Raw genomic sequence first — 260646 nt, 5'->3', positions numbered from 1 at the left:
GGAAAAATAAAATAAACACAGAACACCTCCATGGAAAAACAACATGGCCATTTTTTATGTTGAATGTATTTTTAGTGTTAACTAACCTGATCCTACTTTGTGTATTTGTCCCTGCAGACCGTTGTGGTGGTTTGTTGTCGTTACTGAACGGTCTCACAGAGAGGCTTTTGTCATATTATAGGACTTGTCCAACTTCTTGGACCGCTGCCGGCTGTCTTTCCAGAGCTTTTCAGAGCTTTGCAGGCTTTGTGAAGCTTGAAGACTGATATAATTCATTTCTTTTATTTGCTGCTGTAAAAATACCACAGCATTGAGAACCATACCGGTTAGGCAGCCGAGTGTTTTCGCTTCTGCCGTACAGGTATAACCTTCCCTCTGAGTAGATAAAGACAGAGACAGAGAGAGCAATGTTGGGTGGTGATCTAACAACAGATGGTTGTCCTCGGATACGTTATTAAAACTTCTAGTTTAATCACGAATCTCTAAGTCGCATCTCCCACGGCTTTCCAGATAAAGCTGTCTGTTTTTCATGAGTGCAGACATAATAGATCTCGGTCAGAGTTTTTCAGGGGTTTTTATTTCCACAATTTAAAGATTCAAAAGAGCTATTTAAATCATTTTCTAATCAGGAATTCAAAATAGCACTGCTTTAAATTAATTGGATTAAATTTACAGTAGTAAAATAAATAAATAAATAAATAAATAAATAAATAAATAAATAAAAACAGCAGATTTAATCTGCTCATTTAATTAACTATATTTTATTTACCAGGTTGGTTGCTGCGACTGGTTGACTCAATTGTGCAGATTTAATATTTATTTTGGAGACTTGTTACTTAGTCAAAGAGAAATCTTTTAAATAATGTTGAGGGTTTCCTTAGTTTACCTGCTATAAAACCTGAATAAAACCTGCAATAACACCTGCTTCTTTCTATAATTATGCATATGGGTAACTATGAGTAAAAAAAAGCTTATATAAAACTGGTTATCCATCAAAGCCTCTTTTGCAGAGGTGCTTAGTTATTATTATGACAATTAAGCAGAGGGTATTCTTTGAAAGTCATATTGAAAAACTATTTGAAGTAATTGGTCATTTTTGAAAATTATATTTCTTAGTATGACCAAATCTGTAATATTTATCCTTACAAGCAGTGTCTTTAGCTGTTTACATTGCAGAATCTAAGCCTTTCTGCAGAGACTTTTAGACAAGGGACAGAGTTCATCCTGGACAGTCCATCACAACACAGAGACACAGACAACCATACACACACACACACATGCAAACAAATAAGAGAAGTCCGTTTAATTGACAGACACGCTTCTGGACTGTGTGAGGAAGCCAGTAAGAATCCATGCATGCAAACGTCAGGCCTGCAAGAAACTATTTGTTTGACTTGTTAAATCAGGTTTATAACAACTGCAGTATAAAAAGTGACAGTGAAACAACAGGAATGATCCAATATGAGGGCTCTTTGTTACATTTTAAACACCCCGTCTCTGACAGTTATTGGAATAACGGTATTAATCACCAACATGTGGAGAACAGCAAGCAGTGTTGAGCAATTTGTTTCATATTAGCCAACCCTGATGAAAGGAGTTTTTGTGAGTGAAATAACTGGTGGGAAAAATGTCGATCAAACAGGCAAGCAGCTTGAAATAGGCCACATTCACAGGGTTTTTTTCAATGCAAGCATGGAAACGTTTCATATTGTAGGACTCACATAAAATCATAACAGCTCTGTTGGAAGCTTTTTCCACACATCCAGTTATCTGGACTATTGAGGAGAAAGTCCATGGCTCTTTTTTAACTTCCTTTCCACACTTGCATGATTTAAGGAGACTTCAGCAGAGAGACTGACATGTTCTGAGATAAGAGAAGCCTGTAATGACTCGTCAAGACAGCAGCTTTTCATTTCGCTGTGATCTTGTTCGTTTTATGTCTAATTCTGAATGCAGATACTTTTGTCTTTCACATGGGACTAATTAAAAGGAACAATGCAACCCCTTTATTCTACTTCATCTGACAAATGAAGTCAGATGAGCCGGCTAGATAAGAACAGGATCTTCCATTTGGCCGACAGGAGGGTGACAAGAGACCCTGTCGGAGTCTAATGTTTCCTAAACCTGACCGTCGTCTTGAGCGCTTACAGAGCTGCAGTGCCCTCATATGTTGTGTAGCAGAGGCAAGGTTCAGGAATGTGGTATGAGGGAGCAACCCAGTTCAAGCTTAAACTCACACATAAAAGCACACATTCAGATTCACACAGTGAAACAAACCAGCAAGCAGTGCTTGACCTTTGCACGAAAGAAATCTGATAAGTTCCCTTTGTATTCATGTTAGAAAAGAGAATAATGAATCATTTTAGTCTGATGAACATTTGTGATAAGGGTGCAGAGTATTTAAGCATCAAACACTTGTCATTTTAACCGAGAAGTTTTTCAGACAACCCGGGGTTTTAATGTCTCATTCAGACTCTCTGCACCCTCATATCACCCATGCTTTTTTGTGACACTCAGCTTTTTAAACTATACAAAATTAGACAGAAGGATGTGGATCTAAAATTAATTAAATTAATTAGAAAACATGGATAGAAGATTCAATGAGAGCCAGAATATTTTCCCTTCAAATCTTGTAAAACACATCCCCTCAACTCCAGGCTGATAAGATCTGAGATGGTGCTGAATTTCATAGCAAATGTAAAAAAAAAAAAAAAAAAGTATAATACATGAGAGCTGTTTAATGATATCCAAACTTTAGAGATAAATCTGCTTTTCATTTGGTTCTTTTTTTATTGTCATTTAAGCTCTAAAATAAATTTCACAAGGTTCTGGCTCTGGTGTAAAAAAGGTCCACACAGTCATAAGCTGTTCTTTAGAAATCAAGAAGCTTTCAAAGAAAAAAGAGTTGATAAAGAAAGCAATAATAAATTATGCTTTGGAGAGCAATACATTACAATAATACCACAGTTGATGTGATAGGTTCACTCTTGTGAGAAATCCCGATGTATTCATCAGGCGTCTCCACGAGGGCCACAGAGCAAACCTGAACATTTGTGCTCACATTGCATAAAACATGAAGGGTCTGTTTGGGGTTTCAGTGGAAAAACACGCCCACTTCATCGTGCATGTGGGAGTTGTAAATGGTTCTCATGCAAAACACGACTGCCAAATAGGATAAATTTAGTAAAATATTTCAGAAAGTGGTGACACACAGACTCTTAAGACTATCTTCAGAGTCCCAATGCACTGAGAGTGGCTTTATGTGCATGGAGGGCTCTGGCTTTTGTAGTGAAACAAGTTTGGAGATACTGAAACTTGAATATTAATAGTTTAACACCTTGGGGATAGTTTGGGAAATCCTGTCAAGGTAAAAGACTAAATTGTGCTAAATGGTGGAAGAAAATATTTCTGTGTGTTATGATCCAAAATTGTTTGTTTTTTGGCTCTCACTTGTGTTTGTATTTTGTAGCTGTTATCATCAGGGTCTCTTTTGTATTTCTGTAAATTACTTAGATTTTGGTCTATAAATATTCCACTGTCCAACATGAGCCTGTCTTCGTCCTCTGTCCTCCCAACATGACACCCCGCTGCAACACACCTGGAATAAATGAAGTGGTGATGCAATCATTTGGATTTGGCATTCTGGAGGACATATATATTTTAAACATGAAGGATAGTAAACCTTGAGAACCGTGGCTGAGAGGCACTGGTTTAGATCAAAATATAGAATAGCGCAATAAAAGTCCAGAGCTAAATGTAATATATGGCAAGACTAGAAAGCATTTGCTCAATGAAGCTACATCACAAAGAACAATGGCCAAAAATATCTTCACATGTATAAAACTGGAATGGAAATACAAATGGGTTTTTAGTCAAAAAAAAAAAAAAAAAAAAAAAGAAATCAACATTGTAATCATGTAAAATCCTAACATAATGTGTTACAACTTGTGGTTAGAAGATTTTTTAATGCTAGTTTTCAAGGCACTTATTACACAATATATCTGTAAACGCCTCAAGGTCTGCGGTGTTCTGCCAATTTTAGCTCCAGCCCAACTGATTCAAATGGTCCAACAAGCTCGTCAGAATGTAAAAGTTCTACAGAGGATCTGCTAATGAGCTACCATTTGATTTAGTAAGTCAAACAAGGGGAACAACGAAAACATCCACAATACAAGCCCTTAATAACTTAGTATCTTTGGACACCCCTGGTCTACAGGTTTGAACCAAGAGGTTATTGTGAAACAGCAGTGCTCGTGCATTTATGGGAAGACTCAGGAGAAAAAAATAAATAAAGGGGAAAAGTGAAATTTTAACTTGTTGTAATTTGTACTGTGATAATCTAGCCAACCTGGCATCCCACCCATTCTGTGCTACAATGGAGCACAGTATTCATGCAAGTTTATGTTTTCTCTAAATCAGCGATGTCAAAAGTGAGTGCTCAAGGGCCGGTATCCTGCATGTTTTAGTTCCCTCCTTGGTGGTAGCTACCACTACCTCAGCATGTCAGTGTTTTGCTAGCGAGTCGTCACTTGATTCAAGTGTGAATCGGGGACTTCAGTTCTTGAGGACCGACTTTGGACAGCCCTGCTATAAATGTTGACAATGGCCACAAACCAGACCAAAATTTATTTAAACTTTCACATAGTCCTGAACAAATAATACCGTGTCCAGCATTGCTTCTGTTTGACGTTATACTGTAATTTCAATGTTTGAAAAGCTCTGAGATTTAATAAAATAAAATTAGCGTTGCTGGGAAAAAACACAGACCAGGGATTTATTCCAGTAAAAATAAGAGCTGAACTCTCCAAAAGCACCATTTCTCATCTGGTGGTTGACATTTAGTCATTAAATCTGCTATTAAGATGGCTAATAAACTGGATGGATGAATTCAAGATCCACATAAGAAAGGGAGTCATGTCATATAATATCCCATAAATACCAAGTTATTTGACATGCCTGCTGTCTTCATTGTCACTACCCAAAGGGAAGTCATCATCCTCACAAATCCTCTACATGTGGCTGGATTTTATAGATTTGTGTGGCGTTCAGGGTGAGGGCCATCCTTCAGCCTGCTTAAACGTTTCCAGGCCGACTGATTTTGCTAACTTTAGCAGCTTATGTAATTGTACCAATGCGGTGAGGCCTGAACAAGGAAAATTTGTAAAAAAAAAACAAACAAAAAAAAAACTGTTTTGGCTGCAACAAAAGGATTGTGAAAATGGAAAAAATGGCAAAGATTCACACGCATGCACATGATAATGATTGAGATTTGAGGACACAATGAGCATTCATGGAGGCGGTTAAAAACAATTTGATCACATTGATGGCGTGACTAAGGTTGTGTCAAACATCGTAAAAAGGTTGTTTTTTTTAATCTGTTAGATTAGTTTAAAATAAAGAGAAAGTACAGGGCGGCCACTTGGATACATTTCTTGTATCCAAGCATGGATTTTAAGTTCTTTAAAACATAACTCTGTAATGTTAAGAGAAATTTAAAAACAAATATATTCTGGTACAAACAAACTCAGAGGGAATCAAAAGTTTTAACATCACAGTGGTGGGAATGTGCTTTAGTGCAGAGAGGCTGTATATTTGCTGAACACCTGTCACCTCTATAAATCTCGTCAGAAATAAGAGGACACTCAGGAAGAATGTTCTATTATTACTCACTTCAATAGCTGGATTTGCTAACAAGGTTTGAGTGACGACATACTCTATAAATCAAATACCAGAAGCACAGGAACTGCTTTCATATAAACTGCTCCAGAAGACCAGAAACGCCTAACTTTTACGATGTTTGCTATGTGCTGTTTTTGCAAAATGAACATTGCATAAAAAACAAAACCCAAACATGTTTTCTCCATGCATCTGATAGATTTGTTGGTGTCCTGTAACCCCCGCCTCACCTTTCACTGATCCTCGCTGAACCCCTGACCCTCTGTGACCACACGCAAGCTCTGCGCTGGCAGGGTCATGACCGAGTTTTAGCCCTCTCTGTTGGTCCACTTCTGAGGTGTTAAAGGGCATATATAATCAAATCATTTTTTACAACTTTTTCTCTTCAGATGTCCTCAGACTTGGAGTTCAAAATGCTCATTATAATTCCAATGTCCTAAGTCAAGAAATATGTAGAAAACTGTAACAAATTGGCAAGCAAGCACAAGGCAGCTGAGATCACAGACCAAGGTTGCTGAAAAGTGAAAATGTTACAATTAAAACACCAATTTGGCCATTGATGCATAAAACAATGGTAACCCAAAACAGGAAGCAAAACAAAGTTTCCATAAAGTAAAGATTTACATTGTGATTTAGGCAGTGTAAAGAAGGGAGTTGTCTGATTTTAGTGTTTGTAAACCAAGCAACCCAGAAACCTGTGGATGGATTTAAAAGTGCTCTGATGCATAAACCACCACAGCAAATAGTGACCACTTGTGATAAAAACTGCAGTTTGAAACACTTCATTATTGACAGTCTTCATTCATTATTCAGTCAAACAGCGTGCCAGGATGACTACCCTTTCTTCACCAGAACTTTTCACCCAACAGTTATGTCACCAGAATATCTTATTTCATTTTTGTGAAGCATGCACCGATTGTGCAGGTCTCACCTTTTTACACATAATCAGTCTGTGTTTACTCATGAAGACTGAGTAATGTTGTTTAAATGTTGACAAACTTATAGCCAAATTCTATAAGTTTGTTTCTTTCTTCAGGCTAACTTGACATTCACTTCAAGCTAATGCTACATATGTGCGGGTGGACAAGAAACTATAATGCCAACCCATAATCAAGGTACTGCTGCAATTAAGTGCTCCCTCAATTGTTTGGGTGAGACAGAAAGAAAAATTAGGTGCAATTGTTTAATACAGAGTGAAGTTTTTGATGTATTTAGCAGCACAATCTGGGGATATCAGCATGTGTGTTGGGCAGAAAACACTCAAAATTCAATTGTTAAAAAAAGAGCATGTTCTTATGTGCAGAACTCATCCACTTTTCCTTCACATATAATCTATCTCGCAAAAGTGCTGACTACATCCTTTAACATATGATCGTTAAAAAGGTATTTTTATGAGGAAAACAATCAGTTTTGTCATTACAAAACTTGCTTCTTGATTTGCAGGGTGTGAGTAAAAAGGTTCTAAGTGAAATAGAAAATTTGTCTTAATTGACTTGTCCACTGAGGGGAATACTGAAATGGCTGATTGTAATTTATCTGTTTTATAATTTGAATTTATTTTTGTTTTCTATCTCCAAGTATGAGAGTTGGCCTTTAGTCTTTGGTTCAGCAGCAAGTCCTGTTGGAATGGAGCGACAGATTACAAACAGACAATATTGTTAACATAAAAGCACAGCGATTTATGGTATAATGTGAGTAAAATACATAGAGGAAAAGGTGTAAAAGAATCATGCAAGGTCTGTAAAGTTTGTCTAAATGTCTTGGGTTCATTGGATCTGGTGAATGTGAGATGCAAAATTCCTCAGGCTTTTCTTAGCCTGTATTATTTGTCAGAATGAAGAAACTCAGCACGTTAAGTCGTGTATGAAATTTGTACCCATGCCTAACAATATGAAGCAACAAAGCATGTCCTGAGTTAAACAGGCGCCAAGGTTGTAAATGGTTAGATAAATAAGAGAGAACACGATTTGGTTACACTTCAAACATCGCTAGTAACGACTTTAATTGTTTCCCCGTTGTGCCTGGTGTTGATTTCTGACAAAACCTGCAAGAAAGGGTGGTTTCCACTGAAAAGAAAACTTAAATCCTGATTATTTGCTTTACTATAACATGAACCTGTAGCATAACTCAAACTCCAAATATCGTCAGCACATAAACATCAGCGCCTGATTAGAGCATGTCTGGTTTTCATCTGAGCAAAGCTGAGTTTCCTGTGAGACACTGCAAAAACTGTGACTTTCATCACCTCTGAAATCCACCTGTAGAGAGAAAACATCCTAAAACTAAAAATAACGTTTTTAAACTGGTGTCGATATCTTCTACCTTGCTCTGCTCTTTATCATGAGAGGGGACAGAAACACAGCTGAATAAGTCCTTCTGCAGTCCATATTAGTCTAACTACCTGAAATATCCTAAGGTTTATAAATGTTCATGGCCCGTTGATATTAACATTCTCTAACTGCAAAAAAGTGATACAAAGATTGATCGTAATATTCATTAAATTTGTAGAACAAAGTTATTCAGACAAGCACAACAGTTAGCAATGACTGATAAATTCTCACACTCCAGAAAAATGGGACTTGGTTTGGTATTGTTGTTTTTTTTAAAAAAGGCTAATTCTTCTACGATCTTGAAGATGAGGTAGAACTGTTTGTTAAAATGTAAGTTTTAAAGTTTAAATTTTAAATGAGTGGTAAATCTAAACTGTGATACTGAACAATAAGGTTTCTCTCTCCAAGTTGAGAGAAACAAGGAGGATTGGTGTAAAAGCAATGGCTCCACTCATATCTGCTACATAGATAACATTTAATCATCTGAATTTGCATGTGTAGTTCTATGAATCAAACTGTATGTACTTAAATCTGAACACGTCAAGATTTTAGGTTTTGTGAAAGAATATTGTGCAGTCCGAGATTACTTAATCAGCAAAAGAAAATTGAACTTTTATTTATATATATATATATATATATATATATATATATATATATATATATATATATATATATAAACACCAACACAGACAAAGTAAAATCAAAATGATAGATATACAACAATATACAACATGGGATGGGAGGAAATGAGGAGATTGATTAGTGGAGAGCTTGATTACTGACAAGATGCAGGTGTTCGATCACAAACAGGGTGCAGCTGGGAAAGAAGGCAAACAGGCAGAATGAGGAAACGTAAATCTACACTAAAACAGAACTGACTGAACAGGGACTCAAAGGATCTAAGACCAAAACAGGAAAAAATCTGACAAATTATCTAAGAGAGACGAATACAAGAGAACACAAGAATAAACAATGAAGCTAAATAAACAGTGATGAACATATACTGCAATATATTTAAAGCAATACCAATAAAATATGAATTATGATAAGATCTGCTGAGTCACACCCAGTGCGTGACTATATGACTGGATGAATTAGATTGAGATAAATCCAAATTATCTCAAAAAACTTCCTGTAGAATGGTGATGACATTTTTTGCAAATTGTTGCTGTGCAAACACATTTAATTCATGTAAACATATAATCAGTATGTTTTTTAAGCTCAAAGAAACATGCTGCTTTAACACTCAGAGGAACGCTTCCCGTGACCTCGGGAGAATCCAGCAAGCTTTCTTCAATCTTGGCATTCCAAGTGTTGAGAGGAATTTGTCGATTAGACCGTGTGTGATGCCCGGTACCACACCTTGTCTAGATTTCATGGCTACTTTGTTTTATGGGGGTCGCGCTGTGATATAGCCTTACACTTGTGACCTTTGACACTCCGGCCTCTGGTGAGTGCGTAGAAATGGCGAATGAGTGATCCAAACATGATGTGGGATCACAGCGAGAGAATTGCTGTTGACAGTCGCAGAACACGTTGGCTTAGCTCTGTCACACAAGAGGCTTTGTCTTTATTTATAATATGCTGTAAAAACAATAGCATCTGAAAGAATCAAACTGATTTAAAAATGGCAAGTCTTCTTTATTTTATCGCACTAATCTAAATTATTTTTCGAGATGCAGACAGCAGACTGTGATAACTGATGAAGGGGGTCACTGTTTTTCTTATAATAAATTAAATCATTTGTCATAAAAGATGAAACACAGAAAAAAAACATTAATCAGAATGAACTAATGTTTTGACAGAAATTTTATCCAATGAATTTTCTCTCCAAAAAATTGATAAAAAGTTGCTAAGCACATTTTTATGCCTCCATGTCAAAGTTGATAGATATTTTAATAGGACTGTTTAAAGGCTCATTAAATTGAGCAAATAAAAAAACATACTACGTAGTGCTAATAGGCTTTTAGCAAAATGTTTCTCTTGTCGATTGCATAAAGCAACATGCTTCATGACATTGTCATGCACAATGAAAGTTGCTTTATACGCATGACGATTTCATGACTGTGAAGTAAAATCAAAGCAATAAAATGTAAGATGGATTTCTACTAACGCCCTTCTACAAAAACCCGTCCCTGTGGCCTACCTCTCCGTCTCCCTGCTTGATGTAGAATCTCGCCCACACTGGACAAGGACCAAAACCAAAAGGAGGAAAACAATTCTATTTTAGTTGAAGAGAGTAGATTTGTTTCATAAAACGAGCCTGTGTTTGTGAAGTCTCTCTCTGTGTGGATTCCATAAGAAACGGCTGATCACAGTCTAAACAAATTCCAGACAGATAAGCCTCCAGCAAACACACTCAGATACACTGTGCACATCCAGATATTTATAGATAAATATCTCAAAAGTACTCAGTAAAAAACTATAGAAGTTAGGAAGAAGATGGTTTAACAAATATTTACTACTATATTTAATCAAATAAAACTTAAAGCACAAGTTTTGTATTTACTAGGTAAATCATAAAGCCAACAAAGGATTAAATTGTGCTCAATAATGACAATTCTTTAGTTGACTAAAGCAATATGTTTCTTTCTTAAAACATGGTGGAGAGGCAAAGCCAAAGGATCATTTTTACATTTTCTTTTTAAACATTTGAGCATTAAAATAATCTGTTTAGTGAATGCTGCAACTGAGCTACTGTTTACTTTCTCGAATGCATTTCCTGTGGATCCAGCATTCAGTTTCTATGCACTGCAAATCTGGAACAAACTTCCAGAAAACTGTGAAACAGCTGAAACACTGAGCTCCCACGTTTGGAAATGCTTTTGAACCAAAATAAATGAAACACTGACCAACATATTTGATGTGCATGATTTTGGTGACGGGACTCATTGAAATGTAATTATTTTTTCCCCCCTTCCTTTAGGCCTCTAAACGTCAAACTTGGGTCTTTGTCACAATTAAAGCTGTTTTAAACTTTTGGAGTATTGCTCTGTCCTTCTCTGAGCTCAGATCTTGAATCTGGAATTTGTGTTGGTGATCCAAACTACAGGAAGTGAATTTAAACTCGTTTTCTACACTCTTTGACCTTTTGAACACTTCACCCTGGGATGTTTTCACAGTTTAGGTCATAGTTACTTAGTCCATACCACTTTATGTGTTTTGGGGGGCCAGCATGACAGGAAACCAACTTAATCCATCAGGATCATGCTATTAAGCTCCAGACAGATTTGATTAAAAAAAAATTAATTACCTTACCAACGATAACACAACACAGAAATAAAAATACTGCTTCAGACACTTACCCTCTCTGGACATGTGGGCATATATTAAACATAAGAGAATTTCACAGATAAAAATATAAGAGAAGCCACCTCAACAGGAAACAAATGTTGCTCTCAGTGCTCACTGGAAATATCTCTGTCAACTCAAACTAATGCAGAAAGTTAATAGGTTTCAAATTAACATTGCCTAGTTGTCCAAATACCCAAGTTTGTTCCTGAAGCACGGACCAGCTGTGCAAATACGAGCAATTTACCCACAGGGAGTATAGATTTCATTTCATACTGCAGCCTTTTGGCATGGAGTGAAAGACAAGGTAATGCAGTTGGAGTTCAAATGCAATCCGTAGAGGAGAAACTTTATGATTTCAAGACGACGGTTACTGCCAAGAGGAGCCTAACTCACAGATATGGAGCCAGTGACAGGCAGGGTCACTAATCTCTTCCAGAAGCAGCTGTAAAAAAAAAATAAAAACATCTTTTGAGTAATAAAGACATATGGTAATGAAGCGTTTATTCCTCAAGATATTGAACTGAACCATGTCTGCAATTGTTACCCCTATGACTCTAGGACTCCATGACAATAAGTTGGTAATGCTACTTTAAAGTCATAAGAAATAATATGCTACAAAAAAACTTGATACCACATAGATTAATAGTACCATAAGTTCTATTTTGCCTTTTGCTCTCTGACTTTTATTTCGTCATAGATATTAAGGTTAATATAACATAACAGAGACTAAGTGAGGGAGATCAGCAATGCACTTCGTTTGCCTTTTGCCCCCAAAGCTCCGTGATATGAGGCTGTCTAGAAATCCCCAAAGCTACATGAAATATTTATTCATAAACATAAAAACCTGTTTTAGCAGTCTCCTTTTAACGTTCTGTACATTTTCTGGATAAATCCTTCTGAATTAAAGCTACTTTAGTGCATTTTCTTACCGTCTTGATTTTGGGAAGCTATTTATCTACTACATTTGAATGTTTTTAATCCAAAATGAGCCTGTGTCTGCTCTATCAAATACCACAGATAAAAACCTGCTGTGTAATTGTGCTTGAAAGGTATGGAGACAAAGAGGGGATCAAAGTTGATCTGCTTTGAACCAGAAGTCAAACACAAACCTCAACAACCGACCAATGCTTTTTCAGCTTTGCTCATTATGTGATGTTTGAAAGCACACTCATCTGCATGGTGATGACACCTCTTTCTGGTTCGCAGATTCCTGGGTAAGTAGGCAAAGGCTCTGTTTCCACAGGGTAATCATTGTAGTTGAACCTGAATTAGAGCTTTTTTTTTGTTTTTCCACAACATATACTCCTCTTTTAGTCACTTGCACATTGACCAATAAAGTCGTCCAGTGAAGTTTGTGTGGCTCTGGTTTTCATAATGAATCCCAGCATAGAGGAAGAAAAGAAGTTGTGGCATCCAAGTCTCTGAAGCTTAACAAGTGTCACACGAATGAGCACACAAAGTACAAACATGCTTCTCTTCAATGCAATGGCATATTACATTGTTATGTAATTTCCTCTGAGCTCTTGGGCAACAGGAAGATAATACAGGCTCATTCAGTGCCTATTTATGCAGGTCTGGGAGTCAAATGTCTCTTATCAAAGTCCCAGTGTGACACAGACCTGCTAACCAATCTCACCTGATAGCAGTAATATAGATAAAGCAGATGAGACAGCAGAGATTGAAGGGACCAGTCAATCATGAAAAGGAAGAGATGCATCAAAGAGTAAATTAGCATAAGGAGTTTGATCTGGGGAATAAAACAATCTCTAAATATGTTAATGATGTGATAGAGGCCAACAATTGAATTACGTCATCAAAGCTCGTCAGTGTGAAAAACCAAATGCTGCTCTTATTCCTCAACACTCACAGGTTTGTAGCATTTGTTGAAAAAGGCGTCAAACACAGAGAATTTGATGTGATTATGTTCTCCACATGGGGCCCCGAAGCTCAACCTTGACTTCTTCATTAGCCAATAAACTGTAGCTAAGATTGGAGAGAATAAAATGTTCCAGGTACATACGTGTATGTATGTGAGTCATACAAATAATATGTGCATGCTACAAAATAGAGCCTATTTTTCCCTGATTTACTATTATCAGATGTTACGGACATATTAAGACAGAAAGAACAAGCTCTCTAAAAGAGATTTAGGTGATGGGAGGGAATACAGAAACTCTGTACTTTTTTTTGTGTCCTCCTTAATAGGATTCAAGTTAAAGCCGCTGTTACTGAATGTGTGCCACAGAGTCCACAGAAAGACACACAGTTCTAGCCAGCTCAAATTTCAACAGCCAGCCAACATCTGAACTGTGGATTATCGCAGCTTCTTGGCTATTGTACACCTTTTGAATGGTCTTGATTCCCTGTAACTGGCAGCTACACATTTGTAAAGCAGGGAAGTGAAAGACATAGTAGAATTAGAAGAAAAGAGAGAACTTATTTCAAATTCACCTCCCCAGAAAAAAAAAAAAAAAAAAAAAAAAAAAACCCTTTTCACTGCACTTGCAGACTGCAGACACAAAGCTGCTTTTGTGTGAAGACTTTGGGGTTAACAAAGTCCTGTTAGGCTGGGAAGACAAGGCTGCTGGGAACCTTTAGGGTCTTTGTGCATCAACACAATTCACTTTGCAACAAACATATAAACAATTGCAATCACAAAATTAGGACTAAGGTGTAAAACGCAACTAGTGTCCAAAGCAGCATGCTTCTATTTACACACAGGATCTCAAAATTATTTTTCTAATTGTGTGGTAGAAATAAATTCTCTCATAATATAAAAAAATAACAACTTATGTTCCACTTCATCTCAGTGTTTAGCAACACCTGCTTATATGAGCAGAACATTGACTTCTTGATGCAGGTGTGTGTCACATTCTTGCCGATTACGAGCTATAAAGCATAAACGTTCAGGTTTTCTCAAGTGTTCATGCCACATGTGGAGACAGTTGAAAAGGAGTACTTTCAGTGGTCAATCTGGCTACTTCAAAGACCACCCATAATTAGACTGCATGCTCCACTTCGGAAACTGACTTTTTTCTTCAGTGCCTTTTAGGAAGAGACTACAAGCAGGGAAAACTTGAGCAGAAAGAGAATCTTGCCACAATTTATGTATTTAAAATATATAAAAATCAAAATTAAGAATATTATGTGCACTAAAGGCAAGATTATGACATACAATAGTGTGAGGTTGCAAAAATAGCATACTTCAAACCTAAGGAATGTGGAACTGAGTAAGAAAATTACTCAAGAAAGAGAGAAAAATTTAAAATGTGCATGTGTATTTGTTAATTAAAAACACCAGACTATTTACAATATATGAAAATGAAAAAACTGCAGACAGAGATGTGCAGAGAGATAATCTAAAATTAGTAAAACTTTCCACATAACAGCGGGCACATAAACACTTATTGAGTTTGTTTGATGGAAGTAAGGATCTCCTGTAACACGACTTTGTGCACTTAGGATGTAGTGGTCTGTCTCTGAAGGAGATCTGCAGATCAGTAACAGCTTCAAGAAACAATACAACAGTAATAATATCAATCAAAACAGATTTACTAAGACAAGAGACAAATGACTCATTTATGATTTTTTAGATTATCTGCTGTCTGATAATCAATTTATAGAAAATTCTATTCAAGTAGTTAACTTGAAACTATTTTAATTTGTTGATTTACTCTAAAAACTACTGGTTTCTAACCCAGGCATGGATTTAACATAAACCAATCTAGGACTAAGTTGGACAAAAAATGTTTTCAACTCAAAAATGCTTAAAAGTGTTTGAACTTTGAGTGGACTGAAAGGAAACCGTGGTGCCTGTCTTTAGCAGGCAATGAGTGAGAGGCAGGATATCTGCCTTGTGATTGACTGATTTTACTTCTTGTTTAACAAGCAATTTTAACAGGTGTATTTAATAATGTGGTCAGCGAGACAATAAGAAATAGTGTTTGTTGACTTTCTGACTAATTCTTTGGACAAACTGTGAGTCTAGCAAGCACTAGAGTCCATATGCTACTGGTAGGCAAAAATACTAACATTAATATCATTACACATCAATTGGATTTAAGAAATAATCCTGCATTTTTGCTCACTGCTACACACACACACACGCACACGCACACACACACACAGGTTGATGTCTACTTTTCTCTCCTCACTTCAGGAGCCAGCTGTGATAAAGATTTCTAAATCTGCCGTTCCTTAAATCTTCTTCTCTCCGATAGAGATGCCAGTGTGCTTCTTCGCAGATGTGATCACAGGCCGCTCAGTGATGATCGCTTTATTCCAACAGGTACATTTTAGATCAGCAGAGGGCATGAATCCCAGAGAGGAAACTACAATAAGATCAGAAGCTGTCTTTGAATTATGGCAACCTTTGTTGTAAAGGTTGGAAAGATGCGGCGGATGAATTTAGGCCCACTGTCTAACCTCCCAGAAAGAGCCTGCTCACTCTCACCGTGGCGAGGTAATGAGGAACAGAACACGGTTACAGTCGCTAATCAAAGCCAGCTCTGGAAACAGACCTGCTCATTTTTCTCTCTCACTTCAGGTCACTTTGTCTTTCTTGTAAATCACACAAAGCTCTCCCTCTCCTTTCTTTTCACCCATCATTGACTCAGCTTCCTGGTTTCATCCTTTTCTATCTTTTCTCTCCTATCACATGTTCATTTGTCACTTTTCTTGCTCGCTGTGCTGGTGACACACACACACATACTTTTCTGCTTAAGTCAAATGGAGTTCTCTGTGATCATACGGGTATCTAGGAACAGCAGACGAGCAGAGGCAAATGCCTTCAAGCCACCCAACCGGCATGTCAACACTTGTGGCTCAGGCAATCAAAATTATTATGTCAGATTTGTTCTTCCACAGCGCTACGTCCTATAAAAACACCGAACCTCGTCTAAAAAAGCTTGCGCACCATTACTTTCAGGTGTTTTCCGTGTTCTGGCACATGCAAGCCAACTTGTCCACATGATCCCGTTCATGTTCACTTATGCGCTCGTGACAAATAGCCCTCCATTTTCCAGCTTGGGAATTACATCAAAAGCACCGCGCAGGATGGATTACATGTAACAATATCTCATATTTGTCAAAGTAAAAGACGACAAGACAGTATGTCTTTGCTTTCCTGACGTTGCCTTTACCTCTGTCTGATTAATGGGTATTTGATTGCAGCCGCAGCCTCATGCCCGGGAAACACTGGGCCGCCTACTATTATAGCCAGCTAAGTTACAAAGGAAGCACATAAAAGTGACAGTCATGTTTAGACACTCAATCATTCTGACTGACAGCTGTAGCCTCTTCCCTTTTAAATGCCCTTTGAGTGTTTAATGTTGGGACATGGGCATAAAGAAGCACTAAAAGGACAGCAGCTGTGACGTTACGGCTCAACGGACGGCCGAGAATAGAAGGACCTCGGGCGGGGAGGGGGAGCTGTTCCCTAAAACAGAGCAAGTGAGCAGAAAGGGGTGAAGATGTGGCTAAATTGGGTAAGAAAATATGCACTGATGTAACTATAACTGATAGGTCTTGGAAACCAGATATGTCCAGCACTCTTGGAAAAAAAAAAAAAAAAAAAAAACTTAAGCACTCGAGTCCAGTGGCTATTTTGATTGCACCACGTGCAATTATTTTTAATCTGGAAAATCTGCAAGCTGTGCTGAAGCTGAGACAGAAATTTGTTTTCCTTTGTTAGCAAACACAATTTTTCTCAATCTGCTCATTAGCCTTTGATGAGTTTCTGAGGCGATTTCCAAATTGCGGACACGTCTCTCTGGGAGTCTGTTGGCAGATGAGAGATTTCTGCACTTCATATATTACTGTTTAACTGAATATTTAGTAATGCTTTAATTTACCAAAAGTAAGTCTTTGCTAGGGACCATTTCTTATTAGTAAGACAATCTTTGGGGGAGCTGACACTTCTCAGCAGAACTGTGGAAATAAAATATTGTGACACAGATTAGACTAAACTGGAAACTGTGATTTTCTGCTGTTAGAGTTAAACTCTAAGTTGCTTCACCACCTCTCAAATATACTAGCTTAATAACTATGTGAGTACATTTTGGGCAAAAACATTTAGTTCTAGTGCCAGAAAAAATTGAGTTTGTGTGACAGAAAATTATTTATCTAATGAAAGTGATTTGTTATCTCTAAGTCAGACTTCAACTTATCATCTAATTACAAAGAGGAAGTACAGACCTCAGCTGCTATTTTTTTAACCACTTTTCCCAACTCACCAAAGAAAGTGACTGCTGGTTTCCCTAAAAGCATATTGTTGCTAAATGATGCCATCTGCTTATTTGCATTATAAATCTGAGTAATCTTACTGATTTAAAACAGGAAAAGTTAATGACTAAATGTTGGACATGTGTAAATATCTATTTTCATTGTACATCAAACTGAAAGTCAGAAAACCAATTTCATTTTACAATTGAGGAGACTCTCAGTAACATTGTTCCACACAGCACACACAATTTATTTTACAACTCTGTTTGTCCCACATTTTTACACATCCCATAAATGCAGCAGATGAAAGCAGAAACTTTCCACAAATGAGGTCTGTACCATTTCTTTGACTATTTTCAGACTTTTTTTTTAAAAATCACATAAAAAAGATTTGGTACTGCATCTAAAATATAAACTGCCAGGTAAATTGTAACACAAGTGATGAAGAGACTTCAAGAGCAAGGAGTTAAAAGTCTAAGGGGGTTTTGTGTCATTCCTTTTTGTCAAGGTTTAAACATGTGGCCGGGGCCGAGGAGCGGTCCGTATTGTTTGTGTTGTGGTTTTCGGTTTCAGTGATAGAGTAAACTACAGGAGCCTTTGCTTGTGAGAAAAAGTGTGTTTGTGTTTGCATTTCTGTCCCTGTATTTAATGCGTGTTTATGTGTCGTTGCAACATGAGGAACAATCATGTGGACAAATGTTTCTATATATACAAGTTCGCGGTTCGCTGATTGCTACTTGCGCAGAATTGAGAAACCTCTACGAAGGAGCAAAGCTGAGCTGACGTGTTTAACAGATGAGATTAGACCGAGGACATTTTGTTCAAATCTGAAACTCCACTTTTACGATGTGTCTTTTATTTTTTCTGACAGCGAACCTCAAACATTTTTTAGACTAGGGAGAGAAAAATTCTGAAAAGACTCAAGATGTATTGCAGCTGGAGTTTTCAGGTGCAAAAAAAAAAATGCTGTACGACAACAATATATCATGATACTTGACTTCAAAAAGTTGATTCAGTAGTGTTACTTTGAAGGTTAATGTGCCTTTGAGCTTTTTCTCAGCTCCGGCTGGAGAACATCACCGAAGCAGCAGAGGGGCTCTTTTTCCCGTGGTCATTCAGCACCAGGTGTCAAACTCAATGGATTCACCATCAACCAGTGAACCCACCAGCTACACACCAGCTGTCTTTCATGTGGTTTTCACTGGCATAAACGCACAGCTGAAATCATAAAAACCATAACAACCGACATTTGCTTTAAATCTCACTTTATAGCGAGTTGTAAAGTGAGCTCTCTCTCACCGTATCTCAAGGATTTGGAGAATGCAAATGGTGTGTTTATGTCTGTTGCGTCTCCAGGCAATAGTTTTTGAGTCACGCTTACAAGCAGTTAGCAGTAAATACTTGAAGCAGAGCTACAGGCGACGACAATGCTGTAAAGGGAAAACATATTCTGGGTTCTGCCAGCAAATAAATATCAAAAAGACGGCACAGAGAGAAAGCAGCATTTTTTTTTCCCAATTTTTGTTGTATCTTAAAGATTTTCGATAGGAAGCAAACATTTTCCACAACATTTTTTCCATTGGTTTAACACCCTGGCTAAAGACTTTCCTGACAGCCTATTGAGATGGTCCATATGGTGGCATGGGGGAACAAGGTTCGTGACTCTCTTGAGGATGTAGGGGAAACCAGACAAAAGACGGAGCCAGCAGGGCCTTGGCCACTCAGAGCTTCAATGGAGCGGTGGGCGATCCCCTACTGGGTCCAGTTGTCTGTAAGTCCTCAAACTAAAGCCTGATCTATGGAAACTGGCAACTCCAACCTTAATACGTTCAGCCATCCATACTCAAGCATCCCCCTTTGGGCCGCACGGTCTCTTTTAAAAAGTAAATGGCACTTAAGGAAGGTTTAACAAGAACAAACTACTGGCATGTGAGACGTTTGTGTTTTTCTGTTTCATCATCAACACTATTCAAGATTTCTTTATTACCATAGTGATGGATCCCATGTTTTTTTTTCCAATAATTTGATCTAAAAAAGTTTAAAACTGATTTATAAAATGTAGTAATGATTGAATTGACGGGTTTGGAACTCAAATGTCTTGACAGAATCTGGGAAAGAGAAATGAGTTTAATCAGAGAATCGGACAGAAATAATCAAATATGTAGCAAAAATGTGTTGCTGATTTTTGTCTGGGCATACACTTGGCTTTGAGAACTAGTTAGGTTCACCATATGTACCCATGTCATGGCAAGACAAACTTACTGTCCTGACACAGTTGCACGTCGTACATTTTACACTCTATCTCATATGCAATAGGGTTACAAACACTTCATTTTTATACATCTACACATACAAAAAACAAAACATATTTAAACATATGCCAACAGACAAAATAGAGAAAAGTGCGAGCAGCTTTGGTGTCATTTTGAGTTGCTGTTTCTTTTATGAAGTCTGAGCTGAGTTTTACAATCGTGTTGAAAGGAAAGCGCATGGGGTTTGTATGTTTTAATTTTTCCATTCTGGCTTTGTCTTTTTTGAATGATTAATTACACTGCAGACTCTCTAGTGCAGAGGTCTCATTCTCGCAGCCCGCGGGCCAATGATGGCCCGCAGAACGATGTCTCGTGGCCCTCACCTTGATATGAATATTAGTGCGGCCCACAGGGTGAGCGGACCTCTGGAGGAACTCCCGCCCGCCGTTCCTCGTCATGGCTGACATTCGGTGCTAGGCTAAGCTACACTGACTTCATGCACACTGTGCTTCTAACAATAGTGTGGCGGATGATGGACCGGTACCAGTTTCCCTTCCCTGCAGTCTCCATTCCGGTACTTTCTCCCATTAACAAATGCCACGATCAAATGCAGAGAAAGGCGACTGCTACCGGGCTGCTCTCGTCCACCGCGCTGTTGTGACAAGTAGAAGCATAGACATTATATATATATATATATATATATATATATATATATATATATATATATATATATATATATATATATATATATATAATTTTGTGTGTGGCTCCAAATCCAGGCCTCCATTGGCTAATAAATTTGATTTCCATTGATGATTTTTGTGTGATTTTGTTGTCAGCACATTCAACTTTGTACAGAACAAAGTATTCAATGAGAATATTTCATTCATTCAGATCTAGGATGTGTTATTTGAGTGTCCCCTTTATTTTTTTGAGCAGTATATTATGTCTATGAGTAGAAGCAGTAATGACGTCACGCGTCGAGACGTTCTCCATACGTTGCTAGCTGGCTCAAGACTTCTATAAAGCGTAGAACAAGAGTGACGCCAAGCGGATGAAACTAGAGTGCCTTCACACTGCAGCCTAAAGTGACCTTTTTTTTTTTTTTTTTTTTACGTAATGCGACCTGTATCTGATTTTTCCATGACAGTCTTAACAGCACAGGTCGGATTCTTTTCGAATGCGACCCATATCCGATTTAAATGGGACCTAACGTCCAGGCCGCATTCATCCGAACTGAACGTCACTGATACTCAACAAATTCTGCTTCCCGATACTCGCAAGTGGGAAGAAAAACAACTATGACGGACTATAACGAGGATTAAGTTGTTAACATGCTGCTCCGGTTGGACAACAACTTCAAATATGTAAGCTAAGCTCCACCGTTAGCCTCCACGTTTACTTCCGCAAACACTGAGCACTTCTTCTTATGGTGGATGGCAGAACACTGAGAATGCTGAGAATTGCGCCCTCTACTGCGCATACGGGACACTTTCAGGTCGTTTGCCCGTTCAGACTGCAGAACACATACAGGTCGCATATGTGCGGCAGTGTGAAGGACCCAGTGAAAAAAAATCCGCTTTGACAAAAAATCGGGATTGGGTCACTTCAGACTGCAGTGTGAACGCACCCTAAATTTTGTCACACCCTCATCATGTCTTTGTCAAAGCCAAAGCCTGCAGTTCATAATTGGAGAAATAATTAAATGTTGATGACATTTGAGGATATTTTTAAAATGTTTTTTTGTGGAATCCTTTATGCGGCCCAGCCTCACCCAGACTCTGCGTCCAGTGGCCCCTGGGTAAATTGAGTTTGAGACCCCTGCATAGCTTTAAAACCGTGTCAGTTCCAGATGGTTTATGTGATAGAACTGAATCTAAAAGTGCACTTTGTGTTATCCAAAAGTAGAACCGTGTATTATGAGAGTGCCAAGTCCCACACCATGTAATGGGAATAAAGTTCACTAATGTCTCTGATAATTAACATTAACTAGGCCACTTCACCCTGGAGATAGTGAAGATACATGGAGTCCTTGACAAAAATGATTTTTATTATTCCTGCTTATTCCTGGTGAATTCCCTCTTTCACTTTCTGATTATCTTTCCTGTCTTTATCATGCTTTTTTTTATCATCCATTAATTACACAGCATCAGTTGTGCTATTCTTTACAAGTATTCTGTACTCTTTAATTATTGCTTAATCTGTGTTTATGGACAGCTATTAAAACTAGCTACAGCTTAGGAGCCACAGTTTATGTTTAGACTGCCAGTTAGTCTGTCAACAAATAATGAAACCACCCTCATCTATTAGATTTCCATCAGGTCCTCCAAGTGCCAGTGTTAGTGCAGTCCCTCTGGAGCCAAACTTGGTGTACTGATCCTTCTTCATGTTTGAACAAGATGCTTTCGTAGGCAGCACATTACTGTGCGCTAGCACAGTAATAAGTGTGCCAGCATCTCTGAGAACCTGTTTCCAGCTCATATTTTAAATGAAGTAGGATGTGGTCTACCATGCAAAACATGATATAACAGATCTGTAAATCCACCAAGACAGAAATCTAACACTGCACATCAAAATATGTTGATTTTTGTGGTCGAAATGGGGCAAAATATGACAGAGGTTTATAAATACATTTGAAAAGTTTTTAAATGTTCTTAATTTCTGATCAGTACTGCATAAGTTACCTGCCAAAATACCAGAACACAAAACCCAAATACTAACATAACTGTTTTTTTTTTTTTTTTTTTTTTCATTTTTTGCCTTTTTTGCCATTTTCCTCCATGGTAAGTTTTCACAAACTGCATCATGTGTCCTCAGTTGCCATATAATCACAATAAGACAAAACAAAAACATAATTTATTAACTAAATAAATCAGAGTATTTTAAAAAGTTGAACTACACCTGCTATTTTTCTTGAACTTCAGAGACAAAAAAAAAAACAAAAAAAAAAGTCCAAGTAAAGCAGCTTATGATTTGCATCTGCAGTCAAAGAGAGGCTCTTTGAGACTACAGTAGGAAGCGGCTCCTGCAGAGAGCAGGAGATGGACCCCTGCAGTGAGACCTTCCTAAGCAGGCCGTGAGACACATGGTGAACAGAGCACCACGCCACAATTCAAACAGAAAGTGGACAGTGGACAGGTGTGTGAAACACATAACAGGTAGTGTGCATTTTTTAAATTTGTGTCACAGGTAGTTTAATGACTTCCACACAACATTATCACAACTTTGGTCTTATGGACAAATATAATTTTCCGAAATTGCATTTCAGTTTCATTGTCAAATAAGTTTCGCTTTTACTGAAATAATCATCTTGTTCCGAGAAACCAGCTGTTTCATTTCCAAGCTTTTCTTTGAAACACTCGCAGTCGTTGCAAATTCAAAAGTGAAACAATTGGGCAAGAACATATGCAGCTAACTGTGCTTATGTAACCACTCGACAACAGTTCATTGGCCTCATTAGGAGAAAATAAATCTTTCACAGTGTGACAGTAATGTTGAAATACTTGGATGTGCTCTGATTTCTCTCCCATGACATGCTGCTGGTTTGTCATTTACAGCTTTCATATGGCTGTGCATGCGTGAACGAGGGAGCTTAAAAGAAATCACTTCCATTTGCACAAGTGCTTGCACAAAAGCTCGACATGGGCATTTGCTGTTTGCACAGGCTCACATATTTCTTTTTAGTGCAGAAAAAAAGAGAAGTAAAGCAGGTAAGGGTAGCGTCCTGAGCGAGGCAGCTGCACACGGATGGGATGGTGAGACGGCAACATTTTGATCTGAAAAATTCAGGTGCTAAACTTCAACCCAGGCTGAGAGAATCTAACTTAAACAACACTGACTTTCACTCACACACCCAAACACACGTGTAGACAGCTTTTGTTGCTTGTGAGAGAAGTCAATATGTCCTGTCAGCTGTCAGCTGGTTTTAACTTCTTCACATCTCTGTCTCTCTGTCTGGTCTCCATGGCTTCATTCACAAAACTGTTCAAGACACAAGACAGAGCAAACAATTTACAACACCGCATTTATTAAGTTGTTGAGCAAAGAGTGTTAGGTCAATATTTGAAAAGTTAATTTATTTTACTTACAATTGTAAAAACATAATTTATATATTACACATTTTTCACAGATTGAAGTGTTTTTTGTGCAAATGTTAATGATTATGGCTTAATAATATATGAATTTCAATTTCTAAGTCTACTTCTAGTAAAGCTAATAAAAGCAGGAGATCATGGTGAGGCTCTTATTTTATTAGGATATCAAAATGAAAATAAAAATCTATTTTAGACGTGGCAATGTCATGGAATAAACAAGACTGCTCACTTGACAGCTGTCCAGTTGACACAAATACAAGAAAGGTAAGCCACAAAAGGTCACTGGTAGATAAGGGGAATGTTAACAAAGTGCTGCATTCAAGCAAATTTATGGAAAGTTGAGTGGACTGAAAAAGGTCACCAGCAAGAAACAGAAATTGGAGATTTTTATGCAAAGCCCATTTCAAAGGATGCAGGACTCGGGACTGTGATTTGAGAGCTGCAACGAAGACACAAACAGGACAGGAGGCAACATCAGAAGAGTCCTGTCTGACCTACAGAAAAAAAGAACTGGATTGTTGCTTAGGGGTTCAAACTCCTCCTTCCAGATGAAAAAACAAAAGAAATCTTCCACTATATTTGGAAATTAAAGTCCAAGAATCTGGAGGAAGAGTGGACAAACGCGAAGTTGCTTGACGTCCAGAGTGAAGTTTTCACAGTTAGTGACATCTGCTGGTGGATCGCCATTGCATTTTATCGAGCGTTATTGTGGCCGTCTCGACACCTCCTCACTGCCAAAAGTACCGATGTCTGGGTTAAAATGACCATGGTGTCCGTGTGCTTAAGAGGCCACAGGGAGCGCATTATAAAGAGAAAGAAGATAAACATCAGAAATGCTGAGCAGTTGACTGTTTAAAGATAAGCTAATATTTTATCAACCAATTAGACAAATATCATATGTATGTGTATACATTACTTGGAAACACTGGTGTAAAACACAGTTATTCCTCTTGACTTATTCTTTTCTATTCTGTCTCACACATTTTTATGATAAATTGTGCTGTCATAGAGTGGTGTGCATTCTCACAGTTGATGGATGAGTAGGTATGTCCCCAGATTGGTGAAAAAAAAGGCAGAATAGAAAAATCCCAAACCAAAGATTTATTCATATTATTCATGTTGCTCTGAGATCCAGACAGAAATGTAGCACAAACACATCCTCAGTCTGTGTAAATAAAAGCTTTTGTGACCCTCCAAGTGAGAGGTTTCAGGTTATGTTTACCTTGTGGGATTCCACTTAGTCTGGTTGTGTGTGTTTCTCTACAAAAGTCTCTAAAAAGGCACGTCAGGCATTAATGCACGACTTGGCGTATAAGAAATATTTACCCTAAGCTCTAAGGTTCCGTTGTGTTGTGAACAATAAACAGCAAAAGTATTCATATCTCTTAAATCTTACCACAAGTTTGTTAGCGAACGTCTTCTAACAAACTTCTGAGGGTTTTGGATAACTCTTCTGTTTATATTGAGGTTAAATATGAGACAGGTGGACTTTATTTATAAGTTGACTTCTGAAAGCAGTTGGTTGTGTTTGGTTAGATTTAGGATTGTCAGAGTAAATGAGGCAAAGTATAAATGCTTGCTGCAAGTTTCGGATTTTATTTTAAAGTCTTTTTAGCTTCCACCTAGCAATTACGTGCTGCCACGTGTTGGTTTTGTCACATACGAAACCCTCAGCAGTGAGTGACTGTGATCTAAGTCTAGAGAAGTTTGAGGAGGTATTGATACTTTTGCAAGGCGGCGTATTATGCATGCTTAAGCATGCAGTGTGAAGCATTTGTAAAGAAAGATGAAAGACAAACATCTGAAGACTAACATCTGCATCCTGTTTAATGCTCCAATAACACCTTAAACACCGACATTCTGCAAGCACCCACTTCCATACAGGCACATGCACACATTGGAATATTTTAACACGGTTTTACTAAGCCAGTTCTTTAGGAATTCACTTAAACTGAGAGCAATTTAGTTATTTATTATCCTGAAGCTGATAGGCGCCAGTTTGTTGGTTCACCACATTTTATGTTTTAGAGTGATCAAAGTAAGATAGCGCCTATTCAGTAACACTTAAATATTTTAATTATTTTTTTCAATGTGTTTTATTTTTTATTCATTTAATTTACTTTTTTTTTTTTTTTTTTAGCAAATAACAACTGCACCTAAATACATATGAACTCTACTTTACATCCCCCCTGAAAAGAAAGTTGTCATCAAGATGTATTTTAAATCTGGTCACCTAATACACAAATAGCATGTAAATGACTCTAATTCTGCTGGTACTCCTCATTATGATATCTTGATGCAGTTCGTTTATTACTCCGCGTTTTCCGTTTGGTGACTTTTACTTTTATATCCACCGGAAGCCATCTTCTTTTGTCGGTGTGGCTTGACTACGGTGCGTAATTTAGCTCCCCGCCAGGGTCCCCACTGCCACAGTTCCTCTGGACTTTACCCTGAATAGGTTCGGGTCACGGAGATTTTAACGCAGAATCATGGATGTGAAGCTACTGGCCGTCGTGGCTGCACTGACAGTGGTGATATACTCGCCTCCATCTGAAGGTACAGCTTGCTTAATTGGGTTCCGTTTGATCTTTAATTTGCTAATTTTGTTTTAAGAATCTTCAAGTTATTTCGATTAATTTTAAATGTTCACAAAATAGTAGAAATTAAAATGTATGTAAATGCACCAAAAAGTGTAATTTCAGTTATTTTTATATAGGTTGTTTGTTGCTTTTGTAAAAGATAAACAGAAATTGTAATTGAATTCACGTTTCTGATAAGTGAACACGCTGCTTTTCCCACTTTTTAAGTGTAGGTTTAGTGCTGCTTTTATAATGCTGATGAACCATTAATTCCTATTTTAACTTTTAGTTATTTAATGAGCATGTGGGTTGCTCAAGCGTGCAGAGGTGAATTTTTATGCCGTGCGTAAAAGCGCCATCTCTCCACACATGTGGCTGTGGCAGCAGGAGAAAGCAAAATCCCCGTTTGATCGCTTGGTATCTTATCGTCGCATGTCCTCTTTGTTTTTCTTTAATTACGCACAAGTGAAGCGTTACGAGCGCTAGTCTGCGCGGCGTCACCGGTCACCCCGTATGTTGACTGATACCCTACTGGCAGCACCCCTTAGATCAGGTGTAAAAAATAATTTGCATCGGATTTAATCTGTTGCGACACATTCAGCCATCTGCTGCGTGAAATTTGGTTAGTTTTAACTAATCATTGGATACGGACAAAAGGTCATTAAAGCATTTCCTTTTTGATTCCATCAACCCCCTCTGCACGGAGTTTACATAAATTTATTAAGCACAATTTTCCTTTTAAATGAAGGAAATGTGAGAAAACGTGCTGCATTTATTTTCCCACGTAGATCAGCCATGAACGTTTACGCATAAACAGGAAACCTAAAGCTGTAACGGAATGCCCTTTTATCACATGAGACCACACAGTGCAAGACTACGCAAAGACCTCTGCATTTTTGCATCCTGATGCTTGCTCTGCGTGAAATCAAAGCACGAATCACTGATGGAGAGGACTGAATGTTTTTCAGAGGTGGTCATCACGCAGATTTCGTGACCCAGTAGGAGGAAAAGTAATGAGCTGTAAAAATGAAGTTCAAATCTAAACAGAACAATGCCTGACATGTTGGTTTTTCAGCTGATTGGAATCCGCTCTTGCTTCACCTTGTTAGTCCATCAAAGAGTGATTTTACTTTTTTTTTCCTTCCCTGAATAACTTTCAGGCTATCTATTGATCTAGTGTTTTTCTTCTTTCTTCTTTTCAACAGGACATTTATAATCTAAAGTTTCCTGATGCAATCATTAGTTTAATCTTTTATCACTTGCTGTAAAGACCCTTTCCTGTAAGTTCTGTCTCATCTGACTTATCTCCCCCATTGCTTTCACAGCAAAACCCATCAGCCTGGTGGAACGATGCTATTGCCGTGCAACAATTAACACCATCCCGAAAGGTTTGATCCGAGAGCTCAGATTCCTCCACACTCCTAACTGTCCCTTCCAAGTGATGTAAGTGGCGTTTTTTTTAATTATTATTATTATTTTTATTAATGATGAGTTCAAAGGGAAATAGTTTCCTTATTCTACTATGAAAACTCAGTCAGTTTTTCTTGTCTTCGGGTATTTCTCACCATCAATCTCGGAGAAGTGACAGGCCAGAGAAAGGAGTCGCGCATGCATATGTACACACACACACACCCCTCTGTCACTCGTTCACACATACACTCAGAAAAAGTGAAACGTTTGTACAACTGGCTCACTGAGGCATCCACAGGAAGCAATCCTTTAGAGAAGGGTTGGGGGTGACAATTTAGAGAGAAATATATGCAGTTTGGTTTTTAGCAGGAAAACATTAATAAGGGCGCTTGTTTATTCTTACAGTTTTGTAGGTGATTTATTAACGACTGCAAATTGCACTGAAAGCACATAATGATCTGTTCAGCAAGTAAATCCTTCATGGATCATTTTCTGATTGGAGAGGGAAATACTAGAGACACAGCAGTTTGTCTGCTAAACTCAAAAACTGTACAGCCGAAACTACCAATATGAATTTTAGATGATTCAATCTAAAATCATCCCAAAAAAATGTTCCAGCTTTCTTTTCTTCAGGCATCATTGGTTATTTATACTTGCAGGAGGGTTTGACCGTGTGTTCTCTGTGATTGATACCCAAAAGTGGTTTAACTATTTAAAAAAAAAAAACACATCATTTGATATTTTAAGCTGTTGCTTGCGTCTTAAATCAGCAATTAGCATGATTAGAATTATTGTGTGATGAAATGCACATCCTTACATTAAGGCTTCAGATTTCCAAAAAGCTACCAAATTGTCTTAATCCAGCGCACTCCACGAGAGAAAATACCTTTGATCTTCTCAATTCATCTTTACTGTTGTGAGGTTCTAACTAGTCAGGACGGGCCAAGCTGTGAGTTGACTCAAAGAGCAACAGAACCCATAAATATCACCCAGTTTGCTTAAAAAGAGATGTGTCCTTCATCTTGGTGATTTTGTTTACTTTGCATGAGACATTTCAATCAAATTTGTTTAATCTGCACCAACAAACCTAATTTATTAACACTATCTCAGGTCACAGGAATTTTGCCTGGGTCAAGCTAACAAGACCATCTTAATTTAGTCTGTTTGATAAGAGTGTTAAAATACCTGCTGATGATGCTGATTTGGTCTATATAACTCTTTTACTTTTTGCTTTTGCTAAAAATAGAAAAAAAATCTTTCTTTTTCCAATCAGTGCCAAGCTGAAGTCAAACAAGGAGGTGTGTTTGAACCCAGAGATGCGGTGGCTGAAGAATTATCTGAAGAACGCCATCCACAAGTGAGTACCAGCAACACAATACACATTTCCGTCTGCAGCTGTTGGGGTTTAACTTGTTGCTCATTTGATGTGCCGTCAACTCATTTGATGTGATTGGGAGACTTAAAGCAGAAAGCACACAAATGCGCATCTAGACGAGCCATTGACAGATTTTTGTTGGAAAGACAGGTTTCAATTGCTCAAACTCAAAACGTGCGGCTACATGACCGAGTAGGAGTATGAACTAATTCCACTTTAGCACAAAAGCTGTGGTTTGATGGTTCTAAATCTCATTCAGTTGAATCTGATTGGGGAAAAAATATGCTGTTCCTGGAGGAGAAGTCGGTTAAAATATTACACTTGACTCAGTTATTACAAAAATCAACACTTCTTTGAGTTAAAGACCTGTTAACTTGTAACAACAACATGACAAGAAAAGTCATCTAATTGAACATGTCATTTAATTAGTAGAACAATTCAGTTTTATACTTTTATTCTAGACGGTGAACTGAAATATGAACTTTTAAATCAATGGGTTCATGTTTCCATCTATTAGGAAAGAAACTGCGCAATATGGGCCTATGTAGGAGAAAATAAATTTATAAATAAGACGTGTTTAGAAACATAATTTGACCAATTGTATTACTTTGCTCTCATTAACCATACAAATCAACTGAACAACATAATGCAATCAATAAAATATAAAATGTATAACAGAAAAAACAATGCTAAACTCTAACACACTCTCGCATCTATTTAACTGCACCCATAACTTGATGGATGCACTCACAGTTCTGCAGTCAAGCTGGTTTCTGAGACCTTGATTTGCAACGTGTGAACTGCTCACTGCATAACAGAAAGCGGCTTGCATCAAGAACAGATCATACCCTGTTTACAACAGATCAGAACCTAATGTGTTTCCAATTACACATATGGCCAAAGGGGAGTAGAAAAGGATAAACTTTTTTACAATGTGAGAAATGATCAAACCCGAACCTCATTCATTGTGCTGCTCTACTAAAACAATAATTACTTGTTTTTTCATAAAATAAAAAGCTATCCCAAGTTGAAGATGTATGCTATTACATAGTTACTGAGCTGAATGAACATTTTTTAGAAATTTAATATTATGTAAAAGTGTAAGACCAAACATGCCGTTAATCAAATGTTAATGAAAAAATGTTTGAAATGCCAGATGTTTTGTTCTTAATTTAAAATGGTAAAAAAAAAAAAAAAAAAAAAGATTTACAGTGAGACAGCTTTTTGTTTTTGACAGTCTGGAACAAGATTTATTCAGCTTCTTGCACAAATAATCCTTCATTTTCAAGTTGGTGTTTATTACTTAGAAGCCCATTTTAAATTCTTTGAGAGGCACCTCAAAGCTTAATTCTTGACTCACTACTAATTAATATCTGCATACCACCCACTTCCTGCATGCCCTCCCCTTTGTCAGATTATGGAGTACAATAAAAGCTCTTCATTTGAAGACCATGTCAGTTTTTTATTATGTATAAGAAACGATGTGGCGCTGTAACCTATGTACAATTTAATTCTGGACTTTTCTAATTAATTTTTATCTGAAAGGAACTGATTGGGGTGAAACAGGTGACTGATTTTAAAGAGTGACTGCAAATGCTAAATGCATAGACCAAAATTATTATATTATATTTTAGCAGCAGCAGTGTAGCCAGTGTTACTTTCCATTTTCAAATACAGTCATTTACATCATTTTTGGTATAAATACCATGTGTGGTGTACCATGGTGCACATTCAAAAGATTTTTCTTTTGAATGTGTAGACAGCAGAAACAGACAGAGCGGTCTCAGTTATCATTCACAGCATAACTCCATTAAGTGTTTGTGTCAGTCTCCCCCGCCTCGAGACTGTAAAACCAGGAGAAACCCACCATGCGACCACAAGCCACTGAGTCAGTGTATCCATTATACCAACAATTAAATGGGTCACAGGAAGTCGTAATTTTTTTACTTGCACACACGCAAGGTTAGGAATGAGTACTTGACTAAACTCAGTGATGCTAAAAAACACCAAGGACGTGTTTAATCATACATTTATTTGCCGATGAAAGGATTTCCTGGCAAATCTTTTCTGAGGAGTTTAGAATTTTGCAGTGTTATGTATTTTCATGTCCATGTTGAATGATCAATTAGGCAATTCCAGCTCATCCAAAAATGCTGCTGCTGGAGTCCTGACCAACACTGAGATTTCACAGTCGCAAAGATCCCGTGGATCATCAGATACGGGTTTATTCTCTGTTTCCAGGAACTCAACAAAACACAAAGAGGCAGCATTTAGTTTCTACACTTCTCAGATCCAGAATTCCCTGGAAATTGTTTCAAGATGGCATTTGAACACTTTTTGTAATACAGTGTGTACATTTAATGTAATTTCCTTTATTTGTGTTTCTTTATTACCTTGTGAAAATGTTTAAATTACCTTGTGTATAAATAATTATATACAAACAAACTTGCCTTATAGTTTTAATCATTATCCTCATAGTATTTTTTTCTTTTCTATTCCAGGATGAAGAAATCCAAGGAGGCCAACTAACATCTCTGCAAGAGATCTTCCTGAGTCACTGCTGAGGATTTTGGCCTTCGTCACATATATAAACATAAATCGAAAGATCTTCTGGTATGTCATACAGCACTTATGTTAGCTGCTCTGCTGCAGCCTTTTTGCATGGATTGAATCTCCAACTCTTCATCATGAGCAGCAATTCCTGGAATTATCTTCTTCATCACCACTTTTAACAAATATATTTAGTGCAAAGTGCCAGTATATCTGAGTGTATGTTTTGCTAAATACATTGTATATATTTTTTGATTTTCCATTTAACAGTAAAGAGATATTTTTTAAGATTCAGTTGTCCCTCTGGCCGTGTCTGTCATTACAGGAAAAAAAAGGGCAACCAGGAAATACAGCCAATTGTAAACATGCTTATCCTGATGGTTTGTGACGAATGAGCGGTTCCTTATCCAAAAAAAAAAAAAAAAAAACAAGAACAAAAAAACCAAGCTAATTGGCACCAAGGAATTTCAGTGGGTGCCAGCTACTCCTTGACTGAACATAAGAAGTGTGTAAAATCCCAATAAAAAAATTTACATTCAGAATGTTTCCAATAAAAAATCCCAATAAAAAATTTAAATTCAGAATGTTTGTAATGGAACTGTGGAGACCTATAAAGACGAAGCATTTCCTGAACTCCGACTGCGATTATGTAATTTATCCACTTGTGCTTTTTTCTTAACTCGTGGCAAATAAAAAAGACAAAACAAAAGAAAAGAAAACAAAAAACATCTGGTTTCCAAAAAAGTTTTAACTAAGCAGCCTATAAATTAAAATGTACTGGAACCATAAAGTTGAATCAGTTAACAAGAAGCCAGGAGAACAAATCGTAATGATCCCTAGTCACATCTGGCAGCCTTTGTGTTTCCGTTTGGTTTGTGTTAAACAAGGATGCGTAACACTTTCTCCACTGGCGGTTAACACAAAGAGAAACACTGTAGGCTGGACGGAAAGCAGTACTAAAATGTACATGAATGTGACTACCTACAACCGCCACGCATGTAGCAATGCACTTTAAATGTGATGTATTCCTGTGTGGACAGAAAACTTTTCTAACCATGCCTATTTACTTCTGTCTTAGTTTTTTTTTTTTTTTTTGAGTTTATGTTCTTTCTACTTTGATCACTGAATGTTTAGCTGCAGCAAATGTTAAATTTGGGGAGATGCATCCATGTATTCATTTAACTCTCCTGCTCGTAATATTAATGATATACAAATGTTTTATTTTTGTACTCTTACACGTTTAAACATTTTAAAATGAAGGACTTGTACTCTCACAACTGAGCCATGCAGCTTTTTTTATATCATGAAACTTGTATACATCTGTTGAGTAAAAAAAAAAGAGAAAATCTTTGTAAAGTTTTAATGTGTGGTTTCTTGTACATGCTACATAATTACACTTGCACACAACAGCACATAAACTAAAACACTCCTTATCTAGGTCACTCTTTACATTCAGTGTCAACGTGCAGCTGCTGAATTTTTTTACCGTACGGAAAGGTCAGAGACTAAGTGTAAGCCTTTCATGTAAGCACATGTGTTTGGCTTTCCTCGCAAGGACAAATTAAAGGCAACGACTGGGATCCTGACTGTGATTTAACTATTAACTCAACAAGCAGCTATTAGGAAAACATTAGAGCTAAAAGAGATGAACTTTTAACTTCCCTCCAAGGGCATTTTGATGTGAGGGTTGTGTGCTGACTGAAGCATAAAGGATAGATAAAGGGATGCAAGGGGTGACCCATTTTGTAGCTGATTGGCATTGATGTCCACAGGTTGAGTCTTAGCGAGTGGAACAGTAGCACCATACCAACAGGCAAGACTGGAAAATAATTAGACATAATCACTGAACTGAAAAGTTGCTTTGAACTGAACTCACAGAAAGCTGCAGGTCGAAAGAGTCATGTTAAGATTCAGCGACTTGCGCACACAATGGGCTGTACAATTTGGATTTCCCCTGTCAACCTTTCTGAGGAGTATGTTATTTTCTGATCACGTCATGGATTACATTTTGAACCACAATGGGCTCCAGTGAAGAAAACCCAAGAGGGCTTCGCCATTGAGAGAAAAACAAAAAACCGTGGCAAGAAATAGATGTGGGGATGTCCCAAAAGTTCTAGGAGAAAAATCTTTGGATTCGTGAGACAAAATTGGTGCTTTTTTTGGTGAGAAATAGAAGATGAAAGCTAAAGAAAAAAAAAAAGAAATCAGCTTTCAAAGTAAGGAGCACCATGTAAACTAAACATGGGATGGACTTGGTTTTGTTTTGGTGTGGCCATGCTTTGTCTGGCATGAGGAATCTTGAATCTTTGCAGAGCACAGTGAAGTCTGGAGTTTTCCAAGGCCAGTATCAGAAAGCTATCTTATCTGCAGCTCATGGGTCCTCCAACAGGATAATGACCCAAAGCATACAGTTTGTCAGTTCAAGATTATTCAAAGATTTTAAGTTTCTGTTTATTGTGGAAGGTTAACAACACAGGTCTGTATTTGTTCTACTACTTCCAATTGTTTCACTTTAAGACTTACAAAGTTGAATGTTACTTTCCTTTCAACACCTACATCTTGACTTATCCTAAATGACTACAATGCTGACAAATGAGAGCAGAATGCACAGGAACATAAAAAAAAAAAAAAATCTAATACAAAGAAGTTGTGTTCATTGTGCTGGGAGGATCAGCGCATCCACCCACCAGTTAAACTGTGCAGGTGTTGAAACTGGTTTCTCAAAGCCTCAGGAAATGTAAAGTGTGGGTGTAAAAGATTAAACTTTCAATTTTATGAGCACATCAAATCTGAAAATACCAGGGTAAATACACCTGAGCATCTTTCAAAGTGTAAAGCTTTTATAACCATTTTATTCATAGACGTGCCATATTCTAATGTTTCTACAGGAGAGTCTTGAAAAAACAAAATGTTATGGAAAGTTAAGGAGAAGTGTTAAAAAAATACTAATCCATCTCTAAATCACGTTTGCTGAAGTGGAACAGAACATTGTGATTATACAAATGTTTGGCAGACATCATGACGGGGGCCTAGTTTGTAGTTGAAGCAAACTGGGCAGTGATCCTAAATAAACAGACTATAGATCTGGACACCCATGGTGTCTCTCATAGTCTCCACTAATAGAGAGAGTCAAGCTCTTATTAAAAATGTAATCCTTTGTGACTTGATTAATTGTTGTAGATGATAAATAGTCCCTTAAAGTGTTAAAATGTAAATAAAAATCCAGCCTGAGAGACCATAGTAAAGATACTATTATTAAATTTAAAAATTGTTTGTATTTAAGTCCACATTTGTTCCCACAAATATGGATTTATTTGTGTGAAAAAGAAATCCATATTTGATTATACAAACATGGATTTAAATATATACTTAGTGAATTTTTGCCGAAAGATGTTAACTAGTTAGCCTCCCCTTCACGCTGCACTAAGACCACATCACAGTGGTGGAAAGCAGTCAAGACATGGATGGTGTCTCCAGGATCTTTGAAAGATCCATAAGGGTTGTTTCAAGTACACTTCGCCTTTATGAATAATAAAAGTGTGAGTTTCTTGACTGTTTTAATCAAGTGCAAAACTTCTGAGGTGAAGAAGAAATGTCAGGTTATTTATCATTTTAAGCCATGCGGATCCACGTAATGAATTTGCATGAGGATTTGAAATTCTATCCACATTTTAAGAGTAGAATCTAATCACACAACACATAATTAACATCAAGTATTTATTGCTACGAGGACCTAACACTCTACAACAAGAAGGATCTCAAGTTGAGGAAGCATACTCTGCAAAAATAAAAAAGTTTAAAAAAAATCATGCATTCCTCCATGATACCTGTCTATACCTGCTTACTCTTGAATGGTCACACTGTGCACACTGTGGGAGGTGCTTATCTGGGTCAGTGGACAAGATCTGGGATGTACATTGAGCAATTCGCCGTTCCTTCAGAGGGAAACAGGACAAACAATAATGCATGCACACATACCTGGGGACCATTAGAAGATACCATTTAACTTAGCATGCATGCTATTGTATAGTAGGAGCAAGATAGACGGAGTCAACATGCAAGTTCCATGCAGAAAGACTTCAGGCTGGGATTTGAACTTTGGTCCTCCTTGCTGCATTGCAAAAACATTAGCCTGGCTGTTGCCTTCCTGTATAATTCCACTCAAAAATTTTTTTACCGCTTACAGCACTGTCCGGGCTTTCTCTCGTTGACTTGGATTGTCTCCAGTCAGTTTTTGACTGGGCCAATCAGCAAACAGAAGGAGAAGTTGTGAATTATGACGTTGATTTTCTGCGCTATTTGAGAATTGCAGTCTGCCTGTAGTTTTAGCAACGGAGGAAGTGAAGGAAATGGTCATTGTTGGCCACTCTTCCAAATATTGAATTAACATTAACAGCTGCCTCGTTTGGATCAGCTCTTCTGTCTGTGCAGTGGAGGACGAAGAGGCAATTTCTGATAAGTTTGTTAGCGTTGACCTGACGCATTACATACATTACAGGCAAACATTAGCGACTGAATAAAATTTATAACTTTAATATCGTTCATGCCAACAGGAAGCAATTGTTTCTCAAAAGCCAAGACCCCAGACCCTTTGTGCGAAGTAAAATGCAATACAAAGGGTTGGATTTTACCAGGCTACAACAACATGCAATCAGTGGAAAAACATAAACACCAAGAAAATAAAACCAGCACATATAAAGATCAGCATTAGCTGTAATTTCATTGAATTTGAGCTACAAGTTGGGTATTCGTGCTACATTTCCGAACTGTATACATCAATTAATAGACTGAATGTGAAAGTACTGAATCATGATTATTGTGTAAAATGCCATTCTCAGTGATGCTTACAAATCTATTCAAAATAATCCCCTCAACTGCATTCTTCCAGGCTGCTGATAAGCTGATGTGTTTCCTCCTCCACAGTAAGGCTCAAACATGTGGTTGAGGTGTCGAAATCCTGCAGATTGTGGGGAAACATCATCTTGTAGATGTATTAATCAAACCATTTTGACAGGATGGTAGTGTAAGCAGCAAGAATAAATATATGGGGACATGGCAACATGTTTTAAGAATAAAAAGGTGACACTGAAAGATTCTTTAAGTCATCAAAAATAATAATCTGTCTACATATGTTTGCCAGCTGAGCTAGTATATCTGATCCCAGACTAGTCTTTAAGATAAAAACTTTTGGCAGCAGTGTTTTCACCGGGGGCAATGTCATCAAGCAGTATGTAGATGGGTTCTCTGACTGACAGAACTGCAAAAAAGTTTTAGAAAATATTCAGAAAACCAAAGAACCAGACACAAACACATCATTTCTGGAAAAAGCTAAGGGCTCAGGAATGAGCGAGACGTAAGAAGACAGATGAAATCCATATCCCGTATATTCTTCAAAATTCTGCTGGGATTTAGAGTTTAACCACAATGTTGGGGGAAAATTTGACACCTTGAAAGATGAAGAAAGATCTGTTGCGTGATATGGAAAGAATGACAATATAATGAGGGACGTGGTGAGTATCTGTGATCGTCTAACTTATGGCACGTATTCCCACCGTTTTTAGCTGCAAGAGCTCCCAGATGTTCTGTCAGTGAAACTCCACTTATCAGTTATTCATCATGAATTTAAACCATGGAAATATAAAATATTAGTGTGTCTGAGTGTTCATGTGTGGAAGAGGGAAATGGGGGTCATAAAAAGCCACTTCAAGAAGGTCCCACAGAACATAGCTTTCAAATATGTATGTTTATATTAAAAACAGCAAAATGGTAATTTTGACCAAGGGTCAGATTTTAAGTATCTACATATGCTGTACATACAGTATTTCAGGCACACATGGTCATAAAAAAAACTATATCTGAATAAATTAAGTAGAATTTAGGTATGTCTTGTCAGACAAGAAATTGAGTACACTATTTAAGGACATTTTCACTTAAAGTATTCAATAAACACAGAAATAAAATCCCTGGGAGAACTTTGAAGCCTTGATCTCACACATTTGGAGATAATGAACTTGTTTAATAAAGCAGATCTTTTATAAAATGCAATTTGTGGAAGAAAATTCCTCTCTTTTCATATAACCTTTATTCAAGAAGCTAATGTGTGGTTGGATATGTTCACAGCACTTTGTGCTCCAGTAAACATTTTCATAAGGAAGGCGGAAATCATTTTCCTTTTGACTCTTGAGCTCCCTTCGGGAAACCTGACATTTTCTCTTTGACCCCAGTTTCCAATTAGCCCAGAGCACAAGGTCAGCTACTGCCGGGCAGACACTTGGATGTCATGTTGGATTGATCTTTGCTTTTTTCCGGTTGAATGTTTGTCTTTCCTTCCAAATCCCTTGGCACTCTGTTTTAAACTCCAACACAGAGCAATAGGGCAAAGACAGGGAAGAATTTCATGATAAATTAATCTGACTTGAAGGCCTAAAAAAAAAAGGAAAACTGACATTGCTTTAGCCCTTAGTCAGAGGTCTCTGTAAATCTTTTCCACATTGTGAAGTTCATTTAAATCAAATAAACATTTTAATTCACTTTTAATAAGTAAACAGTAATCTGTGATTTTGTATACGTAACATAATACATTTTTTAATTATTCAGATGTTCCTGTTTTTCTTTTGTCAGAGCGGCGCAACATTTATCACATCTTCTGAGAAATGTCACCTATAACGAGATGCTTTTGTTAGCAATGCCTGACCTCTTTTTGACCTCTGTTACTAATTACTGTACTGGATGGCGGGTAGCGGAAGACTCAACTTCTACTACAACTACCCCTATCACTGCTTCTTCTTTAAAACTCTGATTTGCACCATAGTTTAAGGATATATACAGTTTACAGAGACCCAGAGGTTTTGCTGTTTGGATAGAAGGATGTTGGCTGAAAGCAATGGTGTTTTGTAAAGGTGATATGAAGCAAAACACATGACTGTCTCACCTGTGAGTATTGCTTTTGTACTAGCAGTTTTAAATAATCTGCTATCTAAGAATGGCTAGTGGTAGGAAAATTATGGTACAAATATAAATTTATGAATCTTTGAACCAAAATCACACTAACTGGCTGGCTAAGTACAAAAACGCCAAGGATGTTTTATTTGGGAAATGGAGGAAGATTATGTGCCTCGGTGAAAGGTATACTGAGAATAGCATATTGTCACCTTCCTTTTTTTGCCAAAAATATATATATATAAAAAAAAAGAAAAAAAAAAGAAAAACCCTTTTTATGGCCAAAACATGATTTAGGCAATACAAGGCACTTTTGGAAAAAATGACTTAGGCCATTAGGAAGGTTAAAACATTTGCCATCAAATTAAGTGTTGCTTAATTACCCAAAATATTGGGTTTTTAATGTATTATTAAAAACCCAAGAATGTTGTAGCAGTTTACGCAGCAAACTGCTACAACATTTTTGAGATCAAACTTGTTTTAAGATAGTAGGAAGTCAGCTTTGGCCCAATCTAGTTGGATTAATATGTAAAAAATTCAGCAAGCGTTATCTGCTGCAGGAAAAATATTATAGCACTTTAAGAGAATCTCAAATATAAAAATCCTAAAATATCTCATTTATATTGTTATCTTTCCTTAAAGATTTATGTTCAGAAGCTTTTGATTATTTTTTATATTTATACAAAAACAGAGTTTGGTATAGGAAGTAAGTCAAACATAGAAAACTTTGCTGCCATCTGGTATGTAGGCGAGCTAGTTTGGGAGTCTGCTGACCAGAGCACTTTGCAGATTTTTTTTAAATGTGTACTCATTAGCACCGGATCCATCTTTTCATTACTGACTTTGATTTCTGCTTGTCGACAACCTTTTTAATTATTTAAAATCACCATTTTTCCTGCTCTTTTTTAACCTCCTTCTCTTTTCTTCTGTCATTAAACCCCCTCTGCCCCACACCAGGCCACTGTCCTGGGGCGCCATGTGCACTAAGTTCACGCTCCCAAAGGGAAACATTAGAAGACTTGTAGCTGTTCTAGTGTCAAATGACTTGTTGGCCATTACCGCAGCTCAAAGTAATGATTTGTAAATGACCTGCTGATTGTGTAAAGGAGGGGCAGTCAATGTTGTGAAGTGCGTTAACACTGCCGGTGACCCAGCAGTACATTAATCATAATTATGACAAAATTATTCAGCTTGAGCAGCGGATGTTGAAAGTCACCAACATGCAGCGTGTAACAGCAGCATCATGTGTGTGTCTGTTTGCGAAAAGTTGGGGGGCTAATGGAGGGGCCTCTATGAGAGGTAAGATTGGCCCTCCTGCAGTCTCTCTACCTTTCATGTGCTAATATTACCAAGGTTAGAAGCACCAACACCATCCATCTCCGCACAGATGTTTGCTCCAGAGGGCAGCCTTTCGTTCAAGTAAAAACATCAGCTATAGTTGAAAATCTTTGGATGTGTTTTCAGGCCCAAATGTGGAGTACTGGGTGGGGATGACACACAAAGGGGTCACACTCTCAAGGGGACAGTAGGAGGCCTCTTTCTGTGGGGCCCAGAGAAGCCGAAACATTATCGACTTTAAGCTTCACCCACATATCTCACACTGTGATCCCCCCTCATCTTCATTCCTCTTAGGATTATCACCCACATCATCATTGTCAGATCTGTCTGTGAATGATGTGCTGAATGTCACCAGTATGAGGCTCTACCCTCCATGTGACACTCAAAGAGAAGGAGAATTAAGACCGTAAAGGATGAGACCATCCATAAAGAAAAAAGGCACAATCATACCATTATCTAAAGATGAAGCCAGCAGACTGTACTGGACTCATCTCAGAGCTTTATCTTTTCAACCATGAGCGATTCTATAGAGAGCCTTCTGTTGGCCTAAAAACGTGAGTCAGCGCTTGAGCATGCTGCCCATATGTGCCGGTCAGGGAGGTCCGATGGCTAATAGCATCCACCAACATTGCTCTCCCCCTCAGACAATTTGATTTTGTAGAAACAAAGTGAAGAAACATCAGTTCCAGCCACAACACATCTGAATGGCATTTCGATGTAACTGACACCCCGCAAAATATTCGGGTTTGCCTTTATTCCATTAGGTAGTTAGTTTTGCTACTTTGAGCCGACTTTAAATTGGAAAGGGGTTATTTAAAGTAAGTTGGACATGAGCATGTTCCTATGACGATGTTTAAGGATTTTTCAAATAGGTTTTTGTGTCTATATGTACAGACTGAGATTGCCGTTCAAATCTGTCAGAGTTTTTGAATAATATAGGCCTGTTTACATGTTTTAAAGTCAGAAACCCCAAAAGTATAACTACACTCAGTCCTTCTACTGTTTTAGAAAACAAATAAATAATTTGAAAGCATTCTTTAGAGGCTTTGGAACCACTTCCTTCTAATAAACGGTTTATAGTACTTTAAGAGAATCTTACTTCAAGAATCCTAAAATATCTCATAGATATTATATTTCTTATAAGGACTTCTGTTCAAAACCACTTGGTTATTTTTCATATGTTTTCCAGAAGCCCACAAATAAAGTGGCGACTGTTTGGGACTGCAGCTACATCGGCATTTCAACTTGATGCCAAATCACCACATGTAGCGTTGACGTGAAGTGATTTTTATAGCCAAACATGTTGTAAGAAAACTGTCGACTAGATTTTGAGTTGTCTGGTGGATGATGCCCCCTTACTATAATACAATAAAAACCTAATGAGCAAAATACAGCCGTATAATGTGTAGAAAAGTGAGACTTGGACAACTACTGGATGATTTTGGTATCAGCTTATCGGAATGAGAGTAACATTACAATGAATAATGCCAAGATTTTGATGGTTTTTTTTGTTCCTAATTTTTGTACAAGTGGTCATGTAGCATTTTTAATTTCCTGTGTGGCATACTGGTTTGTCACTTTTCCACGCTATTACTCTCAGAGGAGACACAAGGGCCGATGGTGCAAAACTACAGCCTTGCTTCTGTCCGCCTGCCCCAGGGCAGCTTTAGCTACAATCCAGTAGCTTAACATCATCACTGTGTGAATGTGTCCTTTGAGATTTCAATTTGAGATATAAAGACCACTATTAATAAAATGTAACATCATCAATTTTATTTGATAATAATAATAATAATACATTTTATTTATCATTAAGATTTTTGATGATGTCATCCTCCTCATCGGATGAATTGGCATTTAGATATTTGAACAGAGAAAGGTTTAAATGTCTGTTCATTTAAATCTTTGTGGAAAGCCAAATGGGAAGCCTCCAGCTAGAGGCTTTCCATTAGGGGTCTCATTGTGTTGGCTCATTGATGCCCAAGGGTTTAAATCGTAATGACATCACAACTCTTTCATTCTTTCTTGCTTTCTCTCGGCATGGAAATAAATGTGTCTATTAAGCATTTCAAGATACACAACTGAATACAAAACATTGTAAATAAACTTATTATACCCGGTTAAGGTTAATAACCAAATTATTCTCAATTATATTGTGGTTCATCTTTAATCATTATTAGTGTCTAATAGCTGTGTGAATGACTGAATGTACTGCAAAGAACTTGGAGTCATTTGGACTAGAGAAAGAACTATTCAAGTACAGACCATTTACCATTTATAAAAGAAAGGCTGTGTTTTGTAACATTTTGCCATTCACTCACATCCTGTCTAATCAAAAGAGTGAATCATAAAACTCCTGTGAATCTTCACAGTTTGACCAAAGCAAAGACCATTTCCAAACATCTTATTTCATGATGTGAGAAATCTTGGCCAACAGTGACTTAAAAGCAACAACCAAATCCAGCAACACCTCACATCTCACACAAGGCAGTTCCAGCTTCACCTCTCTTCTTTCACAAGTTGCTCTCAATGCCATGAACTCAACGTGTAAACCGCAGGATGCACACAAAATAAGCAAAGCCGCAGGCTTAGGGGAAGCTTGTTCTAAGAATCGTCCAGCTCGAACTTTTTCTGCCAAATTTGTTTCCATCCATCTTGCAGATTTCACAAAATCTTGTTAGTGGCGAATCCAACCTCACAGACAGGCAAACCACTTTTCTACTGCAGTTGACCAAAAGCCACGTCAAAGAATCCAGAACAAAGGCTTTGTAGCATCCAGACTGAAACAAATTGTTGATCAGTCTGGTAGGAAAGATTTGATACATAAAAGGCTTTTTTTTAAAAGCATAAAATGATTAATCATATTCACTCCAGTCCAGTTACAAATCTATAGAAGTGCAGTCCATTTAGAAGGTTCAGAGATTAACTTTAATGTTACTGAACAAGCCGACTAAATACAATAAACGCAGGGAATTGCAAAGATAGATTTGGCACAAATTTATCTAAAACTTTGATTCATATGAATGTTTTCCAGAAATCAAATGATTTTACATATGGTACAGTTCTTCATCAGGCTTAACAGTTTCCATTCATATTGACATGTAGAATATATGAACTTTGGCAATGAGACAAAATCACTCATGTAAAGATAAAAAGACAACACAAAGAAAATGAGGAATGCTCTGCACTTTCTGACATCTAACACCTGCAAAAAAACCTCGCACAGATACTAAGAAACAAGAAGAAAGCTCCTCAGCACAACAAGTGTTTTCACAAATTATAATTACACATTCATATTCACAAAGATACAAATCATACATGGAAATCCACTTATTGTTACATTGTCTGAATAGCGTCACAATTGTGGGTAATAAATTCTCAATTAGGAGTTTCAATTTATGTCAAAATCTAAATTCAAAACCAAAAGCATTTGACTGATAAAGTACAAAAATGAAAACAAGAAAACAAAACTACCTTCCTAACACCGAAGAAAATTATAAATCACTTAACTCAAAACTGATACAGAACAAATTATTTTCTTGCTCATTCACCACCACATTTCAGAAAGAAATTTCAATACTCTTTTTTTTTTCATGCTAGTTTCAAAGAGGGATGCTTTGCTGTCCTAAAAAGGAAATGTGAAAGTAAAAGCTTGTATAGCTGCCAGGATGTGAATCTTCTACACTTTGAGTGGCAGGTGGGATGTTTCACCCGGCTGTACTGTGAGCTGTTTCCTCTCACACTGTCACAGGCATTTAAAAAAAAAAAAAATCACACTCTCTTTCTATCACTTATTTTGTCTTCACAAGCTAAAAAATGGTGACTGAAAAAAATCAGTTGCTAGATTTGGACTGTGCAGAAGGTCGTTTACAACCTTAACTTGTTTGTGAATTGTTATTGAAGGATGGACGGATGGATGTGTTTCTTCTGGGAAAGAAGAAACACATCTTTCAAGGCAAGAAGAGCATTATTCAGAGAAGCAGCCAACATTCCTGTAGTTGTTCTGGAGGAGCTGCACATATCCAGATCTCAGGTGGAAGAATGTATTGACTCATGAAGTATTATATCTGCAGTCAACGAACTAGTCCTTATTGAAGATAGGTCAGGAGGTAAAGCCAATACTAACAGAATTCCTTTGTCTTCAGCTAACAAGCTATTCAGAGTTGATAGTATGTACAAACTGCAGTAAATTTACTCAAAAACGTCCCTTATTCATATATCAACTCATGCTGGGTGTAAGTTTTTTTCCCTCCAAAATTCTCCCAAAGCAGAAGAGATTATTCTAGTTGCATTTAAATAAGTAGCTGAAAGCTAACATTCTAACTACGCTATTGGACTCCAGGTTATTGTAGGTTTCATCAGTCTGTTGGTGCAGTTTAAAAAAGGAGAAAGTTCAGCAGAGTGCACAAAAGGTTTCCATCTTCTTATCCAACCACATGAAGGTGTATGACCATGAGCTCTTTCTTTAATGTGAAAAAGTCATTTTTGTTTTGGAGCCGGACCTGCAGCTCTGCTGTCTTTTATCAAGCGGCGAAATTCTCACTAAACGGTTTGTTTCTCTGTCTAACACAAAGCAGCCAACAATATTATTCTTTCATAAACTTGCCAGCATTTCAGTACCGTACTAACAGAAACAACCCTTGCAGACATCACAGCCTCTTTTTCTGACATGACGCAAACCCCCACTGCTGAAAATGCCCCTCCCGCCATCAAAAGGGGCCTGTAATTTTCACAGTTGCGGACAAATCTCTCTGTTCTTCCTTAGCGGTAGGAGTCGAATTCAGTCTTGTGAAAAACGTTTGCTTTGACGTCTATTATTCGGTCTCTTTTGATGGTTGGCTCAACACAGAGCTCGTTTTGGCCGCCAATCCCCTGCTGAGTTTTTAAAACTTGCATCCAACCATCAAGACATATTAAAAGAAATAGATTATTGTCAACATGTCAAGAGTGAATTTCCATACAAAATACACTGACACAAAAGTAAAAAGCTGTGGTCAGTGTTTGTCAAAACAAAACTTATAACAATTGAATTGCAGCAGACAAAAATAAAGGGCCTTTTATGAGTTTCATCAGCGAAAGATCTTAGGGCAGAAGTTTGTCCTTCCCTTTGTTTTATGTCAACAACAGACAAGGCTGTTCATAGAGAAAGGGTGTGTGTGAGGTGTTGAACAGGCCGGATTTAAGAAAAATCACAAGCTTGTAAACATGTGAAGCCACCAGACTTAAAGTTGTTAAAAGAAAGCAACATCCTTCAATTTTTTGGTTTTTACATATGTCATGTATATATCATCTGCACATATGGATTTTGGGATGTTTTATATATATTTTTAATAAATACTAAAATGATTTAAACAATGTCGTGCATTAATGAAATAAAGTTTAAATAGGTTTAGAAACTAACAAGGACCAGGGCATTAATATGTTAACCTTAAAATTTGAAGATGCATTTTACTTTTTACCGTCAGGCACATGCAGAGGGGGCAGAAGGGGTTTTAGCACCTGCCCCTTTCATTGGTGCACCAAGTGCCCTTTTTTGATTTTCTCTTTTTGCATTATTATTTTACTTGACTATCTGGATGCTTGTCTGTGGCCCTCAACAATAACATAGACTTGTTTGTGAATAAAAAACATAGATTATGGTGTTGAAGTCACAAAAAAAACTATTTGTATTTACTTTCCTTGTTGTCCTCGCAGTAGAGGGAAAAGCCCCTCCCCGAACCCCCTAAAAGCCCTGTGCGCAGCCCCAGTCGGTTCCTCCGCTCGGTCAGACAGCCTGGTATAAAAACATCAGGGTGCTGTCTCTCCATAAACTTATAGAGAGTAGAGTTTATGTACGTTTAATCTTAGTTTGCAGAAAGTGCTGTCTCTCGATACAGCACTCTCTAAACTGTATCAAGAGACAGCATCCTGCTGTGTTTATATCAGGCTGTCGCCGTGACGCACCTCAAAGCCCCGGTACCTCCTGCTTTACTTTTCACTCTGCTTCACCTTCACTGACGTCACTACCGGGCATAAAATTTTAATAAAAGTTGACATTAAGTGAATGTGAATACTTTCTGGGTGCATTGTAACTAAGGTGAAACAACACACTCGAGAGGAAATTCCCGAGTCAGGGGAGAAGTTTCCAAAGAAACATGAATTTGTGACTGTAGGTGACTACCTCTTTGTCTCAGTGGGTAATATCATTATTTAGTGCTTTTTGGAAGTGCTGGAGCCGTGGTATATATTCTTTCTCTCAACACCAGTAGGCCAAAACAGTGCTTTGTGAGATAATGTCTTTGGGTTTGGCCAACGTCACTTCTTAGTCTCACAGCGCATTGGATAAATTTTTGTGCTGCATTTCCATCACTTTTACATATCTGATACAGTAGCACATAAAAACAAATACAATAAAAGTGCAGGGTGTTAGCGGTTCTAAGCAGGACAGCTAGCTGGGCACATAGAACTTTATTCACAGAAACAGTGGCTACCAAGAGGAAGACAGCTGGTCATTTGAAACACTTCAGATTACTGAGATGTTTATCAGAGACATGCCATGGAGCGCACACAGATCTGTGCTCACTTCATGCTGGATGATTGAACTCCATAATCACACATGACCTGGCAGATTTGGAACAAAGAAATCTTGAGTGGTGTATCTTCACATTCTCTTTCAAAGCGTTTTCCATTTGAGTTGATCTCTGTTTTGATATGGTGTGGTCTGTGGTTTCTCATTTTGCACAGCTGAGGATAGATCTGAATAATTTGAGATCCTGATACAGATCAGGGAGAAGTTTCAATGCACATGCCTTAGAGCTGGCAAAAAGTGCACTTTTTAGTTTTTACCACAAACACATGACTTTTATGGTTGACCCAATGTTAACCTGGATCCCCCACATTTCATCAGGGACAAAGACCATGTCTAATTCCTGCCTTAAAATACTCTCTTCCTGAATGTTTTTTTGCTCATAAATCTCAAAGTGTATATGTGAAAGCTAATACAATTCTCATACCAACATGGGATATTTTTCCCAGCACAGTTAACCTTGACATTTCCCACATAGCTTAATACTAGTAACTGAAATTCTCAGGGCTCAGATTAGAAGAGATCACTGTTGATCCACAGGATAAACAACTATAATTATGACCTGGACGTTTCATTTACATCGAACAGCTTCGGCAGGTTTAAAGACTCTGCGAGGCTGAATGTCAACAAACAAACAGTGCTAATGTATGTTAGCATTATCCTATTTATTTTCATTCCCACCTTGTTCTTTTAAGAGCATTGGAGGGTTGGGAGCCTCTGCCCAGCTGCCACTTGTTAAGAGTGTGTCTGACATTCATAGGTCAAACCAAAAACTAATGTTTTCTGGACTGTGGGAAGAAGTTGGAATACTCAGACAAAAGCCACTGGGAAAACAGAAAGTGAACACAAAATAAGTAAAACGAAAAGCCCAACAATGATAATGCTCTTGAAAATCTTACGCAGTTTCAAAGGTTTAACGTTTAAGGTAAAATAAAAGTTGAATTACAAGGTTCATGTATTGGGCATCATTTTACCTATTTTGTTTTGGATCAAAAAGCCTCTTGCTATGGTAGATTTATCTTACTTTTTGGCATTGTAGAAAATAAATAGTCACAGCAATGAATCATTTAAGTAGATTATCATGAGTAGGTCATAGAAATAAAAAAAAAAATTCAAAAAGAAAAACCCATATGTGATAGCTCTGTCACTGTTTTCTTTTTGTAATAACTGCATCATCGGAAGAGCAAACAAAGCTTTTTATATCAAACTGAAGATGGTTTTGAACTCAATTGTAAAAAGACAACAGACAAACATTCACGAGTAACGGCAAATCCTAAAATTAGAGCTTAAAAGCTATTTGAAAAAAACAGAACGTTTATGAAAAATGAGAGCCGTGTTTTGAGTAGACTCCTGGGTGGAATCGCTGTTCTCTTTACAGACAACCACAGACTCTGAGATCTAGAGCGTGGAACACAGTTTATTCTTGCAGTGAGACTCTACTGGTCTCAAGTCAACTCTGACACCAAAGGCGGAAGAAAGATAAAGCACCACTGAGGGAAGAGGAAAAAAACTTTTTATTTAGGAAGAAAAAGTAGACGAACTTGCACAAAAGCGCTGGTGAAGAAGAATTGCACTGCAGAGACTGAGCTCGGAGGAATTGAAACCCTTCTTTTAGTTTTTTCAGGTTCTGAGAAAATATTCTTACCTCCATTCAGGGGGTTTTGCTTTCTTTTCTTTGTCTGGAAGATTAATCTATCATAAGATTGATTTCTTGCTTTATCAAACAAATATGTTCACGTTCTCTTTATAAAAACTTGTGTTTTGTTAAACAAACTGATGAATGTTTTAAAGCTGGTTGCTCTGATTTTTTTTGCACTTATTTAGATATTTAGTCAGGTAAACTTATTATGGTCTGGAGACACTTTTTAGATTACTATGTTTCATTCTTGTTTACAAAAAACATAACGTTGACTTAATTTCCCCGACAAAACTACTTATTTTAGAGAGTGATGTTGATCCTCGTCTGCTTTTACAACAAACCAAGAAGTGTGTCCAAAATAGAAATCTGAGAATATCGTAGATGAATGTAAAAAATGGATGCATTGTACAGACTGATAAGTTGTTTTTTCAACCAAAACATTTTTCAGATTTTTTTTTTGCTGATATCCAATTTATAGAATTTAAAAATTACGAAATTTTTAAATTCTATAAACTGACTTTAGTAAAGTTCATATACCCTGCTGTTTTTATAAACACCAAAGTAACAAATTTAGGATTTAATTTTAGCGCAAGGTAGACTAGAAGCAGAGAAAGGGAACAGCAAATGTACAGAGTCTGAGATGTAAAAAAAAGCAAAAAGAAGAAACAGGAAAGAGGCAAGTAAAATTTCACAGCACTTTGTATTTGGCTTGTTTTCAATGAGTAAACAGAAGTGTTTTTTTTTTTTTTTATCAAAATTTTCACTATTACCCATGAGACTGAAAGGATTTTATTAATGTTTTACATTGATGTCCCTCCAACTTTTAGCGCAGGAAAAAATGACTTTGTCGTGTCTTCTGCATAAACTGTCCCATAGGGAACTATAAAATGTGGACTTTCTCCATAAGAACGGAAAATAACACAATACTTGGCAACTAAACACGTGCCGGCTGTAAAGAAACACTTTTCTTCTGTAAACAAAGGAGGTCACGGCACACGTTCAGATGCTTTAGGGATCTTTTCTCAAAGTCTGCACTCAGGTCAGTTTTCAAACATCTAAAACTGGAAAAAAACACTTTGAAGTTTTTTCCCAAAAAAAAAAAAAAAAAAAAAAGAATTACACAGAATTTGGACAGTTGACGATATAAAAATGGGAAGATTGTTGTGACTTACTGATCGGGTTATGACCTACTTAGCTTTAAAGTGAAGCATACGTCTTCCATTAGAGCACCTACGTAAGCCAAGCGGCCATATGTGTCATATTTTAGCAGCTCATCATGCAGTTTAGGGAGTTTGCAGGATCACCGTGGAGAAATACAGGAACAGGATTCACTGTTATTCCAGAATAGTCGGCTCTCTGGGGAAGCCTGGTATCTGTTAAAACAGATACCGAGTTTGTTGTTGTACCTGCGGGAGGGAGAGAGGATCTGTTTTCAGATGCAACTGTGGGGGAGCTGGAGTCGAGGTTTATTTGTCTTTCATCATAGTCTTAAGTCTGGAGGATTCACCCAAGGTCCTTTTGCTACTGATCATCATAATCCCGTAAAACACCTCTGTTACATACCTGGTTCTACCTCTAGCTTTTGCAGGTCCTAGCAAGAAAAACTGTGTTGAAGTAGGCTAAATCCATGTCAAGCGACATTGACCAGTGTTGGTCAGCTTGGTAAATTTGAGGATCAAGTTTTTGGATTGTATTTTAGACCAAACCTGCAAATTTGACTCAGTTGATGGGATCAAGAAATACAGAGACGAAACTAATTGCCATAAACTGGAGAAATTTCCCCAATTGAAAATATTTTCATTTTTCCCTGGAATTTATTTACAGACTTTCAGACAGTCTGGCTAAAGGCCAAGAGAGTTGTTGAGAGTTAGGAAACTTTGAGGATCAGGTAAATTTTCAAAATATCAGTTCTGCAGAACTGAATAATTTTGTAAACATTTCTATTCTTTATGTACAGAATTCTTCAGAAAGAAAATAAAAATAACTTAGATAGTGGATCTCAAAAAGACCAAATGTGATTTTTGCTTGATTTGAAAAAATCTCATTTCAGATACTTGAATATATTGCAGAATCAGTTCTTTATAAAAGCAAATCAGCTTACTGACTGAATTTTGCTCCTTATTGCCACCACTTACCTCTTGTCATAAGAGTTTTTAAGGACGAACACTAGATGATGACAATAGCAGAAAACAACAACCGAGTTTTAATGTGAACAACCAACTTTGGACAAAGTCTGACATGACTTTTGATGCACTTTCAAAGATGGCAAACTATGCATTTCATATCCTTAATGTTAAAGTAAACTGCACAGAGCAGAGATTTCTGAGCTTAATTGCCATAATATTTTGCTTCAGGATCCTGTTCATAAATATAAGCAAACTCTTGGAGATTGGGTCTGATGCAAACTGCCAGCATTAGAAAGGATGTTTAAATATTTTGTTAGAGGAACCCCGGCGGCTTAGAGGGAATTGGCATCGGGGGAACCACAAGGCACCCCTGACCTTCAACCTCTCGAGGGGGCTCTTAAAACACAGAGGGCACTCCTGTTTTTTAACACAAAGATACATGTAAATGTATAAAGAGGCCATGAGATGATGGGGGAGCTGAGAGAGAGGAGCACAGGAAGGCAGAGTGTGGCCTTCAATAAGTGTTAATGATAATAAAGACAGACTTAAGAGGCTTTAGGGTCTGTTGGTGGATACCAGCAGGACAAATGAGAGGTTCTGTCTGCCAGCAGCACTCGACTGACCCCAGCTGAGTAAACAACAAGTCACGAGAAAACAAAAACGTGTGAAAAATCCCTCTCATCACAGATAAGTGAGAATATTTGAGTGGTTTATGTCCTTTTAAAAACAATATGACCTGACCAGTAAAGTTTTTTATTTGTGTAACTTTACGTACTTCTCCATAATGAGTAGGCATGAAAATCAGAGTTGATAGTCATATATTGGGGGTATTGCTTTAAAGGTCGATTAACAGATTAGACGCATCGTTCATATGAAGTTACATTTTTAGGGGAAAATAAAGTAAATATAATAAATATCAGGCTAATTGCTGCCTCTGTCTTACAGAAACAAAAAACAGTGATTGTAAAGAACTATGGATTCCTGGTTTCTATAATTTAAATATGACAGATAAATGGAAAACAACATGAAACATGTGTCTTTGTCTGATTTTAACTAGATAAACTTTCATTTTTTTTCATGGGTCATGCGTTCAGACTGTTTCTTGATTTTGCGCAGTACCTCAGGAAGTTTTCTAAACTTTCATCTGGAATTACATCAAAAGTATCGAGAGCCAGAACAATTGTGCGGGAATGGAAAGTTTTCTAAAATAAAAAAAATAAAAAACCCTATTAGCAGGACAAACAGAGTTCTACATATCAAGTTTTATACTGAAACGAAAGTAATGAAAAAGTAAAACATAGAGTGCTTCAATTTGTAAAATGATCATTCAAGGCAAATATAATAAAAAGGAAAAAAAAAAACAATAAAAAAAGAGTACTTCCGAACCAATTAATGTTCATCACAGTTTGTCCTTGGCCAAATCTCAGCCCATCTCAGGGCAGATCTTACTTTTAGCTTGTTACTTGAATCGGTACTTTTCTCACATGAGCTCAGCTTGCAAGGGATTTCTCAATAGACATCAAGCTGTTGGAACAACATGTCTCTGTTGAGAAATAAATCGTCATGTTGGATGAAAGAACAAGCCTTTGTGCCAACTCTTTAAGGCACCGATAAAATAAAAGCAGTAAAATTCACCAGAGGACTTTAGTATCTTATTTATGAAGCATAATAGAACCAAGAGGATGTATTAGATTATAGTAGATAAGCAGTGATATTATAATATTTTTTCTTCGCTCAATTCTGTTCCCCTACTGTGACAGTCTTTCTAAAAGTCCCTATTTGCAAACAGCAGATGGCCATGGTGTTAAATCAGCTGCTGCCTTACAGGTACTTATCAGAATAAGTTTCTAGTCAATGTGGCCTGATGGGGCAGTTGATGGACAGGTGGGACCTCACACAGTTATGTTGATGCTGCAAGTAAAACAGATCAAGTAGATAAAATCAGTTTTATTTTCTCTGTAAGCACAGACTTTCTGGAATAGTCATCCCCTCCGGTTGCTCAAGACATGTTTGATCGGTGTCTCATTTCAAACAGCTTAAAAGTTGGGGCATAAACGGGTCTGTGTCCTCTACAAATGAAGACATGGGAAATGACACTATGTCATAAAGACCCCCCATGCGTGAAATGAAAGGTATAAATGTCATCAATTTTAGGCTCTCAAGACAAAGGAAAATAAACGATGTCTTAAGTCTTCCAAGGAAAACAAACCTTTTTGACACAACTTCTACACCGCAGGGGCTTTTTTCTGTCTGTAGCAACACATATTAAAAGAGAAGCACAAGCAAGCATAGATTTATTTTACCCCCAAAGTACTTTAGTCATCAGTGATTCGCTGTGACAAAGGATGTCTATCTTTTACCTTTCAGATAAAATAAGGACAGTACTTTACAACTAAAACAAATGATGTGATTTGTATTGCAAAGATACTTGTAGAAGATATTTCAGAGAGGACACAGCCTTCTTATGGCTTATTTTTCAAACAATGCTTTCTTCTTGGCACTCAATTGTACAGATCAGATTTTTGGAGTGCATAACCAAGAGCTGAGTTGCTATTAATATGACATATTTATCTGTCTATAATTAATCTTCCAAAATAATAAAAATAATAATTGTAATCAAAAAACTATCCATATATAAGAATCAGCGCATGTCTTTCTGTGATAAATACCAGCGAAGCGTGGACTTCAGGATGAGAACAGTATGTTGGGAAATGATTTGCTCTGAAACTATTTCAGTTCTCCATCTTCCTGTTCCTGTTTCCTTCTGTGCACTCTTGTCTTCAGCCATGTGATAATAAGAAAGAATTTAAATGGCATTGTGCCATTTAGCTGTAATGAAATATGCTGACCTTGCTAAATGCAAAGCACTGCAACATTTCCTCCTCTTGTTGCCTGCGAGGTTGCAGTTATTTAATCTTTATGTGCATAAACTTGACATTCATAGAGAATTGCATGAAGACCCACGGCACTGTCAGGTGGACCAATCTGAACCGAGAAAACTTTTTTAAATAAACAGAGGCTTCATTACCGTATGATAAAATCTTCATAGTTTTTATATCAGTGTTTTTTTTTTTTGTTTTTTTTTAAATGTGGTTAAAAACAATTGAAAATATGGTCAGCCAATAAATATAGGTTATTGTTGAAATACATGTGGACAGCTTGTTCCAAGAATGACTTTGTTTACACTGTGAAGATGTGAAGCATTCCTCTGATGCTCTCTACTCTCCCACTTTTGCCGTTCATCATGAATCACTGTTGTCAGCTCGGAGTTTCCCCGCACAGTCACTCCACATAGAGTCATGGCTATCACAAACATGTGGCAAGATAGCAAGACCCCCATTAACCAGAATCATGACTCCCCTCTGAGATATTACCGAGTGAGGGAAAACTTATTCTAAACAATACAGTAATGTCCTGACAGGAAAACACAGCGAGTTATGTGGAAAAGTCACAATGAAATGGCATGACCTTGAGGACATCTCTCTAAACTTAGTCTGAGAGCAAATGGTAAATGGGTACTGGAGTCATAAGGTCTAACATGAGAAAGTTGAATTCTTGCAACACTTTCATTAAAAATAATCAAAATGACAAAACATGACCAAAAATACAATCAATCTCAACTGAGGACAAACAATAATGATTTGTTATATAAAAGCTGGTCTGGGTCTCTTCTTGCAGTGAAACAGGAAACTGCTTCATCAGGCTTGTGTCAACAAACAGGATAATCAATTTAAAAGGCCAGTTTGGTATATTGGCGACTCTGTTCATTGTGTTCTGTTTACATTGTTTCAAAATACTACAAAAAAGAACGACACATCAAATGTGGTGTTGGCTTTTTAGACACTGGTAGTTTCATTGAGCTGTCAGCATTGTAAAAAAAATATATATATTTGTGGGTTGAAATGTGGGTTCAAATGAACATATTAAACATTAAAGATCAAATAAAACCCACCAAACTTGCCAAATTTAACAAGAAAGACAACAAAAAAGCAAATGAAATTTGAAATCTCAGTTGCAAAGGTTTTGTAAAAAGGACTCAAATGCATCAAACAAGTAGTTCTGCAACAGAAAACAGCAAAAAGAACAAAATTTAATCAGTTAGCTTCAATCAAGTCAGAAAAACCTTAGAATCTAAATTGCTCTGAATGAATTAACAGATTTTTTAAAAGCCAGCAAAAACTGAAAAAATTGATGTGCATTTGTAGCCATTGCAGTAAATTTTATTTACTCTGAAATAAAATTTAATTTAATGAAATTTAATGCTACACGGACTTCTGTAAAGCACTTTTGGTGAGTGTGGCTCTGTGGCCAACCTCATAAATTAACAGCCTTTGACAAAAGATGCCAGCAGTGCTGAGTGACAACAGTCAGGAAGGAAGGAAATGGACATGGCTGAGCAGAGCAAAGAACTGAATTTTCCATGGTTGTGTCTCTTGTTTGTATTAAAGTTCAAACTGGTGGCACAGAGGATGTGGTAGAGAACACACAATGCAAAAGTAAAAAAAAAAAAATGGAGAGGATAAGCCCTCAGTTTTTGTAAGTTTCCTACGCTTTTTCTTTTCTGCTGGCCTGAAAGTTGAGAGTTTCATTTTTACTCTCCTACACAATGCTTTTACCAGAACAGCAGTGATATTTGAGTGGGTCATATATGTATGCTAAGAGACTCTTGGCTCGCAGGTATGGCACTTTATCTATTCCAGAGTCTTACTTTTGCTTTCCCACCATTGCTCTCCATTTATCTGCACAAGTCTCTCGTGTATAGAGATAAATCCATTGTGCCTGAGTCCAGAAAGCTCCTGGCAAGGATTGTGCTGTTGCATCAAACCCCATAGTAAGGGGGGTCACTTCATGGCCACAACCTCAGATCCTCTGAGTGTTTGCACAGTAGATTTTGTGCTTGTCCAACTAATTCAATGTACTTTTTATACAACGATAGGACACACGATACAGCTTGTAATCAGGGCCTGATGTTCAGTAGATTTGCCAAGCTTCTAGTGAAAGTCTAGAAACCAGACTGTACTGGGAGAAAATCTACATTATAGGACAGCGACTGAGAAGACTTATTATCGCCCTGCATATGTTACCTATGACCTTGGATCTGACATTTTATTACAAGGATTTGGTGTAGCACTTCATATAGCTCTAATGCATGAGGTTGTTTTACAAGATTGGTCATGGTCTCCCACATATGATATCTTTATGCAGCTGGAAATACTTCTGAGTGAGCAAATGGAAAGGGGGTAGTCTCAGAAGACATTAGTGTGTTTGATTTGCTCAACTTCTGAGATTAGATAATCATGTGCAAGCATTTTCATAATTCAGTCAGTTTTCCAAAACTCTGCAAGTGTAAATAACAACTGCAGACAACTTGCTAGCAGGGAAACCGTGATCTGTCTTTGCTTTTCAGCCACTGGATAAAGCAAAAAAAAAAAAAAAAAACCAACAAAGCTTTCCAGCAATCTTCTGGATCTCAGCTGTGTACCCAGTGAGTCAGTGTGCTTCTGGCTCTCAGAGTGGGGTGTGTTTTCAATCATGCTGAGTGAGGACAGGGGCCAACTTATTGAGGATAAAGGGTACGTGTGGCAGAAGGGGAAAGGGGAAAGAAATGAGACTCACAAAGCTTTAGGCTAATTTATGACCCCCAGATGGGGGTTTAGTTCTAACACCTTGGCCTGAGGAACCTTTTTGCCCGATGATATTGGCCCTTCGTGGAGTAAATCAGCCAATCTAATCTTTGCTGCATTCAGTGGTGCCCCATGTAGAATGTTATCCTGACTACAATCCATGCACCTGCTGTAAATCAGCTGCACATCGGATAGAATGGACAGGCGGACAGAAAGAGTGGACAAAAAAAACCCACTGAGACAAAAACTCCCTCAGGGACTCAGACAGCTTCGTCTCACATAACTGCACTGTTTCTTTGGAGTATTTTTGGGCAGAGACAAAGATTTAGTGCGCGCCTGAAACCTATCTTACGAAGAAAATGCCAATGTCAGCTGAGAGTTGAGATTATTGCAGTAAGGTTGTAGGGCATATTGGTTAGCACTGCCTGCTTGGGGCAACAATGTGTCACCTCACACTTTCCTGTGTGAAGTTTTCATTTGTGTCACTTTATGTGCAAAATGGGGTGTAACCTCTCATTCCTAATGCTAAATATTCTAACCTACTGGTTTAAAAATATGTATAATAGAAAAAAAAAGCTAGGAAAAAATGGCTGTTTGTTATTTATTCTGTTTATAATCTACAGTGGTTGGGGATGACCCAACCCAGACAGGAGGCAACCAAAATCAAAACGAAGTGGTATAATCATTGAAAAAAGAGAATGGATTTAACAAAACGGCAAGTGAGACTGAGAGAAAAACAACAACAAGCAGACCATCAAGACTGCAACAATAGAGTCCAACAAGTACTGGGTGTAATGAAACAATAAATATATGTATTTAAATAAATCAATGTGCTGCAGATGGTGTAGGGTGAACATGAGGCATTGAGGAAGAATGGCCAGGAACTAAACTAAAACCTGTAAGCAATACAAAGAAACACAAGGGAAATCTCTGAACAAAGTGCATATGGGAATACAGAACCATGACTAAACCTTAAAGACAAGGGCCCAAAAAACACTCGACTACTGGTTGGGCTATGGGTGCTTAGATTATAGCTTCCCTCAACCATCAGCTTCAACACATTCTCTATTGTGGTATGACTCCTGAAAAAGCCAAATAAGCTGATATCATATCTCATTATATTGCAGTTCAAATGACCACACTAACATTTTTTTCTCTGTCCACTGCAGGTGTAAAACATCCCTAAGTAAAAAAAAAAAAAAATGTCTGTAGTCATTTCCCAGAGACTTCTTATCAGACAACCTAAAATGATTTATGCTTTTAACAAAGTTGTTTTTCAGAAATAAGTCTGCTTGACAAATCTTAAAGCTTCCTAAAAGTTCAGATTTATGGACTACTTGAAGTTGTAACATTGGCAAGAAGCATTGTGGTATTTCCTGTTCCCAGAACATCTACATTGTGTCTCACTGAAGTGACAGGAAAATTGTGTGAACTTGAAATTTGACCTGACTTTTGTCACTCCACTTTTTTTTTTTTTTATTATCTAAATTGAGTTTAGGCACATAGAACTTCAATAAAAAGTTCAGTCCCTTGCATTGTTTCTTATCCTCTATGAACTATAGTGTCATTAAATCACTGGGTAAGTTAAGTGTCAACACCACAGATTCCTGATTCTTTCTCAGGTTTACTGGGAGTCTATTATTGTGCCTATGTATCTTCCCACTGAATGATGCCTCTGGTGTGCAGAGGTTGCTCAGTCACAGTTCTGTGTGCTCGGCACATATTTACGCTGATGGTGCACATGGTTTTGATTGGAAAGAGACTCAAAACACAACAAACAATAGAGCTGTTCAAATAGATGTATTCCATCTGGGAACAGTTCCATAAAATCTGTCTGCAAATGATCTGATTCTAATATTTTGTGGGGCTTGGATTTTACAGACAAATTTATTTAAAAAAAATTTTCACACATTTATTTGTGTGAAAACACAACTATGAATTAAATTGTTTTTTTATTTGTAGTTCCACATTACCTTTCAAAAGCCTTCTTGCACATTAAACCTTTTCACATTTTTTCCATTCCAACCTCAAACTTTGGCCTGTGGTATTACAATTTCATTCAATAGACTTACAGAATGTAGTAAGTCTTTATTCAGCCCCCCTTACTCTGATAACCCTCAATAAAATCAAGTGCATTGAAATTGTAAGTGGGCTAATTAGTGAATGGAGTTCACCTGTGTGTAATTGAATTTGAGCATGACAGAAAGGTAAGGAAAAAAATTATGGTGATGTTTAAAGAAGGATTAGGTAAAAAAAAAAAATGATTCAGACAACAGAAGTGCAAAGCTAATAGAGACACACTCCTACACTGTAAGTGTAGGGTGGTTTAATGTCTGCATGCCACAAATTTCAGATTTTTATTTTTACATTTATTTTAAAAACTGGGAACAATTTTTCTTCTAGCAAATTTTGCACTTCTATTCAATCAATTAAAATCGCAATAAAATACATTTACATTTTTATTGTAAAACTGGCAAAAAAAATGAATAAAAGAATATGATTAATTTTCACAATATAAGTCTTGGTGTCATAACCTTTGGCACATTGACCCCTTGATATTTATACTTTGCTTCCTTGTTCACTGCTTATTCTATCAGCCATTCAGCTGCTTGCCTCCCCACATCTACACCCAGTTTCTCACCCAGTTACTGTTTTAGTAACATAAAGCTGCAGATTCTTTTGTGAACATTTTACAGTTTAATGACAGAAGCATGTTGCACACATAATTATGGATCCATTTGAGAACTCACTGAAATCGCTGACAAAGCCATACCCTTTATTCCTTCTCCCTGTGGGACTTTAACAAATTAGGTTGTCATAACCCAGTTTAATGCACTGGGAGATTTACCAAACCTTAATAAGCTGGATGTTTGCCTGTTGGAGGGAGTTCATATTGAACTCGGTCCATTTATCAACCTCCATAACGTCTCCGGGACTTGACAGTTAAGCTGTTTTTGTTTTAACTAGAGGAACCTGTCAGTGGATCCGTCACCAGCTTGACAATTGCGGAGCTCCATTTTAAAGTCTGCGAAATAAACAATTCAAAACAGGCAACCACGGAAAGCAACGTTGAATTGAACTCAGGAGTCGCCAGTCTAGCCGTTTCTGCTCTGTATTTCTTCAACTTGTATCAGCTCGTGTTTCAGGCCAGACTCTAGTAGGGGCACCGCTGCCACTGCACATCATCCAAACAGTTCGGACTGCATTCTTGTGGCCTGCAACTATTGCAAGTTCAATTCCTCCAACACACATCAAACGGGAGATGGTATCGCCTGAGAAAAGTGTATACAGAGAAGACGGAGGCCTAACTAGAGTACTTGTGGTTTTTTTGTGAGACATGTCAGATCACCGCACTGGCCTCATCCTGACTTCTCTTGGTGTGGTTTGTCTCTGCTGTGTTGGGGTCCGCTAAATACACAGTTTTGCGTGAACTCACAGTAATCCACCGACACAGGCTGACCTTGAGCAGATAGACAGAATGAATGCGGAATCCAGCTTGCAGGCAGCTGTGTGTGATTTGGTGATCACGTTAAACCTTTTTAGTCAGATGAAGATTGTCCTCTTTTGCCTCAGGCTCAGTCTTTTTAAAAAAACTGTTAATCTCCTAAACCAGTTTTGTGGTGTTTACAGGAGCACAGTAGTGTAAGGTTATAATGTGACAGTTTGGAAACATAAACACACACCTGTTGCTGAGTTAAATGGCAACCAGATGAACCCAAACCTTCTGCTTCAGCATGACTGAGGTCTGATGGACCCAGATGAGAACCCAGACGATGAGAACCCAGACCACCCCTGTAATTACTGTCAGACACAAAACGAGACACATATTAACAGAGACAGGAGAGCACATGGGAGGTATTAGCCCTGCATACTTGCCAGAGCATGTGCTGAGCAAAGTCTGACTAGAGCATACATTAACATAGACATGATAAGGTTTTACGATTGTTGATTTATTGACCATTCTGTGGCTTTGCAGGACATCATAGTCCTCGTGTCGACCCATTATGTCCTCAGACGTTCGCTTGTGGCAAAGTGATTGCCCCACTCAGCTGTTTGTAGTGATTCCTACCCACAACACACAGTTTTGACTGAATCAACTATATTGTATCATTGCTGAAGTGTACATTACTTGAGTATTTCTATGTGATTTGAATGAATTTTAATGATCTCCCCTACATATATTTGGATACAAACTGGATCCGTTTGCCCTTCAAAGTAGTTTGAGATGTGCTTCAGAATGAAAGTAGTAGTAAAATGTATAATGTTCTCCACTGACAAAAAGGGTTGTGCTAAATTTACCCATATATATTTTTAGTTTTAATACATTTAATCATAACCTGACCAAGTTAGGCACTTGTAGACCTCTGAGGTCTACAAGTGCCCCAAGTGATAATTATTAGCTAATTAGTTAGAAAGTAAGTGGCTGCACAGTGAGGCAGTTGGTAGCACTGTATGTCATTACTGCGTAATATTGGTTACAATTTTCTGCTCTTTCCTTCCTGTATGTGAAAACTATAGTCTTTGTATAATTCTATTACATTGTCCATCTTTAGACATATACAGGAATTTTGAATTGCAAAAAGGAAATGTACACAAACTGAGAAATAACAAAGCCTCCTAGTAAGACTTATAAAATTTCATTGGAATCTAAAAAGAGACAAAACAATTTGGACTTAATCATTAAATACATCATTTAGGAAAATATTTGGTTTTTGTAACACCAAGAAGAACCTGTGTCTTCCTTTGGAGACGCAAGCTCCAAAAGAAGAGCATTTCTGGAAAGAAAAAAATAACTTAAATAAAGAAGATTCAACATGAGTATAAAACCAGATTAAGCTCATCATTGGGGCTGTCAAGATAAACTCAGAATCTTCAAGTGGAAATTTTTGAAACTCTTCAAAGACTAAACAAAATTTACAAGCAAAGTAAAATACTGACGGTAGAGATAAACAATTTTATTACAGGCTTTTGACTTTTTCCCCATCTTAAGAATATTTTTGTAAACTCACAATCAGAATTGCAATGCCTTTATTGTTATTGTACAGAAGCACAACTAAATTTCATTTCAGGTTGTCTCTTACTTAAAAACATACAGGAGCAGAAGGCAGTACGATTTAAAACAATCTTATCTTACAATGTGTGCAGGAGATAAAGAAAGAAAGTGAAACAATTCTGTATTTTTGCCACTAAAGAAAACCAAAAGTCACACTTGCTCCAGTTCATTTACGGTGACTCACTGACTGCTCTGTGTACATAAACATCCAGCATGTTGGTGGAGCTATAAGCTGATGGAAAAGAGCTGAAATGCAAACCTGACAAACGTTCCTAAATGTAAACCTACAACAGTTTCTCTTTAAATCTTTCTGTGCTTGTTATTCTACTGTCACAATGTAAAGTGGCAGTGTTAACAGAACCCTCAATCCGTCCCCCCGGGATTTGCACCCTGCCCTTGTACACCTTATAAATCTGCAAACCCCCTGCACACAAACTGCTGGGAGTTGCAAACAAAAGAAAGCATAAAGTTCAGACTAACATCTTTGTTATGCAGTAAATCCTGTGAGCCTGGTGTGGTCTGTCACCTAAGCTTAACCTGAGGAAATCTGCCTAAATTACGATGTGATGAAAACACAACCAATTCGTAAATATTATCTCCTCCTCACAGGAGATAAAGGTTGTTGAGTACTGGCTGGCAATGTGAAAGATGGAGGTTTATATACACTGGTTTACATACATTCCGCCTTGCAACTCAACCAAACAGTAACAACATTGTGTGAAGGGATTCATTTGCTATTTCTGATCATAGGTGATTTATCTCAAGCTGGACAGTTTATTTAAGTTTATGTATCTCTAAGACATCTTTTGATAACCTGATCTCTTCAGCACTACAAGCTCCTCCACAAATTAAACTCCCACATCTTGCTATGACACACTTTTTTTTTTTTTTTATGTGGCTCAATACTTTTTAAATCTAAATCCCCTCCAGCTTCTCTGGAGAAATTCCACTGAAGGCGACCCACATCGAGCAGTACTTTCTAATCCAAGTGTGACAGCAACGTACCCCTATATAGCTCTGTTTGCTTACACAGAAAATGCAATTTGTAAAGATAACTTTACTCCACTTAAGCGCCCCACTGCAAGGCAGGGAAGATATTTTTAATTAAGTCTTTCATTTATTGTTGCAAGAAACTGGAAATAAACTTCCTCTCAGAATGCTAATACTTGGCAATATTTAAATTTGCAACATGCATGGTCTGCAAGAACTGAAACATTTTAACAAAGTGTTTTTGCAGAGAAACTTTTGTGTGTGTGTGTGTGTGTGTTTGCAGTGCATTTTTCAAGGTGTGGCCAGAACAATGTGGGTTGATCAATTAATCTTCTTCCAAAGCTGTTTATACACAACATGGATAAATGTACAACACGACAAAAAATTTCTCGCCCTACATTTTCAATAGTTTCACCAAAAAGTTTGCAACCAATTATATTTATAAGCCCTCTAAAGGTAAATCCACACAATATTCCATCATACTGTGAGTTGATAACCTTACTTTGCTTTATTTAACTCAACTGTGCTTTTCATTATACAGCATATTTAGCCACAGAGACCAATTTCCATTTGCAGTCCCTGGGAGGTCGGTGGTATGAAACAACATTGTAGCATTTAATCCCATGATTTGTCTAATTACAACATAATAGATCAAACAGTCACAGAAGAGAAAATTAGAAACACATGGTAAATTTATACTGATTTTATTTGTTACCACCAAGAAATTAACGACTTTATAAAACTGTAAAATAGTAAAACAAGTAACATACTTTTAAATAAATAAAGCATACACTTCCAGCTCAACTTCACTTCCACTAAGATTCGCGCAGAGCCACTTGTCTAAGTCTATGTTTTAAGGTCTAGCCGGGTCATCCATAACTACAATAAGCAGTTCTGTGGCGCCATCTAGAGGTCAAGTGACATAAAAGCTGTAAAAAACAGTTTTGAATGACTGTGTTTCGTCATATTGTGGGTGGCAAGTTCACCTTGCAAGCCAATGCAAATTAGGGTAGAAATGCTCATGAAAAAGTAGAAGATTAATGCCTTCCTTTTATTCGAAGAAATTGTCTTCAAATTAACAGTTTATGTTAATTGTTGCATACTTAAAATAAACAGCAAAACACTGGTCGAGCTATATTTTTATCCGGATCTGTACCGGTATTTGGCATGATCTATAACACATCAAGAATTAGATTTTTTTCTTTATTTATCACCCACCGTAAGCTTAATGGACTTATGCTCCTAAAGCCTTGCAGTTTCACAACAGATCACAAAAGTCAGAGTTTGAAACTTACTGTGACGTTTCAACCAAAAAAAAAAAAAATGCCAATCGCAATATGGCAGCCACGATGACGTACGAACGACGCTCATGGGACGTCTGTCTATGCCAGGAAGCTTTGAGAAAACCTAGCAAGCAACATGACATAATACGAACTGGTGATGTTGTGTAACTACATATCTTGTGAGTGACATTTTAAATCGTTGCTTGGTTACTGAATTTAATGTACCGACGTTATTACAGACAGTTCTGATGGTTTATTTATCATGTAATTTATGATTAGCTAACTGAGGCTGAAGAGCAGATTAGCGATCTTAGCCGAACAGCTGATGATGTGTTCCGCTCTCTGTTAGCTTAGCCAGCTAGCACATATGCACTGCCACATAAACAAAAGAAGACCGTGAAATGATCTGACGTTTATTTTTCTTTTATATCCACATTGTAACTTCATATGTTGTTCTGTTCTCTATTATACAAAGTGGTTAGTACCGGTGTTATAAAGTTAATCAGTCTTTATGTGTTAATGATCCCTTAATTGATATGCTTCAAAAGCAGTTCATGTATTGTATGGAAAGCTAACGTTTAGTGCTGCTGATTGTCAACTACTTGTAAATGTCTCTTCTGGACAATGTAATATATAATATAGACCAACACTGATTTTCTTCAGTTTTATTGTTCATAGATACTTGAAGGAACGTATTGTTTAAAATTTGGAACGTATTTTCACATCCTAATTGTTCTGTTTGCAGCTTCATCATTATGCCTGTAGAAGCTGCAGAGCCCCAGGCGTCCTCCTCCTTCTCCAGCCCGGTTAGTGCTGCTCTCACTCCAGGAGGCTTGGAGGAGGATGGATCTGCAAGAGGTTCTGCACTCTGTACTTTCCCTGAGAACGGTCATGGTTCTGAGGCAGCTGCAGCCTACCCTGCCAACACTGGACCCGGGGAAGGTAACAGTGGTAAGCTATTCTACGCGTTGTAAGAAAAAGAAAATCTCAAAAACGGATTCAAATAATCTACTGATATGATATGTGTGGCACGTCTAGCTGGCAAGCGGTCAGGGACCTTGCTGCAGATCGACCGTCAGCGCATCCAAGTGGCATCTGCCAGCTCCGGAGCAGATGAGCTGCAAGGCCTTGGTGTGTTTGTGTATGATCAGGATGTCCTCGAGCAAGGTGTTCTGCAGCAAGTGGATGAGGCGATCCATGAAGCGAGTCAGGCCGCGGCGAAAGCTGAGGCTGAGAAGGAGTACCAGTCTGTGCTAGATGACGTCCGGTGAGGAACACTGTTTGTAAATGGCTTGATTTGGTTCTTTACCATGCTTTTATGTTTTAATGAAGTGTTTTATTGAAATTTCCATGAGAAAACAACTGTTATATATGTGTTTAGTAACCAATATGTAAAAAAAAAATAAGGTCACAGGCAAAAAAAAACCTTGTTTGATGTGAAAGTATGAAGGCTTATTTAAAATTTTTTACAGGTCTGGGTATGTGTGGAAAAACAAATCTATGAAAAATTGTGTCTAGGCGTTAGGCCTAGTGTCTGAATTCTTCTATCCATCTACTTGTTTGCCCATCCATTTAGCTGTTGTTCTGTCCATCCATCCATTTAAATTTCAGACTGGAAAATTATGGAATTTTCACTTGGATAGGCAGCTTGGATTTCTGTCTGTCAGTGTTATTTTTATCTTTAAACAACAATAGAGTCAACAGTTTACCGGTAAAGCTTATTCTGCTTTGCTCGTGTGTCTTGCAGGTCTGTTACAGCATCTTTAAAACACATCAACAAGATTATTGAGCAGCTGTCTCCCTATGCAGCCTCCAGCAAGGATATCAGCAGGAAAATTGAGTCTGTGAAACGACAGAAAGAAAATAAGGTAAACCTGATGTGTATACACATTCCACACCAAATAACTGATCAATAAAAACAGTGACACTAATTGCGCAAAAAAAAAAAAAAAATGTGTTTCAGGAGAAACAGCTGAAAAAAGTAAGAGCGAAACAGAAGCGGCTTCAGGCCATACTGGGAGGAGAGGACATTCAGAGAGTGGAAGCTGAGCTGTTGGCAGAAGATGATGGAGAAGAAGGTGATGTGTTTTATGTTTTTATATTTCACTGCTTTCACATGTACTTTCTAAGCAATGTATACACTGCTGAGAGTTGTTTTATGTGATTATATATATATATATATATATATATATATATATATATATATATATATATATATATATATATATATATATATATATATATTGACACAAATATCTTGAATATTTCCAAGTAGGCAGAAATTCTTTTTATGTAATCCAGTTCAGATGGTTTTACATATAGAAAACAAAAACTATCTGAAAGGACTAACTGGCTTAAAAAATTATCCCTAGCTGAGAATTAGTGCACTTAGAGCACAAAAGAAGGCTGCCTAATCACAATATATGATTCACATTTCCCCCACATTTACTGTTTTTAATAGACGTTTGACTTTACTTGGGAGAGAGAAAATAACATAAACCTTGTTTGAAAAGAACAAAAAAAAAAAAAAAAGAAATCTAATATTAGACTTTTTCTTTTTATTGTCGCTATGATGTTGAATTTTCACCTGTGGTTTGTTCCCAGTCAGCTGTGTCATCACACATTTGCAAAGGACTTTGGATCCTGTTTGTTGCTGCCTATTAGGTGTGATGGACATAAAAGATTTTTATCTAACATGAAGATAGAGCAACAGTTATGCAACGCAATACAATTAATATATACTGTAGCTGGTGAGGCTCAATGACAAGCATTTAACACATTTAGTTAGTTAAAAAAATAACGCCCTGCTTCACTAAGGGCAGTTTCTAGGAAAAGTCATTTTTTATAATCTTTTCATTCAAATTACTGGTTGAAAACCGTCACCGAGCTTACTGTTTGTTTTCTTCATGTTAAAATTAGGATGATGCGTGCTCTTTGGCATCCAGAGACAATATGGGAAGAAGACGAACTTCTGTATCTAACTCTGCATTTTTGTGTGTTTTATCAGAATCTGGACCATCCACGCTGGGCAGCATGCTCATGCCGGCACAGGAGACCGAATGGGAGGAACTCATCCGGAAAGGTCACATGACTCCTTTCGGCACCAGAATCCCACAAAAGGAGGTAAAGAAGGAGCCTCGGAAACTGATGCTGGCTGAGAACTCAGCGTTTGACCAGTACCTGGCGGACCAGGCCAAGTTGGCCACAGAGCGGAAGAAGGTACCTCTTCTTAAGAAGAAGAAAAGTTCTGCACTCCACGTTTATGAGAGGACCAAAACAGGAAAAAATGTTTCCTCATCCAAGGACAACAAACTGAAGAAGCGCATGCGAAAGCTGCAGATAAATGCTTTGAAAACCCATCCAAAGGCTCGACCCAAGACTGAGCCAAAGCTTCCTAAGCCTCGGAGGAAACGGCACACAGAGGGAGAGCAGACAGACAGCGAGGGGTCAGAGTACCTGCCCAGTGATGAGGGACTGGACTTGGACCAGGAGGAGAGGGAAGCCATGGAGGAGGGCTTTTGGGATGGCAATGAGGATGATGAGTATGAACTAAAACTGTACAAGAAGAAAACTGTGGGGACAGGAAGGAAGAAAATGAAGAAAAACGACAGTGAGGACGAATACTCCCCTGAGAGTTCAGACGACGACGACGGCGACAATAACCGGGGTAGATCAAAAAAACATAAAGACGACGGGGATGTGGACTACTACAGGCAGCGAATAAGGTAAGATTAGTTCTCTCAAATTACGAGTGTATGCAGAGGTTAAAAAAAAAAATGTTTTTTTTTATCATCTGTATCAAGTCACATTTGTAAATTCTCAACCAGGAAAAGATTGACTTTTTTTTTTGCATCGAATTTGCAATGGCAATTGTGTAAATGGGCTATTGTTCTTGACTTTATTTAAGGTGAAAAGCAGTTGGTTTTGCTTCTCTGTAGTGCAGAGAAAGAGAGAGAGAGAGTTAATCCCAGATGAGATTGGCAGCTGTTTCTTGACTAAGCAAATTCACTCTCGGTTCCTCTCTTCACTCTCTGCTCTTGCACTGGCCTAATTATCCTTCTGCACATGGTTTTATGCTCTCATTCACCCCGATGCTCAAATAAATGGAAGAGCAGGCCTAATGAGATTTCATATTTATAGCTGCCAAATAAATTGTGTTGGCACACGTATTTTTCTCGACTCCCAGCAACTAAATGTCAATACAAATGGGCAGACATGTCACGGTGGTGAGGCTGGGCTCATGTGAAGAATGATATTATTAGAGTGGGCTGGATTTCTGGTTGGGTTGCAGGGGGCGAAGCGGGGCGGGGGCAGAAAAGTGTAATTAACTGAACCAATGCTTAGTCTTGACTTAATTAGAGAGTGCGGTCTCCCAGGCCCAGCTAAAGGACCGGTTTTGTAACAGGGTGACAGGACCGGGCCCAAATGAAGATGGATTCTTATCCTGCACACCTCACACCTTTCTGGGGAACTCACACTGCTAATTGTCTGTATCAATCTTCATTTGCTGCATGACGACTGTGCCTTTAACTGCCCTCTCCCCTGCACTGTTAAGACTCTCCTCTTTAAAATAACTTATTTTGTTGCAAAATCTCCCCTGTGCTCAGCGTAAGTGTTTACGGCCCGCCAACATGTGAAAACATCCACGTCTGTAATCGATCGATGCATTTTCTGGAACTAAAGTGCGTGGCAAATTCATAAATAAATACAATTGCTGTTCTATGTGAACTGATTCAGTGTGCAGACATGCTCATTATTGATTTCCTTGTTTCAGGAAATGGAAGCGACAGCGGATTCGAGAACGAGAGGAGAAGCGAGAAAGAGGGGAGGAGCTTACAGACGACAGTGACGCAGAGTTTGACGAAGGCTTCAAAGTTCCCGGTTTCCTCTGGAAAAAACTCTACAAGTAGGTTCAGTGTGAACATTTACAATTAGAAAGATCATAAGGTATCCACAAATGCTCACAAACTATATATCAACTATCAACTAATGTTATCACTGTACTTTCTCATAGAGTTCTCCCGCTGCTTTGGTTGTCCTTTATAAGATGATAATAACCAGAAATATTTTTGATAACTTGGAAAGAAACAAATGGGTTCATTGGTAATTTATTAGTGGTTACAAAAAAAAAACAACAAAAAATAAATCTGTCGGGGGAATGTGTGTGTTTTGTCAGCCGACTCCTTAACATCTGATAACTTGGATGTGTTTGGTCCCTGCAACATATTAATAACACCTCTAGGTACCAGCAGACCGGTGTGCGGTGGATGTGGGAACTCCACTGTCAGCAGGCAGGAGGCATCCTGGGAGACGAGATGGGATTGGGCAAAACCATCCAGGTCATCAGCTTTCTGGCAGGACTAAGCTACAGTAAACTGAGGACTAGAGGGTCCAACTACAGGTACACACACACATACACACACACACACACACACACTTGCACAAATAAACTGTGTCCAGAGACTGTGTGTCTGTATGGTATGAATATTTGATCAGGAGGATTTCTGCTTGAGAGTGTTCGTCTGAATTATTAAACGTGTTTCAATTATCAGACTCCTCACTTTCTTACTGCAGACATAAGAGAAAACACTTACGCTCTGCCTGCGTGTGTCTGAGGAAGACCGTTAGCGTCTTCACGGCTTCCTAAAACGAACCTTTTGACTCGTGAAATGTAGGCGGGCCAGGCGCGGGACGGCTAATCAGCCACAGAAATCGCGGTGCAGCGCTGGAGATAATCGTGTTTTGTTGCACAAATGACACTTTGTGCGTTCGATGGGTGGAGTCTCCCAGATGGTCAATACTGTGTCTACTACAGACGCCCACAAATTGATTGTTTGCAAACTCAATTATGGCCCAGTATCAATAGCTTCCACCAGTCAGAGGCTCATACCAGCCCATTAGTACACGTTGGTGTGTGTTTGACAATGGAATTGTAAATCTTTACAGAAGAGCTGAGGATATGTCCCATTAATTCCTTTGATTCTTAAGTTTAGAGACACAGTTGCAGGAAAACTTTGTGTTGTTTCTCTAAGAAGTATGAAGTTGCACGCAAACCGAGTTCATTTTCCCCGTTTCTCATTTGCCTCTCGATCACCACTCCGGGCTGAAACATTTATCTCTCGTGCTCGGTTCCAGATACGTCGGTTTAGGTCCAACGGTGATCGTGTGCCCGGCCACTGTGATGCACCAGTGGGTGAAGGAGTTCCACACCTGGTGGCCTCCTTTCAGAGTGGCGGTCCTGCACGAAACCGGCTCTTTCACCAGCAACAAGGTAATGTTTTTATTTGTGTGTGCTGGTGTCCATGTTTTAGCTTAAAATGTTTAATGTCCTCTGGGAGGCAATAGGTCTGGCTTTTCCCTTCCGGTGCTCATCACTTACAGCATAGAAAATAAAAAAAAATATATATTTTTTTTAATTTCTTTCTGCAGGAAAAGTTGATTCCAGAGATAGCAGCGTGTCATGGCATCCTGATCACATCGTATTCAGCTGTGAGAAATTTGCAAGACATTTTACAGCTCTACGACTGGCACTATGTTATACTGGATGAGGGCCACAAGATCAGGAACCCAAATGCTGGCGTCACCGTCGCCTGCAAACAGGTATCACTCACTCACACACACACACATATATATACACACTCATGAGGATGCAGAAAGTTCAGTAAGGTTCCATCTTTTATAGGTAGTAGGTAATGTTCTGAAGTTTCTTCCTTGCAGTATAGATAAGTTTTCAGTGTGAAAAGAGGAAGTCATCATGAGAATGTTCAAAGGCAACCCAGATTAGGTGAAAAATATTTCACATGCTTTCATTTTACAAAAATAATCAAAACATATCAAATTGTGTTTAAGCTTTGTCTACATCAAAGTCTCTGTCTGCCAAAAACAGATGACACTCAGCAAACTCACTAGTTCATCACAAAGAGAAGTACTTTTTTAAGAGTAAAATAGATTGTAATTTAATTTATCTTTATTTGTTTTAATTAAAGTGAAAGTAAGTCAAGTAAAAGAGGGAGAAAAAAGACAAAAACGGGACCACTGTGTTGTCGATGTCCCGCTGCTCTTTGTAAAGCATTAACAGATCAGCGGTCTGAGACAATAACAAGCCTTGAGGAGTTTTTCTGCCATTAATCGTGTCGTTAATATGCGGACTGGTATTCTCGCTTTCTTCCCTGTAGTTTCGCACTCCTCACAGATTCATCCTGTCCGGCTCGCCGATGCAGAACAACTTGAAGGAGCTGTGGTCTCTGTTTGACTTCGTCTTCCCTGGCAAACTAGGGACGCTTCCTGTCTTCATGGAGCAGTTTTCTGTGCCAATAACCATGGGAGGATACAGCAACGCGTCACCTGTCCAGGTACGTGACCCTGCTGTACGATGAAGGTCGGCCTGTCAGGCGTTCAATCCCTTTTAACTTGACGACAAGGAGAAGTGGCAAGCAAACTTGCATGAAGGCATTTTTGCGCACTTCTGCGTGGCTGGACAGAGGCCGCTCAGAAGGAAGGACAGTGGAGCAACAGAGCTATTAAGCCTGGATAATGTAGGTCTGTGCAAAGGAACTTTAGTTCTTCCCTAATGTGTGAGAGTGGAAGAGGATAAAGTAAAGAGCCAGCGAGCTAAATTGTAGCTCTTTGTCATTAGCGTCTAATCGTTAATAACCCACTGACTGTATAGATTTAATTATTTAAGATGGCTATTGATGCTTCTTCCGCTGTCGATAATAAAAACCTTTACTAATTATTAATGTTATTAAATGGTCAGAGAGGGCAAAGCTCTGCTGCTTTATCCTAGTCTTGAAAGTCGCAGAGCAGCTGCTCGATGCTACATGAAAAACACGTATATGTATGTCCAGATAGACGCGTGTGCAAACATATGTGTTTGGGGCTGGACTTAATGAGTGTGTGGAAATGGGATCCATTATCGGAGCGTGTTGCTTGCAGCCCCGTGTGGCTCCACTCAGCAGCTTGTGCTGAGATCGCTGGATCCTCTACTGCCCTCCTCTGATTCTTTCCCACTCTGACCTCCATTTAGCTCCGGATCCCTCCTTTTTATTTTCCCCTCCAGCATCGCCAGTGGTGTCTTTGATCCCCCTCCGGACCCCCCAGCGAGTTAATGTTTCAAAGGCTAACTGGCTTTTAGCGCTAGCTTTAGATAAAGTGTAGCAGAATGTTTACAGCGGGGGTTCCTGGGGATGGAACCAGGAGCTCCCCTCTCTGTTTCCAATAAAGCTGATCAGTCCCAGGGATGAAAGAGGAGGGCGGGCGCGAGTCCCCTGAGAGTGGAAGTGTTCTGGTCAGTGTTTACCGGCCGTCCTGAGAGGGACGGCAACGCGAGGGACAAAACGAGACAATCAAGCCACTCCAAACCGTGACGTCTGAAACGCTTTGAAGTGCGTGTTCATCTCTGAGATTTGCCGGCTGTGATTTTTTTTTTTTTTTTTTTTGTTTTGTAGGTCCAGACGGCGTTCAAGTGTGCATGTGTGTTGAGGGACACAATAAATCCTTACCTGCTCAGGAGAATGAAGGACGACGTCAAGGCCAACCTCTCCTTGCCTGACAAAAACGAACAGGTACTCCTCACACCTAAATCCTCTCCGCTGCGTCGCTGTTTTTCTGCTACGTTTCAGGTCTTTGAGCGCCTGATGACCTTGCATGGCTCCTGTCAGGTGAAGCCAGCTAATAAAGTCCCTGTAAAGTAAAAGGAGCTGGTATTCATTAAAATGGCTGGTCTCTGGTCTGTCCTCGTGGCTGATGCCGCTTGACTGCTCAGTCCACTTCAGCTCATTAAATCAGTCCCACAGGAAGGTGTTTTCTTCAACAACACCACCACCAAAAAAAAAACAAACAAAATCACATTGCTCCCACTAATTTCTCCTTTCACTCACTTCACTTCATCAGGGGCCTTTAAAGTGGACATTCACTGTCCGTTACTCTGTCCTGATGTGTTTGTGTGTGCAGGTGCTGTTCTGCAGATTAACAGAGGAGCAGCGGCAGGTTTATCAAAGCTTCTTAGATTCCAAAGAAGTCTACCAAATACTAAATGGTGACATGCAGGTAAGTCTCATTTAAAACTGATAAAATATCACATATCATAATTCTGGTTTTCGGAACTCCTTTTAATTCTCTTTTTCAGGATGTATGTTGCTTTCTCCTTAAATCTCTAATCTTGTATATTTAACTTTAAGACTTCTTCTTTGCTTTTTGCTGAAATTAATAATCAAATCTGAACATTTCATCATTTGACTGAATGCCAAACAATATAAACGAAGTGAGAAAGTAGAAAAAAATATGAAATAAATGCAACACAAATGGATTAAAACAAAATGGATAAAAAATATAAAATGAGTGGAGCTTTCTTAAATCACCTGATCTCACCAGCAGTTCAACGTTTTAAAGTTCCTGATATCGTCTGACTTTGAGATTTGAGTTTTTGAGGTTTGAGCCAGGACTACTACGCACAAAGGAGGAAAAAATTGTCGCAAGTTTGAATCCAGCTCAAAATTAAGGAATTACAAGACCATGTCTCTTATAGCCAAGATTGTGTCCCTTAAATTTGTCTGATCTTAATCAAAATTTCATGTGTTCTCAGACCAGAAATCCTGGATATTTTTGTCTTGTTCAGCTCTTCAAACTCTTGATCAGAGCCAAGAATGTTAGCCAAACAAATGGATCTTTTTTTTTTATTTCTTTCTGATGAACCTACATATCTTGGGTTCTGAGGCTTTTGGATTCATAATTAAACCGAAGCCCATGGAGATTAGTGGCACCGAGGAATGAAATGAAAAATCCACATGAATCTTACTTCTGAAATATCCTAACTTGTATATTTTAATAAATGAGATAGAAGCTCCCATTTATCAGAACTGACCAACTGGACGTGGTTGAAGAGCCATGGGTGACCATTGTTTGCACACACGCACACACACACACGCTCCCCCTGTAGATGTATTCAGTGGTCACTCTCAGTCCATTAACCACCATTACTAATGCAGTGACCACTGGGCCCTCATCATGAAACACAGCCTTTATTGTCTGTAAATAAATAATTTAATTCATTCCTGTTGACTAAAGTAAATGGGTTTATTTGTTTAAAAGCGCAGCACTGCACAGCCTTAAAACGAACAGTTTCTCTGCTCCGTAGGTTTTCTCGGGTTTGATTGCACTGCGTAAGATCTGCAACCACCCGGACCTTTTCTCCGGCGGGCCCCGAATCCTGAGGGGAATCCCAGAGGACCAGCTGACCGAGGAGGAACACTTTGGCTTCTGGAAGCGCTCGGGCAAGCTGATGGTGGTTGAGTCGCTGCTGCGCCTCTGGTTCAAGCAGGGCCAGCGGGTCCTGCTCTTCACTCAGTCCAGACAGGTCAGGAACTCAAACGCAGATATTTCTTTCTTTTTGTAAAGAATTTGATTTAGGTTTTTATCAGGAGGAAGAAAGAGGGTACTGAATAATATTTACATTTTCAGTCTGTTTCCTTTGAAAAAATAAAAAAAATCTGACAGTCGTTGCTTATTTTTGCCATTTCTCTCTTTTTAAATCCTGATCACAGTAAAACAGTCTCGTCAAGAAGTTTTGTATTTGTATCCAACATTCTCTCGTGTGGAAAAGTACGAAATTTAGAGATTAAAAATCTGTCGGAACCCTGCAGAATAAAGAGTTTACTTTTTGGTTCTTATTAGATCGTGACATCACATTTCCTGGCGTAAGTGTTTCGTAGACAGAGGAAGTGTGTGCATGTGACAGAGGCCCCAGCTGTTGCAGTCAATACCAATGAGATTAAACCTCAGAGGGAACCTGAGACCCTCCCTGTCGGCATCTCTGTCCATGTAATATTAATCTGCTCTAATCCTTTTAGAGCTAATCCAGACCTCAAACCCTGCTCTCTCCTTACCCCCCCCCTCACCCTCCCCGTCTTTCTTCACCTTCTCCCTCGTGTGCAGATGCTGGACATCTTGGAGGTGTTTGTGAGGGAGAAGGACTACTCGTACCTGAAAATGGACGGCACGACCGCGATTGCTTCCCGACAGCCGCTCATTGCTCGCTACAACGAGGTAAGGATTAACCTTCCCTAATGGCTCTGAGTGTTTCCCATGAAAATCCCGTCCTTAGGGACACAGTGCTGCAGTGGACCACTGCTCAGCCTGAGGTGGAGACACTAATTGATGTGCAATCTGTTGTTCAGAGTGGAATTTCTTCTTTAATCTGTATGTGATTAGTGGAAATATCGCTCGGCGCACGTTTGTCTTTAAAGGTACTTTAGAACTGTAATGCGTTTTAATTATTGCTTAGTGCTCTAAAAGGATGCACTACTTTATTAATGTCAGCAGTTTGAAATGTTGTGATGAAATGTGATTTTTGCCAATGATTATCAGAATAATGTGTGTAAAAGCCGTTGAAATGCTGCTTATTAACCACTGACATTTTTACCCCGGCCCCGCTTTGTTACAGGACAAATCCATTTTTATCTTCCTGCTGACCACTAAAGTTGGTGGTCTGGGAGTCAATCTGACTGGAGCCAACAGAGTTATCATTTATGACCCAGACTGGAACCCCAGCACCGACACACAGGTTGGACACTTGCATACTATAATTCAAATAAAACACTTAGCAGCTGCATTATTACTCTGGTGGTCCTATAGAGCCTCGCTAGAGTAGCCATGCCTCTTAAACTTTTTCACAACAAACTACAGTTTTATTTTCTTGGGAATGTATGTACATATTTTCAATTGGGAAATATATGCAACTTCTGGTTAATGCCTTCAGAAGTCACCTAATATATAGTCCTCCTGTGTGTAATTAGTATAAATCCAGGTCTGTGAAGGCCTCAGAGCTCATTAGTGAACAAACAACATCTTAAAGACCAAAGAACCCAGCAAGACAGGTCAGGGGTCAAGATTTGGAGAAGTTTAAAGCAGATTTAGGTTTTAAAACGACATACCGCTTTGTGAACATCTGACAAGGAGTTTGAAAGCAAACATGCCAAGATATGACTGTCCAGCAAACAAACAAAAAGCCCTAATCAGTTCCATACCTAATCAGCCAGGAGGCCTGTGGTGACACTGCAGGAGCTGCAGGTATCCATCGCTCAGGTGTGTCATCAGGAGAGCTAACCCAGCATGCCGTGTGGCAAACTGCCACGTGAAGAGGACACAGCAAACATGGAAGACAGTCCTCCAGTCAGAGGAGACCAAAGTGTAGCTGTTTAGGACTTCATGCAAAACGTGATTTGTGCTCATTCACCACGTCTTACGTCATACCTGCCGTAAGACGTGGTGGAGGCAGTATCATGCTGCGGAGACGCTTTCATTCACCGGGAACAGGAAATTTTGTCGGAATTTAATGGAAAATGAATGAAGCTAAATGAATGGCAATCAGGAATAAAACCATGACATGCTGCAGAAGACTTGAGACTTAAGGTTGACCTGTCAGTGGTGCAGCAACACTAAACAAACCCACAGAGCTACAACTGAATGGTTTAGATCACTGCTTATTCATGGCCCAGTTAAAGTCTGGACCTAAATCTGACTGAAAAAGTCATTGGTGCTGAATACAAATGAATGCAAACTTGTGTTTATGAAAGACAGATGGACACAGAAGGCGTTTCTACTAGCGCTACATGATGCTGAGACCAATCAAACGTTTGGCCCCTTGTTTCTATTTTACCCGTCTTTATTTTCTTCCAGATATTCATATTTACATGTTTGTCTCTCTTGCCGTAGCTGCTTCTCAATGCTGAGCGTTTCCGTCTTTCATGCTGACTGTCTGCTTGATTCGATGCGATGCGATCTGTCGTTCACAGGCTCGAGAGCGAGCGTGGAGGATAGGTCAAAAGCAGCAGGTAACAATCTACAGGCTGCTGACTGCAGGGACCATTGAAGAGAAAATCTACCACAGGTGATTTAATAGCCACTTTAAACATGCATGTAATCGCCCCTTATTACACACGCATAATAGATTCCAGAAAGCCTGAGATTTTAACACATTTTTGTGTTTGGTTTTGTTCCCTGTGACCTCACAGATCCCTGTTTCTTACTGCTCACCTCAGTTCGGTTTTACTATTTGCACTGTCCCACTTCTCAGTAATTGAAATGCTTTCCTGCAATATTAAATGGCCAATTGAGGAGTCTGAAACTGTTGCTGTGTTTGGCTTGTGTCGGTGCGGAGCTCTCGGAAAAAAAAAAAAAAAAAAGGCAGATTGAAGAGCTGCAGGGATTCTATTTTGATACCTGCAGCAGAGAACTTATTTAATTTTCTCATCCATCAGCCAAACTACTCTGCGGTGACATGATCAAAATTGCCTGCTGAGTTAAAAAGGAAAAACTAATTAGATACAAGTGTCTAATTCTGTATTATATCTGTTGCCATCCAGGCAAATCTTCAAGCAATTTCTCACCAATCGCGTTCTGAAGGATCCCAAACAAAGACGGTTCTTCAAGTCTAATGACATCTACGAGCTTTTTACTTTGGCTGATCCCGACGGAACGCAGGGAACAGAGACCAGTGCCATATTCGCAGGTCTGTCTGTCTGCTCTGTTACCAGAGAAAGGTTTTATGGTGCTTTTTATTGTAAAAACTGTATGCTGGCACATTTAAATTTGTTAGAAGATAATCAAAAGGGTAATTTGCTGTAGTTATTCAACTGAAAAAGTGCAAATTATGTGTACATTTAACGCAGTGTTTATTTGTCATGTGTTTATTACTGCTCATTTTTGATGATTGTGGCTTACAGATAATGAAAACCACAAAAATAGGTTTCTTAAAAACTTAGGCTATCGCATCAAACTATACAAAAGGAAGAAAAGAACATACTCCATAAGTATTATAGAGTATACTCTTTCATCTCTTTTCTTTTTGCATGAATTGCTGCATCAAAGCTGGTGATTAGCTTGATACTATGTGGAGATGTTAAGGCAGCCCAGGTTTTAGTAGCCGCCTTCATCTTCTCTGTATCGTTATGTTTGGTAATGCTCATCTTCCTCTTGAAAATACTTCATAGATTATTGGTGAGATTTAGGTCTCTGTCTGCTGGTCAGTGAATCACAGTGGCCATGGTCTTTATTGGTACTTTTGACTGTATAGGCTGGAGCCAAACCCTGTTGGACAACGAAATCAATGTCTGCATAAAACTTGTCGACTGAGGGAAGAATGAAGTTGTCCAAAATGTCCTAATAGGTGGTGGCTCAGACTTTTGGACTTGAAAATACACAGTGGGCCAAGTACAGCGGATGACATGACCCATGCAGCATCAACATTTAATATTTCTGTACTAAAATGTGAAAATTGTTCTAATTTAATAATAAGTGAAAGTACCTTTTGAAAGCCATATTCATCAAAAGTTACCAAAAAAACACTTCAGATACGTTACATTACAATGCATCGATTTCACTTTTTGAGTTGAATTAGTAAAATAAATGAAGTGTTTGTGGATATTCTGTTTAATGGAGATGCATCTATAACAACCTTCCAAACAAGATGAAAGAACAAACTTACAAGTTAAGTTTTTGACTTTAAACAGGCACTGGATCCGACGTCAAAGTACCCAAGAAACCTGACAGGTTAAAGTCCTCGCCCTCCATCAACGGCGTCAGCCATGATTATAGACGGTCTCCAGGAAAACAGAGAGAATCCGGTGCAGAGAACAGAAACTCGTTATCATTAGGACACTCCAGCATATCTCCATCCAGTGGAAACTCTCAGGGTAAATCAAACACGCCAACGGACAGTCGGAGCGCAAACCAGAATGCAAAAGATATAGAGATGAGCAATACTCCAAATATGCTTCTTATAAGAGATGGTAACGATTCGGGTTTAGTTGAGAGAGCAAACAGAAGCCCGACCTCGACCAGCTGCCACCAGCACAGAGACAAAGACAGAGGAAAGCACAGGGAGAAGAGAAAGCACTGCGACTCCACGGGTACGGACAAACGCAGGCATAAAAGACGGAAGCACTCCAGGGACGCTCGGTTCGAAGGTCACCGCATCTCTCATCTGGTGAAGAAACGCACTTTCAATAAACAAGAAAACGAAGAGACTTCGACAGAAGACCAGAAGAAATCCGACGATTACGTCTTGGCAAAGCTCTTCAGGAAATCCGGTAGGCTCAATGCGCTTCTGTAGTATTTGACGGGTGTCTCATGTTTGGTCGGGTTATTCATCCTACTTGGTCTTCCTCAGGTATCCACAGTGTGATGCAACATGACAGCATCATGGAGTCATCCAACCCTGACTATGTTCTTGTGGAAGCAGAAGCCAACAGGGTGGCTAAAGATGCACTCAAAGCCCTTAAGATTTCTCGGCAGCAGTGCAGACTGCCTTATAACAGACCTCCTCCCCCGCCTACTAAGTAAGTGTCCTCATTATTCCTGCTGAGTTTACCAGGAGCTTTGCTTGTTCCATTTCAAACATTATATTTTGCTTTTCTTTTTTTTTTTTTTTTTTTTTTCAGGAAACGTTTTGGACAAAAGAAGAATTCGCTCTTAGTCACGTCGTCTGCTCAGCCTGTCGCCACTTCTGTTAAATGCAAGGTAACAGCGTCACGCGTTTCTGTACTCTGTCGATTTCAAATTTGTAAGCTTGTGCGTTCACTTAAATATTTCCTGTTTTTAGGATGCTGCTGTTGTGAAGAAGTCTATCTCAAAGAAGCCAACTGCAGGAGCTCATTTTAGTGGGGAAGGAGGAGATGATGATTCAAACTCAGCCCTGCTGTCGTCCGCATCTCTGCTGGCCAAGATGAAAGCTCGAAACCATATCGCTATGCCTTCCTCCGAGGGAGCAGCAGCAGCAGAGGAAGAGGAGGAGAACGGCCCCGGAGCTCCAGCAACAAGCTCTCCTCCTGCTCCCCCCACTGAGCACGACGAGCTGCTGGTGGATCTGCGCAACTTTGTGGCCTTCCAGGCGAGTGTGGACGGCGAGGCCACCACGCAGGAGGTGCTGGAGTATTTCAAACCCAGACTGACCCAGAAACAGGCGCCCGTCTTCAGAGAGCTGCTCAGGAGCATCTGTGACTTTCACCGGACCTCCGGTCAGGAGGGCATCTGGAGGCTGAAGGAGAACTTCCGCTGAAGCACAGAGGAATGACTGTCAACTACAGGGGAAAAAAAAAAATACAAATCTTCCAGCTATTAGCCTCTTATGATGAAACTTCTGTCTTTTTGTAAATGTTCTTATTTGTGAAATACACACCAAACAGAGATGATAATATTTTGACATCAATCAGGAATTCAACATTTAAATGGTGCTTTAGGGACTCTTTCTAGGAAAGCCAGCTTACTGTCTGAAACTTAAGTTGCAGCGTTGTTGCACACGTCTCCATGATTTTTGTTCATTTTAATCTTGTCCTTGAATTCGTTTTTTGTGTCATACTGTCGAGCCATATTACCTCATATGCTGTCAGATGAATCGTTTCCACTTAAACCACCTCACTTTTGTTAGGTTTGTGATATTTTTCTATCTAGGGGAAAGTGTGAACTTTATAAATATCACTGTGCTGCGGATTTTGGTGAATTTTCTAATGACTGACTGATCCGTCTGTCTGAATAAAACGGACCTTAAGTTGCTTCATGTGGGGGGAAAAAAAAAATTCTGCCTGCCTTTTTGTAGGTAAAATGCAAAATACGGTAGTAAATTAATCACTGTATTTAACTTGAATTGAATCTCCTGTCTTTTCTTGCATATTTTTTGTGCAATAAACTTCTGCAAGAGGAATCAGATTTTACTTTAACATTTGTAGTTACATTGATTTAGGGTATATAACATTTTATGGTGACTATTTGGAAGAGGATGAAACTCACTTTAATCTCAGATTTTTGACATTTCTTCTCAAAACTCTTAGTAAAAATGTAAGGAATCAGGCTAGAGACTGAAATAAAAAATTCTATCAACATGAAACTCAAGGACAAAATGCTCATGCTTCAGGCCTCCACTTTTTTTTGCGCTGTAGCCCAAGCAGTAACAATCATAACTCATATCAATAGGTGGTTGTAGTCAGGTACTGAAATATGTGGTTTTCAAGTCAGACATTAATATACTCCACTGTGAGGTGACAACATGTTTTGATTTTATTTCTGTTAAACTGTGGAGCATGTGGAGCAGATTTTTGCTTGGGTTTGCAGTAAAATAGGCCGATACATTTCTTCTTTCAGAGTTATTTTCTCCTTAAATGATTTTTAAATCTCCTAGTTATAAAATGTTTGCACATTTAGCAAAAAAGAAAAGACTGTCAAGTAAGCAGATTTCATTATTGATGAAGGCAAAGCAATGCTTTTATGAACTGTGTAGGATTGTAGTTTGATTGTTTAGCTTGGTTTTAGTGTTGAAATTTGACTAATGAATGTAATTAATTATTTTACTGGCTTTCTTTTTTACCAATTCATAAACTGTTGAATCATATTTGATTATGATCAGATGTCTAGGATCTTCAGGGGGCAGTTAGTGATTTTTGCTACAACCTGACAGAAGGCATATCTCCTTTTAAAAAGTTAATAAAATGTTGCACATTGTAAAAATCAAATCAAATAGGGAAAAAAGCAAGTGGTGCATAAGTCCTAGCCATGACAAAAATGATTTTACAATAGATGATGAAAATCTCCACATATTCTTTGAGGCCTAAACCTGAGTTAATTACATTTTTATCTTAAGACCCTGTAGAAATCCTGTCATTTACCAGACATGCAAATTACAAAAAAAATAAAATAAAAATGAAAACTTTTTTTATGATTTGTTGAGGTGGTACCTAGCCTATAGCGCCCTGAGCAGTGAGCCATATTTTCCCTATGAAGACCAGCCTCTGGTTGTGCAACATCAGAAACCTCAGAAATTATATCTAAAGTTGTCTGGGAAATTTCAGGTGCAGGTCCTAATTCGGGTCAAGAAATCAGCAAAACTGGGTCTAATTGTAAAAAAGGAAAAAAAATAATAATAAAAAAATCCCTGCCCGCTGACACGGAGCTCTGTAATGTCGTTACAGGCGCTTGAGTAATCACCGGAGGATTCAGAGGAAAGACGCTGACAGAAAACAATCAGGCCTGCGCTTCTGTCAGAGTAGTCTAGACCAAATGTTGGGATAAAGTTATCAACTCTTATTTGATTTCAATTTTCTCCACGCACTTCACCGAGGTCATAATAACAACTTTATTTTCAGTGGTGCATAAATTAATTACGCGCATTTAATAACTAAAATATCATTATATTCCCCCTTTAATAACATAAACGCTGCACGCCAGGGAAACCCTTAATAGCGCGGGGCCCTGTAACTGGCCATTATCCGCCTGTAATGATATTACAGAACCAATTACGCGCCATTAGAAGGGATTTTCTGCACTTTATGTGGTTTAGTCCAATCCCGCACTCCTCTTCTAAATTTCAGCTGCTTCTCGAAGCCTCATTTTGTCTCCACCTCAGAGACGCATGGCGTCTGCGCTCTGCCGTCCCAGAAGCGCTTTAAAACTAATTGAAAGGGTCCCGCAGCAGATCATTTATCTGAGGAAGCGAAATAAATCGCGGGACCCCTTGCTGTGAACAAAATCAAAAATTTGGCCTTGCGAGTGCTCTACATGCGCAAGCCCTTGTAAAGTGGACCCCCTAACACACCCTGACGAGCAATTAACCCGCCCGACAGTCAATCTAAAACCCAAAAGCAGTCATCCTCCTTTTTTTAATATATGAAAGAACCAAATAAAAAGTGCAGCGGGTATGTGTGGATGTTTATGGTTAGGGAATATGCCTGACTCTGAAATAACAATCACTTGTGATGAATTTTTTTAGGCACCTTGGGCATGTCTCCCCGTTTCCTCTTCCTTTATTTCTGTCTTTCCACACACAACATAAACACACACACGCACACACACACACACGCGCACACACACACACACACACACAACAGGGGTTCAGGGTGAGAGAGACAAAGCCGTGATAATCCGATTAGGACCAATTAGGCGTGAGATTCTGCGACACTAGCTGAAAGCCTTAACACTCTGTAGACAGTTATACAGTTATAGAGACATCTGGACACTCCCAGAGAGAGAGAGAGATAGAGAGAGCGAGAGTTTGTGTGCGTGAGTGCGTGTGTGTGTTTGCGTGTGTGTGTGTGTGCGTGTGTGTGTGTGTGTGTGTGTGTGTGTAGGTGTGTGTGTGTGTGTGTGTGTGTGTGTGTGTGTGTGTGTGTGTGTGTTGGAGAAAGAGAGGAGAGAGCAGGAGGGATCTGGACACTCCCAAGCAGAGAGTCAGTGGGAGCGCAGCATCAGCCGCCTCTCTCTCCAGAGCGCAAACTCACTCTCATCAGCATCCCCACTTGCAGGTAGGATGCGTTCAGGTTTCAGCTCTGAATCCGTCTCCTCCGTTTTGTTTTAATCTGCCGCAAGATCAGAGTGGTAGCACTGAGGACGTCGGGGGTGGGAAGAGGCTGAAACTTTTTCTCTGTGTTCCAGGTTCCGAGGTTCGCCATCAAGGATGTTCTACTTTCACTGCCCGCCTCAACTTGACGGAGAGTGTTGTCGCTCCAACACGCGTGAGTGTTCCCCCCCGCCCCCCTCTTCCCTTGTCGTTTTCGTTCAAAGTGTGAGCTGCTCTAAAATATTTCCACTAATGAAGTTTTGTTTAGCGCCTGTGCGCCCAGTCTATAGCAGGCCGCCTTATTTTATTTATTTATTTATTTATTTATTATTCATTATCTTTCTATCATCTAAATAAATCTTGCAAAAGCGTTATTACTGTTGCTGCTGTTTCCAGTAGTACGATTTTCTTTCCCTTCATTAACTAATTCAAATCGTTTGCTTTATTTAAAAATAACAATAATATTTAAAATAAAAGAACAGGGTGCTTTGTGTTTGTCATAAATCCAAGGGTGGATATAAAGGGTTAAAGCGGGATTTTCCTTCTCTGCTTGTGGCAGTTTGTTGGCTGGGTTGGTGAGAAGCGCTGGTGGTTTGGCCCCGGGGCAGTGGGGCCCGCTTTGTCCCGGGCACAGATGTTGGGTGTCATGGCTCTTAGTCCGTCATGGTTCCCTTTAGACTCTCCGCATCAATGTTTCATGAAACAAATGGAAACAAAATATGATCGGTTGGCCAATTTTTTTTTTTTTTTTTTTTTTTTTTTTGGGGGGGGGCTTCTTTTTTTATTTAATTAAAAACAAATAGGCTAGTTCAAATTTCCCATATGCTTTAAAAAATTAAATAAGACATACACAAAGCTGAATTATAAAACGAGTTTCTAACATTTGATAAAATAAGATAAATGTCAATTACCTGTTTCTGTTATTATTTTTTTATTTGTATGATTTCAGTTAATTCCGGCGGTTTTGGAAACCACGCCCCGACTGATTTCGACGATGGATTTTTGCGGAGGAAGCAACGCAGAAACAGAACAACATTCACCTTACAACAGGTAATAACTGTGTTTCTTTTTTTTTCAGCAGCCAAATATGAGGACAAAACCACGATAGAGTGGACGGCTATTAGGCAAATACGAGCGGAGAAAAAATCACTGCGACGCAAAAATCGATGACAAGTTGGCAAAGTTTTAAAACTGGAGTTTTACCCTTGACATTAATAAAGTTGAGGGTCTTTCTCCGGTTCAAAGCCAATCAGATAAAAACAAACACGGTTTTTTGTCTCTTTGGTATTGTATATTTAGTTTTAGACTGATCGATAAAGTAGAAGGTTTAAAAGTTTGAGTTTTTCCTTCTCAAAGAAAGAAGGAAGGAAAGAAGGAAAGAAAGAGAGAGAGAAACATAATGGACATTCAATTAGTTGTACAAAATTGAACTGACAGTTGTGTGCAACCTCTTTTTGTGTCCCTGCAGTTGGAGGCTTTGGAGGCTGTCTTTGCACAGACTCACTACCCGGACGTGTTCACCCGGGAGGAGCTGGCGATGAAAATCAACCTGACCGAGGCCAGGGTGCAGGTGAGCCGCATGTAGGCTGCCGTGTCCTGTCACCGGGCACAGCTTGACCAGGCTAGTGAGGGGAGGATAAATGAAGCCACTCTGTCATCCCAACGATACACTTTAATAACATCAACGTAATGGTGAATATTAGATTAGCTTGATTAATCGGTCATTCATAATTAAGCAGCGATAATGTTCGGCACTAATTTGTCCGCGTCTGCTGAGGCAGGAATCGTCATCATCCGTGCAGATCCGGTGACGCACACACGGTGTGTTTGTTTCTTTTCTCTTTTCTTTCTTTCTTTTTTTTTTAAAGAGCGGACAAAAAGTCAGATTCCCCACAAACTCTCTCTCTCTGACTCTGTCCCACACTCACGACTTAAAATGTAACAATTGATATTCGGCTCCTGCCCTGCACATGTGCGCCGTTATAAACTTGGCCAGATGTAATTAAGTTAGGCGTCCTGTATGTAATTTCCCTGCATTCCAGATTTGCTTTTGGGTTTTGTTGTGCGCAGCAGATCTAATTGTAGGAAATATAATAGTTTGGCTTTTTGTTCCCCAGGGTCATCTTTACTATCGCTTAAACCCAATGGCGGGGCTTGATAATGGAATCCAGCGCTGTAAATTAGGGATTGTAAACAAATTATTCCCCCTCCTAATCCGATTACCGCATTCCTATTATTAAATCTGAACATGAATCCACCGCACTATGCAGGGGATATTAAACTTACATTATTATTAGAAAATAAATTTCCTTTCTCTTGTAGTGTTGTTGCCCCCCTCTCCTTTTTGTAAAGTGTCAATGGGCCCTCCCCCGCATTAAGAGCACGCAGCAAATTGAGATTAATGGAGCAATTATAGCCCATTCAGAGATGGGTGCGTGTGGGGGGGCGCGACTTCTAGCTGGAAGGTGCAGGGGTGAGATAAGTCCATTGGATGCATTGTTGTCCTGCCACGAAAATGTTGTCCCTTTCTCTACAGAATGAATGCATGCGTTTTGTTTGGCTGTTGACATCATTTATACCCTCCGCCACAATGGGGAGGATGCAGAGCGCATGCACGCAGACTCTAACCTCCATTCACACATCATGATTAATGCCTGCTAGAACCAAGTCCTAATCGAATCTGATGTTGTCAAACAATCACTAAATAGGGAAATAAACGACTTCATCATAGCTGCCTCTCTCTCGGGCAGCACAACTGTCAGTGGGAAGTCATTAAAATATGATAATGAAAAATTGCTCAATTAAATGTTGTTATAGGCACTGACCTTCAGTCGATTAAGATCCCAAGAACTTGGCTATATGTGTTCTTTGCTGTGTGGACCGTGAAGTTTTTGGGGATAAATTAGAGGGAGGTGGGGAATTAGAGCACTTTGTGGGTTCAAATACCTGCTTCATACCAACTGAGCTCATCTGATTCAGCTTTTCTGATTACAAAACCTAATATTATACTCGACAGGGACAGGGCCGTCCCTAGACATAACGCAGCATGAGGGCACACAGTCATAATCGCATGTACGTCCAACCCCGTTTACTGAGGCATATGCCTCGTGATCAAATTTCTTCTAAAACTGCCATTAATAAACACTTGATGAAGAATTTTAATTGTAAAGGTACTTGTATTTTAAAATTAACTAGAAAAGTTAGGAAAAGTAAGGATTTGTTGTATACACGTGTCCAAACCTGGTCATGTAGAAGGTTTCCAACTATATGTGTAGTAACTTTGGATGTGAAAATACTTTTACTAAAAGACCAACTAAAAGAAGACTAGAAAGTTGTGATCATATATTTGAAGAGACAGGCAGTCTAATGTTGTTCCCTTCACTAGTGTGTTGCCTAACAATGCTGTGCTATAAGCTTTTTTAAACTCTATGATGCCAGATGTATAATTTTTGATGCACACATTTATAAAACCTTCTATTTAACAAAACTGGTTCTTTAAAAAAAATGTAGTACTGACTCCAAAATGGCCACATAAACCCTCTAAGAAAGAGAGATTTTATAAATTACACAATCTTGCTTTTCTTATGGAGTAGATTAAACATATGTCAAAAATTGATTATTATTATTTAAATGACTCTTTAATACAGATATACATAACTTATTTTAACATCAAATATTTTCCTGAAAGCATCAACTGTTATTTTTTATGTATACAGGCATTTTTATTGGTCAAATATGTTTTTTTTTGTTTGTCTGTTTACTTATTTTCAATGGATTTCTGCCATGAGCTTTTTAGGACATGCAATTTTTTATTTTTTTGCCATCAGTTATGATGCAAAAAAGAGAATTTGGTGTGATATTTCAAATTCAAAATGCTTCTTTTTTTTTTAAATGATTCAGTCTTTATAATGTAAATTTCTCTTGTTTTTAATTTTTCAGGCTTCTTTCTTTACCTGCCAGTATTTGTCAGATAGATCTGGTTTTGTCCTTATTTGGTTAGATTTGGATCCAAATTATTTAGTTATTATTTTAAAATGAATATTAAGAATTTTCATCCAGAATCCAAAAAAAAAATCATTATTTTTTTTGTTCCTCACAGTCGACGTCACACCTGCTGAAGACAGCAATGTCTCTCAGTGTCTGAAAGACACATATAAAATTGGAAGTCCCTAATATCTCCATCCTTTTTGAACTGAATTTGACTTTAAATGAATCCAAATCGAGAAATTGATGATTTTACAAACTGAACTAAAGTGCATATTTTTAGAGTTTCCTTCTTGCTTATCTAGATAAAGTCAAGCAGCATTTCTTTTAGTGATTTTGATGGAGAATGAACAATATTTTATCATACATTACATTATTGCTAATCAAATTTAAAGTAATCTATATGTTATTTTTTTCATGTATGTCTTGGATAATGATCTATTGCACTACATTAAAAAATATATATATTTCACCTGTGACATGCTAAGATAGTTTGCAGCAGAAAATCTTTACAAGCTAGATATTTAAGCTCAGTCAATATGGATAGAAGCCTCAAAATGTCTCTAATGCATTAACATTTACTGGTTTGCAGGTTTGGTTTCAGAACCGCAGAGCAAAGTGGAGGAAAACAGAGCGAGGGGGCTCAGAACCTGAAGCTGGGAAGGAGCCGCTGAGCGATGGCACCCCTCCATCTCGCAGCATCAACTCTCAGTCTCCGGTGGACCACGGCAGGAAACAGAAAGAACCTCTGGAATTACAGCAGAGGTAAAGGAAGGCAGACACAGAAATGTCGTGAAAAACGGCTGGAGATTTGTACTGGAAATCCATCAGAATAGGTATCTCTGATGGACCCTCACTATATTCCTCTTCCCCCACTCTTTTTAAGTTTTACTTTGAATTTGTTTATGTGTATATGTGATAGAACTAGTTTTTGCGACTACATGAAGCACTGTTAATAACATTTTCCCTATTATGGACAATAAATTATACCTTGATGTTGATGTTGTTGTACATTATTATAATAAGCATGTAATCTTCAATGAATCGTTAAGGTGCAGTTTGTCTCTTGTCTCCAGCATCAACAGGACGGTGGGTCCAGGTGGTCCATTCTTCCCATCATGTATTCCAGGCACGCTCCTCAACTCTGCCACCTACGCCCAGGCCCTCTCGCATGTCGCTACGCTCAAAGGTGAACATGATTCTCATTACCCGTCTGATGATCCTGTTATTGCTTTTAGGGACTTGTTATGAATTTAACTTTATTCTTATTCTTATTATTTTCCAGGGAATGGTTTGTGCTCCTGCTGCGTCTCTGACCCCATGGGCTTGTCCTTCCTGCCTCCCTACGGCTGTCAGGGAAACCGCACAGCCAGCGTCGCCGCCCTGCGCATGAAGGCCCGCGAGCATTCAGAGGCCGTGCTGCAGTCCGCCAACCTGCTCGGAGCCGCAGCCACACCAGGAGCCAGCGTGGGGGTCCTCTCCAGTGTGGGCTCGGCCGGGGTGGTCCGGCCCTCTGCGGGACCCGCCATCGAGGTGCCCGGCGGCGGCCTGAGAGGGGGAGACAGCTCCAGCCCAGGCACGGCTACTAAAGTCCCGATTCTGGGAGGCAGTCCTGACAAACATCCTCACTGCTCCAAGGAACCTCTGGAGAAGAAGTGAGGAGCTGGACACAAACGTGGATGTTGCTGATAATCTGTGATTTTTTTTTTTTTTGTGCCTCCTTTCTTCTTTTTCTTTTCTGCTCCGAACTGAGCAACAAAGCACAACTACTGGCTGACTCCAGAAAAATCCTGGGACAGACGTTTTGTATGGATGCAAACAAATGTATTTATTTGATTGTAAAGTATCCTGCTGAGAAACGCTGAATAACTCAGTTGTTATTACGCTTGAAAAGACAAAACTTTGTTTTTTTTTTAACCTTTAGCCATCTACATGCACTCTTGGGCTATATTATCTATAACATAGATGCATTATGTGTGAAGCAGAGGCCTATCATGTGGGGACCGTTGCTAACATTTTGAATGTCAGTGCATGAAGAGTGTATCATTTTATAAAGATAAAATGATGGTAGGACTGAGGATTTTTTTTTAAGTCAGCAGTGACACAAAACAATGATTTCTATTGATTTTTTAATTAATTTAAAGTGAAAGTGCACTTTAGTAATAATCAGCTGTACTCCTTGTAAAAAAAAAAAAAGAAAAAGTAATTGACATTGTCAGTGTGTGTATTCAGTTATCCCTCGCTCTCTCTTATCACATCTGTAGTGGCAGCAGACAGGGAACACACCAGTCCTGTTGTGACATGTTCTTTAAAACAATTAAAGATGTAGTCACTCATGTTCCTCTCCTGTTGCCTCTCGCTCCAGCCATCTGTTCTGATACATTATTTATGAGCCACTCTTAAAGCCGGGAGAGGACGCCTATCATTTATTTACTTTTAGGAACGCTCTCTGTTCCTGCTACTAAACATTTTTTTAAAATAAATTGCATCCATTAAAAAAAAAAAAAAGTTTATTCTATTAATTATGTTTAATTTAAAATTTCTGTCCACACGTTTGTCACCTTCTCTTTTTCCCCGTCTCTTGAATAACCGGGTCAGGCTGATCGGACTGATTATACTTAACTGCAGAGCACAACGGCCAGTAGTTTGCCTGATTCAATTTGCGTCCTTGAGGATTTCCAGGAAATTACTTTTGATAGTCGATAACACAATTAAGTAAACTACACACACATTATCGTGAATAATTGATGGGAAATTATGTATTACCATGAAGTACCGGTTCAATAATTGATGAGGAGACACCCCCACCCGTGACATGGTAGAGGAAGATAATGTCAGAAGTTGTACCAGATTCTACACAGAGCACTCACAATTCTCAGTTCATTATTATTATTATTATTATTATTATTATTATTATTATTATTATTATTATAACTCCATTGTGTGTGCATGTTGTAAATATCTTACAGCTATAACAATAAAGTGATGCATTCATGTACCGGTCTTTACGATTCGATAAGATTTTCATTTTACCGAAGCATCAAATAACCCAGAAAAAAAAATGCTTGATTAGTTTGAAAACAAAACTAAAGTTTTAAACACGAGATGCCTATCAGTGCATGTTTGGTTTCTGTCGCAGGTACTTTACTGGATTCACTGAAAACATCTTGTTCTCACATAATGGTTTTGTTTTAAGTCAGTGGGAGAGCCACCGTGTTAAGCCGAGTGACATGGCAGCTAACGATAACACAATAAATCAGCTTCACTTCACAATGTGGCAGATTGGATAGCAGACCTCATACAAAAGGCACCAAAAAACGCATTCAATCTCCCCCAAAATTGACTACAGTAGCTGTGGAATTTAATCATTTGCCAAAACAAAGGAAGCTGGAGTCATAATGACTCCGATCATCATTAAGTTCTGCATGGTGCCCATAATTCACCGCTTTAATATTTCATAAACAAGTCAAGTTGGTTGTTGACATTCAGCTTGTGCATGTGGCATCATTGATAATTCTCCGTCACCTAAAAAAAAAAAAAAAAAGTCCTGGGGATGTTTTGTCGAGCATTGTTATATCAAATTAGCTGGAGAGCGTCCAGAAAAGCAGACAAACACTGTGAATGCTGGGGGACAGCAGCTGAACTCTGTTCTTACATTGCAGTTAATGGGCTTCTTTTGTTGCGGTAATGAAATATTTCTTTTTTTTTTGTCCTGCAAAGAAGCAGTAAAATGTGCTCACGCAACCATCTGCATCTACAAACAGACGCCACACACTCGAGGAGACCCAGCAAATCTTTGCACAGAATTTAAAGTTAGACATAACTCCGTACTCGCAGTCAGGCCTGTTCCTCTGAAGGCCTAAAAATGGCCCACTAACACATCATCTCTGCTTTTAATTCCTGCAACAGAGCTGATCAATAACACAATCAATTAGAATCAGTGGAGTTCATGTCTGAATGGAGATTATACAAACAAAGCACATCTTAATGCAGCGAGTAATGTGCCTGTCTACTGTCTGCCACATAACCACAGCTCTCCCTTTCTCCTGACTCAGCCCAGAGAGGAGCATCATCAGCGTTTGTGATCAATGCTCGCAGGGCTCAGTGGCTTCTCACTAAAACTATTTAGAAAGGAGGATGCAGAACTGCAAGGTGCAATAACCTGACATGATTTTTCAAAAAAGTATTTTCTGCAGTGTGAAATCTCTTTAGATGTGTGACTTATTTCATCCACTAGAGGGACTCAGTGAGCAGGAATCCTGTCCGTACTTCATAGCGAATCTCGGGCTTCTCCAGGAAACCTGAATATTTAAAAGGGAGACAGTTAGCAGGTTATTTCATAGATTTTTTTTATTTGCTTTTTAACATTTATAAAATTTGCATAGCATAATATTAAGTGCTTCATAGAAAAAAAATAAAAGGTAAAACAAATAATCATTAATTTTACGTAATTTCTTAATTAGTTAGAAATGGACGTATCTGAGGAGAAGAGAGATTATTCTACTGTCTCAGCCTTTCCTCTTGCACTCTGAGCTTGTGTGTGTGCTTGTGCATGCATACGTGAACAAGTGTGTCTCCATTAATGTCCATGTGTGTGTGTCCATCATCCCACTCGGGAAGCTCTGCAGCCGCCGCCAACAATCCCAGAGAGCAATCCGCTGCAGCGATGTCCTATTATAGCAGCAGGCGGTTGGAGAGGAGGAAGATGGGAGTGAAAGAGGGAGGTACAGTTCCTCCCCTTTCTGTGCCCTATGTTTTTTTGTTTTTTTTTTATTGGGGTGAGGAAGGTTGTAGTCAGGGAGATCAGACAATAAATCTTTAATTGCAGTTGGCGGGGAGTTCGTGTGAAAACTAAATTATTGGAAGTGTTTCTTTAAAGCACGAAAAGCCAACTGGTTAAAATATATCCACAAACTGCAAAGTTATTCAGAAACCTTCACATTTGGTCTGAGTGCAACCAAAAGCTTCAGTGCTGCTCAGTTATTGAGATTTTAGATGATACATAGACCAACTAAAGTGGATTGATTTTTTTTTTTTTTTTTACAAATAAAACCCAAAGACTGTGGTGTGTATTTCATTTATTCACATTTAGTTTGATTAACCCAAACAAAGTCCAATGCAACCAGATGTCTTAAGAACAGAGGAATGTTAGGGAACATTAGTGAACAAAAAGCAACATAAAGAGCAAGAAACACATTACAGAGCAATAACTAAAAGTTTATTATAGACAGCTAAATTATTTGCGCAATGTGCTTTATTAAGTGGCCAAAAGGAGGATGCAATTAATTCAATTCAGTTCAGTTCAGTTTATTTGTATAGGACCAATTTATAAAACTGAAAAGTGCTACACTTTTCAGTTTTACTTGCTTGTAAAAGAAATTTCTAGATCATCCAGGATTTTCCATCCATCTCACAATCATGCGCTACTTTGTGTTTATCTGCCAAATTCTGTGTTGAGATTTGTTGTTGGCAATGTGAAAAGTTGTGCGAGGTGTGAATAATTTTGTCAAACAAAATCTCACCTTTCCTGTGATGTTGTTGTGAGTGGTGACTAACGGCCAGATGTTTGTAACCCATCCACTTCCTGTCTGCTCTGTTCGGTGAAGAGGACCACACTGTGATTCTTTGAGCTATTTATGTCTCTGAATTACAACCCTCCTGGGGCAACCCTCACCTACCCTTCACCCATCAACACATCTTCAGAAAATGTAGTTTTTATCCCCTCGCCCTGTGTGTTCGCCTATTCAACCGTCTCACTGGCTTCCCCAGTTTACGCACAGTTAGCCGTCGCTGCTAATGGCCGACATAGCTGTCCAGATTTATAAATAGTTTAGAGGCTGTTTGTTTCATCCGTCTGAAACTCGACACCAAAGGATCTCACAGAGCCACATGCTAAGCTCAAGCTGTCATTCTATGGCCTCATGGTGGACACTCTCTCTGGGGCAGCTCCTCTATTTTTGTCTGGTCTCTTGTCCTGACTTCCACTGCCTGCTGCTGGTCAGATCCTCAGAGATCTCACAGTGGACCTCAAACTGGATTTGGATTATTCTCAATAGAAAGAGCCTGGATCTCCCAGAGAGTGGATGTGTGAGGTGACAGTTCAGGATTAGATCGACAGGGCCTCCTTTTGGGGAGAGGGACAAAACAAGCAGAAAGGGACATAATAAACAATTCCCAAATTATGGATTATAAACCCGGAAGGTAAGATTATGGGTTTGCTGTGTATTGTTTCATATAGAAAATCTAAAAAGCACATTAGAGAAATGTTGAATTGAGTAAAATCTGAGTTATAGAAATTTAAGTAAATGCAAATTAAAACAAACAAACAAAAAAACTATAAAATTATTTAATCCTGACCTCATCTGACTGATGTTTATTTTAACCTCCCTGCCTCTTAAAAGCATTTAGTCCATCCTGTTCTCAGAAGCTATGAAGCTGTTACAGTTCGCCATCGGACCAAAGCTGAAATTTACTCCTCTTTGGTGTCAGGTTTTAGAGCTGCAAGCTCGTCACTGGACAAAAATAAACCTGCCACATGCAAGAATGAAAAGAAATCATCTTGACAGCTAGAGGGGAGATTATTGCTGCATAAAAAACACGCAGTAAGGAAACTTGTCATAGCTCTGCATGATTTTATTTCATGTTTCATGAAGTGTGTGGATTTGGTTGCTAATATTGATGTGCTGCTGTTGGAAGGCAGTCTTATTTTTTTGGACTGTTTTCTTAATTTAAAGCTAGCAGTAAAAAAGTTCAAGTCAAAACAAAAGTATTAATTTAAATGGTCGAAGGTTTAGTGCTGACTGAGCATGTGCGAAGATGTGCATGAAATGAAAGGCCTCCAGATCAGAGAATATTAATGATTCACGCCGGATATTCTGGGCAAAGTGACGTCTGCTTGGCAGTCACTTATTTAGGCGCATGATTGCACATGATAATACTAAGTTACCTCAAAATATATTAACTTTTTGTATAAAATTCAAGCATGATGTCTTTAAAGTGAGATTTCAAGAGAGGCAAATATAATACCAGTGATATGTTACTGTTATTATTATATATAGCCATCGTAAATATAGATGAGTGGAAACTGCGGGTTCAGTGAAGTAATGTGGATATAACAGTCAGCTTCACAGCTATAAATCTAAACTCAATAATCTTTGGCCATGTAGTGTATAGTTAACATTTGTAAATCTAGATAATAATTTAATCATTAAAGAAATGACTTTATAGCACTCAATAACCTGATTCATTTTGTATTAAACATTTCTATGGCATCATTAAATGTCACATAAAACAATGTTAGTTTTGTACTAAATTTATCTGAAGTTGTTCTCTAATCTTTCCTCTAATGCCTATTCTTTAAAGTACTTCTGGTGCAGGAAAATTTACTTTCCATCTGCTCTCTCTGTAATAAACAGAATGACTTTTCCAAGATTAGGTTTAGGTAGGTCATACGTCACTGTTCCCAAACCATATATGTCTTTATAATTTCTTCCAAATTCTTGTTGTCAAAAGTAAATTAAACATTTGATTATATACAAGCTTCAAGTTATTGCCAAATCTGCATCCATATCCGTCTTTAGGTGTAATATCGACTTGTATGCGTGTGTTTGCGTGTGTAGGCGTGTGTGTGTGTGTGTGTGTGTGTGCCCTGTCAAACCTGCACTGATGCATCTTGATCACCCAAAATAACTCACGTGAGTCCATCTTGTCTGAGCCTAGCAACAGGCTGGTTTTCTTCACAACATGTCCGTGAAGGTCATAGTGACTGAGTGAAAGGATTTACAGAGCTGTTTTCAGAACCACATACAGTACATTGCTGCTTAGTTCAAACGGGAAAGAAAACCACTTATAAACAAAACGTTGCAATGACGGAGAATGAATTAATTGTGGCTCTGGCTGTCGGATAGGAAAACCTCTGCTTATTTTGAAGCCTCTGACTCGTGTTCTTCAGGATTTTCCTACATTTATCTCTACCCATCTTTTACCAGCTTCCACCTTCCTCCTGCATGATGCTGCCACCATTATGTTTAACATTAGGAGTAGCGTGTTCAGGGTGATGTGCAGGGTTAGCTTTGTGCCACACCAGCATTTTGATGTTTTATAGAATGTTTTACACAGATAGGTACTCCATTTTGATAATTAGGCGACTTTGGGAGGCAATGTAGTGATTTTGATGTAGATGCATAACAATTTATAGTAAACAAATACAAATGCACTTTAGATTTCCATTAGTAAAAAAAAGAGAGAAAACTGAATAATTTTCCTTGCAATTCACCATTATGTTCTTTATTTCTGTCAAATAAATTCTAAATAACCTAAATTGGTAACACTTTATTTGAAGGGGTGTGTATAAGACTGACATGACACTGTCATAAACATGACATAACACCTGTCATGAACATGAACAAGTCCTTATGAATGTCTATGACTGTTATCATGAAGTGTCATTCGGTAAATAATGACACTTCTAATGCTAAGTTGCTTCAAAAGTTGCATTAAAAGTCCATTAAAAGTGCCAACTTTGCATGATTTTGTAAATAATGACAATTTAATGCAACATTGACACTTTTAATGGACTTTCAATGCAACTTTTAGAGCAACTTTGCATTAAAAGTGTCATTATTTACCGAATGACACTTCATGATAACAGTCATAGACATTCATAAGGACTCGTTCATTTTTATGACAGTGTTATGTCAGTCTTATGCACACCCCTTCAAATAAAGTGTTACCCCTAAATTTTCATTATGTGACAAAATGTGCCAAATTTCAATAAGCCTGAATACATTTGAAAGGCACAAAAATTCAAGGTTTGCATCTCGTTTAAAACGCACCTTTCTTACGAATCAAAGCTCTGTTTTTTTGGAGTTAGTGGTTACATTATCGCGTCTGAGCTGATTCTCTTCTCTTTTGTTTCTTCCAGGAAAGCAGCAGATTGAAGCATCATTTGTGCAGAGCCAAACTGAACAAACAATGCCTCTGGAGAAAATCCTGAACAGAGGCCCCAAACTTCGGGTGCAGCAGCTATACCAGCAAAAACGGATTGAATCTTTAAGGTCCATATTTGCATGAATGACTGAACAACTAAAAAGCAATATTTTTTCTTGTAAGTCTGCGTCATGACCTCAGTTGAGAAGCGTCGCTCGAGCCGCAAGAGCAGTGGGCACAGGAAGCACAGTGATGGAGGCTTCAGCGACACGTCGAGTGGGGGCTCCTTCCTGGATGAGACTGATCGGGAGGTCAGCAATCTGACGGACAGAGCGTTCAGAAGCCTTTGTATTGGAGATGAGGCTGTTTATAATGACTCTGACCTCAGTTTATCTTCGCCTAGCACCTACTCAGACAGACAGCTGGGTTTCTGCAGATACAGAGAGGAGAGAGAAAGGGAGGACCGAAAGAGAGCTGCACAGGAGAATTTCAACTTTAGTGTGCAGCAATATGGACAGGACTGGATCACGGCAGGGATGTACGGAGCAGAGATCCAGAGAGAAGCTCAGTGGGAGGCTTATGGGGATAGGACACAGGGGATGGTTTCTGCCACATTCCAGCACTCCTTAGTGGAAACCTCACAGTTGGGCAAGTCTCTGAGGGAAGAGGAGCTGTCCTTCCACAGCAACGGAGCCACTGAGTTGAGTTCACAGCAACGCAGAAGCCACTCGAGAGTCTCGTCTCTCATCAGGGCGTTTAACTCTGACGGACACAGAGACGGAGCAGGAGCGGAAGATAACATCAGGGAGCGGGACGATGGGACGAGTTGGGACAAATCAGCTCTCATGAGTATTCAGAGAGAACTTTCTGAATTCTCATACCAGCAAAATTTCAACCATCACTTCCATCCTGCCGGGCCGTTTTCATGTCGAGACCCAAACTTCTATTCCTCTGAAGCAGAAGCAGTGGCCCAGATGTCTCACAGCTATATGAGGTCATCACAAACCAAACACATCATGTCTGCACAGGCCAACTGCAACTCAAACTTCTTCATCCACAGTGAGTTCAGTCCCTTCCAGTTATGGAGAGATTACAACAGGTTTCCGTTTCGGCAAGCGGAAGTCTCAGGCTTTATGCATTACTCGGAGTTTCCGAAATGGTATCAGACGCCAATGTACAATGAACTTTCTCTTGAAAATCAAGCACACGGCCGTCACAGAGACATCAGACAATCTAGGAATCACCTGGAATATCAGGTTCCTCTGACGGCTCCACGCTCCATCTCAACTTCCTCTCAGATCCAGAGAGCGTCAGCTGTGGAGAAACGCTGCGAGTCAGAGCTGGCGGTTCATCATCCTCACAGGAAGTGGACACAGAGCCTGGGGACTAACAAACTTCCGCCCCACCGCCCGTCTACTGCGTCACCCTCTACTGAGATGTCTCGACGTGTCAGAGACACCATCGGCTCTGTCAAAGCTCTGCAGCAAAAGGCTAAAATGATGTCAGAGTATGACACATCTAATCAACAAGAAACATTCAGTAGGAATGAAAGTTGGTTTAACTCAGGAAATAACACGTTGACAGCAGAGACGAACATTGTCGGCAGCAACAAAGCAAATTCCTTTAGAATTGGCAACCAGCTCACACCTTCTGTCCAACAACATCAGGATGTAGACACATCCCGCTTACACCAGCATGAAGTCTCCCCTCAACCAGTAGAGCATCCTCCAGTGAGAGCCGAAAGCCGAGGAGCAACTCCCGATGTCAGGATGTCCAGCTACAGATCTCGAGCCACAAGCCTGCTCTTCAACCTGAAAGACAACAGAAAAAGAGTAAAAAGCACCTACAGTCCAACCAAGTTCAAAGGCTTAGATACACCGGAGAGGAACCAACAGCCCCACGGCCAGGAGCCACACGAAACTGCATTTACTAGTTCAGATGTTCAGTGTCTCCAGCCAGAAGCACCGAGAAGCACAAACGCTGCTATAAACCAGTATCACACCCCCGGACTATCACTTACTGCCCAGACGTCTCATCCCACTAGAGTAAACACAGGTCACTATTCAGAAAACACTGCAAATGATTACCAGGTAGCTCAGATGCAAAGCCATGGCTCTGGATTCAGTGGCTTTGTAACTTCAAATTACTCCAACAATCATCTGCTCGGAAATGGGCAGAATCCTAATAAATATTTAGCGTCATTTACTCCCTACAGGCAAGATATTTATGGATCTGCAGAAGAAGTCAAGCAGTCTTACTCAGCTGAAGACACAACAAGACTGAGTGTTGACAACAATCAACACAGAGAACATCCAACAGGCAAAGCAAATGCAACGCAAAGGGGAGTGTTTGTAAAGGTGGACAGATATGAGCAGCTCGAAGAAAACAAACACAATTACAAAAATGTGTCCTCCTCCCAGGATGACTGGAGACAAGCAAACGTCCAAGATACAGAAAATATCCATCTCAGAACAAATGTTCCCCCAGTGAAACATGAGACAATGTCTTTGGTGGAACGATTAAAGCAAGAAAATTTGCATGGTGGAGAAAAAGAACAAGTAAAGGATGCTAATTTAAAACAGAATTATAACAGATTTACCGATCAGTATGGTAGAGGCCAACAAAATCTTACATCAGACAAAACAATGGACATGATAACAACAGGTCAGACTAAATTAAATATATCTGCTCCAAATGAAAACATACAAACCAACCCTCAGTTTGAAAAGAAAAATCAGCCAAATCCAACATTTATTGAAGAAAATGCATCAACCATCGCAATGACAAATCAGGTAAAGAACATGCAGACTGTAGACACCAAATGTGAACAGGTAATGGCAGCCCACGGGAAACCACAATATCCCCAAGCAGAAATGGCCAAAACCCAACAGAAAGCTCATGCTGAGCCACCAAAAACAGAAATAGCAAAGTTTATTTTGTCAAGGCAACCTGCATTCGAAACTGTCAAAATGCAAGAGCTGCACAATATAAGACAAGTCAAAGATGATCATATAATTAAAGTGGAAGGGAGGAAAAATGAGCAAAAAGAAAAGTCAAGAGACACATACTTTCAGCAGGAAGAAGAGAAACAGATGAAGGGTGAAAAAGAAAGGGTTTTGAAGCTAACAGACGAGCCAACAAATGTCACAGAAAAAGTCCCTAAGAAGCTCAAAACAGAACAAGCTGAGAAGGAGAAGCTAAAAGAGGAACACATAAAAACCGAACTGGCAAAGACCGAGGCGCCTGAGCAGGTCAGAATAGACCAAGTTAAACATGAACAGGCCAATGGCGTACAAGCTGGGGAAAAACAGCAGAGCACAGAAAAAGCAGAGGGAGAGCAGATGGATGCAGAGAAAATCAATATGGAAAAGGTTAAAGAAGAACAGATCAGAGGCGAACAAAGAGAGCAGATAAAAGAGCTGCAAACTAAAACAATAGATGCGAAGAGAATGGGAATGGAGGTGTTGGAGGTCAAAACAGACCACATGAAAGTGGAGGATGTCAGGGAAGGTAGGGATGAGAAAGATTCAAGTCATGCATGTCAAATTAATTTAGAGAAGGCCACATTAGGTACACGTAGCGCCGAAGACACGCGAGGAGAAAAGACAAAGCTGGAAGAAAACCTGGAGCAAAAGGAATCTGAGCAATCGAAAACAGAAAACCTGCTGGAGAGGTCAGCTAAACTCACAGCCAAGCTTGCAGCAACACAGCAGGCCAGACAGGAACCGGACAGAGTCAAACAAGTTAAGACAGAATTAGCGAAAGTGAAAGCAGAGTTAGCTAAAATAAAGGAGAAAATAAGAGGAGAGCAAACGGAAAAAGTGAGAAACATTCTTTTCACCAAAGAAGAAGGTCTTTTAAAGAATGACGATTCTAATACTGGCGAAAACGCCTGCAACAAAAACCAGAACCACCCACTGGAAACACAAACTCATGCAGTGACTGATGATTATGAAAGGCTTAGGGAAAAATATGGTTTTACACATCCAACATCTGCAAACAGCACCAAAGTGTCAGCTGCAGAACATAACGAACAAGCCAAAGAAAACCAAGTTGAAATAGGAAATAATGTGTTATCAATTGACAGACCTTGTGTTGGTGACTCATTTTTGACACCAGAGACAGAGAATAAGGAGAGAGGTAGGAACTTTAAACACAGTAATGAGAGAGTACAGGAGAGTGATTGCAATGAGCCATTAAATAAACCACAATTAGGTAGCTGTCATTCTCTTCTAACAAATTCATGCAACAAAGCAAACAGAGAAAATTTATCTGAGAAATTGAAGGACGACAGTGGTCAGAAATCAGAAAAAATTGATATTATTAAAGGCACAGTTTCCCTGCAGAAAGACTGTGTTTCAGCTAAACATGAAAGAAAGTCAACTGATCAGCGGATTAACGCAGGCAAAGACATGGCTGTTGCTCCACTTAGAGCTTTGTCTCAAAGGGAGAAAGCTCAAACTAAGCAGGAAATACTGACTTCCAAAATAAAAGCACATGCTGAAAAAGAGATTTCCGCAATAAAAGAAAAGGGATTTGCTTTACCAGAAGGCTTTATAGGCAAAAGCTCGGCCATGTTGTTAGCAAGTGGTCAGAGTGTTAATATTCGACAGACACCCTCATCACAGGAAGTGCCTAAGAAGCACGAAACCACAGTGTCCAATAAAATCACAGCAAAGCATCAGCTGGAGCCTTCAGGAGTGCAAAAAGAACCAGGCAAGTCTGCTTCATCTCTGAGTTCTGACACAGTGGGTGGTGAAGCAGCAGCCGATCATTCAGAAAAATCCACAAAAACAATCCTCCCCACAGGCACCTCTGTGAGCACAACTGACATCTGTGTGCAAAACGAACAAAAGGAAGCAAATCACACAGAAACATCTGGAAGACTGAGCGGGGAAACGCAACAAGTGGAAAATGATGAAACTCTTATCAAAATGAAAGACCTGGCACACGCCACGGGTATGTCCAAACCTGTGACAGCAGAGGCCGCTAAAGAAGAAGCTCATAAAGACTCAGAATCAGAAGACTGCGTGACTCAAAATGAAACCTCTGTAAGAGATGACAGTGTGCTGATTATGGGGATTATGGTAACTGTAGTAGAAAGAAATCCAGCAGTCAATAGTGGCCCGCAGAATAACAACAGTGAAAAACAGACCAATTCAGGAAAGTCATCAGATTCAGGTACAGAGAATTCCAGCCAAGAAGAAGCAGAAATATTAGTGAAGGCAAGGGACTCCAAAGAGAGTCCCTGTGTTATGAAAGAAAATGAAGATTCTCTTGGTAACTTTTCAGATAATGTGAAAGAAACTTTAAACTGGAAAGAAATTAAAAGAGAAATATCAGCTGAAAATGCAGATCTCCATCTCAACAATTGTGCCACTAATGCAGAACTACAGAAGAAGAGACAACCAGAAGCCGGGTCTGTGCCTTCTAAAGACTTGGCCAAAACTCAACCGGTTCTCCACCAAATGGACACAACTCTAGAAGACACAAATGATGTAAGTGTTAACATGCCAAAGGAAAATGTGTCAGAAACCTCTGGCCACCCAGAGGCAGGAGAAGACGGAAGTCAACATGAAAAGCCTCTCGTCAATGAAATATCTCATGATAAAGCCAATAAAGCCGAAAACGATCTGCCAATGAAAGATGACACGACAACAGTTAGAAATATTTCCGAAAGCAGTAGCAATGATGGGCAGCGCTCACCAGTACTAGAAGACAACACCTGCTCCTATACTCCACCAAGCCCCTTCAATGATTCATGCACGGATAACACTGGGATTGTGTCTCAAAACCAGCAATCCACTGAAACATTCAGTAATGAACACGACCAAGAAGATACTGGTGTGCATATTGAAAACATTGCCATCAGAGTTGTGCCAACTGAAAGTAAAACAGACAACGTGGACATGTTGGAAAAATGTGACATGAAAGCTGTTCCTCCGAATGCTGGGTCTGCCTCTGTGCAGAGTCAGGTTGTCCCATCCGGCAGTGAAGGAAAACCGCAGAATTCAAATCATGGACATCATTTTGAAAACTCGACTCAAGAAAACAGCGAGCAGAAGATGAAAGACAGTCTGGAAGAAAAATTAGCTGTACAGTATGTATTATCCAGTGTCAAGAAACTGTCTGACTCCTTGAAGGCAAGTGAGAAACAGAGCAATGCAAATACAACCAGGGAATCCATTACAGCTGGAGACAAAAAGTCAGAATCTAGTGTACAGCTGGTGGAAGCAGATTATTTTCAAGTGCAAGGACCAGCAGAGACAAGCAACACGTCTCCTAACGATATCACAGCTGGAGAAGATTCAAAGGGAAAGGACATCCTAAAGTTACTACCAAACGAGACATTTATTGGCACTGAACTACACAAGAAACAACAAAGTGATGTCTTTGTGTTCACTGTGGATCCAAGTGAACAAAAGACAGATCAGTCAAGTTCAAAAATTATCGATGGTGGGAACTTGACGGATAAAAATTTGGAAACTGGCGATAATACAGTTACTTCAAAAGAGCCTGGTGGTTCCATGGAGAGTTGGAATAAAATAAAAAATGCGGATGCAAGCCAATCTAATCCCACCAGAACATATAATGAGGTGAACCAGTTGGAGTCCTGTGCAGCGGAAAGACAGAATTCGGGTCATCAAAATTTAACAAGCGCACATTCTGAAGCTAAGCCAAATCCAAGAGAACGAGTGTCTGCAATACCGGAAATATCAGCTATTGCAGACTATGCCAGATTAAAGGTGATAGTTTCAGGGGATAAAGAAGAGCAGCCACTTCAGCAATTCCCTCCCAACAAAAAGGAAGGGTTCTTCCCGCTAATACAGACCCGTCATAGCAGACGCCCTGTGTTTACTGATGACCCACCAGACCGCTCTGTTAAAACCCAAAGCTTACCAAATAAGACAGAGATAACAGCCACAGTCAACAAAGAGTCCAAGTCGCTAGTATTTCCTATCATGGAGAGGGAACACCAAAGAACTGGGATGTTCAAACTTGGAGACAAAGAAAGACAAGAAAAAACACCTCTGAATGCTCAAATGACTCTCTATATAGACAAAAATCCAAATCAGATCGATACAAAGAAGTCCCCCACACATAAGGCAGAATTAGTGGCTCAAGCAGCAGAGGAGCATCAATGGAGGACAGCAGAAGAAGAGCAACAGATGAAAGTTCCTCATGAGATACAACGGAGAGGAGCAGTGGAGGAGCAGTACAGGAGGACTGCAAAACAAGCTCAACAAAGGATTGCAGAAAAAGAGCAACAGATGAAGGCTCTACATGAAAAACAACAGAGAAAAGTAGCAGAGGAGCAGCAGAGGAGGACTGAGGAAGCAGAGCAAAAAAGTAAAGCTGCATATGAAGAACAACAGAGAAAAGCAGCAGAGGAACAGCAAAGAAAGGCTGCACAACTGGAGCAGAAAATAAGGATTGAAGAAGAAGAGCACCAGAGGAAGGCTCTACATGAAGAACAACAAAGAAGAATAGCGGAAGAGCAGCAAAGGAGAATTGAGGAAGAGGAGCAAAGAAGGAAAGCTGCATATGAAGAACAACAGAGAAAAGCAGCAGAGGAACAGCAAAGAAAGGCTGCACAACTGGAGCAGAAAAGAAGGATTGCAGAAGAAGAGCAACAGAGGAAGGCTCTACATGAAGAACAACAAAGAAGAATAGCGGAAGAGCAGCAAAGGAGAATTGAGGAAGAGGAGCAAAGAAGGAAAGCTGCATATGAAGAACAACAGAGAAAAGCAGCAGAGGAACAGCAAAGAAAGGCTGCACAACTGGAGCAGAAAAGAAGGATTGAAGAAGAAGAGCACCAGAGGAAGGCTCTACATGAAGAACAACAAAGAAGAATAGCGGAAGAGCAGCAAAGGAGAATTGAGGAAGAGGAGCAAAGAAGGAAAGCTGCATATGAAGAACAACAGAGAAGAGAAGCAGAGGAGCAGCGAAAGAGGATTGAGGAAGAGGAGCAAAGAAGGAAAGCTGCATATGAAGAACAACAGAGAAAAGCAGCAGAGGAACAGCAAAGGAGGGCTGCACAACTTGAGCAACAAAGAAGGATTGCAGAAGAAGAACAACAGAGAAAAGCAGCAGAGGAACAGCAAAGGAGGATTGAGGAAGAGGAGCAAAGAAGGAAAGCTGCATATGAAGAACAACAGAGAAAAGCAGCAGAGCAGCAGCGAAGAAAGGCTGCACAACTGGAGCAGAAAAGAAGGATTGAAGAAGAAGAGCAACAGAGGAAGGCTCTACATGAAGAACTACAAAGAAGAATAGTGGAAGAGCAGCAAAGGAGAATTGAGGAAGAGGAGCAAAGACGGAAAGCTGCATATGAAGAACAACAGAGAAAAGCAGCAGAGGAACAGCAAAGGAGGGCTGCACAACTTGAGCAACAAAGAAGGATTGCAGAAGAAGAGCAACAGAGAAGATTAGCAGGGGAGCAGCAAATGAGGATTGCACAAGAAGAACAACAGAGGAGAGCAGCAGAGGAAGAGCAATGGAGGATTGAGGAAGAACAAAGAAAGAAAGCTGCCCATGAAGAACAACAGAGACGAAAAGTGGAGGAGCAGCAAAGAAGGGCTGCACTACTGGAGCACAAAAGAAGGATCGCAGAAGAAGAGGAACAGAGGAAAGTGGCAGAGCAGCAAAGGATTGCAGAAGAGGAGCAAAGAAGGAAATCTGCATATGATGAACAACAAAGGAAAGCAGCAGAGGAAAAGCAAAGGAGGATCACAGAGGAGGAACAAAGAAAGATGGCTCCTCATGAAGAACAACAGAGAAGAGAGGCAAAGGAGCAGCAAAGAATGGCTGCACAACTGGGGCAACAAAGAAGGACTGCAGAGGAGCAACAGAGGAAAGCTGTTCATGAAGAACAACAGAGAAGAGCAGCAGAGAGGCAACAATTGAGGGCTTCACAATTTGAGCAACAAATGAGGACTGCAGAAGAAGAGCAGCAGAGGATAGCTTCTCATGAAAAACAACACAAAAGGGCAGCAGAAGAGCACCAAAAGAGAGCTGCACAAATTGATCTTCATAGGAGGACTGCTGAAGAAGAGCCAAGAAGACAAGATGCACACAAAGAACAACAAAGAAGAGAAGCAGAAGCACAGCAAAGGAGGATTGCAAAAGAGGAGCAACAGACAAAAGTTTTACATGAACAACAGAGTTTAGCTGTTGAAGAGCAGCTGAGGAGAGCTGGACAATTGGAGCAAACAAGAAGGCTCAGAGAAGGCCCACAAATGAGAAACGTGGCACAAGAAGAGCAGGAGGGGAGAACCGTACAAGAACAAAAAAGAGAAACAGAACAGCAACAAAGGAGACCACTTCAAAGTCCAAATGACCAACAAAGGAAAGCAACAGAATTGAATCAAAGAAGAGATTCACAATTGGAACAGAGAGAAAAAGGACATGAACAACAAAGACAAACTGCCCAACAGGACAAACAAAGAAGAGAGGTAGAGGAGCAACAAAGGAGACTTTCTCAAGAGGACAAGCAAATGATCCTTTCAGCAGAAGAACAAAAGAGAGGAGAGTTAGATGAACAGGAAAGAAAAGCAAAACATGAGGAGCAACAGAGGAGAGTTGCACAGAAGGAGCAACAACAAAGTGACGTGGAAGAGCACCGGAAAAGGCTTGCACAAGAAAAGCAGCAAAGGATAGCGTCTCTGATTGAGGAGCAAAGGCAAGTTAAACAAGTAAAAGAGCAGATAGTTAGCAATACTGAAAAAGAAACAAAAGGAAAAGCAAGAGAAGGAATAAATGTTTTCATTTCAGAGAAGGAAAGTGTCAAACAGACACAAGAACTTAACAGAATCCAACAACGGAATGAAGTGCCAATGAATGAAAGTCTTGTGGAAGAGAAGAAAACTGCATCACGGAAAATGTTGAAAAACGAGAACATAGCTGCTGAGAAGGAAGAAATCATGGGAGAACAGAGAACAGAAAAACATTTCAAACAGGAGAAAGCTAAAGAATCGAAACCAACTAAAACAGATAACGATAGTCAAGCTAACAAGATGGAAGATGAAGAGCAGGTATCATCTCTCAAAGTAAAAGCAAGAGACCGTCAAGAGATGGACAAAGAAACAGCGCAGAAGACGGATGCTCTCCAGTATTTTGCAATCACCTCAACCAACAGAGAGACAAGATCCAGAGAAAAACAGTTGTCCTCCGCTTCACCTTTACAACAACAAAATAAGAAACAAGGGGAACTTGAATCACCCAATGACTTGTTGTACCAGAGACATTACAGACCTCATGCTGCTGCATCTCCAGCTCCAACTCTGCCCCGCTCCAACACCTCCTCTCCTGCGCCAGGAGCCAAGCCCTTGATGTTCAGAGTAAAGGACAACACCATCAGAGGTTCCTCTCTCACAAAGTCCGTCAAGCCACGCTTCCATAAGAACTTTGGAGAGGACTTCTTAATGGGTTCAACATTCGACGGGGCACCAGACAAAGCAGAGGATGACCAGGAGATAATCAGACGAAATGCAGGGACCCCATTAAGTCGTTTTGTTGCTTTCAGCGAGTCTGCAGCTCTCTTCTCGCCGTCTTCATTACAAGATTACTCAAGCACTACCCCTCAACTGAGACCCTATTCTAGGAGGAGCATGGCAACGGATGATGATGAATCTCGCTCTGTCATCAGCAGCATGTCAGAGGATGTGGAGAGCTTTGCGACGAGTGCCTCAGATCTGACCGAAATGCATGGCCCGTTTGATTTTGACAGACCTGAATCGGCATGCAGTTTCAGCAGTGATGTGTCGCGGTCTCTGGGCAAACCTCCAGCTGTTCCACCAAAAAGTGAGAAAGCCTTACGGAGAGCTCAAAGGTTAACCTCTCGAAGGATGAAGAAAGAACTTTCCAAGGCTGCAGAAGGAAACCCTGTGGGAGTTGGGAAAGAGGTCTCCAGTATTCCTTCTTCATCATCCTCCTCCAATGAGGTATGCTCCTCCAATCACCATGCTGTGGCTTCCCCCCATTTTTCTCCACCTGTTGCCTTTGCTCTTGCTCCAGCTACTGGATCCAGCTTGCCTTCCTTTCATAAAGATCGCAAATCCTCTCATCGCTCTTTTCATGCTTCTCCTCATGCCACCGGCCCCATTTCTATCCCCAGTCCTTCGCCTCATGCTGGTTCTGCTGTGCCTCTTCATGCTTCTAGCCCTGCTTCCAAAGCCGCAGCTCTTCAAACAGTTGCTCATGTATCCTCTTCTCCCACTCTCCATCATGTCAATCACCCAGCCACTCCTGTGACACAATACCATGTAGAGTCAACCAACTATCCATTGACTCAGCGGAAGGTTTTGCAGGATCTGGGATCTGGTCAGTTCTTTGTCGTAGACGTGCCTGTTCAAGTAAAAACGAAAACTTTCTTTGATCCTGAGACAGGAAAATATGTTCAGCTGAACGTGCGCCAGACTGGTCAGAATATTTCTCAACCTCAGCTTCAACAAAAATACCAACAGCCTCAAGTTCAACAACAACTGCAAGTCAAGCAGCAGCCACAGTCCCTCTCCTCTGTCACCACGGTTGCTAGTAAACCTCTTAGATTTTATCAAGGCTACCACAGTTCTCCCCAAAACTACCAGGCAGCTGTTGTCAACTCTATGCATGAAAGCAGCTCATCAGCCCCAGCAGCTCTACACCAAAGCCAGCAGGCCTCAAGAGAAAACCACAGCTGCAGAAGTCCCGTTCCTGAAATTGATCAGAACTCCGAGGGCCATCGCTACAGTCCAGAGAAAACACCATACATGGACACAGTCAATGACATCACCAAGACATACAATTTGGTGAACAGCACACGGGACTCATGCAACCCTTTTCCAGAGTGCGACCCAAACAGCCCGCTGGGCAGAAGTTCAGTTTGTGAAAACGAATACTCAGCTAACTTGGAGTATCAGCCTCGTGACATTATTGCCATAAGTGAATTAGAAGATTTCATGGAGGTGTCTGACTGGTGAGAAAATAGACTGACATAAAAGTAAAGAAGTTTTTCCTGAAATTATAACACCTGAAACATACAGTGTATAAATGATGCCATATAAAGTTTAAGTAACTTGTCATCTGAAATAAATTTTCTTTTTGATTGTATAGGTCACTGTGACATGTTCTTAAACTGCTGCTGATGTCTTTTTCACAGATTAACTGTTTTATTTTGTATTTGTATTCTATATTTATTGTTACCATTCCACTTGACTTTGAATGTCAGAAGCTAACATATCCCCCCGTGTTAACAGTGACATCTGTATCTCATTTCCTGGTATGGTGAACATACCTTACATAAACAAATTACAAACCGCCCCATCATAAAGTGCTTGGTCCTTTATGGAAGAATATGCATTTATTTTGCATTATAAACAATGGCTGGTCTGTTTTACCTTTCATGTTGTGAAAGCCTTGCAATGCATGAAATAACTCTTCAAAGTCAATGATCTTCAAATGGTATACAACATAGTTTGTCTATGCAGCAAGAGTGTCAAAACGAACATGGTCACATGGAAGTGATACGACTGTTGCTGTTTTAAAGTTATACGGTACTCTGTTTCATAAGACGGATGTTTCTAGGAGTGCTTTTGTGTTGCTGTGAATGTAGCATGACATGGACTTTTTCAGACAACAAAAACACATTTAACACAGATATTTCCAAACATGTGATTGTTGTTGTTTTTTTTTCTTTTGAGGATTACAAATAAAACAAGATTTCTGAAATATTTCACAACAGGTTCTTTTTATTTTAACAATTCTTTAAAATGGGGGAAGACTGCATTCTTAAAGCTTTTTTCTTTGGATGTTGAGAAGGTGAATTAAATGGGTGGGGATTTGGGTAGGGTTTAGGTGGAGCTGTGGACTGCCTTGAGTTGGGCAGCCAACTCAAGGCATGTTCAGATAGACACTGTTGAAAACAAGAATCTGGGTGCACCTGCTGGAGTCTGCTAGTCCAGGGGTTTCCTGGGTCATATAGGCTGTTGGTGGGAAGCTCTTTAGGCCCAGGTTCACTCCTTCCACCTCAAGGAAACCACTTTGTGGGAGTTCTTTTATGTGGGGTGCCTTACAATGGCCTCTACTTTGGTAATTTGAGCAAAGGTGAGATATGTCTAGTTGGTGTGATATAGTTTGTGTGGGGTATTTAGGCCTCATTACCAAGTGGTTGGCAGATGGCCTATGGCTCTACAGAGCCGGGCTCAGGTGGGAATCCATTCCTCTTGACCTTCGTGGGGTTACCTCACTGGGCCCAATGGCACTGTGTCCTCCCTCCACTGGTAAATCTGTTACCTGCTGATGCCAGCAGGTAACAGTTAAGCTGACCACAAAACTCTATGTAACACAAGCATAAAACGAATAATGGTGTAAGAATCCTCATAACCCTGTGTTAAACTGGCAACATGTCCAGAGTTTAATCAGGCTTTGGTCCATTACTGGGATGACAGATTAAAATGGTCCAGAACTAATGGTGAACAATAGTTTTGAAATATGTTCCTCAAGATTAAACATACATAATTTGTTAATTTTATAATTTATGGGGCATACCATAATACTATTAGATAGCTTACAAGAAACACATTACAGGCAGGAAATTCTGATAACCCACGTTGCAATGTTTCCCACCCCAGTTTTCCTCCTCCTCACACTTTGATTTGAATCCAGACTGTGGGAGTATAAAAATATCCAAACACTCATGGGAGGAGTAACCTCAGAACAGAACAATAAAGTACTTATTGTACTGAACAACCTTCAGATAGACACTGTTGAAAACAGATTTTTTTTTTCCATATTGAAAAATGTATTTCTTAAGATTTCCAACCAGTTCAAAATAAGGCAAACATGAGAACTAATTTTACAAGTAATTCTGGGTAAAAGCACAGATTTTTATAGTCTTTGATTGCACATTGCATAATGTTTAACAAATAGAAAGCCTGTAATCGTTTTGCACTTAATTGATGTGTTGACGATTCCCTAAGAAGCAGTAACCAATTTTGACCACTATGTGGCAGAGCAGAGCGAGCCCCTCACTTGAATTTGGGACACAGGAGAAGGAAAACATGAGGGAAATCCCAAATGAAGTATCATTTTAGCACATGTAAACACAACCTTTAATTCATAAAACCTGTGATAGACAGCCTAAGTTTAAACTGCAGAAACACTTCAGTTTGCATGTCCTGAGTTTTAAAAGAAGTTATCAAGGTGAGAGGGAATTAAATCGTTCTAGGAACACAGCCAGCACACTTTCCACTGATTCCATGGTTTTCATAGAAATCCTACACACTGGTTGAAGGGTTAAATGTGTTGTGTAATTTCATTTGGCTTTGGCAGAGCTGAAAGCAGCCAGTAGAAGCCCTGCCTCAGCAGTTTAGCCTGCCCAATAAAGCAGCAGGCTTCATACCACTGGGACAGTCTGACAACCGCAGCCAGAGACAAGCCCATGCCACTCCGTCCAGCAGCCGGAGACACAGAGACGTCCCGCATCTTGTGTGTGTGCACGAACAGAAAACAACGGAAAGAAAACATATCATGTTCTGATGATGATAAACATGAATATGCATCTTGAGGGCAAACCCTCAAGATGAGATACGGCCGTCATCTCTAGGTTCAGGGGTGTTGGGCCCTGATCCAACACCCACTCTTAGGAACACAGGAAATGACATTTCCTACGTTTAGCAGGACACAGAGGGAAAAGACAGAGAGAGGTTGACGGAGACAGCTTAGAGGGGAGAGCGAGGGAGAGAGTGGGAGTTTCTAAGTGGGAACAGAGCTTTTTCTGTTTCATATTACAGAGAAAAGAGGAGAAAGAGGAGAGGAGTTAATGGTGGGTAAGGGCTCTGGTGGTTTGTGCAGCCAGCCTCCGTTTTGAATGTAGCTGCTTTTGAAAGTGCTGTGCAGTTATCTAGGTTTATGGATTCGCTGACTGTGGAAAATGTATTTCTCTATAGTGGTCCTTGTCCTGACTAAGACTCTGGTCACAGGTAAGTTTACTTTGTTTGCAGCAATGAAGCTCAGCAGAATTGAAAGAATGGGGCGAAACAGAGTAGCAATTGGTGCACACAGTAACATGTAAAACATACTGTTGTTTACTTTTAGTATGAATACCTTATTTTTATGAAAGAAGCACAGGAAAAAAACGTGTATGTGTTTTAATTGGGGGGGGGGTTGCATGCATTTAAAGTGATTCTTGTAAGACTTATGTTTCTCCTGGTTTTTGACAATAAATCAAGACAGTCATAAATCACATGTATAATTCACACAGATTGATAACGTCTGCATGACTTGACCCAGATTTTTTTAATTGACTGGGCTGCCTCTTGGCCCAGTCAAGAAAGAGGTGAAAATCTGCCACACATGGAAAGGTAATTCTTATTTAGCTAAATGTTTTAGACTTATGAAAATTTTGGTCTCTATGATCAATCACACATTTTGCACTAATGTTGAGGAGTCAGCTTTTTCCAGAAGCTTGAACTGCACATGAATACATCCTAGAAACTTTTTCTGCTCATGATGTTGCATTATATAATGTTGGACCTAACCTGGGGCAGATTCCCAACTGACATAACAAGAACGACAACAAAAAAGCAGCAGCAGATGTTCCCTGTTATCCCGTCTGCAAGGATTACTGCGCAGAGGATCAATGTTTCCCACCTGTAGCATATCTTTGCCTGTCTAATCACACTTATAGACTCATATTCTGTGTCAGACACGCGTGACTCTGCTTCCATCAGAAGAAAACAAAAATAAGCAGAAAAAAACAAAAAAACAGTTGTGCAGAACTTATGATTTGTTGATTTCCATATTGACCAGAATTGCTTTTTACCAGTACAGGCAAAATTCCCTTCTGGTGATGGAAGACACATACAAGTAGAACCAGTCATACTTTATGCTTTTGACAGCATAAATCCTACAAGCCACTGTGGGTGTGTGTACAAGCTTAGTTTGTGTAAATGCCACAATTAACTGTAACTGTCAGGGAATACATTGTTATTAAAATGATCTCAGACCATTCCAAGGGGGGGACATTTTCAACTCCTGTAATTTACAAATTGAAAAAAAGCAAAAAAAGAGTCACGCAAGTCGAGTCGTTCAGTGACTGTCTGACATACTATGGAAAAGGAGTGTGTTTTTGAACACTGTAATTTTTTTATTAAGAGTTTAAGAAACAAAACATAAATTTAAGTGATACATGAGGAAAGAATTCAACTTTAATGAAAGTTCTCCATAATGTCTCAACATCTTTTAAAGTTTTTCTCTGAACTTCTCATTTTGAGAAGTTATCAAGAGAGTGAGGCTATAACACAACATCCTCAAAATCTACATTTTTGGCTGACAATCTTCACATCATGGATGCAGCCAAATACAGGAAAATCCTGAAAAAGTAAACTGTTGGAGGCTGTAAAAAACTTTAGACTGTGGCAGAAGTTCACCTTTCAGAATATTAAATAATCTAAAACATGCAGCCATAGCTACAGTAGATTAGATTACATCTTCATTACATATTCAATGCCGAAATGGCCCAGTCAAAGTCCAGGCCTTAATCCAATTACAATCTGTGGCAAGACTTGAAAAGATATTTTTCCAGATGTTTTCCATCAAGTCTGTCTCACTTTGGTCTACCTTGCTAAGAAGAATGGCCAAAAATGTCTGTGTGTGAATGTGTGAATACAAATACACTCGTATTTCTGAATTTTTACTTAGACATTTTATAAACCAACGATAATTTTCCTGTTGTATGCAGTGTTACAAGCTTTGAATGATCTGTTTATGTGAACTCCAGTCTGTTTTTTGCCAACAGAAGTATGTCACACCCTGAACGTGACGGTCACCCCTGGGCCTTTGGTCTTAGTCGCAGAGAGACACAACTTGACTTTGTCCTGTCTGGTGTCTGAAAAAAAGTGGATCAACAGTGTCCTCATTCTCCGCTGGTTCTTCTTGCCTTTCACTCCGCCGACTCCCAGACCTCCTCCTTTACCGACCACTTCTCCAACTGCACTCCCACCCTCCCAGTTTCTGATTGTAAGGATAGGGATCAAGAAGATGCAGCAGTATGGCAACTACAGCCGTCGCTTCCCCCAGCCAAAGTTTCACTTATTTGACGACGCGGGGGGAGAAGTGTACCGGTTGCTCATCATCAATGTCACAGGGACGGATCAGGGCTTTTATAGCTGTAGAGTTCAGGAGATCCGAAAATACAAAACCACATGGAGAGCCTCGTCCAATGGCTCCAGCACCACACAGCTGACAGGTAACTGAAAAATACATTTCAGCCTCTTTTTCCTCTACAGCTTAAACTTGGTTTGCATAGTCAAAAAAACAAACAAACAAAAAAACAAAAGACAAATGTGACTGCTTTCCAATTGAAAAAAAGAAAAACACACACAGTTACAGTTTGGAATCTAAGGGAGCATCAAAATTTACAATTAATTGTATTGTAAATTGTGGCTTTGCATCTTTTGTTTTATAGGAATATTTTTTGTAAATACATGAAAGAAAATGACATTTTTATATGTATTCATCATATGATGATAATTTCTTGCCACTCTATGCCTATGTCAGTAGATGACTCTCCTGATGTTCATTATCTTTGTGAAATCCAGTGTCCAGGTGACTGAAGCTAATAACTAGTTGGAAAGGAAACGGCATAAAAACACCATAAACTTAAAAAAGGGGGATTTTATTTAAAAGCTATTTATTTGACCTTTGACCTTTTGTTGGGTTTCCACTGAAAAGATATTCAGTCCAGAAGAGAAAGATTATCAAGTTGCACCACCAATAATCTGTCTGTGTGATACACATACAGAGAAAAATACAAGTGAAGTAAATTTAATCAGAGTTTCTGATAGTAAAGTACCATAAAATATTACAGAGAAAAGTGTTGCCCATATTTATGGCATAGTGTTCCGGTAACACTTCCATGTTCCATTATCAGGATGTTTCACACAGTAAGATTAATGATGACGCACAAACTCTGACCTGTTTCCTGTGAAAATAATGGCTTCTTTGTAAATAACCCCTCAATGCAAACAGGAGGACAGTTCAAACATTTATTAAATAGGGTTTAAATAAACTACTTTTAGAACTGCATGGTGGTGTCATTAGTAGCGCTACTCCCTCTCAGCAAAATAGGTTCTGGGTACAAATCCCAGTCTGGGAGCACGGAGGTTAGATGTTCTCCCCATGTACCCATGTATGGTTTCTCTGGTTTCCTCCGACAGTCCAAAAACATGACTGTTAGGTAAGATGGTCTGTAAATTGCCATTAGATATGCGTGTGTGAATGTTGTTTGTTCTGTGTGTTTCTCTGTTGCCATGTGATAGACTGGCGATCTGTCAAGCGTGTACCCCGCCTCTTGTACATTTACTGCTGAAGTTAGACTCAAGCTCCGCTACAACCCGTTTTATTTTTTTTGTGTTTGGAGTTGATTTAAGATGACATAAGTCCACTTTGGTCCTTTTGGACTAGTTCTGAGCTTCGGTCTCTTGGCTGCAACTAATCTGGGTTTATCCTTAATAAAAATGCCAGGGGAGTCATTTACTGTGTGTAAAATTTGATCTCACTTCAAAACTCCTACCTTGCACAAACATAAGTTTTGTAATTCTCTCTTGGCATTGATTAAACCAAATCTTGTAATTTGCATGACACATTAAGACGCATGTGGCTAATTGTGTATTTCTGAATGTATGAGTAACAAATCAGTGCTACATTCCTCTCTGTTTATCGACTCAGGGTACCCTCACTTTTTCTCTCATGTAGGAGGAAGCCAAGCCCCCTGACCTACTGACCCCAGTGGTCAACAGCTCAAACTGTATGCTTCCTTTTCAGTGTAGAAAAGAAACCATTTAGGGAAGCTTTTAAATAAAGTTAGGGGTTAGTTTTGATAGATAAACACTTGATTAAAAGCTTGTTATTGGAACAGTTTTAATTAACATAAAGAAATTATATTTTAAATCAGTCAGTCACTGGGTTTCTTCTCTTTCACTATCATTTATGTGATCACTAAATTTTACGCAGTACGGGAACAATTTAGAGAATTAGATTCGGCATTTTCAAAGGATTATCGATGAGCCCTACAGTTCGGTTCACTTTTGAGAATTGGATGTAAAAAAAAAAAAAAAGAAAAAACAAAGAAAATATACAATAAAAAAAGTGGAAAAAAAGCCAAGAAATGCAGTGTTTTAGAATCAGACTGCCATAACTTTATTTTTTAGGCTAAACAGATTAACAACTGTAATTCAGGCAACATGACAAATGATTTCACATTCCTACATATATTAATAGTAAAAGTGTCCTGCACCATCTGGCCTCTCTACAGGTGTATCTGTTCAGCACTGCTCTTCAGCAAATCACAGAAAGCAAAGGGGGATTTCTACTGTAATTATTCTGAAAGAATTTGTTTAGAACTGATTCATCCTGCTGAGACATATTCTTCTTCTAATCTATCAATACAAAACCATGTTTTTGTTTTTGTTTTTGTTTTTTGTAAAGAGCAAGAAAAACAAAGAAGTGTTTTTCATGTAGCTGCAGGAGGAATTAGACTTGAGTGTGAACCCAGTTCTCAGGCATTTCCATCCCAAAACAATGATCTCACACAGCCAACAGTATAACTCCATGTATGAATATGAGGGGGAAAGGGCAGTGGTGCTGAGCTGGCAATGTTCTTAAACTCACATGATGTCAGCATCCTGGGATAACTGCACTTTTATTTAAGTCACCAAGACTCAGAGAAATATTCCTGGAGAATTAAGTTTCAGCTGCTTTAGCCATGGTCAAATCCCCCACAGCAATTTTATTGGCGCTTAAGGATTAAATGTGGTCATGTGAAACGTATGTGACGGTAAATAATTCTCCACAAGAATGATCCAACTGAGATTGTCATAGATTTATGACACAAAAGTAGAACTTTTATTGGAAATCTCATTCTTAAACATTGTGCTGTTGCTAAATGTTTATCTAGTGAAGTCCATTTTTGTACACAGGAAAACTCAAAATGTGAACGTGCTACAGATTTAATTACATTAAATGCGACTTTAAAATGTCATTAAAGTATGACTAATATGACTAATCCAGGTATAATTTGGTTGTTTGTACCTGATGAAAAGCACATCTCGATTTTCATGTGGTTACACATGGCTGCTGTTTGGACTTTTGCACATTTTTTTTTCATTTTATACCTTCAAACCTCTGACTTTTTTATTCCAGTTTTGTGTGCCCAATGCAATTAGCCACACAAAATTAGACCAATTAGACCAATGCACAGTAGTGATAAATGTAAAAGTTAAAACAACATCATAGGTAGGAAGTGTAGCCATCCTTTGTTGTTTTAGGTGCAAGCTTTTTGGAGTAGGTCTGTTTGAACAACTAGAGACTGATATTTACGTCATTTAGTCTTTTAAAAAAAGCTCCAGCTTTTAGATTGGATGATAAATGTCTCTTTCCAATTCAATTAATGTGTGGACTTTTACTAGGCTGTGGTGACATGAATATGTTACAATCTTAATGATTTCATTGTAGCTTTGGCAGTATGTTTGGTCACCCATGTTTGGCTTGTGGCAAACCAAAAAAAAATATTCTCTTAATAGTAGTCTACTACTACTCTCCTCTTCCACAAAGGCACAATTTGTGGAGTTCAGGACGAGATGAGCAACCAGTTGGCTACTCATCTGATTAATGCTCTTAATAGCTGTGCCACTCTGTTTGCATTTTAAGATGTTAAAAAAGTTCAAGGGCTATGAAACTTTTGCAAGGCGCTGCACATTTTGCTTATTTTATACTAGGAAAGCATAAAGGTTCAGGTCAGACAGAGTCGTCTGACAACGCCCTGCCCTATATTCAGGGCACGCTTAGGAAGCCACGCAACCTCAGGCATCCCAGAGATGCATTGACCACAGAGCAAGGAAATACAAGAGCTGATATTATAAGAGTAAACAATGAAGGGAGGGGGGTGCTGTAATCCAGGGAACCCCTTAGTTTCCAGTTTTCAGTCTTCACTCAACACTTAAAGTTATAAATTATTCATATCCCAAAGATTCTGCCAAACAAGACAAATGTTTGCTTTATTACATCCCAAATTAATCCATTTAAACCAAACGTTTGAGTTCTGTCTGCTGCTTTCTGTACCGACGGCCCGAATCTCTCTGTGCACTGGATTTAGATTTACAACACTTTCCACATCTTCACTTTTCCTTTCTGGATGAGTGCAGATGAGCCAACAGCTGCAACATGTTCATTCTGGGCTGTATATATATGTTTTAGCATAAACGTGGCACCATTCGGTGGACAGTCAGCATTTTGCAGACACATCTGTATAACATATGTACATATAAAAGCTCCTGACAGCCGACCTGTTGACCTCAGACTGCGCGGGTTAAAAACAACCATTTCTCAACTTGAGTCTTTTTTCCCCATCAGCTGAGCACTCAAAGAGTTCAGACTCAAGAGGTTATTATGTATATCCATTTATCCACAAAAGGTCAATGGGGACTAGACAAGTGGGGTACAGATTATGATACAGGAATAAATTTTAAAAAATGACTTTCATGCATCTTTTTTTCTGTTTCACCAAGAAAAAGCATCTTTGTAACATCAACAATGCAAGACGATTTTGAAGTTTCTAAGTCTAACAAAAAGAGTGAATTTGCTGTGCAAATGTAAAATAGTTTTTTTTTTCCTATGTTTGTAATGTGGATTTTCATGCCACATACTTGTACATGACAGAAATTAGTCAGTTTTCAAGTTCAGTCAATACAGTTTGCAAACTAGTGTTCAAGAAGAAAATCCCAACCACATCATTCCTCACACAGAACATAAAACAATATGCAACTTTACATAAAAAAAACAAAAACAAAACAGAGGAAGCCATTAGATGGAGAACAAAGCAGATCTGATTTTGAATGAAATCTAGTGGTCTGGAAACAGACCTGACCGGGGCGGACCCCGCCTCTCGCCCAACGTCCAGAGTTATTCATATGGATGGATGGATGGATGGATGGATGGATGGATGGATGGATGGATGGATGGATGGATGGATGGATGGATGGATGGATGGATGGATGGATGGATGGATGGATGGATGGATGGATGGATGGATGGATGGATGGATGGATGGATGGATGGATGGATGGATGGATGGATGGATGGGACTGGAAATGATTGTGAAGTTACTCTGATTTGATGCAGTTTTCTTGAAAATTATTTATGCACATCAACAAAACAACTATGAAGTGACAGTCAAAAGCGAATACGCAGAATGAAAGAAAATCTCCCCATTTTTATCCGAGAGGAGCTGCCCAGTGAGGCCTGCAGCTTGGTGGATGTCCCCACTGTGGGTTTGGCTGATGCTTTTGAGCAGTTTTCTTTCTTTTTTTTTTTTTTTTTCTTCACAGCAGTGGTTTGGATATTTCCATAAACCATTGAGGTTGTCTGCTCCATTGGGTCAGTGCCCACAGACATCAGCGATTTATAAAGATAGACTTGGAAATTTTATGTTCTTTAAGTGCTGCGTTCTGCTGACTTACTGCAACATGTTTGCTTCTACAGTGCACTTTACTCCTGAGAATGACAGCAGCGAGGGGCTCTGGGTTTTATTTGCAGGTAATGTCTTAAATCTCTAGATCTTCGTATAACCTTTAATCACACATAACCTGGACAAAACATTTTTTTTTTGTCTCCGAACCAGATGTGTATTTGTGTGCCGTGTTCATCTGCTCCCTGGGCCTGCTGTCCATCTTTATGTTCTCCCTCGTTTTAACGTGCCAGTACTTCCACAGGAGACACAGATTGAAAGGTAAATCCACGCTTTTTTTTCTCTACAATAACTAGAATGTACAAAATGAAGTGTCACCTGTAGTTCTTACAACACACTATCACATTCACAATGATCTTTCTTCTGATTTCTCCACAGCCAGTTACCTTTTCGTCAAATGTCCAGAAAGCAGGTACTACGCTGTTTTTTTAAAGACTCTTACAAAACATTTTGACAAATCAAAATGGTAAACAAAATAAACATTTAAATGTTTAGTTCAGTCACAAATATCTCTTCCTGAAATGTCATAATTAGGTCATTCCTTTTGTATCACTTTGCAGTTGTAATCCTGTCTTTCTATCAAAACAAAGTCTATAGGTTGCTTCAGAAACAATAAGCTCGAAGGATTTTTAATAGTCAGGAAGGCTGAAGCACTTAACTTTTCTAAGCCTAATTAAGCCAATTATTTTTGTTCTCATTCCTGTGCAAGTCTCAATCTTACATATTTGGGAGTTTATTATTTTTTTTACCAAGTTAGCAAAATAAAATTGCATCATGTAATGTGACATTTCGGTTTTACTGACCTTTTGATTTTACTGCTACAGCAGCTTGATGAAATCAGGGAAAACACGCAACTGCAATACTGTTGCTGAATACTGCTGTGACATTTTCTTGACTTTTGTTTTGTGAGCTTTACAATCTTGGCCAATAAAAATCTATAACAAGAGAGGGAAAATCTATCCAACAGGTCAAGAAATAATAGGGAACAACAGGGTAGATATGTTAACACAAGAAAGCAAACGGCCGAAACACACTTTTTATGGGGAAATCACCGGTGATCTTTGGATCTTCTGTTCTTTGCAGTTCTGGAGAGACTGTTACCAGCTCCAGCAGCTGCTCCAATTCTCCCCCAAGAACACGAAGAAAAGAGACGAGGCAGCAGGTTGACAGAGGACCAAAAGTGACACCACCTGAAGAGCCACTGTTTCAGCCACCCATCAGAGGTACAAGATTGTGTTTTAGCTCTTAGAAGTAACCACATAAGCCTTCAGCATTCAGCCTATTTACCCTGCAGATCCTGTTGAAAAGCCATGATCTCAGTGTGGACAAAAGTAAAAGATCATTAGAAGTGAACCTCTCCAGCTCCGAATGAAAAAGAAAGCTTGGTTCAGTTTTTCTTCTCTTTCTTGCGGTTAAATTTCATGTCTCATTCCTAACACATGTGGAAGCATTAAAAAAAAAAAGTCCCAAAGGGAGGCAAGAGGTCAAAGCCCACAAAAAAAAAGACATCGCCAACTAAGAGCAGACATTAAATCTACGCCGAAACACTAACTCATCAAACGATGGTCTTGTTTCACTTCTAAGCAACATCTTGCTTGAGTTAAACGTCGACTTCAAAACACACAGTGACATTTGTGGATTCAAATCTCCAGGCTGTTGTTTTTCACACAGTTAAGTTTCTCACATTTGCTTTTTTTCTTGCAGCGCCTGTCGCAGCAAACAGACCTCAGAAGCCCAGAAGGTTGAAGACTCAGCAGAGGAGATCTGCTACCGTAAGTCCTCCAGTCTGCCTACTGGATGCCATAAACACGGGCAGGGCTCCATTATGCGTTTTTAATTTTTTAAGACGTTTTTCCTTTTATTTTGTTCTTCAAGAGCAGATTTGTTATTGAAATACGCACAAGAGGGAATATGTTTCACGACCGCGTGATTGTCTACCAGAGTTTATTGCCGTCGCTTCATTCAGTTATGAGCTTGATAATTCTATTTAGCATTATTGCTTCAGAAACTCAATTATTTACTTAGAGTGCTTCATTGGTTTAATATCCACAATGAAAGCCCCAAACGAGTACATTCAGAGGAAAACTAACTCAAATTCAGGACCACCAGTGTCTCCCGCTTGTGCTGCGCTTGAGATTTCGCTGTGAAAAGAAGCTCGGGAGATGCAAGCGTTCAACATGCGGATCAGATTAGTGCAATTAGAGAGATCTGAGGGTGCTGAATAGGACTCCTTTGGCAGCAGATGTTTTCAAGTACACTGAATGTTCCCAAAGCTCCTGCTAAAAGCAGTAAACGCATAGTTTCTGCAGCCGACGAGATGCTTGGCGAGGGAATGCTGAGCAGACTACGTTCCTCATTTGCGTTATCTGCCAGCTAAATTCCTCTCTTGTTTTTCCTCTTCCTCCTCTAGTCCCGAGTCTCACAAGAAGACAGTCTGACATACGCAGAGCTGGAGTTAGTCCGACCGCGGCAGGAGCCACCAGTCTCCCCCAGCCCTGACGCCACACCCTCCAGCTCCGACACTGTGTACGCTCAGATCCTCTTCCAGGAAGAAAAGCTATAGACCTGGCAGCTCGGCACCTCCTGGTGAGGGGCAGAGGTCCAGTTCTCCACCCAAAACTGAACTAAGCAGCATCTAAAGGGACATATTTATAATCTACAAGCATGATATTTAGCTGTTTTCGATGAAAGACGCCACGTTTGAGGGTAAGTGAGTGGTTTGGAGTGTGCTCTGTGCAGGTCAAGTCCTGCACACCTATTTTATTGGGGTCCTTTGCTTATTGACGTGGTCACTGGCCAGTGAGTCTGTTGTTTATAGTCCCGATTTAACTATCGTCTATAAACCTATGAGACTTTGTTGAAATAAACTATTGTCTAGAATTTTTTAGTTTTTGTTTTTTTACCGCAGCATCATGTCACTTTAACAATCAGCTTTTTAAGCAAACTCATTATTACTGTATTAAAACTCAATATTGTTATGTGCTGTGGTCTGAAGTCTTTAATTTAGAAAAGTGCAGAAATATTAGAAATACACACAGCAAACCTCAGTCACAATGCCTTTTGTTTCGACAATGCCAAAAGATGCACAGGATTAGGTGAATAAAACTCCAGCAATACATTCCTATGCATCTGATAAGATAACTAATAATTATTTGGGGAATGTCAAAATAGTCTGCTGCATGACCGTCTTTGAGAATTTACATTTCTACCCGTTTTTCCAGAAGGTATTGTTCTAGGATCGGCCATGGGTATTTTGATAGCCGATCATACATAGCGAGATGTGTTTTTGAACAAAATGGTTTGTAGCTAAACTAAGTTTCCTCTTTTGTGCCTGTTATGATAATCACACATTTACTGAACTGACACTGAGAACCTCTGTGCTTTATGCACCGTTTGGTGCTAAACCTATAAATAAGTGAAGATTAATTTGCCACTACAACAAGAGTGTATTGATCATGCATAATACCTGCAAAAACACCTGCTTCAGGATAATTCCTGAAGCAGGTGGTTAACTGGTAACAGGTACGATATTGACATCCTATGACCTTTTGACAGAACCCAACTCCAAAAATTAAATCGTTTGTCAAGTTACGCAGACACAGGGATGAGGATTCATCTACAGGGTTGAAATGGCTCCAACTTATGAAAGTCCAATCTATTTTGTCACAAATATATTTACATATGATTTCCAGGTCAAGAATGAAGTTATTGAAATGTTGCCTATGGCTGCTATTTTGGCTTTGTAACAGTAGAATCCTTCTAGTTAGATTTATGCAGTATAGTGTAAGCACCCATGTGCTGCAGGCTTAAGTAGCCTGAAAATATGGTGCTTGAATGTGGTAATTCAATCATTTTATTGCACTTCCACCCTTGATGTGCATAATCTGTGCATTAATATTACAATTATGAAAAATTTGCAATATATTGTGCAGCACTACTTTCATTTCCTCACATTTAGAAATTGCTGGAAATTATTAGAAATTACTGCATTTGTTACTCTGCCAAAGATAACTATTATTGGACATTTTCTCTTTGTGGGAAACAAAGAAATTGGCTACGTTCATTAGAGCGTTAAGGACTTTTATCGGTATTTTTATCTGATTCACGACGCAAAAAGCAAAAGGCCCTCCTCTTGGGTCACTGTTTTGATAAATCTTTCATAAAATGCCAGAAATGAGTCCAATCAGCGTGTAAAACTGGCATTTTAAATCCAGAAAGCAGTACATACAGGGAAGGTGAAGGGTGCAAGCCAGTTTGTGAAGGTCAGTGTGAAGAACGGAATGAAGATGGAGGTGCCTCCAAAAAGAGAATGATGCACATCTACACTCCTTTTATAGCGAGTGGGAGCGAGACAGAGAGACCATCATCCCCCCACGGTTCACACTGACTGGGATGAACCCGCTAATGACTACATTTATTCAAATTAGACTAATTGTAATCATGGTTAATAATTAGCTTTACAGTGCATTATAATTGGGTTAGGCTACAAGATGGTTCTGCCTAGGTGCAATAATTTATTTGATTTAATTATTCTGAGGAACCCAGTGGTTTGACATCTCATATCATAAAACCAGCCGTGTAGAGAGAATGGAGATGGCTGTTGTCTTTAGAGAAGGTCAACGCTCGCTCTCTGGGAAAATTATGAGGACTATTTTCCACTCTATTAAGCCACTCCACTTAGCACAATTAGCCACACACACAAAGGTTAAAGAGAAGGACCCCGTCCTTTATGATAGAGGAGTGGTGCATTTGCTTGAGAGTCACAACAACAAACGTAACACAAGCAGGACTCCGGAGTTTCCACAGTCCAGCATGAGTATTTGTTTACTGGCTTTTATGTGATAAACCGTCACAAAGTAACAGATAAGACATGGAAGGAAAACTCATACATAGTTTAATTTTAATTTTTTTTAAACAAAAACCTGAAAAGTATGACATACATTTGTATCCAGGCCATCCCCATTCAAATCCTTTAACTTTGCACAAGAGACTGGAATGTTTGCTGTTTATTTGAAAAATAACTCATGCTCGGTCAGGTTGGTTGGAAAACAAGCCTTGCCTGAGATCATCTGTTGAATTTAGATCTGGATTTTTAACTTGAATGTGCTTTCTTCTAAACCATAGATGACAAATTCAGACTTTGGCCCACAAGATTATTCCAGATGTTTGCCTGACATGGGCTGCTGGGAGAAAGCACATGGCCTCAAAGACAACTTCCAGATTTCTCTGCTGGGCTGTTAAATTGAAATTTAGCTCACAAGGATTTAAAAAAAAAAAAAGAATGTGTGAGATTTATTTGACTTTTTATTGTGTCTTATTTGACATTTCCTCCCTGTAAGTGTTTAATTTTGGCTTGTGGTGTATGTGATTTTGACATTTTGTTCTCTTCCAGAAAGGTGAAACCTCTTCTTCCATTTCTCCATAAAAGCCAAATTTGTTAACTGCACAGTTCAGTTGTCCCGTCACCAGCTTGTCCAACCTTAACTGTGAATCTATGTTCCTCTTCTAGAATTACTATAGGCAGATAATGGATTGAGTAGGACTGCGTGAGATGTTCAAAGACTTGGATATCGCTCTACAACCTGACCTGGTTTTAAACTATTTGCACAACTTTATCTCCGACATGTCTGCTGTGTTGCATTAGGAATTAACTTTCAAGCTGCCTCTTGTTAAATGGCTGAGATTCAAAGCGGGACTTTGTGGTCCGTCCCTCAGCGATGGATCTAAAGAGACATATTTGTCTTTGGGAAACCATAAACATGCAAAGAATCTGTGACAAGCATAAAGCGTCCCTCAACAAGACCCAAACACATTTTAAATCCCCCCACATCCAAAATTCCGCGCCAAGAATTATGATCCGAGGAAACAGTTAAATTCTCCTAAGCACCACATTATGAAGCAAAGTAAAAACACATTGTGAAAAACAAAACCCAGTTCCTGTCTGACAAACATCCTGAACCCTGCACGCCACAAACATTCACCACAGAAAGCATCTTGTAGTGCAACATGCAAACTTGTGTGCATCGCTTTTTACTATTTTTACTAAAATGACCTAATAATTATTTCATAATATAGTACTTTATACCGGTAATTATTCACTATAAAACCATTTAAACGCTCCGTGTTGTCTGTATTCACACACACATCCCCTTCTAAAATTGAAAACTGAAATTGTAGAAGGCAGTCTCTTTTTTTTTTAATAAACTTCAACTGTAGACCTTGGTCACTTCTCTTGATGCACCAAAGCTTTATTTTATTTATTACACATTTTTTTGCTCATTACACATACTCTTTTGCTTATTGTTGAAACTTTTAAGAAGTTTCAACAACCTGACACTGGTCTCCTTCATAAGAGAGGCGAAAGAAACGATTTCACAAAAATGTCTGTTCATGATTTTATTTATGTTCACCAACATCCATTATTTACACAGCAAAATACATAATTAAATATACTTATAAGTGAAAAATATTGCTTTGTGTATAATTTGATTCCATGTTAACTACTATATCTACAAGACAGCAAATGTCAAACACCTTCTACTGCTCAGCCAATGTCACACAGGAGAGTTTTTCTCTCAGACTATTTCCTCATGGAGCATCATGGTACTCAGGCATTTCCACGGTAACAATCGCTCAGTCGCAGACCCAGGTGAAAACTCTGCCCCAAGCGTCTCCAGCCAGCAGGGTCGCATGAGTCCTGCACAAATGAGGGTAAGCATGTTGTGAAGCATCCAGTGGAAGCAAATTTGACAAGATTCTTATTAAAAACTACATTCAATAAAGATTTTACTAGTCAGGGGAAATAAATAGATGTCGGTTTCTGCTATAGTAAAGCCTATAAAAACAATTATCCAGGTTTTCGCATAGTTGAATAATTTGCTACCTCCTATGTGCACAAAGGAGTGTTAACTGCAGATCCTTCCTCCCAGCATCTTTAAGGCTTTATAAATAGTTCTGCTCCAAACAAACTCAGTGACTATCACTTTGTCAACTGTAGTTTTTCTCATTTCAAATAGCATCGCTGCTGTTATTTGCACATTCATGTTGTTTTCACATCCTGTATATGTTATGCACATGCATATTTGTATATATACACACATCTTGTACATATTCTCTTTTTCTAAATGACCCACCTCAGGTTCACATGCATTTTAAACAGCATGTGATATTTTAAATAACTGCACAGTATTATTATTTTCTTATGGTGTATATTTACCACCTTTATCTATAACGTCTAAAGTTATAACACATGAAACTCTGCCAAGACTAATACGTAAGCTGGTTTTGTGCTCATCAATGTCTGGACATTTGAATACTAAGCATTAGCCTGGCTGGCTTTTATTTTAATCTCCAGAAATGATGAAACAAGGTTTCGATTCATCAGTGTCATAACCTAATGACTGAGATGAAAAAAAAAACAAAAACACACCCATTACTTTTCCAGGGTTTTCAAAACTATGTAGAAACCATCATTAAAGCACAACTTATTTGTAAGTTGTGAAATACAAATAACACTTAGAATAAATACACAGTTGAGCCCCAAATCATGCACACCTCCGTCAAATTTCAGACTAAAGTACTATTTATTAAAATTGAAAATTATGTTTTGGTGTCCGTACTTTTCTCTGTAAGAGAAAGCGACAGATTAGAGTGATGGCAAGTAATAAATGGATTTTTTTCTTGATAATTGAAAATGGAATAAATAACTTTTGACATATGTTTTTAATGTTAAATAAGAATAACATGGGTATTTTAATCTTAAAAAAGAAGTCTGACTATTTTATGATGTTTTGAAATGCCTGTCTCATGTCCCACCACAAAAAAACTTATTGGTTAAAGCAAAATAACTCTAGAGCAAAATCTGCCAGGATTATTAGTAATAGTAATTAAACACAGCAAAATGCAGTCATTTCCACTGCTGAGAGTTGGTGCGTGGTGTCTGTACCTGGACATGGCCAGGGCGGTGATGGCGGGACTGTCGTTGGAGCGGCGCTGTGACATGCTCTGACCTCTGCTCAGCTCCCGACATAACACCAGACATCTCCTCCAGCCTTTCCCCCGGCCCGAGGCGCTCCCTACGGATCCATCAAGAGAGCACATCCACTTACTCCAAAATAACCAGTGAGCTTAACGTTGTGGCACCCAGCGGTCCTCACAAAACAATTAAACTGTACATTAACGCGTGTCCGTCTGCAGTCAGCGGGCAGTAAAAGGGAGAAAATTCCCTCAAATATAAAAGCTTCAGGGTTACGTAAAGACTTGTCTCAATGTAATTGGAAAGCATAATACTCCTATGAGGTGACATGAGGCTGTAACCAACGTATGCTAAATTGGATCTGGGTATTATTGCTTTCTAAATTATACAAACACACACACACACGCACGCATACGGGCACGTCAGCAGAATTATTCATCAGTGTTTACTGCCTCTATGTTTAATAACTTTACAACAACATAATTCTTGCTAGCCATAATGCTAGCGAGGGGTAGGGTGAGCACTAGGAGCGTTCGTCTGGAAAAGACAGAGTCTAGCGCTGAGCTGAGCAGTTAGACGCCATCATAAGGATTTATTTCATTAAGGTGAGGATGACCCTTTTTTCCACAGCTGAATACGAGTTGGTTTTAGAGTTTTCTTACAGTCAACCGCATACATTTGTACCATTATAATACACACACTCATATCTTATAGCACTGTCAGTAACATTACCATCTCTCTCTATCTGGTCCTGCCCTGGGGACATGGGTTCTTCTGGAGGGCCAGGTAATTGTGTTCTGGTGTACTCTGTCCTCCATATCTGTATGAGAGACACATAACGAGTGGCAAAATTATAGACATAATTCAACATAATAACAAGCATGCTCACACTTGAACACACCCACCTCACACTACCAGTGTAATGATTTGGTAAGGGCAGCGTTTGTGTGTGCGTGCTGTGCACGTGGCACGGACACACACACTCTCCAAGCGAAGCACAATTCAGATTTTGCCGCTTTGATTGCAAGGAGGCAGCATGTGGTAATGTTAATCCTGAGTAAAAACACTCAGCCGACACACACGCCACCTTTATGTTGTCATTAATAACTTCAGTGGACATTCAAAAGGGCATATGTGAGGATAATATCAAAGTAATGACTACGTGGCAGAATAGTGGAAAGTAGACTATATAAAAACAGTGCAAAGAGAAATGAGTCTGACTTGCTATACACAGTGCTCTGCAAAAGTATTCATACCTCTTGAACCATTCCTAATTTTGGCATATTACAACAAAAAACCTTAATGTTTTTATTGATGGAAAAATTATACAAATTTTCACATTTTTAACTAATAAAACCCTAAAATAGTATGACATACATTTGTATTCAGCTCCCACTGACCCTCCAACAATTTTTTTTTTCCTTTTTGGATTTTCATCAATGTACCTTCATTTATCTTTCCTTCAAGTTCCTGTCCTTGTGGGGAAAAAAAAAAAAAAAAAAAAAAGCATTCCCACAACATGATGCTGCCACCTCCATGTTTTCATAAAGGGAGGAACTGTTCAGGACATTTTCTATGTGTAAGCAGGACAGTCAGAAGGCCATATTTGTAAACGCACAGCTAATAGTTGATTAATCAACATAATACATAATACTGTTTTATAACCTAAACTTTGCTTAAAAGTTCTCTGCCTCTTGTCCTTCATGATGCATTTTACTTGCATATATATATATATATATATATATATATATATATATATATATATATATATATATATATATATATATATATATATATATATATATAAACATGCATGAGTTATAAATAGTTCTGCTAGGCACTATGCCTAAATAGAGAGAACTTACCCGAATAATGCCATCTGTACAGCCTGTGACAATAACATTCCTGGAATCCCACTCATGCCGCTGTGTGAAGCTGACACACAGGATGTCTGCCTGAGGCCCGGAGGAAGTTCCTGTGCAAGCCAGCAGCTGGCCCTTCATGGTCCACAGGTAAAGCAGAGGACCCACACAGGACACAATCTCACCCTTGGACAAAGCAGAAAGGTGTTGACGTTCAAACGTGCGCACACAGGAGTGCACGAAACAAGCAAAACACAAAGAGGATATGCCCACTGTCAGCAGTGAGGATCCTCCCTTCCTCACGCTGTGGGCTAATTTCATGGTTGTGAAAAGAAAATACAGAGAGAAAGCAGACTTACGGTGAGATCATTGATAGCCAGAGCAGAGATGCTGCCCGTGTGTCCTGCTAACTGGGTGACATAACTTAGCTCCTCCAAATCCCAGAGGATGCAAGTGAGGTCGCGGGAGCCACTCACTATCAAGCTGTGGCCCTCGGACACAGCCAGGCACGTCACCGCGTCTGTGTGACCGTACAAGGGCTGCAGAACACGGGAGAGTCAGAGAGAAGCACTGGTACGTAGCTAGAGTGAATAAACTAACAGACAGACTCACCTGTCTGAGTTTCATGTGAGAAAGTTTGTCCTTGCCGACAGCCACTTCCCACACACACACAACAGTGCTGCTTCCTGCAGTGATGACGGTGGTCATGTTGGGGCAGGCGGCGCACAACGTCTCCCCCCAGTCACACAAACTCTCGCTTACTGAAAAGTGCTAGAAATATTCATTTATCTGTTAATGATATCAAATTATGAAAAGTCTTTGTATGGACAATTGTAACAATTTTAGAATTTTTAACCTTTCGATTAAAAGCTTTAGCAATAAAAATCAATGTTAAAACTAAAAACAACCACACAAAATCTAAAAGGAACTTCTGTTTATTTAATTTCACACGTTCAGACAGATACTAGCTTTTTAAAAAGTCTTGATTGCAAATATCTATAGACTTCTCCCATAATTTTGACTTTTCAACCTAACCACTTAATAATGTGGATAAGATTTTATATAGTAGCAAATCTTTCAAAATGTGTGGACCTTGAGCGTTTTCTTTGTTTCCCGTCTAAACTATGTTTTTTTCCCTCTAGTTTCTTTGTATTAAAGAAATATTAAACTACTTGTATGTCTAATAATGACAGCACAATTACCCACAATAGTTTTTGTGTCATGTCTTACAGTATGTTCTGTTTGAAAGACTTAAATCTAACAAAAAGTTCTAAATCCTCCCATCTGAAATGTGGAAACAGAAACATCTGGGCCAAATTAATTCTCAAACATTTCTGATATAAAAAAAAAAACAACTTCTTCAAATATTTTTCCTCATAATTCAAGCATGAAGAGCAGCATGAGAAAATTATGTAAAAGTCATTTTGTTCAGATCACAAAATATTATTTTGGTAATAAATTGGGTTTCTGTTTTTAAGTGCTCAATTATTATTCTATCGTTTTTATCCTTTTATAGTCAACTAATCTTGCAATTTTATTACTTGATAAGGCAAGGACCAATATAAACAAAGCCAATAAAATAAATAGGAACAATTAAAAAAGTCCCAAAGCTATTGAGAACAAATATCACAGAAATAAAATGTGCACAAGGTGTGTAAAGGCTCGCATTGGCAAATATTGTCAATTAGAAGAATTTCAATAGTTCTGAAATACAGCATCTGTTGACTTTATCGGGTTCACAAGAAGATGATAAAGATGGATAAATTTTCTCTATGTAGAGATTTACAAAATTGTTTTAGCTCCAGTAACAAAGTTTAATCATGTCCAACCTCTGAAGCCAATTGAAAAACAATACTTGCTTTATCTTAATTTAATTGAAGCATTTAAAGAGTTTGCAAGTAAGACATAAAATGCATCACCTAACTTGTGCAGCTCAAACAACCACAAGCAATGGATTTACAAAGCTGTAAAAATACAGTACCTGCTTAAAGAAATGAGACAATAATAGGTACATTCAGATTATTTTTCCTCCTTAACGTGACATATTTTATATACGGTTCAGTTAAAAGTGAAAAAAAAAAAAAAAAAAATAGGGTAAAAATATGTAAGCAATGAACACAATTAATTGACTTTTAATTGAAAAGTATTTTCTTGAAAGCAGGTGGAAAGTGTAAAAAAAAGAAGAAAAAAAAGGACATGCAGCAAATGGTCCCGGTCTAGAGATCTAGAATTAAACTTGGACCAAAACATATTTTGTTGGACATAAAACACAAGTGGCACTTTTCAGAAATTAATGCAGCTCCTTTAATGATGCTGGAATCCTCTTAAAAAAATCTGTGCTTAGTTCATCCTCTTTTTTTTTTTTTTTTTACAGTTTTGAGTAAAATCTTCACATTTTGCAAAGTCACTGGTGTCTCATATTTTCTCCAGTTATTAATAACTTTCTTCATTTTGCCATGGTGTAGCTACATATAATATGTAGAATTTATGTATCCTTTTCCTGACAGATACATTTGCACATTGAGATACATTTGATCCTCTCTGAAAAACATGGCTTTAGCTAAAGAATGAAAATGAGCAAATATCAGCAAAACATCCTAGAGATAAAGTTAACTTTAATCTAGGGTGATCAGATTCACTACAAATTACTGGAGGAACTAATAAAAAAAATAATAAAAAAAACACACTAAAGGCTAAAGAAAAAATTAAAGCATTAGCTTAAAAATGTGTGCATGTTTGCAGCCAGTTCCTTGTAGCATTTTATTTTTAACAATTTCCATCTAAACACATTTATTTGTTTTTCAGTTTATCTGTATGGCTAAAGTGTCAAATTAAAGGTCGAAAAGCTTTGTAAGCATTTTTTACATGACAAAAACAGGGCATTGTAACAGGGGTGTGCACTCTAGGAAGCCAGCATACAGTACATACCTTCTCTGTGGCATAGTTTCCAAAGGCACAGCTGTTGTCTGGAAATCCCCAGCTGAAGAAGCAGCCAGATGGAGGCGACATGAGTAACCGGTTCTTCTCCACGACCAAAACTTCTTTTTCATGGCATAATATTTGACCCACCGGACCTCTTGGTAGCTCTGCAATAAGATTCAGAACTACTTTATTAGTAAAAGCAAAAGGATTTGAAATTACAAAACAAAATCTGTTACAGCCTAGCATGAATACCATAAAGATATGGAGTAAAGCTGTACATAAAAAGGTAATCTTGTATTTGGCGAGTATCGGTGAACACATCAGGCCAAATAAAACTAATAGCTCTTCAAAGCATCACATTAAAGAGTTCAGTAGGTCCATAAACTTGCAAAGAATTTCATTGAACTGACCAGAGAAAACTGGGCAATTAAAACAGCTTCTCCCAGTTTACAAGAAGCAGAGCTTTGTCCTGGGGGGCACCTGCATCCGAGACAGGATGAAAGCAGGCAGATGTGGGTGAGAAAACTTACAAGAGGCAGTAATTGTGCCTGTAATTGACCTATTCATACAGGAAAAGGCAGAAATCATTACATCCATTTGCCAGATCTGCGTCTAAAATCCCCTGGAAGAACTTCCGTCTGCACTGGTCTTAACGTTCCTCCTCCTATTCATCTCCATCTCCTTATTGATCAGATCAGACACTCCAAGATTTAATATGAAATGTAATATGCAGGAATCTCTCCCTAAGCATTCGCAGATTCATCTCTTCTGCTTCAGTGGGCCTGTAGGGATATTCAGATTATTAAGTAGAGCTCAGCTGAAGAGTCATCTCCATATTGTAGCTCCAGCAGATAGCTCCTTCTACCCTTCTGTAGGATAAATTAATCTATGGACGTTCTCACTGCGTTTCAATCATTCCCTCGAGACCCGAGTACATCTAGAGTATAATAACAGGCATATAATGCTAAGGTAGAAATTAAAAGAGGTACAACACACACAGTGAGATATAGCGTATTCAGCAAAATCTGAATATGCTATATCAATAGTAACAAAACGGTTAGTATTGTGTCCAATTTTTAAACAATACTTGGGACACTATTGGCTAGCGTTTGCAAAGCAACCAATCCAGACTGCTTGGCGCTGATTGGCTGAAACCACAAGAGTGGGGAAAATGAAAACTAAATTAGCTTTTAAGGTATTGCGAAAATAGTTTCCACTGTGTAAATTGATGCATATTAAGTTATATTTGGGATTTTAAGTAATAAATGAGGCTGCTTTATGCATTTTTAGAGGGGGTCTCAAGTATTTGCGGATTTTCGTCATTCACGGACAGTGGTGGTTTGCAATCCTCCCCAAATATCAAAGCTCCACTGTACTTTGTTCGCAATAAAATAGCAAAAATGTACAACAAAAAATTAAAAGAAAAGAAAATTGGGTTTATTTCTTTTCTAAAGAAAATAAGGTTATCTTATTTTCTCATGTCTAAACATTTGACATGTGGTGAGTGATACTTCAGCGATAGTGAATGATGCAATTTTTACTTTATTGATGCAACATTTGCTTTGCATTTTACACAACGTGTAGAACACACAGCATTTCTAAGTTGTGATACTCAAGCCACACATTGACATGTCCAAAAAAGTTTGGACAACCTGGGTTCGAACGGAGATGTAAGCGGTGCATCATTCTCTATATGTCAGGAGAATGTTTATTTCATATAAAAATACATTGAAGCAGGAGCAAAAGAAATCTGGCAAATGTTTTAAGTAATTTAAATTAAATGCGATCTTGTTTTTAACTGTGTGTAAACTCAAGCAGGTTAAAGGAACTGTGTGGGACCCAAAGAGTCATACCTTGCCTTAGGGGAGCTGTTACACTGCTGTTATACAAGTTGTGTCTGGATGTTTGTGGGTGCTCTCTGTAAGCCAAAATTTAATGGTTTGCTGGCAAAATAGTCAAACTTCATCAAACAAAATCATCAGAAATTTGAGCTGCTGCAAACATCCGAAAAATCTGATTTGCACCCAAAGGAAATTACTGAGCATAGACCAGAGTGCCAAAGCTTTTGTTTTAGGACCTTTTTTATTACTTTAAAAGCAAATGATGAAAATTAAAAAGTCATCTCCGCAGAAGCAAAAGAAGGCACAGCATTTGTAGTAAAAGGAACTTAGACCTGAATACATTACGCTCCTACTTCTTACATACCATCTAACCCCTCTAATGGTGAAGCTGTACCTCTGAACGGTTGTGCAGGTGTCCTTAGTGTATCCAGGTTGAAAAAAAATGGAGTTGGATGAGAGGGAGTCAATCCATCTTTCTTAGAGCCACTGCGAGGGGCATGAGGCTTGGTGAAAAGCTATGGGAAATATACAGACAAAGATTTTCCTTTAAAGGGCAATATTATGCATATATTAAAACAACACATAAGCAAATATATTGCAATGTCACCTGTCTGGGAATCTGGCCAAAGTTGCTGACGTAGCCTAAGATAGTGCTCCTTATCATGGGGTCTTTTGCATCTTGTCGGCCTCTCTGGGCGTAGAAATAAGGGTGGAACGTATTGACACTTTCCACTGCCGCCGGACCTTGTTGTCTGTATCCAAAGATCAGGTCGATCCACAGGTGGAGGCGAGAACTCACATAGTCACTTTCTAGGGCCTAGTGAAAACACAACAGCAGTTAGAGCAGAAGAAACGACGAGTTAGACAATATTACAGAAGTTCAGATTTGTAATGCAACTACAATTGCTATTGTTGGACACGAACCACCATTGAAACTGGTAGTAACAAAGTTTGCAAGATGCAAAACTTCTTTCAGATTGCACAGGCGATAATGCTATTCAGGTGCACAATGATTTCTTCCAAAAGTCAATTTAGAAGTTTGGAAACAGAAGAAGGTTGTAGAGCTCCGTTATGAGCTTATCCATATACTAGAATTAGAGAATGATTTGGGTGGAATTAGCCAGAGATTGGTTTCAAAGAGTTAATAAGGGAAAGTGGGCATTATGACCAGCTACATCCTTGCTGTAATAAACCCATTGTAAAAAAGAAAACATTACACCAAGGATATTTTGTCCTGAGTTAATTTGTCTGTGGAAGAAAAAAAAAAACAATCTTTTGAAGTCACTAATGTTATGAGAATGGTAGGGAATATGGGAAGTTCAGTAGATTAAAGAGTGTTAACCATCATAGATGCCCAAGGAATGAGAAAAGGGAGGGTCACACTAAAGAAATCAGAGCGACAAAGAAACAGAAACCCCCACGCAGGGAAAGAAAACAGGAGGCTGACAGAGAACACAGAGAACATTCAGCTCATTAACAGCTGGCTGAAGTAATGGCCTTATGAAAAAGAGAAAGTCTTGTGGCTGCATGAATCACTTTAAATGGGCATGTTGTCATAATCTGAACCTAACATGGCTATTTATGCAGTTTCTTGGGAAGGAAAAAGAAAACTGTGCATTATGTTTGAGAACAGCACAGATATCAATGGGACAAAACAGCTGAAAGAATCTAAAGAATAAGACGATGACTGCTATGAAAAACTCATATTGTAGCTCAAAGAATGAAGGCAAACAGCTATGCTGTCATGTGCAGAGTGGATATTTGTTTAGAGATACCAAAACAGTGAACCTTCTGTCTAAATAAATCAGACAGTATTGGCAAACGTTAGGCCTTGTGGGAAAAATCCCGCTTTAGAACTGGTCAGACTGACCAATTGAGGCAGGGAAACCTAGTGAGGTCAGGCGTTACTGACCTCTCGATGGATCCTAATGAACTCCTGGGGGTCACCTTTGGCCCATGGAGGCAGTTCCACATCTCCCAAAGCAGTACCGTCCTCCATACGACCTGAAAACGTATGGATATACCGCATCAAACTGAGGAAACTTCCCTGCAAGCTGTGGAGCTTTAAAAACAATGTGATGAAGACAGTCTGTTGCCAATAGATAATTTCAAAAACAATATATGGAAAGAACATTTAAAACTGTATAGAAATATTTTGGATTTCTGTTCCCCATCTCATGCGAGTCTTACTGGATAAAGATGCAACGCAGTAGAATCTAATGCATGCAGTAACCCAGGTGAAGATGTCAAAAAGTACTCTAATAAAGTCAACTTTTATTGCAGAAGTCTAAACTCCTACTAACCATTTTCTTTAGTAGGAGTTCAATGCGAGTAGAGTGATTGAGAGGAGGGAAAAATACAGCTACAACTTTAAAGAACAATGTTGGCATAACTGCTGTCAAGTCTTTGTTGGGTTTAGATTTGAGTTCTATGATGTTGATGGAAGGAGGTCGATTACGTGTCTGGTGAACCATCTCTGTCGTAGTTTGGCCACATGTTTGGGATCATTATCCTCCACAGTTTACTGGTGGAGGTTGGTAGACTTATCTAAAATCTCCTGGCATTTCAGAGTCTGTAACGCCATGTACTCTAAAAGCCTCCCAAGGCCTTTAAAAGATTAACAGATGCGCCAAACTGAACAATGGACAAAATGTTCCTTTTCCAGACCCCTAGCTTTTCACCAGTACCGCCTGGCATTGCTCAACCTTAAAAGTCCATCATACTAAAGTATTTTCGACTATAAATAATGCTCCCAAATGTTCTTCCTACAGATTTAACACTGTAGTAAAAACTATTTGACCAACAGCTAAGCCAATCTGTCAGGGGTTTTCTGCAGCCTGACTACCACAGCTTTCACACAACATCCACAATGCACATGTACACCACTTCAGACGAAACACGCTGCAAAACTTTGGAAAATGGTTTCCAAAGTCAAAGTAACATCACTGGAATGCTTTTTAATCTACAAACGAAAAGCAGCAAATAAATCATGGAAATTGAGCATATTTTGATACTTTGAGTGTTTCTGTTATTACAGTTTTTGTTTTAGAAAACAGAGGTAAAAAAAACAGCATTTGCAACTTTCTTTAAAGAAGAAAATAATTAATTTTGTTATTTCTCCGTTTTCTATCTTCATAGAGGTTACACCTGGCCTGGTGTTTCTGTGATCCCTTCCTCCAGGGGGCCCACTGGCTGCCCTTCTGGTGTCAATATTAATTTCCTTTGCAAATGATCGCCTTGGCCCGGTGTTTCTGTGTTTAATCTAGTCTCTCTCCTAGACAAAATCATTGCAGGAGTTATTGTTCCCAGTAACTATTTGTACTCTGTCTTCACAGCTTGCAATAGCGGCTCAGAGCTAATCTGCTTAGTTGTATACAAATGGGATCTGTTTGTCTTGTAAAGTGTCTTAATCAGCTCATACCTAGAATAAGTGTAGTTCATATAACAAACTTGATGTTTTCCCCCCGTATGCAACGGATATAAAACATTTCCTCCCAGTGAAGCTCATTAAATACGAATAAGCACATTTGTCTTTGACGCTGCCTGGTCATGCTGTTTTAAGCTCATTAGCAACAAGTGTTATAAAGTTTGTAACAGTGGTTAAGAAAGATGAAGATACATTATTTATTATCTTGGTCACATGTGTGCCTCATTACTGAGATGGAGGACTGGTGCTTCATACTCAATGGCATCATGACTGATCTCTGTCTTGAAAATAAATTCTTTTCAATCCTGAATCAGACTGGCAAATTTGACACAATTTGTGGTTCTCCTGAAATATTTCTCAAAAGTTCAGTGATGGAATACGCTTGCTGCAGTCTTGGACCCATGTGAAATAAAATATCAAAACTTTCATACATGCAAGTGTGAAATTCCATTATGTGACGGTTCATTTATGTATGCTCCATAAATGTGCTTAATGGGATAATTTAATGAATATTTACCACCTCAGAGGTCCAGGAGTAGAGAGATGGGACTTTAAGTTTTTTTCTTTTTAATCATCATTTTACAAATATTATTGTGAAAATAGACTAAACAAATAAAAAACTGTGAAAAATAAGTGTGAACAAAAAGTCACAGAAGCCAGAATATTGATGGTAGAAACTCAAAATTGTGATATTTGTTGTTAAACATCTGCAAACAAGCTCAGATATTTATAGCAACAAATGTTTTGAACTTTTGATTCCATAATTATGAAAAAGTGATATTAATTTTATTTAATTTTTTTTTTTTTTCACTTTTGACATTCTGTCTCACATGTGCAATTTGTAATGTAGATGCAGAGAAGGATTTGGCTGCTGACCAAGCAGGATGTGGTTGGAGTTGAGCAGAAAGTCGGGTAGGTAGAAGAACTCCGGGATCAGTTCTCTGACATCTCCCATGTTGTCTCTGGACGCCGACTCCCACTCTTTCTTTATACTGAAAAACATCCGTTCAGGGATGTCAAATCCTCCCTGCAGCAGAATGAAAAACATCACTGTCAGACTCTCAGCACACTTCTGGGCTCAACTTTTCAACAAGCGTGCTGGAAAAAAAAAATCTAATTTTGTTCAGTGAACCATATTTCACATGGATATTTGCTGCTATAAGAAAAAAGCTTTTCATCATAATGTAAAATTCCATAATTTCAGTGCAGATCTCATGAGAGGGAATGTAATTTGAAATAAAACAATTACCTCAATGAATGAAAATAGCATATACAGCAGTAAACTCAGTTAAAGATGCAAATTCAGTTATGGATATTACTGCACGCCTGTTATGTGCTTTAGAAGACAAAAAGGCATCCCAGTTCACCAGATGAACATCTTTATTGCTTTATTCAGACTATCAAATATGCATGCCTTTTCATTATAATCAACTGGATGCTCGATTGTAAATTGCCAACATCTGTGGCCATTTGGATTGGCTCCTTTTATGTGCCGTTTGTAATTATTTGCATATATATTAAAAATCTCTCTATAATTTGCTTTCACATCAAAAAAGTACACTGAAAACAGCTGATATTAGATCCACGGTATTAGCTCAATAATGTTTGAAAATAAGTTTAAAAATGACATAATGATGAATGTCAATGAGAATCCAGAGCTCTTTGTTTCCTGTGGGTAACTGAAAACATAGTACAGAGTTTCTTCACATGCAAGACGAATCAAGACAAAACAGGGTAACACTTTATTTGAAGGGGTGTGCATAAGACTGACATAACATCTGTCATAAACATGACATAGCATCTGTCATGAACATGAACAAGTCCTTATGAATGTCTGACTGTTGTTTGGTAAATAATGACACTTTTAATGCAAAGTTACTTTAAAAGTTGCATTAAAAGTCCATTAAAAGTGCCAACTTTGCATGATTTTATAAATAATGACAATTTAATGTAACGTTGGCATTTTTAATGGACTTTCAATGCAACTTTTAGAGCAACTTTGCATTAAAAGTGTCATTATTTGCCAAGTGACACTTTATGACAACTGTCATAAACATTCATAAAGACTTGTTCATGTTCATGACAGGTGTTATGTCAGTCTTATGCACACCCCTTCAAATAAAGTGTTACCCAAAAAGGTATGACAGTAAGTCAGTACGTAGTTATTCCTTTCAGAACAATACCAACATTTTATGCCGTTTTTGTTAAAATGCCAATTAATTTTTGAAGAGAGTAGTGTAGTAGATTAGTAGATTATTTTGCCACCAAATAATCAAATGTCAGTGCATTTCTTTGGGATTTTATAGACCACAAAGTAGTGAAAAACTGTGAAGTGAAATGAGATGGATACATTGTTTTGCATGTTTTATATCTCTGTTCCAGCGGAGATGAATGAAATAGCATTATTACGTCTGTCATTAGGTTCTGCAGAAGCTTACCAATAACCCATTTGTTTAAGGTGTTTAAACATATCAAATATTAAAATTTGCATTCCCTGGTGTGTCTGGTCTCACCTGAAGAGCCTGGAAAGTGTGTGAAAAAGGCTCCATTCTTACAAGGAAGGAGGACACAATGATGGCAGAGGAGTAGTGGGTGCAGTAGTGGCAACGTGCTGACATATCTGCCACTGAGAGAGAAACGTATTAGAACAGTGAGATGAGGTTTTAAAGAATAAAACTTTTAAATGGTAGGCTTTAAAAATGAAAAGAAGTCAAGAGACCTTCATCCCCAGCGTTTTCCACCTCATCATATCTCTCCATAAACATCTGTTTCCTTTTCTCTGTCTGGGCTCCCATTGGCTTGGACAAGTCACGGAAAGTTGTGGGATTTGACAGATCCAGTGTCTATGGAGGTCAGAGATTAAGAAAAAAAAGCTTTAATCTATTGCATGATAAAAATGTGTAATAGTCTTCTACAACCTTTGTGATCCACATAGTAATTTCTGCCATTTTCTCCAGTTAATAAAACCTACCTCTAGCATAAAATAGTTTTAGTACCAAATCATAGAGGTGATTTTTGCTGAGAACATAGAAAGGGGTTAAAATAAAGTAAAAAGTCCAGTTCTTATTTCAGTCAGATTTTCCCTGTATACAGGGAAAATATAAATAAATATATAAATAAATATATACATATATGTATATACATTTTTGGCATATCATGCTATTCACAGAAAAACATAATTTTCATTTAGAATCCAATTAAAAACTTTCATAAAATTTACTCAACTCAGAAATTCATGTAGATTCTGGAAATATAAAATATACTCAATATGTTTTAAGCATTTATTGAAGTTATTTTGGTGATTATGACTTGGGAGTAAAAAATAAAAAAAATCAGTTTCTCAGAAAATTTGAATAAGACCGACAACAGCACTTGATCTTAAATCATTAAGAGTTCATGTCAATTCAGCTCAAAGTTTCAGGGAGCCAAAGCAGAAAGGTTGAAGTGTTGCATTTTGTTAAAGAGCCACAGGTAGCAGACTTCTGGTCTAAAACATGCGTGGGATTCTACCTCTGAATGATAGTCAGCCAGGATCCAGGGGAAAACCGGATACTGCATCAAGTCATTGTATGTCCTCCCAGCAATAGTGTTCAGGTGCATCAAATACTCAAAGTTGCTCATCTCGCCTTTCTAGAAGGAAAACACACAACAAAAAATGTTCTAAATACCACAATGAATTATACTCAGCCATTCAGTGAGGATGTAAAGAATTTTTGAGCACAACAACATGTTTTTTACATTACCTGCCATTTTACAAGAGCTGTCTTTTCAACCACTGGAGTCTTTCTAAAGAACAATAAAAGCAAACACTTTGAATTAGCAACAGAGACTGAGTACTGAACAGCTCTTACCAGCACATATTTCCTTTGCTTGCTCTGTTGCCTAGCAGCCAGGATTTAAATACAACCAAAGCCAGAGTTCAGTTCAGTTCAGAAGCACCAGCAGAGTCTTCTCTGAGACTCACGAAACTGAGACTGTGTGCATACAGCTGTAGGAGCAGTTATAGAGGTGAGTTCAGCTAAAGTGGATTGACTTACACTGTCAAAGGATTTCCTACTTCACAGCTTAGAAAACAAACATTTATCTTTTTATATCATTCATTTTTGTTACATTTCAGTCAGATAAAAGCTCACATTACAACAAAAAATCTCCCAAAAAAAGAGCAGATTTACCCAGTTAAATATTTTATCAGGATATGCAAATAACTTGAAAAAAGCATTTATATAAAATGGCCACAACGCTGAACATTTCATTATTTCTGAAACTATCCAAACACATCTAATCTAAATCGTAAAAGTGGTCCGCCGTTTCTGAAATCTCCTCCTCCTCTGTGGGCTAGTAACAGGACGATAAAGTCAAAGCACCTCAGTTGCTAAGCAACAGTAATAAACAAGAGAAATCTTTCTTGGTTTGGGGAAAGAAGGCTCAGTATGCAAACTGTTATATGTCCCTTTGAAAGGATTAGTGAGTACTGTACGAGCTATTTCTGCAACATTTACAGGGATAGCTTACAAAAACAAAGACCAAGGTTAGTTTGACCACTAAAACAAAATCTGATCAAGCTTAACATCCTGAAAAAAAGCAGCAGCTAAAGTATGGTAAGTACAAATTTTTATGTGAAATATTTTGAGAATGTACAGTTAGAACTAGATATTTATCTACATTGCATACAAAGCTATGACCCTTCTTTTTCCCTCAATTTATTTTACTTTAAATTGACTAACAGGCTTCTCAGAGAGGAAAGAGTCATTACTTAAAGTGTAACTAACCCCCTCCATAAGCTAAACCCCGACCCTGGCAAATTTGGAAATATTCCAGCAAAATGGGCAGAGCCAATAAACAGGGCTGAGCATGGAGATGAATGGAGGGGGTGAGTGGGTCTGTGGTCATAGTGAAAGAAGCACTGTTGTAAACTTATCCACTTTGTTAGGGAGCGCTGTGCTTTTATACTCAAAGACAAGGATGAGATGAAGTTGTACCAAGCTGTAACGCTGCAACCAATAGGAAGATTCTGATGCCTAAGAGCCGTTTGACAAAAGGAGGCCAGTGAGACGGTTTTAGGCCAAATAATGCCAAACTAAAAGAATTGCACAAAAATTCACACAAAAACATAAAGATATAATCTTAGAGAGTTTATCAACAAAAATGGAAAAATGGTTGATTTGGGGGTGAGTTTTATTTTAAAAGGAAAATGAAAAGCTAGGTTATAGTTTGCAAATGTGCCCTTAATTTTGGAGACATGCCATGTGGTCTGGTTAAACTGAAATGGAAGTAATAAATATTAGAATTGGAGGAAAAAGAGGGAAGTTTGAAAACTTTGGAACACCATCCCATCGATGAGGTACGGGTGTGGCAGAAGTCTGAGTGTTTTGGTGTAGAAGGAACAGGATCCAGGGAACAACTGGATCCTATTTTCCCCTGGATACAGTTCATCCAGGGGAAATCAAGAAACATGAAGAACCTTACGCAGAAGTATTGACATCAGCCCAAAAGTTTAAGCTTGGGCAAAACTATATCTTTCAAATGGACAGTGATAGTAAGCTTACCGACTCGATGTCTACATAGTGAAATAAAGAACAACAAGGTCAATGTTTTAAATTGGCAATTGAAAAAATCTGAACTCATAGAATATGCGTGCAGATCACTATGGCCTTCAAGTCTGACTCGGGTACATCAATTCTGTCTGATGTAATGGGTTGTAATTCCAGCAAACTAATGTAAAAAGGTTTATGGAAGGAAACCTAGAATTAAAGAAAGCAAGAATTAAATGCAGTGCAGTTTTTTGGTACCAAAAACTTATTATTCTACCATTTATCAAATAGAAACAATTTTGATAATTTTAATTAAATTAAAAGAAGACAATTTAAATCAGATTTAATGCCAGGCAGACAGTAAAAAAAAAGTTTTTATACGGTTTAAATATTACATTTCAACTATAAAAAAAACAAACGCGTTTAAAAGGTGAGTGTGTGTTTTAAATTTATCTACCACCTAACATCGATAAAATTATTTTGTAGCTCTACACTAAATCAATCATTGCATTTGGCTCGGTATGTGTTATCTAATTGGAGGCAATAATTTCATGCAATAGTTTCCTATAGGAGGTTATAATAAGAACAAGCACCAGCAGATAACCTCTCTCATCCTGAGGATGATGAATGAGGCGAGAGAGGGCCTTGGGGTGTTACGCAGACACAAACAGAAACACACCTTGCTCTTTTAGACAGGGAGGGGAGAAGAGCAAAGCCCTCATTACACTCCAAACACTCCACAACTATCATTTATCAAAGTCCTGATTTGACTCTTTGTGTACACAAACACACATATAGCACATTGCATGGTTGTCCGTCAAAATTACACACACTTTTTTTTTTCCCCTTTCTCAAAAAGAGCCAAAAAACTAAATCAGTTGAGTGGTGAGAACATCAGCGCTCGTGTGTTTCCTTGCTGTCGCCTCGCTCCTATTGTTCCCCTGCATTAGCCTTAATTAGAGAGTCGTGCTCTTAAATACCCCCATGGGCAACCGAGGGTGAGCACACTCTAATGCAGACACAACACTGTGACACACACGCTGCTCAAGTTCTCATTCCTCAGAGTGCATGCTTTCCCCACTGCCCCAGGCCATACATAGGCCCTTGTCTTGAATAAATCACATCAGCCTCACACATGCATACTTACACATCAACATACACAGAACACGTCCATTTCCTAGATTACTGCATGATGCTGTAGATCAGCGAGTTATGGAGGGGTGGGGGAGAGTATGTGTCCACTTATTGATTTCTTCTGTTTTTGCTTTTTTTGGTCACGTTTAAATGTTTAAGATCATCAAAGACATTTTAATAAACTAACATAAGTTTGGTAGATAAAAAAAGCAGTTGGTAATGTGATGATTTCATCTATTAGGAAATAAGAATACATAGATCTATGTCAAACATGTCAAAATGTCTCGCCGATCATTTGAAAACTATAGATGGGCCTTTGTGTTAGAACTTGCTCTGTGATGCAACTTTTTTTTGCTCAGTCTCTTCATGTTGAATCATTCTGACCTTCATAGAGCCCAGTAAGGCCTGAAGACGTCTAGATGTTGTTCTAACCTCCTGATTGAGTCATTGACAGGATATTGGGGAACTCTTTTTAGGCCAGCCACTCCTGGGAAGGTTCACCACTGTTTCTCCATTTCAGTGCAGTTCAATGGCGTCCCAAAGCCTTAGGAATGGCTTTATTACACTTTTAAGATTGAGAGGGGTTTCTATCGATACTTGAACATATTTTTTGCACTTAATTTTTTTTTTTGCCAGCTTCATGTTGCGAGACGAGTTATATTTAAATTAATTGTTGATTTATTTGTTTTGATCGTTTTTTTCTTTTTATAAATGAAATCATTTGCAGGTTCATTTAATATCAAATATTGTTTTAATGATCTCAAACATTTAAGCACAACAAAAAAAAGCTAAATCATATAAAATCTCTAGGGGGTAAATAATTTTTCACAGCACTATTTTAAAGTATTGTAAATTAGCCTCTTGAGGCAAATGTAGAAAAAAAAAAACTGATCTGTTTGCTTATCTTTTCAATCCAGTACGATGCCCAAAAAAAAGGGATCCACAGCGCCCAAAAAAAAGGGATCCGGTTCAAGAAAGTTGAGTCTCAAGGCTGCCAAGAAAGCAATAAATGTAACCCAAGATGGAAAGCGTAGACTCATACTCAGCAATATGGGCTTCACCATCTTCCCAAAGTGTCTCTTGAAGCTGCGCAATTTGGATGAGTTGGACCTCAGTCGGAACCAGATTCAGAAGCTTCCTGAAACCATAGGAACCCTCAAGTCGCTAAGACGGCTCGATCTGCACAGCAACAAGCTGGAGTCTGTGCCCGAGTCCATAGGCGGCTTGATTGAACTTACATACCTCAATCTGGCAAACAACCGCTTAACATCTGCTGGTTTACCATCCACACTGGGCTCCCTCTGCAACCTGAAGACTCTCAACCTTGGACTGAACCAGCTAGATGCATTGCCTTCCACTATGGAGCAGTTATCGCTTCTCCAAGAATTAGCCTTGTTTGATAACCAATTCATCAAAGTACCCGAGTTTCTGCCAAATCTTCGAAACCTTACTAAGATGAATTTGATAAGAAATCCGTGTTCGTTTGCCCACGCCGAAAGTGAGAGGATAAGAAAGGAAAAGTTAGAGCAGAAAGAGGAGTTGTATCTGGTGCACGAAAGTTTCTTGTGCAAGAGGTGCCTTAAAATATGTAAAGCAGAGGCAGGAAAAATTTTAAGAAAAGAAAGAAAAGGAGAGAAAAAAACTGAAAAGCCTGAAGTGTTTGAGGAGAAAAAGAAAAGATTTGAAGGGTTGATGACACCGAACTCGGTGGCTGCAGTCACCCAGGATGTTTGGAGAATAAAAAGCAAAAGGTGAACTGATCAACCATCTGCTAATTTCAATTTGTCATGCATTAGAAATGCTGGAAGAGAGCCCAAATTAAAGAATTCTGAAACACTTGGTGTGTTTAAATTATGTACTTTTATTTTACACAATTTCCTTCCATAGAACAATTTCTATTTATGTTGTCACATAAATAAAACAGAGTATCCAGCTGGCTCAGATCGAGTTTCAAACTCGATCTGAGCCAGCTGGATACCGAGTCTTTCACCTTGTAGCAGTCTCAGTTAGTCTGTACCCACAGCGAATGGAAATCACGCCAGTAAACAAATCTACATGGAAGTAAATAAAAAGATTAACACTTACTTTGCATTTGTGAGGACATCAGCAAGTGCTCTGCCTTTTAATGCCGGCACCACTCTGCTCAGTCTGAAGCCGGAGAAAAAAAACAACAAAGGTCAAAGACTGTTGCCTGAAAAATCGTTGAAGATCCACTAAGTCTAAATTAGTTACCTTTTATATGCAGAGACATGGTCTTTATTCATGAACACGAGGAATGCAGAGTGTCCATTTTTCATGAAAATCTCAATAGTATTGTCCTAGTTTAGCAGAAAGAGACAGTAAAAAGTATATGGTAACATTTATTATGTTTATACATTACTAGGTTGGATTTATTCAACCCATGTAAGGCATATTTGATATTGCATATTTACTGCTCCTGGTAAATATGCAAGATCGCAGAGTATAAAAAATACAGCTAAGCCCCAAATTAAACTCTTTTAAATCTAGGTTTAAATTTTACTAACTGGAAGTAATAATTATCTTTTGGAGTAGCCCAGTCAGACGTCTGACTTATTTCCTGCACATATATATTTTTTTTATTCATCTCTAAAGCTATCTTTTCAGATCTGTTGTCATATCAACCTTCCAGACCTCCGAGGTCTTTTGGTTTATGTCTGCTCTGCATGCTAAGAATCACAACCAAACATGGAAAAGCAGCATTCTGTTTTTATGCTCTTCTAATCTGGAACAAACTTCTAAAAAAACTGCAAAAAATAAAACTGAGTTATTTTACATCAAGTCTAAAAGCTCATCTGTTTAGAGCTGTTGGTTGATAAAAACTGGAACATCATAAATCATAGTGTGTTTTTAAACAACATTCAACCAGCAGAGAGCAATAACTGCAATGTTTGGATTGAAAATATTACAGTTTACACAGTCTCAGTGTAAAAAAATGCATTGATTAAACAGCTCACCAGATATTGTTTAAAAGTCCTCCTTAAAATTAGCTAATTCATTTATTTCTTTTTAATTTATTCACATTATTATTTTTATATGATCTTTCTTAATTTTAAGTTTACTTTTAACCTTGTCATAAACTGAAGTGAATAGAAAATGGCGTAAGTAATGGGTGGGTATATATGTATTATGTATTATGTGTCTAATTAAAAGCTTATGTGTATAAATGTAAAAAAAAATGCAAAGCAGTTAAACTTGATCGAATATTATTGACTGCAATTTTTTGTGTTTCCTACACTGCATGTTTCTTTTAAAGGTTTGTCTAATGCCTGCTTAAATGTCATTTTGAAAAGTTACTTTTAACCTGACAGACTAGCCTCGAAAAGTATATTCTAATTTAAATAAGCACTCATGTGTAGCAGGTGTTTACATTTAAGTTTAAACTTCTGCAGCTGCTATACATCAAAAATATCTGAGATTAAATTTGACGGCTGACCTCTAAAAGGAACCGCATGAAGCGAGCCTCCTTGATATCCTCATAAAGCCAGCGTCTGCAACTGGCTGACGGCAGCTCTTTGTTCAGCACAGTGGAAATAAAAGAATCCTTCACACTGGAAGAAGGGGACACAGAAGATGTCATGTTTACCTTTTTTTTAGTAACGGTAGAAAAGTGAGCAGCTCTCACAAGGTGACGGTACCTGCTTGGGTGGTGTCTCCTGCAGCAAACGTCTCCAGTGGCGTTCAGAGTGAATCCCTCACACAACAGCAGACTCTCCTTTCCAAACAGCAGCAAACCTTCTGTCATCTTCAGGCCACTCACCATCACCACGCACATCTTTGCCTTTATCTACATAAGAAACACAGAGGCGAATCGTTTGTTAGCAGCCCTTGTAAATGTGTGTATAAACCCTAAAAATTTAATGTTTTTTTTGTAGTTGCATAATTTGAAACTAAATAATACAACTATTAATATGAGTAAATTTACAACATTGTTAAAGTAGCCCATGTTGTTACGAAATAAACACAAATCTCCAGTTAAACAATTATGGGCACCCCGGCTACTTAGAGTTTACAACTCCTTTTAGCCAAAAAACCCCAAAACAAAACAAAAACAATAAAAAAAACAAACACACACTTATGTCTTCAACATAAAACATGCCACAAGCTTGAAGCATAGAGAGATAATTATATGATTTAGAGTTAAAAGTGTGATGGTCATAAAAGAAAGTTGAATGTGTATCTAGTGGACCAATTATGACTTCTATGATCAAATGTTCCAGATCATTAAGCAATTGAAAAACCTATTTCACTTTTACTTTACTGGTAATCGACTGGATTTTTCTTCAATGCCTTCTGCAATTGTAAAGAGTTAATGTTCTAACATACTCCAACATATTAAGAGTCACTACTGGCGCCAACAGCCTGAAAGCCCATTTCTGTCCCCAGGAAGTGAAAATGACCCCCAGCATCATGGACTCTCAACCATACTCGACTGTGGGAAAGAGCTGCTTTTGTACATTCTCAACCTTTGTTTTACCCTAAACCCATCTGAAGTGTTGGCAGAAAGGCTCAATATTAGTCTAATTTGTACAAATCTCACAGTAGTTTCATGATATGTTTATGGTTATAGGACAGAAAAAGCTTTTCTCTAGTATCGCTCTCAATCAGGCATGTGAAACATTTTGGGAATCCAAGATGCAGCTGAAATTATATATACATTTTTTTATCTTAATCATTATCTTCCTCCTCACTGAGTGACCAGCTGCTACCACAATCGGGCCTCAGAGACAAATCACATCCATACCTCAAGTAAACTGTGAATTACTAATTAGAAGGATCTGGAAACTTGGATTATCTTAAAAAAGTAAAGCATAAATTGATTTGATGTTTCAGTCACATTTATTTTAAAGTGATTTTAACAATAAGTGCTTCTTAACAAGGAATTTTTTCACATCAAGTAAATTTATATCAATTGAAAGTTGGATTATTAATTTGAGATTATACAAATGTAATAATTTATTTTAATGTTCCACACAGATCTTTACTGGGGGTGCCAACAGTCTGTACAATAAGCCTTATATAAGACACTCCATGCACACCACAGCGTTATTCTCTCAGGGCACGATGTATCAGATAGCGGTTCAGGCTTTACTTGATTGATCATTTTAATCACATATTTTAATCCTTATTAAAAAGACACCATTGAACACTTCATTATCAGATCTGATTGATGAGGAGGAGAAGGACCGGCCCCTTTTCATCCTCGGCCACAGTGAATCCACATGCTGCTTTCAGCGCTGGTTGCGGCTAATGCTAACTGCATCGTGATAATGTGTGGATAATTTTATTGTCTCCCTTGATTTCACAATGAGTGCGTGCACCTGGCCGTTTCCACGCACCGAGTCCACCGGGAGACAAGCACCCCTCAAAAAAAACATATGGGGTCCCAACACAGCCGCAGGGCCTGCACAATTTATACTAATCAAATCAGAGTCCCTACCCCCAGACACGCAGCCACACACTCGGTGGACGAGGAGGAGGTTCTGCCTGGCCTTTATTAGGAGAATTAATCACTGCCACGCACACAATGGTAAAGCTGATAAGTGATCAGAAGCTCTTGTCTTAAAGCACACACAGAGACACGCTGTGATGGATACGGTCACTTATCATGTGAAGGTGTTTAAGAGGAGTCAAGGTGAGTAAGTCTTCGCTAGGCTATATCATGGTAGATGACATCAGTCAGCGCCAACTGTCACCAATAATGAGGAGATTAAACTAGTTGAATTTATTGCCATCAAAAATTAAATACATAACAATAAACTCATTTCCTTATCTGTGGTCCAGACAGATACGCGCTATCAGCCTGCGAGCGATTTAGCCGGCGATGTGGAAGGAGGAGGGAAAAGGAGGACTTTTATTGACTGAGAGCCTAATGTCAGACCATTGATTTCTCCCCACACACATTATTGTCATAATCACACTATTGGCGCTGGCAAGCTAATTATGAGTGGGTCTCCCTTTGTGTGAATGTTCGGTTGTGAGTGTGTGTGCATTTTTCAGAGCTAATGACTGTGTTCATTTGACAAGAAGCTCAGCGGGAGCCGAGCGCTGAACAACTGCAAGGCAACAGGACACACCAGCACACATCACACACTCGCTAAGCGGATGTAAGACAGCTTGCATCACCTCCTACTGCTTTTATTAATACTTCTGTCAGAAACATTAAAAGACGCGGCTGGTTGCCGGAGCGATCAGTGGGCCCTGTCAACATGTGCGTAGTTTCTAACTCGTTGCAACAATGAGGGGAGCTGTGCTGAGCCTCGACATTAAAATATTTAACTAATGAGGAAAGATGAAATTCTGATAGCAGCGCTGAGCTACTGGAATCCCTTCGTCTGCATCAGATAATTATGAATGTGAATGCTGGAAGGGCGGGGAGTAGTTTTAGTTTTACTTTTATTCAAGCCGAGAGACCAAAACGTCATCCAGTGCCACGGTACCTTCTCGTTAGGGTGCAGCTCTTGGAGGACGATACGCATGTCGGGGCAGTCTTGTGTGTGTGAGCAGGGTTTAGGGGTGAAAGGGTCAGATAAACCCTCGGCAAGAGACGGCGTCTCAGTCAAAGCAGGGAAAAACGTCAGGCGATCACAGCTTTGTTCCCCCTCTGCTTCGTCCTCTTTACTGTCTGCATCAAAGTCACACAAGATCTTTGGCTCTATTGAAAAAAATAAATAAATTCTGATTGTCTGGGACAGAAATTAAGATTTAAACAGAAAAATTAGTAGGACTTAGTGACATCTTGTGGTGAAATTTCAGAATGCAAGCAATTCAAAATAATCTTTACCTGCATCACCATCTGATCTGCAACTGGACTCCTCAGACCTTAAACCGAAACCCAGTGCTCCCAGCAGCTGCAGGGAAAACATTTGTCGCATATGAAAGCAGCATAAATCTGCATTAGAAAAAAATTTTTGTGACATGTTGCACATCTTACAACTATTTTCATAATCCTCAATGTATTTCTTTGGAACTTGAGATGGATAAACACATAGTAGTGCAGGATTGCAAAGTGGATGATATGTGGATGTCATGCATGGTGACACACAAGGCAGGGAGAATTTTGACCAGAGAAGCACCCAAGAGGCCCATTGTAACTCTGGAGGAGTAGCATAGGTTCACACCTCAGGTGGAAGAATCTATGCTTTTCTTCAGCAAGGACAGAAAATCCGGTCAGTGTTCATGGGAAAATTAATGGAAATAAATACGAGGCAATTCTGGACAAAAAAAAAAAAAAAAAAAAAGCATTGTATAGGGAGAAACATACTGGAGCCTGAGGCATATGTATATTTGGAAATGGTCGAGTCAAAGTTTGGACCTAAAACTCTGCTAAGACTTGAAAATTGCTGTTCAGACACTCAACATCAAATCTGAAAAATGCAAAATAAAATTTGAAAAAATATCAATCTTTAGAAATGAAGATGACAAAAAGATCCTCCATGTTACCATTATGCACTACTATGTGTTGGTCTATCACTTATAAACAAAACATACATAGGTTTGATGTTGTAATGTGTAAAGTTATTCATGTATGAATACTACAGCAAGCCGATGTACATGAAATAAAATTCAGAGTAGAATCTCCTTCTCTAATCTGAGTTGATTTACCCGTTTGGATTGTTTCATGACTTTTCTGCGTATGCGTAGCTTGGTCCGGTTAGGGCCTTCCGCAGATTCTTGTACCCAGTCTTGGCTCAACAGCACCCCAGGGCCAGGGCCGAATACAGCTCTCTCTCTCAGTAGCTCGGCCTCCACATGCAACCACTGAGAGCTCACAAGCTCCCACTTGGTGGTTTGCAACTGGGACAAAGAGGGAACAAATAATTTTGTCAAACTCCTATTTTCATCTCTGAAACACATTTAACTATGATGTCCAACCTGTAAGTGGTTTGACCTCATGTTCTCAAACACACTGCGACCTCGATGCCGATGCGACTCCATGTTGGACAGAAACTCCTGCAAAAAAAAAAAAAAAAAAAAAAAAAAAAACAGAGTGAAAACAGCTGCAAATAAAAAGAGGGAAAACAGTGACTCGTTTCGGTTCAGACTGCACACACACAAACACAGATAAACAAATGCACACATACATAATGGCATTGTTGTTTCCTCATGCAATTACAATGCATTCACACAATTACATCTGTGTTAAATTGCATTCACTGGGCAAAACAAGCTAGTGGCTACAGTCTTACAATAACCCTGTGTTCAAATGTAATCATTTGTTGGTGTGATCTAATTAACATAAACATTAATATCACTGAGCCTCGCCACAGTCAGCGCCAAGGTTGGTTTGTGTGAGCACCTTTATTGTGTGTGAGCATGCGAGTGTATGGGTGCTTTTCTTTTTATTTTTTTAAGGACGATTAAAAGAGAAAAGCAATGAAAAACCCCCCAAACAGAGCCGTGTGTTGACACTGCACAATGCTCATGTTCAGACACACTGGGATCATATTCTGACTGTTAACTGCTTCATTAAACCCATCATCACAGCGGTGCTCGCTCTGAGACTAGTGAAACAACATGTGTCCATCTTCACAGCTGACCCAGGAAAGCCATTTAATTGAGCGAGCGAGAGCGCAGTAACTCTTTATATCGAGTTTTATTTACACATGCTAATTTTGTGTTCTGTGGAACAAACCCGCTGAAAGAATTAATTTGTTCGTTTCGACCAGAGTAAAAAGGCAAGAACACTTTTGCACAAGAGCAGATGTACTAATTCTAGATAGGTTACAGAGTGAGCATGTTCTTGAAAGTTGACAAACTTTGACAGGCTCTGCGGAGAAAACAAATTGCTTCCTTAAATGGCCGGCTGCCTATCCAAATGAGAAGTTGCGTCGCGAAGGAAATAAAAGAGGAATTTGAAGGGAGATTATAGAAATATGAGTAATAATGAAGTTTGCAGACTAGAGGCGCGTTGTGACAAATAAACAGCAAGTTGGCGTCATCGTCTCTAATTTCATTCCTTCATTTGGACAAACATAAGTAATATATAGCATTAATTACCCTATTTAGCAGATAGGAACCTCATTGGCTTTTTAAAATGCTGCATTAAATACATAACTCATCTCTTCCCTCTGCAATTAACATCAGAACATCGCGCTCATTTCCATTTTAATGACTTCCCAACAATACGCCACCTTTGATGATAAGGCAACATAATGTCAACTTCATTCTGAGCTGGCAGTGAATGTGTAATGAACTTAACGTGATCATTAGTGCTGTTAATTATCTTTCTAATATGAGGACACAGATATGATTATGGAAACTGCATTCGCTGATGAAATAAATCTCTGGAAGGATTGCACTGAAGCTTAACTGAGGACAAAGTCTGCTTATCAGTTTTTATACAATAAACCTATTTATTTGGTTAATAAATGTAGATGCATTTGCTTTCAAAAGTGCTCTCTTAAAAAGCAAAGTTCTTATGATGCAAAAAAATTTACTTTGGTGAAATTTTCTCACAACGTATTCCACCTTTAATGATATATAACCTGTGATGAAAAAACTAAATAAATAAAAAAATCTGTAATAGCCTAGATGCATGTACACACCCTTATATGTTGCTGATACACCTTTTGATTTAATTTTAGCATTCAGACTTCTTCGGTTTACACCTGCCTCAACTGTGGTAAAGCTGATCAACCTGAGGTACAGCTCTTCCAAGATAGTTTTTACGATTTGCAGATTTTTATCCTTAAGGCAAAACCACAATTTACAAAACTGTACATAACTATTTTCATCAAAAGATCACTGGCAAAAAAAGTCTTAAAACATTGTGTAGGAATGCGTATGACCAGACCGAAATTTAATTTTTGGGACATAGTTTCAAATGATTTGGCACAAAAACAATACTGTAAACCTTCAAAAGAACCTTAAACACACTGTGATGGATGGTGGTAGCAGCATCATGCTATGGGCCTGGGTTACTTTTCTTCAAATAAAACTGAAGTTTTGGTTGAGATGGAAGCAGAAGATGAAGATGTTATTTTTTTTCAGCATCACAATGAGTCCTAGCCTACCAGGCCTAGCTCAAAATCAAGACAGAGTTGGAGAACTAAAGCTGACAGAACATCTTTGACATGACCAAAAGAGGGCTGTAGACCAGGAGCATCACAACAGTCTGAGAAATTTTGAAATCTTTAGCAAGGTAAGAGGACTGCATCTCACTTACTGAAAAATGAAATATGCTGAACTTACCCCATAAACTGAAATATTCCTACAATTTTCTTTTTTTCTTTAAACTGTATTTGTTTGCTTTTCATTTTGAATTGTACAAAATGATTAAACATGGGTGATGGTTAAGAAATAAACAATAAAGGTCTCATTTTAAAAGGGCTGTGTGTACTGTTGAGAGACTGGAGCAAGATGATTCACTGTGCTGCAAAAAAGCTCATCAAAAGCACACAAGTTGTTACATAAAGGTCATAAGTTGATGATCTACAAATTAATTAATGGCTGTTATTACTAAAAGAAGATGGATGAAAAGGTGAGAGGAGCAGCTGACTATAGCTGATGATTGTTTTCACATCTCTGATTTAAACACTACCAACATTCTGCAACATTTATGCAGCGAAACACCGCAAGGATGAAGAACTAAAACCTCCCGCCATCCTCTTCCCTGCATCTCAGATGGAAAAACAATTCATCACCTTCTCTGATAGCCTGTCAGGAACTGATATGATAAAGAATAACATCAAATGAGTAATGTTTTCATCAGATTGCTACCACTGTAATTGCCAGCATGATTTCTGTGGGCAAGACACATGCACAGACAAGAGCGTACACGTACACTTTTGGGGAGTGCGAGACAGACACACAGACGCTGTAATTTCATGCCTGTGTGCCTGAGTAATATGTCCCTGCTCCCTGCTCCAGATGGCTCAACGTCTTAAGCGTTGTGGGGGAACTAATGATGTGGGCCACGTGTTTCGGGGGGAAAAAACAACAATAAAGGCGTCTTTAACCTTCAGCGGCAAACGGTGTGCTGTGGCTAGTGTTCCCATGGATGGGCCTAACAGATATCAATTACAAAGACCACTCAGGGGCAATCAGCTGTGATAATCCAAATCTATTTAAAGAAATAAACACCCCCCACAGGGCTGGGCGGCCCACAGCATAAGCACATTGTTGTCTTTCGATGGACTTTTGGCACAGTCCTCTGGGATCTGGGAGAAGGCAACAACCCCAGATACCTCAAAGGAGACAAATCTAGAGTTGAAAAACTCTATGCTGAAGAACTTTGCATATGTATTCATACCACTTGAACTTTTCCCATTCTGTCACATCAAAACCTTAATCTAAAATGTATATTAATACAATAACACAAAGTAGTACAAGACTAAAATGGAAAAAAAAAGCATGCAGGGTTTTAATTTTTTTACCAATAAAAATGTGCAAAATATATGAATCCCTCTTGAGGCAATACTTTGCTGCTGTTTCAGTTTCCATGTCTCCACAGACAAAAAAGCATCCCTGCAGGATGATGCCACCACCACCACCACATGTGGCTGTGAACATGGGGTGGTCTGATTTTTTGCAGTTAGCTTTTCGTCACAGAAAGCAAGTTTTCATGTGTTTTCAGTGCATTCTACATGATTTTGTGGTTTTCTTTCAATGCTGAATTTCTTCAAGCCACTCTTCCACAAAGACAAGATTTGTGGACTGTTTTTGAGTTAGGTAATGTACCTCTGCAAAGATACATTAAAACCTATGCGTGCAACATCACAAGATGGAAAATGTGAGGCGATGTACCTCTGCTTTTATTGACTCTTGACCTTTTCCCAAAGCAGAGCGAAGAGCACTACTGATGGCATCGAGCGTCCTCTGAGATCTGCTGGCTGCTTTTGTCTTCTGAGATTCTGAGAAGACATAAATATCAATACCTGGGCGCTCACTGTCATGCTTTTTAATCCTGTGTTGTCTGCAGAATGTGAGCTTACCTGTGTACAGCTGCCAGGCTTTGTGTGCCATCTCCTCCCACAGGGGGCTGATTTCAGTCATGCTCACCGGCTTTGTCTCCGTCGTACTGCTCGCTGAGATTTCAACCTTGTAGCTCTCTTCGAGCATGTGTTGTCTTTCTGATATTACCTTTGACCAGCAGGCCTCTGCTAAGGACACGAGTTGTCTGTCATCTAGAAAACACACAAAAACAAACATTTTGTATTTTCTGAGAAGTGAAATAAACATAAAATCCCTGAAAGAGGGAGTCAAACCTGTCGTAATGTCTGCTCCATTACTGAGGTTGGAAGGGCTTTTACTTCTGTGAGGTAAAGGGGTTGATTTCTTTTTGTGACCCTTTTGTGCCACACATCCAAAACCTTCTGGGTAGCTACAAAAGAAGGATATGCGTCAATGTAGAAATATGCTAAAATAATTACTAAGTGAACAAGGCATAAGTTTCTGGTATTGAGGTATATTAACATTTAAAAAAGCGACAAAAAAAATGTGTCCATTCTTAAGGTTCATTGTCCTTTCAAAAAGAAGGCAGATACAGTTTCGACATGACCAAGGTATTTTTTGGTTGTCTGGTGCCTGGAGTTCTCCAGCCAGCTTTATTTGTTAAAGCCTCTTTTCTTTTTTAGAAAAAAAACAAAAACACTTTTTTCCCCCGATCACATATGTACCAATTGTGAGCCTGTGAGTGTAAAACAAAAGGTACCTTTGTCCCGTGAAAGGTCTTAAACCTAAGGTTTTGGAGGTAATTCATAAAATAAAAAAAATATGAAAATATCAAGGAAGTCAGCAGATTTCTACTATACAGAGCAGACAGGCAAAATATATTTTATATTCTAAGCAATAAGCACTCAAAAACTACCCCTAATTTTGGTATGTGTGTATTTTATGTTTTTGAAATGTTTTCTACCAAAAATTTTTGTGACAATACTTTGACACTATGAAAGAATGGTATTTATACTAGGGAATATAATGCTGTATCTGTCTAGTAGTTTTGCATAATTTTTTTTTTACACTTTGTTTTACCTGCCAGAGCGAATGAGCAGCAGACAGTGAAGTAGACAGGTGATGAAGTTCACATTAGCATTGTAGGTTGCCATGAAAACATCCCAGCGTTCCATGAAGGTCTGCAATGCCCTGATGACAACTTCCCTTTCTTCCTGGGAATGACGCGGTTGGGACAGGAAGTGAAGCAGGACTTTATTGGCACACGAGTAGAGGGCCGACACAGCCCTCTCCCTTTGAGTATGAGGTTTCCCCACAGCCTAGAATCAGACAGACGATGCCTGAAAAACTTGATCTACATTATGCATCTCTTATTGCTGAAAGGCTCTCTAAGTTAATGACACATTGCTTTGAATTTATCTAATACATTTTGTGAAAGCCGTCTGTCTGTGTCTCACCACCATAATCTGATCAGCCAGGAAGTCGAGCAAACTTTCAGGCTCTCCAGAAAATGTTCCACTGTGAAGCTTCTGCAGCACAGTCCTACAGAAGAGCACCACATTGTCCATCAGAGTACCCATCTCTCCTTCGGCATTCTGATTATTGCAGTCTAACAGAAAAAGTAAAAATTATTTAATTTCTGTTGAGTACAGATTCAGGTGTATAAAAGTAATGTGTTGTGATGTTACCTTGTGAGGTGAGATGGGTGTTGTTATCGTCCTCATGGCTGAGCATATGGATGATGTTCGTGGTCAGCTCCACCAACTCAGACTGAAAAGTCTGCCTTTGCTCCAGCGACGTGCCATCAGGACAAAACTAGGCCAGAAGTAAAAAAAATATTTTATCTAACGGCAATTGCATAGATGATGTGAGCGAAAACACTTGTGAAGAAATGTGCTGTTTCGGCCCTCTAGGTGCTTTTTTTCCCTCCGAGTGGTGAATAATTTGATCAAAAACACCTTAGCTCTGCTTTGTTTGGTAAATGAGCATAGAGTGGCACCTTCTGGAGAAAAAAGAGTTTTGCAGAATTTGGTCAAACTGAAGAGGAGTTTTCAGTGAAAAAAAAACACAACCTTTCTGCTGTAGAATCCATCACTTGATCGTGACTGGAATCTACAAGGTGAATAATATAAGATATGCATGGTACAAGCCTGAAGTTTACATACCCTGATGTTGAAAGCAAATATCGAAGGTTAAAGTATTTATCTATCCCTCAAACAGTCAAACCGATACATCTACTCTTAAAAAAATACACTTCTATGTTTAGATACATGTTCACTATAAAACCAGTTATGATGTGTTGGGATCAAGCCTCAGATAAAAAAAAAGACTGTTCAAACTCCAAATCCTTAAAAGTCCCAAATTATTTTGACATTCATGGTTTCCTGAGCAGCAAGGTGACTGATGGCATGGGCTGGCAATTCACCTCCAGCAGCAGAACTATGGGATGTGTGTTGGAGCTTGAAAACACGTTTAGAAGACTGTCCATCAGCAGAATACGCATGAAGTCGAGCACCGGCTTCCTCGTTGGATGAGTGCTGAATGTGCCCTCTCGCTTATTTGTTTTGCAAGGGTTAGTCTACGGTAAGAAAGAAAACCAGACAATGAAACTCCACAGATAACTTATAGGAGAACTTCATGAAATCACAACAAACCTCTGAAATCTCCACAGGATAAACAACGCTGGCGAGTGAACGCAGGAACTTGGGTGATGCCCACAGTGGGTCTCTTGGTCGGAGATTGTGAAGGAGACAAAGGAACTGCATCACACTGGCTGGGAGCTGCACTTCCCATGGTGCCTCACTATCAGATTCATCTGTAGATAAAGGCTTTTGAAACAAGAACAGAAACGCATGTTCCTCACTGAAAATTTTCTTTAAAAATACTTATGAGAATCTGGACTCTTAAGTTCTTCCAACCTGAGAGATGATAACTTTAACCAGCTCCAGGAGAGTCATAGCAGCTTCAACAGAAAGCTGCTGAGAGGGAGCTTCCCTTTGGCTCTCAATTAATTCCTGCAGGGCATCATCCAAATCGAGCTATATGAGAGATTCAATGACAGGATGATGACAAAACCGGTACTGTAGGGGAGGATTCAGGACTGTGCAGAGTAACCCACCTCTCCAGCTGTCATGTGACTGGTGCTCCTCCCAAGTAGGACAGCAGCTAGAGCTTCATATACCTGAGGCAGGTGAGTGTGACTGACTAACAACTCCAGGAGAACATCAAAACCCGGACAAGTGGTGCTGAGGCACTCCTTGGACCAAGGGTGGACTCGAAGGTTGTCTGGTAAGAAGGCGAGGGGTCAGTGATTAACAAAAGGTAAGATTTATTTTTTAAAGCATCATTAACTGGTGTGAGAACCATGATATACCTATTTGATTAACCAACAAAATGGCCTGACCTTACTAAGGTAATCGACTGGTACGAACAAAGATTATTTTGCAAGCGACTCCTTTTTGTGGCTTAAAAAGTGCAGATAAACAAAATGGCACAATAACTGAAATATTCGTTTTTATAAAATAAAATGGCCACTTTTGTTTTTGTTGCATTTGTTTTGCTGTTGTGTCTACAACTTAGAGTTGATCTAAGATTGAACTGTATTATTTAACAGGACTGTATCTCAAAAATAATTCAAATAACCAATAAAACCCACAAAATTCCAATGGAATAAATAAAAAAAAATAATAAAAAAAATAATTAAATTTTGTCTACCCATGATAACAAATGGTTCCTCTACGCCCTCTATGAGCGTCCCTGACATCACTCCCTCTCTGAAGCTGCTCTGCTGTCCTGGATTGGATAGAAACTGTGTGAGCAGGACGAGGCCCAGTTTTAAAGTGGACGGGTGGAGGTGGGCCTGAAGGAAGAGCAGGAACCAATCGCTGCCGAGAGATTGGAAAACTGTGGCCTGGTGACTAATTGGGGGATAAAAAAAAAAAAAGATTAATTTGGATAGGTATTCCTGCCATGATATGATTTTATGTCAAAAAAGGACATACTACCTTTTATTTATACACTGATGCTTAACAAAAAGCAAAACGTATTCATTCTCACCATTTTTGAAGGCCGTCTGATTTAAGGAGTTCAGAAATTACAAGCAGCATCTTGTTACGGATGCAGACGATGCTAGCTGGACCTGAAGGGCAGAAAAAAGCCCTCCATCAGACACAGATGTCAGACATGCATTGTCGTCATATGCATGGGATTGTTAACCATGTACCTGACATGTCATTTGAAACTTCACAGTCCACTATCTCGCTGCTTTCATATTTTTCACTGGAAGGAGGGAGTGTGTAAACCAGGAAAAGCCCAAGTCTTATCACACAAAAAGACACATGCAGAAAGCATTAAATTATAAAACAGGTTGTTAATATAAAAAAAAAACAACTTCAGACTACCTGCTTATGTCTGAAGACGTCATGTGAGCCTTCAGTAGTAAAGTGATGATGTCAGAGATAATGTGGACCCTTTGGAGGGTTACCGCAGGATCACAGAACTCAAACAGCAGCTTGGGCAGCAGGTCCATGCTGTGCAAGACCACTGCATTCCTGCTGTCGCTGCTCGGTTATGATGAGGGAAACAGAAACAGCACCGATATCAATCACAATCTGTTCCCGCAGACAGAAAATCTAATTCAACAATCCATAAAAGCATTCAGTCCTCTCCTCAGCCTTCCTGACTGATTCTGCTGAACGTTCCCTTGACTATTTTCTGCTCTACAGTTCTGTGATATTGATGACAGGCTTCTCTGTCCATTGACAGAACAGCCAATAAAAGCTGTCAAATCAGAACAAGGTCCTTTTTATTGTTTTACACGATTTGTTGGCTGTGACAATTAACAGTAAATTTAAATAAGTTTAGGCTATCTTCATACAGGAGTAAGAAAACCAGTCTCCAAGATCTCCACAATCAACTGAACAATGCTAGATTGTGGCAAAGTTTGAAAAACTCATTGCAGTATGAAGGTAGGCATGATCTTATTGTGATATTAATTCCCTGCTAACCCAATCAAAATGCTAACTCTAAAGGCATTCTGCCAATAATGTCATTCACAACAAATTTCAACCTGGTGGTTATTATACCAGTTTTTGAGGCTTCAACTATTGTAAAATCATCACAACATTAGTGTCTTTCCTTATAATCTCACAGAGAAAGCTTTGGGAATACTCCGGTAAGTGTGGAAACTTTCAAGCTGCTTTGTGAGTAACAGGGAGTAGAAGACTATCAATGTTCTGGACAATTTTAATTGTTGTGGTACAGTCCTAGTCTGGATATGGACTTATAACAGCAAACCACATGCTCTGAAGATTACCTGGAGGATTTCAGGATATCAGCAAAGTATTTTAGGACTGAGAGGTCCAGACTGTCTGGCGTATTCTGCCACACCTAAAAATGAGGGATAAAGAAAAAGTTTTCATTTCAGTTAAAGAAAAAAAAACAAAAAATTTTTTCCATACGTTTAACTTTTAAAAGCTATGCTGATTTTTACCTCCAAGTCACACAGCAGCGCCTGGAAAGCAGGCGTGTCCTGTAGGTAACCAGTTCCACAGCTCATCTCCACTGAACTTGAGAGGCACAAAGCCAGCTGAAAGGTTCGATGGCTGACAAGACTGCTCTTCATCTTCAGCAGGAAGGCCAACAGCTAGATAAAGTACAAAATACAACAAAACAGACCCGAACTGTAAGAAAATGTTCATGCCTGAAACAAAAGTGATTTTACAGATGTGTTGCTAAGCTCAGAAAAACCTTGTATCCATTGATGCGGTTCATTTCGGCCTGCATTGCGGAGTTCGTTTCCAGCACTGAGAGAAGAACTTTAATAGCCGCGTACAAAGAGCTGTCATCCGGCGCCATGGCAACAAGACTGAGAACAACGGCAGGCCCACCAACATACAGAAAACCAGTGGAAGCAGACTTGGGGATGAAAGTTCGGACACCTGGAAAAAAAAAAAGAGACTCCAGAGATTAAAAATAAAACTCAAAGACTTTTCAGTGAACTTTTCAAAACCTTATCTTGCTTACCAAAACGCCCAATCAAGGCAGCACCTATGGTGCGAGCTGTACCACTCAGGTGCTTGCTAATGTTTTGAAGGAAAAAAACCGGTGTTGAGTGATCTCGAGACGTTATCCCCATCTGTAAATACACAAAATTACTGTTATTCTTCTTGAAAACGACAGAATCATGTTCAGAAAGGATTCGCCTCAGCCATACCTCTTTCGCAATGAGTCTGCAATCCACCTCATTGTAATCCTCTCTAATCTGCACCACATTTGTTAAAGTGGAAACTACAGGGTTGATGCCAAAAGAGACCCTTTCCTCATAAACAAGTCTGAGCGACGAAGACTCGGCATTCGGATCAGAGCCTGGAAACAAGCGCTAAACATGTAACCATAACACCATGACAAGTAAACATTTCTTTCATATGAGTCAAAGAAACATTATCAAGTTTAGAAACTACAGTGTTCAGTTATTGATTTTGTACTGCAACAGAACCAGGACCTATTCTGAGAATGCTAAAAAAAAAAGAACATAACAAATAAACATGACAGTAACTGATTAGACCTGGTTGTCGTGAATATACACAAATATGCCTTCTCACTCTATAAAAACTAAAAACAAAGCACAATAAAAATTTTAACTTCGAGTACTTCTTGAAAATAAACAAATGACTTGTTTCAGATCTCTTGCGAAACACAGACTCACCCGTGTTACACAGAGCCAGGAAGTTCCCCAGGTATGCAGTGCCTTGTGTGTAAACCACAGCCACAGACTCTGAGCTCAACACCTCTTCAAACAGGTGGCAGGGACCCACACGCCACACCAACGCCGCATGATCTTTCCACATCGCTGGAGTCCCTATCAGTCCATACACATCAATCACAGCTGTAGGGTCCATGGAGACAAACTGACCTGGGAATGGCTGAATATACTTCATCTGAGGAAAACAAGTAAAAAAAAATTAAATGATGTGAAACACTAGATCCATTCGCTCAATCATCAGCTCCCTCTCACTTCTCCCATCTACCTTTCCTGTTCCCACTGCCTTTCCATTGAAGTAGGCTGAGGTCAAGCAGCTTTTCTTCACATCTTTGGCCATGACGACAGCCAAATGGTGCCACTGGCCAGGGACCAACATGCTGGAGCAGCGGAACCTGAGCGACGAGGGCAAAGAAGTCGGAGAGCAAACTTCTGGCTCCATCATATCTGAACAAAACAAACAGTGAATGGGTCTACTTGGGCTTCCTGACAGTTCTGAGAAATTAAAAAAAAAAGACAAACAAAAGCCAACTTCTGCTTCTCCTACCTAGGTATGTGAATGCTTCCTCCTCTGTGGAGATGACCAGACAGCCATCATAGGCTGAGAAGGAGATTGACAAACAGATATATTGTTGTTCAGTTCGCGACATGTGGCGGACCACTGACAGCAGACGGATCGGGTGGGAATCACAAGCTGAGCTGAACCTGTTGATCTGGAACCAGCAGGTAAATGACAGGCCGGATGTTGGCGGAAAGCCTCTGCATTCTTGAACACGAGAGAGGCATTTAACATTTTATACATCACTAGATAACACACAAAGCAGTTGAACAGTATGAATTATTAATTACCTCCTCCAATTCCACCAGTTGCGATAGAATCAGCAGTCACACCTTTCACCATGGCTACAGAGGGAAGGAAAAGACACCTACAAGCAAACATGATGTTAGTTAAATGATCGATTTTCTGCTGCAGATTTTATTGCAACATTTTTTTTTTTAAACAACTCACCCATATCCACTCTCGCTCATATCAAACTCTACAAAGGCAGGTGAGGAAGACACTCTGTGTGGTCTGAAGGTGCGTGGTGCCGTCATGGAAACCAGACTGACAATCTGGTGGGCAGGGATGGCAGAACCGAACGATGTCGAAGGCTGCAACAAGCTGAAGGACCGTTTCAGTGTCTTCCGAGAAGATTCAGCATCTGTGTTCTCATCTGGTTTAAAGAAGAGAAAGTTTAAAGAGGGACAAGATATCTGCAGGAGCTCTGAGAGGCAAGCGAGAAAAATTGCTTTTCAAGAACCCATCTCTGATGTAGCCCAACTTGCAAATGTGATTTGTTTCCTTAGCAAACATCCCTGGAGTTTTATTGGTTATGAAATGTGTATTTGGTTTTTATTAAGATTAAAAGTGAAGGAGGAGTTATAAATAACGGGTCCTCTCAAGGACAGATATTAATACAATGATCTAACCTGCCTTGCACGTAGATACCCAGACATTAGGAAATACAGAAAAAATTAGATTTTTAAGACTCAGGTTTCCAAAAACTTTCATACAAAAGACTAATTCGAGCATGTTTATTTTTCAGTGTTTGTTATTCTACCAGATGTCAAGATGAGTACAAAGGACTTCCAAATGTTTTATTCAAACAATCTCAGATTTTGTTCAAGAAAAAATATTTGTGCATTAAAACATACTTTAAGGTCAGGAAAAGACAACCGTTTGTCAGACTTAAAAAAAAACAGATCAATAACAGAAATATTTTTACTTGCCTTTTAGGGCTTCTAGGACTTGTACAACAATCATTGAATGTTAATTGAAATGTTTACCCTTTGAATTTGATGTCTGAAGTGTTGGGTTGTTTTCTGTCGGAACCTGCTTGGATGTTTGGTCTGCCAAACACATGAGAGGATCTCCTAAGCACAGGAACTGTCTGAGAGGATGCAAATACAGAAAACTTCAGCACAAACACTCAAACATCAAACCGTAGCAACAGGCCGCGTCTCACCTGAACTCAGAGTGCGAAATGGCTTGGGAAGAGAGCTTCTCAAAAATCCGCGTCACAGGTAGATGCAGATGGTGGTTCGGAGACAGCAGTATGCTGCGGCAATGAGCCAGGAGAGTGGACACCAGTCCACCCTCACACATTATCTGTCGGTTTCGCTCCGATTTGACCATAGATAGGATGTGGTGAGCCAGCGAGCACTGCACCTCCATAGAGAGCTGCAAAAATAAAAAAAAATAAAAAAAAACTGAATTAAATTCAAGCCTTTTTGCAAGTTTATTTTACTGAGTGTGCTTAAATCAAAACTAAGATCCCTTAAAGCTAACATGCAACTAATTAATTTAGACTACTTGTCATTTCAACTGAATTATTTTCATGTAATTTTTTCCTCCTTTTTTTGCCTGTATTTAATTGTGTCATTGTCGTAACCGTGTTTTAATTGCTGCTGCATATGTTTGCCAGCTCCTCCTTGAAAATAAGTTTTAAATCTAAATGGGATCTTATTGGTTAAATAAAAAAAAAAATCACTACATGTAGAAGAATAAGCAAAACTCCTTAGAAACAATACTGCCCACATAACTGATTAATCTTCTCAATCATGCTACAGGCCAAGCTGTTTACAAATGAAACATCTGATTTCACAATTAGTTCATAATTATTTGTGTAAATTAGAAGGACTGTGTCAATCGTATCTTATTTAACCAAAGCTACTGCAGTCACCTGTGGGTCTTCTGGAGCAAACACATGTGGGAGGAGAGTCATGATCACTGTGACTGCTCCTGGATGAAGAATAACCTGATCACATGTGAACTTACTGTAAAGCATAAAAAATAAACAAATTATTCTCAATGTGACACTATAAACAAGCAGTCTTTGTTAACCTCTTGGTTAAAAAAAATACATATACATTTAAAGGAATCTAGTAATATCTACCTAAACTGGGTCACAGTACTCATGGTGGGACTGCTGGGTGCTGTGTTTTTGAAACTTCCTATTTTCTCCTCTATGGACTGTGGACCTGAACCTGACAGAACTGATGGAGGTCCAGAATTAACTCCTTCATGTCCTTCTGGTCCATGTAGTGTCTTGCTATTTTCGTCACGGTCTCCACCGGACTCTTGTCCCAGTTTCAAAGCCTGAGGAGAGTAGGTCCCTGTGGCAAACTGGTCTAGGTGAGATAGCAGCCGTATGCACGTCTGAAGAGTGATGGGCAGATTTTGCTGAGGTGAACCGGAGCAACTCTTAGGAGCTGCCAAGGCTTCTGCCAGCTCAACAAACTGAAAAAAACCTGAAGACTGGTTTTCATCTGAGGTCTGAGGGCAGGAGCATGTTTCTCCTTCCCACTCATGGCCTTCAATGTGGAAGCAGCCCAGTTGGAGAAGAGCATCTGAGAGCCTCTCATAAAATCCCTCGGTTTGAAAATGGTGAGCATTTACAATGTGAAGATGGACAGCCAGAGCCATGATGTGCAGAATGAGGAGAAGCAGCTCCAGCAGCTGCTGATGCCCCAGAGTCTTCCACACGTCTCCGTTAGGGGGATCAGACAGAGCTCCCTCCATGTCCACCATCAGAGACAGCAGTCCAGTGAAGCCTCCTGCCTTCCTAAAGGCGTCCCAGGTGTTGGGGCTCTCCAACACTCTCAGCACAGACTAGTGAGACAGAGCAATGGACAAACACAGTTACAACACATATGAATCAAGCAATTCATTCTTTTGGTTGAAAAAGAAATTTAAGACTAAGCTTTTCTCCAAGTCTTGGCTTGTAGCGCATCTTCTTAGTCAATTAAAAAAGTGTCATGAAAAACAGATGAAACATACAGATAAATCATAAATCATTTCTAGTAACTAGTTTTTGGTTGTGAACAAAATCACATTATCTTTATTGAATTTAGAGAGCTAATCCATCAGGTAGGTAATGTGTGAGACAGAACGCAGGGAAAAATGTGATTAAATGAAACTGGAGTAATCACAATGGCTCTCAACACTCGCCAACCCAGGTCGTAGCCAATCTGATTGCCACCTGCTATAACCGCGTTAGCACAAAGAGTCGCACACACGCGCAGTCCTGCTCGTGCACGCGATGCACACGCGAAGACACAAAGAGCGTTCATGTGTGAGTGCTCCTTTTGCTGCCATCTATAAAAATGGACACATACAGTAGGTGTGTAACTTAGTTAGGCTTTAATGAGATCTTTGTCCCATTCACTGATCCGATAGAGGTGGTAATCTTCAGAGCTACACAGCACAAGTCTGCCGGCCTAATCAAATCTGTCCAGAGTTAACAGCTAAATCAGTTTTAGCAAATCAATCTGCATTTGTCTGTAATGCAATCAAAGTCCCACATGCTCAGAAAATAAATTCACAAGCTTATCATGCTTTAAGTGCATTACAAATTGTTACAATTGAATGTGGAGCGAAACTGCATTTAGAGCTCAGCTGAGATCTCCAAGCATCTGAGTGCATCTGGATAAGTGTGTGTGTGAGCTGTCATCTCCGCTTGTCTGTACATGTGCTGCATACCAGCAAGAGGTCCAGCTTCAACCTGAGCTCCTGCTGCGTGGAGGAGCAGAGGGCTCCGACTGCTGTGCTCATGAATTCGTCGGGGTTGATTTCGGCAAGCTGCTCCAAAATGCTGAGAGTCGGACCCCGATACTGATCGTCATCCAGGAAGATCTTTATGTAGGGGACCATGCCGAGATCCCGCAATAAAACTGGAAAACACACGGAAAACACGAATTAAAAATTATACTTCATTATATTTAGATGAGTAAAAAAAAATAAAACATAAGAAAATTATTTACACTTTAATGGATTAAAAAAAACAAACTAAAGAACGCCACTGTGTATAAGATTACTTGTATTTATCTGTATGAAGACAATAAAATAAAACACTGCTACACACTGTAATTTGGGATCACCTGTACAACACAAAACTCTGTTAAACTGTATTCATCAAACAAAGCTATTTATAACTAAGAATAATAAATACATAGAAAAATAAATAAAATTGCATATACTTATATAAATAGATGTATATAAAGCTGCATAAATGAAATGAAATAAATAAAATAGCGTAATGCTGTAATTTCGCTGCATTAAATTAAACTTAATGCAGCAAGATTTATTTCAATTTTAAGAAGGCTGTATGTACTTTCATGAAATATATCAAATCCAAAATAGAAGTTCATACATTTATTAAAAAAACGTCTGAATAAAATTAACTGAAACAACGTACCTGTATTTTTAATAGATCTTAAAGTAAGGGTTGAAACAACTTGAAGCATGCATGTAGTGAGTTGTCTCTCATTTTCCTCCACAGACTGCAGCTGCAAAGGATCTGAAAAGAAAAATTCACCTAAAAGTGTTAACAGTTAAGAAAAATCACTTTTGGCTTCAGTTTATAATGTTAAGAGACTTTCACACCTTAGTGAGCTAAAACAAGCGCGGGTAAGCAATTTTTTTGATATTTTCATATAAAAGATAAATATTTAACATAAGTTTCAGAAACATTACCAGCCTTCCTCAGGATTTTAGCCCTCCTGCGAAGTTCTCCAAGCAGCAGCTCAAGCAACCCCCAGTCACTTAGCACCTCTGTTAGCATAGTGCTGTGTACAATCATCCTACAAAAAAGCAGAAAGAGACGGCTTTTGCCATTACTGTAGAAAGGAAACAAGGAGAAATAAAACACTTTTCCAGGGATAACTTCATTCTACTTCACCTGAGTCAAAGAAAAAAATAAAAATCCAGACAAAGAACAAACATGTAAAAAAATAAATAAAAATAAAAAAAAAGAAAAAATAGTATGCCATTCTGTAAATCCTGTTAAAAAATGCAACTGCTCACTTGTGAAAACACTGAACTGCCACCACACTAAATTCTGTCCTTGCCGCTCCACCGGTCCCAGCCCAGTTCTGCTTGAGTACACCTAGCAGGGCTCGCAGTGTCTCATGGGGTATGTAGCTCAATTTAAACACCACCTGAAAGACAACAAGGCAGTTAAAACTAATCACTTCAAAATCTAAAACAAGTCATTCATGGTGAAAACCCCTACCATTTCCAGCATAGAAAAGAAAATTTTCTGCACAGGCAGCGGTTTACGGCACACACGGGTCGCTAGTTGGGCCATCGATTGGACAGTCCACTCCAAGAGGAAAAAATTAGCCGGGTCCTTCTCCCATATTGTCTGCAGGGTTCGAAGCAGCTGACAGCAGAAGTGAGAATCCTGGGAACGCAGCAAAGAGGCCTGCAGCAGGTGGAAGGCAGGAAGGTTCTTTACTGCCAGACCTGGAGATTTTTAAATGTATCATTAACTTCTGCTTTGTAAATAAGTTATTTTTTTTTTACTTATTTATATATATATATATATATATATATATATATATATATATATATATATATATATATATATATGCATCCATTAGATTGGTGTAATCACATAATTCAACTTGCATAATACCAATCCATGCACAACTTAGACAAACTTCCTCTGTAAGAGTTTTCTCTGATAAGGTCAAACAGCTAATATTACAGACAAATACATAAAGTCTTTATAACAGCATGCAGGGTCAAAAAGATGAGTTAAGTTTTATGTGCTCTGATTGCATCAAAACAAACAGATTTCTGGCCATAAATGCAAAGAATGTATTATAATCTCCCCTAATAACATTTGTCTGGTGCCTTGTCAAAATATTTAGAAAAAGTCCTACATTTAACGTGCAAAAAAAAAAAAAAGACTTTTGCTTGTAAATAAACATAAATCTATTTAATAATGGGATTCATTTCCACTCTTAAAACTGTATCATGTTAAGTTTTTAAAAACAGCACCAGGTCCCTCTGCTGGAAACAGATCTGCTCCTTGATGTGATGGATGGCTACAGAGAGGCTCGATCTGTGTATGTATATTATAGACGCTCTATTTATGAGTGCTGGATGGAAGTGTGTGTGTGCGTCGATGATAGATGACTGGCTGCTGTAGGCCAGTGGTGAATGGATGTGGGGCATCCTAACAGAGTTAGAGGGGGAGCCTCCACTTCATCATCCCAGACATAATCACCTCAGCTTCCTGTTAAGTTGAGGGAGGCTGCAGACTGCAAAGGGGGCAGCGGTACGGGGAGTGAAGAGTCAGGGTCTGTGGGAAATCAGCCGAGGGGGGTTGATGCAGTTTAGCTGGATTATACGAGGGCAAAAGTGCAAAGTAGGGATGAAGTGTGTGGTTCCTTTGAGTAGGCTCCCCCCTCCCTGAGTCCACCTTTGCTGAGCCATGCATGTGATACTAATTACATAGTAATTTGTAAGGAGTAGTTCAGAGTTTATCCTCATGAAACAAGTGGAGATAATAAGACAGAGTTGGCAAGAGAATAACAATAGAGAAGGTCTTAGAAAGACCTGACCAACCTTTAGTGAGTGGCGGATCGAACTTGAAGCCTGCAGGCTGGGGATTGGGCACACAAAGAGCCACTTTCAGCTCTGCTTTTCCAAGGAGAGTGAAATCTGCAATCAGAGCCAACAATTCGTCCACAGGCTGAAACTGATCCAAGGGCACGCCTTCTTCACAGCTTATTATTGAAAAGTCAGGAGGGAAAAAAAGACCAATTAATAGCAAGGATGAATAAAAATGTCACCATTTTAACTCAGGATGCAGACAAGTCTGGCTGTAGATAACTGCACATTTAAAACACTTTACACCAATTAGTTCTTTCAGCTTCATCTTGCCGTCTACTACAGTGCTTTGCAAGAGCATTCCCTCCCTTTATTATTTTTAATTGCATTTTTATATGTAATAATCAAAACCTTCAGTGTAATTTTACACTGATAGAAGGTCATGGTTGTATTTTTTTGTCTTGTTTTGCATGTTTAAGACTAAAATATGAATCTTTGCATAAGCTTAGTAGTCACTTTCTGAGTGTTTCGGTTGAATTAAGTTCTGGATTTGGAGTGCGTAACTTTAACACATAAATATACTTTTAACATACAATCTTACCGTTTGAGGATGTTTTTCAGGGCCTTGTAGCCGTTGTTGGTGTCAAACTCAGTAAAAAGGGCTGGACTCAGGCAATAAGTGTCTCTTACAAAGCTAAACACAGCCACTGCCACCTCAGCTAGCATTGATCCTGAAACTTTGGCTTTGATGTGCATCAGGTTCTGGATACATATTCGAACACAGTTTTTGCCTTTGGGGAAAAATGTAAAAACACACAAAAATTAAGCAGTAATACGTTTCATTAGTTTCCTAAATATTATTACACGTAAAAGGCCTGAAAAGTTAGGAAAATAAAATATCAAGCTGGATAGGTCTGATAACCTTCAATAAAAAAGATGAAGTTCATGAATGAGCAGATTTAGCTAAAATATATATGTAGTAGTATTCAGAAAGGTTACCTCACCTCTAAAAGACAACAAGCACAATAACATCCTTTTTAAATCAACTATTTTTATTCAACTTTTGTCAGTCAACTCCTAACTGACAGTGAATAAAACAACAAAACATTACGTATCATCATTAGTTTTTGGTTATCTTACGTAATAAACTTGGAACCGTTTTGTTTGTTGGTACAGAAGAGACAGCTTTGAGAAAGCATGACGCCTGGTGCCTCCACTGTGGACTGGTCTGATCCCATAATGATGTGAGTCCGATGATGAGACACTGCAGCTCCTCAGTCTCTACCAGCTGTTCCACGTTGTGTGGGTACTTGGAAAGTTGAAGGAAAATCTGCAAAAACATATGCAGAGGGAAAAATATTACTAGGATGTCTGTGCAATGTCCAGAAAATATACAAAAATAAATGGTGTTGCATTGTAAGAATTATGAATTTTTGAGGTCCAGTTTGTTAAACCTGAGCATAAGGATTTAATTCCAACATAGAAAACTGGACTTTCCTGAGCCCAAATTTGGACTAAAATAAACTTCGTATTCATTTTAAAGTTGCATCAACACTGTCAAAACTGCATAAACACTAATAATTGGCATTTCTGATGTTTCATCACATAAAAACAGAAGCATACATAGCACTGTCTGCTATCTATGACAGAATATTCCTTCAGTGTTTAAATGCATAAGTAAAAAAGAAATGTATTATTTCATGGTTATTGACAGTTGGCATAAAAATGCTTAAATCTTAGTGTTTCCATCTTAAAACCAAAATATTTCAGGTGTGATCTGAGTTTCAGACAATTAAACACAACATTAGGACTGTTTAAAACTCTAAGGTCATGACACAGTCCTCCCAAAAAGAACAAGATTTTGTAATTTTGACCTATTTTTTTGAATCAGTCAATAAAGTATTTAAAATATGTCTTAAGTCAGATGAACCTCTGTTCTGTGGACATAAGGAAAACATTGAAAATAATCATAACATTATAAAAAGTGCCAAAAATCTGTCAGTCAAATTTGTCCTAAAAATAATGAAGGAAGAACATCTGTGGTCCTAAAATGTATTAAGAGCAGAAGGATGGTACATCAAAGATATAATTGGACTTAAAGGATTCAATGTCTTTCAGATAATCCACCCACCTTCCTTTGGAAAACAACATGGAGCAGTAATAATAATTTATCTCTTAAATTTTTGATTTAGAGTGATGCAAAACAATGGCACAAAGAAATTACTTGTACCATTGTGTATTAGGTTACTTTTATTTCCATGTCATCAGTAGACAAAACTCCAGTTTGGACGTTTTGTTCACCAATTTATGTTCTTTTTATTGTGATTGAATAGTAAAACCACTGTCTAAAAATTAGTAAGAAAGCATTATACATCTGAAGAAAAGCCATTTGTATTACCTAAGCAACTGTTGATAAACTGACTCCTTTAAAGTGGAAAATATAGAAATAATGAGCATCATTTCATTGCTTACTGACCTGTGTGAGAGGCTTCTGGAAGGTCAGCTCTATGGATGTGTTCTCCTTTTTTGCAGGAAGGCACACCAGTAAGTACAGACATTTCACCAAAGCAGCAGGCAGCTCTGGGTTTAAATAAGATAATATTTCCTGCAAACACATAAAAGCAAAGGCAACATTCAGAATGTATTGTTTTTTTTTGTTTTTTTGTATAATTTATCTGCAATAATATAATTGGTGTGCATCACTTACTGCAGAGTCTGATGTGAGCAACAGAAGGGACTTTAACAGGTTCCACCCAGAACATGTCTCTGCTGTACAACTTGTGTTTCCATCTGGTCTTTTGAGGAAGTGAACGACCTCTTCACGGGCCTGCTCTAAAATGATACAAGATATTTAGCGATAACAAATCATAACAGAATAAAGCGAAACCAAAAGGCAGTGGGGCTCTAACTTTATGAAGATTTTCTTTACCACAAATCTAAAGTGAGTCACACAGTTGCAGAAAAATTAGTCATTAAAAGGGAATAAATCATCATGAAAGTTTAAGACCTTTGCATGAATAAGACTTTATTTTGACAAGGTGGTAGTCAGAAGAACACAGGCAGTTTTTTCAATGAAAAAGTTGCTTTTATTTTCTTAGACAAAACACCAGTTCAGATGTGTTTGACCAGCTGGGTCAAAAATTAGGACACAGTTTGTTGTGTTAAATACTTACAACACACATACTTTCAACTTTGTTGAGACGGGTATCAAAAACAGAACCAGGCAGTTCCCTAAAGAACCTAATGCAATCTATAAACAAACTTCCACAAATACAGCTCACTAAAGTGGATCTGGAAAGAACATCATGATGAAACTGAAAAGCTGGAAGATGGTTTTGCTGTTTATTGCTGTCCATTTTCAAAAGTATGACCAACACAGAAAAATCTACTGGAAAAATTAAATGCACAAGGGGAAAAAAAGAGAAGTAGGGAGAAAGTCGGTCTGCTTTGAATTACCAGCAGTGCATCTGCTGATATGAACACAGTTTAGTACCTGCGGGCCGTCCTTCTAGTCTTTTGTAGATATTATGTATGACAGAGTCAGCAGTGAGAGCCGCAAGGCCCTTTATATCTGTGCTATCAACTCTGGCACCTTCTTCACAAACCTGTGATCAGAGAGGAGAAAGCACATTTAGAATAAGCCACTGAAGAGATTATTGTGAAATGTGTAAATACTTCAGGTTTTTTTTATTTCTGATTTCTCTCATTGGAGTAGCATACTAGTCCACATTGTAGGAAATACTGATGCAAGGGGAAAAAGAAACTGTTAATGTTCCACTTCAAATCGTAACTTCAGTGGTTTTGACAAGTGAAGGCTGCCTTAATTTACTTGTCTTGTCCCAAAGCAGGTGGTAAAATCAGCTAATCTCTGTAGAAAAAAAAAGACTATCAGCAAGTTGTCAAAATTAATTAAAAATGTGTTTAAAGAACTCAGTGGAATGAAATTCGATGGCTGGGCAGCTGCATTGCGAGTTCTGCTGGAGTGTGGCAAGAAGCTTAGTGCAAAGGGGATTGTGTGCATATTTGCATAACCATGAAGATTCAGAGAGACCTGTGAAGTGAGTTTGGTGAGGAAGAACTTGACCACCTGACCTTAACTCAACAGAAAACATTTAGGATAAAGTTGAGAAAAGAACACAGGCAACTTTTCATTACTTCTTTTTATATACTGCTCAAAAAAATAAAGGGAACATTTCACTTTAATTGTGTGTGTGGCTCCAAATCCAGGCCTCCATTGGTTAATAAATTTGATTTCCATTGATGATTTTTTGTGATTTTGTTGTCAGCACATTCAACTTTGTACAGAACAAAGTATTCAATGAGAATATTTCATTCATTCAGATCTAAGATGTGTTATTTGAGTGTTCCCTTTATTTTTTTGAGCAGTGTATTTCCAAAGTAGTGTAATGATTTTTGTTTGTTTATTGTGGTATGTTTTATCACGTAGTGAATTTTGAATTGCCTTGTTGCTTAAATGTGATCTACAAGTAAACTTGATGATGATGATAATGACCACCTTCCTTAGTGTTTATTTTACAGGTTGTCAAATTGATTTAGAGTCTGGAGAATTAACCGAACCCTTTCTGAGGCATTGCTAAAGTCATTTCTCAGCTATTTTTATCATGTGGCAGACAGAAATCGTTCTACTTCTGAAGACTGTTCTTAAATTGTGGAGGGGAACATGGCCATAAACATAGCTGAGAAATGACTGCTATTTGTCAGACTGATGTTCACATAAGTAGTGACTGCAAAAGTTTCACAGCAAAGCACTCCTAGAATAACACTTTATTTCCACAGTACGTCATCTTGACATGCGCATTCCAATTTAACATCCACCGACCCATATATGAACATATAGTTACCAAAACTAAACTTTAAAACCGGGCCTTCTTCCACTGCAGAATGGCTCAGGCATGGTGCTCAAATATTCCCTCAAAGTTGCCTTAGTATTTTAAATTACTTGTTGTCACATTGCCTGAATACTCAACAGCAACAATGTATGTTTTGATAAAATGTCATTTAAAGCCAGCACCAACATGTTCTACAATTTCAGCTTCAGCCAATTAATTACCATTATTCTCCAGGTAGAGCACCTTAAAACAACCCTGAGCGTGGAAGATTGCCAACAACCCTCATGACCCAGCAACCATATGATACGTCCCCCATACAGCCAGGTGTCATTGTAACAGGATGTATTTCAGTGTCCATAATTAGCACCCAACTGATGTCAGGAAATAGTAGTGGTGATCAGAGGTTTACACACAGCTATCATTGGAATGAATGTCCCATTATTATGAAGCAAGGGGGCAGCAGTTTAATGTGGTCAGAGTGTTTGGCTAAAGGGGAAATGACACAATGAGAAAGAACATTATGTGGAAATTTTGAGGCTACATCACAGCATATTAGCATGAGCATTAAAGCTTCAGGCCAACTGGGGCTTTTAATGAAAAATGACCCAAATCATAGAGTTAAATAATTTTAACAAATGCTAGCAATTGTATGCAAAGTTCTGAATAAAACAAACAAACAAAAAAAGACAAATTCTCTGCATTTAGGAAATAAAGATCATTTTTGTGATCCTCACTGACCTAAAACATTTCATCTAATGTAAAGTTAAAACAGTAAGATCAAAATGCATAAGTAGGGTAACATTCATGCAGAATATGAATGTTAGGCCAGCACTATAAATAGATATAAAAAGCTGACAGTTCAATCTCTCAAATAGTTTCTCTTCTACATTTACAGTTTCTGCAGATCTTGAACAAAATGTTTTCCAATAAGTTTTCAAAAAGTTGGTGAGAAGGTATAAATACGTCTTTGAAAAGCACATTTAACGGCATTCGATGACTTGAATATATTTATTTAAAATGGTCATTTTGGGTAAAGCACAATAAAATAGAAGTCTTTATTAGATAATAAGATAATAAAGAATTCATGACATGCTAAGCAGTCTTTGTAATCCTATAGGAAGATATTAAATTACGCTGAATTTGCTGTTCTTAAGAGAGGCCATAAAATCTGGTCAAATCTCTGGTCATGAGACCTTTTCATTCATCAGTGTAGACACAGAGCTGCACACAGACCAAAGGCTGATTACATCTGCAGCTCTAAGTCTGGTCAGCAGTGTTACACATGCAGAGATGGAATTACCACGAATCCAGGAGTGAGGGAAATAAAACAAGAGTGAGGTTTAATTTAGCCTTGACAAAGTTTGAGCAAAGAAAATGGTCTGTTGTCTCAGCTAATTCAAGCCAGACCTGGAGCTATGAGTGTGACGCAATACTCTTATTTCATGTGACAGAAGTTTGTCCCAAGTTTGCAGAGAGATATTGTAGAGGTTCAGTACAGGCTAGTGTTGAAATCAGCTGAATGCCAAGCATCTAATGGTTCTGGAGACCTAGTTGTATTGTGGCATCCACTTAACCTTTTGAAAGCTAAGCTAATAAATGTCGTTTATCCATTTAGATAATATTATGTAGAATTCTTTTTCAGAGCAGCAAAAGAACGAGTGACATTGTTGACAAACATAATGGTTTGAAATGTGCAAACAGGTTAAAATGCGAGATCAAAGATGGAGACATTATACCTGTGTGTGAAGATGAAGGATTTTAGGCAGATACTGCTCTAGGTGCTTCAACCGATGATGGCCGGTTTTGTGGTCATGGCTGGAGTACGTATAAATCCCCAGCGCCTGTAGCTGCTCTCTGAGCACCTGAAGGAGCCGAGGGTTTCCAGAAGAACCCTCCACCTTTTCTTCCTTCGCCTCCACCGATGCAGACAACTCGCCCGAAGCACTCAGCTCTCCTGTTTCCTTATTGATCCTCTCTCTCTTCATAGTTTGGTCCTGGAGAGAAAATATGGAGAAGTCTTGAAAATGTTTGTTCTATTTTTAGGTGCCACGAGTTTCTGTGATATTTGCAGATGCACTTAATCATATTTCCTTGGTCCGTCTCACTTCCTCATCTGAATTTGTCCCAAACCAAACCTCCTTCTCTGCTCTTCTCAGCACATGTTGGAACTGATAAATAAGATAACAAACTGGCTTCTGGCAGTCATGTGCCATTCTCATTCACAAAGGTGGCCTCTATGAGGAATCAGCATGCTAAATATCATTAAAACTCTAGTGTTAAAAACCCTCTACTTTGTCCTTTACATACCAAAGTGTCCTAGGCAACTTTTAACAAGATCATTTGACAACAACGGCACTGACTGTGTCGTTATCATAGTGCGTCATTTAGTAGAAGAAGAAGAATACTTCCATATGGGTGCCAATGTGAGCTTTACACCACATGAACAGGTGAAGAGATTTGGAGTCTTGCTGCCAAACAGATTTAACTGGAACACTGTTTCCTCGTCACATGGTATTACTTTGCAACGTTTCTATTTAAAGCAGGATTATGATCCACAATGATGGGAAATTTGTACTTAAGAGGTAATCTGATCAAATGCACCAAGTTAAAGAATGTGAATAGCAATGTTTTAAAGAATCCCAGTAATAACTCGTATTTCATATAGAAAATTTAGATTGTTTTTGGTTTGTTTTATGAATCACAAAATGCAAGAATGCTGAGAAGCATAATAACTGCATGCCTGATACACATTTCACAAGAAAAACCATTCATAAAACTGACGAAAAATCCTTACCTGTAGTTGTGTCAGAGCCATAAAGAGGCTTCCTGGCTCCTAAGGAATCGTATCATATGTGTTGTGTTTTTCCGAAGGAGTGAGTGGTCTGTCTGTATTCCCATGTCAGGGGAAAGTCATGCCAGGACCTGCTATTGCATGACGAGTAACGCACGCCACCAGACCCCGCTGCGGAAAAGCACGCCCCTTATGAATCTGCACCTAGTAGACTTTGAACAAGCACTGTAACTTGTGTCAGCTGGTTCAGGTCATGTGCTTTCTCACTTCCTCAGAGAAGCAGAAGTGAAAGACTGTTGCTTGGCTGGTTAGATGAGGCCCTCCCTGCAAGACAAAGAGGAGCTGTTGTTTTTAGAAGCTTGCCATGTTACACTTTAATAGTCTGAGTCACCAGCGATCTAATCGATCACCAGAGACATCAAGAAATCTAAAACACTCCCCTAGCTTTATGTGAAACTGAATATTTTCTTCTGAAACAATTTTGATTTCTAATAATAGTTTGTGACAGACATGATTTACTGTATCTGAGCGTGTATTTTTATCTGTAACACTTTGCACAAGGAGTTCTAACGAACGAAACTGTGTTACCACAGATCTTCAGCAACGACAACAGGTCTTGCTGAGAGGACTTTATAAACTATATAAAGTTTATACTTACTGATCGCTTAAAAGATCAGTAACAAACTTGGTGAATAAATTGTTTAATATTTAATTTTCAAGCCAGGGCAAATAGATGATGTTTAACAGTTACAGAAAAAATTTCAACAGACCTAGATTTGGATCTTGTAAGAAAATTAGTGAATTTTGAATTTCAACTAAACAGAAAAATGGCAGAGGAAATGTGAGTAAACATCGCCACCTTGTGGGTATAAATGATACACCAGTCTGACAATAATTAGACTGAAATAATGTCTCTAATACAAAATACCTTCAAGCAGGTAATTATTACTAAATATACCTTATATGGCACAGGTTAACCTTGTTAAAACCTTCAGGCAATATTTTCTAAGGGCTGCACAGACGAAAACCATCAGCGAATGGGCTCCAAATGTCCACATTTTCTAATATTTGGACAAACTTCAGAGCACTTAATGATAAGGTTCCCTGATGTTTGATTTCAGCACCGACACCAGAAATTGTGGGATCTATCAAGAAATGTTCTGCAATGGTTCGCTGAGATCTGCCTACCACTTTTATAATGTCACCTTCATAATATTTCCCATTCTTATGGAAAATACTTCATGCGGAAGGTTTCTTAAAGTTTTCCTGTGGGTTTGCACCTTATAACCTTCCGTGACCATCAGGAAAATATCCAAATTCCCTACAACACTCAAAATCTGACCTTTCCAGGGCCTTTAGGAAACAACTCTTAAATGTTCCTGGGAGGTTCACAGTTTAAAGCATTAGGAAGTGGTTTCTGAAAATTCCTACTATCACACTTTGGGGAACTTTTAGGGAACGTTCTTTGACAATTACTTTACAGTACGGTAAATTTTGGGAACTTTCAGGCCATGCAAAGGTCCAAAACGATTAAGAAGTAACCTTTACCGGACCTTTAGGAAATGTAAAGGTTTCCGGGAGGTTCACTCACCTGTAACGTTGAATTTTATTTTTTCCTCATTAGCACTGCTTAACAGATGACTCTATAACGCGGCTGGTGTAGATTAACAGAAACATATTTTTGTCCTAACAGTTCTAAAACAACTTGAGAGGGAGTCAGTTAAAATGACCTATTTAATTTGCCCATTACTGAGTGTTAGAGAATCTGAGTTCACAGAAACCCAACCAGCTCTGAACAGACCTGCTAACGAGCCATTCATTTGATTCAGGTGTGTTGGAGCAGGGAAGCACGTGAAAGTTGCAGCTCTCGAGGACTGGACTTGAGAACCCCTGTTTTAGAAGCTCAGCAGTCTGTCTTTGTAGTTTGTGATACATAATTCAGAATGTGTTAAAATGTAAGTAAAAACACGAACCATGACGGCTTTAAACTTTAACTACTATTAAACTGACTCTATTCCATAACTGAACCGAAATATGCTGTTTAAGCTGTTGTTTTCGTTTGCATGTATCTCATTAGCATAATAATGCATACGTCATCTAGTGCATAGTGATCTCAAGCGCAGTAGCAGTAAGTCACGTGACCTGTTTCAACCAATGGGGGGCCTAGGGAGCGGTCTACATTTAACACACAGACAAAAAATTTTTTTGAGTGATTGCTTGCTGGGAAAGATGATCCTCTGTTTCGCTTTTCATCGTGATGTAATGGCGCGTTTTCTGTTGATCTGATTTCAGTGTCGCTCCAGTTTCAAGCCGATGGAAATCGTGGAGGACAGATTTTGTGCCCCCATCACAATGCATGCGATGCCTCTGTGCACCATTAGTGGTGGAGACATATTTGACTGTATACAAAGAGGGGATGTTGAACAGTGCATACTTTTCGTGCAAAATGATCGAACAATCCTCAGGCAAACAGGTAAGGTAACATTAGCTGCAGTGTAAACTTAAAATGTATTAAATCATTCATTGCTTTGAATGAGGAAATCACTTTCTTCATTCTGTTTTCCTGTCAGGAGGGTTTAACCTCTTCCTGATCATTTCTCTAGTTTGACTTTATCCTATTAGGAAAAAAAACAACAACAACACGTTTTATGTCTGTGTGAAATGTCTGCATAATATGCATTATAGCTTATAACTACTACACCAACACAGCTGTTACTGCTCATTGTTATCTGCATGCCTGGTGGTTCTCCATGTGTGATTTTGTGACGTTGCCAGGAGGAAACCCAACCCTGCTGTAGTTAACCTGTATGATGTTCTGGTACAGGTCCTGTGGTAGATAGATGGACAGCACAAACTCAAACTGAACTAAAGCATGCTTAAGTCCATGTAACTTCAGTGAAAAGGGACGTCTTCCATTCTGACTGTGATGTGCATTTGTTTATTTAGGCTGGGGTGGATTCAGTCCTCTTCATTATGCTGCTCTCCATGGAAACCGCTCCCTTGTAGACTTCTTCCTCAGTTCTGGTGCGGACCCTAACATGACGTGTGATTCAGGGCAGACAGCTTTTCATTTTGCCTGCAGGTGAGCAGAAGCTGCACCCATTGCCTTGCAAAAAGTATTCATACCTGTTGATCATTTTTTCACATTTTCCAGTTACAATTACAAACTCTCTAATAAACCTCTCTAATCATTGCATTTTACAATGATTTTATATGATAATCTAACTCAAAGTAGCTCATAGTTGGGAAATTACAGATTCAGTTCTTTTTCTTGTAGGTGGCAAACTGTGTAGGGAAGACCTCAGACAAGTAAAAGAAGTTCTTCTGGGCACATGAGACCAAAACTGACATTGTTGGCATTTGCACAAAATACATATGTGTGACCAGAAATCAGTGCAATCTTGAATAAACAAAAACTTTACTTTGTTTGAAGCGAATGTTGTCAGACGTTTCATAGAAAAGATTAGTGAACAAACCATCCTGAAGACCAATGAAAACACTAAACATATCAGAAATACAGTTATTGAGCGCTATTAAGCAGAATTACATTATAAGACAATAATTTTAAAGAAGTGTCAGGAAGAAACCTATTCTTGAAAGGAAGGCAGTTTTAATTCAAGCCACGCAAAGGAAATTATAAACATGTAGAAGAAGATGCTCTGGTCATATTTTTGCAGTACATGCAAAGTACTTAACACTGCCTTCAGCATGGCATTCCTGCAGTGAAACATGATGGTGACCATATCATGCCGTAGACCTGATTTGTCTGAGATGATGGAATCAAGTAATTTTTCCATCTCACCTTTCCATCTCTGTGAACTTTGTTTTTTTTTTCCAACGTAAAACTTTCAGGTTTGCAGTTGTAACGGGACAAAATGTGGAATCATTCAAAGGATATGAATCTTCCACAAGGTGCTGCTTTTACCTTCTCAAACAAAAGCCCAGGATACACGCATTTGCATGTGTTCCATCAACAGGCAGGGAAACATCTACAACATGCATAAAATGATGCAATATGGGGCAGACTTGCGGCTTGTGGACTTGCAGGGGAAAACATCCATGCATCATGCAGTTACCGGGGGCAACATGTAAGCGGAAGAAACACTTCAAAACAAATATTTTTTATTTATTTTTTTTTGTTTGCTCTAACTGTTGCTCACCTCTCTAAGAGTCGCTGTGCACTATCTGTGGGAGACAGGAGTGTTCCGATTCTCTGACGCAGACATGTACAAGGTGACGCCCCTGCATCTCGCTGCATCCACCGGCAACATTGACATGATTCGCTATTTGCTCAAAGACCAGGTATGAAATATTCTAAATGGACATAGTTTTAACTTGTTTTGCCCTGATGTATGCGCTGATGCTGCAAATTTAACATAATTTAAACAAACATTAAACTATAAATATATAGCATAAAAATGTAACAATGTCAGGTCTTCAAGCAGTGGCATAAATTGTGGGGGCGGGGTTATTGGTTTTCTTGTCCAGCGGTGTGTTGTGAACGCAGTTGACCAGCGGGGAGCGACAGCGCTCCATGTTGCTGCAGAGAGGGGTGGAGTAGAAGTGTGTTGGGCTCTGCTGCAGAAGACTGGCTGCATAGTGCTTCATCAGAAGAACTACAGCGGCCTCACACCACTGGATCTCTGCAAGCAGGGAAAGACATTCAGGTGAACAATGTGTAGAAATAAGTGAACCGTTTTTGTACATTTCTTGAGTTCTTGATGCAGATTGAGATCTGCTTATGTTGTTTTCAGGCATCAGCAACTCAGCAAACTGTTAAAGCAGTACATAAATGAGCCAATACATCACAAGCCCAGAGAGTCTGATGGTAGTTATTATGTTAGTTTTATTTTAAGCAATGAACAGCAAATACTGCTTGCGGTAGTAATAATTCTACCATTAAGCATCCTTTCTCTGTGTTGACCCATGTGTGCTTGTGCTATTTCTCTCCAGTTCTGTACTATTGGACCCTGTTTTTTCCATCTCTAAGTGGAGCTGCCATCCTGCTGATAGCTGCCATGTTTGGAGGCTATGGAGGCCTCATCTGTGCGTTCCTCTTCCCATGGCTGGCTAGAAGCATTTTCACCCAGTACTACCGCATGACCACCTACCAGAGGTATTTTCATGTCAACTATAAACTATCAGTATGTAGTTAACCATACCACCATACCACATTGTTTGGGTCAGCTCCCAGTTGACGTCTCATGTCTTTGTCTCTAGGCTAGCTAATCCAATATACTTAGGGACACTGTTGGCTGGCATCGTCCATTCCCTGCTGTGCTTCTATGGAAAAATGATGCCTAATATCCTTTAAAGAGGGGGTATATTTAGGTTTATGCCAAAAGCTTTTTCTTAGTTATTTTCCTGTTTCCTCTCCATGAATTGTACCTTAGGGATTTTGCACTTTCTCTGTTTTGTTGGTTTTATCAATCTTTTTACATCTCGCAATTTCAGTAAACTGAACTGAATCATATTGCAATTTTGAAGTTCACATTTTACTTTTTTAAGATGATCAGAATGTCTATTAACTTCCACTGCAGAGTCCCTTTTCTTTTGGCTAAATTTTGAAAAAGGGAAAGACCACAGAACATGTCACACAAGTAAGGCACATGTGGGACATCCATAAGTGAGAAAATAGCTGCTTGCTTGAACTTGTTCATCGGACCAATATTTAGATTTGGATTTGGAAAATATCTACAAAGGCTGGACCAGGACCCAAATTTATCATGCAATGATGAGCAGTGGAACTCAGAAAATATCAGTGGATGCCACTCTGTTTAATGCTCACGAATAATGCATAACACCCATTTTATAAAAATGCCTTTTCTTTGCTGCAATAACATCACAGATGTGACCATGTGACCATGTTGGCTATTCTCTGACTGGACTTCTATTTGAGTTATGTGCTTTGATTGACAAAGTACTGTATCCAGACTTTTCAGCAACAAATGTTCCAGGTGGGTTTGGCATGAATGTTTAGAAGCATCCTGTCCCACTATTGAGTCTGAAGATCTGTGATACTGCAGACACGTTTCACTTCTAAAATACATCGAAGTCTTGTTGGATTTCATGGCATCATGAACTCAGGATATTGTTTAATAAAAATTGCTTGTAAATTGAAAATGACTCAGTTTTCATATGATGGATTTACCAGAGATAAAAATGATTAGAGACTCTGAGTCCCAAGACTGAAATTCTAGAGAAAACCTGTGGGGTGAGCTCACAGAGAGGACACAGGAGAATATCTGGTTTGTGCAAAAATGTATTGTCAAAGAAAGAGACTCCATATTATGCATGCTCCGTATTAAATGTAATCATAGAAGACTAAGTGTTTTCCTTTTGGCAAAAGAGTTATGAGCTGCATACATCAAATAAGTAGTTTCATCCTTGACCTTGTGAATGTGTGTGGCCCATAAGCACTTTGGCTCAGGTGTCCTTGCTCCACTTCTTCATACTAGCCAGTCTCTTCTATAAGGTTCTGACTCAAGATCCCGGGGTTTTAGACAGAGCCGATGCAGATCCTCGCTTCTCCTGCATTGCTGACCTGGTGGAAAACAACGAGAGCCCTCACAGGTTCTGTCCATACTGTGAGGTAAAACGATCTGGACTCGTAGCTGACAGTGAATCTCTTCTCTGTTGCTTTGTTTCTTACCCTGCCCCTGTCTTCCTCCCAGCTGTTCCAGCCTGACTATACAAAACACTGTAAGCTGTGTGAAGTGTGCATTAAAGACTACGACCACCACTGCCTTTTCCTCAACCGCTGCATCGGTCAGGGTAACCACAGACTCTTCCTCATCTTCATCCTCTCCATGGTTACCGCCCACCTTCTTTTTATCGCTTCGGGGGCGAGTTACCTGTATGGCAGCTCGTCGGAGTCTACTCCCAGCTTCTCACTGTGGCTCACGTTGTTGGGGGAGGAGTTCTGGGTCGTGGCTTTGATTATTATGAATGCACTGACTCTCCTGTGGGAGGTGTGGCTTCTGACAGAGCAGTTTGACGCCATCGCCGCCAGAACGACCACCTACTTCAGACACAGTGAGGGCACTGCGCAGCAGAGGTCACTGGGACAACGGTTGGCGGTCGTAGCAGCCTTTCTCCTGGAGGGACGTAGATCTGTGGGTGGCGGACAAAGTACAGAAGACAAAACCGCCATAGATATTTAACACTGCCAGTTTGGCCCGTGTAAAGCTGTCCTGTTGACCTTAGTACTGTTTCTCATGTGCAGATTTAAAGCCTTGGATTGTTCAAACACTGTACTGACAATGTTTCCCTTGTTCCAGTACCATTTAATATTTTTAATATAGGATTTCCCAATAGTTGCTGAATCTGTCGTACTGAGGAGAACTGATGGCATGAATTGACAAGAAACAGAAACCAGTAAAATGAATTGCTAAGCAAAATTGAACCGAACTCATGCATGATTCAAAATATGAAGGCAAAAAAGTAATATGGAAATCCAGAAGGAAATCCAGACTACCAAACTGAAACCTAGAATCTTCAAGAAACACATGATTGCAGCTCAACGCCTTATGCAGTGCGTGAAAGTTTTGAAACAATAAATGCGTAATAAACATAAAAGTCTGGATACATCTGGGAAAACGAATAGACGGTACAAAATGTATATACAGAATTAGTTTTTCATTTTATTACCAAAAATCTTTTTTCATTCATCCATTTGAAGACATTCTTCCTTACTTGTCTTTTGTTTTTGTTCATTCATTATTTGTTCATTAGATTTTCCTTTATTCATTCCTTCATTATCTCCCTTTCATTTTAGTTTTTTCTTCTGTATTTCTTCTTTGTCCTTTCATTCCTTTGTTCTTTCTTCCTACCTTTTTCCATCCCCACTTTGTTCAAGTCCTTCCTCCTTTCTCTCTGTAGATAAAGAGGGTCCATTATGGAGGGTCCATATTTCCATGATGACCATTGTAAAATCATCTGACATACAATCAAGGAAAGTTTTGTATTTATACTTTAAAAAGTAGACTAAGCAGGACAAATATCTCTGGAAAGGTATGTTTGGAAAGTATTGCATTTATTGAAAGAAGTAGACTTATCAGCTGATGTGCTGATTGCGGTTTACCAAATAACTGAACATTTTTGTTTACAGCTGCTTTTAATGTAATTTTTTTTATACGGTTCTTTATTTTTATGTGCAACACTGTTGGGTAAACTCCAGACCAAGATGCACCAAGAGACTTTTTTCTAATTTCATTTGCTTCAAGACATTTCTGCCCTCACATTTCTTTTGCTCTGGCTAATGGGACGTGCCTTTTTTCATGCCTTGAATTAAACACTCATTTCCTACACGTCTCACAGGGCCATATTTCCAGATTATAGATGATAGTCCCCACACCCCTCAGAGACTGGTGTGTCTGGACTGTGTGAGTGGCTACGTCACATACGCTGATTTAGTGTCTGCCGTACTGCCTCTCACCCATATGAAGTGATGAAGCTGAGCACATTTAAGACTGTGAAACCAAGTGCTTTTTATAGTATTTCTTTGTGCATGAATATAGTACTTTATCAAAGTATTCATATAACTTGAATGCATATTTTTTTCACATTTTGTCAAATTACAGCCACAAACTAGATTTGTTTTATGGAGATTTTATGTGACAGAGCAACACAAACTGCGAAGTAAAAAATTTGTGGTTTTAAATGTTTCTGTTATTTTTAGTGTGGTGTGCATTTTTATTCAACCCACCTAAATCTATGTTTTGTCAAATAATGTTTCACCTATAATTACATCTTCAAGTCTTGTAGTACGTGTATAGCTTTGCCTTTTCAGAGCCTGACACTTTTGCTCTTTTAAAAAAATTGCTCATTCAAATTGGATGGACATGTCATCGGTGAGCAGTAACCTTCAAACGATATCGCAGATCTTTAGTTGCATTTGCTTCCAGATTTTGACTGGGCACCTACAACACACTTACCATCTGAATGCTAATGTATGTGTTAGCATGTATGTGAACAGCTACCACCCTTTGCAAGTCTTTTGCAGCCTGTAAGATATTTTCTTCCTGGATTGCCCAGTAAGTGGTTCCATCAATCTTCCCATCAATTTCTGACCAACTTATTTTTTCTCTGTGAAAAAAAAAATTCACCACAGCATGATGCTACAGCTACCATGTTTTATGGCGGTGACATGATCTCTAGAACTATCCCTGTCTCAGTGTGTTCCCTGGTCTTCAGGAGGAAAACACTGCCATATTTTTCAGAAGTTTGTCTGCAAAATATTTTGAAAATGTATAATTATTCCACTTCATATTTGTGCTCTACATTGTATCAGTCTGTTGCATAAGAATTAGTTAGAGGTTTGTAGTTGTAACATGACAAAATGTAAAAGCTCTAGTTGTATGAATACATTTGCAAGCTGTTGACAGTGCTATGTATTTTCTCATTTCAATATTGTGCCTCTTGTGTTTTTCCCAAATGACTGTTTTATTTATGGTGATGTGTTTTTTTATGTGATAGAAATCATGTTTATTAAAGTGTATTGTTTTGTTTTTTTTTAAATACACTTTGTTTCGAGTTTGTCTCATACTTGGTCAAACCTTTCAGATGCTGGACTCTCCTTTTGAATTGTAAAGCATCAGGAGGCAGAGCTTTTTGGTTTAGCTCATCTGGAGCCAGGAGAAGTGTACAGTAATAACATCAGAGGGAGAAACCCATTATATAATTTTCTTTCAAGTCATCAGTTTTCACTTCTCCATCAGCGCAGCTCACTTCCTCTGTGGATGATTCAGGGCAGGAACACAATAGGAGAGCATCTCACATTTAGGTTTTGTTTTTAGTTTTTTATATATAGATATATAGATCGGTAACTCTAATCAAACAGGCTATCTAGAACTATGTGAGCCATTTTGAGCTGCAAACAGAGCCTTTCTTAAGAATGGGAGTTGTCTGGGAAGCCCATCCGAAATGACATGGCAAGTAATCCTCGCATGATCGTCTCTACTTCCTTCTCCTAGAGTCTGTTCACATCAGCATTCCTTAGCCACGTGTTATTTGTGTTAATTATGGCGACTATAGTGCTTCTTTCTCTGTGTGAACGTCATTTGAGTTGTTGCGTGGAGCTTGTTTATGGGCTGGAGACACACAATGTTGGAAAAGACATTATTTGGGCCCTGAGACTAACGGATTTGTGTGTGTTTTTTGTCGTGGCTTCAGAAATGGCGCCATTTGAAAAGGACATAACTTTAAAGACAAGCTCGGTGTCATGAAGTCATCCAGAACTCTTCAGATCAGAAAAAGCTCTAAACAACTATCAGGTGAGGCACAGAGTTTAGTTTGGTTTTGTAAATAATTTTATCGGCTAAGGATTTTTTTTCTTGTTTGCAGCCTATCTGCTAAAAACAACGGCAACTACTTCACAATAGATGTATTGGTATTAATTTGGTTTTACTCCTCTCTAAAGCCTTTGTTTAATTAGTGTGATTGGTAACTACAAAGTGCTGAAGCCTTGGAAAGCTTTTTGTGCTAACAGCTTCTATGTGCTGCATTTCGTGTGCCAGCCTGGTGAAAAACATTTAAACATTTTAACACATCCATCCACTGCAAACCAGAAAGAAACAAGAACATCACTCCCCTGAGTGTTGTGGCTCCGACCACACAGAAGTGTAGCAGTTTTCGTCAGACTGTAAACCTCATCCTGAATGAGTCAGGGTCCTGGCTGCCAGCGATGTACAGAGCACATCTATTACCAAAACTGAGTAGCCCTCTTTTCATGTTCAATTGATGATACAGTTGCAAACAAATATTTCATATAAAAAAAATGTAAACAATGTTTGTGGAAATGTCTGTTCTATAAATCAGAGTTTATTTATGGATAACCTTTTTTTCCTCGTTCTGGGACTGTCACTTGAAATGTCTGAATTACCCCCTTGAAATCAAGCTAATGATTGAGTTTTTGACTGTATAGATAATGTCTGGCATGCAAATGACAGGTAAAGTCTAAAACCTGGAGAAAAGAAAAGTAGGAGCTCGAAGAGCAGCGGAGGCTGAAATACTTAGCTCATGTTGGTTTTGATAACAATACATAACATAACCAAAGCCAGTTCTCAATCTAAATCTAAATTTAATTTTTACCTTAGTCTTGCTGAGTCACTTTTTTATGTATTTTGTTTATGTTTTGTGAAAATGTGACCAGTAAATTTTTCCTTCTGAGGATCCTTCTTCTTCCTGTGTCCATCAATTGACAAGATGAGCAACAGCGCTGGTCCATTTCAGCCGGTGGTGCTCATGGGATCTTGGTTGTCAGATCTACTAGTGCTTTGTTGATCTGGAGAAGGTTTATGTCCCCTGAGATCTTTTGAATTGTTTACTGAAAAAGTATGGGGTACAGAACTGTTTTAAAGTCTATGCATTCCTTATATAGGCTTAATTGGTTTTTTAAAAAAGCAAAAAACGTGCAAGTTTGAGCTGTTTTCAATATGAAATTTAGTTTTTCATTGCACTTTTCTCTCAATGAAAATTTGGTGAAATAACGACGTTCACCTGAAAAAATCCATCACTCAGATTGCATTGCCTTATACTGAAGTATAAGGCAATGCTTCAGTATAAGCGTATTCTCACTTAGAGAATGCTAAGTGGTCAGTGAGAACAATGCAATGCCATGTCTACTGGTTCTGCAACATTTACTGCTGAGAACATTGCCCATTAATATAAATATATCGATCTGAGGTTTTGCCCCAGGCAAGCATCAGACCAAATCTCCATGGACAGATTATAGGAAGCGGAGGCTATAAAGCAGACTGGAGCAAAATCAAGAAATAGGTGACAAGACAGAGGACACACAGTCGGACATATTTATAGAAGGTGAGAAACTGATACTGCAAGTGTGCGGCAAAAGGCGGAGAAACCAATAGGGAGCGAAAAGAGAGGGAGTGGGTTGGGCTTTAGGTATGGGAGAACAACGGCACATCAGGGCAGTGGGACAGAGACGGAATCAGAGAAACGAGAAGAGAGGAGGGAGAGGAAAGTGCCTGCTTAAGTGCCTGTAAGTGTGTGTATGCGTGAGTGTGTGCATGTATCAGTATGAAATCAGAGTGAGATGCTGGGAGAGGATGAGGAGTAACAGGGTGAGGCAGCTGCAAGAGGCGCTAAGTGTGTTTGTGTGTGAGGGTTAGTGTGTGAGGGATGCAGTCATGTCTCTGTGAGAGGGAGCAGCACAGCAACGGTAACCATGCTGAGCCCCAAGATAAAACAGGCACGCCGGGGTAAGCACAATCCCTCCTCCTTTTCTCTTCCTTTTGCTCTCTCTGTCACTCCTGCTTTCTCGTGTCTTCCTCTCACTGTCTCTGCAAAGCTCCGTCTGTTATGTCTTTATAATATCACCGGCCGTTAGTGCTTTCATTGATAAAGGCATCAGTGTGAGTGCTTCAATACTATAGTTAAATCTGCACACTATGCCAGCTTGCGTCCTGGTCATCGTTGTAAACTGTAATTTGCAGAGCTTTATTTGATTTTATTATCTAAAGTCCTTGAACCTTCAGTTTTTCCCAGTATTCAGTTACAGTTAATATGCTCTACTACAGGGGTGATGTAATCTGTCATGTCTCCCACAATTGATTAAATTATTACCCATCAAATTTGATTTTGCTGTACATGGGTTGTAGTAAACATGGCTGCTGGCAGCCTTCAACAATGCCCTGCACATCCTATGTGTTTTTCAGGGTGTACCCCAGCTGGTTGGTTGCGGCTCTTAACAGGTGACAAATTCTAGATCGGAGCAACTCTTGACTCTCTTCCTCCTCTAAAATCACAACAGCTGACTGTCAAACATAGTTCCTCTAATGTGGAGGAAAATCCATGTGTGCGAACAAATGGAAAAAGCAGGCCAGTGTGAATGCACAGAGATGAACATGGAAGCTGTAAATCAGATGAACAGTTCCTGCCTCAGAAGTTATAATGAAGCAGAGTAGAGATACTTGGTGTGGTCTTCGCAGCAGGTGGTTCCTGGATCACTCATGCATGCCGTTTTAAGTGGAGCGGCTTGGAGTTGTTGCCCTTCCTCCTGGCATTTCCATTAAAGTACCTGTCTTTACTTTTTATCTGGCTAAAAATGAAAACCCTTGAAGATTTTAAATTCACTAATCGAGCATGCTTTTGAAGTCAGGTCCATGGCCCATTTTCATTCCCAAAACCTCAGATAGATTTGTAATTTGTAAGATGAAAAAAACTAAAAAAAATAGACAAAAAAGAGAAATTATCATTGCAATCTGTCTTTCACACATACCTCACTCATGATGAAAATAACTAACTTTGGAGTTTTCCTTCTTCTGCAAAGCTTCCACACTGAAGGGCTTCCGCACTGAAGAGTGTTTCATATAAACTTCATATGCACTTGCAGTTCCCTATGATGTTTTCACTGATTGTGAAAAATTTGATTTTGTGACAGTCAGACTGAAACTCATCAAATACTAGTCATTAGTCGATTATCTGGTACATCTTTAAATAAAAGAAGAATGTTGTTTTACTCTAAAATTATTACAGATGGTGGAAAACAGAAATGCTTCTTCTTTCTCCTTCAGATGGATGGTGCAGTAACCTTTTTCAGTTCCCTGGCCAGTGGCCACGTCTTCTGACTTTCCATCCCTCATTTGTTGAGATGGTATTCTGCTTTGATTAGATTTCCAGCTCCTCTCTACTCCGTCCCTTTTTAACGCAACATCATTTATGGCAAATTCAAACAGCATCATTGAGTGGGGCGTGCTGTCTAAAATTGATAAAACAGACTCAAATCCCAGAAAGTTAAATAGCAAAACAAGTGCCAGAGGAAAATTTTATTTTCAGAACTGATGTGGCATCCCTTAGTATGTGAACTGCTGGGTTATTTTCACAACAGTATCTGAGTAAATAATGAAAACATATGATGTCATATTCAATAATTTAAAATATGCATTCAAATGAGGTAGATGTATTAGATCAAAAGTACTTTTTAGAAAAAAAAAAGCATCCTTTATTCAACATACTTTTCATTAAGATCACATATCTGTTTATAAAAATGTTTTTATTTTGGTCGGATGTTTCATACTAAAAAAAGGCCTGAAAACATCAATCTGTATGTAAATCTATACAGTGTTTCAGTTAATATACTGAATTACTGAATGAAATGAAAATTTCAATAACATACTAATTCATTAAATATGACTGTACTTTAGCTACATGATAATCAATTTGAGTTACTGTTTTCTTATCACCATTTATATTCTATCAAGCAACAAATTATATTACAACTATTTTATGCAACTACTAAATAAATACAATAATGTCATATTTTAAAAAAATGGTTTATACTTCTGCTTTTCTGCTTACATCCAATGAAAACTAAACATTTAAGATTAGATTATCGCTTCAGATTAATATATGCAGAATATAATTTTTAATACAGAAATGAAAAAAAAAACTATATTTTTTACCTGCGCTAAGTTTGGTAACTTCAAAATGTATGACAGCCTACAACTTTTAGCGGATATATTCACTTGACCTCAAAATGGCAAAACTCAGGTCAGCAGAAATAGAAGCTTGTGTGCAAATAGGAAGTCTATATTTAACATGAACTGTAGTTTGTTTGTTTTGTTTTGTTTTTTTTATCTGGTGTATTTTTGGTTAAAAAAATACACCAGAAATTACTTGCAATAGTATCCAGAAATTTTGCTTCAGTAAGAGTAGCAATGCTTTACAATGATATTACTTAAGCAAAACCTTGAGGTAGTAAAACTACTCCTAAAAATGTTTTATTTTCCAAAACATCAATCAAATAAAGCCAAGGCTTTTCATAAATTCCCAACATTTTGTGGTTGACTTCTATGTGTATGAATACTTTTGCCAAGCTGTACACATACATCTTATATTAATGCTTCAAACAGTTTTGAATTCATTTGCATATCACTTTTGCTTAACATATTGCAAAAATATTAAGCCAGGTCATCAACTGAAACTCAGTTCCTCCTTTAGATTTCCTGTCTCTGTAATGAAGATGTCCAAGATGTGGCCATGTCTGCTATAAATATAGATCATGCTCCGCCTGCTTCTGATGTCAGCCTACAGTTTTACTAATGACTCCTCTGTGAGAGTTACAGTCTTCTCTCCTCTCGGCATGTATGACACTGCAAAGAAAGGACATCCAGAAAGAGGAGAAATGAAAGTCCAAACACAGAGCTGATATATGAGACTGGATGAGGCGGGAGGGAGAAATGGAAAGAGAGATTTCTGTCCAGGCCCTTACAGATACCTTCCCTGCTGTCCTCAGCAGAATGCAGGATGCAATTAAAAGCAAAAAAAAAAAGACGCCATTGATTCCTCCCTCCTCTCCTTCCCTCTCCCACTGCATTCTGCTTATGGCTCTCCATGACTCCCTGGAGATTATTACACTGGCACTGCTTTTTGCTCTAGAGCTTTGGCATATAGATGCTAATATATAATCCATACTTGTAATTACTCTGTGCCATGTGAAGCACAATATGAGCCAAAGCAGAGGTGTCCTGTCTGCAGCGGTGCAGCTTCATGCTTGTTTATTGGTATTTGAAGGAAACAAATAAAATCTACAAAACATGTAAAGCCTGGATTTCAGGCAAAGGTGGGGTATCTGGTGTTATCCAGATACATCAGATACCCCAGATATCTGGTGATATCACCAGATATCTGGTGTGATACCAGATATCCAGATACCCCAGCAAGATTTCATTTGAAAAAATTGCCAGTGCACAGCTATATGCTACTTTGAACTTCGTGGTTGTATATCCAGTACCAACACTATGTCCACTTAAAATAAATATAGAGAAAATTACACAACTCTACCAACTGAGAAACACAAAGGTCCTTCAAATCAAGGCTAAAATCCCATTTGTTTAGAGTTGCCTTTGTTTAATAAAGAGAGAACATCGATTTTCTCATTTATTACTTTTTTTATTTTGTCACTAATGTGATATTTCCTTTTTGTTTGTTTATTGTGTTATGTTTTTTTATCGTGTTGATGAGAATTTTAACTGCCTTATTGCTAAAATGGGCTGTGCTAAATAGAACTGACTTGATTGAACTCATTCTATAAAAAGTGGAGAAGTTCAAATGGGATGACAATTTTTCCTCAGGGAACTGTGTCCTTATCGTTTTTCTGATTATCTTAATACCTCAATGTTACCTCAATGTTTGTGTCCGTGCAGCACGATCCAAGAGCATGGTGCTTGGAGAGTTGTCTCGACTCTCCAGGCCTTGCTCTCCTCAGGATCAAGAGAAACCCTTGAAGGCAGGCTGGCTGAAGAGGCAGAGAAGTATCATGAAAAACTGGCAGCTGCGATGGTTTGTCCTGAGGTCTGAAGCTCTGTACTTCTACAAAGACCAAGATGAAAGCAAGGCACAGGTGATAATACCGACAACAAAAAATTCACATGAAGAGGGCACAAACATGATGCACACCCCAATTAAAGTGCCTTTTTTAAAAGTGTTACATAAAGTGTTTTGTATGGACCTATTCACTAATAATGTTTTAAGAAGCTAGTTTGTCATGTAAGAGGCTGACTTTTAGCCATCTTACAGTACATCCGGAACCACCCCAGGAATAAGCAGATGAAGAGAAGTTCCCCTGAATCATTCTTGCTTTAATCTCAATTACCTCTCACTGTTGGACAGTTGCCCAGCATCCTGTATGCTCACTACTCCACAATGTTTAACATGCACTTCACATTCAAGTCCACCCCTCTGCTTGTCTTTCCCTCTATCGTGCTGCTGTTTCATTTCTCCTACAGGGCTGCATTCCTCTTCAGGGCAGTCAGGTCAATGAGGTCTCAGCCCATCAAGATGAGCCAGGTCGCCATCTTTTTGAAATCGTTCCAGGTGAGCTGGCAGGGTACCATGTCTGTTGTGTAAGGTTGTACAGTTATCCTTGTTCAAGGGATGCTTGAGCAAGGATTCCAACTATCATTTTTTCAGAATTATTGTTCAAAACTCATTTTAAAATACAAAAAAAAAAAAGTTTTCACTTGTCATTGCTATTGCAAAAGGTACTGAAATGTGTTTATTTGTATTGCTGACTGCTTAATCTGTTCTGCTGGAACATGAATGTGGTTTGTTTTTGACAGCCACAGTAGAAGGTCATTGTTGGTATGACATGACTTGCAAAACAAAATTATTTTTAAACTACATAAATGATATTTATAATTCTACATATTTGTAATTATTTTCTATTTTTCGTTTCATTTAAAACTGGACTAAAACAACAGATGCCTTGGGAAAAGACTTTTGGATCTTTTCCACATATTAGCTGATGCCTTTTTTTATGACTTTACACTGGTATGCTTTTGGTTCGTCCATGAACTTGAAATAAATACTCCCTTAGTGCTTTTGCTTTGCAAGATTCTTACTTTCAAAGTGCACCTTTCCTACCTTTCCCTAATAATTCACAACCTTCCACCTAGTTTAGGTTTCAGATTGCCTCACAGTGGCATGAAAACCACACGCTTTTCTATGTGATTTTGGATAGTTGCATACAAAAGCACAGAAAATGTGCTTAGAAAGCAATTTGTAAAATGTGGGCTTATATTTGCAAAATCAATCCCAATTTTAATATAGGAAATGCAGCCAGTGTTTGCATTATGGAGATAGCAGAGTGAGAAGATACAGAGGGCAGATTCCTGGACAGAAAGAACTGAGTGAGAGGCATGATGCAGTAGCTGCTGCTGTCTCCAGGGAACACTACCCTTTCTAGGTTGGTTCCCCTACACACAAAGCACACTATAAACCGCAATGCAGGGCATAACAATAAGTGCACATAATCATATGTAAAAATCCAATTCCCGAAAGCATATGTTGGACTGCTGTACCACTAATAAAATATTTATGTCTGTATTCCAAATTTTGTTTTATTTTCTTTCTGAAGTTAGGTAGTCCTTTATGTTCACAAAGCCACCTAAAGGGAAGTCGAAGCTGTCGTGAGATAAAACAAATGCCAAAGTGAAATGTCAAACCGGATGATCTCCTGCTGACTGAACTAACAAGAAAGAAGCCGAGCTCATACCATGCTTTGTACTTTACATGGACGCTTGGTTTTCAAAGGTTATTGAAAACACTGGTAGTGATAATTATTGATTGACTGATAATTTAGTATCAGTCTTCTACATAAAATCCCAAAAGTGGAGTGGGCGGTGGAAGTGTGATAAAATGACCAAAGGTTCAAGAGGCATACAAAGTGTATCTCATTTAATCTTTTTTTACTCACTCTAATCTGTGTTTTCAGGGGGAGGTGGAGAAAAGGATCGTAGCAACACAGGCCATGAATCCTTCCTACTAATGGCCAACTCACAGAGTGACATGGAAGAATGGGTCAGAGCCATACGCAGAGCCATCTGGGCTCCACTTGGTGGAGGTGTGATTACATCAACACACATTTCCATTAATCCACTAAAGAACACTCTTTTGCAGTGTGCATAACAGAAAATATAAATCTATTAGCTTAGATTTTTTTTGTGTGTTGTGTGACTGCAGGTGTTTTCGGTCAGCATCTACAGGCGACAATGTCATATGAGTCACAGTGTGGCCCTCAGCGAGACGTCCCCGTGCTAGTCGAACTGTGTGCGAGCTTTATACGTGAACAAGGACTCAAGGAGGAGGGTCTTTTCAGAGCACCTGGGCAGACCAACCATGTTCGAGAACTGCAGGATATTTTTGACCGTGGCGAAATCCCTGTTTTTGACAGGTGAGGGAGCAGAAGGGGTCATCTTATGCGTACAACATGTTATTCCATTATCCATGTTAGTTTGTTATTTTAAAATCTGCACCATTTTTCCCCAACAGTTCCACAGACGTCCACACAGTGGCATCACTGTTAAAGCTGTACATACGAGAGCTGCCAGAACCTATAATCCCATTCTCCAAATACTCACAGTTTCTATCCTGTGCTCAGCTTCTTAGCAAGGATAAAGAAACGGTACAATTCTCATTTGAACTCTTTTCATCTTATTGTTTCAAAGTTTTCCTGGACATGAACATGTCATTTTTTTTTGTTTCTTTTGTTAAAGGCCATCACAGAACTAAGCAAACAGGTGAAATCCCTCCCTCAGGTCAACTACAACCTCTTGAAATACATCTGCAAGTAAGTTTAACATGCATCTGTGGAAGTATTTGTTGTGATTGTAATGGTCTTGTTGCCGCTTTGTGATTTAGGAATCAGAGAAATTACTTTCATTCACACCCACATCGTTGTCACCAGAGGACATCACTGACTTCATGATGTCTATTCTGTCTTCTGAATCACTAAATAACAGGCTGAGCCCACACACACCAACCACATAATTCAAACCTTCTTCCAATAGCTGTAGCAGAAACAATGGCCTTAACATTTCTGAAATAATTTTGATACTGCCAGACACTTAGTGTATACCAATCACAAAACAACTCAAAATAATTCTTAAGCTTTGAGCCGCATACGGGATCTATAAACTATGTTTAAAAGAATGCTAACATCAGCAAACATACAAACAGAAACTAGCTTATTATACAAAAGTTAGTATATTACTCACCTTAGCTGTTATGCTAGTTTTAAACTGAAAGCTTCAAACAGTATGTTACCTATCAGCTAATTACTGCTATCACCTTCTATGTTATGTGTAGCTTACATTAAAAATGTGAGTTAAAATGATAAAATTAGCATGCTAGCTTTCCTTATAAAACACTGGTGAGGTAATCTACAAACGTCTAGGTTGCGACTAGCCAACCATGCAACAGCTGTTACAAACTGCATTTGTAACAGCTATGTTTCAAATATAGGCCCATGCTGTTGTGCTTACTCTTGCAGCTATATATACTCTGATGTCATGCACAATAGTGTGTGACATCAGAGTATTCTTGTTTGGCTATTTGTCAATAGCTAAAATATTGTGGTTAGCTAATAAGCAGTTTTACTGTGTTGATTAACAGTTGCATACAGCAAATATTAACTAATGCTATATATTGCTGTTCTTGGGGTTATCTTCTCAGGTTTTTGGATGAGGTTCAGTTGCAGTCCAATGACAATAAGATGAGTGTTCAGAACCTGGCCACTGTTTTTGGACCTAATATTCTTCGGCCAAGAGTGGAGGATCCTGTTACAATGATGGAAGGTTGGAGATTATTTAGCATAAGTTACACAAATCAGGCTTACCATTGTGACCACTGACAGGTTGCATAGTTATCTGTTCTATATGGCACCCGTTATTGGTTATGCACATATTTTGTACTCAAAGTTGATGTGCTAGTACCCCAGAGTTGATGTGCTAGCACCCCAAAGTTGATGTCCGCACCCCAAAGTTGATGTGCTAGCACCCCAAAGTTGATGTGCGCACCCCAAAGTTGATGTGCTAGCACCCCAAAGTTGATGTGCTAGCATAATGTGTGGTCATAACGTGATGCCTGATATGTGAAAGCTAATTTGTATCTTTTTAACACCTTCCATTTAACGCCCACTACATGTCTCAAGTATTGGTATTTTCTAATGTATCTAGGAAGTTCCCAAGTGCAACATTTGATGACTGTCCTGATCAGTGAACACTCTCGACTATACCCAAATGAGGATTCCAAAACTGAGGTCAGATCTCTCCCACCCCAACATGAGCTCAAACGATCCAAAGTAGAATGGGTTTCACAAGAAGAAACAAGCCCACCAAATACTACAAGTGTAAACTCTACAAATTTCAAAGAAAACCACATACCTTCCAGTGTTTTGATGGACAGTGAGCTGCCTACATCTAATCCTCTTGCATGTGAGAAGGATGAGAACAGCCAGACGAAGGGCAATGATGTAAACAAACTGAATGAAAAAGTAGATGAAAAAGAAAATATCAAAACTGAAGGGGAAAGCGAAGTTGCTGTTAGCCCTAGCAAACAGGCCAAAGCTCTACCTTCATGGAGGTGTTCCTTCAAGGGCAATGTAGTCTCTGGAGGGTCAAAGGGGAAAATGGGAGGCTCAGCAGGGGACGTGTCGGAATCTGGTGGGAGCAACTGGCTGATGAATGGCCTGTCGTCCCTCCGTGCACATAGACGCACGACCTCATCCGGTGAAAGAGTGAAAGACTCTACATTGTCTCTGAAGGATTCAACCCAGTCTCTTAAAGAAACCACTCTACAACTCAAGGACACACAAAGAGACTATGACCTAGAATCCCCTCAAACATCCCACTCTCACAGAGTCCTCCACAAATCTCATAGACTCTCTGCCTATGACAATGTAGCTCCTTCCAGCCTAAGCCTGCCTGCTGACACTTCGTCTATCTGGACACCCTTTGAGATCTCACTGTCGGACACAGAAGGAAGCAATAAGTCAACAAAGCTAGAACAAGATGAAGAGAGAAACACTGAGGTGGGAAACGGAACAAATGATGAGGAAGGTGCAGGAACAAGTGAAGAAATCCCAAACAAGCTGACCCAACTAAAGCAGGAGCTGAAAAAACAGAAAGTGAACTATGAAACCCGTATTCGCAAGTAAGACTAATCATTTTATATTGACTTACTCAAATAGCCAATCAAATCTGCTAAATTAATAATGCATCTTTCTCTCTCCTTTGAGGCTGGAGGAGTCCTGTTCGAAATACCAGTGCCAGGTAAGCCACCTCGAAGAGGACCTGGACCAGGAGAGGAAGAAGTGTCACATGTTGGAGATCCGACTCAGGAATTCAGAGCGGGCACATCAGGATGCAGAAAACCGAAATGTTCTCCTCCAGAGAGAAATGGAGGAATTCTTTAAGACTTTTGGAGAACTAACAACAGGAGCAGCAAGGACCAACTAGACCTGACCAAACTGCCTTTATTTGGTCCTGGAGGCAATCAGTCACTGGGAGTACCAACCAGTCCCAAAGCTTTTTAGAAAACATACCTCTAGTGCAATGCCGATAGCCATGTTTTCCACTTCAGTGTGGCTGTCCTGTGCCTATGCGGACCAGTACTGGTGCCAAACAAGAACTTCCCTGGACCAAGAACGTATTTTGCCATTCCATAAAATATATCTCAAGAATGCAGTCTAAATTTCTACCTGAATGACAAGGAATCCTAAAGCACTGCAGCATTACTACCCATACAATTTTAAGTCCCGTTTCTTCCTGACTTTGAATGAAAGAAAAATAAGACTTTAACAATAACTGTCTTAATTAGGTGATTTCAGATTTAAAAGTCAAAAGCCACTCAGCTAACCTTTCAAAAAAATCACACCACTTGAGGGCAGCTTTGTTGACAATGTTTGTCCAACTCTAAGTAGGCTGCTACATCATCCAAGTGGTTCTAGATAGCATTTTCTTTAAATTGTATCTGCACTAATGTTAAGAGAATTTGTGAAAGACTGTTTTGGCAGCATTACTTTTTAAACAATATCCTAGTGCATCACAATAAATTAGAACATCACCAAAAGGGTAATTCTATTAAAAACTTTGGTAACACTTTATTTGAAGGGGGTGAATAAGACTGACATGACACTGTCATAAACATGACATAACACCTGTCATGAACATCAATAAGCCTTCATGAATATTTATGACTGTTGTCATAAAGCGTAATTCGGTAAATTATGACACTTTTAATACAAAGTTGACATTATTCAAAATGTCTTTGTTATGACAACTTGACATTAACCAAAAAATCATTACTGTTTAAACTTTACCTTTAATAACATAAAGTTACCCAATTTTTAAAGTGCAATCAGTAATACTTTTATGACACATTTATATCAGTAATGATTTCTTGGTTAATGTCAAGTTGTCATAACAAAGACATTTTGAATAATGTCAACTTTGTATTAAAAGTGTCATAATTTACCGAATGACGCTTTATGACAACAGTCATAAATATTCATGAAGGCTTTTTCATGTTCACGACAGGGGTTTATGACAGTGTCATGTCAGTCTTATTCACCCCTCTTCAAATAAAGTGTTACCAAAACTTTTAACTCATTAAACATAGAGAAATATGCAGTATTTCAAGTGTTCATTTCTGATATATTTGATAATGGTTTATAGCTGACGCAAACCCAAAGTTCACGTTCTCAAAAAATGTAATATTACATATGACAACAAGAAGAATGTTTAATAGGAACATTTCTGCATACAGAAACTGTCTGTTATTATACAATATATGGACTCAGTATACGACTTGTGTTCCTTGTGCATGAATACTACCTCCTAAGGCTGTGTTTTGGTTCTTCATCTTTTTTCTACTGAACTATTTCTTCCACTCAACTTTCCTGAATGAAAGGCTGTCATCAGTCAGACAAAATGACAAGTTCTCCATAAAAATCTTTTTAAAAATGTGTCTAAAATAATAATTTAATTTTACAGGAAATGTGGGTTTTAAAAACTTTAAGCAGTTCAAAATGAACAGAAATGAATGCTTGAAATATAGTACTTTGCCTGTTCACATTGGATTCATATTCACATTCACAGTTACTCAAATAAATAAACTTTTCAAAGTCAATTAATTTATTGAGATGCACCCAAATGTGAGTAAAATCTTACTGAAGGTAGTGCCAGACTTGTAATGAAAGAACAAATGACTCAGGACAACTGTCATAATCTATAAAGTGCATTTAGGGAGATGGTACTAAAGGGTTAATAGCTGGAGCCATTGAGAATCTGAGCCATGAAACATATCCAGAGCTCACCATGGCAGAGACTGGAAAAGAATCACTGTACGATGCTCACAAAACGCATCTTCAGTCAAATGCAGACAGATCTCTGGCTACACTAATTCAAAAACTATATTACTTAAAACAGAAACAAAATGGATATGAATATCCCCAAATCCGATGTACATTATATACTAGATGTCTTCTAGCTTGAAATAAATAATGTGAAACAACATAAAATCTTCTTAGCTTTTGTTTTCAGTCAGTATGTACCATTATATTGTGTATTTAAAAACTAAAGTGTCTGAGTGGTTGATGGTATGAAGGTGGAGTCATAGAACTGAGGAGAATCTGAGAATCGCTGAACCGAGTAAGGACACTTTATACGGAAAAGGGTGAAGTGACTTATTTGGACTGAGTCTCTGGTTTCTTAAATTATAGTACCCTACTGTAGTCATTGAATACATGACAGATTTGGACAAATTTAGTGGTAACCCTGGTAACAATGTGCAGATGGGATAGAAGCAGCCACCAATTAAATTATAGTCTCAGAGCTGCACAATCTTACATTGAAAATTTGAGAAAAACACTAAATAAGTATTTCTGTCATTAAGAAATAATTGTTAACCAAATCACAAATGGACCATTTATGTACCCTTAACAATGCCTTTAATATACACATACCTGAAGTTATTTTTTATGATGCTTTACTTATTCAAGTTAATGAGGAAGAGCATCTAATTTGTCCTGAACTGATGGTTCAGGGTTACAAGTCCCTTTCCTTTAGTTTTTCAGAAGATGGAACGTTTTAAAATATTCAGAAAAGAGCAGGTACTAATATTGGTATCAATACTATTAAAATGAATTATCCCCTGCCCTCACAAAATAATTGTCCTTGAGGTAGAATTTTTATCAAAATTTCAAGTCAAGGGGTCAAGTTTCTATGTTTTTCATGCGAGATCATGCAATTGCACTAAAATATATTTGTACAGCTTTTCAACACCTTTACTAGGGTGCCAATACATGTGGCCTATTCTGTATATTAGCTTTTCACAGCACTTCCCTGCTCCTTATAAATCAGATATTTCTGCTCTGCATTCACCCCCTCTTCTACAAATTACATTTATGTCTGCAAATAAGGGGAAAAAAATCATAATTATACTATTTAATAAACCCTGTCATTAGATTGTTCAGATACACACACTCAGACAGGTTTGTAAAAAGAAATATATTAGCTTGGACACACCAAGATCTGTTTTCTACAAGAAAACTTAGTAACAGCTTGAAAATAAAAATCATTCATTTGCATCATTACAGTTCAAGATGAAATGCGCTATAAACTACTGTCTGAGAGAACTGATATATGTTCCTTCCAAAGTTCACAAAAAAGCAAAAAATATATACTCAACATGATTTTGCAGTCAATACAATATGGTTTTTGACTGCAATAGTAAGTAAAAAACAGCAGTAGATAAAGTACACTCATATCCTTCCCATTACATACATCACAGTTTCACATCAAAAACATTTTCGCATTTTGCCTCTTGCAGCAAAAATACAGTAATCATGATATCACCTTATTCAAACCACAATAATTTACAGCAGAACAGGTCAGGTAGAGGGATGGGGGTGGGGGGGGGAGACAAAGAACAAACTGTACATCAAATCCTCAACTCTATAAACTAACAATTACCTAAACACTCTCCCGTCACATATACACACACGCTAATGAGGAAAGGTTTGTTTTGAGCATGTACAGTAGATGTGTGCTTGTGTAGTTATCTGCAGCAGGCCAGCGCACTGAGGGAGGTGTGGCTGTCCAAGCTGCTGTCTGTCTCCGAGCCCAAAGCGGGATCACTGCCGGGATCGGTCGGCTCTGTGGACATGGAGGAGACGTCGTTGGCTGAGGAGGAGGAGGAGGAAGAAGAGGAGGAAGACGTGGGCTGAGGAGGACTGTCAATCACTGCTGCACCTGTGCTGCGAAAAACAGGCAAACGCATAGGTTTCACTGAAACATAAAGAGCACTGCCATTTTCTGATGAGCTCAGACTTTAGAGGGGGACCATAGCAGCTAAAGATCTAAATGCAAAATTGTGATTTTTACAAAATTTAGAACGCAAAGAAAATTTTAAAAAATGACTTAAAGTTTTGCTGTCTTTTAAAAATTCGTACATCCATCTCGAGCTGTACAATGTACATAAAAAAATGCTACAAATGTTCTAATTTCCAGCTATTTTCTCATAAGTAGGTTATGCTACTATGAGCAAAAACTGATTAAATTACTTGCATCATTCATAATTACACCTATTTAACTGAACAAATCTTCAAAAATAAAAAGCGTCCCTTCATAAAATGCTGTAAAAACGAAAAAGCATTCTGCATCCCTCAGCACAACCATAAAGCCATGCTTAACTCAGCTGCAGAGACTAATGTGACAAAATTCTGCAGCTTTCAGCAGAGCTGCATGTTCTTCTTTCAGAGTAGAAATCATGGCTCGAGCAACACGACTGTAAAGAATAAAAAGAGCTAAAAATCCTGTTCTTAGAATACACCAAACAACTACCAATATTTATCAGCTGTGGCAGTTTTTCAAGTCAGTCCTGAAGAAGAATATATATAAGACACTTGTGTCGTATAAAAACAAATGTATATTGGGTAGTGTCATTGTAAAATTTTACATTTACCTTGGGGCTGCACAGCACATTATTCTTGGTTTGATATAATTGCAAAATAAGAAATCTTTACCAAATATTTAATCTCAATGACATAAGTTTATATAATTAACATGGTGGTGCATCTACTCTAATTCTCCCATATTTTAACTAATCCACGTTATAGTGACTACTCACCTAAAGCAGTGGGTTGACCTCTGATAACTCCATTTTTTGTTCGTTCCTCCCATTCAATCACTTCCTTATAAATTAGCTCTGGGAAACAAAACGAGCAGCAAAGGGTCAAGGTAAGCTCAGTGGTTTAATGGAAATTGTTGATGGGTATATTCAGGAACATCAAATCTTTTGCCTAAGGTTGGGGTGCATAACATACTGCTCATCCCAAAACAACATCACGATTCTAATTTGGACTGGGCATGCTGGTGTGTGACCCTTCTAAAAATGAGTGAGAGGGTCATTATCACCTGACAGGCATTGAGATGAGCTCATCTTGCTGCACGACTGAAACTGATATATAATCACAGTCTTTCCTATGCAGGACAGAATCATATTCCTCACAGTAGAAAAACATAAACCGGGCTTTTAAAATGCTTTGAAGTCGTAAGAAATCCAAATATGAAAAGAAAAGAAAAAAAAAATCAGTTATTCTTTTCCATACATATAGTAGCTTGCAAATGTTTTCATACCCCTTAACTTTGTCACATCTTATCAAACTACTGTGTATGTTATTGGAATTTTTGTGATAAAATTAGTGTTTAATTATACAGTGAAATGTTTCAAACAATTTTATCAATAAAAATCTCCTAAGTGGGGCATAGTCTCCCATTGCAATGTCATGCTTTGTTTTATAAATTACCTAAAAAAACAGTTATTAAAAACTGTTTATTATTACTATTTTTTTTATTTTTTTAAAACTACGTTTAAATGATAAAGGCAATCAAAAAAAATTTGCTTGGAGCATTTTCAGGGATGGAAACTTTGGTGCATCTTTGCATCATTATTTATGCGTTTCAAACTAAGTCAACAACAAGTGAATCTGCTAAGTGCAGAGCTAGGAAGATAACCAGGTTGTCTAACCTTTCCACTCCTCCACAGTGTGCTCTCTTTCATCCAGTGTCCTGTCTGGGATCTTTGGAGGCGGCTAAAAATAAAACCAGAACAGAAAAGCAAATTTGATTTGAACAGCATCCTGGTACAGCAAGAGAAATGGCACGTTACGCAATGTGACAAACGCTTGTGTATTCTGCTCATCTCTCCAGAGATCCACTCACCGCTTCCACTTCAGCGGGATCGTACCAAACATTAATATATGGGTGGTGCAGGGCTTCATCCACAGAGATGCGCTTTGACGCATCAATCACCAGCATCTTGGATAACAGGTCTCTGGCTTGGCTTGCTGCAACAAGATACAACAAGCAGATATGGTGCAATGGTATTCATAAGAAACAAAGAAAAATCAATTTGCATTTCTTGTTACATACCTTTCAGTTTGTTGTGATCAGAGTCAGCAGGGAAGAGCACATCTGGGAAGAGCTTCTCAAAACTGTATCCGGCGTACCGCGGTCTGTTTTCTACATACGTTCTCACTGAGTGGTTCAGTTTCATTAGAAAATCCTGAGATGGAGTGCCTAGCTGCTCAATCACCTTGTTCCACTGGTCGATATCTGATGTGGAAATGTTAAAGGAAAGGACCTCACACAAACACACGCTACCAGAAGGGCAGCTTGACATTTAACTTTGCTTTGAGGTGCAAAAGTTAAATGCAACTCCTCTGTGATTTCATATAAACAGAAGAACACACACAGAGTGAAATTAAGAGCAGAAGGTTAAAAGTAATGATTGACTGTATATTATTTTGTTTTTAAACCCAAATTAAAGGCGAGGACATCATGAAAAAACATCATAAGTTCTATAGATGCACAAAATTCTCACCATCATATGCAATTTACCTAAATAGTAACAATGTCCAAATCACCTTTTCTCCTAACTCGTCTTAATTGGGAACACTTGAATTACATTTATGGGGCTTGTGAAAAACCCTTGGCTGTTACATCAAAAGGCTTATTTATGCAGAGACATGGCCAATTGTAAGGGTTTCAGAAACTTTCAAGCAACTCTACAGGTATTCAACACAAAATAAAGCAGATACCACACACTCACTAGTACAATTTATCTCAAAGGTGACTTCAAGGTTTCATAGGTGGGTGCAGCAGCACAAGCAATGTAGGTCATGGAGAGTATGATGGATAGAAAACGACAACAGAAGAAGCATTCACGGTGGTGGTGGACGTCTTCATAATGAAATGATGACATGTTGATCAGTGAGGGTAAGGATACGATCAGTGCCAGGGAACAAAACACTCCCCCTGATCATCTCAGCCACAATGCATCCCACTGACCACACATCCACTTGGGATGGACATTAGGAAGACAGACAGGTGAACATGCAAATAAATGATAAAGAGAGAAAAAAATTACGTAAAAACAAAGTGAGAGAAAACCAAAGACAATTGCAAAGCCGCAACAATGAAAATGTAGACCATTCAGCAATGAGCAAGCTGCATGAGAGAAAAAAAAAAGCTAGAGACCAATGACATGTCAAAATTTATGTGCAACCAACAACTACCAATTGGAGATGAGTTGACTTGTGCGTATTAGCATTTTTATGTAATTTCAAACCAAATAGCTTTAAAAAACAAACAAAGGAAAAAGACAAACTCAATCAAAAAGCCTTTATGAAGACTATTAAAGTAGAGGAAATACTCGGCAGACAGAAGGATACAGTCCCTTCCAGGGAAAAGGATTTTATGGCGAACCATTTCTGCCAGAATGCAGCCCACAGACCATATGTCCACTAATGAAGTAGACCACATTAACCAGAGCCAGTAAAAGAAGTGAGAAATGCATAGCAACAGGTTAGTTACACATAACAAGCTTGTTAGTGAGCATTTTCTTACAATTAGCTTTTCTTTTTAGAACAGGCATCAAGTGGATCCCCGAGTTACAGCTAGATTTAGTTCAACAAATTTATATGTATTTCCGATCCCAAAATAGAAACATTGGACAACAGATGCTGTGTTAAACTAATCACTCACCATTGGCCTGGTAGCCCATGCCCAGGATAACTTCTGGTGCTCTGTAGTAGCGTGTAACCACATATGGCGTCATCAGGAGGCCTGTGGCTGCCGTCCGAGCCAAGCCAAAGTCCAAAATCTTCAGCGTGCAATCAGACTTGACAACTATATTGCTGGGCTTCAGATCCTGAAAAAAAGACATTAATCGGGTTAATCAGTTAGGAGGGGGCTGTATCTGACGCACAGCTGAGATTCTCACTTTTACAGAATCAATGCCGTTTCTGGTATGGGCAGACTGGTCTGTTTTCCTTCAAACTGTGAGGATATGCTCTCCGAGTGTCCTTCTAGTTACTGATGCATATGGCAAAATGATACATTTTGTCATTGTCAATTTGGAGGATAGTCTGCATCAGCTGATATCAGCTACACAAAATGTCCAGGAAATTCTGTAGTTTGTTCAAGGTCACTTGACATTTGAGATTGGCCTCTCTGATTTTAGGCTCAGTCTGTTAACATTTTATACATGCATATTTTTAGCAGAGATTATTACAATACCAAATAGTTGCTTTACATTGTACCTAGAGGGGTTTTTTTTAAATCTTTTGTCAGTAGTTAAAGGACTATATTCATCCAGTGATCCTCTAATCATGCCATTTGACTGCTTGCCCTTACACTTCAGTGTCACGTATCACAGCAAGTTTACCAGCTCAGGACTTTACACCTCAGAACATTGGCCCGACTTCAGGCTGTGTATTCGTGGCCAGCTGCTGCTCACCCTGTGTATGATCCCAGCACCGTGGAGGTGTTTGATGCCACACAACATCTGATAGAGCAGGTACGACAGCCTCTCATGGTCCAGCTCCATTTGAATCACTTGACACAGGTTGGCATCCATCAGCTCCATTACCAAGTATCTGATAGAAAAGAAAAGACTTCATGATCCTGGCAGAGAGTCATCTTGGCAACAGGTACAGCAAGGTCTGATTCCCATAACTGCACAGGCTATTTTTATTGACTTACACATCTTGGAAATCTTCTAGCGATTTTTGTGGTGTGAATACATTTAATAGGCCAATGATCTGTGAATAGAAATAAAGAAAAATAACTAGGTTAGGACTTCACATCCATTTAAACATGCTCAGGCCACACAAAATGCTCCTTCTCCGTGTCATCTACTTGTGAAATAGAGGACACAGCTATTTTGCATGTTAAAATAGTGGCACACTTACATTTTTGTGATTGACACATTTCATTAGGACTAGCTCTCTGTACGCCCTCTTAGCATGGGTTTGATTTTGAAAGGGTCGACTCAGCTTCTTGATGGCAACATTTCGTTCAAGGATTTGGTCATAAGCAGAGCTGAAGGGCAAAGATAGCAAGAGAAACGCATCAAAAAAGGCAACAACTGACATCAAGGCCTTTACTCTCTCAAATATGTCCAAAGCAATAAAATGTAGAGAGGCACCATTCTGATTTTTGTTGCCATTTTTGTTTCCACTGTCAGGTTTTTGTATAGGTTTGACCAACCAGTTTAGATTTAAGCCAATTTAAATTTCTCTTTAGAAACTTTAATTTAGGAAGACTGAAGAACTGCTCTCTTCAGTCTTACTGATATGAACAGTCCATGTTTTGCATAAGGAAATTAAGTGTTAACATGCTTGTGTGAGACAATGTAGTTGCTGTAAAATGTGAAAATAAAAAAGTTCATGGAGTCGCCATCCTTACCATGATTTGTGCAACTACTCAGCTGAACAGCACACTCAGCATAAGGTACAAATTTAATTTAGATTCTTCTCTTGACACAGATTTCAAAAAAGGTTGGCAACATTTCTAACATTTTTGGCTTTAAAGGAAAAAAACAACAACTTGACTATTGAGGCTTCCTAGTATCTCCTGAAAGTCATGCTCTCTCTCTTGCAGCTAAAATGAACCGCAGACATGTCAACATGTAGAATATACAGTTTTCTTTTAAATGACTTCTTCTCTGACATTATGATATTGAAAATAGCCAACTGTGTGTGGCTAAGCATTATTGTCAGCTCGATCTAGTACTTTGTATAGTACAATCAGTGAATGGGACCGAGCATGATTTTAAGGTTTTTGAGTGGCTGAACACAAGCTAGGACCAATCAAGCTGAAAACTGCCCTAAAATTTTTAATTTAGGACAATTTTTCTATGTACAAAGTACATTTCTTAATAAATATCTTTTAAAAATAAAAAGGCACAGCTAATGTGAGATTCCAACTGAACAGTAGTCAGGGTCGATCAAACAAAAAAAAAAAAAATATTTAGATTAAGAGCCAATGTCTCAGTGCACCTCTAATAACTAACTAACACAAAATTCAACACAAAAATAGCACCAAAAGTTTATTGATCAAATGTTTCAGTGACGTGTAGCGTACAGTGACCTATTTTTTCACAGCATAGGTGTTAGCAGAACAAGGAGGATGCTGAACCACTCACCAGACGATTCCTTGTGCTCCTGAGCCGATGGGTCTTAGATTCTGGTATCGCTTCAGTACTGTAAACGTTGAATCCCCGACATCTACACTGTAGAACTCCCTGTCTCTCTTGTTTTTATTCATGGCAAAGTCTTCGATTACTGCTTTCTGTGCATCCAAAAATGTCCTCTGTGAAGAAGGAAACAGGTTTGAGTATCCAGCAGAGTGAGACCGACTCCACGGATATCGCAGGAGTTGCTGAGGCGAGTGGCAAGTAGCGAAAAACAGCAACGGAAGAAGAAAATCCTGCACTCAAGAAAACTGTTTAGACACTGCTGCATTTCACACTGATGCAATGCAATTTCCTTTCTCAGCAAATCCTGGAAACCCACATGGACTAAAGATTGAATGTCATCATTGGCGATAGCAAAACAGCAAGCAAATCAGAGCTCTGCTCCATCGCATGCAACAGAACTCAGGGTGACTGTGCCATGCTGGAAAAACAACCATGGCGATAATTCCTCTGAGTCTGGAGTGCAGCCCAAGACAGCTCGCTTCTACAAGCGGGGTCTTTCACAGAAACATTTGCATTTGCACAAAGGCATTGTGGCCTCACCTAAAACACAAAACGAAGGTTTGTGCCAGTGGAGACCGTCGACCGTTTGATTACAAGAAGCTCAAACAGATCTTTCATTTTCTCCAACTCTTGCATAAACAGTGCCACCACCCTCCTCGGTCATCCACACAGCCGGCACTGAGTCCATATGAGGGAAATAATTGCCAGAACGAAGTGAGTCAGCTCCCCTTCTGTTCCGCCAACGTCACAAAGACGTCCATAACATCCACCTCCCTCGCAGAAATGAAAATAGACATGCATCTTCTTTTTATAATTCAGACAGGAAGGCAGCTGTGCTTATTAGAGTTGTGATGTCTTGAATTCAGTTGATGTTTTCTTTTTGCGGTTGTCAGTGAAAGGAATCAAAATTGAGGCATTACAAAGAGGTTTTCTCAGTTTGCAGCTTTAGATGCCATAAATTCCAACAGACACACTCACAGCCGTAAATATTAATGGGATCATCTGTTCTGATGCAAGCAGCTGTGTGCTGCGTCAACAAATTCCCCTGAAATCAATTACACACTTTCAGATTGCACTTGTGGGTCAGTCACACACAAAACAGTCACATCGGTGCTCTGAAACTGCTCTCGAGTACGGAATCTGAGCCTGGCACTCCAGCTGCAATATCACATACAACAGTATGTGATATTGCATTGCAACAGAGGACGGTGACAGCAGCTTAAAGGGTCACTGGAGTGTCCACCTTCAGTCCAGGATCTTTCTCAGAGTGGATGCAGAAACATGTCATACTCGTCAAACACTTTCCATTAACTTTCTGATGTGCTGCCAGGAGGCAAGCATCAAAAGCAGAACCTTCAGCCTGCTGCACAGCCTCTCTGGTTCAAGCCTTTTCAAGATAATGTACTTCACAGTCTTATTTTATGCTCTGACATGTCTGTTTATATCTATTTTCTACCAATATTTTTAATACACAGAATTCCTTTCATGTTGCAGCAAGCAGCTCAGTTTACTCAGAAATTAATTTGAAATGGAAAGTGATAAATCATGTGAAATGTTTGCTGCAAAAGCAGAAATATACTGTAACGCTGCTTTGTGAATTTAGTGCTAAAAATGGACTAAAATCTTGGTATATGTAAAACGCTGAATAAAACCAATGATTAAAACCCACAATTTACATGAACATTTTAACACAATGTTTTGCAATTCCTTAAAAATGTCAAACTAATGTAGATTCATAACACAGAGTGATGTTTTGCGCTCATTTATGGTTGATTCACTTATAGCTTACAGCTAATGAACACCTCATATTTAGTTTCTTAGAAAAGACTGCATATTACAAAACGCAATAAAAAGGGGATTAACACAGACATGCCTTTCTACTAATAGACCAGGTTGCCAAGTTTTCCATCCAACTGGTTTGAAGGCATCTGACCTGAAATAAATAACCTCCAAAACACTGCATCCAAGCATTCCTTCACAACTGTGATAATACATAAAGTTATGAGAACGATTGCAATTTGATCTATTGTGTGACTCCACTTGTGCACCTGTTCCTACCCCACTTTTTCCTTCCACTTACCTTTCCATTTATATTCTCAATATAACATTCTGAAGAGAGAGCTTCTAATGTAATGACCTTTTGTGGTTGAAGTGAGGGAGTCAGTGACGGTGTGCACATGATGTAGGTTATAACTGCTCACAAAATGCTAATGCTTGAAACGATTTAAAACGAGAAATGTTCCTGAAAAATACTATTCTTTTTGTTTTCGTAGGAAACATTAGCCTAGCAAATAAAATAAAAGGAGACCTCCTGCTTCTAAATCCCTCATCCTGAAAGGAAATCAAGGTAAATCCCACGGTTACTTTGAATGTAATCTATATTGACAGCAGTAGCCCCTTTTTGTCCTGACGGAGGCGGTTGAAGGAAAATGACTGAAGTGCTGCATCAGGACACAGACATGCATACTGAACTGATGCAGCCAGATTAAGCCGGCTGGACGCCGCACACAGGCATATTATTATGGCAGCGATAATAATGGCACCCATATCGTAATATGACAGAGTGCGCTGTTGGTGCTGACTGTATAGCCTGTGCCTAATTTGAACGCTGCAGCTATATTATCATACAACGGCGGGAGCAATCATTAACTGGGGGGATAAATTGAGCTGCAATGTAAAAGTAAGGGGCTGAAGCAGCATGCACGCAACGATTTACGACCCTCCCCCCACGGCCCAAACAATGAGCAGCGCAGTCTGAGGAGCTGAGGTGTGAATCCTCATCTTACCTCTGTCATCAAATCAACAAGGGATCGATCCTGTTCTAAAGCGGATCCGGCGAACTTCGAACCGATCCGGAGCGGCTCCCCGATTGTTTATGCCGCCGCTGAAGGATGGTTTATCCCGTCGTGCGGCTTAAAAATACGTGACCTCACCAATTTCATTGCCTACGTTTCCAGCCGGCTGCTACTGACAGGCCAGGACGCGCAGTGCGCACACAGGGCATGCGTCCCAGCAGCGCGTCACACACAGGCAGAGACACACCCACCGCCTCCTCCTCCATGCATCCATCCTTCCTGCCTTCCTTCCGTCTGCCCATCTATGCAAATGAAACAATGTTTTGGTCTACTTCCGTTCTCTTCTCGATAGGTTACGTTAATCTTTCTGCGTCTGGCTCCGCTTTGATTAGATACTTCCTGTTTCCAATTATGCTACAACAAGTCGAGGCTGCATATTGCCACTGCATGATAATTTTTTATATGCCAGGCAATTTTGACAAAGACGACCAGGGAGGAAGTGGTACGAATCACTGAGCAGTCAGGAGGTCAAAAACATGTTTATCATGTCTGAAAATACGAAGTTTCTGGGAAAACTAATTCCTCTGCAATCTGTCCTTGGAAGATCAATGTCCTCAAATTGGTTAATTCTTGATTTTCTTCTTGAGAGAAACACTCTGGCATTGTACTCTTAGGACAATTTGATACATCAAAGCCACAAACTCCAGTATAATTTCTTTAAATTTTATGTGACCAACAAAAAGCACTGCATAACTGTTGCTTGAATGAATGCATGATAAAAAAAAAAAATAAAAAATAAAAAATCTGAAAAGAATGGCTTGATTATTCAACCCCCTACAATAGCTACTTTGTTGGATCATTTGTTGCAATTGCAACTCTATGATATGTTTGGATATTTAAATAATTAATGTCTTTTATACCTCAGGCACAGATAGGGGTAATGGTGTAATATCATCAAAATTTTTTGAAGTCTTGCCATACATTCTCAATTGGATGTAGGACTGGCCTTTGATTGGACCGTTCTATCATATAGATATGCTTTTATGTAAAGTAAGGTACTTCACATATCAAATATGATATAGGTAGAAACTAGCAAAGAGAGTGAAATTGGACACATAAACACTACAAATGAATAGCTTACTGTGTATTTTCAACTATCCTAACTTACACACAAACCCATGAACATATTTTTAAGTTATAAAGGCAGACATTTATAACTGGTGGTCTAACGTCCCTTGCTAGAGCTTGTTCCTGGGTCACAGTTATTCATTTTTTGTACTGAAAGTTCTGGAAATGTTTCCATTCTTTTTATCTCTTAAGTCATTCCTGATAAAGCAAAGATCAACAAGCTTCACCTAATCTCTTATGGGATTTTCCACATTAAACTGCTTATATTTACCAAGCTAATAATCTATCTCAAGATCTCAAAGTAACATTAAAGGCCCTCTTCTAGGTTTTCTTAGTATCCCTGTATTTACCTTTTCCATCTTCCTGTCAATGATGAGCAGTTTTTCTTCTGGTTATCAGGGATCCTGAAGAAAAGTATTCCCACTACTACTCCCTCTGTGTTTTTCTAGGGGAATGGTGTATTGAGGATGAAGTGCATTTTTTATGAAGCCTACAAAGTAAAATCCTGGTTCCATTTCCACAACACCTTCTACCAGATGTTTTCTTGCTCCCCAATATGTGGTGACTTGAGCTGAACAAAAGCTTCTTTCTTGCACGACTAATGGTTCTCATGTCATAAACAAATCTAGCGATGATGTTTTATTTGTAAAACCTCTTAAAAGCTAACACACCTTTATGTCTTATCAAAGCAAATCCCAATAAATTACATTGACTCTTGTGATTGTGTCAACGTTTGAAATAGTTCAAGAAAACAATTTGGTTTTACATCGTTTTATGTGGACACTTTTTTTTACATCAAGAAGCTGTCAGTAAACTTCTTATTAGACTTGCAGGCTAATAACATTACAGTCACCACCTCCCTTTAATTTCAATTTAATGTCATATTTTCAATGGTCTGATCTGTAAAAGCATAATTTTTTAAATATGTCCAGAGTGGGGTCTAAATTGAGGACAAGGACATTCATTGGCTCTGCAGAAATCTGAACAGCATAGTAGAACAACGTGAGGGCACCATCTACAGCTCATGCATCATTTCTATACGCTACAACGGCCGTGCCATGCTCTGCGCATGTGACTCCAAAGCGGTGCCAAGGAGGACATTCGGTAAATTTGCGTTAACTCCGCGCTCAGCGGCAGGACACATGCTCCCTGCACCTACCTCATAACCCCGGATCGTTTTCCTTTCTTTCTTTTTTCCTTTTTTTTTTTTTTTTTTTTTATTCCTGCCTCTGTGCAGATATCCCGGGGCCTGCAGAGAGACGCTGAGCGCAGCGGCATGGACAGGACTCCCAGCAGCAAGGCAGAGCTACTACGTCTTCTTACCCCTTGTTCGAAGAGAGCCCGCAGTGTTATGATCATCGTCGGGGAGCTGCCCTGCAGCAGCGGGATGCTTCGTCCTTCCCAGGCTTCAGCGTAGCAGCGCATCTACCCCCGGGGATCCACCGCACCTTTGGGCGTCAGACGGATTTAGTTAAATCGGTGTAGCTGATCTCATACCACCCGCTTATTGGTGGCTCTGACCTGTCGCTGTCAAACCGCGATGTTAATCCAATCAAGTGTTTAAAAGCAGAGAGGCTAAGAATAGAGGCAATTGCTGTAAAAAAAAGAAAGAAAAAAAACAGAGAGAGCGAGAGAGAGAAAGAGAGAGGGGGGGGGGGAGAAAAAGTTTGATTTCTTCGGCAGAAGATCTGCTTGGGGTGTAGAGAGCAAACGATTCAGGCTCCATGTATAGTTAATGTCATTGATGAATCACCTGCCAGGAGCGAGCAGCCTTTACTGGGAGGACATCACAGCGGCATTGCGATGATCGCAGAGATTGCTTTGGATCTGTGGTGGGAGCACTGAAGACAAATAATCTACACAGGATCAGAAACTGGTTACATATGCTGCCAGGTAATTTTTTGTTGTTGTTGTTTTTTGTTTTATTCTGTGTCTCCTTCGTTTCAGTGTGTTTTCTGGCACCGCTCTGGTCTATTTACAGTTTTATAATGGTGATCTGTTGGTTAATGGAGATTTTAGACAAAACGAGACACCCAGTGTTGACACTGCATAGTAAAGCCTTTATGTTAGTGCTTATCAGAGCAAAAGATAAACAGTCTAGATGCTCATGTGATTCATCCCATAAGTAACTTGTAACATGGAGTTTCAGGAGAGCTCGATCCCAAGGAGGCATGTTGGCCTAATTTACTCTAAGCACACTTTAGCTCTTCTATGTACCTCGTTGTATTATGCTGGTCTGTGTTAGCGTGCGTTTCCTATTTCATTTATCAGACATTCATCGAGTGTTTTTGCAATAGACAGGTTTGGAACTACAGAGGTCTAGAGAAATGACTGAGCTAGTTGTGGTAAACAGTTTATAAAAGAAGCATTGTTGCAGTTGCCACAAAAATGTTTCCCAGACACCTGAAGATGACTTCAGATATATCTGATTATATGATCTAGTTCTTGAGAAATAGAGATACATGAACAGAAAATGAATCGCAGATTTTGAGATTAAACAAAGATGAAAATAAATGTTAATATGATTTGTTTCAGTTCAGTTTAGTGTAATTCAACTCTGTTCAATTCAGTTTGATGCATTTCAATCCTATTCAGTTCTATTCTGTTTGTTTATATATATATAAAATAAGTAGCATATTCAGGTTGTTTACAAGAGAAACCAGCCTAATTGATATTCAGGTGTACAGATATGGAGATGCAGCAATCAACAGGCCGCTAAACACAATCAGCCTGTTTTTCTTTCATCAACTCTGACCTTTTATATGAGTGTGTGTAAGTGCGTAAAATTGAATAACTTCATTTGTTAGCAGTCTATAAATCAGCAAACCAGCAAAATGGGATTTGATTAAGTTCTTTTGAGCTAAATAAAATTTCTTCTGACCCCTTGATCCCAAACTATGCATCTAATACAAGCAGGGTTTTTATTTATCTTTTGTGTCACACTGTTTTCTTTAAAATTAATTAATCAAAATCTCAAACTCCCAGATGTTATAGAAAGACAGAACTTGGTATTGGCCTTATAATTGCATCTCTACTTCTCTAATTTAGAATTACATGATAAAATTAGTTGGATGTAATATAATCCCTGACCAATTCTAATACAAAATTGTAGTTAGATACTAATAGTTAGATAATATAGTTAAATACTAATTCTAGTTCTAAATGTTCTCATTTTTTCCTTGTTATAAAAATGCTTTCAAATTCAATGATAGGGCTACTTGATATTAGAAACCTTTTGAATGTTGTAATGGAAATTTGAGTTGCAGTTAAGCTCAAGTCTCCCTGCTCTTCCTTATTTTCCATCACCAAAGTATGAGGTGAGGAGATTGAGAGTGTGGAAAGTGGATGCAGCTGCCTAAAAATATTACTGGGACACAAAGTGTGAATGCAAGACCCTTGAAATTTAAATTGTTATTAAAGATAGCATCCAAACAATCCTTTACTGTTGCAGTTTTGCACATACTGATGATAAGAAGGCGACTTTGATTTGATATATATTGTGCAGCTCTACCGGTTGGTACAAAGTCAAGTGCAAAACAAGTTTTCAGAACTTGCTTTGAAGATCAGCTAGTAAATCTAGTACACATCATGGTGCTTGTTGCATTCCTTAAAAGTTATATCCTCAAAATAACATTTTGAAGAAGCACATCTACTGAGGTTTTCACTAATGACTGTGTGAACCTCCTGTTTTCTTCTTTGACTACTCTTAACAGTCAGAGCTACAATGACATGGTTTAGAGCCAAACTATGGCTGTAAAACAGTGGTACAACACTGGCTGCCCTAAGTGCTTCTTATAGGAGATTTTGGTAAACGTTATCACAATAACAATGCACTCGGCAGCACTAAAAAGTAGGATTTCAAATCAGTACATTGTGACTCTTGGCATTACAATGTAATTAGTGATAAGTGTGTTTGTTTTATTCTGCCACACATTTAATCTTGTAAGCCAAGGACAAGTTCATTTTAAAGAGAGGGATTAATTGAGGCCTAAAGTAATTGAGTTGCTTTGTTACATTAAAAGCAGACCAACAATTGTATTATCGCAATGAAAGATGTAGATAAACAGTGAAAATAACAAAAAAAAAAAAAAAAAAAAAAAGATCTGATGGAGCAAACATGACAGCTGAATGCTGCTTGAAAAGAACTACCTCAGTAATTGATTAGTGTAATTTAATTAAAGTGCTGAGATCCATGGAAAATCCAGCATATATGTTTAGCAATAGCTAAACATATATGCTTGTTTGTTATTTTTTATCTTATTTCTAAGGATTCTCTCTTTACAATGTCAGAACAGTAATCCTAGCTTCTGCTGTAGTGCATCTTAATAAAAACTAATGATCTGTGGGGTTTTTACAACATGCATGTTTACTGTGTCACTTAGCTTCAAATGACGTATCTGCTGAAAACCTGATAATCATTCCAGTGCTTTTCCAATCTGGGGAGTTTCTTTATTTTCTTTGTATTTAGCTCCATTTAACGTTACAAAACATCGATCTGATTTACCGGTATATATTTTAAGAATGACATCTCAGCTTTTCGTGTTTTATTTGTGCTCTTTGTGTTTCCAGGTGTGTGTGTGGAATGTGGCCAGAATGAGCAGCACATTTGTTACATTAGCTGAGGTGCTGGAGGCTCGGGGGGGACCTCTGCTGGAGGAGGAGATCTGGTCCCTGCTGCTGGGTGCTGCAGAGTGTTTAATGGATGTCTCTTATAAGGGTAAAGCGTTTCAGATAGCCTCTCCTCATTACTGGCTCACATAACGCCCGTCTTTGCTGTGACCACACCTCGTTGTCGTTCCGGTGTTGTTTTGAAATGAGTTTGACCCACAGTCACTTAGTTGTGGAATGACATCTTTGTGCATGCTATTTTCCTGGACTTCTCGTCTTTTTCAGGTCACAACAACATGTGCAGCATCATCAGCCCCACCTCCTTGCTGTTGTCAGCCACTGGCACCTTAGCTTTTAAGAACTGTGGCCTATCAGATGAGGTATCTGCATTTGCTGCTCCCGAGATGCTGCAGGACCGTGCCGGCTCAACCAAACCTGCCACTGATAGGGTCAGTGCTTGGGTCCTAATCCCTGTCTTACCACCTCGTTTAAAAGATTAAAAGACCTTCGTGGTAGAAGCAGCAGCTATGTAGCAGTTGCTGGTTTCTGTTGTTGTTGTTGCTGGTTTTTTTATTTTTATTTTTTATATCAGGATCTTTTCACCTTACAACTGACAGAACTGATTACCAAGTCAGGGCTCTGATAAGCAGATGTGAATGCAAAATCTCAGGACACGAGAAACTGAAGGTCAACTAAGGAGTAAATACGCCGCCTAGTGGCTGATATAGGCAACATATTTTTTTTAATTGTGGATTTGGATGTATAGTAAATTATTTAATAAAATTAGAAATAAATTTATTTTAAAACAAATTAAATACATTATAGAATTTTTAATTCACACAAAAAATCAGAAGAACTTACAAAATGCCTTCAAAGATACAGCTGATACATGCAGTAATCATACACTGCGTTAAAGAGGAACATATATTTTCTTTTTTCCAGTAAAATCAGAAATTGGTTTTGCCTTTGGGTCAGTTTTGGTGACCAAAGTCATTTTGTTTCCTAAATGAAAGAATAATTTGCTAGATAATATTTTAGGAAATACTTTTAACTTTTTTTACATTCAGTAGTTTACATACAAGCATACCAGGCATGGTTTTTGCAGTAGTTTGTTACTAAACTGGTGTGAGTTAGTCAAGATTTTTGGCCACTTTGCTCAAGTTCTGCCTAGAATCTTTTTATTGCACTGACATCAGTGCTTTGCTTGGTTTCTCCATAACATTGACTTTGTTGCCCTTAATTCACTTTGTAACCACTTTAGCTGTATGCTTTTGGCATTGTCCATTTGGAAGACCCATTTGCACCCATTCTTTAATTTCACTGCTGATGTCTTCATGTTGCTTAAACATTTCTTCATAATGTCATTTCAGTTCCTTCTGCAGCAAAACAGCCCCACAACAAAATGCTGCCACCCCCATACCTCATGATTTGCATGGTGTTTCCAGGCTTGCAAATGTCCCCCTTAGACTTTATGTTGTTTTCGAGTAATGGGTTCTTCCTGTCTGACTGAGTTTTCAGTCCATGCAGGGCTTTCAACTTATGTCAGCATCTTCACAAGCTCTGTTCTTTTCTTTGAGGTAGAAGCACAGATTTCATACATACACATTTTCATTTTGGGGATACAGAACTTGTCTATGTCCTTTGCAATACGATGGCTGGACATTGCTAGGCTATTTGCAGTTGTGTGGTTAAACAAACCAGCCGATAACAACATAGCAAATCATTATACAGCTGTTTAAAAGTTCCTGGTTATCATCTGGGTGGATAAGAGTTTCCTTTGGCAAAATCTATCATCCTGTTGATTCCGTGGGCATCTGAGGAACATGAGTGTTTTTTAAAATAGTTTTAAAATAGAATTAGTCTTACTGAAAGCTAGAAAGCTAACAAGGAAAGGCTAGCACATATTTGCTGCAAGGCAATTATTTTGCATTATGAAAACATACAATAAACAAGTAAGAAACATTACATTGCAGTGGTAAAATAAAGGGGCAAAAAGCTGGAAAGCAGACTACAGTTGATGATGTTCCAGTTATTATTAATGAAAGTCACCAGGAGCACAAGACCTGAAAGGTCTGGAAGGTTGACACAATGACAACAGGTCTTACAATTATTTTGGTGTTAAGTCGTTCAGTGATTTGTAAGCTAACAAAAGTGTGTTAAAGTCTATTCCCTGAGATAGATGAGTGAAATTTTATTAACATGACAATCGGAAACTCCTCTTGGTAACAAGCTAAGATCAGCTCAATGGATTCTTAAAGGGGAGATTAATTACAAACAGATTTCAAAAGTTTGATTGGTTCTCTCTGACCCGATTGGACAAGTTTTCTTCTTGAGTTGTGATATTCAGTCTGACCCTCTGATCTCAGCTTCTTGAAAAGATGTACTTCCAGAGGAGAAATCGTTGCAAGTCATGTTTCATAACCAGTGATAAATTAAATCTATTTAATTATTTTTTTAAATGGTATTTAGATGTCCAAAACATTTTTCAGTTGTAAACATGTCAACTGTATATCATGATAATGCTTAACAGCCATCTCATATCTGAAGAGAGTTGTTTTAAAGTTCAGCTTTTCAAACATGTAATCAGTATAAAATCAATATTTAAAGTTGTGATATGAATTTCTGAATTAGAAAATTGACCTTATTTAAACCTTTTTTCATCTCTTTTTTCTGAGAAATCTTAACAGATTTATCTGCCATTCAGATAAACAACTTGACTTAGACAACCTAGTGTTGCCAAATGCTTCCTGTATTTTGCATATCCAAAGCCATATAAGGAATAAATAACTGTTTTGAACACACTGGTGGTTCTAAGTGTAAATGTTTAAAGTCCACTTAGAAAAACAGTTAAAAGTGTAGTAAATGTCAAATCCAAGGACAGCTATCTCTGTCTTAAACATGCTGTGTTGTTCCTCAACAAATATACTTTGCTACACAGATGTTGGTATATTCGCTGGGAATGACTCTCTACTGGTCGGTTGATTTTCAGCTACCTCAAAATCAGGTAGGAATCCCTGAAACAAAACTTTTCCTTTTTTTTCCTGGTTTCACAGTCAACTGGTTTAGCCATTTGTAATGATATTTTAAAACCTTTCCAGCCAGTTCAGTTGAGTGACCATCTCAACAGCATCCTCCTCAGCATGTGTGAGGACCTGGCCCACCGCAGGGTAAACCTCACCTCAATTCTGGAGGCCTGCGAATCCCAGCACAAAGCCTCCAACCTGCTGCCGCCCACCAAAGTTGTTCGACAGCTTGTGGAGGAGGTTTTTCACGAATCAGTGAGTCGTTGATAACTTAGGACTGCATGTTCTTCCTTTCTGGCTTTGCACCTTCTCTACAACCAGTGTTATACATTATGTGTCAAAAATGAAAAGGCATGGCGGCTTTCCTTTATTTTTAGGTGGATGGTTCTCTGCCAGACAGCAACATTCCTCTGAGCGGCAGGAGCCAGATGATCAGGGAGAGACTTCACAGTGAGTACGCCTTTTTAGCTTCTGATAAATAATCTTCTCTTGTATGCAGTTAAAACGATACAAGTTATTTAGTTGTGCCTTGAACTGCATAAAACTTTAACTCACGCATGTGTATTATCCTAGAAATTACCTTTCAGTTACATTTTGACTCAAGATAGAACAGAGGTCAACAGGATTAAGATCTTAACCTCAAGCAAGCCTGGGATTAGACTCCAGTTGGAGCCAGTAATCAGATACAGAACATGCAGGATGCTCCAGAATAAACCGTCATCATCCTTCAGTTGCATTCATACACATAAGTGTCTTAAAGGAGCTCGGAGGCTGACAAAAATCAAACGTTGCTGTCATCTTTCATCTCCTACCTGCCTGACAGGGAAGAGAGGGCCATTATCAGACTTCAGTGAAGGAAGCGCTGAAGGGCGGAGGTACTCAACGGACTCTGACTCAAAGTCAGGTAAACACATGACACAAACGATGCTTCAGAGCTGTTCTTTGTTGTTTCTAAGTTATTGTCTTATACTTGCTTATCTCAGAATTTCACAGTTGTTGTTTTCTTTACATGACATAAAGTAAAATGTATAGAAGGAATTTGTTTAATTTTTCCGGTTTAGGGAGTTTACCTCAAAGACCTTGGAGGCAAAGACCAAGAAGCTCACCCACGCTGTTGTACCAGTCTTCTTTAGACAGGCATGTATTGTGCGCATCAGCGCATCTTCACTGGGAGACAGAGGGTTTCTACTATTTTCATTATCTCTGTGTAAGCGGTGCATACTTACTGCTTGTGTCAGAAGTTTCAATACACTCATCGTGGTCATGAATGTCATATTTGTTTGAGACTTTATAGGTTTTACTCTACTCTTTTTATTTTCTTGCATAAAATAACACAACCATCCACTTGTATTTTTTTTTAAATACAAGCTTTTCATTCACAAGTTGGAAGTTATTTTCAAACTTTTCAAATCTTAACGGCATCCCAAACAATATTTGGTTAAATGTTTCTTTGCAAAAGCCGCACAGCTTCTGGCATAATTCTGGTAAGACTTATGACAAATTCCTGAATAGTAAGAAATGTTCATCAAAGTGAAGGTTGGAACATTTTTAAGGTTTATGTGAGTCAGATTTACTCATAAGCTATAACCAAATGACTTGTTACGCTACCACCACCATGTATGTCTATAAAAAAAAATAAAAAAATGATGAAATGAACTAACAGATTATGACATTTCCAAAGTCCCCATCTCATATTGAAAATTTTTGGAGAATGCTCAAAGAAAACAAACAACTTTAAAGGAGGTGTAGCAGTACAACAACAGCCGAATTATGTCAGAAGCATACGGTCAAGAGACAATTAGGAATATTTAATCAATTATTAGTGGCGATGTATAAACTTTTGTATCTTTTTTTTTTTTACTTTTTAGAAAATCATTTGAAGTTATAAGTATATTGATGGGAAAATTGACCTCCCCAAAGAGCAATGAAAATTAAAATGTTCCTTCAAAAGTTTGAAGTTAATTTAGTATTGACAAAAAGAATGAGTGAAAGTCATTTTCCAAACAGAAATGCAAGTACATTTTCCCCCTCCTCATTTTGTCTCTCATCGTCTGACTTTGGAGGGACGTGACTCTCGCTGGTGTTGTTTGACTTTTCAGCTCGTCCACACAACGATTACTCATTCTGTCCTTCCTACCCTGCCTCTGTCCCGCCAGGCTCCCTCGGAGGGTACGCCGCAGGGACAGCAACTGCAGCTGGATTGGTAGGAGCCCCCACCACAATTTCTCTCCAAAGGCATCAGGCAGATCTCACAGTCCTTCCATTACCTTCAGCGAATCTTCACTCAGCCTGAGCCAGAGAAAAGCTAAGGTAAGAACAGGAGCTTTTTTTTTGTTGTTGTGATAGACAGACTTTAAATGCTTTGCAGGAGCAAAAGACGCAAGAGAATATGACCCTTTTTTGAGATCAAACTTGTTAACAGTGGGGAAAATTGAATTTAGCAACAGAGTTAAGAAAAACAGCATAAAATAGGTTTAATATTCTGTAAGGTTTTTAATTATGTGCTGTATATTTCAGGCATTGGGTCCAGAGTTTGTAAGAATGCCAGATGAGCAGCAAATTCTTCTTGAGCTTCCAGGATCTATCGTGGTAAATGATTGATTTCAAGTCCTCCTGTTTCTCTATCTTCCCCTTATCGGTGTATTTGTATGTTCTTCTGCACTTTTTAAGTTGCTGTTCTCGCACGTTGACCTGTCTACATGCTTAGTTGCACGTTTGTTACAACCTTCTCAGTGTGTCTGTTGTTGTTGTTGTTTTTTCTATGTGCATGCATTTCTCTGTGTTTGCACACCACAGTCCAAAAAGGGCCATTCAAGTTCCTCTCAGCGAGAAGTGACTGTAGTGCTGCCTAATGGACAGTGCGTGGTTGTTCGCTGTGACATTAAATCCAGGGCAAGAGATGTGTTTGACATGGTGGTGGCTCACGCAAACTTGGTGGAGCACTTTTACTTTGGTCTTTCCTTCCTAGATGGTAAGAGGACATGTCAAATTGGACCTAATCTGTCTGTATGCACGTGAACAAATCAGAAATTATATTTAAAATGTCATAAATATGATTCTAATTTAACATTTGTGTCATAGGAATTACCACAGCAGTTGCAGAGAGACAAAGAAAGGGTTTGATACTTTTTGTTGTCGTTGTCGTTGTTCTGTTTTGCAGACGATGAATATTTCTTTTTGGATCACGAGACAAAAATCTCCAAAGTTGCACCTGACAGCTGGAAAAAAGGGCAGATATCTTCCTTCTTGGTGTTTCTTCGAGTCAAGTTTTTTGTCGATGATATTGCCTTCGTTCTGTAAGTGCAGCTTTTTCAAGTCGATGCCGTTTTTCCGCATTATTTGCTTTTGAGTAGTGTAGCTAAATGTCAGTGAAAAAAAAAATCAGCTGAAAAATTGAGAAGGAACACTTTCACACTGTAAAATGTGCCGTTTTTTGACATCATTTAATAGGACATTCATTGAAAGTTTAAACTCAGCTCTCTAAACTCAGTTTCTTATCCTTTATTTCATGCTGTATTTATTCATCAATATATATCTGAGATGTGACATCAATAATTGTTACTCAGCGACAGTAAATAGTACCTGAATAACAATTGCTCCTTCACTGTCTAGGCACAGACTGACTCGGCACCAGTATTACTTACAGCTGCGTAAAGATATCCTGGAGGACAGGCTTTACTGTAATGAGGAGACAGGCTTGTTCCTGGCTGCTCTCGCTCTGCAGGCTGAGTTTGGTGATTATATGGCAGAGGTACAGAGGAAACACAGAAAAATAATGAAATATTGCAACTTTAAACACCTACGTTAGGAGTCAGAGTGTGACCAATAGTGTGTTTTTTTGTGTGTGTCTGTCTAGTTGTATGGCAAAGACTATTATCAACCTGAGCATTATGTATCCAAGAGAATGCTGGAGAAACTCGCTGTACCCATCATCAGAGAGGAGTTGCCGAGACTACATGCAAGTCATGCCCATTTGCTGCCAGAGGAGGCAGAAACAGAGTACCTGAAGGTAAATGCACCCTTCCCTTACCTTTCTCTTATGACATGCTAATTTGAGAGGTGATTGTGTGAACTTTCTTTCACAATAATCCCCCCTCAGATTGTCCAACAGTTGCCGGAGTATGGAGTTATGTTCCATCGCGTAGGAAGAGAGAAAAGACCATTGATAGGAGAATTAGTTCTGGGAGTGTGCGCCAAAGGAATCATCGTCTATGAGACAAAGAACCACCTGCGAACTGTCACCAGGCGCTTTCTGTGGAGGGAGACAGACTCTATATCCACTGGGGTAAAATAATAAGTGACATTCCACTTAAATTTTGTTTCAAGCTTTTTCTAGAAAATGTTGCAAAGGAAGTTTTTTTTTTTTTTTTTTGCAACAAAATTATGCCTTCTTCAACATGTTTGCATCCCAGCCAGCATGCTTAGGTGGGCCCCATGTGGGGGAAAGGAGGGCTGATATATGGGTCCCATATGGGTTTGTCTGCGGGTTCCACGATGGCCCCACATGGGTTTGCCCATGTAGGGCCACAGCCCACATGGGCCCTACATGGGCAAACCCATGTGGAGTCATCGTGGAACCCGCGGAAAAAACCCATATGGGACCCATATGGCCTGCCCTCCTTTTCCCCACATGGGGCCCACTTAGGCATGCTGGCAGGGATGTGGTGAACTGAAAATGGGACTTTGTAGTACATTTCATGCTCAGACAAATCTGCATTTGTCTGAGCATACCAATATATCACTGCCAATCACATTGGCAGTGATTTTAATCACTGCCAATGTGTCACCAGTTGTGTTTTGCTGTAATACAAACCGCTACAAGAGATTTTCCCTGCCAATATCCATCACTAGCTACAATAACTCTTTGAAGAATTTGAATTAATATGAGTTTCAACAAAATTAAGTTTCCCTTTGGGATCAATAAAGTGTTATTGCATTTGAATTTGAATGTAGAGTGACTGTGAACAGCAGCTTTCCTTCAACCATATTTTCATTCTTCCTATTCCTCCATAAAGGACCAGATTTGTGGCTAATATTTATCCCACCAATTTCTTCAGGGGAGTCAAGTACATTTGCATGCCACATTTTTCATGTTTTTAATTTGCATTTATGAATTACACTTTGTGTTTGTTCATAAAGTGTCTTTTGGTGTATCAAGTAATGCTTGAGATGAGAATTTTTGCAATACTTCATAATTTTGTTACATTTTAATCTTCACTTATAGTGTTACAAACAAAATGTAGATTTACAGTTCGTAGACATGACCCTGACCTGTGTTTGTGTTTCAGCGTCGTAAGCTGATCATAGAGTGCGGTGGACCCAGCGGTAAAAAGCACATCTTTGTAACAGAAACCTCTAAAATTGCACAGTACCTCCTGAACCTCTGCTCAGCACAGCACAAATTTCACAGCGAGATGACGTCTCGACAGCTCAACCACACAATGATACCTGGTGGGACGGCTTTAGTTATTTCACCAAATATATTACCGTACTTTCCACTGTTAATACACACACACTAAAAAAAAAAAAAAGAACTGAACAGGAATGTCACAACAAAGACAAAAATAAAAACAATTCCTCTCTTGTTCTCCAGATGAAAACATATCTGCCTACCGGGCCCGTAACATGAGCCTGAAGCGGATATCTTGCTCAGAGGGCATGCTGAACCATGTAGGTTTGACATCTGGCCAGGCCGACTCCCTCTCCAAGTCCTGCGACGATCTCACTGCCAAGCTGGAAGCTCGACTGCGCCTGCAGAGAGAAATGAGGAGAGAGATGGGCAGAGATCTGAACAAGGAATTGCCTGGAACGGGAGACCTCAGGGATGGGAAAGAGCGACAGTCTTGGAGGTAATCTCTGATGATGATGATGTTGATGGTGATAACTAGAACTGTCTCTTTGGTCACTGGCATTGTTGTGATATAAATAGATATACACACATCTGTTGTAGCTCTCCAGGGGTTCCCAGACGGCTGTCCAGCATCTCACTACAAAAGCTGGACTCTGATGCCTCTTCTTCTCTAAGAGGTGACAATGATTAACCTTTTTTCTACACGTACAGTTGCACAGATTTAACAACCAAAGTACAAACAACAGTCAAGTCAAGCTTTGTACTTTGTAATGAAGTTTGTTTGTTTAGGTTTAGATTACAGTTAGAAATTAACACAGCAATCATATTTTTTTTTCTTGTTTTGGTGATAATTGGCTCTGTCCTTATTATTGATCTTAATTAACTATGGAAATGTTGTAGAGTTCCAACACAGACATCGGGAAGACAAATCTCACAAATTCTGTTAAAACACATCTACTTCTCATGTAGGAGACTCAGCCTGAACTGGTCATCTCCATTAGGATAAACACTTTTTTCATTTTTATTTTATTAAAGGATCCTCTCAATCCTTTTTTTTTCTTTTAAGAACAAACAATCCAATTTATAGTAAGTGCATTTATAAGTAAATACATTTTTTTTTCTACTAGTTGATACTCCAACACGGACACCACCTGAGAGAGAAATAGTTTGTGTGATACTGAAGAAAGATCCCAAACTGGGTTTTGGTGAGTATTTCTTAAACTCACTTGAATATTAAAAAAATAATAAAAATAAAAAATTAAAAGATTACAGTGGTTGTGATTTTTGCAGTTTATTCTTTAGCAGGTAATATTTGCCTTCTTGCCATGTTTTTTTTTCAGGCTTTGTGATAGTAGGAGAGGACAACACAGGAAAACTTGACCTGGGGATATTCATTGCTTCCATTGTGCCTGATGGCCCTGCAGACAAAGATGGACGAATCAAACCTGGTAAGGTGGAATGAGAAACATTTGATTTACTTTTGAAATAAACAAACCCTGAAAAATTTTTTCCTCCTGATCCTGATTTCTCAGTTTTTATTCTTCTGTCACACTTAACTGTTATAGATCCTTTCGCTGATTTTAATGTGAGACAATGATAAGCTGAGTACATGTGAAAAGTCAGAGAAAGAAAGGCCCACTGAAAGAAAAAAAAAAAAAAAAAAAAAAATATATATATATATATATATAAAAACTGCACAGACCCAACAGCTGGTTCTGCCACATTTGGCAGCAACAACCTCCATCAAATATTTGGATAACTGATTAAAAGTCTTTTATATTACATTAGAGAAAGTTTGGCCTAATACTGTTTGCAGAATTTATTTAGTTGATCAATACCGAGCAGATTTTCAGCATTAACAGCCTTTCTTAACGTCAGCCCAGAGCAGAGCCCAGACTTTGACTAGGCTCCATCAAGACATTTTTGTGTCACTCAGAGGTGAACTTGCTGATTTATCCTGATGCATAACCCAATCATGATTGACACATTTCTTCAAAATTTAGAACAGAATTTTTAGCTCCTTCAGTTGTGTCAGAACCAGAGCTAGATTGATTTGTTTGATAGGGAGAAAGTCAATGATGCAATGCACTTTAAGTCAAAGCTGGAAAACGGAATTTTTCTTTTTTTTCCTTTTTTTAAACACATTCTAACCTTTAACAGTGACAAAAAAAAAGGCAGAAAAGGGAACAAACAATTTTTCACAGCCCTTTGTGTAAGACTTTACAAAAAATCGAAGATTCAGTGTGATAAACATCTCAACTTTTCACCAGTACCTATTTGGAATATGCTGCTTTTCTAGGTGGACGTCTCATTTCTCTTAACAAGACCAGTTTAGAGGGAGTCACATTCAGCGACGCTGCTGCCATCCTTCAGAACAGTCCTGACGAAGTAGAGCTCATCGTTTCACAGCCTAAACGTAAGAGTTACTCTGCTATGTCTTCTCTGTAATCTCCATAGTACGGCCACTTCAGGGTTAAGGTTTGTAATCTCTCTCGGCTGCTTTCCTTGCAGACTCACTAAAGGACAGACAGGGCTCCCTGAGTCAGAGCACTCTAGGTTTGTCATTAGAGAGGAGTTTTGGGTCACAGACCACCCTGAGTGGCACAGAGTTTCGTCCCCCTGTGGAGGAGCTGGAGGAGGCCATCATCTTGTCCAGCATGGCCACTCCGAAGCATAACAGGAAGCTCCACATTCCTGTTGTCCGAATACACGACGCTCAGGTAGGAGGCATTGTTTCACAGGGGCAATCGACTTTGTTTCCATGGAGGATGTTTAACAGGTCAGACAGCTTCTAGTGCTAAACTGATTAGGTGATCCTTATAATTGGATGAAGCTCCGCGTCATCCTGTGGTTTCAGAAACAATACTTGAGTAAACATGCTTGACTGGGACAAAGGATTGGGAGAAAATCAATGATGCAACGCACTTTAAATGGCCCTCCTTAAACAGATAATTGTTTGCTACTTAGTGTTAAATGAGCTACAGACTTTATTTATACTCTATTGTGCAATATGAGCATATGGTATTGAATTGTACTGTTTGTAAAGTACCTGAAAATGGCCTTTGTAGTCATTTGAATTTGATGGATTAAATTGAACCGAGTCAAACTGAAACTAACTGAACTAAATAGGAATAAACTGAATTGAATGGAGCTCAGCTTCATAACAAATGTCGTTTCAAAACAGATAAAAGAAAATAAGAAAACAGTATGTATGTTAATTGAAACTTGTAAAATTGAGAGGCTCAAAGTCAATTATATAAATTCTTATTTGATCATTTTGGGCCTTTCTGTTTTTTTTCCCCTATTGTTTACCTTGCAGACAAAAAGTGGGCAGTCTTGATTTTCTTAGAAACTGTTTTTCTTTTCTGCCTCCCTTTTAGGACGCGTCTCCAAGGTCTCCGTCCATCTTAAGCCTTAAAACAGGAGATCGTTTTACTATAGATATAAAGAAAAGCGGTGGGAGCCTTGGAATAAGTGTCACTGTGAGTGACCTCTTTTCTGGTTTTAATCTGTTTTTTAATTTTATTGTCTTAACTATTTTGAAGAAGGCTTAAGAAGTAAGAGAAATGTTCTTCAAACTAGAAAGATAACTGGAAAGACTTAAAGGGAATAGCCTAAATATGTTACAACAGTGCAGGAACCCTAACGCCTACATGCTTATTGAGTTTGGATGGTTAGGCTCAGTTCAGGCCCATGACATTGAATAATTGCATCTTTTTTTTTTCTTTGCTCCAAAAAGGGTGGAATAAACACAAATGTGCAATTTGGAGGCATTTATATTAAGAGTTTGGTGCCAGGAGGAGCTGCTGAGCAAGACGGACGCATTCAGACTGGTATTCCTTTAATCTTTAATGTTAAACAGAGAAATAAAATTGTGAAACAAAAGATTTAAATAGATTACATTAAAAATTCACATTTTTTTCAGCTCTGAGTTGTTAATTATCACTCTTTCATGTCAGTTCGGATAGCTTGTTTTTAAAAATTAACTTGAAGGGTTAGAATAGAAATTAAGTTACTGGAATGTTTTTGTGATTTATATGAAATCAGAGACTAAGTACCATAATGCTTCCTACTTCTATGTGCATTTCCTTAGATATAAATATTGATTGCTGTCCTTCAGCAAACACAAATTTCCCCATAATTCTGTGTGTATAATGTAATTTGCACATTCAAGAGATTAAAATTGGACAGGAAACAATCTGTGTTTGTTGACACAGATGCAAACCATCTACACATTGACACTGCTAATTGTAACGATGTTTGTTTTTGTGCACACGGCAGGAGACAGACTGCTGGAGGTTGATGGGACCAACCTGAGGGGAGTGACTCACCAACAGGCTGTCGAGTGTCTGAAAAGGACCGGGGAGGTATTTACAAACAAAAATATGCACACAAGCACACTAAAAAATGTAAAAAAAAAAAAAAAAAAATTAAAAAAAATTAAACATGATGATGTTCTTGACTGGTTACGTTTTCCAGGAAAGAAGAGCTTCAATTCACATGTTTATGTTATGAATCATTTTAGAGCTGAAGCAGTCAAATTTTCTGACTGATTTTCAATGTCAGGCTTTGCGTTTCAGTTCCAGTTTTTGCTTCCCCTGATGCTTCAAACTCTTTTTGGATAAGAACATAAAAAGCTACAAGAACAGCCCGTAATTTTTTTTTTTTATTCAAGCCTTCCTGCTAATGGGATGAGAATTCATAATTCACATTAGAGACAGATGCAACGTTGCATGTTTAGAGCAGCTAACAATATAAAACAGCAACTTCCATGTGTCTTCCCCTAAAAAGTAGATTATTACCTTTGAAAAGATGCTAACATGTTCAAATCCAGAATATTCTCTGAAAGACAGAAGTGTGAGGTTTAAATGGATAATTAATCTTCCTTAAAACTGCAAAGCATTAGGATACTTATTCTTTTAAACCAATGCACAGGCTTCAGAGTTGCTTTTTAGCGCTCCAAAGTGGCTCTTCAAATATTTGGCTGATGATGGCAGAACATTTTATGAACAGTAAGTAGAGGAGACAAGTTTTTAATTTGCCTCCCATCTGAATCATTAAACTTCTACAACAGAATGACATTATGTAGCTTTTTTCTGTTCTTTTATATTTCCAAAACTATTCAAACTGATACAGATTAAACATGAATTTCCATTCCACTGAGAAATTTGCCTGAAACAGGAAAACAAGACAAAGCCCTTGCTTTATTTATATTTATTAATATTAATAAATATCGAAAATGCCACAGTTTTCTCCTTTTAGCCATTGTTAAACCTAAAAATAGGTATAAAAGTGTTTCTATTATTTGTTTCACCAGGCTCAAACAACTTTAGTGGCTGGAGAAAACTGCAATTAATTAGGAAAATAGGCAAAAATATCTGTTAATTTCAAAGGCTGACTTTTGTTTTAAAGATTTCACTACTAATCACCTACTGTTTGTGCTGAGACTGATTGTTTTCTGGTGCATTTTAAAGACATGAAGAGGCTTACAGGTGTCAATCTGTTCCTTGAAGGTGGTGAACCTGCTGCTGGAAAGGGAGCCTACCGCTGTCTTGGAGCACAGACCTGACTCCCCCTGCTACCCCCTCATTCACAGTCCATCATACACTCAGTCGACCCCCAGGACAGAGGTCTCCATGGAAACAACCTTGAGTGGTCGAGCCAAGGACTACAGCTTTGTGACGGATGGTGAGAGGAAAGAGAAAGGGGCAAATGCACCGTCTCAGATAAAAAAAAAACCTTACACACACATACGCACACACACGCACACACACACACACACACACACACACAGGGCCCAGGGGTGACTGTGACTCATCTGACAGCTACATTGTGCTAGCTGTCAGAGGCATCCAGAACTGATGCTGCCTCAGTCCCTTGAGATTGCATGCACTGAAAACTGTAAAGGAACAGTTCACCGTCTGCATAAACCCTCAGTTTTCTTAGCTGGACTATTAAAAGAAAAGGTGCAAAATATACACTTAAAAATGTACAGATAGACCGTTTCAAATCACACATTCTCTTCCTCAGTTATGTCTTCTCTCTTTCACAGAAAATACCCATGAAGTGGTTCTGAAAAAGAGCTTGTCTGGTCTTGGCTTCAGCTTCTACATCTCACAGCTGCGCTCGGGAGCAGACCGTGGTAGCGTGGTTCGCATCAAGCGCCTGTTCCCAGGTCAGCCGGCTCAAGAAAGCGGCCAGCTGCGAGAGGGGGACATCATTTTGTCTGTCAACGGAGAACACGTGAAAGATCTCTCCTACCAGGTTGAGTTTCCACTTTTAAAACGCTGTCATGACTATAGTGTTCATGGTTTGTATATGTAATACATCAATGAACTTGTTGCATAACAGCAGTGTTTTCTCTGGCTACAGTAATATGTTATTAGTGAGATCATTGGCCCTGTTCTCTGTATGCCCTGGTACAATCAAAGCATTTAATTTGATTTTAAGAAATTAATGCTGGAAGTGTGAAACGCAAGATCAATTTTGAAATCTTGTCAGAAATACTTTCTTAAATGTAGGTGTGGACTTTGGCTGGACCCTTTTATAGCTTGGCTTGCAGCCTCTCTAGTATAGAGTCTGGTTTTAAATATTCTCTTTTCTGAAGAGAATTGGTTGTTTTGAATTTTAATGAGGGGATAAACACAAATGCACACCACACACAGTTGTTCACTTAAAATCCCAGTAAACTTGGGCTAAGGATATACAGAACAAATTGGCATGATTACATTTTTCATATTTATATGATTAATTGGGTTTTATGTCTGACTGATTCAGTTCTCCCTTAAGGGTTTTTTTTGGGGGGGACCATCACCATTTTCTTCTTAACTTCAGAGAGTTTTGTTCCTGCTGCGAGGAGCCCCATCTGAAGTCCACCTGGTGATCTGTCGGCCCCCTCCTGGAGTACTTTATGAAGTAGATGACAACACTCTGGTAGTATAAAAGTTCAAATATCACGCCTAAAACAGTTGCAAGGCATAAAGTAATTTATAGCAATGGTCCAACTGTTTGTCCAACCCTGCAGAGTCCTGCCCCCATACGTGGCATTCGATCCAGATCTCTTGACATCCGGCTCGGAGAGGACTACAGCCAGCTCCTTAGATCTCCAAGTGATGCCAACATACACGAGCAGCCCAACCAGGAAGAGGGTCTGACCAACAGCACAGAGAAAATCCCAGATCCTCCCACAACTTTACCACCCTCAGAAAGTGAAATGAGCCTGGAGAATGATATGGAGCAGGACTTCCCTCCTCCCCCGTCTCCTCCTCGAACGCCTCCTTCCCCGACATCACCCACATCTCCTCCATCGCCACTCTCACCACTGTCACCCACCTCACCTTCTTCACCTCCACCCGCCTCGCCACCGATCCCACCAGAGCCACAACCAGCTGCTGGGAAACAGGAAGAACAGGAGGAGGGAGAAGCTGAGAGGAGGAAAACGGAAGAAGAAGAGGAAGCTTCAGCGACACTGAGCTCAGCTTTGATGCTTATGGATGTTTATGCAAAAACTGCCTCTAAGCCTGTATATACCAGGTACCCTAACATTCAGGCTCAACTTACAATTAACGTATCAGAATGGTTTCTGATACGTGGGGGGCGCTCATGCCCCCCATATGTGTCTTTTCATATTATGTATATTAATTAAAAAAATAATAATAATAATAGAGATTTTTTTTTTTTTTTTTTTTACTAAATTACACTTGTGTTTGTGAATTTGCAGTGGGGTCAGAGAGGAGGCAGATGGAAGTGTGACCTACTGCCTTATGGGAAATGGACTGACCATCATGGCCGACGAAGAGTACTTGACCATCAGCTCCACCTTAGAGCCTGCCCACAGCATTCCCTCCCACACTGTACCGACGACCATCGAAACCCCCGAATCTCAAACTCAGCACAGCTTTCAGACTCCAAACTTTTCCCCTCATGTCCCCACCACTCCCAACATCGCACCACTTAACTTCTCATCCGACACGCCGACCACTTGCCCCCTCGTCTACCCATCCCAGCCGCTCACAACGCAGCCTCCGAAAACAAAGCATCACCCGATCCAACAGGGCCTTCTTCCCAGCCACTTCAAAGCGACGTCCAAGAACATTCGGCCTGCGGTGCCTCCCCCACAGCCTCCGCCCATAACGCCAATCACGGCCCAGATTATCTCCTCAGTGCCTCCCTGCGCAGGAGCGCCCACCCCGACACTGCCTTCCACAGTGCTGACCTGTTCTGCCCAGATCCAACCCCAGCTAAGAGAAGAACCAGAGAGGAAGGGAAGGGAATACAAGGATGATTTTGATGAAGAACTGGATGAAGAGGAGGAAGAGAGTCGGAGGAAGGCAAGAAACTGCTGTTCAGTTCTCAAAGTTTCAGTGTTGAAAATAAAATCTATGACACATTTGATTACATTGTGTTAGAGATTATATAAAAGCATAACATGTGACAGATATAGTGTGAAAAAAATCAATCTCCTCTGTGCTGTCCTTCATTCGTCTGCAATAATGTGCTGCTGTTAGTCAGAAACAACCAATCAAAACCAGCAGGAGGGTCTTAGCACCGTCAATCATGCTCATGTATGAGTTCCAGATGTAGTAATGGTGGAAAAACAACTTAACGTTACAGGACAACATGATCATCCGCTGTCATAGGCGGCCATGCTAGATAGCTTGCGCATTCATGACAGGTTCCGATGTGGGAAAGGAGCTGAAGCGTTCCTTTTTCTTGGTCTTCTGATTTCAACTTTGGGAAGTGATTTTGATCAGGACCAGAAGCCTAAATACACTGAGATGCTGCAATTTAATCACCTGATTTTTGAAAATTATGTTCAACAAGTAATTTACCTAAAAAGTGGCTAGGGAGTGTACAATTAATGTATTGGTGTAATACACAGTTGTGAAAATGGATGGTTCTGAACAAGGTGTTTATTGCCGATCTTCCCACATTTTAGGGCATGATTAAAGAGTTTGAGCTCACAGTGGTCTTGACCAAGTCCAGGAGCGGAAGCTTTGGGTTCACCATCACTCGTAGCAAGATTGATAATTGCTACTACATACAGGAAATATTGGACAACCCCGCCAAGGCAGATGGACGACTCAGGGCCGGGGACAGGCTTATCACGGTACGCTCCGAAGCACGCGTCTGCACATTGAAGGACTCTTTCTAGGAATGAGATGTGTGCCGTGGCTTTTCTTTCAGGTAAATGGGCACGATGTTACCTGTGTGGCAGATGATGTCGCCATGACGGTACTCAGGTCGTCACCTAGAAGGCTGAATATGACCCTCGGCAGAGCGGTGAGCAATCTGGTGGCTCCGCCTCCCTGCGACAGCTTGCCTGACGTCGTTCTCCACAAGACCCCTTCAGGACAGCTGGGTGGGAGCCCATACAATAAATGTTAGTTTCTTAGACGCACCAGTTTAATTGGTCAGTGGTATTTGAATCTATGTGTGCTTGTGTCCTTCCCAGGAATAAAGCTGACAGGTGGCATTGGCAGCAAATGGCAGGGCATCTACTGCTTGGAGGTGGTGCCAGGCTCCCCAGCCAGCGAGGAGGGCAGCGTCAAGCCCAATGACAAGATCCTGTACATCTGTGGCAGGTGCACCCTGGGAATGACGTTAGAGGACGCAGTCAAAGCCTGCGAGATCGCCCCTCGTAAGGTCAAACTCAAAATTATTCGGTATGTGTTCGTCTTGGACTAAAAACAAAAGATATCGTCCCATTTCAGTGTTTATATTTTTAAGTTAACCTTTGGCTTCTTGGTTTCTGTGTCACAGGGAAGACCAACCAGTTACTCCCAAAGCTAAGTGGAACGGTGAGTTAAATACCTTAAAGTTAATGGCAGGATAGTTTGTATGTAATGCATCATATGCACTGATGGACTGCTTAGAAACCAGATATGTTTGTGCTGAGCCGAGAGGTGACTATTTGAGTTCAATCATTACCAGATAAGTGTTCCTTAAAGCAAAAATATTGGCTTGTCTATGCATGCTGCGCTCCTGTTGTGTTTGCGAAGACAATAGCTTTTGTATATTCAAATGGTTCTTTTCATTAATAGGTTTGTTTGACTGGAAAAAGGACAAGAAGTTCTTTGCTCGTTTTGAGGAAACTGTCTCGTCTGAGAGAGAGTTTGCTGTTGAAGACTGTAAGTATTTTTTTTTTCCTTTCCCTCGTTTAATTCTCCATGTATCTCCTCCAAACCTTCCATGAGCATTTTCTGTTCATATTACGATTTCCTGTCAGGTTTCAGCTCATTGTCCCACCATCAGTAAGAAGCTGAGCTCGGTGCTAACAGATACCTCTCTCTGCTGCTTTGTGTGTGTAGGCGTGTGTGTAGGTGTGTGTGTGTGTGTGTGTTTGTGTGTGAGCTCTGTATGCTGACAGACAGATCCTGGGCTCACACAGTGGAATTAATAATTAGCAAGCCCTCCACTGGAGTATTGGACTGCAAAGCCAATGGCATCACACACAGCTACACAGATGTACACACACACACACACACACACACACACACGCACACGCACGCACACGCACACACACACACTAGGACCCATGCAAGCAGTGGTCTACCGTACAGATAGCAGCTCAGTTGCCCGGTGACAGAACATAGAACGGTAAACGACAGTGCAGAGGGTCAATCTGAAAAGATCAGCCTTGTTGATCTGTCGCAGAGAGGACCCTTCCGTCAACGCTTCTTTTTGAAAATGGCCGAAGAGGTGGGAGGTTGGTGTGTTGTTTGTTTTCAAGGGCTTTATAGACGAGAGCAGGAGGCCTAACACAAAGGACCAACCAGACTTCCAATCTTTTCAGATCATCTTTATAGTAGTATTATCGTACCTTCAGAATGCTTTCTGATTTGGTTAGTTTTGCGTTAATAGCTACTTCATCCATTACGTTTGCCTTTCAGCTGAAGCTGTGCGTAGGACTGCAGAGAGGTTGAGATGTCGCTCTCTCACCCAAGGACAGGATGTAAGTTTCTGGAGTGTTGTTTGTCTTTCTCTAGTTATTAATTGTTGCTGGTGTACCTCTTTCTGCTCCTTGAATATGTTTAGCTCATCTTTCGAAGAATCTGTAACAAACTATTTGTCACCTGTCAGCCTGAAAGAGGATTTTCTGGGGAGGATTTATCCGATTTGTTTAAGATCAGGCTTCTTTCCTGTCAAACACATCATTAAGGTTAATAAAATAAATTTCATGTAACTCTGTGGGAACTCTAAAGTGAAGTGTTCAGTCTCTCCCTTCCTTTTTAACTACAATAAGAAACCTGCTTTAATATTCTGACCACAAGTCATCTAAGTCACTCAGAATATCTTTTAACAACATCTTATTTCAGATAAGGCCACAGTCTAAAGAGATTTGCACTGGAATATCTTTGACTGAAATTAGCATGTCTATATTTTTAATATGACTTGATCGGGTCAATAATTTAGCACATAACATATTTCCAATTACCAATATCCAGACATAGCCTCTTTCACATCATAGCTCTGCAATAATCATGTAACCATGAGCCACCCCCTAGTTATGGATCACTTACACATCATACCAGGCTTATAATGAGATTATGTTACGGGCCATGTGTAAGATGTAAGATATGTCAGGGATTTTCCCTCTATCTGGCTCCATTTGCAAATGCATTTGCTGCTTTATCAACTGAATAATGTGCGTAAACAATAATAAGGTTTTACACAAGAAAGTAGGATATGATTTTAAAAGATGGACACAGAAAATTCAATCTTGTGGTCAACGTAATCACAGACAGTTTGCAGGCACTTTTAAAAGATCAATTTTGTCAGAGTCTCTTTATTGCAAAGTATTTTCATCTTGGGAATTTTTGTTAGCACATGCCTTAATGTGTGAAGCTTTGTAAACCTTTAATGTATGCTAAAAAGTATTTATTTCATCAACTTTGCTCTTCAGAGTTGCATCATGCAAGTGGAGTTCAAGAAACCCGAAGGCGGAGGCCTCGGCTTCGCATTGGTTGGCGGAGCTAACGGCAGCATGCTCCGAGTTAGAGAAATCTGCTCAGGTGGAGTAGCTGAGCAGGACGGCCGGCTGAAAGTTGGGGACATTCTTTTAGAGGTGACAAGCCATCGTGCAGAACCGCCGTTTGGTTTTCTCCTTTGTGTTTTCTGATTGTCGCTTTCTGACGGCCAGGTGAACGGTGTGATCGTGTCCGGCCTGAGCCACAGTAAAGTGGTGGATATTCTGAGGAAAGCTGAGGGGACAGTTCAGCTCACGATCTGCAGGGACATCCTGCCCCTGACCTACTCTGAGTCACCTACTCCGCCAAACATGTCTGCTCACACTGAGGCTATTTTAGCAGAGCAGCCGGCTCATATGTCCAACTCTGATGTCTGCTCAGCTCCTGAAAGCCTGCAGGATAGGCAAGCTGAGCGCCTCGTTGGTATGATGTCCGGCATCTCTCTATCCTTTTATCAATTTGACTAAATAAGATTCTTAAATGTTGCATTTCAAGTTCCCTCCACTTTTACTGTAAATATGTGGAAGCCTTAAATTAGTCTTTTGCTGAATTACGTGTATTCAGTGAGAAATATTTTCATTAATATCACTGCGTCACTTTTAATGGCTTTATTTCTATTGTCTGTTAAAAAAAAAAAATCTAATTTTTACTTATACTTTACTTTTTGATTTATTAGTGTATTCAGAATTTTTTTTAAGTATTAATCACTTTGTGTTCTCCTTGGATGTTATGTAGCAAAGCTATTCACACTCAGGGTAATTCAGACTGCTTCACAGCAAAAACAAAGGAACAGACATTTCCAGTAATTGTGGAGGGTGCTGTGGAACCCTGATAAAGTGTCATCTTGAATAATATTGACAGCTGAAACTATATATTTTCAGATGCCTCTGTAGAGCCTGTGGTTAATGAAACTGAAGTTATCCTCACATCACCGCCTCCTCCGCCTCACAGAGTTACTGTTACGAGGGATGAGACTTCAGTTCAGGAGGTAACACTGATATCAACACAAACGCCCTAATCCTAATTTCATAATTTAACTCAACTGTCTGTTTAAAATAGTTAATGTTCCATTCCTCTTTACTAACATCCACTAACATCTTCCTCCTCCTATCTGTTGCTTCCTCTCGCTGCTTGTCTGTGGGACAGGAGAGTTGTAACAACACCCCCTCTCATCAAGCTTGCTGCCCCTCCCTCAGTGTCACTGAAATGTTGCATGGAGCGTCTGACAGGTACAGACAGCTCCAACTTGTCCTTTGTCCTTGTACGTAGTCTCTGTTGTCCTTCTTCACCTTCTTAAGCTTCCTGTTCTTGTTCTGTTTGCTGGAGTTCCACTTCTAACCACACGAGGGCAGCAGAGAGCAACAAATAATGCAACAAATAACCTGAGCGAGACCAAACCAGCATAGTTTTCAATAGGTTTATTGGACCGATCTTTTTTCAGGAAAAACACAGCATGCTGACATTTATGAAAGAGCTGAAAAGCGTTTTTGAAAAATTATGTAACTGAATTATATATTTGAATCTGGGGAAAAAAGAAAAATAATAAAAATTAAATGTATTTTTTTCAGTTCTGTTTATTTATAATGCCATCTCAACATATTCTAAGATAAACTGGTCATTTTTTTTATTCAGAAATACTTCATAAATAATTATGTAGACAGATTTAATAAAATGAAATCAAATCTTTCTAAATCTAAACAAGTAAGATTTAGCGACCTTTTGATCAATATGAACTGATTCCTACAAAAAGAAGAAAAGTACAAAAACACCTGATTTGTCACCAGAGTTTGCTTTGCTTGATGAAAGGATTTTCTGAAGCCTGAGGTCTGAATTTAAATGGAAATATGCTGTGATGATGTAAATGTAAACCATACATAAAGCAAATCATAATTGATTATTGATTTAAATCCAATTAAAATAGTTTTTTTAAATATCATATTTTTCAATTTTCAATAAATAAGCAATTGTGAACTTTTTCACATCTTATCACATTGCAACCACAAATTTCAGTATTTTATAGAATGATTTTTGAGGATAAACTTATACAATGTAGAAAATAATTGTGTTGTTAATAACAAAGGAAACATGGTTTCAAAATTTCTTCCAAATAAAAATCTAAAAAGTGTTGTTTGAATTTGTACTTATCCCTCTTTACTGCAATTACCCTAATTAAGATTCAGTTCAACTGCTGGCCTTTACGACTCAATTTGTGTGCAATTAAAGCTCAGTACTGATCTGTTCTGTGAAGGCCTCAGAGGTTTGTTAGCAATGTTCTGTAAAGAAGCTTTTACTTGGTTCATTTTAGTCCATTCTGCAGGAAAACAAGTTTGTGGCCTAATTTCTACCCCACCTGCTCACCTAGGAGACAAATTGTGACCAAGCTGTTGGACCAGTCTTGCAAGGACATTCGGAAAACCCAGTCAGATGGTTGGAGCAGCGACGAAGATGATGACGTATTTGACGCAGCTTGTCAGGAGGTTTCCTCGCCACAAACAGGTGCCTAGCTATCTTTCATTCTTTATTACAATTTTTAATTTATCGTGCACGTTATCTTTCATGAGTGTTAAAAGAAAATCCTTGCTCTGCTCCTCAGGTCCGCCTTTGGTGTCACAGGAGGAACTGGCCAGTCTAGCACTGATTACTCCTGCCAAGACCAGCCAGTACTCCGGCTCCAGAGTCAAAGCTCTCATAAAGATCCTGCAGCATCAACTGGACCAACAGGAACTGGTCAAAGAGTTTCTGGTGTGCTTATATATATAAAAAAAAAACATTTCGAAGCGTATAGCAGTATGCAGCAAACAAGCTCATGAACATATTTGGACTTCTTTTATATTCAATTGTCTTATTTGTTCTTTTTATTTTTTGCATTGTGTTAACTTTAGGCTCTGGAGCATTTGAAACCTTCAGACAACTGCTTAGTTGGAAAAGCTCCTGAGAACAGAGACAAGAATCGCTACAGAGACATCTTACCCTGTAAGACGACTTTGTTTGCTTTAGATGACATTGTTAATGTTGTTATTGTTCATAAATTATATCATATTTGCTGAGTGTTTTTAGAACCCTTTTAACAGACAAGGTGGACATGCTGTATTGGGCAAATTTATTAGTACCCTTTGGATAGATGTGTCAAAAAAACTTTAAAATGATTTTTTTGGTGGGTCTCATGATTTCACAACATTCATTCAATATGGAGAATAGAATAGAAACATTAGGCTGCTGTAGTGATAGATTAAGTAATAGTACGACAGTGCACTGATAAACATGTAATGAAGACCATTTCTGTAATTATCCAGATTTATGTCTTTAATAAATTAAGAAAGAAATTGTTTTAGAAACAACACAATCATATAAAATTTGACTGTAAATACATGCAGCAAAATGATGAAAGCAAATAATTTCTCTTATGTTATTGAACGTTAACATCCGAAAACGTAGCCTCAGACGGTTATCTAGGGAAGCCTAGCTACCAAACACATGGATGTGCTTGAGACCTGTCCAGAAGGTTTTTCCTCTCACACTCTGACTGTGTGTGGGGGTGAGAGGGGTCAACACGGAGACGAATGAGTGTGATAAAAGGAGCAGTGACTCCCAGTGGAATTAAAACTTCCACAACTTGCCATATGCCTGTTAACTGGTTAAGAAAATAGAAATGTACTGTTTTAGTTCCCAGCTTGGAGGTATTTTTTCAAAAGAGACAAATTTCCAGTTTGTGTGTATTTCACTTATTTTCGTGACCACACAAGCAGGATGTGCAGGGCTGTCTGAGTTAACATTCCCAACCTTCATGGGTCCATGACCAGTCCCATCATTAAGAGCTTATATCGCAGCATTTGGATACCCAGTGTTGAGATAGTAGAGCAATGTTGATGGATGTAGCATTTTTTTATATTGATTACGGGGCCAAAGCCACTGATGCATAGCTGTGCAACTATGTTAGCGGAGCATGGTGCCCTTTTGTAATTGCTTGTTTTACTTAACCTTCCCAATAATTCTCATAAAGGAGTTTAAACCATGGAAAAAAATAACTCTGACAAAAACGATTTACTACCACCCACTAATAGGTGTTGCTTTGACTTAGCGCAACATAGTTTGGCAAATAGATACTGTTCAAACTTTACCTTTAATAACATAAAGTTACCTAATTTTTAAAGTGAAATCAGTAATTATTTTATAACAAATTTATATCAGTAATGATTTCTTGGTTAATGTCAAGTTGTCATAACAAAGACATTTTGAATAATGTCAACTTTGTATTAAAAGTGTCATAATTTACCGAATGACGCTTTATGACAACAGTCATAAATATTCATGAAGGCTTATTCATGTTCATGACAGGTGTTATGTCATGTTTATGATGGTGTCATGTCAGTCTTATTCAACCCCCTTCAAATAAAGTGTTACCAATTGTTCACATGTTTTCAGGAAGTTAATCAGAGGCTACTTTCAGAGACAGGTGCATGTTGAACACATGATTATGCTAAAAACAAAAAGTTAATAACTTTCACAAAAGATTTTCCAGGTGAAACCAGATGTTAGACTGTGAGTAACTTTAAGCTTGTGAAGAACGTTTGAAAGAATTTTCTTTCATCTACCTTGTTCAGCGTGAACCACTTCTCAAATCCACAACATCCTCAGTCTAAAAAAGCTACTGTGAAATTCAGATTGTTGTATCTACATTGTTTGCCAAGATGACAGAATTTGGGAAGGGAAGGTGGATCACAATTGATGACTCTTTTCATAACTGCTCACAGTTCTGTTTTAATTCATGTTTAACATATTTGAACAATCAACAGCTGTATTGCCTCTACTTCTGCAGACGATAAGACGCGAGTAGCCATCGGAGAGAACCAGGAGTACATCAATGCCAGCTACATCCGCATACAGATCGGAGCAGATGAGTTCTTCTACATCTCCTGCCAGGGCCCTCTGCCCTCCACAGTCCAGGCCTTTTGGCAAATGGTCTGGGAAAACAAATCTGACATCATCGCCATGATGACACAGGAAGTAGAACGAGGACGGATCAAATGTCACAAGTATTGGCCAGAGAAGCAGAACACACTTTTGACCACCGACCGCTACCAGCTGCACCTGGAGAATCAACAGTTCCTGGAATACTTCCACATAAAGGTCATCCGCATGGTGGAGATGGAGGTGAGAAAGGAGCCCAGTACTGATTGAGTTCAGTGATGAATTTCAGTGTTAAGTAAGAAGAGCGAGCTTTGTGTCATTTCAGACTGGTGAGACGCACTTTGTTCACCACCTGAAGTTCACACACTGGCCGGACCACGGCGTGCCGCAGAGCTCCGAGCAGCTGGTTCGATTCATCCGCTACATGAGGGCGGTGCACCACGGGGGGCCCATCACCGTTCACTGCAGCGCTGGCATCGGACGGACAGGAGTTCTCATCTGCACCGACATCATCCTCCATCTCATTGAGAATGACCTGCCTGTAAGTGAAGGCCAGTTCTTACTAATAATCAGGAATGTTCAGAATCAGAATTTTAATAACAGCAAATCCCTGAAAACACATTGGCACTTATATCTTCTCATATGATCATTCTCAAAGCTATCCAAACTCTGAAACGGATGGTCAAAACTTTGCGAAACACAGAAATCGGTCACACACCGCTGACTGGTGCTTGATTGGGTTTTGCAGTCTAGTAGACTTCCCCTTCAGATTGTTTATAGAGCGTTTTAGAAGTGGAAAATTAATCAAATGATTTTCATCTAATGTTTAACGTTTATTGAGTGTTTAGATTCTTATAGACATAGTTCAAATCTCTGCTTGAGCTGTTCATGACAGTTTGCTGCTCTGTTTCTAGATTAATGTAAGCGACATTGTAAAAGAGATGAGGCTACAGCGGCATGGGATGATTCAAACCAAGGTTGGTGAAAACGGAGGCATAAAGGATAAAAGTTTAAAGTTTATTATGCAGATAAAAGCTTGACATGGCCTTTGCTCCCTCAACCCCCCGTTTTTTTGTTTTGTTTTGTTTTTGTTTTTGTTTGTTTTTCCAGGAACAGTATCTTTTCTGCTACAAAGTCTGGTTGGAGGTTTTACAGGGAATTTTACATCTTCAAGGAAACCAGTGGCAACCAGAAAGTCCCAGAGACCACAAGATTGTTTGAATGTTTCCCCGTCAAGCTCAGCAACATATACCTGTAAAGCAAAGGCTGTGGGTGATCGATCACAGCAGAACACTTTACAGGTGGATCTTCTTCCTTTGGTGGTTGTTCCCTTTAGTTAGCTGTAAAATCTTGTTATGTGGTGTCAGTTTTGTTACAATGAAAACTTTCCTTTTCAATTCATTAGTTGTTTTTTTTTCTGCATATGTCTTCATGGTGCTTTAATGACATCAGCTTATCAGTTGCCTTCTGTTTGTTTGAATTCAGACAGCATGAAATCTCAACTTCTGGTCATCTTCAAATCCTCTATCTACCAGTAACGTCATACCGGTTTTAGACCTTCCCACGTTTCTTTTGCGCGTTTGTTAAAAGTATGATGATTTTATTTAAGTGCATTTGTACCCCGGGAAAGGGTGTGTAAGCTGAAAAAAAAAATCAATTATGTTTCACTTCATTGTGAAGGAGGAGATGAAAAGAATCAAGTGCCTTGGAGAGACACACCCCACTTGCTTTACGATAAACCCACACCTCTTGTTGCAAGTCACCAGGGGCAAAAGGTGAGAAACTTAACATAGCACCTGGTGGTGGTTAGAGTGAATGTAAAGTTTTCAGCCTGTTCTGGGTCTGAGATGAACATTTTGTCAATTCATACCGGAGGAGGATTGTATCTCATGTTTCGGTTCGTAGTTTAACTTAAAAGCAGCGAGATGTTCACCCGCCACCTATTCTTAGCTTGTGTGTGTGTGTTTTTTTTTTTTGTGTGTGTGTGTTTTTTGTTTTATACAGAAAACTGTCATGATGAATCACATTACCACCACTTGCATATTCTGATACAGATAAAGAATGATTATTCGTAACAAATGTTTCAGTGAATTCATCAAATTTTCTGATAATTTTTACTAAAATTTGGAAATGTTACAAACATAGTGTCCAGATTTTCTTTTTTTTTTTTTTTTTGTAAAGTGTAAATTTCACTGTAAATTAAATTATTAGCCAGACTTGTTAAGTGATGACATCCTTTATCTGTATTCAACAGCTATTTTAATACAAACTCAGCCAAAAATGCAAAAAATATTATGAGGTTTACAAACTTTACATTTTGCCACTTTAGATGTTGTACGGAGCAACACAACTTACACCTCCGAGTCAGAGATCAAAGACGATTCGTGGCTGCTGGGTTGGACTTCAACCTCAGATGTCATTGCTTATGAGCTTTTGTTCATTCAGCTGCTAACCAACACACACCAGCTCTTTATTGCATGTAGACTAAAGAAGTACAGATGTTCTAGCCTGCAGTTTGACTGAATTACTTGAAAATGATCAAAATATGGAATGTAAAAAATGCAACTCCTTCCGAAACGAAGGCGCATTAAGAATGTCATTTTTCTTACCTTGAAGACATCTTCCAAAGTGTTTGGAGCATGCTGGAAAGTCACGTGGATCACTTTACTTTAGCCATGTGTGTGGCCATGCAGAGCAGTCAGCCTTTCTGATGCACATGCAGTGTGTCGCCAAAGTGCTCATACCCCTTGATCTCCTTCACATTTTGTCACATTGGAACCACAAATGTCGTCGTATTTCATTGGAATTTCATGTGATATAGCAACATAAGTACTGCATGATTGTGAAGTGGGAAAAAAATGATGCATGGTTTATTTTTTATTTGAAAACATTTAAAAGCGTGGTATGCATTTTCAAGCAGCCCCGTTGAGTTAATATTTATACTACCGCCATTTTGAAACTCGACTATGAGTTGATCTGAACCTTCTAATGTAACTTTAGAGTTGCTGTCCTGCTGAAAGGTGAACCTCCAGCCCAGACTTTACACTATGCAGCTGTGGATTTTTACATAATTTTTTTTTTTCCATATAGGTTACAAAGTTCAATGTAGGTTTCATCCGAGCACCTTTCCTTCAAATGTCTTTGACGCATCTTGGAGGGTAAACTTGAAATGGGACTTACCATGGCGTTCGTTCAACAGTAGTTCTCTTCTTGCATCTTCATCTCTTTGTAGGGTAAAGGCCAGATTTGTGGAGTGCGTGACAAATAGACGTTCTTTCAAGACAGTTCCCCAACTTAGATATGACTCTCTCTCCAGCTATTCCAGAGTTACCATGCTAGTCTTGGCTGCTTCTTTGACTAATGTTCTCCTTTCCAGGCCTGTCAGTTTAGGTAGGCAGCCATGTTTTGGTAGGTTTGCAGTTTTGTCATATGTTTTCCATCTTCTAGTGATGAATTAAATAGTGCTCCACAAAATATTTGAAATTTGTGACATTGTTTTAAAAGCTGTCTTTGCTTAAAATTTCTCCACAAGTTTATCCCTGATTTGTCTGCTGTGTTCCTTGTGTCTTCATGATGCTGTTAGTTCGCTAATGTTCACTGACAAAACCTCAGAAATGTTCACATAAGACACTGAGATCAGTGTACGAAGAGGTGAACTCATTAGGTGACTTGTCAATGCAGTTGGTTGCACCGGATTTTCTTTGTGGGTTTCAGAGTAATGTATGCCGCACTTTTCAGATTTTTTTTTTTTTTTTTTTGTCATCAAATTTGTCACATATAGTTTTATTTCTACATAACAATCATTTGCTACTTTGTTCTGGACTAAATAAAACAGTGAGAAATTTTGGAACTTTTTCACATTTTGTGACAAAGCTCAAGGGGTGTGAAGACTTTCCCAACTCACTGTACAGCTAAGTTATGTGCAAGTTCTCTGTGAGATCCTGGTTGTATGTTTTCTGGCTCACATCTTGGACAGAATTAGCAGGAACACATTTTGCATTCATATGGGAAAGTGCATCTTGTACAGTCTAGCAAGTGCTTATGCTAAGGCATTGTGAAATGTGATAATTAATTGCACAACTGCTTATTTATGCTAAATTAAAGATCTTGTTACACTACCAGCCACTATGTAACCAATAACTGAGAACAATGTAATACCTCTCTCTTTAATTAAAAGCTATTCTGAAACGTGTTTGTCTGTACTATGCCACGCTTTCCCTTCGCTTGACTCCCAGCACACGACATAACTCAAGTTAAACAACGGAACGAGAGCGGCAGAGAGGATTTTTCCCCAGCGGCGCACAGAGAACAGAGAGTCGGGGGCAGCCTTAAATCTAACTCCTCTACACCCCCTTTCTCCACATTTACTGCAGCGTACACTCCCTCTTGGGTTTTACTGCAAGGTAAATAAGCGAGTCTCACAGGGGCCTTTTGTGACAGCATGGAAACCCCTGGAAACACACTACATACTCTGCACACATAAAGCCAATGCCGTTGAAGCCATAGAGCTGATTTACTTGCTAACTTCAGCTCTCCTCTTTATGTCTGGTCCTGCGATCCTTGTGCACTACATGTACCAACACTTATTTTACACAAATACACCCACCCCCAGTCACCCTGTTCTTAACTCTCCTTCATTCTGCCTCGTTATTGCTGTGAGTTATTGCTGGAGAAACAGCAGCTAAATATATTCAGGGGGTAATCCCGTTTCTGGATAAATCATTTAATCAAACGGTAGACTTCAAATCACTGGAGAAATTAAGAATTATTCCCTTGAAAATATAGGAAGGGAGGATGATTACTTCAAATCATGCAATCTGAGCTCATCCTGTTCATTCTCACAATTTAGCAAAAACATTTTGTACTGGGGAGGAAGTTGTTGATAAACCCATTAACGGAAGACTCATCATTCACAGAGAGTGATTTAAAATCCAGAGAAACTTGCAGAAATGAGAGCATATGCTTTCAGTAAATCTCCTCCTTGCTCTCTGTTGGGATCATCATGTAACACACACTTAAGCAGGTTTTCTTTTTTCTCTATTTGCTGATGAGGAAAAGGCACATGATTTGTGAGCTGCTGCAAAACTACACACCGAATCCTACGTACCACTCTCCCCTTTCACAAGAGGATTAATTTAAGAAATATTTCTATAAGTTGATCAATTAAACATTGAAATTTCCTGAAAATTTTAATTAACAATTAAATGCAATATAGATCACTGTTGAATCTGCTGTTGTGCAGTAAGAAGGTCATGGGTTTGAGTCCCTGCCTGGACTCTTTCTGTGTGACGTTTGCATGTTCTCCCTGTGCATGTTTGGGTTTTCTCTGGGTACTCTGGCTTCTTCCCACATTGCAAAACCAAAATATGACTGCTTGGTCAGTTGGTTTCTCTAAAAATGTGTTTTTAGGTGTGTGTGTGTGTGCGTCTGGTTTTGTCTCTGTGTTTCCCTGCAATGGTCTGGCTACTGTCCAGGGTGTACCTTGCCTCTCGCCCAATGACTGCTGGAGTCTTAGGCGTCAGCCTCTTCATGGATGGATGGATGGATGAACTTTAGGGCTGAAAGGGGAAGTGTGTAGTATAGTTTATATTTTAGTTTGTGAACTCATCTTTAGCTGTCTCTCTTGAAGTCAACACATTAAGATGGTGGAAGCTCATGTGATACATTTCTACTTGGTTGGAAGTCACAAATTCATTGAAAACTAACACATTTTCCCCATTCTATACATTGCATCTACATCACACTGTGGCCACTTGTTCTCCAAGAAATTGGACACAAAGCTGTCTTTATATCCTCTTACACTGAGTTCAAGGTGTAGAATAAATGGGCACTAATGCGTTTTTATATATACGTATATCGCTGCTGGCCATGGTCTTTGTAAAGCGACCCTTTAAGTTCCTATGTTATGAGAGCTAGCTGACAAAACAACACAGACACACACACACCTTTTATCTATCTCTGAAAAGAAGCAAGCCTTTCATATGTGTAAAAGGATGCTGTTATAGTTGCGTAAAATTGTGTACAGGTGTTTGCCAGGCTTATCTAAATCATAGATGTGATATGAATAATAATGTTCATCTCCAAGCAGCTTGTTGACTTTTTCCTAATGATGTTACGAAGAAGCATTTGTTAATATTAAAAAAGAAACAACAAATAAATTCAACTCGGACATTTTATAAAAGTTACGTTAGAACCATTCTGTGTTTTTTATGTTATAGAAGAGTCTGAAGCAAAAACCCAATATGCATGGAATTAATAAAAATGAGAAATGTACTTTGTTGAACAATGTGTGCAAATAACTTCTATAAATCGTTTTTTATGTTTTCTGACCAACAAATTAGGACAAAAAAATGCATTTTACAGTTTTAATTTGTTTTTAGTGTAAATGGACTGATGTGCATAGTGTTTCTAGTCATAATGATCACTCAAAGCACTTTACAGTGGAGTCACATTCACCTAATCACGCTCACATATTCATACAGCAATTGAATCAAATTGAAAAAAAAAAACATTAACCTGGTAGCAGCCATAGCAGAGTCATGTGTAAAAGTACCCAAAGACTCATTTACCACACTTACATATCTTAACCTCTCAACAAAACCCCACTTTGAGAAGAGTGTTAAATTCTTCCCGAAAGAAACGCTGCACCAATGTATTTTTTGACAACTCAGCTAAATGCATTATCATTTGAATGTTTATGTCCTTCTTTGGCTAAATTAGAGATGGATGGTAGCATACAAGCTGAAGGACTTTGATTTAAAAACATCCTAAGTCTCTGTGAAGGAGAACAATTACAAGATGCTTGGAAGATGCAGGAAATGGTGCAATGCGACGTGCTGATGTAAAAGCAGGGATCTTATTTTAAATCGCACAGCCGCCACAATGAGAGACAAAAGATGTTTTTATTTGCGTTATTTATTTGTCTTTTAGGTCAAAGGAGTGAAACAATACAATGTCTTACTGCCTTGGTTTGTGCGCTGCAACGAGAGGACCAAGACATTTTAGAGAATCCGCCTTTCCACGACCACAAATCCATATAATTGACCTCCGAGGAAATGAGCAACTGTCATCAGGCGAAAGCTTTCGGATTCGCTGTGTCTTAGTAAGAGACAATGCAAATATGAATGCAATGAAAGAAATTAAAAGTTGGCTAAATGGTATTTTACCCATGAAAGATACTTTTAAGCAGTTAAATTTCGGTCATAGGATTAACATGTCTTGACGATAATTACAATGTGGTGCAACTGTGACCCCTTTGTGTGCCGAGCGGTCTGTGTCGCCTCGCCGAGTGGCAAGGACGATGTCCTCTTTGTCAAACTCCCTCCTAAATCACGAGCCACATCTGAGCAAGGTTGATTAACACCTGCTTCTCATTAAGGGACTTTCTCATCAAGGTTTGGAAGACGGGAGGGAGAACCAAATGCCTCGCCACATTGAAGATGTTTCTAAATTAGAAACCTATTAAATCAGAGGAGTAGGCCCATGGCGGCGCGAGGGGCGTCGTTTGTCTTCATTTGAGTGGGTCTTCTACGATCGTCTCCGCAGGGGCGTCTAATTGAAAAAAGGCTCGAGAAATGCAATTGTTAGCAGCGATAATAATTTATTACTTTCAGCTTGTGGAGTCCTGAGAGTCATTTGTATTCATTAGTGTAAATTCAAATTATGTTTGCGATTAAAATGTGACTTTGACAGGCAGGGCGGTCTCAAGCTGAGACAGGCACTGATGAGACCTTCGCTCCGGGTCACTGCTTCCCACATTCTCCTCTTGTTAAAGATAAGGTGAAGGAGCCTAGTTTCGCCTCCGCGCCATCAATCTGTGTCTGATTCGAGTTGAGACATTAGCTTTGATGGTCTCCGTACAAGGGTGTGTTTATGCTCTGACCACCTTCGTGAGGAAATTAAACTACGCTCCGAAAGACAGCACACAGAAAAGCTGCTGCTACTGACAGCAGATTTATTCTAATCTCTCTCTTTTATTTGGCCAGGAGTTGTTTTAAGGTTGTTTGTCCATCCTGATTAATGGCTAAGCCTTTATCAGGGTGTCAGGCAGGGATTTCTTTGACATGCAGTCGGAGATGGTAGTTAAGTAGGTCAGTATCAGTGTGATGAAGATCAACCGTGGCGGGTCACTGAATGGGCTGCTCCTTTATTTGCCAGTCTGTCACAATATGCTGAGCCACAGAGGGCGAAGAGGCTGAGTGCTCATTTATTGAACACGGTAATTTACTCCAGTGCGTAAAGTGAGCGACTTTATCAGACGCACGCTGACCAGGACGTTATCCCGGCCAGTTCTTTGGTGAGGAAAAACCTGAAAAGGGAGACAAAGAGGATTCAGAGATCATTACAGAAACAACCTAACATGTATTTTATTATGACTTAATGTGACGGATTAATGCAACACATGAAGTACTTGTGAAGTAAAATGATAATCAGATATGCGTTTTCAACTTTATTTTTTTTTTTTACAAAACAAAATCTAAAATTTGTTACATGTGTAGTTATTCAGCCATTTTCATAAAAGAGTTTTGTACCAGAAAGAAAAATGCAAAAAACAAATAGTATCTGTTGTTTTGTTTTGTTTTATATTTTTCAAGCAGGGACAAGAAGAGACAAAACAAAAAAACAATGCAACTATTTATATGTGGAAAATCCCAGTTTTTTTCTGACCCAGCGCTGCACTCGACTCAGAGCAGATGCACCATCTTACATCAATGGAGCTTTTCTCTTCAGTGGAGGGGAAACCTCATACCCATAGTGGGCAGGGATACTCACCACAAAGCAACCTGCTACATCCCCCTATGCTCCAGGACTCTGTAAATGTCAGACTGTGGAAGAGAGGGTTAGTTTTGGAGTGGGATGGTGTGTGTGTGTGTGTGTGTGTGTGTGTGTGTGTGTGTGTGTGTATATATATATATATATATATATTTGGATATCCACATACACACTGTGGATACTGGAGCCCAAACCTTGCATCCTGCAAAATCCTAAAAAAAAAATTAAAAAAAAAAAGTTTTGGTGTTTTGTGAGATTATGTGTAATTGGTCATGGCTGATGCACAGAATAAACTCACATCAGTTTTAGTTGCTCCCTCCTGCACAATTTGTATAATCTACATTTAATACTCACACAATTTAAAGGTTTTTAACTTCAATTACTCAAGAGCCCCACAGTTGATAATGTCAAAAAAAAATAAACTATGAATTTGATGGGAAAGACCAGATGTGGCTCACAAAGGAGCACAAGGTCACTAATCGCACAGGTTAATTATGTCTAACTCGTGGACTGTGAAACTACCTTTCTGCTTTGATAAATAAATACTTTGCTTTGTATTTGAATTATAGGTGGAATTTTTGACACTGGTTGCCATTTGAATTTTTTTAAAAAGTCACCAAAATTCAAAAGTCAGGATGAAGTTTTGCTGTGTTCGTTTTTCTTGCATCCTAAAGATGCCTGAAAGAAAGACAGAGGCTGGTGGTTGCAGAGGTGACGGTGGCCACAACAATGCCTGTCCCACTCCCCACCGTTTCATCAGTAGACTTAACTACTAATGGCCCCCTAATGTACAAATACCATTCTGTAGGCATTAGTCACACTTCTCTTTGGTCTTTGATGCACACACAAACATGTAACCACATACTAACACCAAGACACTCAGAGGAGAAACTCTATGAGACATTAGTCACAGTGGCAGCTCTGCCAATGATTGGAGAGCAGACGAGGGCCACGGCCAGGGGCTGGGGGCCTATATTTTCCTGTGCAAACAATGCATGTCAAGGAGGCCCAGAGAGGCTTTCTTTTAAGATGGGAAGACGTTGTGCAGAGCACAAAGAGAAGAGAAGGCAGCAGGCAGTAACAGTGAGCGGAGTGGTGAAGATTGAGATGTGCTTGAGGAGCAAGTTGTCATTAATACATCTGTGTGTTTATGAGCTCCTGGTTTGCATTTACCTGCCATTTATTCAGGAATATTTAATGGTGGAAGAGTTAGATTACAGCTTTAGAAAGCACAGAATTTTAATTTTTTATTTTTTTCATATTTTCAGATTTATTTATATTTAAATATGTTCATTATCACAGAAAAAATGGTTGGCAGAACTTTATCTAAAGCAAACTACATTAGGGTTTTGTAAAAAAAAAAAAAAAAAAGTGAAAAAAAATGTGATCATTCATTTGTTAGTAAAACAATAAGAGCATGTTTATTTATTTTTTTATGTCGACTGTGGTTATTGCGTATTTGTGTGGCGTCAGCAGGACGGTTGAGGGCATGAGACCTCGCCCAAACTTCTTGACATTTTCCCATGCATGTCAAGAGAGCTATGAGCTGACAATCAAAAACATTTCGAGAAATTCATCATCCTCCTCCCTCCGCCCACACACTCAATCAATCAAATGTCTTTTGTAGCCGTCTGGGCTACAGCTCTGTTTGTTAAAATGGAAGGAGACCTTTCAAAATGGACACGTTAAATTAGACCTCAAACCCCATTTATCGACGGAAGAATCTGTGATATTTCCAAAATTGGAAAGGTCATGTGATATGAATAATTTGCAGATGTCACTTTTTGATGCCACTGCAACAACCTTAGATGTTGTTTTCAATGAGTGAGTCTTATGGTGGAGGATACAGGGAGTTGCGTTGCATAGGATAAATCAGCATTTCCCAACTTTTTTACCTCTCTGTGAAATTATTAGAAGTGAATTTAAAACACATAAACAGCTTTTATTTGTTTCATGGCAAAAAAACATACTCTTGTGAGGGGAGGGGCAGTATTATGACAAAAAAGACCGGTCTTTGTTTTCTCATTCTGATTTAATTTATTTACTGCAAGTGTAACTCATGCATGCTTATTCCAGTTTTGTAATTTGAATCTGATGGAAAACCTGTGGCGGTAACAAGAAATTAGGGTGATGGCAGTTGTTCCAGGTTCAGACATATGCAACAATAAATATAGTCAACATAACAGAGTAATATAGAGTTTTTATATGTAGAGGTGACGGTGCTTTAATTGTTTTAAAACAGACACGTCTTTGCTTTTCTTTATTTTACTTTTTTTCTATTGAATAAACATAATCCAAGGACAAACGTATAATAACTGGTCCAAATTTTGTGACTAAAAAGACAAGAAAATAATAAAATAAATACAAAACATATATATATTGAATTTTGAATTTTCTTTCCTTTTAGCTTAACTAAAGTTGACCCAGATTTTTGTCCAGTCACAGTGAGGTGGAGGATATGAGCTGGAACATTTTTTCTTTCTTTTTTTTTTTTCTTTACTGGAGATTGACTTGAAAAGTTTAAGAAGCCCTGAAATACATGCATAAACCCTGTTATTGTTATTAATATCTGTCTTCTTCAGAAAAAGGTCTTGTTTGTGTTCAGTAAATATACCTGTACGTATTTGTGCTTGAATGTCCAGAAACCTTTAGGACTTAAACAACCTCATAAAGGAAGTCTGCAGCAAGAGCACCGTAACAGGACATGCTTGGACATGATGAAGATATTCAAAGCCAGCAAGACATCTCCAAACAGAAATGATGACTGCATAAAGATATGACTTTGTACTTAATAATTTTATGAAGCCACCAATTAGCTGAACTGTTGGTGTTGCTGCTCTGAGAACTTAAATCCATATTGTACTTAGGGTTCTTTTGTTTATTCTATGTTCTTCGGCTAGCTGTAAAACTGCTGGGCAATGGGGAACAGTTTCCCCCGTGTGAGACATGTTTTCCACAGATTTAGATGTTACAGCTTTTTAACAGGTAAAACCCCAAGAGAGAACAGAGGGTGGAAATTTAAAGCCTGTTTAATGAGTACAGGGAGGAGGAAAATACTGCAATTTGACTTTACATCATAACAGAAAGGTTGCCTTTAAATATTGCATGGAAACCACCAGAGTTAAAGTGGAACAAAAGCCTTTTCTGTGCAAAACTGCACACGGTGATGATGATAGCACAGCGATCGTTTCAGTCCATATATTCTGCTAATATTAAGGATTAAAGCAAGTGTTAGCATTGAAAAGTCACATTATGGCAGTGAATGGTTTGTTGTCGCGGCTCATTTTTTAGTTTGCGGTTTGGTTTTTGGTTCATGTCTTGATAACTCATCCAAGTTATCTTGTTTTCTTCCTCCGCTCCACACTTCCTGCTCCTCATTTCTTTTCAGATCCTCAGCTTCATTTTTCCTCATCAGCTCTTCTGGTCGTTTTTCATCAGAATCACAACATTATTTGCTTGACCAAATTAATCCTGGTTGCTTTGAAGCCAATAAAATACTTTGCAGAAAATGTGTTCTTTTCTTCAAGGTGCCAAAAACAAGAATAAAGTTCCATATTTTTAAAACAGAAATGTGTGTTTGGTGGAAATGCGTGATACCAGTTGAAAGGTTGTTATTTTCAAAATTCCCAAACCAGGGCTGCAAGAACAGAAGGATTTTGTTACAGACCTGGGAGAGAGATCTCATTTTTTTCTACACTTTCAGAAAAATGCCCAGATCGGTTTAACTGCTAGTTGCATTTTCTGTTGATTTTTTTTACATCTTAAACTTCTAAACTGTTAGATTTTTTTTAACCCTGTTAGTTTCACTATGACTATAACCTAATAATGTTATTATTTATTCTACTTTCTGCTGCCAGCACTGATGAAGATTCACTCAAGTGGCCTGTTAGACACTTGAAGCAAAAAAGTGGACCTTTTTGCCTGACTGTCTTTATGATTAATTCAGCTCATGTTTATCTTGGTACTTGGAAACTCAACACAAAAGTAAAAAATAATAATAATAATAATAATAAATAAGCTGTTGTTCTCATTTCCAGAGGCAGAAGCAAATATGGAGAGACAGGAAGCAGTGTGTCAGCAGCACTACAGAAATGATAACAGCAGGAAATTAGGTGTACTGCTGGTAATATTTCTTATTAGTGGTATAAGTTTGTAAAATTATCTATTTGTAATGTGAAACGTGCACCAATGTAGCTTGTGTGAAAACCTACTATTGCCATTAATAATTACTGACAATTTAATTAAAACCACTTATTCTCTTGGTGATGAAGTGTATGTTACTGAAAAGAAAGATTTGCATTCTCAGGTTTAATGGAGGAACATAAAACACACATGCTTCAGTGTGTAACCCAGTAAATGTGTGATTGCGTTGCTCTATTCTCATGGGGTTTCTATAGTAAACCCAGGACTTTGTCTGACATGATGATTATTATTATATATTTCACTTCTGGAGTGAAATACTTAAGAATATTTTACGATTCTAAAAATACATTTCAAATTGTTTGGTACAGTCAGGGCTTGTGTTGCTGTCTGGATAAACAGATGACCTGTTTCAGTGTTTTGGACAAAGACCGAAGCACTCAACACGAAACAAATCAAACAGCACAAATACAGTTAAAGAGTTAAAATGTGGTTCACCTGACAAGTTCTACGTCTGCCTCCATTCATGGTTCAATCCAATACAAACGAAGAACTGCAAAATGTCAATTTTGTTACAAATTAACACTATGCAGAAGTCTAAGAACTGGGCAAAACTTCCGAGTAGCAGAATTTGATTTACGACACACCAATCATCCGTTATCCGCTTGCTGGTCCCCCCTCGTTGGGCAATATTAATAAATTTACTTCCTAAAATACTCAAATGAAGAATTGCTTTTTTATTTGATTTTGACAATAATTCTACTCCCTAGGTGAGGTGCACAGATGTTTTGAAACATTTTGCACATTTATTCAGTTCTTTGCTTTATGTTTCGCTCTATGACAAATTGCTTTTACAGTGCAGCGACTGATATTTTGCAGTTTGACAAAAAGAAAAGACAACAAAAACAAAGAGATTTACACATCCCTGTGGAACACCTGACCTTTTCCCATATTCTCAGGATCTTTAAGGAAGTCCTGAGCTTTGAGTTATTTATTAAAGTTAACATGAGACATGTTGCATGGTGACGATCCCTCTGGCCGTCATCACCAAACTCTTCAGCTTCCTCTCAGAGTTTTAGCTGTTTTTGTTCACTCTCTCTGCTCTCATCAGATTGGACACCAGATGTAAAAAAACAGCTGTTTTGTACCAAAAAGTTAGCATGTGTAAAACCGTCTGTCCCATGTGTGAAACGAAAGTCAACACTCATACATGTAGCAGTATCGTATCCTTCCTGCAGTCAGTGTAACTGACAGCTATTTGTCTAAATCTTTGAAGGAAGTTGCAGAAGTCACAGGTCTGTTATGAGGCTTCTTTTTTTTTTTTCCAAATGATGAAGGCAGTACTTTGGGATTTACCTCAAAAGATGCATCTCTTATTTCTTAAAGTACCACCGATTCAAACCCAGCGTATTATGACCATGTTGGAGAAATAATTTAGATCTTTTGTAGAAAGCTATGTCAGCCATTCTCATTTTGAAAGTCTCTGTTCTCTCGGGCCTCTCTTTCCCAGCTCCTCTCCCCTGAAGCGCCGTGGGTGTGTTTTGGAGCGCACTCAGCGGGCTGCCCCAGTCACAAAGCCCTCATGCACCACAATCTGAGGCTGCCAGCTGGTGAGAGTGGGCAAAGTGTGCATGAATGTTTTGAGAGCAGAATAAAACTCACTTGCTGGCTTTATCCTCTCTCCCTTCGAAGCTGACCTAAGAAAAAGAATTAAACACACCTACTTGAAGAGAGACACGAAGGACTTGGATCTCAAAGTAGAGTAAATCAACAAGCTTGAGTCATTAGACTCAACTCTGGTTTTTTTTTTCTGAAACCTTCCCAGCAGGAAATCAAGGCTGATAAAGCGCCTTCAGTGAGTAGCGGCCTCACAACAGATAAAAAAAAAAAAAAAAAAAAAAAAAAGAATGTAAAACACAAAGACTGAAAAAAAAATGCCTGCTTTGAGGATTCAGGAATCCAAATTAACTGTGGGTCATATCACTTGCAGAATTAAAGGAGGAAAACAAAACAGATGAACTACATCACCTTTCTGGAGCTCTTGGCAAATCAGCCATTCACACTGGAGCTCAAGTGTTCCCCGTGATCCGTTCACCACTAAAGCCTTTACAAAATGTTCCCAAGCAGAAGAACAGAGTCTTGATTGGATTGTATAAACAAAGGAGACAATTTCTCAGTTTTCAAGGCCAAATGTATGCCTAAACTGGTTGCTGAAGAAGGTCCTGAAGACCTGGCTTTTCTGTATTCTCTGAAGTAAACAGAAACAAATGGCTGTTGATCCTCAACCTCCAGGCTGGTCCAAATCCACAAAAAGGCACGAGTGGGCACAAGGGAGATGCATCTGTCAGCTGTCATCTCTCTCATAGTCCGGCTTCCTTCCTCTGGGGGATTGTACAGCAGCCAGGTTTTTAGAAGAAAGGCACTGTGGTGCTCATCACACACTTTTTAATCATTTATAATGGGGTTGTAATGATGTAATGGTGCAGAGTTCAAGAGCTGCCTGGGGATGTGGGGCTTTGGCCAGACAGACTGCAGGAGGCATTTTGACACTGTTTTGTCTAAAATAAATCAAACACAGCAGCTAAAAACACAGCAATGTTCAATAAAATCAACTCAAATGTTTTTACCTACAAATTTTATTGTTGCTTTCATCAGGTCAAACTATCAGGCCAATTAACTGTCATGATCAGTCATACAGATGAAAATGGGTGGTATAGTAAATGGCCTTGCTCATAGTTATTTTTTTGATTTGTTAATGTGACGGCTTTCAAGAAAAGTGAAAATTCCTCACAAGACAAAAAAAGATCCTGTGTGATTTTGTTTATTTTAAAATCCAGAAAACTTTAAAACAATGCATAGCGTAGCGTACCTATCAATACATTTATGTATTGCTAGTTACTGTCAAACTTTAAATGTGATAATCAGTGAAATAATTAGATGTTTGAACGTGTTTAATGCCAAAACACCCTCACTTGTCACATGGTTATTGTGGCTATGACTTAAGGTAAAAACTGCTGACCCACAATGACATACAGGCTCATCTCACGCTGAAATATTATCTATATGATCTCCAAGATTTTAAGCCAAATGTTCTATTGACTGACAAAAAAAATGGCATTTTAATTTTCATTTGAAGTAAAAATGCCATGAAGAAACGTCCTGTTGTATCTGGCATAAAAAACAAAATTATTAAAGTCACATACTTTATCTCCAGTTTATAACACATATCTCTTAAAAGCCTATGTTCAGCTACTAAATACAACTAAAGAAGCAAATGTATTTGCTTTCTTTTCTTTTCATACAGTCGGTTTCTGCTTCCCAGATCAGATGTACCCAAACACCATTAGATTAATAGACAGCCTTCTTTTCTCGGAGATCATTGCATCAACATGTTTAAATTCAACCACTTTGACACATTGAAAATAAACTACATAAATATTTTCTTTTTAATACAAAAAGAAAATATTTTTGTATTAAAAATTGGCTCAAAGGTGGCACTTTGAGCCATTTGGGTTTCTTGCGGATCTGATCTTACATTCTGTTTAAGTTGCTAGCTGTGGTTAGCCACGCTGCAGAGAAACACACTATATTCGCCTTCAAAGACTCTCCAGCTGATGTCTGCTATTATAGGAGGCACTTAGTGTCTGAATGCTATTTGAGGAGAAAGACTTGGGGCCACAGTAACAGTTTCGTTGTTGCACATGGAGGTTGAGATGAAGTCATTCTTTTGGAGCTTCACCGGGTCTATTTTTGGGAAATAAGGAGAGGTTGGTTTAATGGGGCTGATTTGGGTGGATAATAACAGGGCTGATATGAACTCAGGAGGCATTCTCAACCGGCTGAACAATGAAACGGGTCCTTTGACTCAGGAGGCATACGGAAGCACTTCAGAGCGGATCCAGCTTGGCTGCAGTTTCAGTTTTCTTCCCCTCAAAACCATGATTATTCTTTTGAATTTCACCCCATCAAAACTGCACTCAGACCTCAAGGCACCGCAGCAATCCTCTGGGCCTGTCATTTGCATCTCAGGATTTGTGGGAACGCGTTTGAAGCTTTTCGGATCAAATGCAGCATTAAAAAAACACTACACTACGGCTCCACACAGAAAGAAAATAATTACATAAACATAAACAATCCCATGATGAAAGATGCAGACCAAAACGCTAAACGGCAGCCACAGCTACACTTACAGTGAAAGCTCTTTTTTTTTTTTTGCATCTTATTTATAGTAGAAAATACTGTGCTGGTTTATTCATTACATCATACGTATTTTTAGTCAAACCAACAACAAATGTCTTCTTTTGAAAGCCACACTGGCTTTTGTCCTGTTTGTCTTTTCCTCTCCAGATTTGTTCTGGCAACATGGTGGCTGAAGAGAAACACAATCGGGCCCAGACTGCTTCAAGGTGGCTTTCATTCATCCGTCACATCAGGGTCATTCTAAAAGCAGAGCTCATGCAAGCAGTCAGTGCCACAGAGTTGCAGCGCTGGATGCTGCTCAGCGTAAAACCTGCCTCCAGGGGCAGACCAGAGAGGTCACTAAGCACTTCCTGTACTTTAACCCCGGCCTCGTAGTGGAAACTACTGGCAGGCATAAAAGTAGTGTCAGCTCAGGATAAAACGTCCTTATTAAGTTTGTAAATCCCCTCGGAGCGATTTTCGCATTCTGGAACTTAACCATTCAGCCCTCTGTGATTTTCTTTGAGCAGTTTTTCGGGGTCCTCTGCAGAGTTGAGAAGTTCATCAGAGGATATCTCTTGAGTATCTTGCAAATCTTTACTTTATCCTTGTGAAACAGATTCTGTTCTAAAATTATTTAACCAGAAATATGATGCCATGCAGATCCGCTAAAGTATTATATACTTTCTAAAATAGAACAAACCTTACCTAGCAACTTTTTCATCAACTAGGCATATAAGATAAAATTACTGACTAATTTCAGATCAAGGTAATTGTTTTAGTTCCCTTCACGAATGGGAATCATGCCACAAATTGATATGGTGTGTGTTTCTTAGGCAAATAAGATTTAATTTATTTTGGGGAGAACATGTAGACTACATGCGGAAAATCTCTAAACAGAATTCTGGATCTTCTTGCTGCAGAGCAGCAGTGCTAACACTGAGCAGTGAAGACAAAAAGCAAGAGTCAATAGGAAACAAAGAAACAGAAAAGAACCAATGAACAATAACTAAGCAATAAAATAAAATAAAAAATTCTAAGACAGGTTAATTTTAAAATCCAGATAAAGTTTACATAAGATTAATTCAATATGGTGCTTGGAGCAGTTTTAAGCTCACCCCACACGTTTTAAATAATTTAGGCAATAGAGGTTTGGGACATTGATATGTTTAGTACACAGCAGTGAATGTTCATTCCTGCATTAGAAAGGAGACACTAATGCAGATTTTTCTGTGGAATGTCTCTCCTAAAAATAGGAAAGTATCTAAAATATTGTTTTAGAAAACTATAGCTTTGGAAGCTGAAGTATCTAGGCTCAATATTACTTGAAATCAAGGGCGTAGGTTCGGTCTAAGTTTTGGTGGGGACCTTGACACCCCCCCCCCCCCCCCCCCCCCGCAGCACAGTGAAATGCCCAAGAGCACCGAACATTTGTGAGAAGGGGGGGGAACCCACATTGGCTTAATAAC

The 260646-nt window shown here is 38.9% G+C and overlaps 11 protein-coding genes across 16 annotated transcripts; 9 read left to right on the top strand and 2 right to left on the bottom strand.

Moving 5' to 3' along the window:
• The first annotated feature begins 26271 nt into the window (after nt 1–26271).
• cxcl12a (chemokine (C-X-C motif) ligand 12a (stromal cell-derived factor 1)) lies at nt 26272–33132 on the top strand. The gene is made up of 4 exons (XM_014982535.2): nt 26272–26424; nt 27773–27890; nt 29131–29214; nt 31734–33132. Exons 1-4 carry the CDS (start codon nt 26358–26360, stop codon nt 31759–31761), a joined length of 297 nt encoding a protein of 98 aa, XP_014838021.1. The 5' UTR covers nt 26272–26357; the 3' UTR covers nt 31762–33132.
• A 30156-nt stretch (nt 33133–63288) lies between these two features.
• On the top strand, nt 63289–80035 carry ercc6 (excision repair cross-complementation group 6). The gene is made up of 22 exons (XM_014982534.2): nt 63289–63518; nt 64085–64290; nt 64378–64606; nt 65087–65207; nt 65303–65417; nt 66347–67064; nt 68114–68245; nt 68582–68740; nt 69475–69610; nt 69769–69939; nt 70515–70691; nt 71787–71903; nt 72292–72387; nt 73475–73693; nt 74272–74382; nt 74780–74899; nt 76131–76225; nt 76701–76846; nt 77847–78425; nt 78506–78674; nt 78777–78855; nt 78938–80035. The coding sequence occupies exons 2-22, from the start codon at nt 64095–64097 to the stop codon at nt 79391–79393; spliced, it is 4341 nt and encodes a 1446-aa protein (XP_014838020.2). The 5' UTR covers nt 63289–63518; nt 64085–64094; the 3' UTR covers nt 79394–80035.
• A 2686-nt stretch (nt 80036–82721) lies between these two features.
• On the top strand, nt 82722–88846 carry drgx (dorsal root ganglia homeobox). Its single transcript, XM_014982533.2, has 6 exons — nt 82722–82835; nt 83610–83710; nt 84129–84230; nt 87237–87409; nt 87721–87833; nt 87930–88846. Exons 1-6 carry the CDS (start codon nt 82778–82780, stop codon nt 88301–88303), a joined length of 921 nt encoding a protein of 306 aa, XP_014838019.2. The 5' UTR covers nt 82722–82777; the 3' UTR covers nt 88304–88846.
• Nucleotides 88847–95570: 6724 nt separating this feature from the next.
• cunh10orf71 (chromosome unknown C10orf71 homolog) lies at nt 95571–108287 on the top strand. The gene has a single exon (XM_014982527.2). It carries the CDS (start codon nt 95764–95766, stop codon nt 107527–107529), a length of 11766 nt encoding a protein of 3921 aa, XP_014838013.2. The 5' UTR covers nt 95571–95763; the 3' UTR covers nt 107530–108287.
• A 1957-nt stretch (nt 108288–110244) lies between these two features.
• On the top strand, nt 110245–121051 carry vstm4a (V-set and transmembrane domain containing 4a). Its single transcript, XM_014982525.2, has 8 exons — nt 110245–110529; nt 112347–112796; nt 118088–118141; nt 118227–118334; nt 118452–118485; nt 119157–119296; nt 119778–119845; nt 120484–121051. Exons 1-8 carry the CDS (start codon nt 110481–110483, stop codon nt 120634–120636), a joined length of 1056 nt encoding a protein of 351 aa, XP_014838011.2. The 5' UTR covers nt 110245–110480; the 3' UTR covers nt 120637–121051.
• A 3403-nt stretch (nt 121052–124454) lies between these two features.
• wdfy4 (WDFY family member 4) lies at nt 124455–178275 on the bottom strand. Of its 2 annotated transcripts, none has more exons than XM_088013524.1 (65): nt 178052–178275; nt 176464–176784; nt 175406–175663; nt 172313–172424; nt 171527–171651; nt 171296–171424; nt 169960–170149; nt 169421–169610; nt 168835–168995; nt 167492–167724; nt 167284–167417; nt 166954–167060; nt 166676–166777; nt 165961–166151; nt 164375–165090; nt 164162–164255; nt 163445–163659; nt 163266–163369; nt 162448–162652; nt 162288–162364; nt 161986–162204; nt 161707–161885; nt 161385–161616; nt 160893–161044; nt 160703–160814; nt 160427–160617; nt 160170–160322; nt 159993–160066; nt 159079–159237; nt 158901–158995; nt 158735–158816; nt 158393–158595; nt 157797–157963; nt 157597–157716; nt 157333–157506; nt 157104–157256; nt 156367–156493; nt 156136–156287; nt 155759–155997; nt 154993–155108; nt 154720–154911; nt 154532–154638; nt 150659–150736; nt 150389–150580; nt 149568–149634; nt 149224–149408; nt 146422–146570; nt 146220–146334; nt 144998–145083; nt 144851–144913; nt 139844–139886; nt 139611–139730; nt 138820–138943; nt 138614–138726; nt 136977–137127; nt 134586–134677; nt 133281–133490; nt 133068–133188; nt 130839–130996; nt 128523–128681; nt 128270–128449; nt 127914–128096; nt 126781–126868; nt 126019–126148; nt 124455–124770 (listed from the first exon to the last, which is right to left on the bottom strand). In XM_088013524.1, exons 2-65 carry the CDS (start codon nt 176482–176484, stop codon nt 124707–124709), a joined length of 9633 nt encoding a protein of 3210 aa, XP_087869650.1. In that variant the 5' UTR covers nt 176485–176784; nt 178052–178275; the 3' UTR covers nt 124455–124706. The 2 variants fall into 2 exon arrangements, with proteins under 2 accessions (XP_087869650.1, XP_014837996.2); XM_014982510.2 differs by having other exon boundaries at nt 149224–149438; nt 178052–178274.
• On the top strand, nt 143687–144686 carry lrrc18a (leucine rich repeat containing 18a). The gene has a single exon (XM_014982523.2). The coding sequence runs from the start codon at nt 143687–143689 to the stop codon at nt 144518–144520; it is 834 nt and encodes a 277-aa protein (XP_014838009.2). The 3' UTR covers nt 144521–144686.
• Nucleotides 178276–178634: 359 nt separating the features above from the next.
• Nucleotides 178635–185994, top strand: LOC106915125 (uncharacterized). Its single transcript, XM_014982515.2, has 10 exons — nt 178635–178933; nt 179407–179542; nt 180438–180548; nt 180630–180762; nt 180949–181127; nt 181215–181288; nt 181414–181576; nt 181681–181763; nt 182862–183052; nt 183135–185994. Exons 1-10 carry the CDS (start codon nt 178774–178776, stop codon nt 183621–183623), a joined length of 1719 nt encoding a protein of 572 aa, XP_014838001.2. The 5' UTR covers nt 178635–178773; the 3' UTR covers nt 183624–185994.
• Nucleotides 185995–186124: 130 nt separating this feature from the next.
• arhgap22a (Rho GTPase activating protein 22a) lies at nt 186125–200281 on the top strand. The gene is made up of 10 exons (XM_014982513.2): nt 186125–186734; nt 192627–192823; nt 193209–193296; nt 194696–194824; nt 194944–195154; nt 195253–195385; nt 195477–195550; nt 196435–196556; nt 196938–197913; nt 197999–200281. Exons 1-10 carry the CDS (start codon nt 186683–186685, stop codon nt 198216–198218), a joined length of 2202 nt encoding a protein of 733 aa, XP_014837999.2. The 5' UTR covers nt 186125–186682; the 3' UTR covers nt 198219–200281.
• A 973-nt stretch (nt 200282–201254) lies between these two features.
• On the bottom strand, nt 201255–214416 carry mapk8a (mitogen-activated protein kinase 8a). Of its 4 annotated transcripts, none has more exons than XM_014982517.2 (12): nt 213552–214416; nt 208252–208418; nt 207017–207146; nt 206808–206866; nt 206563–206701; nt 205809–205974; nt 205496–205567; nt 204195–204377; nt 203985–204109; nt 203791–203854; nt 202891–202968; nt 201255–202013 (listed from the first exon to the last, which is right to left on the bottom strand). In XM_014982517.2, exons 1-12 carry the CDS (start codon nt 213651–213653, stop codon nt 201820–201822), a joined length of 1479 nt encoding a protein of 492 aa, XP_014838003.1. In that variant the 5' UTR covers nt 213654–214416; the 3' UTR covers nt 201255–201819. The 4 variants fall into 4 exon arrangements, with proteins under 4 accessions (XP_014838003.1, XP_014838005.1, XP_087869037.1 ...); XM_014982519.2 differs by lacking the exon at nt 213552–214416 and adding an exon at nt 211092–211400; XM_088012911.1 differs by lacking the exons at nt 205496–205567; nt 213552–214416 and adding exons at nt 205051–205122; nt 211092–211399.
• A 2285-nt stretch (nt 214417–216701) lies between these two features.
• Nucleotides 216702–246278, top strand: ptpn20 (protein tyrosine phosphatase non-receptor type 20). Of its 2 annotated transcripts, none has more exons than XM_088013100.1 (46): nt 216702–216945; nt 217122–217285; nt 219775–219840; nt 219935–220114; nt 220237–220309; nt 220683–220763; nt 220921–220996; nt 222016–222169; nt 222377–222448; nt 222656–222830; nt 223020–223155; nt 223472–223610; nt 223716–223868; nt 223959–224144; nt 225148–225310; nt 225453–225708; nt 225810–225886; nt 226337–226414; nt 226550–226657; nt 227509–227625; nt 227721–227929; nt 228590–228691; nt 228949–229042; nt 229491–229576; nt 230723–230897; nt 231262–231473; nt 232044–232142; nt 232234–232742; nt 232930–233539; nt 234148–234318; nt 234396–234570; nt 234664–234874; nt 234972–235009; nt 235253–235339; nt 236102–236163; nt 237115–237276; nt 237352–237592; nt 238060–238166; nt 238325–238407; nt 239541–239674; nt 239772–239920; nt 240061–240151; nt 241995–242329; nt 242412–242627; nt 243001–243063; nt 243197–246278. In XM_088013100.1, exons 1-46 carry the CDS (start codon nt 216750–216752, stop codon nt 243305–243307), a joined length of 7182 nt encoding a protein of 2393 aa, XP_087869226.1. In that variant the 5' UTR covers nt 216702–216749; the 3' UTR covers nt 243308–246278. The 2 variants fall into 2 exon arrangements, with proteins under 2 accessions (XP_087869226.1, XP_014837997.2); XM_014982511.2 differs by having other exon boundaries at nt 237352–237601.
• Nucleotides 246279–260646: the final 14368 nt, after the last annotated feature.

This window comes from Poecilia mexicana, unplaced genomic scaffold (assembly GCF_051168715.1).
Source record: "Poecilia mexicana isolate PSO_F unplaced genomic scaffold, ASM5116871v1 scaffold_15, whole genome shotgun sequence".
NCBI classification, from domain to species: domain Eukaryota; kingdom Metazoa; phylum Chordata; class Actinopteri; order Cyprinodontiformes; family Poeciliidae; genus Poecilia; species Poecilia mexicana.
This window is presented reverse-complemented; position numbering and strand designations above follow the sequence as displayed.

Bases quoted from the DNA above. Each gene is read 5' to 3' on its own strand.
- LOC106915125 (XM_014982515.2), top strand. From the start codon at position 178,774: ATGGAAATCGTGGAGGACAGATTTTGTGCCCCCATCACAATGCATGCG. The intron at 179,543-180,437 runs GTGAGCAGAAGC...TTCCATCAACAG, and splicing joins GCTTTTCATTTTGCCTGCAG to GCAGGGAAACATCTACAACA. The intron at 183,053-183,134 runs GTAAAACGATCT...TCTTCCTCCCAG, and splicing joins GGTTCTGTCCATACTGTGAG to CTGTTCCAGCCTGACTATAC.
- vstm4a (XM_014982525.2), top strand. From the start codon at position 110,481: ATGTATTTCTCTATAGTGGTCCTTGTCCTGACTAAGACTCTGGTCACA. The intron at 110,530-112,346 runs GTAAGTTTACTT...TTTTGCCAACAG, and splicing joins GACTAAGACTCTGGTCACAG to AAGTATGTCACACCCTGAAC. The intron at 119,297-119,777 runs GTACAAGATTGT...TTTTTCTTGCAG, and splicing joins GTTTCAGCCACCCATCAGAG to CGCCTGTCGCAGCAAACAGA.
- wdfy4 (XM_014982510.2), bottom strand. From the start codon at position 176,484: ATGGCTCTGACACAACTACAG. The intron at 149,439-149,567 runs GTAAAGATTATT...TTTTTTCAATAG, and splicing joins CAGATCAGATGGTGATGCAG to AGCCAAAGATCTTGTGTGAC. The intron at 138,727-138,819 runs GTCTCTTGACTT...TTTCTCTCTCAG, and splicing joins GGAAAACGCTGGGGATGAAG to TGGCAGATATGTCAGCACGT.
- cunh10orf71 (XM_014982527.2), top strand. From the start codon at position 95,764: ATGACCTCAGTTGAGAAGCGTCGCTCGAGCCGCAAGAGCAGTGGGCAC.
- mapk8a (XM_014982517.2), bottom strand. From the start codon at position 213,653: ATGCGCTGCTACGCTGAAGCCTGGGAAGGACGAAGCATCCCGCTGCTG. The intron at 203,855-203,984 runs GTGAGTGGATCT...TTTTATTTTTAG, and splicing joins ATCCCGCTGAAGTGGAAGCG to CCGCCTCCAAAGATCCCAGA. The intron at 202,969-203,790 runs GTTAGACAACCT...TTTGTTTCCCAG, and splicing joins CACTGTGGAGGAGTGGAAAG to AGCTAATTTATAAGGAAGTG.
- lrrc18a (XM_014982523.2), top strand. From the start codon at position 143,687: ATGCCCAAAAAAAAGGGATCCACAGCGCCCAAAAAAAAGGGATCCGGT.
- ercc6 (XM_014982534.2), top strand. From the start codon at position 64,095: ATGCCTGTAGAAGCTGCAGAGCCCCAGGCGTCCTCCTCCTTCTCCAGC. The intron at 69,611-69,768 runs GTAATGTTTTTA...TTCTTTCTGCAG, and splicing joins GCTCTTTCACCAGCAACAAG to GAAAAGTTGATTCCAGAGAT. The intron at 74,900-76,130 runs GTTGGACACTTG...TGTCGTTCACAG, and splicing joins ACCCCAGCACCGACACACAG to GCTCGAGAGCGAGCGTGGAG.
- cxcl12a (XM_014982535.2), top strand. From the start codon at position 26,358: ATGGATGTGAAGCTACTGGCCGTCGTGGCTGCACTGACAGTGGTGATA. The intron at 27,891-29,130 runs GTAAGTGGCGTT...TTTTCCAATCAG, and splicing joins AACTGTCCCTTCCAAGTGAT to TGCCAAGCTGAAGTCAAACA. The intron at 29,215-31,733 runs GTGAGTACCAGC...TTTCTATTCCAG, and splicing joins CTGAAGAACGCCATCCACAA to GATGAAGAAATCCAAGGAGG.
- ptpn20 (XM_014982511.2), top strand. From the start codon at position 216,750: ATGACATCTCAGCTTTTCGTGTTTTATTTGTGCTCTTTGTGTTTCCAG. The intron at 223,611-223,715 runs GTACAGAGGAAA...GTGTCTGTCTAG, and splicing joins TTGGTGATTATATGGCAGAG to TTGTATGGCAAAGACTATTA. The intron at 239,675-239,771 runs GTGCCTAGCTAT...TCTGCTCCTCAG, and splicing joins GGTTTCCTCGCCACAAACAG to GTCCGCCTTTGGTGTCACAG.
- arhgap22a (XM_014982513.2), top strand. From the start codon at position 186,683: ATGAAGTCATCCAGAACTCTTCAGATCAGAAAAAGCTCTAAACAACTA. The intron at 192,824-193,208 runs GTGATAATACCG...TTTCTCCTACAG, and splicing joins AAGATGAAAGCAAGGCACAG to GGCTGCATTCCTCTTCAGGG. The intron at 197,914-197,998 runs GTAAGACTAATC...CTCTCCTTTGAG, and splicing joins TATGAAACCCGTATTCGCAA to GCTGGAGGAGTCCTGTTCGA.
- drgx (XM_014982533.2), top strand. From the start codon at position 82,778: ATGTTCTACTTTCACTGCCCGCCTCAACTTGACGGAGAGTGTTGTCGC. The intron at 82,836-83,609 runs GTGAGTGTTCCC...GTATGATTTCAG, and splicing joins GTGTTGTCGCTCCAACACGC to TTAATTCCGGCGGTTTTGGA. The intron at 87,834-87,929 runs GTGAACATGATT...ATTATTTTCCAG, and splicing joins GCATGTCGCTACGCTCAAAG to GGAATGGTTTGTGCTCCTGC.